At 31.4% G+C, this 288358-nt stretch overlaps 3 protein-coding genes across 3 annotated transcripts in view; 2 read left to right on the forward strand and 1 right to left on the reverse strand.

Moving 5' to 3' along the window:
• Positions 1–8837, forward strand: part of LOC148280046 (lipase member H) — an 11544-nt gene extending 2707 nt beyond the window's left edge. Inside the window, exons 2-5 of the mRNA XM_088228995.1 lie at positions 1–138; positions 2233–2424; positions 7154–7322; positions 8485–8837. The exon at positions 1–138 is cut by the window's left edge and continues 40 nt beyond it. Of these exons, the coding sequence (XP_088085121.1) occupies positions 1–138; positions 2233–2424; positions 7154–7322; positions 8485–8560 (575 nt within the window). The 3' untranslated portion in view covers positions 8561–8837. The remainder of the gene's footprint in view (positions 139–2232; positions 2425–7153; positions 7323–8484) is intronic.
• A 6213-nt stretch (positions 8838–15050) lies between these two features.
• On the reverse strand, positions 15051–136412 carry VGlut (Vesicular glutamate transporter). The gene is made up of 11 exons (XM_088228997.1): positions 135861–136412; positions 110484–110618; positions 109579–109685; positions 33015–33270; positions 25087–25320; positions 21971–22164; positions 21099–21369; positions 20764–20949; positions 20171–20356; positions 16614–16802; positions 15051–15519 (listed from the first exon to the last, which is right to left on the reverse strand). Exons 3-11 carry the CDS (start codon positions 109635–109637, stop codon positions 15352–15354), a joined length of 1743 nt encoding a protein of 580 aa, XP_088085123.1. The 5' UTR covers positions 109638–109685; positions 110484–110618; positions 135861–136412; the 3' UTR covers positions 15051–15351.
• A 77736-nt stretch (positions 136413–214148) lies between these two features.
• On the forward strand, positions 214149–283624 carry LOC148280048 (uncharacterized). The gene is made up of 2 exons (XM_088228996.1): positions 214149–214551; positions 281047–283624. The coding sequence occupies exon 2, from the start codon at positions 281047–281049 to the stop codon at positions 281857–281859; it is 813 nt and encodes a 270-aa protein (XP_088085122.1). The 5' UTR covers positions 214149–214551; the 3' UTR covers positions 281860–283624.
• Positions 283625–288358: the final 4734 nt, after the last annotated feature.

Genomic DNA, 288358 nt, shown 5'->3' on the forward strand with positions numbered 1-288358 from the left:
AACTGGTGGAGTACCTGCAGTTACACCCGCGAGGAGTTCCTCCTGACAGGCTCCACCTGATCGGCTACAGCGTGGGAGCTCACATCGCTGGACTGGTGGCCAACCATTTGCTGGAAGGGAAGCTTGGTCGAATAACTGGTTAGTAATCTATAAACAAAAATATATATTTTCATATTTTAGATTCATTATATAAATAAAAGACAAGTGATTCTTTAATCCACAAATTTGGAATATCCAGTGACCGGTTTCATCGCTTTCGCGACATCTTCAATACTGGTATTCAAACTTTAAGGAGTTCAATGTATAATTATACAAAACAGAGGTAAGGATAGATCATTCAAAATTATATGAAAGTAAATGAAATAACAACAAGCTACAAAAAGTGGCTTGGTGGGATTTTAGTTTTAGTAAAAATATAACAAGTGAAATTTTTTTTAAATTGTAAAAATGTATAATATATACTATTAAATAAAATAAATAAAAAAAAGTTATTTTAATCTTAAGGATCATTATCAATTTTTTTTGGGTTAACTAATGAGTTGATATAATGCTATTTTAATGAGTTTAAGTATTTTAATTTTGTGCCCCATCCTTCGTGAGTGTGATTTTTGTCAATTATTATTTCTGAAAAACAAAGGGTAAAAAGTCATTAGTAAAAATATATTATTAATTTGTGGATTAAAGTATCTCTCGTCTTTTATTTAAATAATAAATTACAATGAACTTCCATCAAGAATTTTCACTCACACACTTTAAAATATTTTAGATTGCTTTTATTCCTTAATCAATGCGTTTTTTGTTTTTGAATTAATTTCTTGTAATTTTATCTCACATACATACACAATAATTTCAATATTCTTTTTAAAATGTATTTTGAGTATTTCCAAATTATTTGTTTAACTGTTTCCTTTTGAACTTTTGAATTTTTTTTTACTATTATCTTTTTTGACACATTTTGAATAATTATAGATGTTTGTATTAACTTTATCTTGTCTTTATTAATGTATTTTTAAATGTCATAATTTATTTATAACCTAACTCCGTTTACTTGTAGTATGTATATTTAATTTTTTTTTTAAATCTCCTTGCATGTAAAAGGCACAAAGTACCGTTTATTTTAATAAATTCAATTTTAATTAAATGCGTTTAATTGAATTACAAGTACTACCTACTAGAAATAAGAATATAATTGTATTTATTAATGCAAACACGACTTCATTATATCACAATTATTAAGGTTCATGTCTTGATTTGTTAAAAAATATTGATATATAAAAATTTGGTTTAAAAAACTGCGTTAAGTAGGGACTTTTCTTTACTAAAATCATCAATACACCAATCTTACCTTACTTAACATATCTAATCCGAATAGCGGATGGACGCTCGAATATTGCGTTTTGCTGGTTTGCGGGATTTTGGCGTTTGCTATGTGTTATCTTCACTTACATACTTTCCCATTGAACCCCAATACAAAATAATGCAATTACAATTACCTACCTGGGCTTCTTCCAACATAAATTTTCGAGCTTCTCTGGTCACGGCAGGTTCTATTCGATTATGTGGTCAGATCAGCACTGTCGATTTCTTGACTATAAATTCACAAGAGAACACGACCCGGGGGATTGGAATGACTTGTTGATCCCTAAAATAAATTACTAGCGATCGCGCTAGGAATATCAAATCACGTGTGCATTCGTTGACAGTTCAGTTCTTATTGAGCCGGAATGAAAAAGATTGTACCCGCAGTAGAATAATTACAACATTTTCACTAGGGCTGAGTAGCAATAAATAGGTGGCAATAAATTCAACACAGCAACCTACATAAATGCAATACACAATAAAATAGTACATGTGGCGCAACCAATATCCAATCGCGAGGCGGACTAATTTTTACTTGATTTCCTTTTTCATGATTTTTACCTGAGAGTAGCCATCGAGTTAAAAACTCTCTTTCGTGATACTTGTTATTTTACACACATAAATGTTTTCTTCATGCCGCCCGAATACGGTTCTATTCACATGTTACATAAAATAAACGTCATTTATACCATTTAAGTTCTGAAAACACATTATTTCATTGTTACAATTAGGGAGCTTATATCTACGGGGAACTGGCGTGATGGTATTAGTAGTAGAAGCGATACCTTTTAGGGTGTGAAACACTATTTAAAAACTCTAGTACTTAAAATGTAATTAATTTTGCCAGTCTATCGACTATCAAACTTTTTGCAGGGCTGGATCCAACCATAGTCTTTTACATGGGCAATAATAGTTCCAGAGATTTGGACCCAACAGACGCTCATTTTGTGGATGTTTTGCATACTGGAGCGGGAATACTAGGGCAGTGGGGGCCAAATGGACACGCGGACTTCTACTTGAACGGTGGCACAAGCCAACCTGGATGCGCCCATGACACTATATTTAGTAAGTGTACTTTATGTACTCGTATTTATATATTATACTAGGGCAGTGGAGGCCAAACGGACACGCGGACCTCTACTTGAACGGTGGCACAAGCCAACCTGGATGCGCCCATGACACGATATTCAGTAACTGTACTTTATCTACTCGTATTTTTGTATTTTAATATCTATTCTTTTACGTGCGCAATTTTCATGAATGCAGGGTGAAATTGAAATCCATAAATGCATAGTTTTTCTATGAAAATATTAGATGTTTGCGATCTGAATTTACCCTTATACTCGTATTACGATTTTTGGGAATGTTTCCAACTCTCTTAAATAACTCTGAATAAAAATGCTACATAGTTTACACCAATATCCAGTTTTGTGGTATTTCACATTGTTTTTTATTGATATAAAAACACTAATTTTAAATATTTCATGTCACGTTTAACCCTTCCAGTACCTTTATGCGATGGGGCATTTTATTTAAAGCTTAACCGAGCTAGGGAATAAACACATAAATCTTAGATTTAGAGTGAAAATATATATTTTTTAAAAAAGCGATTTTCCCACAGTATATCCACAAATAAATGTATTCATTTCCAGTGCGGTTTTTGTAAATGAAATATTGTCATTTCGATAAACTGCCATGAAGTCCAAAAATTATGAATATAGGGTACACGCAAAAACGGCTTACGTCTTACTTCGCTTTTAGAGATATTAATTGTTTTTTTTTCTTCTGAATGAGTTCTATAAATTATAATATCTAAAACTGTGAAAAACGTACTCTTTGCTTCACAAATTGTAGGAAATTAGTCTATACTACCCTATGGTCAAGGCTGGTAAAAAAACAGTCAAAATGCAACGATTGATACAAAGATATCGTTTTTTATATGTTCAAGAACGGAATTTTTTTCAAAAAATTCAAACCTGTGAGATTTGGGTAGTTGAGAGTTGGAGCTCCATCCCCAGTTAGAGATTGAGAGAGAATACACGAGGTTGCTGTTTGATGGTTATTCATTACATGGCAAATAAATAATGAATTATGTTGGACGAGTGTTACGTTGATGATGGGTTGAAGAGACTGCACTTGAACTACATACTGAAACTAAGTGACTGCGTCGAGATGGACTGAACTAAGCTGACTGTACTGACAGGCGTTGCCACGCTCTAGGGTCTCTTTGTATGCCATGTTCCTTTAAAGTTAATTTCTTCATGGTAGGGACGATGTGAATGTACTGCAGAACGATGCTCCCGATTTATGTGCATTACGTAAATTATAGCACCCCCGACTTTAAAAAGATCTCGTAAATCCGACGAGGTGCAGAAAACTCGGAATGGAAAACTACCTTTTGACACCATGCGTGATACCCTCTTTTCTACGGTACTGTTTCCGCTTGGAAAGTGGTCAATGATTTTATGCTTCTTTGCCGAGGTGCCCGAGGTTGATGGTTGATGGTTGAGGTTGAGGTTCACAATGAACCAATGTCGAGGAACTGGACGTCGATTCAGTTGTAGAAGCGGCAGCACTTCCGCCCCCTGTAAATGAAATGCCCAAAAATATGTTCTCTCTCTTTTGCTACTAATTTAAAACTAAAAATATATTTTTTAAATAAATCACCCAACAGATATTGCCGACGCACGACGCGATGATATTATGAGATTATCAAATTACAAAAGGAATGGAGAACATTTTAGGGAAAAGAATATAGAAGTCTAGGCCTTTACATTGCTTATGACCTGTCATTAGTTAGTTTAACTGGCCACGTGACGATATACGAGTTTTAAAAAAAATCATATACTTAAATAAAAATCTTTTTTTTGTTTTGACCATGTTCCTGCTCATATTTCTTGGAATGCGACTCCTTTTGATTGTTCTATTAACTTTTACCTAATATTTCGAAATAAGCTTTCTTCGGAAATGTATCATGGAACATTACCATTTTTGAAAAGCTTTAAATATACTACAATAGATGTCACTTTCGACTTTCACGTTGCCATAAGTTACAATTTTATGACGATAGATGTCACTTTTTAAAACAAACAAACATCACGTCCTTTCTTGTAGGAGTAGACAGAGAGGTTAGAATGTCACATCATTCCGCCCTCGCACACAGACCTCGCTTAATCTAAATTTATTTTATTTCATTACAAACGACATTTACCAATTTTTTAAATCGATTTGAAATATTTATGTCTTTCAATTTCTTTTATTTCTTCGGGTAACGTAATGTACAATTTAAAACCATTGCACAACGAGTTTTGAGACTTCATTTTACTCCACATACGTAATTTTATCATTTTATATTTTTAATTGCGTAATATGTACGGCGTTTGTTAAATTTAAAAATATTTTCATTGAACGCCTTTATTATTTTATTAATGAATATTGCGAAAATATGAGAGAATTTCAATTTTCAAATTCATAAATATTATAATGCACGCACACCGATTATTCCGAATATTGACATGTCCATATTCAAGTTTTTGTTGGATTCAGTCACGCCTTGTCTTTTTAGTCTTTTTCGTTTTCTTCATCCATCGTCGCGTTTTTTTAGCCGTTCAAACCAACGCCAATGCAGTTAGGATTACCATATGACAGGCGTTAGCCACATTTGACGAGCATTTTAAGGTACAGGCGTGTGGCCGGTATTGTTTTAAAACCAGCATTTTTGTATTTTTTTTTATTTTTTTTATTTTATTTAGTTCTATGATAAACATAATCTAATATATATTTAAAACTCAATATTTTTTTAATTATTTTTTTTTTTTTGTTTTTTTTTACAATATACATAAAAGGTAGAATAGAGTATTAAGAAATAAAGGATAATTATATAGAAATCCACTACTTCGGGAACTACACTGGCTACGTTTTCCACAGAGGGTCGAATACAAACTCTGTTGGCTTATGTATAAGTCACTGCACAGCTCTGCTCCGGAATATCTAAGGGAGCTATGCATTCCAGGTGAACTAGCTGACGCTTAGATCAGCTACGTCTACGGCGAGAGGAAAAGTTATTATACCTCTAAGCAAACAGCGCACCAAATTTAGTGAACGCGCATTTGCGGTCGCAGGCCCTATGGCATGGAATGCTCTCCCAGCAGAGGTGCGAGGCTGTGAAAGTGAAGTGATGTTTTGGAAAAAGCTTAAAACCCACTTGTTCTCTAAATCATTTGAATAAATCCGTAGCATGTGACAACAAAATAAATTATTTTAATCAAATTACAAATTTAAAATAATCACCATGTAAAGCGCCCTTGAGGTATTTCGTTACGAAAATGGCTCTATATAAGTTATCCATAATAATAATAATAATAAAAAATGCATATTAACAGTAAAAATAGCAAATAAAAAATCCCACAAAGGCATGGCCTGTTCGTGGGTATACAAGAAATATTTATTAATTTTTGCTCCTATAATAAATAGACAGTTTTAATATTTTCGTGTAACATAAAGGGAAAAGAAAATATTCTGTAAAATATTATAGGTTTTTTTGTATAGTAATTAAAAGGGGAAATAAAAAACATAAAAATAATAAGGGCAACAAAATATATCATTAGGGTGGAGGATAATGAAGAATCTACCACTTTTTACCTAAGAGAGGCATTTTTCTGAAAAATCAGATATTTAGTATTTAGGCACGCTGTACAGGCATCTCTTCTTTTTTAAATGGTCACCTTAAACACAGCACACCTTTCTTTGTTTTGTTAATAATGCTTATCTCAGCCTTAGCTACATAATACACCGATTTTGACAGTAATTTGTGTTCCTATCGTACCTAGTTTTACCAAATTTTATTATTTATTTAAACACTTTATATACATACACAGTTTACATAAATATGCATAAGGGCGGGCATATTGCCTTAAGGCGATTTCTTCCTACCTACCCAAACCGTTCAATTTGAGAAAATCAGTGATATATAAACATATTGTTTGTGATTACTGCGAATCAAACTCATATACAAACATACTCGTATAACTATAAATTTTTCTGTTTTAAAAAAAAAGAAAAAAGTTTTTTTATTGAAACCAACTAGTTTCGGCAATATTATGCCTTCTTCAGGGTTAATTACAAACTAACATAACATTTATAATTTTTTCACAATAAGGGTAGTTAATATTGTATATATGTTTTGTTAGTTTGTAATTAACCCTGAAGAAGGCATAGTATTGCGAAGCAAGTTGATTGTAAAATTATAAAAATAGAAGCGCTACATGAAAACGGTTTATTTTAATATATTAACTAATAATGTTCCACAAAGTAAGTGCTTCAAACATCAAAAATATTTTTTTATTGATATTACTTTCTTTTTAAAGACATATTTACTGTTTAAATTTTTATATTTATATACAATTGACTAAATATCTACACTTTGCTATGAAGAAAGGAGGGGGTAAAGAGGGAGGAGAAAGAAAGAACTCAAATATTCAGGATGTGACATTTCATACGTGATTTGAATGTAAATACGTCTCTGACATCAGTGGGTAGATTATTCTATAATCAAGCAGCTACAACTGTGAAAGAGGAGGCAAAAAAAATAAAGCGGTGAATTAAAAAACTCGCTTGAGAAATTACATTTCAATTAACATACATCCTATTATCTTGCTTGTTTTTCCAATTCCACACCTCCTTACACAATAATTGGGCACCCGGACTCCATTGTAAACTGCTGATTCGGTCGATTGTGTCACAGTTAATGGAAAAATACAATAATAATAACAATAAATAAAAATAATAATTTCAGAGACCTTATCATGTGACCACACTAAGGTGACACCGTACTTCATCGAGTCTATCAATAGTCCAGAAGGGTTCTGGGCCGGGCCGTGCCCAAGTCTCATATCTTATTTGATTGGTTGGTGCGAACCAAGAGATACGGAATACGTTCTAATGGGAGAACATGTAAGCCAAGAGTAAGTGCATATTTATTTTTATTTTTTCACTCTTTACTAAATTGAGAATAGCGCAACTGTGTGGTTGATGAAATAAAGATTTTTTCCTAAATTTGTTGCAACAGAGAGAGATGTCTAGGCATTTTACTTTATTTTTATTTTATTTTATTTTTATTTATTAAGGAAAAAACAACAGTTGTTATATAAGAATACAAGATACAAAAAATAGTACATACATCCAGTTAAAGTTTTTCACAAATATAATCAGAGAACATGTTACACAGTAAAAAGAAAAATAATATATTACATAAAACATGAGAAAAAAAAAGAGCTCGTAAGAAGGTTAAGGGATGAGTAAATAGAGTGGAGGAGTGGAGGAGAGAGATTTTCATACAAAAGTTGACCAATTAGAAATTTTGATATTATAATAAAATAAACATAATTAAAGAAACATAAACTTATTACAAACTGACAAATACCTTTACAGGGCTTATGAGTAGGCTGTGTAACATTTACTTTATTTCTGCCCATGTTTAAATATCCACATTTTCTCAACAGTTCCACCTGTCGAATTTTGGGATGTTTAAACATAGTCAGATTGGTGAATATTACTCCGTGTGTAAAATGGCTATTGAAACCAGCCAATGACAGGTCATTAGCCCTGTAAATGTCTAGATATACACATTTCCTTATTTCTCAAAAACGTTTATCGGAGGGATAACAGAGAGCTGTTGCAATAATTACTCTTCAGGGAAAAAATGCATCTTGTTTACTAAAAACATTGATGTTTAACTAACTGGTATAACAGTAAGTACGAAAAAAAACAGGCATTCCCTAGTAGGGGAAATAATTCAGCCAGAGGAATCCTACCCCCATCAATAAGAATTTCAGTTCTTTTACTTCACAAGAGTCAACGGGAAGAGTTGAGTAAGTGTGAATGTTTAAAAAAAAGCAGAATGGCAAATGTTACGCAGTGTGTAGAGTCACCACTCGAACCAGCCAATGACAGGCTATAAGCCCCGATAATGCCTTGACATCCATATGCCCTTCTCAAACATGTTTTCCCTCTCTGTTGTAACTAATTTAGACCTTAATAACTCCCTTGGGAGGAAATCCAGCCTGTCTACAAACATTTGGATATATTATTTTAAAAACATTGTTAACGTTTTTTTTTAATTTTCAGAGCTCGGGGGATTTACTACGTATCGACCAACGCAAAACCTCCCTACGCTAAAGGCTTCCCGGGAAAAGGGAGATAGCCTAATAAAAAACGATAAAACACTATGAAACCTAGTACCTTATTTATCTAAACCTAAACAACAAAAAAAATATTAGATAATAATTACAAATTTGTGATAATTTTGAATTAAGCTGAGCTTTTTTCTTACTCGGCCATTTTATTTGCCAAGGGCATGCAAACACTACATTTTATTATTTAAGGTAAATCTATGTAAATAAGTCCTAAATTATTTTGTATATAACTATCTACATGAAATGTTTTCAGAATTAGTATTAAAAATAAAATCGTAAAAAAAATGTTTTTTTTTTGTTGTTATTTATAACTATGATTATAAGGGAGGTACCGAATACAGAATAGCATAGGGAAAAAATCTTATTCATTATAATCAAATTGTTAATCTTAATTAATACTTATATTACGCATCGAAATCTGTGGTAATATTGCTCCTAATACGGAACATAATATTTAAACGAAATATTTTTTTGAAATATACAAATTTCATCATTTTAAACAAAAAAACAATGAAAAAAACGAATTTTTAAAAAAATTCTCCTAATATGAGATACTTAGACTTTTAAATTTTTCGTCCATACATGAAATCGATATTATCGCTCCCCAAATACCAATATGGTACCAATGACGGCAGGCTTTGCACTCGATTCACTCCATGCGTTTGATTTCATGCCTTTTTTCAAAATATCCCTTTTTCCTTGCATGCCTTCCAGTTCTGTTTAAAGAGTCTGGAACCTGGATAGTTATAACCTGAAAAATATAAATTAATTTCGTTCTTCTAGAATTCCGCATTAAAAACAATGTTTCAAGAGTATGTTTAAAGAGTACTCCGTATTAGGGTCGCCCAGATATTCCATATAAGAAATAACATAAGTAAAAACAATTATACTAACAGAATTTAACTTAAAAACATAAAATTTTAACTTTTATATTGTTGATCAGTAAAATAAAGTGAAACTTACGTAAATATCAAATCAGAACGGTATGGAAACTTTATAACTGTCTCTGACGCTTATGGTGCGTCTGGCATCAGGGCGTGTACTAACATGCTTTGGTCGGTCGGTGAGGAAGAGGGTATGCTCGGCTATGGAGGGCATTTTTGCTTGGTTTTTGAGAAATACCGTCATCTTAAATCAGGGACATATGCCATATTCGGTACGTCTCCTCTAAGAATGTTTATTGTTTGGGTTTTTTTTATTTATTATGGAATAACCCGCTAAGCCTTTATTTTGAGGCATGTCAGCAGATGCGATAGAGGGGATATGGAAGGAGGTAAAGAAAAATACACCACTGTTGATTTTAATGTTGAGTGTAGTTGAAGATAAAACAGATTGTGAATTTTACTATCTAATGTTATGGAAAATGAATTAACTTCCTAACCAGAGCTAATCATTTTGTCGGTTTTTTTAATTTTTACCACTGCAGCTGCTTGAGTTCAAAGTGCTGTCTTTGGCAAAAAAACTCTATTTACTACCTCAAGCAATATTAGGTAAACAAGATTAATTAGATTTCTTTCTCTTTTTTTTCCCATTCGCTCAAGTGAAGCTTATGGACATCGCCAGATGCCTTGAGGAGACCTTATCGCCAGCCGGCACTCCGCAACCTCTGATTGGTCAATATATGACCCTTTTCACGTGGTTATCGCGACTTTACGAGTAAAAGGCCGTAAAGAAGTTAGCATATTTATGATATAACCGAGATGCTGCACTAAAAACTATAGCGTTTTTGTTGAGTGACGTAAGTAGGCGCTACTCAGGTGCGATTTTGTGGCATCCGTCAGCGCAGTTATTACTCTTAAACAAATCTACCGTGAGAGCGCTTATATGAATTTTACCCTCCGAGTTGCAGTTTGTGGCGAAACCTATTATGAAAGTAGATGTTGCTTATGTTTATGCTTCCGGCAGCATAAAACATAAATTTATGAAGTGGTTTACATATTTCCCTAACTATATTTGTAAGAGGTGTGAAGCCTAATAATTCACGATGAGTAATTGTTATTAAGTATTTGTATATAACCATAAGACTTTTCTATATCTACCGGCTTCGAGACGTACCCGTCTGATCGTCTGATATTTGACCACAAAGGTAGTGCTTTAAATATTATCAATAATTAAGAATTAATAAATGAATTATTTCTGACTTTGTGATTAATATAAGTATAATACGTATGCATTTCATCATGCATTCAAGTAAATTTTTTATATTGTTTCTGTGCTGAGACCAATATTTTCTGATTTAAATAAGGAGATTGAATATTCGTTTATGGAAAGGTAATTTTATTTAAGGTGTAAAATAATGAACAAATATTATTGCATTGAATGCACATTTTTATTGGTTTATTTGATCCTTAATATACAATTCAGAACTTGAAGAAATATCATTACAATAAATAAGAACAACTATTATTTGAAGTATGATGATTTACACATTTACAGAAACATTCATTTTTATGTTTTTATAATCATACTTTAATTGAAGCTTTTAGTTCAAAATTTCAACGGCATAGTAACATGATAAATCAAAATACATCAAGTAAATATTTTTATAATATACCATGACGTAATTTAATCAACTTTTTTAACAAAAAATTTCAATAAATGAATTCTTATATCCTACGTGCAATAACATTTATCTATAATAAAGTGCAAAACACAACCAAAACTAGAGATATTAAAAAGTAGGATACAATTAAATAATGTTTAACTTGAAATTAAGACCTATAATTTAAAAAAAACATTGCAAATTGAGTTTTAAGGAACGGAAGGTAATTAATTGGAAAATATTGTAATATTTTATTTGTATGCATTTTAAAACTTAACATCAACGGAAATAGACGCTAGGGCAAATTAATTAAAGACATTTAGGTATTTATTTCACATATTGATTCAAATATTTTACTATTATAAATACAAAAAATATCAGTGCATAATTGATAAATTTAACATGCGTAAAAAATTGAATATTTATACCGATTTTTTACCAAGAATCAGTGTTTTATTTATTTATTTATTTTTTAAATTGCGCAAACAAAATATAAAACACTGCGTGGAATAAGTAATTAATAGTGCAAGAACATACACAAAACATCACTAACAGAAACATTAATTTGTTTCTGTTCAAAACACGAGCTACGTAATCCATATTGAACGTTTTGTAGGTTATCTTTATAGTTTTGTAATATAATAAATATATATTACTTTACACACAATAGTATATTTTAGGAGATGTTTAGTCTAGTACAGTAATAGTATGGTGAATAGTTAAGTACGTGAATATGATTAAATAAAACAGAGGTTAATTTAAAAAAATAACTTTACGTAACAAAAACATATTTTAAAAAAGTACTCCTGATTTTCAAGAAAAAGGAATTTTATCTAAAAAGAATTTAATGATTTTAAACAATAACAAATACTTTCACTATCGTTCAATTATCAAAGCACCAATACAAACAAACACTTTTAAAATAATAAAATATGAACCACTTAATTACCACAGTCAGAATTTTTCAAAGTTTTTAATATGCATGTAAATAACATGTATTTTAATACATATTTTATTTAAAAAAAATTTTTTTTGTTACTGAAAATTCAAATGCCATTTGATTTGATAATTCTTTACATAAGATAGGCCGAATCCCTAAAATATTTTGTCATAGAGTTGGAAGATAATTTCAAAATAAAATATGATCCGCGATTTGTACGGCGAAACATAAAAAAAATACTTTTAGAAGTTATTTGAATTCAATTGCATCAATACACCGTTATTTGCGTAGATATATGCAATATAATATTCAAATACTATTAAAATTGTGATTGAAATCTAAATGATTGTATTATGTAATCTGCATAATACAGGTAAACCATTTACTATTACATACATCGGTTAAACACTTTTGAAAAATCTTCTGTTGACATTATTTTAATAATTATCTTATTTTATTATATCTTATATATCAATTGCACACTGATTCAGAACCTTCAACTTAAAAAGCTAAATATGCAATAATTATTAAATCTACTGTATTATTAATAATTTATAATTAACATTGCATTTTCTACGCATCCTTTTATTGTCAACACAGCCTTATAGAGTGAGATCACCCCATACGATAAAACTTTAAAATATAAATAAAAAAAATACGTATTTCTAAATATTAATAACATTTTTAATATGGTTTTGTGATATTTTCTCTGTATCATTATATTTCAAACAAATCTTCGACCGACTCGAAATGCATAATAATAATTTTGATAAAACGAAATTAATTTTATCGCTAGCTAATGGTGACGATATAATTCACATCGAATAAATATTATGAACATAGAGTTAAAAATACACGAAATTAAACCGAATTTAAGTTTTTTAGGGAACAAGTATTACCTACCCCAAGTTAATTATTAGAGTAACTTCGTAGTGTAGTGGTTAGTGATTTAGGCTACCTCGTATTAGTACCCGGAATCGGTTTTAGTAATAACGACACAAAGCTTGTATATTTGAGAGTTATATATATGAAGGGTACACGGTTAAAATGGTTGTTGAATTTTTTTCGGTTTTCTAAATATGCCTTTGATAATGACATTTTTTTCTCCTAAATCAGTTTAATACGAGTATAATGAAATATTAAAAACTAACAAAATGGGGTTCCCTGTCATAAACTGTTGGAAATAAATATAGAGTCACGGCCAGTAATAAAACAGTCAAAATTAGACGATTGCCGCAACGAACTTTTTTTCGGTTCGAGAAAGGGGTTTTAATGTTTTTTTTACATATTTTTGTTTCCTTTTTCTGTGATTATATATACAACATATTTTACAATAATTGATATCTTTTTTTAAAACAATATGTATTCAGTGTCTTACGAATGGTGTTTTAATTTTTCTTTTTGCTGTATTATAAATTGGTTATTTGGTAATAAGCCCCTTGTCGTCTACACTTCATGCCAAATCATGTTATAACCATGATTCGATGGATATATACGGCCTTAAGAATGGGGTAATTGTTTTCACCATTTGATGCATACAGGCGTAAGTAGAAGATACCAACATAATTTAGAGTTCCGTTTTAACTGTTTTGAAATTAAATACCTTAATTGTACGATTAGTTTATTTTATATTCCATAAAATCGTTAAATCATTATTACTATGCATCTCAAATATTCCTCTATCTACCGCGTAAATCAGTATTTATGATACGTATGTATCTATAAATTGACATGTTTAATTTATTTAAAATATTCAGAGTTAATCACTTAATCTAAGAAACCAACATAATAAATATATCTCATTAGTGCACTTTTAACAATTGCCGGGGGATCTTGTACCCTTTTCGCCATGTATAAGCTTCTACATTTTCGCAAAAATCCTTATATCAAAAAAATATTCAAAGGCTTTGACTTCACAAAAGCTGTTTCCTTAATTTTAGTAATACGTCTTATGGGTAAAGTAACAAAACGTAGAAATGTTAGTGTGCAGTGCATTTTTGAAAGTGCAAGTGAAACATAAGTCATAAAATTACGGGTGTGCGTTTTGTGCTTTTATTTTTAATGTGCTGGAAAATATGCATCACATAAAGGTGCTTTAACATAATATTATATCAAAGTGCGAAGCGAGAATTAATTCAATAGATAGGTACTAAAAGATAGGCTTAATAATACGTGGGTATTTAATGTGACATATATTATATAAAAAATAAAAGTGGCGTAATTTGAATTAAATTAAACGAAAATGCAGTGCTCATAAACAAGTTACATACCGTTTATTCTGCTCCAATTAGTAATACATACTTAAGTTTAAACAATCCATCAATCAAAAAATCAGTTTTTTCATTAAGTATTTTATGTAAAACAGACAAAAATTCCTTTAAATCATTACTTTAAATGGTTTGTCTTATTAGAAAAACTCTTGATGGTTTTTTTTAAACGTAAATAAATATTACTAATTTATACTCATCGTGCAATGTAGTGATAGCGTGCACAAAGAGAAGAAAAACAACAAAACTGTAAATATGTACACATTATACTATTTATTTATTTATTCGACTAATTTTAATTACATTTATTGACCTTAACATTACATTTATATTTTGCCAGAAATTGGAAATTTTGAATAGCATAAAAGTGATATTTTTGTAATTAGTTTGGTTTAAAAATATTTTTATGAGTAATCTTTATTACAGATTATATGTACTAGAAAATACTTAGAAAAATGATAGCTCTTTTATCCAAATTGTTTATTTACCACGCAGTTTTATCAAACATTTTTAACAAAAATGAGTATATTTTTATAGGTATTACATTTAAATCATGTTAATCTAACACAGTAACAAACCTGATCTCTAAGTACAACGCTGAATAATCATCAAATTCCTACCTAAGATAATGGTATATTTTTTCAAGAATTCAACAACAATATATTTGTTTTATATACATCCCTATGCGGTATAATATTTACATACGTTGTAAAGAGGCTAAACAGATATAATCGATGATATATTCTAATATTGAAATAAAAACACGCATATTTTTATATCTATAACCACCAATAAGTAATTTGAATATATGTTATATATTATTTTTTTAATGAGTATTATTATTGATTCACAATTCAAAACCTAGAACCTCAAAATAAGTTTAACTAACGTGCTTAGGCAGAACATAAAAAGTGCATTTCAAAATTATTAAAATTTTATCAACTTATCCGTAATTAAAGTTTGTGCGATAACTTGTGTGCATTAAATAATTATTACAAAAGATGGAACGTTCTAGATTTCAAAATGAGTTACAAGTACATAATCTTTCTTCTAATAAGTTCTGTCATCTACAGTGCCGTGCATGTATGTATCTTGAGCCTGTGGTTGTACCGGGGTTTCTTCTACAAAACTTGAAGCGAAAGGATTTCCTGGAACATGCTGAACAGCTCCGTAACTTGGCGGTGGTTGTGTAACCATCTGCGAACCTGGACTGGCATCCTGTGTAAAAGAATTGTATAATTATTATACGGAACTATAGTTTTACAATCAATTACGTTTGAAATGCTTATTTGGGTCAAGTGAATTTAGGTATCACGTGACAGGGACGACAGAAAAAGACGAAGCATAATCAAATCAATTAAAAATCTCAAGTCTGGGCACGTCAAAAGCAGACACAATCGAATTGCACGTATTTTAAAATGTATAAATGAGAAAGTAGCTAAAAATGTTTTGTCAGAATAGAAGTGCGTAGCGATTCATTATTCTCCGCTTACCCTTACGGGTAAATGGCGTAATGATAGAAGGAGAAGTAAATTTATTGAGATGAAAAAAGTGTATGTTTCAATTTTAATTAAGTGTTTGCTTTCTCGAAGATAAAATCGTTTTTCCGATTTTCAAAATCAAAAGAAAATAAAATCGTTTTTATCCTTCGGTTCTAAAATTTGTTTTAACCTACGTACACATTATAAGTGTTTTCATCGTCAAAGCAAAAATTATAAAAATAATTCTTAACAAGACGGATACAATATTTTTTTATTTAACGTGATATTCAATTGAAAAATAATGGTAGTACTGATTTCAATAAGAAATGTTTAAATTAAATTTAAAGTTTGCATATTCATACAAAAATGAAGTCCTCAGTCGAAAAAATTGCTAACGTTTTGACATCTCAACTATAAAATTGACCAAAAGATCGGTTAATCTGGTTGTGGTCCCGTGGCTAGTGTTGCGGACTCACGGATCAGAGGTCCGAGGTTCGATTCCCACTATACCCTAGCTTGGTTCTTATTTTCTAATAGTGAGTTGTTTACAACTTGTGGAATTTTTTATTTTTACAAAAAAAACGCATTTTAATTGAAAATAGAAACGGGATTACTTTATGAAGTAAATCTTGTATATTTCAATATAAAAAAAAATCCTTATAGTACTGGGTTGTGATTCCGTAGTACTGACTCGAAAGTCCGGGAAACCAATCTCACTCCTCCACAGTTATGGATCAAATTTAATTTCTATTGACCTGTTGAAAATGGCGAATTTATTGTACAGTACTTGGAAGTTTAAAATTTGATGAGGTTCTAAGGTGAACGACTCACCAAATTAGTCTCCCTCATATTATCTTCCTTTATCACTGGCTTAGGTCCATTCTCCCAGGACATCTGCTCCTCTAGGCTAGGTTCTGCCCAGGGTTGAAGTTCTCCAGAAGCGAAGAGGCCGTAGAAAGTTATTCCGATGAAGTGGACGGTGGCTGCCATGATGAAGACTGTCTTCCAGCTTTCAGCTGTCTAAAACGGGCGAAAAACACGCATATTGAAATTATGGACACATGATTTAAACATTCTTATTGTACATGCTAATGATTTTTTTTTGTAAATTTAACTTGAAACTAAGCACAGTATAGGGGAGGCGTTTGCGAGAAAGTGACAGAAATACAATGATCAAATACCTATTCATCAAAATTACCAGACACCGCCTATCCTCTTAAGACTCGATTGTATGAAAATTTCAAATTTTTGTACAAAAATCTGACACTCTATTAATGCTTAGCATGTCTGATTATTCAAATAAAGATTTTAGATTCAATTCGTTTTTAAATACAGCCTTTATGCGTATAACTACAGACTGTTAACAAAATTAAATTTCCTTAATCATCGGATTGTTATAAAGACGTTTTGTTATTCACGCCCGTGAATAGCCCTATGGGGCGACTGTAGCGATATGATATGAATGGTCTTCTCATTTCCAGCCATCAATCTCCTGCCACCCACCCTTCCTTTAGAGCCCTGGCTCGGTTATAAAGCGGAGTTTTCCAATGGGAAAAGTCAGCGATGCGTGGTCCCGTTGTACGTGATCATAACGCAATATGAATATTCTATACTATACGACCCACGAATACAGTGATTCTAAACCTAAACTATTTATTGTTTTTGAGAAGGCATTATTAAAACTGTTTGTTTAAATTTACTTACATAATCAATTTAGTTTAACAAATAAAGTTTCTCTACTGACATTATTTGGTAGAATTGCATGCTAATTATCATCATCAATCCCATTTCCGCATCTAGTGGTGCATAGAGCACTACATTTATAAATTAAATACATCGTAATTTACTAATTTGCTATAATGAAGGAAAGATGATTAGTCCTACGCTTCAAGTTCCAGTCCATGAACAATGAAACCATTGCAGTTTAAACCACCGTTAATATGAGTTTTCCACTTAAACGCATTTTATTTTTACTTCCGAATATTTATGTCGAATTTTGAATGACATGACACGGTCAGAGCTGAATGTCATCATATTTTGTTCAAATGGTCAAACTAGATGGTGCATAGGGGTTTGCTTTGGTCCACCAAATAAAGTTAATATTGATCAACTTATAAAAGTAAGGTAATTAGTTTTGCAATTCAGGTCCCAGTCCAAAAACAATGAAATGTTGCAGTGTAAAATAAATTTAAAACTAATACATCAGGAATCGAACCCAGGACCACAAGGTAAACTTCCCAACTACTATACTATGAGGCAGACTTATCACCAATCGATGTCCTTTTTCAGGATTTTTAACTGAGAGTAGCCATGTCGGTGTAATGTATAATGGTCATTACACCGACAGATTGCACTTCGTGGTGTAGTCAGCGCATTTGCCTACTGTTCAAGAGGTCTTGGGTTCGATTCCCGACGTGGTTGAAATAAAATATTTATATAAAAGGATGTTTTACATTCAAATTCCTGTCCCAAAGATACCTAAAGCGTAAGACTGATCATCTTACTTTCATGTAACATAAATAATCAAGATACGCTGCAATTGGTGTACCAATGCAGTGTCCTATTCACCAATAGGTGCGTAAAATGAATTATCATGATGTCATTGAGTCGAAAATACTTTTTCAGGGATATTTCACACAGCAGAATTGTATTCTTCATTCGCCCAGATACAGAAATTCGTGAATGACTTCAAAACTAATTAACATATTTCATTTGTATTAAATTTATTTGATTTTTTTTTACTTTATAATTTTTTGTTAAATTTGATATACCACTTGCATTGATTAAGTTTCAGTGTGAACAAAAATTTTGTATGAAAAGCAGGAATATTAGTGAAGTACTAAAAAATTAATTGAATCAATAACTCTCTGTAGAGGTGTTGTTCTAAATGATTTATTTGTCTAAAAATACAAGATTTTATTGAGCCGTATTTCTTAAATATTTTCGTGGTTACCTAAACCACGAAAAGCTGAATACCCTAAATTGGAAACAAAATATTGAAAAATGGCGTAATTTGAGCGCCAGCGCCCCGCGTCAGGAAGTGTAAGAGATTGTGTCTAGGGATATTGTTCAGAGGCGCCAAGCGAAAGTTATTTGATAATCGGGAACAGCAGTCAGAGGTTTCTAGTACGGAGAAGTCAGGAATTTATATAAGGCCATTCACACCCGTTGTGAGATCTGTTATGATGAATATTTTATATTTATAAAACATTTAATGCCTAAACAAAACCTACTTTAAATACAGCCTTAATAAGTTAATAATCTATCCATCTATGTATGATTTAATTGTTTACACTTGGTTATTACAGTACGACTCATGATCACAAAGTTCGATATGAAAATTCAAAGAGAGCAACCTAATTTACTATCTAAAAAAAAAATCGGTTTGAGCATTCGATGCATGCATTCGATTCAAATGTCTTATTTTTACTTTTTGACATTAAGAAATCACCATGTAACTGTATTGGTGTAGGACCAAAATGTCTCAAAAATAGATTTATAATTTTCTCTTCCAAAAAACTGATTTCAAATAACTGTTTTAATACATGTGTCGTAACTTTGTCGGCCTCATGGTGTGATGGTCAGCGCGTTGCCTGCCATGCAAGAGATTTCGGGTTCGATTCCCGACATGGTTGACATGAAATCCTTATTTTAAAGGGTGTCTTTACCCCAGAATATTTCATAGTCCGTGGACAGGTACCTGAAGTGTAAGAAAAAAAAGTTTAAGATACGCTACGATTGGTGTACCAATGCGGTGCCCTATGCACCATTCGGTACGGAAAGGTAATTATGATGACTTAATTTTAACACGTATATGTTAACAATTAACTTTGGGTCTGAATTTTGATGTAATATGAATGAACCTTCACCTAATTTATAACTACCCAATTTTTTCAAATTTGTAACGGTTTATCTATTTTTTTTATTTGACGTTTGTGATTTTACATTATGTATTCGTTTAATCTCATTTTGAATATTAATTATAAAAATGAGAACACTAACTAAAAAGTTCTTTTTAAAATGAAGTGGATAATATTTATGAAAAAAATGACATATTCTAAAAAAATATATATACTGTCTTAAAATGGGGAAGCTATCCCGTGTTAAGCAGTTTAGATGTCTCACCGGCAAAAAAAAAAAAGTACCGTGTGCATCACCTATCCCTTGTGCATACCTCTCTGCCCCTAGTAAAAAAAAGAGCAATGCAGGGAAATCCAAAACCAAATAGTCGGTATTATAAAACATATTTCCATTAAGCATAGTTAAATTAATGTTCGAATTTTTTGTTGTACCGTGTAAAGAAAACTCAATAAAAAGCGGTTCCGGTGTACATGTGTTTTTCTTGTTCGACTAATATTGCGTCAAATATATTATTTTTGATCACTTACCGGTTCGACGGTGAGGTTATCGATGACTATTGGACAAATCAGCCCAGCAATGGTTCCAATCCCGTTCGACATGCCCATAAGGATACTGGCGTAACGCGGGGCGATGTCCAAGTGGTTCACGTTGTATCCAGAAATGGCAAAGCCACTCGCTGCCACACCAAATGACAGAGCTGTTGTTGATCGGACCTAGAGGAACAAACAATTGATGAATTTTAATTTGTAAATTTAATAATGGTAAATAATATATGCTTTTACAAAACATAAAACATCTTAGAAACTAAAAAGATCCCTTTTATTTGATTAAATACTTTTTTATCAAAATAACAAACAGAACCTAAAATTAATATAATATTATAATAATAAAAATACTTTATAGTTTTATTCCACTTTTATTAATAATTATTTTATAATTTTTTTACCAGTGATAGACCGGTCTGACGATGTCGGTCACGACGAAACCCGGGCACTGGTAAAAAATTTATAAAATAATTATAAATAAAAGTGGAATAAAACTATAAAGTATTTTTATTATTATAATTAAAATGCAGTTCCACCAAGAAATGTCAGTAGAAAAACTTAATATAATATCTTACCGCTGTTTTGGAATAGGCGACAACAATGAAGAACAGAGCCTCTAATCCAAAACCTCCGCAGTTAAAGATTTTCCTCACGTTGGTAGTAGATAGCATTCCAGTTTTCCTAACATAATCAGCAAGAAGACCTCCAAGGGGCACAATAATGGTCATCAGCAAATGGGGTAGAGCTGCAATTACTCCTGTCTGTAAAATAAAATAAATGTTTTGGGTTCAAATAATATTATTTATCAATAAATCTTGTATTGATGTATGGTATTTGTACTTTTACAATAAATTTACCAAAATTATGTTATTTGGTGCAATCAACCGTAACAGGGTCTCTGTTGTCTTACCTCTCCAATCTCCAAGCCAAATGTGGTCTGCATGTACTTTGCTTGAAACAGAACCAGGAAGTAGAAGTTCCAGGAGCGGCAGAAATTGGCTACGATGATGGCATAGACAGGGAGTGACGTCATGAAGTCCCTCCATGGAGTAGTGGCAATGGTTGGCATGGCAACGTTGGTAGATGTTCCCAGAGATTGCTCGATGTACATGAGCTCGCGAGCGGAGATGGCAGGGTGCTTGCTGGGCTTCTCAAAAGACAGCCACAACCAGACAAGATACCTTAAAAAATGTTTTCAAATTTAACTTTCCATCATCTGCAAAATTCTTTTTTTTTTTAATTAGAATATTTGTAGTTAAACCGCTACCCGTAATTTGTTGATTTTTATTGATAATATATTGATATTTTTTATGTTGAAATTATCAGCTATGGTTTAGATTATGGCTTCCAGCATCAATATCCAACTAAGATCAACATTTAAGAAATATGTTGTGGTCCTGTGAGTTGTGTCACAGACTCCAAGAGTCCACGTTTTATTTTCAAAATTAAACCAAAAATCCATATTTCGCTCAGAAATACAGTAACATTTTTATTTTTCCTTGTTGTATTCCGTAGTCCCTGGACTTGGTTTGAAACGCAATACTGACTATCTTGTACCATGTATCAAATGATCAAGATGCGCTGAAATTAAATGTGTTGAATACCGAATCACTCAACTAAAATAAAAAAAGGCAAATGCTAAGACTCTGCCTCAAAACATGGCTACCTAGTATAGAAAGTCACCAGAAAAATATTTTTAACAAAAAAAAATGTAGTACTGCTCTTTGCGCCACTGGATGCGGATATTTTAGTTTAATGATATTAAGATGGACAGATTCTTACCAGATGAATCCACAAACGCCGTAGAAGTAGAAAGGAGCCTGCCAGCTTATCCACGCGATGAGAAATCCCGAGAGTGGCATCCCCACTACCACCCCGGCATAGGAGCCGCAAAACGCCAGGGTCGCGAGGCGGGAGCGTTCCAGCGGGGGCGCCCAGAACCTCCAGATACCGTGACAAGCTGGATACGTCACGCCCTAAAAATACATCGTATTCATCAGCTTTCCCTCGAGATACTGCACACCGCTGACGACTTAAGTCTTCTTGCCGGGCCCACATACAAGGAAAATAGCTCATTTTCAAACGAGAAAAACTACCCAAAGGAGCTCTCTGTAATCTGAATAATTTAATCATTATACTGAAAAAAGGTAATCCAGCATTACCATTATATGTACTTCAGTGGATTGAGGAAAAGATATATGGAATTTATCACTGACGGATTTCATTGATTGGGCATGATTGGGGATGACAAATTCGCCGAAATGATAACAAAACTTTTTGAAAGCCTTGAAATTCTTTTTTGGAGGCCACCTGATCCGTACATTTGACAACACCTATAACAGGGTCACAAATAGTAGGGAGAAGTTTCACAGAGATGAGGAAAGGAACAAGACCACGGGATGCGTCAGAAGATAAAAATATCCACAGCAGCACGAAAGGGAATATTTTTTAAAATATAAATCTACATAAATATGTGTATGTAATTATGGAACCAAATTTTCCAAAATGTTTAATTTATTTAACGTGACGTTTTTATCAAGGCAACGAAGATGAATGAACATAAAATAAATCCAGTATAGTGTTAAGTGAAATTTTTCGTACGAAAAAATTTAAGATAGTTTATTACACCTTAGAAAATGGGAATAGGAAATATTCAATTAGGCCTTAAAAAAAAGATATTGGTATTTGAGCAGTAAGAAAACTTTCAGAATCAAAAAACAGAGTATGTTTATTGTTAACAAAAAAGGAAATAATACATACACACTCTACACAGCGTACTCTACTACTTAAGTATCAACAGTTAAAATAAAATTGTTACCAAAAAGTACCTAATGGAGGCAAGTTGTATGTATTATGTGGGTAGTGTATATACAATGTAGGTACGCGTATTGAAAAACGTGAATAAATTCAAATAGGTAGACAAAATGTCTTCATTTGTGTAAATAATATTTTACCAATATGCTCATGAACACAATTCACAATAATTATGTCAATAAATGTTTGAAAACTAATAGCAAAATGTTTTCCCGGCACTGGGCACCTTAGCTGAGGAACGAAAAAATTGTTTTTAAGTAAATGTATAAATTAAATTAAAAAACATACTCATATGAATGTCCATTAATTTTATCAATGAATCTAGTGAATAGAAGTAAAATGGACTGTCATCAAAAAATCGTATTACGCTGAAAATGTGTGTTTCCGGGGAGTCGGAAATCAAGCATTGTATAAACTCTCATATAAGCTATGGTGTCAATGACAACACGGTCCGCCTGATACATATTTATGTGTTAGTAAGTATAGAAAACGAGCTTTGTATAGCAGCCCATCCGAGCGGATATGAGCCCATAAGATGAGCCGAGATTTACTCCGTATTGTGTTGCAAGGAACAAGCTCACTTCTTTGTATCATCAAAGGAATAAACTTACAATAAAATCTGATATTAACGGTCTGCAGACAGAGTATTCGCGATACTGCGATGCACGAATAGTCACCGACCATACTTATCCTATAAACCGCTACAAGATGACTAGATTCCCAAATGAGATTATATTCAAAACATTTTTATGAAAGAGAAACGTCTTATTTCTGAATTTACCCCATGAAATAAGAAATTCGATAAAAGGATAAAGAAATAACAAGTTTTATTATCCGTTATTAAATTTGAGGAAGCGCCTTTGTATAAATTATTGGATCGGCGGAATGTAACTGTGTTAGTTATAAGGACAGCGTGACAGAAATGAATAATCGAATTTTAAATTGGTATCATCAGTGCACAAGCACGTTTGTGTTGGTCTGTCTGTTAAGGGATGCTGAGGGAGTGAAAATTTACGACGTTTAATTTCTTAATAAATTGCACATAATGATATTATATAATAACGATTTTCTTAACTAAAGAACCTTGAAATCATTAATATTCTCAAGTCAATTTACATTTAAGACATATATACTTTTTAAAAAATGTACATTTATCAATGAGAATATCAGTGCGATTTATTTATTTTTATATACATTATTTATTTAATATTTCAACAACATTATCAGAACACCTTGTGTACAAGTTTCTGACAGATCTATTCTAAAAAACTTTATAAAAATTGTTTGCGAGTGAACAACCCAAGAAAAAAGTTATATCTGAACTAGAAACCGATGCAGACATTTAGAGCGACGAGACCAAAATTAGCATCTTCGGCGGTGGCGGGGTGAAATTTGTTCGCCGCCGACTTGAAGAGGATTTTTGTCCGAGTGTACCACGGCCACCATGAGGCACTAAGTCAGTGTGACGATGTGGGGCAGCATGGCCGGACGGTTGGCTGTCATTGAGGGCAACATCAATGCAAAAAGTACCAAGAAGCAGTGTTAGAGCGGAAAGTGTTGCCTACAATCGAGGATTTATTGGAATGGGACCCACGCAAGTGCATTTTTAAGCAGGACGGAGAGCCATACCTTAGAGCTAGGCATTTCAAAAAGTGGTTAAATGATCACCACAGAACTGATCTAAGCAACAAAATGAGCTGATTGAAGCCATCATCCTGCCCTGGTTCCATATTATATACACCTAAAGAATTATGCTTACGACTCGAAACAGTTCTAAATAACATACGTTATTCAAAGAAATACATTTTTTTTACTTCCTTTAGTGTGTTTGTAAATTCATTAATTGCATTTTTTTCACTTTGCCTATATATTTTTTTTGATTAATGTGATACGGCAGTGATTGTTACAAACACAAATGTTATTAAAATATAAAATATAAGTGAAAATAAAGTTAGACTGGTTAATAAATATGAAATTTTAAAGAATTTTTTAAAGTTTTTAAAGAAATTATTCCACTACTATACGTATCGAATTTCCAAATGCGTGTAATTCAATATACCAAAATATTTATTATATTTACAAACCTCAACCAGTCCCTGCAGTACCCTGATGATGATGAGCACGAAAGGATGAAGGATCTTCGCTCCAGGTACCAGGAGATTGAGGAAGGCGGAGCAGGCGATGGCAGTACCGAAAATCCTGTTGGCAGGATATAGAGAGGCCAGGAAACCACCAGGAATCTGAGTCACCAGGTAACCCCAGAAGAAGGAAGAATCCACAGCACTCTCTACCCCTACTGTCCAGTTGAACTTCATAGTCTGTAAAAAAATCATATTATTGGCTTAGGAATAAAATAGCTACGCATACCAGTGCAGCATGTAGTTATGTACCATTAGTTTCTGATTAAATTGATCTCCTTATTGGCACTCAAATCGCAGGGCATCTAGATTATCTCTGTTACATGGAACATACAATGGCAATTAAATACTTTAATGTCAATCCATCATTAAAACAAATATTTCACTTCGATCCTGCCAGAAATTCAACCTGTGACGTCAAGAATGGTAAGTGATCGCGCCAACTACTACACTCGGGGTTGACTTGTCTCTACTTCCTTTTTCATGTTTTTTACCTGAGAGTAACCAACGAGTCAAAATCCCTCGTGCAGAGTTCTGGTTCCATTTTCACAAACAGACATGTACTGTTCATCCGCCTGGACGCGAAATAAATCACAACAATGCCTTTAATATGCCTGACTAATATCTGCCATTTTACAATTATAACTTGGCCACTTGTACGCCTTAAAATGGTTACATTTTTTAATTAAAAGAAAAACTTATAATCGGATTCACTGAAGGCGCATATTTAAATAGAAATATGTCAGTATATTATAAACGGGGTTGTGTTCCTGTGAATAGTGTCTCACAAATTAAAAGTCAGAGGTTCGAAAACCATCCAGCCACTACTTAATTCCCATTTTATAATCATCTTAATCATTCCTTTCCCACCTAATGGTGCATGGGGCACAACATCGAAACACCGATCACTGCGCATCTTGACCATTTTTGTTACATGAAAGTAAGATGATCAGTCTTACGTTTCAGGTACCAGTCCAGAGACTACGAGACATTCTTATTAAAACACCTTTTAAAATAAATATTTCATGTCAGCCATGTTGGGAATCGAACCCAAAACTTGTCGCATGGTAGGCAAACGCGCTAACCACTACACCACAACAATATTTTATAATAGTGAGTTATTTACAATTCGTTGAATATTGCCCCCAAAATTTGAATATATTTTTGTAATTAATAAGTAAGTAATAATTCTTTATTATAAAATACATACATGATAATAAATCATGACGTAATTTTACAACTATTTGTCGTTATACTTTATCATTGTTTAAAAATTATTTTTATTTTACAAAAAATGTGTTTCTAGCATTAATTACAAAGTTTTAAAATTAAATTACAAAATATGCTAAATCCTTAAAATTGTTATTCATAAAATCAAAATATTTCTATGTCTCATTTTGACTGTGTTAACTTTATACTTCGAGCTGTGGTCTCGTTACTAGTGTTTCGGACTCATGGCTCAAAGGTCCATGATTCGAGTCGTAGTCTACCTCAACTTGATTCTCATTTTATAATAGTGAGATATTTACAACTCGTTGAAAATGGCCCCCAAAATTAAATATTTTGGTAAATGATAGGAGCGCAAATATTTATTAAAAAAAAAAATATGCACATAATTTTTTTGTATAAAACCATTTACCGACTTTCCAATGTCTACCAGTTTCGAGACGTACCCGTTTCATCGCCAGGACATCCTTTAAACTAACATCCGAATCCCACCATCACCATAGTTTGTTGCACAAAAATATAAAATCAGCATTCCGATTTGAAACCACATGCTTTTAGTAAGCAACATGCACAAATTAGTTTATGAGAATATGTTGTGGGAGAAAAAGTTGAAAAAAAGGAAGGGCGTGAGTTTAATAGGTACAGGGTCCCTATCATTTTCCATGCCTATGATTTCAGGAGAATGCAGAATGCTGAGTTCATGAGCTACCTGCATCGCTTCAACCTCTCCGAGATTGACAGCTGCCCATGCGATGATGAAACTCCTCAAGATGTCCCTTACCTGTTGATGAATTGCCCCTTTTTCAGCTTTCAAAAACAACAGCTGGAGGCGCGATGCAGAAGCCTCGGTGAAGATCTATGCGACATCCCATCGGTGATAGGTAATAAAGAACTCACAAGAGAGGTAGTATCACACAAGATCAATATAGTGCAGGCAATTGGAAAAATAAACCAAAGTAGGGAACAAAATGCCGAACACTCCTCTAGTAGATCGGAAGGCCTGTTGACTATTGCCAACAGGCCGGCTTCTCCTGAAGAGTTTTAAGTGGTTTCCTCTCCACATGAGCAAATGCTGTGAAGTTCCTGATTAACCCACATTAATATATCCCTCCTGATCCCAACAGTTAAGATAAATTTAAAGAAAATTATTTGCAGAAAAATCCACCTTTCGAAATATTGTCCTTGAATATTATAAGCAAGGAAAATAATATTGCAACTCCCATATGAAAAAAAATAGGTATAGGGTGGCCATTACAATGGAACATCATGTTAGTTTAATTGGTGTCCTGACGAAGAGACGGGTAAGTCTCGAAACCGGTAGACGTAGAAAACTCGGTAAGTTGGTTTATTACAAACATTCAATGATATTTAGTAAAATGTTCGACCACTAACTTTATAAATAAGATTGTGCTTACAAGCTGTTACAAATACGTGTGTAATTATTTATGACACATTAACAATAATGGTATCCTGATAACCTATTTCTACGCATTTCCCGCCGCTAGTCTTAAAATTTTATAGATGCAAAGATTTTCTCTTATTAAGAGCTAACTACGGCGTCAGTAGATAAGTCTCCCCTCGCTGAAGGGTCCGTCACCCCTTTATATTCATTCCTTCCTGGGGTGGCGAAGGGGGAGGAGAAGGTACGAACTGTTTGCGGGCGTTTCGCTTAGTTGGGACATCAATGCAATCGGAATTACAAAACAGTCGCAGTAGGGATCCCCCAACCATAATGTTTCTCGAACGTCAGGTGTATATTACAAATAACTCGAGTTATACGCATAAAATGTACACAAATGGTCATGCAATAATTGTATTTAGAATTAAAGGCTTTGATGCGTCACAATGTTCTGTATCCCCTCTTAATGGTCCATGAAACTTCATTTATATGCAATCGAATGGAAAAATATGTTTTAATATTGCGATAAGTATTTAGATAATTTTATTGTATACAGATCAAATATAATACTGATTATTTTGGTATATAAATAATAAAGTATTTTTACTTCCATGAACTTAATAATAAAATATATTTATATGATATTTGCGTTCTTTTCCACTTTCACTTTCACTTTCCACTTTCAACGGGTTGTAAATAACTCACTATGAGAAAATGGGAACCAAGTTGTTGCAAAGCGGGGTGCGAGGTGCGTCACAAGCCACGAGACCACAACCCAGTTCGAATTCAAATTATTTATAAAATGTTATCCCTATGTATAAACACCTATATACGAGTATGTTTAGTGGTATAGTTATATGTTTTTTTTAAAAAACATTTAAAATCAATTTAAAACTATTTTTATGAAAAAAAAAATATTTAAAAAATAAGTATATTTGTAAATGGGAATTATATGAACACTCAAATTATGAAATATTGGAGACTAAACAATAATATAGTCAAGTGAGGTTATTTATGAGCATCATCATTCCTTTTTCGCACTTATATGTGCATATGGCACTGGATCGTTTTTGTTACATGAAGATAGGATGATTAGTCTTACGCTTTAGGTACCAGTTCAGGGACTATGAAAATATTATATTGTAAAACACCTTTTTTTAAATAAATGTTTCATATTAACCATGTCAGGAATCGAATCCCCAACCTCTTGCATGGTAGGCATTCGCGCTACACCACGAGGTCGAGGTTGATCATGCACAATTTTAATAATTGTAAGAATAATTCAATTTGGCACTTTTCTGTTTTTTAGAACAGTTACAAAAAAAATATTCCAAAAATAATGTAATTTTTTTTTTTAGAATGGACATAATTGGTTTATTTTACCGTATTTTTTAGAATCTATGACTTAATAATAACTTTTTTCAGAATCTTTTATTTTTTTCGGAACATCGGCCCTTATTAGCATATGTTATTTAATGCTTTCAAGTCCTTACTCTGCATAAGCCCTTTATGAATTCATTTAACTATTAATTATTTCTTCTCTAAGTTATCCTATACTTAAGTCTGCTTAAATGTCGTCAATTTACCGCGCTTTACAGTCAATAGCCACCGACCGTATCGCGGTGGCTGAGAATTCCACACCCCGTATAAGTGACAAACCCTTGAGGGGAAGGAAGGGATAAGGGAGACACATTTCTATGACTCTTGTCTAAGTTGCATTTTAGGAAAAAGCTCCTGTGATGTTTATTTGTGAATTTCAGAATTATTTTCAAAGATTGAGTACGTGGACTATCTCTTCGTTCTAGAAACGAGAGAACCCTTTTAATACCCTGTCATCGCTCTAGTTTTCTTGCCTCCTCTTTCACAGTAGTAGCCGCTCGATTGTGGAATAATCATTTAAGTCAATATTGAAATGTCACTATCTGAATATTTAAATTGTTCCTTTATCATTTTTCTTTCCTTCCCATAACCTCTCCTCTCTTCATAGTATTTTTTTTTTTTTTATTTATTTTTGTTAATCTTTGCTTTTAATTTTTGTATAAAATTGTAAGATTCAATATGTCTATGTATTTATAATTTTCTTAAACTGAACGGTTTGGGTAGGTAGGATGAAATTGCCTTAAGGCAATATGCCCGCTCTTATATTTATATATATTGTATATGTATATAAAGTGTCAAATAAATAAAATAAAATAAATACGTTGATATTTAAAAAAAGAAGAAAGAGTATTAAACAGTGTTTTAATTACTTACTATGGTTAAAAAATTACAAGAGAGGCAGAATATTTTAGAAAAATACATGTGTCTGAGTTTTAAGATCTATATTATTTCAATTCTTCCATCTGTTGATTTTTGGGCCTAAATTGTAGGTGTGTCAAAATTTAGTCAGATGAATCTTGACTGCATCACTTAAGATTTCAGCTCTTCAACCTCACAAAAATTCAATTAACATTTATAGATAATAAAAAAAAAATACAGGAAAGTATGAAGTGACGTATTATTTTCCAAATCAAGACCACGACTTTTTTAGATTTTTTTTCAGGAATGGTAAAACAAAATTATAACGTAGAAAAAATAAATAAGTAGGAGAGCTTAATAAAAATGAGGAATAATAAAAAATACGCATGTGAAATAAATGATAGAGAAGATTGATTTGTATAAATATGATGAAAGTAATTGACCTACTAAAAAAATAGTACTTAAGAATACTAACAAATGGTTTACACAACCCAAGTGTGAATTTTATAAACAGAGATATCACTCATACAAATTTGATCAAATATTGCAATCAGATAAAGAGGAAAACATGTAAAAAATAAAGGAATGCATGTAGTCATCAGAGTGTCCGTATTTAAAAAAAATGTTTTGTTTTGTTTTTTTTTTAATTTTTTTGATTCAAAATACAAAAATGTACAAAACAAAATTGTATTCCCATAAGCTAGCAAACTCATTCTGGGATAGATACAATAAAAATACATATAAAAATAAATTGATCTGAATATAATTATAACAAAAATGGACATATCTCGGAGACCTTTTTAAAAATAAATTATTGTATATTATTTAACATTAACTTACATAGGTCAACGGTTATCAATAAATAATGTAAGGAAATGATTTTTTACTGTTATTTGATTTCCATTCGTATACTGGTAAGAAATTGATTGAGGGTGAATAGGCATGAGGTTATATTGAGTAGAGGCAATGTTTAAATATTACTTTTGTAAATATTGTTTATTAGTTAACATAAAACTAATAGTTTAAAATTATATTTTAAACAAGACATAGGAAACATGTTGATTGTTACACAGTGTTTAAAGTGGCCACTTATACAAGCCAATGACAAATTATAAGTCCTGTTAATGCCTAAACTTCCATACTCCCTTCTCCAAAATGATTTTTATCTCAGTTGTAAGATGCTTATAGGTCCCTAGCTTTATAAATTATGAACACATTTTTCTGTTAGTAAAAGTTGACCACTTCTATGAAGATTTTTTTTATAATGATAACCAACGCGTTCATATTCTTCAAAAGGAATAACCCGCTAAACATATATTTAAGAGGCTTTTTAGCAGGTGAGAAAGTTATGAAAAAAGACACCACAACACCGAGACCAAGTTAGGAATAAACATTTTTGGATATTTTTCTTGCAACTGGCGGGAATCGAACCTACGATGCCAGTTTCACAGTTGGCCGTCTAAAACGTCAATAATAATTTTTATTAAAATATATACTTGAATGTGAACCGCAATGTTGCCTTAAATAGAAGGACAGTGGTTATTCTAATATTGCTATAGTCCTGCTAAAGTTCACCCTTTACCAACCCTAGCAGTTGGTGGCAAAAACAACCGACAGAAAAGCTGATTAAAAGAGGAACTCGCAAATTTATGATGCGGACATTAATTGCTTATCCTTTCTGAATGATCGCGTCTGAATATGAATATAATGGTTTGTTTTGTTGGTCTCTTTGCCTTTTGGTTTTTGTTCTGATTAAAAGTTGCGCCTCGTTTTTCATTAAATTAAAAAATAATAATTATAATTTACTTTAGGAATATTTGGGTCTTTATTTTTATTAAATAATGACATCTGCTTTTCATTGTGAGGACATTTTTATTTAATGCAAATATTGCCTACACTAAACGCCTTTACAATGCACACAATGTCAGTGACGCAAGAAGATATACCGAATATCAATTACAGGTAAAACCATAACCTTATTTAAAAGGCTGTAATTATAATGGAGATTCGTTGTTGAAACGTGCATATAAATTTGATATGATGCATTAGAAAATTAATAAATTTAATGTTATATTGGACCGATTTCATAAAAATTAACAATACGTTAGTTTTATAATCTTAAACAAAAAGATACAATTTGACATTTAAGTATTTTTCTACCAATAACAAATATTGTATCAATTTCAATATCTGTATTTATTATTTGAAAATCCTAAAGTAGTCATTACAAAGTAGCATAAAATACAATATTATATACCTTCCTATAAAATATTTTGAAAAAAACTGTTATTTGACACAGGAATTATTTTAGCGAAAAAAACTGAAAAATGGCTGGAAAATCAAACAAACCGTTTGAGAGAGATATTTTTTTTATTACCGAAAAGGTACGCAGTAATATTGAAACCAACTACATGTTTTGTTTTCCCGATATTTTTACATTTTTGTAAAAATTAACGGGTCGTAGTCCTGTGACTTGGTTGCATTAGTTCTAGGTCTAAGGTTCGAACCCTCCTCTATCACAACCTTGTTTCCATTTTCGAATAATAAGTTTCTTGTAACTCGTTGGAAATGGCCTCAAAAATTAAAATATTAGCGAAAATCAAACGAAAACATTTACGCAAAAATGTCCGATTGAAATATATTATTTATTTTTATGCAAATAATTACCTGCTTATACTAAATAAATAACACACTACAAAACCCAGACCAATTTTAAAAAAAGTTGTTCGACATTTTCTAGCGACTGGCGGAAAACGAACCCTCCACGCCATTTTCACAGTTGGCCGTTTAACCAACTTTGCATGTCTGTAAGGATGTGATGTATTTAGAAATGGTGCCGAGATTATTTTTTGAGAAATATTACTCCACTGTCTATTGGTCTGTATTAGGTCTATTGATCAAAAATTTGACTGGCTTTTGGGTGATATTTTTGCCTTTCTTAATTCATGGAGTTCCCAGCCGTGATGTTTAAGTAATTTACCAAGCCCAGAACTGAAGTAATTTTTCTTACCTCGTTGGATGACATGAGTTTCGCCATACCCATGTTACACCTCATCCCGAAGGAGATCATGAAGCCCACACACGTGAGCACGGCGATGGTGAACCGCTTGGACAGGCAGGGGCACTCGGCCTTGACGTAACGGTCGATGTGGCGCAATGGGGGCCGCTCTGGCGAGGGCAGAGACTCGGGGGAGCCGGCGCCCCCGCCGAACGTCTTCTCATAGCCCGGCTTCTGGTCGAACTCGAACTCTTCGTATTGGGGGTTGCTGTGGACAAAGAAAAACTTACATGTTTAACTAGCTATAAATATAGAAAATACAGATATTTTATATAATATATTTGTTTACCTAATATTTTGATTTATGTAATGTATGTGTAGTTATTGAAAGTTGGCTCTTTTTTTTTGTTTAATGTGTTTTGTTTTACAATGTGCGTTGTGACTGTGTTTTCTAAGTTATAAAAAATATTTTAAAAATAAAAATAAATTTGTGGTAATTTTGTTTTCGTAGAATGAAATATCAAGATATGTTACTATTTGTATGACAATTCAATCTCTCGCACCATGAGGTTGTAAGTTTTGGAAAAAAAATATTCACGCATACAAATAGATTTATTTATAGATATGTTAACACTTTTACTATTAATATTTATGTCCAAAAACATTTCAAAATTATTATATATTCATACTACAACAAGTTTTTTAATTAATTTTAAATTCAAAGCTAGAAAAGTATTAAAAATGATTTGTAAATCGTTAACTTTCTTTGGATCAGCTAAAGTATATTATTTATTCAAAGTCCTTTCTTCAAAAGAAAGCTTTATTTTAATTCACACTAGAGGTGGTAAAAAAATAAACAGTAATTTATCAGAAACAACTTAAACAGATTTATAAAAATGTAAACTATTACATGATTTTTTAACCAGGCAAGGAAAAAGTTCACAATTGTGGTATGGCCAGATACTTTTGACCACACTGCCCCAAACCGTTATTTGAAAAACTCTTTAACAAAATGGTTTAATTTATGAAACAGTAACTGTTACTGCTACTCTTATCAAATAACCGCAACGCCCGTCTCTAATTAACACGTACTGTTTTTAAATTGGTGATTGAACTATTTAAAATCTACGTATTTTTAGAACTTAGTACCAAACTTCGGTGACATAGAATATTCTAAATACGAGTATTTTTCTGAATAAAACATATATCTTTCATATTGGTGATTTAACTGAGAATCTATACGCGAACATTTGTTAGATATCTATATAGTCGTAATCCGCTTCCCACACAAGAAAATGTATTCAAAACGGGAAATGGAAAACCGTATTGAAATATCCTTTGACAACTTCCATTTATATTAGTACCTTTATCTATCAGTAACATGTTTCAAAATAATTTCCTTTATAACTGAGCAATAATTTATTTAGAGTTCAACTGAATTCACCGAACTGGAATTGGTAAACATCCGTGATATTGATCGATGAATAATATACGAATCAAAATAAATTATTTTTATATGCATCGAGAAAATATCAATTAAAACTTATTACTTATAAGTTATCCATCATTTTTTACACATATTGTACATGTGTACACTGCTAAACCAGATCAAAAAATATTACAAAATAGTGAAATAAATAAAAAAATTAGAAACTAAAATTAATTTTTAATTTAACGAATCGTTTTAAAGTTATTGAAATACTGATTTTAAAACAACGAAAAATATTTCAAATGCATACAAAACCTTTTTTTCTGACAGTTCAGTATAAATCACGCTAAAATATTTTCATAGAGTTAATACCGTTCACAGAACTGCTTAACAGCATTTTTGTAACGTTTGTATTGTTAATTATTTATTTTAACCATGTTAATATAATTTTCCTATCCGAACTCAGTGGTCGCCATGTTGTTATATTAATATTCCAATGAAAAAGTTCTGTAATTAAAAAAATAAATTGTTAGTAGATTATCAAAACTAAACCAATTAAAAAACATTATGTATCTTGTTATCATCGGAATTACTTTTTGAAGTTCTGTAATTTTAAAATTACTTCGCCCGTGACGTCACGAATTGTCGTCGTTGAGTTGTACTGACATTTAAAAATACAGCTCCGTAGCGTCAAAATATACTAAAACTAAACGTAGGAAAAATGGCTACCCAGAATCCGGAATACTATCACAACATATAACAACGCTGTAATTGATCAATTGATTTTCTAGAACTTCAGATATTTTTTTCATTTTTTTAATACATTTTCAAAAATCTGTGACCAATATGCTCTATTTTTGACTGCTTGTATGAAAACATTTTTTATATCCAACTTTTTCATAACACTGGACTCCCTCATTGCAGTTTATACACCGAAAATTTGCTCGTTTTCAAAGGAGAAAAGCTGCCCAAATGAGTTCTCTGAAATCTGATAGCCTTAGCATCTTTGTGCTGAAAGAAAGTAATCCAGAAGTACATAATTTATACTTTATGGGATTGAGAAAAGAGGGAAGTGAATTCTTCCCTGACTGGGATTAAATTGATTGGACGTAATCAATTCGCCAAAATGATTACAAAACTTTTTAAAAGCCTTGAAATTCTTTTTGGAAGCCACCAGATCTGTATATCCATCATTTTTGTTGCATGAAAAGTCTTCAGTTTCAAGTGGTAATCCAAGAACAATGAAACATTTAACTAGAGAACCACCTTTAAAACCGGCATTTTACGTCCACCGTCAGGAATCAAACTTAGGACTTCAACAAAGTAGACAAACGCGTCTACCACTTCTTTACAAGAAGAACTTATCTTTACCCTTTTCAGTATTTTTACCTAGCCAGAAGAGAGTAGCCATCGAGTCGAAAACAGTCATAAATATAGAAAATACAGATATTTTATGTGTTAACCTGTACTTATAGAAAACACGGTTTATATAATATATTTGTATGTCTAATAGTGTTTTATGTAATGTATGTGTAGTTATTGAAAGTCAATTGCTATTTTTTGTTTAATGTGTTTTGTTTTACAATGTGTGTTGTGACTGAATAAAAAATATTTCAAAAATAAAAATTTAGCCGTGTTAATTTTATTTCTATTTGTACAACAATTTAATCCCACGTACCATTAGGTGTAGGTTGGACAATTATTTGTCGTATTAAAAACCATTTTCCCATTATTTATTAAAAAAACACATTACTTTAATTTACATACTTAATATTCCCAAAAATTTTGGGAAAAAAAATAATTAGGGACACGCATACAACTAGATTTATTTATAGATGTAATCTCACTTCTACTGTTAATATATATTAACATATTATAACAGAGATGAATAAGATTTTAAATAGAAGTCTAGGCATCTACAGACTTTATGACCTATCATTGGCTAGGTTAAGTGGCCACTTTTCACACTATGTAACATTCACCATTCTGCTCATATTTTAACATCTAAGTTCCTTCAATGTTTTTACCTGTTGATGTTTGTGGAGTTGAATGATTTTAGATTTTCAGATATGAGCAGAATGGTGAATGTTATACAGTGTGTAAAGTGGCCTGTAAATGCCTAGACTTCTATATTATGTTCTCCATCTCTGATGTATTATGTTAATGTTAACAGCTTCCCAGGAAGTTGAATCCAGTCCTTGTCTACAAAAATTTGGACAAACTCAAAATATTCTTGATTAATATATATGTCCTAAAACATTTTTAAAATATGAGATATTTATACTACAACAAGTTGATAACAAAAAATGATGGTAAATTTTAAATTCAAAGCTAGAAAAGTATCAACACTTCTTCACGAATATAACATGTCTTCACCTTTTTCAGAATGTTCGCATATTCAGTAGAGAGTAGCCATCGAGTCGAAAACAGTTGTCTCGAGTTTTGGTCCTATTTCACACTTAGAACTTCATATATTATTCATCCACTCAAGCCCAGAAATTTAATAACAGTGACAAATGGCATTTTGTCAAAAAATGCATGTTTTGCACATTTATTTTACAATCAAAGGAGTCTCCTAAAGGTGGGGGGAAAGTTTATACCACGGTGAGAATAGTTATTATTTTAGTGTATTTTATCAGTACTAATTATTGATTTGAAATAAATAACACTGACACGCACCATGGCAGTGATAACGATAGTTAAATGCCACAAAATGCATTAGGAAGTTATGCATGATATTCGTATATTTTCATTGTTAGCATGTCAACTTCCACACATCAATTTGACACGATAAAAATGCAAGTGAAAACATAAATAATGTACATATAATATTAACAAATAACAGGGAAGGAGAACATTTAAGAGAAGTTGACATGGAAGTCTAGTCATTTACCGGGATTCTGACCTGTCATTTGCTGCTTTAATCGGCCACTATACACAGTGTAACATTCAAAATTTTGCCTATGCTTGATGATCCATATTTCTTCATTTTTTTCATTTGTTGATTTAAATGAAGTAAAAAAACTGATGTCTTGTGAAGAAATTCGTCCGAATAAATTATTTACATACTGAGCAACGTATTCAAAACAGGAACAGATTAATGCGCCTGAAAACCTTTTTCCAATTTTTATGCTTCAATGACTAATTTGTTAATTTACAATATTTTGAATTTGTCAGAGTGTTTGCAGACAAAAGACTGGATTTCACCCCCAAGATATTTGTTGAGATCCACAAATAACAAATGAGAAACAAACATTGGTAATGTGGAAATTTAGACATTTACTGAGCTTGCGATGTGACATTTTTTTATTTTTTAAAATATTTTTTCATATTTTTTTTTTACAATATACATAAGAGGTAAAACAGGGTATACAAAAAATAAGTATAGTTATCTTGTAATATGTATTTCATTGCTATGTAATAACATAGCAATAAAAAACATATTAACAGTAAAAATAGTAAACAAAAAATCCCTCAAAGGCATGGCCTGTTTTATTTATATTTGTTTATTTTCGAACATGTAGTTTATTACACATTATTTGAACTCCATGGGACTAAAAGTCCTGTGTTGAGATGGAACAATCAATTAATTGACATATGAGTATATTACCACAAACACAGGATCAGAAACACAACAAATAATTCATAAAACATATATATGGCTCATCATATATAAACTTAAACATTCGGAAAATCATGAAAGAGTTTTCTTCTCAAATCCCTCCCACTAAGGTAAATCCAGTCCTTAATTCCTCTATTGAAAATAGTTTTTGTTCTTGAGAGCTAATACGCTCTTCCTTAATATTGAACACTCTCTGTGCCACAAATAAGAAATGTCTCTGAGCAAAAGACGTACGAATTTTAGGTATGACATAATTCGTGCTCTGGGAACACCTCGTACGGACATTTTGCTGACACCTCTCCTTATTGTCTGACCAGAAGTGTGTAAGTGCTTATTTTAGTGGCTCACTTCTTATCATAATCTATGTAAATGCCGGGATTTCCTCATCCTCTGTAATTCCTTGCGACATCTATCAAATCAAAAATATTTTGAGTTTATCTGAATTTTTGTAGACAGGGACTGGATTTAATCGGGAGTAATAAAGCTAACAAATTTCAACAGAAAAATGTAGAAAATTTAAATAAATTTGTTTTTAGTCTATAGCAGGTTATCTCCTGTTATTTCTGACCTGTTGTATAGCTTTGTAAACGTCCCCATCCCTAAAATATTGTTTAATGTTAATATCTATCAAAGTTATTTCTTTCGTCTTCGTTGAGATGTTGATCTCTTTAAAGTTTTATTGTTTAAACAAAAAAAAGAAACGTAATATTTTCAATATGATTTTTACTGTTTGACAAATTTAGCGCTCCCTCTATGCGATCAGATTTATTTTTGATACGGTATAGAAATAACTTTATAAAAAACATCCCCCGGGCATGTATTGTGTCATAGGGTGACTTCCCCCTCTATACTCAAGTAATGGCGGCCTTTTGTTGCGCTAATGCTTCGGCCGTCCTGCGACTGTAATTTTAGAAATTTTACATCGTTCAAGGGAATCATGCCGTGTTGTTTAGGGGAGTTGTCTGCGTTACCTTTGGTGACTCCTGGCGACCGGCATTATGTAATCAACGCTACAACTAATGTGGCACGGCTGTAAATTACTGGAAAACCTTTTAGTGTTCATCAATTTTCTACGGGGAATCAGCGTGATTCGAAAAGTCATTAAGTGGTTTATCGATGATCTTTAAAAATTATTTAAAATTAATATATTAATGAAACTTTGTTTTAAAACTTATAATTTTAACAGATTTTCGTGATCGTTTTGATTGTTTTGCGTTAATCATTAGCATTAAAGGAATAATAAAAAAATATTTACTTGCAATTTATAGAAATTGATGTGACTAGATTGATGGGTTAAAAAAATTAAATATGTAAATGAAGTTAAATTAGGAAAACCTAGAATATGTGTGTTTTGAGATATATTTTGTGTTAATATTTAATAAAATTTTGATACAGGTGTTAATCAAACTACTAACCCGTACATACTTTTTTATGAAAACTAGACTACTTTCGTTTAACAATAGTTTACCATTATTTTGGTACTACAAAAAATTAAACCAAGATGTTTAACCAATATTTTGTATTAAAATTATACCAATATTATTTTCTCTAGAGGAAATTAAAATAATCAACACAATAAACGCAAAAGTTATAAAAATAATTCGTAAAATGACCAATATTTTTGAGTTTCTTAAATTTGAATTTGAACTGAAATAAAAATTGGTCTTATTTAATTTAAAACTGTATTCAAATTAAACTTTGCTTCGGTATCTTGAAAGACGATCTAACTAAGATTTTTTTAATATACGAGGTATTCGAAGGTACTTAGAAAAAAATATATCTAATATTAAGAGTGAATAAAAGTCATACAAATAATAATTAATTGGTTATGGAACGTTTATGGCAATAGTATAAACGCATATCCAGATATTATTGTTGTATGGATATCTATCTAGCAGGATAAGAATAAGTGTGGCACGAGGTAGGAGGGAGGATAGAGAGGAATACTCACAATATGCACTCCAGAGGAAGGACGCGCCTTGCTTATGAATAACTCCCCAGTTAAAACGGTACAGAACCGGATTCAGACATTTAAAAACAAAAATTATCGATATAATCATGAAATGAAGCCCAAGTTAAATTACAAATATTTTAAATTAAAAAAAAAACATATATTAAAAATTTTGAGACATTTTCTTTGAGTCGTCAATAACCGTGTTAGAATATGATAGAGTGTGGTAGAGCGGACCTTCAAATCCACAGTCCGCGATACTACTCACGGAACCACAACCCTTCTATTTTAATTTACTTTTGAATGGTCCCTAAACTGGCACCTAAAGTATATGACTTATGAGCTGCCTGTCCTGTTTTAAACATTCCGAGATCAACAGCTGTTCACGTGAAGAACTCTTTCAAGATGTTCCCCGCTTGTTGATGCATTGCCCCCTTTGCATCGTCAAAAGACAACTTAGAAACGCGATGGAAAAGGGTTGATTAGGATCTAAGGCACATCCATTACGTAATAATTCACGATGACCCATCATCAAAACTAGTGTCTTACATAGTTAGAATAGTGCAGGTAAAAAGGACAATAAATGATAACAGGACACAAAATGCCGTTATTCCTTTAAGTGAAATGGAAGGCCTTCTGATCTATATCAATAGTCCGGCTTCTCTTGAATAAGTTTTCTGTGATTCTGTCTACATTGAGCAAATTCAAAGTTATTGTAAAGGTTCATAGCCAAAATTCCTTCTGTATCCTCCAACACATTTAATATAAAAATAGACAGGAAACAAAACATATGCAAAGTCTAAAATTCTACAACTCCGATGTAAAAAAAACATATAAAAAAATGAGTACTGATCATCTTAGTACGCTGCGATTAGTGTATCAATACAGTTTCCTATCCACCATTAGGTATAAAAAGGAAAATGAAGATAACAATGAATTTACGAAAAACTTCATACAATTTGAAATCAATCAAAGAGAATCAAGAAAAAAAAATGAATGCTTAAATATGTTATCGATATATTTTTATACCAAATGTAATGTTATTAAAAGTTTTTACTCCTCCTAAAAATGAAATAATTAACTTTTTTGATAAAGCATCAAATAAATAAATGGGCAAAAAAAACGATATGAACACTTTTACCAGCGTTTTTTTATATATGACAGTTACAAATCGTTGATCATTATAACTGGATTTAATTTTGTTGATTATTTTTGGAGATAATAATAGGTGTAATATTTTTTAAGGCAAGTTTAGTGAAGTTAATCCAATAGTTTAAGTCACCGTTGAAGTTAAAGTTAAGTACGGATTTACTTCCTAGAAATATTTTGTAAGGCTTACAATGTGATCCCAATACACCCCTGGGAGGAAAACAGGCGGAAGTGACATCAAGAGGCTACCGCGATATTGCTTTCAGTTTCCTCCCCTTACTTCACTACTCCCACCCTTCATGGCCTAAATAATATTTATTATACAAGATGCGGTGCCACATAACCAACGATACATTTTAACATATAATTTTAAAATTAAATTAGAAAGGGCGCATTTAAGTTACTTCCAAAATAAAATTTCATCTGGCAAATTTATAATATTAGTACAAATACATCCAAATAAAACTCAAATTAAAATCAAATTAAAAAAATAATCAAAGCAACTCTTTTAAACACCTTTTCAGGACCAAAAAATAGTGTATTTTTGGTGAAAAATATTTTTTTTTAAATTCAATATTATTTCGTTTAAAGTTGTTTTTTAAATCTAGATTGAAGAATTTCAGTAATAAATAGAGATTTAATAATACTCGTAATATTAATGCAAAGCAAACATTTCATATCACATCAATGTTTCACAATTTTGTTTCGTTGTAAACGTTAAACTACAAAACTATACATACAGAAAATACTATTTCTAGTCTTTAATAGTCTTACGTTTGAATAAACAAAATAAATTCATATGATATTTCATGTAGTAAAAATGTAATAGGTAGTATAATGTATAGTATATTAATAATATGTAGTATGATATGTATAAAATAAATATGTATGTATAAACTAAATATGTATGTATAAAATATAATATGAATATGTATATATTTAAATATATATGTGTATATGTGTGAATATATATTTATGAATGCATTACAAATGCCCCGACTAAATACGGATTTTATAGCGAGTTGGGCCAAGTTCACAGGCATGGATTGATCCTGATTGTGCCACTATAAAGTGTGTGTCTGTCCCTAATAAATGTATGTATGTTTATAATATTATTATTAAGAAATTTCTATTGAACTTTTTTTAACTTTGGTTCTAGAGTTTATATGCTGGACTATTTTGCAATATTTAATTATTAGAAGAAACTTCAAGTTGTATAATTTGTTTCAAGTACTTCGTAGAGTAGAAAAAATGAGTAGATACATACTATAATGCGAACAGTTCAAATGTAGATCGATGCGGAAATCGAGGAAGACAGAGAAAGACATGGCAAGTTTTTTTTTTTTAGTTGCAAATTATTTGTACCTTGCTTTTGTTTTATGCAAGGTTTTATCAAATATATTTATCTTAAGGTTATATTCACTTGAATTCAAAAATTTTCACCGTAGATAACAGTAATAAAAATAAAAGCAGAAACAGAATAAACAAAATAACTCTAGAAATATTACATTAACAAATAATAAAAAAACAGTCTTAAAAGTGGGACTCCAAAAAAACCAAAAGGAGTTCAATACCCCCCCATTAAATAATTTAGCCTGCTTGATCGTCCCTGTGATGAATCGAACAGTCTCACTCCGTGTATCATTACAGTTCAGAAGCTCAGCTAGATTATTTGTCGCAGCAATCCGAGTGTTTAGTTTGCATTCAAGCTCCCATCTCGGCATATCGAACATTGGACAGTATATAAGAAGATGTTCTACAGTCTGCTCAGTGATACCATCACATGGACAGCAACTATCTTCTCGCAGCCCAAAGCGATGCAGATATTCCCTCATGCATCCATGCCATGAGAGAGCCTGAGTTGTTCATGTGTAAGCGTTTCATGCTTCCAAAATGTTTTGGCCTCGTCTGTGCTTCTCAAAAGTTGTTTGATCTACTTATTGGCAGTTTCTTCATCATATATTTTCCTCCACTCATTAGATTTATCTTTTGAAAGGGACTACCTTATATAGCTTATTGGGACTTCATCAAAGTTCGGCCTCACTCTTTTTTTACCGTAGCAGCCTTGGCAGAGCAGATGAGCTAATCTGCTCTCTCATTTCCGATTTTCTCAACATGAGCTCTAACCCAGTAGAAACGAACATATATACCTCGTATACTGAGAGCATATTGAAGTTTTTGAATGTTGCTTATGATGGCATTCATAGAGTAAACAGATTTGAACGCGAGCAGTCTAGACATGCTACCGCTATAAATTGTGACAATTGGCGGGACTGGTTATTTTTATTTTAAAATTGCTTTTTCTTTACCAATCAGCTTTGCCTGGAAGACTGATTACTCATTTTCAAGTTAAAGCTCTCATGGCATGTTTTTATGGCGTGACATGACATGTTAAATTCAACAGAATTTTGAGAGTGGGCATGTCAAAACTCGAGTAAATCTGCTAAACATGTGCATGAATTTAGAGCCTTTGCTCAAACCCAGAGGCAGTTTATTTATTTTTTTACAATCCTATTTAAATTCCATACAAAAATATTATTATTATGAACCAGTGAAGTTCCTATGCGTGTATGTGTTTTTGTAAATGAATGCAAGTGAATGACAGTTAATATGTATGTTTGTGGGGAATTCCGTAACCTGTATTTTTATGTAGATTATTTTTACTGCGTACGGTAATAGTTCTTGTAAGTTTAAGAAGGCAAATGATCGTGACACTAAAAAAAATTAAATTCTTATGATGTTTGAAAATTCAAAAAAGTAACTCCTTTATTGACAAAAAATATTTCATTTGCATCAGCGAAACCAATAGGAAGACCCACTGTCTTTAAATTGGTTTTCGGATATGACGAGAGAGTGCTTTCACTGGCGTATTTGATCTAACTGATCACCTGACCTGTATGCAATAGATGATAGAGATACGCTGCTCTTAATTAAACGCTTGAGCGCTGAATCTTCCACCGGATGTGGATAAGGTTTTGATAAAGCTGATGAATGCTAATAGAAATCATGCTTTATTGCATCTTATTCTTATTCTCCTGGTGTGTTCTGCTGATAAGTCAGTTGACTTACCGTAAGCAGGAAGTCTATCACAACTCTCTTATCATTGGTAAATTCGGAAGAACTAGTGACGTCGCGTCGTCCAAAGTAGTTAGTTTTTATTAAAAAAAAAAATTTCATGCACTAATAAGAAATTTCATTGTACAATTTAATTTTGTGAATTTTAAAATACATATTTTCGCAGGGCTGAACTTCCCTATTTATTTATTTGTTTATTTATTTATTAACAGAAATTGTTCATTTATACAATTTATAAGATTTAAATTTAAAAGATAGATAAAATTCAAACCCCATGAATAAATCAAAATCAGCATCCTTGAATGTATTTTAGTTTTGTGACACCGTATGTCGAGAGCTGGTATATTCCAGGGCATTCTCCCCGCCTATCTAGATTGGGAGTGCGATGCCTTTGTCATATTCGTTCTGAATAATTGGCGTTTATAGAAAACACTTGTTGGGTGGCCTCAGAGATACCCAGACTCGCTCAAGGACTTGTTTCCCTAATTAATATTACTATTCAGATTCGATCAGTCTCACAGCATCGTACTTAATTTAGAAAGCCCGGGATTGCTTGGAGGAGACAATCGGAACTATTATACTATCTAAATTAAGATATCGACACTCAATATATTGCACATATGCATACATTCATACCTTCAAAGCATTATTGGCTGGTTCGGAACAAAACACACATTATTGTTCTTTGGAATGGGGGTCGGTCTAAGAGTAATAATTTACTGGAGAAACCCTTTAGCTCTTTGCATAGGACAAAAGTGTTCCAAATGTTTTATTTGGTTTTGGTTTGGTTTTCTAGTTTAACAACATACGTGTAACGGACGGTTTCGGTTTGCGCTTGCAATTTTCAACCCGAGTACCTAAGGCACGCTGTATTGCTGTAATCTTTAGCTAACTTCGTGGTTAATAATCATTTAATGGTTTTTATCCATACGGGTGACTCTTTTAGCCAGCGGTGTATTATTACTCCAATGGGTCAGGGTTCTAAAAATTCCTGACGTTACTGCGACCTGTGAAGATCTATTTTAACGAGTTCTCGTGAATTAATTCTCGCCCTAGAAGCTCAAGTCTTTAAAGAGCCTAGCTGCTGTGTAAAATATATTGTGATAGTATATTATACAGAATATACATATATACCTACATATCTTCAAAGCGATGACTACTTTGGGACAAAACACATAAACACGGTTTGAAATTGAGTTAGGAGCTTTTCAAAAACGTATAAACTGTTGTAAAATACATGTTTACATAAATACTAATACAGTATTTTTTATGAAAATGTTTATTTCCATAGCCCCTCGATTATTTTTAATGAAATAAAAATTGAACCCTTAAATATATTATTTTAAAACATAAGGTTACAGAAAATCATGTTTTGTGATATCACTTGATAAATTGGATATTTTCGGTGATATTAATAAGATGATGATTGATATTTAATGATGAATATAATACAGTGCTGTATGTGAAATATAACCATTATTCTGGACGAGTGCCTTCGACTCGATGACTGCTCTAAATGAAAAATTCTTAATTTATAAATTTAGTGGAGGTAAGTTGTGTAGCGATTGGCGCATATACCTACCATTCTTGATTTATATAGCATGTGCCTACCTTATCTGGCCTTAAAAAAAAAACAGCTGATACTTTTAATTAATTAGGGTTTTTCATGCGTGTATCTGTTATAGACTAAATTTATATATTTATACTTGCAACTCAAATAATACTATAAATATTCTAATCTTACCTACATCCTCCCGAATTAAAATTATTGTTGTCCTGCCGTTTTATGAACAAGTCACATTGTGTAAAAGTGTTACTCTGATAAGCCTTTCTCGGCATACTTCTGACAAAATGTTACTAGTTACATAAACAATGTAAAATATACATCTCATGATCATCTACATAATACCGGTATCTGTGCAAATGTGAATTGTGAAGTGCTTCATAAAAGAAACGTAAACGGAAGAATTTGAAAGTGAGTGATCATTTCTAATCCACAGCATTCCTTCTGTTAACATAACCTGAAAGGTAATGAGCTGACCAAATAGTATCTTTTGGCATGTATTTTGTTTTTCAATACACATTTTTACTTAACTCTTCTTTTGACCAGTCCGTTTTTTGGTTGGCTGGAAGATATTGCTTTGAGGAATAAGTCCGCTGAAGCACTTATTTTTAGCACTCGAAGATTTAAACAAATAAATGATTATTATAATAAAACTATAAACGTATTTAAATTATTATAATTAAAATGCAGTTCCACCGAGAAATTTCACCAGAAAAACGCAATTAAATAAATTATTGACGAAATCAACCACTCAGATTTAATTGGCGATATTTATCCAATAATTGAGTACGTAAAAGAACCGCAATAAATATGTGATCTCATGTTCGAAAAGCGTCACAATCCATAATAACGGTGCCGCGTTATAGCGTCTCTTTATCATAAAGAATACCGTCATTAAAGTGTCCCTTGATACAAAGCGCATTGAAACTGCGACGCCTGATTTAGTGCTGTTAAACCTCCTTCTTTTTCTTCCCCTTTCCATCTTCCTTACGCATTACTTGCGCTTCTGACTGGTAAGACTCATGACTATGGAACCTGAGAATCACCTTGTTAGAGGTTTTTATTTATGGCCAGATTTATTTTATGTGCGCGAGGGATTTGCCAAGTGAATTGAGAAGCTCAACTCCGAGGAAAATGGTTACCTTTCAGATTTCATCACCGGATATATAAATAATATATACTGGGATATCATTATTGTGGTTATTGCGGTAACCTTTCCGAAATTCTGCGGATTTAAAGATAAATGTAATAAATGCAATAAGCTACTCAAATGGAGCACTAGGACAATTCTAAATAATAGTATTAACAAATTACAACAGGGATATAGAATACCTTAAATAAGGGAATATGGAAGTCTAGGCATTTACAGGGCTTATGAGCTGTCATTGGCTATTTTAAGTGGCCACTAAATAATAGAAATTAACTATTTTCAAATCGGAAAATCCTTCCAACGGATAGTATTCCAATACAGATAAAAAAAAAAATTAACTACTAAGTATTCAACAAATTGGTTGAGCCAATAATTTGTTTCGATGTATTTTAGCCAGAGTAATCATGTGTAAGTAGATACTAGCTAATTTTGGTTTTGTTAGGATGCCACGCCTGACGGAACATTTGTTGGTTGGCAACTCTGCTTGTCCCTCGCGTTCTCTTCGCTTTTTCAACGAGTTATGTTCGCACGCTTTTCTGATTATTGAAAAATACTTCTCACTATTTCGCCGTGAAAGTTAATATAACTTAACGTTTCGACTCGCACAACGCCGGAAACATTTTATCATCCATCGCCATTGATCATCATCCTCCACGCCGCCTCCAGACTCCAGAAAATTGTGTGCATGCAGTTTTCCTGACCACCAGTTTCCCCGTTAGCGCATGAGCTGATCGCCGACAAGAAAGAAGACTCAACACCAAATTAGTCAGTGTTATTACAAATTGATTTTCTCTGGTTCGAGTACATCTTAATAGATAATCCACTAGCTCACATCGGCAGTTTTGGAGAAAATAATTTGATTGTCCGCTATCATAAAATATATTTAAATTGCGAAAGGAGAATTCTATTTACACAGATTCTCCACAAGTCTTATTTGACTGCATTTTATATATTTATTTCAAGATCTTCCTCGTGAATAGTATCCGAGAGAAAATTTTGAAATAACCCAATTTGATGTTTATTCTTCAAAATAATTTATAATTCAAGAAACGACATTTTAAGATGCCCATCTTCAAGTATTAGTTCATTGAATTTGTTTATAGCATGGCCTTTAGGTTTTTTGTGGTTTTTTAACATTAATCCGCAGTCGCATAGTAAATATTTAAGTCGTCTTTTCACTACCTACTTGCTCTACATGTCCAAACTAATGCAGCACCCTATTCTTCATTATTTAAATAAATCCACTTCTTTTCGTTTTGAGTGCAATAAATGTTCAGTACTTTTCCCAGACAGTAAGAATAGTTAATTATTTTGTATTTATGTGAAAAACTGATTTGGTTTTGTTTAAGGTTTTTTAAAAAATGTTGTGTATATTTTTTTGTATTGCTGTTGTTTTTCTGAATAAACGAAATAAAAAATAAAATTACAATAATAACCAAAATGAACCAAAAGTTAAATATGTTTTTAAATATGTCAAATTTAATTTATTTATTCCAAAGTTTACAACATACATAATGTGCCAATATGGATATCATAATATGTATGTTTATTACTTTTTAACTATGTTTTACAATTTGAACAAATTATCTAGAGTCGTTAATGAACAAATAAATAAATTTTGTAAATGTTATCAGTTTCTAATAAAAATTTAACCGTTTGTTTGTTTGTTTTAGCATCAACATTGGGTATATAATAATTGATTGCTTATAGGAGGCAGGGGCGGATCGATGGCACCACCAGTTGTGGGGCATTAGGTTAGGCAATAAAATGGAGTATTGAATAACCCGCGGACGTGCGAGACTCGCTCTCTGTGAGATTAAGGGATCGCCAATATATATGTACAGTATATTATAGAATACGAACTTCTCCCGCCCGAGAGCGATGTTCCACTGGAAATGGAAAATAAAATCCGAGGAGCTCTGACGTGTCAATACTACGAACTAAATAAATGCACGTTTTCTTTAATCATGGGGTTTAAGCAGAAATATATTGAAATATATAACCGGGCGCGGGCGGTTTGTTTTCACTGTGAAAATAGAAAAACGTGAAAGTAATACCACAGTAATTGACTATGGTACGAAATTTGTGTAACATCGTGTTATTTTTTAATAATTTCTTTTCCATAATTTATGAATTTCGAAATATAATTTAGCATAGTTATAGCAAAATAAATGAATAATCACAAATACCTCGGTCATTTTACAAGCGTACACCCCCGCCCACTGCCAATAACTGACTAAATACACATTACACAAAAACCGGCCACAAAACAGCGTTTTATTTTCGCGCTCTCTCTTATACAGATTTATTGCTGTATTGGCGACACATTCATTAATCGCGTAGCGAGGATAAATATTTTTTGTATTAAAATACATCATAATTGTACACATTTTATTTTCCAAATCCGGTGTGAAATGTTACAAAAAATAAAAGATTACAAAAATACAACTTCATCATAAAAAAAGAGAGAAAGTAAAAAAGGCTTGTATCGTATGTAGACTAGTGTGACATCATAGCCACTTATGAGTAAGAAAAATATATATATTTTTAAATTACGTAATCTCCGATATTTATATTTTTAATTGATTTAATTATTAATTTATTAAAAAATACGAATTATATTTAGCTTGATATGGTATCGATGTGTTCCTTCAGCAAAGGCAAGCATCTAAGAATAAAGCGTTGTTGCTTGTACAAATGTTTGTAGATATGTTGGTTTTCTTCCCTTGGGGGTTATTTAGATCTAAATTTGCTGCAACAGAGAAGGAAAACATTTTTGAGACGGGAATATGGAAGTTTAGGCATTTACAAGGCTAATAACCTGTCACTGGCTGGTTTAAGTGGCCACTTTACACGACGTATAACATTCATCATTCTACTTAGGTTTAAACATTCACATTTCCCTAACTCCTCCATCTGTTGACTCTTGTAAAGTAAATGAGCAGAAACCTTTATAATGGGGGTGAGATTCATCCAAAGGAGGAAATTCAGCCTATCTACAAACATTTGGACGTACGCAAAATATTGTTGACTAAACTAACTGGTATAAGAAGTATGAAAATTAAAAATTAATTTCAAGTGTAGATGTGAAATGGTTCAGCCAGATGAATCTCACCCACATAATAAAGATTTCAGCTCTTTTACCTCACAAAAGTCAACAGATGAAAGAGTTAGGGAAATGTGAATATTTAAACATAGGTAGAATGGTGAATGTTACACGGTGTGTAAAGGCAGCCTCCATGGTGTAGTGGTCAAAACGCTTGACTCACGCACGGAAGGTTCCGGGTTCGATTCCCGGTGAGGTTCTGTGATGTAATTCACCAATGTAATTGGGCCTCCTGGCCTGTTGTGGTGCATTTTTTTATTTTTTAAATACCACTTTAACCAGCCAATGACAGGTCGTAAAACCTGTAACCTGTAGACTTCCATTTTCCTTTTTTTTTAATGTTTTCCCTTTCTGTTACAACAAATTGAGATTAAAGTTGGTTTAATAATTTCTCATGGAAGGTTTTCTACGTAAGTTAGTTTTAAATAGTTTAATTTTTTTGGATAAATCGTCTGTAAGCATTTGAATAGGTACTCTTATATACTTATACTTTTTTCAAACAAAAATCTCTATGTGCGATCTAGATAAAGTAGTTGGTTCTTTTTTAATTAAACTTTTCTACTTTATTTTTCTTCACCGGCTTTTCCTTTGTCATTCCAAAGAACCCTCCATTTGCAATTGAAATGGAGAACTTTTTTCTTTATTTAATTTCCTTCAGCAGTAAATATCAATTAGGAGGTGAGAGGGAACTTTGCACTTTACATGAATATTAAACCTGCGACCTGGTCTCAACTTTCAAAGTTTTACGTTTTCAGCATATATAATCCACACACAAGATCAATTAGCCTTAAAGAGACAAAATAATGTTGAAATATAATATTCAAAATATTAAATATAAAATATTTGAAAAACCAAATCACTTAAACTGAGTCATTAGAATAAAAAAAAACATTTTTGTTTTACAATAATTTATTTTGAATGATCAAATGCAAATTCAATCAATAAAAAATCTGCAAATTTGTGAAAACATTTAAATGTGTTTTTTCAAGTTATATTGGCGTTCTTGCGATTAACCGAAATATTTAAGTGATGGAATCATTTTCTTTTAATTGTAAATAACTGTTAGACAATTTGATAAACATTATAATTAATGCTATGTTTCATAATTAGCTTATCTCAGGTAAAAATCGCGGGTTCGATTCCCGATAAAATTCGACAGTGAAAAAAATATTTTAAAGTTTGCAAAATTTTACTATCTTAACCTTATTTTCTTTCAATCCGTCAGCGCATAAAATATTTTTGGGTTGTCTCCGATCACTGGCCTTCGCAGTTTTTATCAGGTCAAATTTAATAAAAAAATATTTGTTTTCAATATTGTCAATTCCCCTTCGTGCTGCTGCGGATATCCAAATCAGTATTCTGAACACATTCTATGGTCTTGTCTTTTTCTTCCTCTCTGTGATTACCGAATGCAGCTTCTCACTACTATCCGTAGCCCTGTTATAGGTCTTTTCGGAAATACAGATCTGGTGGCTTCTTAAAAAGTTTTGTAATCATTTCGGCGAATCGATCATGTCATATCAATTGAATCCCTGTCAATGAAGAATTCGCTTCCCTTTTTTCTCAATCAGCACAGAGATGCCAAGGCTACCAGATTATAGAAAGCTCCTTCAGCTTTCCTCATTCGGCAACGAGCAAATTTTTCATGTATGTGGGCACCGCCAATGATAACTATGTTCTCAGATGCGGTGTGCGGTGGGCAAGCTGTCTTACCCTTATGTAACAGATGATTGAAACTTGCTGCATTTGGTATACGATGCAGTGCTCTATGTACCACTGAATGCGGATAGAAAATTGTCAATGAATATTTGTATGATTGTTGCAAATATCTTAATTAGTATTACTAGATTTAAAAAGTATAGTATATTACAATAATTTATCATGAACCATTTCTAATTAAATGATAATTTAATGAACAAAAAAAAACTAATTTAAAATCTGCATTCTTTTCATATTTTTTAAAAAAACTGCACTTAGTTTGATTTTTTTTTAAATTGTTGAATAATTTATTAAAATTTAATAATCGAATTTTAACGCTAACATCTCAATAATATGAAATGTATATTTATCATTTTATAACAATCAACTAGAAAAATGTATGTGGCGCTAGTGAGTGTCACAAACGTTTCAACAGTATTAAAGTGTCCATTATCTTAAATAATTTAAACTACAATATGAGGAATCTTTTCAGTATAAAAAAAAACAGCCGCCAAATAGTTTTGAAAATTAAAACACTGAAATCGTCAGGCCATAATTAATATTTTTTAAAAAATAACGATCTTATGTTATGACACTGTCTGATATTATCATTTTTAATGAGTCATAAAAAAATATATTGTAGGATAATAAGATCTAGTCTACATTCGAATAATTTTAATTTGAAGTAATCATACCATTTTAATATAAATGGATATTTCACTCCGAAGTGTTTATATAATCCAACAAGTACCACCCTCGTGTATAAAGGTGGTGGGTTGAAAGGCTAAATCCAACAGGTTGTTAGAACCGCGTGATAGCACCCCAGGGGATGGGGAGAATCTGACGAAATATTTGTATAACATTCACAGGTAATGAAAGTTGAGGGTAAAACAGATAGTATTTAAGGATTGATTAGTGTTATAAATACCATTAACATGGTGCATATTTAATAAACTGTGCAGTTTGAATATTTTAAAGCATAAAAAACGCGTTGGGGCGATCAACTAGTAAATATTTTTATCCTTTCTTTAAGATAAAATCCTATCCTTTTGAAAGCACCGGTGTCTGAAAAAAATGTGTACCTTGTACTATTGTTGTACTCATAACCCTGAAATAAAATAATATCAATAAATAATATTAAATTGATGAATTATTTTAACTTACAGAATCCATTTCCACATTTTCTCCAAAAGGCACTTTTTGTTAGTGGAAAACAAACAATTTAACGAAGACTTTGTACAAGTAATGTAGATTTATATTCACCGAATCAGTCTTTATTACCGCGAAATCGAATGACAGGGAGCATTTTACTCAATAAAAGTCAATTTGGTCTTACCGGGGAAGACCTCGTAGCGAATCGTAGAGGCGGATGGGCGCGGGCGGCGTAGTGGAGTCTACCCCGAACACTGGTCGGAATACGTCCACTGAGGCGAATACAGCCTCACACGTAAAACAGTGATGCTCCATATTCTCATTTAACAGTATCTTAAATAATTGCTTTAAATTTAATTTCAATATTAAATCGCGAATATCCACTAATAATCTGCAAAAAATACACTTCTGTGTAAATAATGGAACTATAATTTTGGACGAGTGTTTTCGACTCGATGGCTGCTCTTAAGTAAAAACCCTGAATAAAAAAATCGAATCGAGGGAGTCTGACTCGTAAAATATTAGTTGGCTTGGTCGCCCTCCACGCTTAAGGTCCCAGTTTTGACTCTTAGAAAGGTGGACATAAAATATTGATTTTAAAAGTAGTTTACATTAAAATATTTTATTGTTTCTGTACTGGAAATTCAAGAATAAGGCTGATTTACTTACATTCGTATAGCGGGTAATCTACAAACGCTGCATTCAATTAACAAACACAGTGCTCTAGGCACCAATGGGTAATATTAGCTGGTAGAAAGTTTTATTTTAATGACATAACATCCTAAAAATTAAGTGTTACTTAGCTTGACCCGCCTTGTAGTCTAATAAATAGCGCATTTTCCTACCACACAAAAGGTCTTTTCTTCGATTCCTGACATTTTTTCGGTTGAAACGGAATATTTGGTGTTTATTGAAAAAAAAAATAAGAAAAGCTGGCATAATATACTAGTGGAGTGCTCAATGCACCATTAAGTGCGAAGAGGGGATAAAATCGTCATAGAGTAATGCATTGGTACACCAATCGCAGCATACGTCTCGAAACCGGTAGAAATATTAACAACCATTTCTAGAAATGTTTGACCACAAATGCAATGCTTTAAATATGAATAGTTACATGTATATTAGTCATCAATAACTATTTTACTTTGGATAAAATATTGCAGTTTAAACAAGTAATAAAATAAACGTTTTACATTCGGGTGAATTTGGGTGGCAGGGTTGCCAGGAATCAAACCCAGGTTTTCAAGAACGGTAGCCGAATACACCAACCACTACACGACGAAGTGAACTAATCTCCATAATCGATTTTCCCTATTCAGGATTTTTACTTGGGAGTCGAAAACACTCATCCGGGGTTTTGGTTCTATTTCACAAACAGAACTGTATTTTTCGTCCACCCGGGCACGGTTGTTAATAATGACCATAATTAAATATTGAAAAATCAAAATGGTCAACAATTTACGTTCCATGCGTTTTTAAATTCAAAAATAGTTCTCAGTTGGCTATCTCCTAGACATGTCGTTGATACCAGTTTATTTATTATTTAAATAAAACGGGTTGAAATGATTCCGGGATGTTGAATTTAAAAATATCACTTAATTGATTAATTGTTAAAACACCGTCTTTAGACCACATTCCATTTGGAAATTAATGTACCGTTGAGACGGCCAGGCGATTCCCGGATGACGCTGACGCCCGCGCCCCCACCCCTCCGTGCTCTAGTTGCTAAGCGCCGATCAATGGAAATTCTATGGTGAATGAGCGTGCAACGATCACCCATTAACGAACCCATATCGAGTTATTTTGTATGGAATCTATTGCCTTCCTGTCATGTCGCAAATAGGGTAGCTTTACAAAGACCTAAGAATTAGGTATGAGAAATCCAACTGCTAACCTTCACGAAAGAATTCAAAATGATTTTCACAAAGCATTTTCCGAAGACCCTAGAGTTTTAATCGAATTTGTATGAACATATGTGTATTTTTTGCCTAACAGGGATTCAATATCAATGATATCAGACTGGTCATTGTTGCCTAGTAATAAAATAATTATAAACAAATAAAGTGCAGTATTTATAATAACTTAAATATCCCACAAAACACGAATATCGCACGACTTCGGAATACATAAATTAGATAAACGTATATTTTGTCTTGGTAAATATCACATATCTGATTATCGTAAGCAAATAAATGGTTCTTTATTAGACGGCGAAGAGACTATCACATCCTCTCACTTCTATTTACTGTACTTTACAGTTCCAACGCTTCTATATACCTATGTGAACATTTTCAGTGTTTTTTAGTTTATAGTTTACCTATTCTTTTTTATTTTTAAAACACTCCCATTTATTAATCCTATTAAAAAATCTTCATACTTATTTTAAAATAATATCCATGCGGCTCTGCTATAAAATCATCTCACATCCACTATCAAAAATGTTTCTTCAGAAGCTCCGTCTAAATAAAGAAAAAACGTAATAAACAAAATAAATAATAACAATAGTAAATAAAATAATCATCGACATTCATTTATTTATATAAATGTATTCTGCTAGTATTATTTTGGTAAATATTTTTCCTGGAATACGTTTTTAATCTAAAATTTAAAATAACTATTATATCCAAAAAGTTTAATAAAGAATTCAATATTTATTTCTTTTTTACATTGGAATTAAAGACATTTTTTTTATTACATGCAATTTAAAAAAAAAATAAACAAAATATGTGAAGAAAGAGTTTGAGATTATTGTCCTAATTTTATGGGTTAGGTGCGTGTGATGTTTGGTATGGCCGGAAACGTGAGGGAAAAGTCGTTCTAAAAGAAAGGTATAAAAGGTTATCCTTTTCCGGCGAGAGTTCACTTAGTACTGTCAGATAATAAATGCTTCCGAGCAGACACGTGGTCCCCCCACCCTCTCTCTGACCTGTTGCTGACTACACATGTGTGAGTGAAAAATTATATAGGTATGTTTTATTAAGAACACCATTTCTTGAGTGCCTTGAAAATATCATATTTTTTATTTTAAAAATCCCATTTTGTCTCAATTTATTTTTTCTTTTTAAAAAGCAATTTTGTTTTTTAAATATAAATTATAATTTCAAACTTATCAATAAAGCTTATTGCTTGCTTTATATTTTTGTTTTAACTTCATATACCTAATGCAGTGGTCACTGGAGCCAGAATATTATTTATTTAAAATTGGGGAAGGTTGTTGAATTTTTAAGATAATTACTAGTACAAATAAAATACTGATACATCGTGGGTAGAAGTGACATTGGTAATAAAGTTTAGTCAAGAAATGTGAAACGAGAGACGGAACCGTTTGGTTTTGTTAAAGGGATACATATACACTGCTACACTTTTAATGACATTTTACTGTGCAATCTAAGTATCTTAGAAGTAGAGAAGAAATGCAACTGACAATGGTTCTAAAATTTTCTACGGTAAATACAGTACTGGTACGCATATTGCGGCAAAGAATACTCGAATGTTCAACTAAGATAGGAAAATTTTGCATTTGTTTTTGACAGGTGCCGTGGCGCAGTAGGTAAGACAGATAACTGTAAAACTGGCTTCGTGGGTCCGATTACCGCTAGTTGCAAGAAAAAATCTAAGAAAGACTTTTTCTCAATTGTGCATTTTTCATAAATTTCTTCCAAATCCTCTCTTTTTCAACTGCTCACAAGCCTCAAAATATAAACTTAGCAGAGACTGTCCCTTTGAAAAAATATATATATATATAAATACGAAAAAGACAAAAATCATCCCATTTTTTATTAACAAAACAAATTTAGATTCAGTAGTAAAATTAATTATTCACCAAAGCAATTGCAACAAAATTAACTGCGATCTTACATGTTCAGTACTTGATACAACAGATAAAATTAAATATCTCTGTATACATAGACCAAAACTTAAAATGGAAATACCATATTAGTTAACTAGTTAAACGAATTAGAAAATGTAAATACATATTTATTAGATTAAGGAATATTTTAAAAATCAATAATTTTAAAATAGCTTATTACTCAATTGTAGAATCTTTGTTACAATTTGGTATCGAATGGTAGGGTGGTTTGTACGTCAGTATATTAAACCCTCTTAAAATAGTACAAAGATGAATTATTAAAGTAATTCTGAAGAAACCCTCAACATTCAATACGGAAAGTCTACTTAAAATATTTTAATTTGAGATAAATAAGTCACTTAGATACCAACATAATATTAAAATTCCTAAATTTCACACAAGTCATGGTCAAGTTAGCTTTGTCTTCAAAGGTGTAAAAAATTATAATAAAGTTCCCAATGAACTAAAAAGAATTGAAAATAATATATCAATAAATAAATTTACTTTAAATCTAAAGAAATTTTTTGAACACGTGTAAAAACTAGACTAAATTTTAATTGGTATGAATGTATTATTGTTTTATGTTTTTTCTTTTTAAATCCTATGTTTTTATTTTTTTCTCATGTACTCGTATTTAAAATTATATAAAATCTTATAATAAACAATTGACATGGACAATTCATATCAACAATTTAATTAGCAAAGTGGCGACATTATCGAGTATTTTTAAAAAAATCAAAAACTTTGTTCCAAAAACGGAAAAAAATCTAATGTATGAAGCCTATGTAAAAACTAAAATATGTTATACGCAACTTCTATAGGGAACAGGATATCAAAATGACATAAACAGCCTACAAAGACAACAAAATAAAATATTAAAATTAGTAAATGACCTTCCCAATCTAACTGCAACTAGAGAACTTTTTAAACATACTAAACAATAAAATACAACTGAACTCTTTCAACTAGAATCATTAAAATTTATCCATAAATTAGCCACTAATGTAATTGTAGACTAAGAACTAAAACTTGTAAAAATTGTGGTCAACAAGGACATAATACGAGAATATCAGAAAAATATCTTCACTTGATTTAAAAAAAAATTATATGCATTACTTACTTGTAACAACTGCGTTAATTGTCTTTTTTCTTTATCAACAAATAGGGTGCATCTGAAGGTTCGTTAGTACATGTCATGCATCACATCTCGATTGCTTAGTGCAAAACGATTTGTTGGATGATTTAAAAAAATACATCTTCAATAATTGTTCCGTAAAAAGATAAAAGAATTGATTTTGCAATTAAAACCATTGTATCTAATCATACTAGCCCAAAATCACTCGCAAACGAGTGGAGGCGTATAAAAAAAAAAAAAAAAATCATACTAACCACTAAATGGCAAAGTAATAAACAACAATAGCGTAAATGATAGCCAATTGAGCGTATTTGTTCTATATACGAATAGAATCCGGTATGCAACTATGTAAAGTGTACAAATATCATACAATTTTAGCGTGATTCTTTGAGAGGATTAAAAACATTCAAGCCACCCGCACCTTTTATAGTATTTTAAATTACTGTCAGCAGCGCAAAGATAAATGTTTATGAATTATTTTTAAAGTAAAAAACCTGTGTGTAAATTTTTGAGGCTAAAAAAAGAATGTATGATTAAGATCAACACGTCATTTCTTTCTCTCGGATAAATAAAATAGCTCTGATTTGAAAAATGTACATGTATTATGTGAGAAAATAAACAATAATTCAAACAATGAAAATTTATTCAGTCAAAATTTTTCGTACTTTATAGTTAAGATACTTGAACGAATATTAAAACTATCTAAGCAAAGCACTTCGCATTGGTGAAGTTGCACCAGCTTGTCAGGAGTCATTTGCTCCACTTAATGAAAATGCAATACCCGAGGGTAACTTGCACAATATCATTAAAATTTGATTAAACTTGTTTGAGCGAGAGGTTTATGGCTGACCTATCCGGAAACTTCCTTCCCCGGAAATACGTAATAGAAGGTCGATATGCGCCGTGATATTTCGTGCTAGCATTTTATGCACTATGTCATTGCGCTTAAAACTACGACTTTTTCTCCCATCTGGCGCTTTAACCGTGAATGGGTTCCAATAAATTTGAGGGAAATAAAATTTTTGATAAAACGTTAGTCTCGTCTTTTTCTTTAACATGCGTATTTATAACTGGTATTTGTAAATTTGAATCGCCTAGTTTGTTTCCAGGCTAAGGTTAAATTAAAAATAATTTAATTTATTCGGATTATTTTAAAAATCAAAAACGTTATCCATCCTCGAAATACATTTTTGGGTAGGGAATTTTTTGTTTTTTTTTATTATAGGTATCAAAAGTTGAACTTTTTGTTTTGACTATATTTATGTCCAAATGTTGTTAGACTTTCACTGGAATTTAACCTTTTTGGGATTTACTCTAATAATGATTTTAAAATATTTCAACAGAGACGAAACAAATGACTTTTTATGCAGAATTTAGATTTCGTATTGCTATGAAAATGTTTTACAAAAAAAGGCTATAGATATTGCCTAGGAGGGAGTGTAAAATAACGTGAAAAGACGCCTACTTTGACTTGATATAATACAACTTCTAAAAATTATGTAGATATGGAAATTACAAATATAAGGCAAAATGGTGAATGTTACGTGTAAAGTGGTCACTTAAACAATCCAATAACATGTGTTCAGTTATTGAGCCATTTCAATGCATTGATTCCCACATTCCTCAATGTATTAATTTTCCTCTTTAAAACAGAGCTCTTGACCTAATAGTTAGGAATTCGTTTTTTTTTTAAATATGAATCTTAATGTGAATAAATAAATAAATCTTAATTTAGACATGGGTCTCTTTATTATGTGTTTAATCTCCTTTACGAACAGATTTCCTTTTATTTTGATAATGCTTTTAAATTAATGAATTTGAATAATGTAAAAATTCATCATCGTCATCATTCCCTTTGCGCACATAATGGCGCATTTAAACACCAACTGCATCGTATCTTGATCATTTTTGTTTTATAAAGGTAAAAATGATCAGCCTTAAACTTTAGATGTCAGTCCAGAGACTAGAACATTCCAAAAACACATTTTTCAACAAATGTTTGTGTCGCCCATGTCAGAAATCGAACCCGAGACCGCTTGCTGGTACACAAACGCGCTAACCATCTGACCACGAGACGGTACAAGCTAGCAGCGAAGAAGTTTTTACGAATGTCTTTATGAGAATGGTTTGAGACCAGGGTGAGGAAAGTACTAGGGCGGGACATAATGATAAGAGTGCTCCCATAAATCTCAGGCTGGAGTACTTGGCGCCTTATTCAGGACGATCCCCGTACGTGAGAAGGTTTCAAGTGTAGTGGAAAGATGCAATACGGTGTCAACTTAAGTACAATTTTCCCACAGCTCGACGTATAAAATCCTTTCACTCAAATACTTAATCACAAAGTTCACATAGATTTTTTATTAAAATAATACCGCACCCCAGAAGTGCACTGTCGTTAGTCTAAATTTGGCCGAACTGATTTATGAATGCAGTTTAACCATACCAGGTGTATGCAAAAGTGTTTTCGGGTTTCACTACGGGATGACATCACCGAAAAGTATGCAGAGTATGAATTTGACACTACGTCAGTTTGTTTGTCTGACATTAACCTACTAACACACACAAGTTGAGTCCGCTAAACAGTAGCATCTGTGTTGTATTGTTTAGTGATCATGTCGACGTTTGTGACTAAAAAAGAACATTTGCGGCACGCGTTGCATTTCTTTTTTAATTAAAAGATAAAGGCTCTGTTAAGTCATCGTATACTGGTAGAAACAAATGGTCATCACCCACCATTGATTAGAATATATGAGACATGGTTTCGACAATTTAAACGTGATGATTTAAATGTGAAAGACAGTGCGCGCTCTGGTAGACCACAAAAGTGCGAAGACGAGCATTTGTAGGCGTTACTGAATGATGACCCAACTCAAACTCAACAGCGATTCGCAAAAGCATGAAACGTATCATAAAAAAACAATTAGCAGACGTTTATGTGCAATGGAAAAGATCAATTAACTCGCTAAATGGGTCCCACACGACCACTTGACTGAACGGCAAATGGAAGTTTGCAAAGTCGCTAGTGAAATGCTGCCCGAAGCGGAGAAAAACGTGGTTGTCACCTGACGAAGCCGGTCTTTTAACACCAATGCCTAATTGCTTCGTCAGGATTATGCTTTGTGTCTGGTGGGACCAGAGCGGTTTTGTGTAGTATGAACTCTAAAGCCCGGCAAAACCGTTAAGGCACAACGCGATCGCCAACAAAATATTAATTCAAATGACGCATTTATCGAAAAACGACTGGAATAAGCCGGAAGAGATGGCAAAGTAATTTTGTTAGACGACAATGCGCCGTCTCACACGGCCAAATCGGTTAAAGACACCTTGAAATCGCTTGGATGGGACATTTTTCCGAACCCGTCATTTGACTATCACTTCTCATCATCAATGGGGCACGCGCTCGCAAAGCAGCACTTCAATAATTTCTAAGAAGTTGGAAATTGGCTGGACAAATGGTTTACCGCAAAAAATAAACAGTTTTTCTGGCATAGTATTCATAACTTACTCGAAAGATGAGCGAAGTGTGTAAAAGCCAATGGCCAATATTTGAAATAAATAAAAAATAAATTTCTCTTGAAAATTACGTGTTTTTTTTTCCACAAAAACCGGTAAAAACTAGTATGCTTTTCCTCATTCTATAAAGAACACTCACGTTACCCTAAGAGTTTTTTTGAGCGAGATATACCACAAACTTCATTATTATTTGAAATCGATGGAGTAAATCATATCGAGAAACCACTCTGATCATCTTTTCCCAGGAATCACTACGGCGAGTACATCAATAGGCAGTTGTTCTGGCTGCAATATATAAAAGTAGCGCAGGACAGATACAAAATATGCTTTCGCTGTAGTGATCTCTAACGTCGTCGGGCAAGGCACGAGAAGAAAAAGAAGAAGAACAAGAGTAAATATCGAGATAAACCTGCAGTAATAATAATGCAGTGTTTTTATCATATTTTAACAGCCAAATAATTAAATATGAAACAACAAAAAACGCTGAGCATTATAATGTCAATGTAAAAAGTTAAATATGTTTTTGACAATAACGTTTTGAACAGCAAGAATTTCGAAGATGTTTATACCTTTTATTGCATTGAATTTATTCTTCTATGGGGTGAAAGTGCGCTGAATTTCTATGGCTTCACAATAAAGATCTTTCCTTCGACTGCTGAACCCTATTTAGGAAATGAGGTTTACTTATCAGGGAAATGGACCTTCTTTCTAACTATCGTTCTAGAATACAATGGAAATCTCCGTAGCATTGGAAACCGTTTCAATCAAGATATTATTGGGAAATAGTGTGGGGTAAACGTAATTAATTACTTGATAGTTTGATGGAAAATTCGTCAGAATGGCACGTTTTTGACACGTGTATTCAAGCTTTAACAGTCAAGATAAATAATTAAATAGATCATCCATATCATAAAATAAAAACGTTTTAATAAAGACAATTTAATAGTGATCCTCAATGTCCTGTTTTTAAACAATGACAAGACATGTATTGTTTGTGTCTGGGTGGATGGAGAATACAGGCAATTGAGATACGCTGCATAAACTTAACAAATGTAGTGCTCTATGCACCATAAGATGTGGACAAGGGTTTGATGATGAAGATGATGGTTTGCTCTACGGTTATCTGGTTTTTTTTTTAAACGCATCTCATATGTATAATATTTTCTGTCAGGCGAATAAAGAAAACAGTTTGTCGTGTGAAATAGAACCAAAAGCCCGTACGAGTGTTTTCGGCGACATGTCTGCTCTCGGGTAAAAATGAAGATAATAAAGTGAAAAAATTCGCCTCGTAGTGTCGTTGCTAACCCAAGTTAAGATTTTCCAAATTCTATTCTTGTATAATATAGGTAACTTTATTTATGACACATTACGTATAGCGTTAATTATACGTATGAAATCATTTTAGTCTAGTATTAAGTATCTATTATATTAAAACCGTATTATTGTATATATGACTGTAGAATTTTAATAAATCAATAAGTAAAAATCCGTTTCTTACCATGTATGAGTTCTTTGGTCGATTCCTGGGACCCAAGCTTTGTAGATGAACGTGTCAACCTCTAAACTAAAAGGGGAAATTACCTTCAATCGATTTCCTTTTTCAGGATTATTACCCGAGTCCCTTAAGTCAAAAACACTCGTCCAGGACACACTTAAAAATGTTTTTTTTCCGCTTGAATACCTAAAAAATGACATAAGAAAAAATAAACAAAATAGTGTTCTGATGTTGAAAATTATGTTTTTTTATGTAAATTCAACGTTTTAATATTTACAAAAGTACATAAACCTTTGGCGCCTCGAATTGCAATGGTTAGTACGTTCACATACTATGTTTGAGGCCCCGGGTTAGATTCAATTCCTAAACTTTGTGTTTTTCCTAAAATGTTACCCCTTTTCAACAGAAAACAAATCTAGTTACTTAAAAATATTTTCGTTTTCCGAATGACTTTGTATCGCTTCGATACCCTCCCTTCCTTTATGTAATAAAGCTTCATGTGGTGTTTCTCCCTTTAGTAGTCGTCACGGTTTTTGGTTTTTCCCTCCTTTCTTTTTTACGATTAGGGCTTTGATTCTTACTGCTGACAGATTCTCCGTACATTTGAATTCTTGTAACTTAAAAATGAATGCATGATAAAACGGCAAGGAAGGAATTTTTTAATATGGAAACTTCACTGGTCCATTAGAATTAAGTCCAATTGTGTAAAATATTAAACTTTGTAACTGTACTGTATGTTTCCTGAATAAAAGAAAAAAAATAATAAAATAAATAAATAAATAAAAAAAAGGAAAAAACTTTGTTTTATTTAAATTTTACTATCCGTGGAAGTATTTATGAATCAGAAACTGTTTTCGACTAGGTCGCTACTCTCAGATAAAAAATATGTCAAGTGAACATAAGTCCTTCTATTATTGTACGGGGAAGGGCGTTCGCCTATCATGATTGAATGTCTGGGTCGTTGGACGTGAATTTTGGTTTTAAAAGAGGTATTTGAAGCATAAGACTGATGAGCTTGCCTTCTATGTAACAAAAATTATGAAGACACACTACAACAGGAGTATCAAAACAGTCTTTTGCATGACCAAGTTCGGATAGGGCCATAATTACAATAATGAGATAACATTATAAATACAAAAGTGTAATTCATTTTGTAGACATTGAATAAAGTCAAAATAGATGACATTTTTGAAAATTCAATTTATTTCTCTGAATAAGAATTAAAGAAAATTGTCTAAAGAATATAGAAAATGATAATTAATTTCATAAATTTTGAGAGCAATTTTTTTTTTTTTTTTTTTACTCCTTTCGGAATTTAAGCTCGTTAAACCCAACACTTCCACCGAATAGGTAGGTAAAAACAACGTTATATTTATGCTTCACGGTACTAGGCACTGATTTTATGTTATGTATATTTGATAATAACAAACAACGTTTGGTAGGTATGTTGACGTATTTTTATATTTTCTCTTACTCTGATAAATCATAGTGCTGGTAGTTGAATGGTCTGTTAACAAATAGAAAAACAATAAAATTTCACTGAATTTTCTCATTACCTACTTATTTTTTTCTTAAATAAATATTTGCGATTTCTTCAAAACTTTCGATAAAGTGAAATAAAACAATATTAGGACCATTTTCAGGACAAAATAAAAAAACTATTACGACGTTTCCTCGTAGGGGTAGGCAGGGAGTATAGAACGCCACATCAGTCTGTCTTTGCATTCAGACATCGCAACCTCTACATTCATACATCTTCTCATGCACGCACGCCGATTATTCTTTCTCTTGACGTGTCCGTCTTCAAGTATTTGATGGACTTAATTGTGCCATATCTTTCTCAGTTTTCCTCATTTTCTGCATCCATCAAAATTCGCATCTTTGATCCTTTTAGCCGTTTTTTCGCTGTTCATTCGCTCTACATGTTCAAACCAACGCCGCACCCCTTTTTTGATTCTGTCGATAATGAACGTCTAAACCTTCCATAGTTTACGGGTCTTGACATTTTTGCACCAATCATACATCATTCAACACACATTTGACTGAGAGATAGCATTTTGACAGCATTCAACCTTCTTTAATCATTATTATTCCAATCCTATGGAACTGTTTACAGTACTGGGCACTGAAAACCAATCCACATTTATTTTTTATATTTTTTGATGGTTTTATAACAAATTTAGCTCTTAAATCGTGATGATGGTTTTATAATATTAAATTATGAAATGTAATTATTTTATTATGAAATTATGGCATTAAATTGCTTTTTAGTTTATTGTAAAGCACTTAATTCGAATTACTGTGTTGGTAGTCGGTACATATTTGACCACTTCCTCAATCAAAAACCTCACCGCACGCCTCTTTTAAATACATTACCAAAACTGACTAAGTATAGAGCATGTCCATGTTTAACTTGTTACTGCATGGGATTTACATGAAATGTAATTCAACTTATCCGCATACTTTGTTGGTGACCAGACTGTCATATTTAACGGACAAAATATAATTTCATTAGATCAAATTCATATTCACGCGTATTAAAGTATGTAGGTACGTTGTGTTTTAATTTTAGTTGTGGGGAATGTAATTAGATCTGACATTCCTAATCCTCGTCCCGCCAAGAGGTTGCCTTCCATTTAGTGTATGACAAATTTGCTAACTTTTAGCGGCAGCACTCAATCCCCCCTCCATATTCCTCCCCTCCTCTCCTGACGCCCCTCCGCCACCCCGCAGCCCTAAAAGCCACGCTATTCTCATGTTCCGGAGTCTACAAATGGGAAACCCATTTAAATACTCAACTCAATTTCAATTCTTCTCAATGCAAAGCTTTGTAAAATGTTTCTACGCTGTGACAACATTACCCGGGCCTGTATTTGCACTGAGGGGTTAGCGAGAAGGAAGGTGGCCGAATTTAAAGGGAGTAATTAATACGTTTTAATGAGGTTTGCGAATTAAGGGTGTGCGATTTGCTTGTTTACAAAGCAAACACATTAGTTTGCCGGTGTCTGCAGATTATCTACCATTAAAGAAAATGCACATTGGAAGATTTTCTTGTTACGCTGTGGTTAGTCAGTGGGATTTTATTCACAAAGTCATGGTTTCAACATCTGATAGTGTCAACATCTTCATTTTTTTGATGATAATGTACATTTATAATAGTTGCCTTAAGTTTCCGTATAATGTGAAAGACTTAGAAGAAGTCATTTTAACTACTTTATTATGCAAAACTAATATTGGTCAATTTTAGATAGATATAATACCATTTTAAGGTTCATTGCCGTTTTTTAAAAAAATTAAGTACATCTTGACATATTACAACAGAAATGGCAAATATTGTAGACTAAAAAAAAAATATATTTTTAAATAAAATAAATATTTTCGTTCTTATGATTTATTCATTTTTTACAATGTTTTATGTCATTTTCATCGAGTTGTAAATAATTTACTATCAGAAAATGGGAATTAAATTGTGGTAGAGGCATGATAGTGAGTTCATGATTCCACAGGACTACAACACATTTCGAATATAAAGACTAAGCATTCACAGGGCTTATGACCAATCGTTTCCTCGTCCGCTTTAGACACAGACATTCATCATTCTGTCTACCAAATTCATACTCCTCAAATTCTTGAATCGATTGATTTTATACTTTTATTTATGCGTATGCAAATATTTAAACAAACTCAAAATATTGTTTGCGAAATACATCTGTTGCTTAAAAAATGGAAAAGCAATTCAAAACTGTTTTTTTTTTTAGTATGTAAGTTTATTTACAGTTTATTTTTTATAGTGGTTTTTGTAACATCATGAGCAAATTCAAAATTTTTAAAATATCAGATTTTATTTTATACTGCGTTCATTTGAGTTAACAGTACGAAAATCACGTTAGAGTTTAAATGTATGAAAATAAAATAATATGAAATTTAATATTGGGGTGCATTTCATGTAGTATTTTCGAAAAGTTCTATCGTAGTACGATGATGACGTGTTGCATTCATTTGTGTTAATTAAGTCAACAGTACATATATTTTTTAATGTATTGAATCCGTTTATCGGAATCATTTTGATATCAATTATTTAGGAATAAATAGACAAAACGTGTTCCATAAATAGATGTTATTTGAAGTAAGTTTAGGTGAACCCTTCGCAAAGCTTCCGCAATCCTCAGTTCATGACAGGGGAACAGGAAATAATCGTAATCCTCAAAGCCCAACAGACAATGTTGGCACTTGTGATGAAACGGAAAAGCTTTACTATTACATTATCCAGATTAGATTTTCCTCTTTAGCCAAACCCCTGTTTGTTTTGCTCTCTAATGTTTTTATCTTATGTTTTCGAATCCCGAAAATTTTTCTCTTATCCAAATAAATACATCAGGATACTATACTTTGTGATTTTTAAATAGAAAACGGATGTACATTTTTGTTTTTGGAAATGTAATATTAATCAAAAGACGATCATTTTGCTTTCATATAACAGACGACCGAACCACCCTGCATTTAATTTACCAATGCACTCCCCTATGCGCCACTTGTACGAAAAAGGGGATGATGATAATGTAAAATGCCGTATCAATTTAATTTTAAGGTGGGCTGCGATGGTTTGAATATGTAGAGCGAATGGACAGCTAAATAACGGCTAAAAATATATACAATCCGAATTTTGAATAATGCAGATAACAGAGAAGACCCAGAAATATGTGGCACGACCCCTGATAATACTCAAGAAATACATAAGTGGATAGTAAATTGTGTGAATTAAGAGGAATCAAGGTTTGTATGTAAATATAGAGTAGTAAGTAGTTTTATTCTTTCTGCCTCCTCCCACGAGATAGTGGCCTGGTGGTTTGTTCATTGCAAAACTTATTCTTTGGCGCATGATTTCCAAATTAAAAATACAGAATTATCAAAGTATTTAATTGTATAACTTAACTTATCGACTTTTCTATGTCTGCTGGTTTCGAGACATACCATTATTTTCGCTAAGACATAATTTATTACACTAACATGCAAATCCCACTTTACGCCTTCATCGTAGTAGTTGCACAAAAACATAAAACCAACGTGCAGATAGGACAAATACTATTAGCAGCTAACATGGCCATGGAATGATTATAATAAATGTTTTATCTTGTAGAAGCATTAATTGAAATTATAATCAGCGCTCGTTAGTGTGACCTACTAATAGCATGTGTCTTGTCGGCGCGTTGTTTTTATATTTTTGTAAAACCACTGTTGTGAAGGTCTCGGAATGGGTTAATATAAAAAAGTCTGTGAGTTAGATTAATAAAAAATAATATCTCGTAGGGGCATTAGTTGAAATAATAGTCGATACATGTTAGTGTTCGCTACTAAATAGCATGTGTTCTGTCAGAAAGTTTTTTGTATTTTATTGTGAAACTACCATGGTGAAGGTGTAGACATATTCGTGTAATCAGTGTCCTGACGAAGAGACGGGTCAGTCCTGAGACCGTTAGAAATAAAAATATATCTTAATTGTATTTATGATATTCATACCGATTTACATATAATGTTTAATTTAATTCGTAGAGCAGAAAAAAAACGTAATTTGAAGTAAAACGGGGATTTAAAATACTTAAATCTATAAAAAATCTAAGTATCATCAAAATAACACTAATTTTTAAACGTTTTAACGTTGTGAAATAATACAGTATATAATCAAATTTGATAAAAAAAAACAGTGTGGGTACTTTCTCTTTAAGAAAAATAAGAGCGTTTAGACTATTTAACAATATTGTTATGTATACAACCCTTAAATGTGAGTATTTTAGTTCTAAACAGAAATAAAATTTAAGTGTGCATCCGTGGTACAAGATTCTGTATAGAAAAGGGGGAAGCGTTAGTCAAATTACTAATTTAATCAAACCAATAAAAAACGCTAGGAGAAATGCTTATTTCATTTCACCAACTCGAAATCTGAGTAATACGATTTCGTAATCGTTGGAAGACTTTTTAATTGATTTAATATTTACCCTCCTAAAATCAAAAAAAAACTAAGCAATGCAATGACCGAACTGAGACATTTGAAATATTTTCAAACAATTAATATTGATATTAAAAACATCGATACAAAAACAATCTGTTTGGTGGAAAACCCTCAATAATGTGATTTTGTTTGATCAAAAAAAAATGTACATTATTTGCCAGTGAATACAGGTTAAAAATAAATAAATTAGCAATATCTTAAATTATGCACTTAAAAAATCATAAATATTATAAACTAAGGCTAGGAATAGAGTTAGGAATTCATTTAAAAAAAATAAAAATATGTATCTTTGTTTAAATAAACAAATATAAAATATTTTTAAAAAATGAGAGCTACGAGGTTTTACTTTTAAATTTTAAGACAACTCACCGGTAAGAACTGGTGACTTCACGGGTGGGGTATTTTCAAGATAAAGAACCCTTTAAAAATTATAGCGATGAGAATGGGATACATAAAACTATTTAAATCAAAAAAAAAATTTTTCTTGGTTCCATACAATTTTATTATTTTTTATTTGGGAAACCAATAGTTCTACATACATATTTATAAACAAACAGATACAGTGTATAAACTCAGAACTAATAACAGATTTCCACGAAGTGTACATAATTAGTAAGAAAATATAACACATACTCGTATATTTTTACACATAAGTTTATATGTATAAAAACGTTATTTTTGTTTTTATTTTTTTTCAAAATCAAAGAAAATACATTGATTTTTTAAATAAAAAGTTAATGTATGTATGGCAGGATTAGGAGTATTAGGAAAAGGATACATGAAGAGGGGATGAGGAGGGGAAGGGAGATGTACATATTTATTATTTTCGTGTCTATCAAGTTACATAATGCATTTTAAGTGTCAATTTCAAATCTGAGAAGTGATTTTTCTGTAATTTATGTCTTTAAATTTTTTATTGTACACTTTTTTTTTTTTAAAGAAATATTTGCGGTCTTTTATGATTTACCCAAATATTTTATTTTGAGGGCCATTTTCATCGAGTTGTAAATAACTCACTGTTAGAAAATGGGAATTGAGTTGGGGTAGAGTGGGATTCGAATCATGGGAAACCTACGAAAAAAAGCATATTTTACATGCGATAATTTACTTATTGGTACATGAAACGGGTTGTACCGTCTACAAATCCTGGCTGGTACATGTATTGTTATTAAACTCAGTAATTCTGCACAATCAACTATTCCGGTCATAATTTTTGCGAAGCAGTAGTTGGTCCGCACACACTCTGCAATAAAATAACTAACAATAAGAAAAAACCGCTGAATTTCTTCACTGAGGATAACTCTGTCAATCAAGGCCCTGATTACCTGTTCAAATATTGATCGCAAATCACTTGTAAACATTTTGAACGAACCAATATTTTGAAATGCTGATTGGTTTTTAATTTTTGCTGTAAACTTAAGAATTCCACATGTCCTTAGTCATACCATCACCGCGACATTTCCCCCTGAAAGCACAAGTCCACATTATCTAGTGCCAGTGAAATGTAAAAAGAAAAGTTGTTTTGTTGCGGCGCGCCACAAGCGAACAATGGAGCCGGAGCGCGGTGGAGACGGGTACTAAAGCTATTCGCAGTGATGCTCGCGAGGAAACTCTTATTTTTTCATGAAATTAATTTTGTAAATGTCATCATAATTCCCTAACTGCACATGGTGTTAGGGGACTGCATTGGTATACCAACCGTAGCATATTTTGGATTTATTTTTATAACATAAGAGTAAGATGATTAGTCTTACGCTTCGGGTGCCAATTCAGTGACCATAAAATCGAGGCTTTAATGACAGAATTCATGAGTTATTAAAACAACTTTCAAGGTAATCGCGTTTAAAGGTTTTTTATTCTTTCAACATTTTTTTTTAATTTAAAAGAGTAATCTTTATCCTTGGCATAGCATAAAAATTAAAATCAAAGTCTTACACCTATATTCAAAAATATTTTAAATATATAGATTATTGTGTAGCCTCGAAATATTCTATTGTAAAACCGTTGTTGAAATTTATTGCAACGAAGTTTTTGCCGGGCTTATGCTCTGTCTGTTCAACGATCATGTGAATTTCTAAAAAAAATATTCATCAACCATACTTTGAGTATGTCCAAATGTTTGATTGCGATGTTGGATTACGCATCTTAGGAAGTTACCACATCAATAAAGGTTTCAGCTCTTTTACTTTGCACCAGTCAACAAATAAAAGCCATGAAGAATTTTAAATGTTTTAAAAATAGAAACGGAATGTTGAATATTGGTAGAATGTCACAGTAAATATCGATCTTTACTATAAGTATTCATAAAATATATTAAGAAATATTTTGCTATATAAGCAAAAAAATTAAAACAGGATCAATAGAATAACAAAATATTAATACTAAGAACTATATTAACCCTTTATAGGACACATATTTTGTGTCAATTTATATCTTGCAAACGTAATAAAATATATTATTTTTAAGACAATAAACCAATTGCACTTTGAAACAATCACAGATCGATCTATCAGTGTTCGTTATTCGAAATATTAGAAAGTAAATTCATCAATTTTAGTGGTATATATAATTTTATACCACTTTGTTCTAGGTGTCCTATAAATGGTTAAACCGGTAAGCTTCAGGTCTTTACTTTTGGCCTATTTTTAAATGTCAAACGGAATATGTTTTAACTGACTTTTTATATACCATTCTGGTTCTGGCATTTTATTTAACGATGTCCCAAATTATCATTACCTATATTTCACAAATTATTATTACTTATAAAAGACTAATAAAAAAAGTAATAGATGAATAATGGAAAAGCAAAAAAATTAACTTTGTTAATTTCAACTAATTAAAGGTTAATGCTTATTTTGTCATTAAAAAGGTTTTGAAATCTATTTGAGCAAAAAACATTTTTTATTTTAGTCATTTAATAATAAAAATAAATTATAAAATATCTGTGTAATATCACTGCGAGCTTGGTGGTCTAGTTTTAATCATGTTAATGGCTCCGCATGAATACAGCGAGATCCAACTGGCTGGGTCCGCGGGGGGGTGGGGGTTGGAGTTCGTGTAGGGTCCGGGGAGGAGAGTGAGGAAACGTTGAGGGGTACATACCATCTTCAAATATTTCACCATGATCTTTATTTTACCATGAATTTATAATCATGACATCACAAAACAAAGTCATTATATAAATAAAGTAAATTTTAGAAATAGATTCCGTTTTTAGTTTATTCATAAGGAAACAATTATTTCACTTTATGGTTGACATACGAGTATTATGTTGTAACTGACCAGTTTCCAAGATGATTTTTTAAATTAGAGAGTCTTTAATCAATAAAATACGCATGTTTTTACAATATTAGTACATTATAAGAATAAAAACATTAAGTATCAAAACATATTTGTCCCGATAAACTATTAAATACTAGTTTGTCATCGGGTGCTTGGACATAAGTTTATATTAATATTCAAATAAAAAAGTTTAGATATAACTGTACACATATAAAATAATGAACATTTATATACTATGTTTTTTGTGCTGTGAAAAAAAAACATTATGAAGAGGAAAGATTCAACCCAACAAAACCAAATAAAATACAACTTGATTAAAGAATCAACATATACGTGAATATAATATTTAAAACTTTAGAGAAAAAAATATAGAAGTAATAAGTGCTCATAAATGTTAGTAAAATAATTGAATCGGGTTGTTGTCCCGTTGTTAGTGTCTAGGACTCACGGCTCAAAGGCCCATGGTTCGAATCGCACTCTACCCCAACTTGATTCCCATTTTCTAATATTGAGTTATTTACAACTCGTTGAAAATGGCCCTCAAAATGAAATATTTGGGTAAATCGTAAGAACGCAAATATTAATTTTTCAAATATAATAATAAAAAAAAAATTTTTTTTTACTTAAATACATTTATTTATTTATTTATACTTTTACATTGTTTGTATTATTTTTTTATACAAAGTAATGTTCCCTCACTGGGATGTCCCGTGCCGAGGGAAACATTTTACAAAATGTGAAACTTGCCTAAGATTAGCTATTTAACAAAGTTAACAAAATGAATGATGAAAAGTTATATTTTAAAATATGTAGGTCTAAACTTAAAATACGTAAATATATTTTTAATTTATGCGTAATAGAAATCCTCATCATCATCGTTCACTTTCCGCATCTAATGGTGCATAGGGCACTTTATTGGTAGACCAATCGCAGTGTTTCTTGTTCATTTTTGTTACATAAAAGTAAGATAATCAGTCTTACGCTTCAGATACCAGTCCAGGGACTATAAAATATTATACTGTGTAAACACCTTTCAAAATAAATATTTCATGTCAATCATGTCGGGAATCGAATCCAAGAGCTTTTGCGTGCTAGGCAAACGCGCTGACCACTGCACCACGAGGTTGACTGAATAAAAATAGTTAAAATAATATTGAAATAAACAAACTGTGTTAATAAAATTCATTGGAACAGAGAACGAAATGATTTTTGTGAAGGGATATGCAAGATAAGGCATTTACAGGGCTTGTGACTTTTCTTGGCCTGGTTTAAGCGATCTCTTGATACTATGCGTTCCTTTGAAAAAAAATCATTCGCATTTTTCAATTGCATTAACGTACCAAACAATAATTTTTTTTAAGTCCTAATTTAACATGGATCTACATTTTAAGAAGCAGGCAGGATGAATTTAAAACCAATGTGTTGTAATTTAAAGTTGTAAATAACAAATAAATAAAAATAATATTAATACCCATCAATAGTTAAGAAGCTATACAAAATTCATAAATTTGGGATATGTATATTTCCTCAAAAAAGGTGTTAGAAAACGGCTTAGTATGTGAATATTATTAGCTATGTAGAACCTAGCTTTTAATACCGCAAAATAACGGGGATTTTATTCCGAACGCATTACAGAAAAAAGGAACGAAGAGGCGCAGAGGGAAGACGAAAGGAAGATATTGGGAATCCTATACCCAATTCCTGCAGATCCTGTATATTGTATATCTATATCTACCCCCTGTAGAGGGATCCTGCGGTATGATGCGTGTTTTCATGTATATTAAAATAAAATCTCAAAGAGTTGGCTAGAGGATGGGAGGAAGCAATAAACTATATTGCTACTAACCAGTGAATCAAGGGATTGTTTAAGAGATTTTTTTTCACAAAAAACTTCAACAAATTATTACGCGTTTCTCTGTAAGCGAAAGAGGATAGAACGCCTCATTATTCATTTTTGTACTATATGTGTACGTTCTTCGGTTTCTATTTTCATCTGATTTAAAAATAACATTATGACTTATACATGTAGCAGTTTATCTACTCTACTACTCTATTTTTTTTTGTTGATTTCATTTTTTTTATTATGACTAGAGGTCTTTATCTTTTTATTATTAGTAATTGAAAATAAAAACTGTTTTACTAGAATTTATATAAATATTTTATCTGCCATTTGAAACATTAAGAAAAAATTACACGTTTGAGGATCTGATCGCTAGGCGTATATATTTACAATATTTTTGTCATCCTAGTTTACTGGAAGCGTGGTATCTTTTGCAATCCGGTTCCTCGGTGGTTGGGTGAGGTGGATAGTCTGAAGTCGGGAGTCTGCAGTTCAGTTTGCTCACGCAAAATGGCACGTACAGAGGACAGACGCAATCAACAATTTCTAAAGTAATAAAACATAGATTTTTAGTTATCAGAAGTCATGTCATCACGAGAAATCTCATTTTGACAGCTGCGAAACTGTCTGTCTTCACATGGCGCTAAAAAAACATCCGCGTACTGCGCATGCTTACGCGCAATGTTCAATCCTAGAAACTACCCCGTATTAAATAGCAATTAAAATTTCCGTAGGTTTTAGGCACATATATGTACCTTGTACAGTTTTCTGACTCATGTAATACGAGTTTTAGAATACAAAAAGGAGTCATGAAATTATTGGATCAAATGAAGCTGTAATTTTGAATATAAACCGGAATTATTTTATGTAGGTAGGTGCTTTAAAATGATTGCTTAGATACAATTTGAAGCCGGGAAACATTTATTTCCCAAAGTTCATAATAAAAATGCAAATGGTTTAACATCAGTCTAATGGAAATACCCTTTAACGTACCTATCCTTATTCCGTCCCCGCTGGGGGTGGATTACGCTGGGGTGGATTATGTTTTTGTCGGGTAAGCAAAACGGAGATTAACTGGAGGGAAAACAGATTTATTGTATAAGTAACTAAAGACGCTGGAAGATGCAAATGTAAGAGACGTGTAATTGTAACTTGAAACTGAAAAGGATTTAAAAATACCGACAGTTCGTTTTCTACACTTCAAGTCGAGGTGACCTATTATTTCATTACACTAAAGTGTAGTATTTGACTACTTTGGAGACTTTAGGAGTTCAATTTATTCATACACAAATAATTTTCGAGGATCAATAAAATATTTGATTCAGTTTAGTCCTAAAAATCGGCGTTTATTTTAATAAATAATACAATATGTTCAGATGTAATAACTTATATTAACATATAAGTTATTAATTTCAAAAATACTTCCATCAAGAATTGTCAATAAATAATTTATATGAAACAATATGTTCTGTTTGCAAAACGTTGAAAAATGGTACAATTAAGTAAAATTATATAATAAAAAAAACTTTAATAGTTTTATTCCATTTTTATTTATGATTTTTACCAGTGACCGGGTTTTGTCGCGACCGACATCGTCAGACTGGTCGTCAGATGTTGGTCACGACGAAACCCGGTCACTGGTAAAAAATATAAATAAATTTGGAATAAAACTACATACGTATTTTTATTATTATTATTAAAATGCAATTTAACCAAGAAATGTCAATGAAAATACCAAACCTTAGTAAAATTAGATGCACTACAATTATGTAAAAGTAAATTTTAATTCAATTATAAGCAAACATATTAAATGCTGTCTATCCTTACAAGGCATGGTAAACATGGTATGGTATGGCAGATTAAGGACCAAATCTCGATTATTAATGCAGCAACTCATTTTATTAGTATTAATTATTATGTTTTTCAATGTGTTTAAGTAAAAAACGGACTAATTGCGAAAATCTGTTAAAATTATATAAAAGGAGTCATTCTTACACAATACTATTTCCTTTTTTCTAATTTGTTATCAGTATTTGATACCAATTGATTATCGGGGATTGTTCATTTAGCAATAAATAATAAAATTGTTTAAAAAAAAAGCTGGAATAAATTAAGCCAACGCCAAAATGTGATGTTATACATTTTTCTTTTTTTTTCTAATGAAAAATCATTAGTCTTATTTTTCAGTCTGCTAAATTAACAAACTATTATGTGTTATGTACTTTCGAAATGATAATAATTTAAAACAGTTGAACATAACATTATGTACAATAATATGTGAAAATATATTATTTTATATTAATATGGTGTAAAAACTTTCACGTACTTTCACAACTATCACGTTTTTTAAAATCTTTTTAAGTATCTTTTTAAAAATATTTAGATAAACATCTACACAATAGATTTCTTTATTTAGTATACCCACGTACAGGCCATGCAAACTTAGGATTTTTATGTTTTTTTTACATATAGTGATATGCAAAATGAAAATGTACTAAAATGTAGACAAAAAAAATTGAACAAAAATAAAAACAACTATTGAATATTAACATTTTGCATAGCCAAAGCTAAGATTTATATATTTTTTAGAAAATAGCTATGTGGTTTATCAAATAATTATAGCGGCCTCTGTGGTGCACAAAGAAGGCTGGGGGTTCGATTCCCGGTGAGAACATAAATATTAAAATTTGATAATACTCAAGTCTGAGTATTTTGTATTATGAACCATCACTTTAACTGGGCCTCCTGGCCAGTTATGGTGCAAAAAAAACTCTTTGGTTTTTATTTCTTGAAAACAAGTTATAAATTAAGCCACATTATGAATATTCTCCTAACATTTTTTTTTAATTTGTCATATAATTATTGTATATTGAGTTTTTCTACTGACATTTCTTGGTAGAACTTTATTTTAATTTTAATAATAAAAATACTTTATAGTTTTATTCCACTTTTATTTATAATTATTTTTTTTACCAGTGACCGGGTTTCATCGTGTCCGACATTGTCACCAGTCTGACGATGTCGGTCACGACGAAACCCGGTCACCGGTAAGAAAAATATAAAATAATTATAAATAAAAGTGGAATAAAACATTAAAGTATTTTTATTATCATAAATATAATTATTGAGTATTCAACAGCAATAAAAAAAGAACTGTCAACGAATTTTTTTTCCGGTGACTGTCATAAAGTATCTCAGAAATAAATCTAATTCTATCGTCTCCTACACAACCTCCTTCATCACTTGATAGTATCGCTTCCGTCCTCTCTCATAGACTTGATTGAATTTCCGGTTGGGGTAATAATCTTATGGCAGTCAGATGGTATTATTGTGCATTCAAATTGAACCCTTATAACTTACATTTCAAAGAGATACCCGAGTGTCTGAACTTTTACATAATAAAATATGTGTTTACGTATGGATCCCAATAATATTGGGAATAAAAGATATCATATTTTTCATTTAACACGTCGACGGATTGAAATTAGTTTAAAAATGTCAACTTCCAGAAAATCGACAATTTTTTAGTGCATTAGCATTTAACACATTAAAATTTTTAAAAAACTTTTAAACTAATATTTTCAATTATACAATTAAACACGTTTTAGAAGGATTGTTTTGATTATCAAACAGCTGTTTGATAACTTTTTGGTAACCAATACAAATATTTTAACTCAATAAACGAGTAATATAACTTCCCAGAGAGCTTTTTATTTTTAAAATACTTTACATTGATAGTTTAAAAAATATGGATCATAAACTAAACTTTATATTGAAAAAATATTTTATAAATGTACCATTTTAAAACATTGTTTACAGAACTTATTAACGATTTTATGTTACTAGGATAATGTTCTGGGGAGAATAAATCATAAGATGTTTTTTTTTATTGCTTACTTGTACCATGTTCAAATATTATCTTCCAGTTCAACTAAATTCTTATGTAGCGTTTACTATAAATGAATTACTTTTCTTATCAAATAAAATTGAAAGCCCGTATTTTAATTCCTTGGTTTTGCAATTACTTGCCTCTTTAGGTAAACTTGCATTTAGGTGAGATTTTGTAGAATAAAAAAACTGTTGTTAAATTTAAATTATTACTAGAAATTCGTAATTTGTTTTTTTTTATTTGTTTTATTCCAGTAAAATGGCTTTATAGTGAAGAGCCAATTCTAACATATAAACATAAAACAATTTTTTTTATTTGCAGCAAACTAGTTAATTTAAAATTTAATTCAAAATTAACTAGGTAATTTATATAAAAGTTGACTCAACTCACAGTCCTAATGAGTTGATATATATTTATTTTTTTAACTGCTTGAATTTATAATACCGTTATTAAATCAGACTTGGTACTGAATCGATTAAAGTTTTTTGCTGTTTCGTGAATTCTCTCATTGGCGAAATTTTTCTTTCTGATAGCCTTTCTAAAATGATCCCCTTAAAAATGTCAGCATAGAATCTCTTAATAGCTTCAACCGTAGAGCTTAGCGTGAATACAGTGTGACAATTATCGGGCGATTTATCATACGCCGCTTATCAGAGTCATTCCCGTCCATTAGGCAAGAACCCTTTCAGCGGGAGGCTTCCATTTTCCATTTCCGCTATCGGGGCGCCATCTCTGGACAGGGAGCGCAATATTTAGTGCTTCTGGTACTCGCTACGGGGGGAATAGCGCCAACTAGCGGCGTTGAGAGGAACTAGATTTTATGGAACTATCTCTGTCTGTTATTAAGTCGTAAGAGATTGTGGGTATAAACTGCGTTTTAACCTTGTTGAATTAAACTATGAACTATTCCTAAGTGCCTACCTGCAGACCATGAATATTAAACTAATAATGTAATGCAAACAAATCTTGTCATATTACATAATTATATTATGTACAACATTCTTATTATCTAGACTTGAGATGACACACTTTCCATGTCTACCTAGATCATACCATGACTATCTCCATTGTACATTTAAATAGATTCTCAGATTGTTTAGGTTCAGGTAATCCATTGCACCATATACCTTTAATGCCAATCTATTAGGGCTCTTATAAGCTAGTTTATGGGCTTGAAAAAGTGTACTACAATTTTTCCATGTACCCACCTACGTGTTACTACTCTTACAGCACTACTTATTTAACCAACGTGCTAATACAACACACGCTTATTACAAGCTAACACCAATGTGCAGTGATTATACATATATGTTAAAGTTTAGTCTTGTGAAAACAAACGTTTAACAGGGGTCGTGAGAAACGGAGCAAAGTCTAAATTTACCGTAGGACAGAGGTCAGTAAACTGCGGCTCGCGAGCCACATGCGGCTCTTTAACCACTTGATCGCGGCTCACATAGCTCGAATTTCACCTTCTTTCGATTTATTTCGTCTTCCAGTTCTAACAAAGAACTTCAAGGTTTATTGCCGCTGAAAGTTCCAACACGTGGCGAAAATATTGTAAATGCTGTCATTAAATGCATAGAATAACATCATATTAATCTAGATAAAATTATTTCAGTGATGCAGATGTGGCAAAATGCTTTTAAAAAATATATTTTGATGTCAAAAATTAATTACGAGATACTTCTTTACCATTGCTTCATTCAACAAGAACCGCTTTGTGCGCAGACATTTCCAGAAGAAATGTTTTAAAGATCAATATTATTATTTAACTTTTTGTACATAATGTTATTTGCACATTGGCGGGCTTATTGCCAAATGGCAATTTCTTCCAACCAACCAATAAAATGAAAGTTTTATTTTTATAATTCAAGTTACAGTTGTCATCACAGTTTTAGCTAAAGTTTTTTACCCTCGCCAATTTTAAGAATTTTTAGTTAAAATGGGGAGCAAATACGCATATTTTCTACTCGTACTTTATTATCAAGGTACGTTGCTATTGTTATATTTATTTACATACATGTAGTTTATTACAACTCCATGGGACTAAAAGTCATGTGTTGAGATGAGACGAGCAATTAGTTGACACAGACAGACACGTGAGTATATTACTACAAATATAAGATCAGAATCACAAATATTTATATATATATATATATATATGGCACATCATACAGAAGAAACAGTTTAAAACATCAGGGAATTTGGCTTTCAAAGAAAATATTAATTGTTTAACTGCTGATCTTTGGCTCTTTTGACTAATGAGTTTGCCGACCACTGTCATAGGATAATCGATACAATAAAACAGTTATTTGATTATTGATTAAATAAATATGTTGGTTTTTTATACTACTTTATTAAAATGTAACAGTAAAACTATTGTTCAAAATATGAATAATATTTTTTTTTAAATTTAAATTATTTTACCTACTCAAAAATAGGATCAGATTCAGAGAAACACATATCGTTTCGGAATCGAACCCAGAAATTCATGTATAATAAAATGTGCTAACTTCTGCACTACGTGGATTTATCATTATTATATAGGACATGTAAGTACATGCATTTTACATTTTAAAAAAATCAAAACACTGTAGGCCACATTGTTTTTTAAAATTATATTTATTATTTGAAAAAAATCATTAATTTTGGTACCTATTCATGATTAGCCAAATATTACATTTTTTTAGCCTTTTCCAAAAAGTCCAAATAAACTACGGTTACAAATGGGAATTAAATCTCAAATCTCTAATATTCGATACTTTTTTATAAGCTTATTCACCAAAGATCGTCGTTATTTCAGATTTCAGATTTCAAATAGATTTTAAAATCAATAAACCTTAAGCAATCGTAAAAATGTGAACGTTCTCATAAAGTAAACAATGAAGCAATCGGTATTCCGGAACAGTCGGTTGCTAAAAAACTTTTCCAGCAATATTGCTACGCGGAGAGGCCCAGGCAAATATTTACTCTCCCGACTCAGATAGGCATTAGGATGGAATATACTCATATATTTTATGGGGTGGGATGTCTTATCCATACCACAGTACACACACCAGGATCGATCCATATCGGAGTTGGTGGTGTGTCAATATCCTGGCGCTTTAATAACAGTTGCGCTCTATTAGATGCATGGGTGATTTAAAAACTTCATTAAATATTTGGTATTAATATAAATGTTAATCAAACTTCATCATTATTTATTTATGTTATATCGTTTCAATGTTTTTAAAAAGCTCTTACTTAGTTTTAATTAAACATTGGAAATTACTCGTAATAAAAATGTTACTTTTGGAACATAGTTGTTTTTTTCGGCAAATATTTGTACAATAATATTTTGATAATTTATTCTTTTGATGAAATGTTATATTATTTGATTTGTGTAAAATTACTTTAAAAGCTTTTAATTGGAATTCAATTCCTTAATCTATGAATTTAAATGAGTTAGAATTAAAATATTTTATCGTATTTTCAAGCTTACATAAATATTCTTCGCAAAGTTTGATAAATTATTATACTTTAATTTTTTAAATGTTGAGGTACCGTAGTTTTTATTTTTATTTTAAGCCCTGTAAATGCACTACGTATAATAAAAAAGATTCTGTTTTGTAAAAATTTAGCCATTTTTAGTTTTAAAAAATATAAATTGCTATTAAACATGTATTATCTTCTGAAATTTATACTATATTTTTAAAAGTTACTAATGTTTCATGCAGACATTGGATAGCTTCAGGTAATTTTAAATTTTAATCATTTAATTTAATGCATATACAAGAATGGCGCACTTAGAACAATAATTTTACAGTAAAAATATGTCAATCAGAGGTAAACTGGCAGTGCACAAAGAAGTTTTAGTCCCAACAGTTATGATTAACAAATTACAACAGGGATGCAGAATACCTTTAATAAGGGAATATGGAAGTCAAGGCATTTACAGGGGTTATGACCTGTCATTGGCTGGTTTAAGTGGCCACTTTACACACTGTGTAACATTCACCATTTTGCCTATGTTTGAACATCCATATATCTTCAATTTCCAACAGTTATGTATGAAAAGGAAGCACGAAATTGGCAGAAGAAATATGAAAACAGAATGAACACTGTTAAAATACGGGCTCCTAGATGAATGGAAGGTAAATTAATATATGACAGGGTTAAGAATGATGAAATCAGGCGAGAGTGCAAATCTGAGACAGATATAAACAATATGTAAGGTTAAGAAAGGGTCACAATGATGTTTTGGTAATTTAAAACGAATAGGTAATTAAAGAATAGTAAAGCCGATATATATGTTAACGTAAAACGACTAAAAAAGTCGTGGCATTTGCAGATAAACCAAAATCTCAAGTCTGGTCATATCAAAAGCAGAAACAACCAAAGGGCATGTATGACAAGATGTATGAATGTAGAAGAGACTAGGAATGTACATCAGGATAAAAGGGTGTGGTGGTCCGTCCTCTCTGTCTACCCCTTCAGGGAAATGATGTAATGGTAGCAGTAATTTTAAAAAAAGAAACGAATATTGACTAGTTACTAGAAACCTAACAAACACCAAATATTAACCTAAAAATATTTTACCAGAGCTTTTGTTTTGATTTTAAATACGTTAATAATGCAAGAGACCTTAATTAAAAAAAGTATATAAAATACTAGTATTATCGTTTATATTAAATTTTCGATAAAAATAAGTTAAATCGAATGTGACTATATTTCCTGGACCCGAAAGATCATTTTAACAAAAATATTATCGCTGCCACATAGATTCTTGTTCCGTATTATTAATTTATGACACTTCGTAATCCAATCTTCTTAATATGGTATTAAAATCATGATTTAATGAGAGTTTTTATCGCGTTCATAATGAGAGAGCGCGAGCGAGAGTGCCCTACTTGCTGCGCTGGAACATTCCGTGCTCGTTCGGGAAAGCTATGAATACAAATACTCGCTCCCTCGCAGGAATGAGGATTCGCGCAGACAATAAGTTTGCACAATAAAAATATTTGCGGACCGTAGCCCCCGTGGCGCGCCACCGTGGCGCCCCAAACGGCAGACAGATTTATCTGCGATCGCTCCGCGCCCGAGACACGGCGGCGGCGGCGGCGACTCTGCGTCGTATGATGGACCCGCAACTAATCGATACATTTTCTAGGAATCAACCCCCGAATTGTTTTCTTGCCAAATTTTTGTGATTCATAAACAAGTAAATACAGTTTTTGCTACCAGTCATGTTTGCAATATGGTCATGAGGAAGATTAACAATATCCGACGTAAATCCTAGCGATGAAATCAGTATAGACAAATCCAATGAAAATCGCGGTTATGAAGTTGCAATTAAAAAAAAATGTTAGACGATATTTGACGAAAAAAACATTGGAAGACCCCTGGGCCTCGACTATGATGGGAAGATAAAGACCTCATACCTTCACCTTAACGGTATAGTTGAAGATAAATTACCTCCACAAATTATAAAGATATACTACCGACCCCCCCCCCTCTTTAAGTTTTAATGTAAGTACATCGGTTTATACCGACGCCAACGGGTCTAAAACCCTTCGATACGTTTATCTACGCATTAAAAGTGTAAAAAAATTTGTTCCAGCAAGCAATTTTTCCTTTAATTATGATTTATTAAAATTTTTGATAGTTATGAGGTTGACACTTTTTTTCTTAAAAGCCTATTTAAAAAATAATAGAGAAATAAGTAAATTTTGAAGTCGAATTAAATTCCGACATAACTGTCACTTTAAAAAGTGTTTAATATTTCATGTGCACCTTGTTACGAATCGAACCTAGGACCTCGATCATTGTAGGGTAATGTTCTGACCACTACCTCACGAGGCGGACTTATCTCTACTGGATTTCTTTTTCCAAAATTTTTACGTGAGTGTAAAAGTTATTAACGCTCTTTCGGGCTTCTGGTTCTATTTGACAATCAGAACTGTAATCTAAAATCGTCATTCTTCCTTTTTCGCGCCTTATGGTGCATAGGGCACTGTTTTGGTACATCAACCACATCTTACCTAGGCCATTTTTGTTCAGGGACTACGAAATAAACTAATGTAAAAACACATTTTTTGATATTATTAATTTCGGAATCGGACCCAAGACCGAAGGCAGACTCGCTAACTATTTGACTACGAGACAAACAATTTTCGTTAAATAGTAAGAGCTCTAAATAGGCGGTTTTTTTACTGAACATTTTTAATGGGTTTTTATTTGTTGTATAAAATAATCGTTATCATTAACAATATTTTGTGATCGACGTAAAATTTATTGCTAGTAACATGACATAACATTTTTTATTTATTTTACTATTTTGTTTTGCATTTTTGTTTCTTTTTTATATTGTTTTATAAACTTGCCAAACACAAGATCCAGACTCTTTTTCGACAAGTTCAACCCTAAATGTTCAATTTTTCTATTGTATGCATTGTTTTTTATGCTAATAAAAGTTTTTTGAAAAAAAAAATTTAAAAGAAATTACTATACCTACAACCCACATATAAAAAAATTTACCATTGTTTTTTTTCACGTCAAAGGTTTCATTTTAAGAAATGCTTACAGTGATTTAATAAATGATGAAAAGTGAGTAATTAATACAGGGCGGTAAATAACGTGTAATTAAATAATAAAAAAACCTAGATTTAATCAAATTGTATACCAGTTAGTAAAAACAAAATTCCATTTTAAAATTATTGGCGGCTTCTGTGGTGTAGTGGTTATGACGTTTGACTCACACGTTGAATTTCGATTTCCGGTGAGAACGCATAAATTAATGCGATTTTTCTCAAGTTTGGGTATTCTGTGAAGTAATAAATTCACAACTGTAATTGAGCCTCCAAGCCTGTTGTAGTACAAAAAAAATGCATAATACTTATACGGTTAACAAAGAAAATAAATATTTATTTATTTATATATTAACAGCCGTAGCCAATTTGTCCAAAATGTGTAACATAGTTAAAAGATATTTTAGAACATAGTAAAGGGAAAGCATACTTAATAGATATGGTTAAACATAATCAATGTAAAGCACAGTAAATATAAAGATTTGTGATAAAACAGTGAAACGTCGTTAGAAAAATAAAGAAAATATAAAATATATAATGTTTAGTTTGTAAATCGTGTATACAAATTATGATGTACACATTTTAATGTGCATTATGTATATTGTATACGTGAGCATTATAACATTTGTGTGTATTTATTACGATGGCTGAAATGTAATGGCCTTAACTTTTTTGTTTGTTGGACCACTTGATCTGTTGCAATGCAAAAATAACAATACATTGAAAAAAAAAAAAAAAAGATTGTAATAACTGTACAGGAATAAATGCGATTAGCATTAAGGAAACCAAATAGCTCTTGTGCAGCTAATAAGAAGCTTCACCCCTTCGGGAAATTGGATACAAAAAATGATTTCTTGCGCGCGGTAAAAATTGGAGCATTAAATTGTTCGGCGAAGTTTCTTGAAAATGAACGAAAAATATAAAAATAAATGTCTTAATAAAAACGCACTACTTTGCATGGCGTCACTGATTCATATGATTAGCCAATGATATAACAGCTGTGAAGGATGTCCGGTTTGCTTACCGTAAACAACCCAATCGGAAGAACTGACAGAGAAGAATCTCTGACGTCACACGAGGAGCTATTTTAGAAATACAAAACTTTAAAAAATCAGAGCGCTGATAATACGATATATAAAAACAAATAAATTTATCTTAGTTTTACAGTCTATTAAGTAATATATTTTTTTTTTCAAAAAACACCAAACTTTTTCATTCTGCCATATGTAAAAATCATTGATATTTAATATTGATATTTTGGATGTTTGAGGTTAAATTATTTTTTGAAAATACAATAAAAAAATAGCTGATGTACAATAGTTATGTTACTTTACCTACAACTATAAGAAATTCTAAAAACCATTTTACATTTAAAAGATGTTTTCGTAATGTGTTATTGTAGAGCAATAGAGAAAATCTAGAGTCTGAATTGTTTCAAAATATGTACTGAGGATAATTTTCCATTAAAATTTGTATTTAAAGCATATATTATACACATATCTTGATTTATTTAAAGATGTCTTTTTTTTAGTAAAATTTGAGGCATATTTTGAATATTTATGTTTTAATATTTGTATTTTAATATTTTTTTACGTTATCTTATCGGGAATTTTATTATTTACGCTATGTTTCGCTGAATTTTTACTCTATTTTATCACAATATGTGATTATAATTTTATCAATTTTTCTATGTATTTTTTTATTGTTAATTATTATGGCTTTACACGGGCACAGCCTAAATAGCCTTAATAAGTTCATGAATATGTAAACGAAAGTAATTTGGAATAAATAAATAAAATAAAAAAGCATTTTCTATTTTTCTTAAATCAAAATAATCCCGTAAGAAGAAAACACGAATAAGTAGGTTAGTGTTGTAAGAATATCTGTGGAAACTAGATACTGTCAGTCTCGATTCGTAAGAGGGAATCTCTCCCCTATGTTGTTGAAATACAATTCGCGTCAAGATGATTAATCGATCGACTGTAGAATGGTTTTCTTGTCATCATTTTGACATAATTATAACGTAGGTTTTTAAAAACAATAAAAGTAATGATTTTTTTGATTTAAAAAAAAAACAAATCAAAAAAAAAATATGACAAATTGTTTCTAAATTTACAATATTTTTAACTATCCTTAAATGCTTAAATTTATTTTTGGTTAGCAATCATTACTAAGAATATTAATTTCTATAAAAATAGTACTATGCCGAATGATAACTTTTAGTAAAAATAGGATAACAGTTAATATGGTTCCAGTGTAAACAAAGCCAACATAAATATTAATATAATACCAAGAAAAACTATTTTTTTTTTTAGATGGATTACGTTCTATGTTTGCGTTTTCAAAATAGTTTCATAACAATTTTTGCATATTAAAAACCGTTAATAGAAGAAAAAAATGTTTTTAGTTTGTCCAAATTTTTGTAGACACGGACTGGATTCAACCCCTTAAGGAGCTCATAATATTAACATATTACAACATACACGAAGAGCATTAGTCCTTGTCTACAAAAATTAAGACAAACTCAAAACATTGTTGGTGAATCCACCTGGTCCAAGAAGACGTATAAAATATTTTCAGGCGTTGCCTAGTATATAGGTAAAATAATTCAATCAAATAAATCTCACCCGTAGCAATAAAGGTTTCAGCTTTTTAACTTCACAAACGTCAACAGATAGAAGAGCCGAAATAATATAGATGTTCAAATATAAGCAGAATGGTGAATGTTACACAGTGTGTAAAGTGGCCACTTATACCAGCCAACGGTCATAAGCCCTGTAAATGCCTAGACTTCTACATTACCTTCTAGAAAATGTTCTTCGTGTCTGTTGTAAAGTGTTTAAAAAAACTTTTGTAAAAACATAGGTATACGGTATACTAATAAACAAATCCCTTAAACCAACTAATAATATAACCAGGAAATCGGGCATTGGTCATTCATTATATTTATTTTGAAATATTTACGATACATGTAAAACAAATATAAAAAATAATAATGAGCGTTGTAAACGCCTAGACATACGTGTTGCTCTCTCAAATGATGTTTCGAGTTATCTTAATGAAACTTATTATGGGCTAAATTCTAATCTACAAATATTTTGACACATTAAAAACTGATATATTTTCTAATATTATTTTTTAATCATCAATTTCAAAAATTTTCCAGAGACATTTTATTCATAAAACCAAAAAATATTATAGCGTGATTGACATTTTTTAATCCTCTTTATGAACTTTTAATTAAGTCCTTTGGAACGAATCCCGTAGTAGAATTCAAAGGGTCCTATTTCATAAAGGTTTTAATTATGGCGGTTTTGACCAGACTATTTCCCCTGTGATATTATAATGACGCGAAAAGCTCTTTTCCTGGTTCCATAAATATCTTGTGTGCCTTTCAAAGCTTCCGTGTTTTAATTAATTCTTCAGAAATGTATCGTATTACGAATTCATTATCAATGGAGATCTAGTAGATCACAAATAATAAATCTACTTCATTTTCTTAGCAGCACCTACTGGTGCATCATCGTTCCCCTATCTGCACCCAGTGGTGCATAGAGCGCTGCATTAAAAAATTAGCCTCAGTGGTGTAATGGCTAAGACGCTTGACTCGCGGACGGAAGGATCTGGTTTCAGTTTTCGGTGACAACACAAAAATTATATAAGATTTTTAAGTCTGGTAGGTTTGTGCTGTGATTCATTACTGTAATTAGGACTTTTGGCCTTTTGTGATAGATTTAAAAAAAAAATATATATTTAATTCAGCATATCTCGATCACCTGTTACGAGAAGGTAAGGTTATCGGTCTTACGCTTCCGGAGCCAGTCCAGGAATAATGACATATTGCAGTGAAGAACCGCCTTTAAAACAAATATTTTGCTTCCCAAATCCAGGACGGGTTCGATTTGAAACCACTCCTCCAAAATTCTGGTTCTGTTTTACACATTAAACTGTACTCTTCATTCACCCGGACACAGTACAAATAACACTGACATGGACACTTGAATTGAAACACTTTCCTTATATTACAAAACAATTCAAATTGCATAAACATCCAATTATTCACGTACCTAAAAGCTATATCTGTATCCAGGTGGATGTAGAATACAGTTCTGTGAGTGAAATTGCCTCAGAACAAAATTACCTCAGCGATTGGAGTGCCAATTTAGTGCCCTATGCAGCATTTGATGCAGAAAGAAAATAATATATTAATTTATTGTCTTCATTTGAATTCTATTGATAATTAACTCGATTTCAATCTTTTCCAGCACAACTTTTAGGAAATGGTCTGAAAATTTAGTAAATAATAAGAACTCAAGTATTTCTCTTTTTAAAAAATAAAATAAATAAAAAAGCGTTTCGTTCTTCTTATGCTGCAGTGAAATTCTTACACAAGATCTAAAATACGGTCATCAAATACATTATCTCCAATAATTTGATTAATTTTTACGGTTTTAGAACGGACCAAAGGAGTTACATAGACGCTATTAAGTCATTACAAATTTATGGGCGAACACTTTTGTCAATTCGTACCCCTCTCTAGTGTGGAGCACATTAGTAAAACAAAACAACCCTTCTGCCTTAACACAAAGTGGTGGTGACAATGGGCGGCCAATCGCCTAACAGCCCTTAGGATGACATATTTAAATGGCCAAAACAATTAGCCTGAGTGCTAAGCGTTTCATTAAACAAAATTTTATCGCGCGCATCTAAAATTTGGAGTATCTTAGTTATTGATTAAGCTGGACCTGTGTTACAATGAAACTGTAATGTTTCCGGTGTTTGTCAATATAAACTGTCGGCACGTACGTTTCTGTAAATATAACTGTTTTTTTAACTAACTGGCAACCCTTGAAAATTATTAAGTATACTTATAATTTTTTTCTTAACAGTTGGTTTAATCAAAAGAGAAATATAAAAATTCGAAATAATTTACTGGTATAAAAAACCTAGCGAAAAAGGGAAAAAAAATTGAATAAATCTCATTATTAAAATCTATTAATTGAGACGGGTTGTGGTCTAGTGAGTGGTATCTTGGAGGTCTTAGGTTCGAACCCCGCTATACCAAAACTTGTTTCCTTTTTTCAAAGATAGTATATAACGGCTTTAAGAAAATGTTTCTTTAAATAAAAAAGGTTTCGGGAATTTATCAGAACCCAAAAAAAAAATAATCAAAAAGGTTTTAGCTTTTTTACTTCATAAAAATCAACGGATGCAAAACTTTAAAAAAAAAGATTTTCAATCGTACGTAGAAAGTGACCTCCAGGATGGTGAAGTTAAGACGCTTGACTCATACGTGTTAGGTTCCCAGTGAGAACATAAAAATTAAATATATTTTTTCTAAAGCCTTGGAGTTTTCTGTTGTATTTCACCACTGTAATTAGATCCCTGGCCTATTGTGTTGCAAAAAAATGTTAATGTTATAATGATAACTTAAATCACTCAATGATAAGTGCGACGCTCTGTAAACACCTGGACATCCATATTTCTTTCTCATAAATTTTCTATTTTTTTTTGTAACATGTTTAAATTTACTATTTACATGAAAAAAAAATTGAATAAATTTATTGCTAATAGCTTCATAGAATAAATTATTTATTAAAACCTCCATCTTCTTTGTACTGACTAGTGACTAATCATAAAAAAAGGATTTAATACGAGTATGCATTTTCTATAACAGCTAACACAAAAACACTTAACGAATTAAAAACCCAATTTAAATGTTATTTCGTATTTTATGCGAGGCAATTTAAAATTCACAAAATGTCGCATATGCGAACGAGATTAAGTATTTTTGAAATGGCAAAAATTATTTATTATTAATATCTTATATACTAATAACAAATAAATAATTATTTTACGTTTAACAAAAGTAAAACGGGCCTTTGGAATCATATGTAATTGATGAATATTTAACAACATAAAAAAACTCTGAACAGAATATAAAAATGTAAGACGCAACACCGTTTTCTCTTAAGTGGTAAAATACAAAAGGCTTAAACGATAAAAAATGCGCTTTATTTTTTTTTATGTACGCTTTCTTTAGATAAAATTAATTATAATAGTAATCACGACTTATCAACAATTTTTTTTTTTATCTACTACATATTAAAAGTAATAGATGAATAATGTCTAGTATCTAACTAGGTACAACCTGTTTCAGGGCAGACATTTTTAAGCAAAATAAACAATAACAGGCCTATAAAATATTACAACAGAGATGAACAACATTTTAGAGAAGGAAATATAGAAGTCTAGGCATCTACAGAGCTTATGATCTGTCATTGGTCACTTTACACTCTGTGTTACATTACCATTTAGCCCATATTTGAACATCTATATTTCTTCGATTCTTTCATCTGTTGATGTTTGTGAAGTTAAAGACCTGAAACCTTTATCTAACTTCACAAGCATCAACAGGTAAAAGAATGGAAGGAATAAATATGGGCAGAATGGTGAATGTTACACAGTGTGTAAAGTGGCCGCTTAAACCAGCCAACGACAGGTTATATATAAGCCCCGTAGATGCCTAGACTTCTATATTACCTTCTCTAAAACGTTCTTCATCTCTGTTGTAATATGTTAATATTAACAGCTCTCCAGGAAGTTGAATCCAGTCTTTGTCTTCGAAAATTTGGACAAACTCAAAATATATTTAATAACATGACTACCTACTATGTAGTTAATTTATTATACAATATTTATTGTACTTTTTTTTAATTAAGAATGTTTTTTGGTAAGTTTTCCGATTTTTCTCTACCTAAACTCAGTAACCAATGGGTCTTTCAAACGTTCTTTTTTGCACTGATAACTGTAGATTTTATCCGCCCTGATGCCCCGGACACATAATAAATAATTTGAAAACAATCACGGTAAAAATGCTTCGTCCCACAACTAAATTAATATTCGTAAAATTCGTCAATATTATTCGATTAGCATGTTGTCTTTAATAATATTTTTTTCTTTTCGCTTAACATCCGTTACTTGGTCTCAAAATTGCCTGAATTAAATAACAAACTTTTGAAAAATATTATGCATTGAATCGGATCGTGTTGCAATGGTCAGTGCGTTTGCCTACCATGCAAGAGGTCTCGGGTTCGATTCCCGACATGGTTGATATAAAATATTTATTTAAAAGGGTGTTTTCATACTAGAATATTTCATAGTTTCTGTGCTGGTATCTGAAGTGTAAGACTGATTACCTTACCTGCATGTAACAAAAATTATCAAGACACGCTGCTATTGATGTACCAATGCAGTGCTCTATGCACCATTCGGTGTGAAAGGGAACGATTATGATGATTTATTGAATTAAACATAAAAGTTAAGTAAAAGTATATCGCGTCAAACTAATAATAAATAATAGTTTATCGGCCCGCTTTTAATGTCGAAAAAATATTATTCTATAATTTACTCTTATTCTTATGAAGATAAACTTAAATTATATAATTAAATCTTTTGCATTATTGAAGCATACATGCGTATAACTCGATTATTGGAAGAAAACATATTTTTGATTGACGTGTTGCAATATAAGTATGCGAAGAGAGAGATGCAAAATCATTAGTATTGACATTTAGATAAAAGCTCTAGGTATAGTACATGTTTAGTAAGGAGCTTTGTGATAATGATATGAGCAACAAAGGAGAGCTTAAATCTATTAAAGGGATTAGTTACTTAAACGGACTCCATAATGGGGATGAATAATCAAGGGGTTCGTTATCGTTAAATTTTAGGGGCATTATTATTCTGATTCTACCTTAATATAAGTTTGATTTTCTTGCCTGTTATTGCGTAATAGACGCGAGAAGATTCCAATTATTTTTTTAATTAATAAACACTTATTGATATCTGCAATCGGAATATTACATTTTCTAAGTATTTTATTTATTTAATTTTATTTATTTATATTTGCAAAAAAACTTTAACTCTCAATTCCCTGTTTTGAGAATTCTAGCATTTAAGTTTTGTTCCAATTTTAGTCTTTTATATCTTATTTAAATATAGTAAGATGTTAAATGTTCGTTTTAGAACATGCTTTTAATTTTTTCCGTTTTTTAATTTTAAATAAAGTAAATATTAAGTTATTTAAAGCTTTTAGCCTGAATAAAATACCCAGTATACGACTTAACCTTAAATTTATTTTTAAAACTACAGATATATGAAATTTAATATAACTTGGTGTATTTCGCCAGTTTGTATAGCTTTAAATACCTTACAAAACTGCATCATAAGTTAAGTCCGCATATTTTCAAGTGAACGTTTTTTACCTACTGGTCTACTGACCCACGAATTAAACTCAACCCAGATGAACATCAAATTAGTAAGTTGAAGAAATATGGATGTTCATACACGAAAAATTAGGAATATTACACAGTGTGTAAAGTGGCCACTTAAACCGGCCAACAACAGGCCATGAGCCCTGTTCAAGCTAAAACATTGTCAATTCCTGTTGAAATTAGTTAATTTTAATTAGTAAGTATTTTTATGATACAAAACATATGTTTTTATGTTCAATAATAAAGTAAAAAAATAGAAATCACATACAATTAAAATAGATTGTCTGCAACATTTATAAATATACTGATCCAATGATTAAAAAACTTGAAGACAGTGGGTAATCAGAATCAAATATGCTCACATATTTTTTATTTATTTATTCATATTTTACTCTTACAAACTACAATCAATAATAAAAATAATGTGACCTTACTGGGGTTACCCGTGCCGAGGACACATAACAATATACTTTTTTGAAATGTTTTTACATTAGAAAATAACAGACAGTTTTAAAAACTAGGTATAAATGTACATCTATATTATTTAAATTACAAAACGCACAATGAAAATAACAAAAACCTAACATAAGCTATATACTTGTGGAGCAATTGATTCAATGTTGATTTGAGCGGATGAGACAATCCATTTTACTTCTACCTAGCACCACTATCCATTTTTTTAAACATTTTCAAACATTTTCTCGTTACTAATTGTTTTAATAGATAGTGGAAGTAGGTTATAGATTCTAATTAAATAATACTCAAAATCCCTTTGTCCAAAAGTGATTTTAGTTTGTATTTGTTTAAGTTGTCTTTGTGTTGAGGATCTAGTGATTATATTATTTGTATGTGATGTATTGTAGGGGTTATGTCTTTCATTTGAGTAAGAGTAGTTTTTCAATCTGTAAGTGAGTATTGTTTTAGCGTATAATTGTTTTGGTGTCATAAGTTGTGATTTGTGGAATATTTCTTCAGTAAATATCTGTATCGGGACTCTGAGCATTATTTTAATTATGGATTTTTGTGCAACAAATAAACTATTTAAAACTGTGTCACTCGCACCACCCCTAACCGATTATACCGTCCTACGAAATTGGTTGGCACAATGCAAAATAAATCTTCAAAAGTTTTTGTACGTTAATAATATTTCGAATTGTTTTGAATATATACGTTAGTTTTTTAAGTTTATTTGTAATATTTTCAATCTGCTGTTTCCACTTTAAATTTATTTCAATAATAACTCCTAAGTATATATAAAATGTGTTGCGTGGACATCAACCGACAAGATGGCGCGGCACAGTCACTGGGTCATCAGAATCATCACTGACGAATGCCTAGAGAAGAGCACAAGACCGTTTCAGATGGAGAGAGACTGTCCACAGACGAACCATGCCGGGAGTCAGGCGTAATCACCATCCTCAGACATGAGGCACGATCGAAGAGAGATATATAAAAATGAATTTTCATAAAATAGCATTTGTTATCAAGTAAAACGTTTGTTTACTCGTTAGTAAACAAGGTAGTAAATGGAGTCAACAAAATTTTCTCACCCGCACCCAGTGATGCATAGAGTGCTGAACCGGTAATCAAATTGCAGCGTATGTTGATCATTTTATACACGAGGCACGATGATCGGTCGTGCACATCAGATTCAGTCTAAGGACTAAGGAAATCACCCTTTGAACTCCGTCCGAATTTCTTATTCAAGATGTTCATCTGAGAGTAGCCTATTTATTTTCTTGTTCTATTTCCACTGAGAACTGTATTTCTTAATATGGAAAATAAATTCAGTGATAGTGAAACGATTTCAAATCAAATACTGTCAAAAGTAATATATATATAAGTATCTTCGAGACGCAAGATGGTAAAATTAATTATTATCATTACTTAAGCAAACAAGGTAAATAAGAAATTGAAAATAAAAACTTCCCGACTTCATATCGCACTGCGAGAACTAAAGTGCCGCATCTGCAAAAAAAAATATTTAAAAAAAACTTTTGAATTCAGTTGTGCAGAGAAAAAAGCATTTTTAATGCTATATGTCATTAATTGCTATTTATAAGCATAGCTTCCTATAGAGTTGTATTCATGTGATAATTTAAAATATAATTTATTTATTTTTTATTCGTTTTTTTTCCATACATATATTTACGAGTACATAGAATTTTAATTACAAAAATACATCTTAAAATTAAGCCATAATATAATTTGGAAAAAATGCCCACGAAGACTTTAGCGTCTGAGCGTAAGTCATTCCTTTTTTAATGATTTAAAAGTTTATAGCATATAAATATGGTATGACATAACCATAAAGACAGAAAAAAAAACAAACAAGATTAACGTATGCTGATAGAACAAAAAACAGGATTTTTTTGCAGTATTTCACCATAAATTTTAATAACTTCTTTTAAAAGAAGGTGTCTATCTATTCCTTCCATGCTGATCCAAGACCTCAAACCTACTTTAAACAGTATCAGCGATTTAATGTTTTGTAATTATTTAGGTAGAAGATTGAAAGATCTTGGACCAACATGTTAGGAGTGCCTCTGTGCGAACTTAGTTCTGCATCCTGAAACTGACGGTACACTATCGGATCTACTGTTAATCCGATTTAGATTATAACTTAATAATTCCTTATTTAAGTAAACATATTTCAGGCACTAAGACAAATATAATTTTATAAAATTAAGGAGTCCACTCTCTATGTATAGTGCATTACTGGGAAATAGTTTATGTTTTTTGTGCATGATCTTAATAATACTTTTCTGTGCGATTTCTATTAAGCGACTAATTAAAACTACATGGCGTTATCTGGTTTTTCTTATTACAAAAACATTTTGCAAGTGGAACAAATATTTTTGTGTTAAACAGCCGTATTTGCCATTGTACCTCTGGGGGCTCAGTGATGGCATCATTTAGACACACGTACGGTCTTTGTCAATTAAGATCGCGTTATAAATAACTCTTATTGAGGCATTTTATTAAGTTTTTTAAATAATGTTTATTTGGTTACACGACTTTGGTTTAGTTATTAACGCCAAAAAATCTAAATGTGTGTACGTAAAGTCTTCACATGCAAAAAAAATAGATTCTTCCAAACACTGCACCAATTGTTTGCACTACAAAATTTCCTATCCTTGTAATTACGAGCTTATATTTTTTGAAAACGAATAAAGATATTTAAGTGTTTATGTTGATCATAATTTCAAATGGGATCGCCAAATTTTTAAAACTTCTAATATACTACAATCTATTGTTACCACTTTTAATAAATTGTCTTTTATATTGCCAAAATGTAGACTGAGGATTGTCTATTTTTCACTGGTTGAGTCTATAATTAGGTATGAGATAAAATCATGGGACCATTCAACCTGAACCAATATCAAAATGATGCAAGATCTACAGTATTCCATTATTAAGAAAGTTGTACCACTAGAATTATTTAATCAGAGAGATAACAAAAGACTCCTTTACAAATACTCAAAATTCTGCCAGTTCAAGGAATTTTGTAATTCTGTATCACTTAAGAGCAGGATAATTTTAGTATCTTTAAAATGTATCAAAATCACAACACTCGCTTTACTTATAATGATGGTTAAGTGATCCCTAAAATACATAATCAATAAATATGGCAGTAGAACATTAAATTATATTGTACCTTGCATTTTCAATTTAATTCCTACTTACCTCAAATTTAATAAAATATGCCATGAGAACAAAATTACAAATGGGCCTCTTAATCAAGAGTTTTTATATTAATGTTCTATAAATAATGCGTTCAAATTTGATTTTATGCATATTATTTTTTTCATTATATTTAATTTGTTTTTCTCATTATTTATTTTCTTTTTTGATTAAACATATACAGTCTAACTACTGTTCCTTTTTTTTATGGTAATTGTTTGTGTAAAAATATTTATTTTTAAGTAACATTAATATTTATATAAGTAAACTTCACCAAAAAGTTTTGTATTTATTAGGTGTATTTCTTTTTTATATCCCTTAATTTTTATTCATGTGTACTTCTATTAATAAATAAATAAAAAAAAATATTAACAAACATCGAATAATTTCCGGAAGTATTTACAGCTTAAAGGAGAATTCTGATTGTTAAAATACATACTTCAAAAATTACTAAAATTACGCGAGCATCAAATTTATTTTTTTTAATATTTATTTTTACTTTCCACCAAAAAATTTGTTCAAAGGAGCGTTAATTTAAAAAAAAAAAAAACTATAATGCCACTTATGGAAATTTCTAAGAGATTAATTTTATTCATTTTAAAACCATATGACCAGAACAGCAAAAACCGTAAGAAAAAAAACGTATTTTTTGCTGAAAAATAATATATTTTACTGTAGTTAGGCAAATAACTATGAATTTTCCTGGCAATATACAATTTTTAGTTTTCCATAGCAAATTTATGAATTGTGGTCAATTTTCAAATATTCAATCTCATATGTCTCAAAATAATGTTATTTGCAGTTACTGCCCTGTAGTTCTGGCAGTGCGATATATTAAGCTTGGCTTTTTTCTTTATTGCCAAATTTAAAAAGTTATTAAAATAAAAGACTTTTCGCAATCTTGACAAAAGTTTTAATGATTCCAATCAGCTACAAATGACGCTGCCCCATTAGCTGATTGCAAAATATCCCCGATAAGTTGAGACAAAAGCCATTACATTTGATTTGCTTGATGAAGAATGATGACGCAGTAGTTACACAACAATAATTACTCTAGACAGGTACCCTGTTGAAGAGAAAGCGCGTGTCGTAAACTTTAGGACGATAGAATAGGAGTCTGGAGCCTGTATAATCTAGGGGTGAAGAGCGTTAATGGCTTGATTAAGAGATTGATACTTATGAAACAGGATTTTGAGAGATGTTTCACCCCTTCAAACTAAAAAATAAATAAAAAACCGTATTTTCATTTTCAAAATACTGAATGCTATAAATGATGTCCCATCTCTGTTGCAATCAATTTCTTTTCATGTTCCCAACCATGTCACCAGAAGTCAAAATCTGCTAATTATCAAATCTTCTAGGATAAACTTTTATTTTTATGCCTCATGTCCAGAATGTGTAGATTAGTCAATTCGTCACACAACTTTGAATTCTTTGTAATAGATCTTCCGGGCTTTCGTAGACCTCTTCGTCACTAAAACAGTTTGTGATGAAAATGGATAGGCATGGTTTAGCTCGAAGTCTTATATGAGTATCGTGTTTATGGAAATATTGAATTCCATTATTTTATTGCCCCTGTTTGTCCCTTCTAAATAGTTTTATTTTCTTTTTATTCAGTTTTTTTTTATATGTCTCTTCAGATAACAACTATTATTGGCTTAGACCGTATAATATATAATAAATAAAATATGCTTACTCTTAACTCATTTATAAAGTCTTATTTTTTAAAAATTATTTGACTTATTTATATGCTCAACACTAAATTGGTTTTATGCGTTCGACAATTAATACTCAGATTTGGGAGACGTACTTCAGTTGCAATTTAAAGCATATAAACAATTACCAATAAAATATTTTAGTACTAGGTACTATGGAATAGAATCAATTTATCATTTATTGCAAAACGTATTTTTCATAATTTATTATTATCTTTTACTATTATACTACTAATTCGTAACCATGTAACATTTTTTTCCATTTGTTTTTATTGAAAGTTATCTATATTACGAGTATGTAATTTTAGGTTTATTTAATACTTTTTAATTTAAGCTTATTTTTTCATTCTTTAATTATTTTTTTTTCTTGTAAATCTTATTCATGTGCAAAATACCATAATGTCTAGAAAAAAATATATGTTCAAGGTACTTGGCTCATGAACTTTGGAAAAATAAATAAACAAACTATTACATATATATAATGTGTCCTGGTCGTTTAAGAATACCATTCTGTGTGTGAAATAGAATCCTGGACGAGTGTTTTTGACTCTCGGGTAAAAATTCCAAACAAAAAAATCGACTGGAGACAAGTCCACCTTATAGTGCAGCGGTTAGCGCTTTTGCCTAATATATTTAATGTCCCGGATTTAAAAGGTTGTTGTATACTGCAATATATTTTATGTTCCTGGACTAGCATTTGAAGCGTAAAGCTGGTCAGTTTACCCTTGTGTAATTAATGATAGCTTTCATATCTTGTTGTGAGGTTAGCCTATATTGAACATGGCTCAGCCATGCATTAAAAAAAAATAACCACATAATTGGTTTTTATTTAGATTCACTGATGGATATTTTATTAATATTTTTAAGTAATCTTGATACAATTTTTAACGTATATTTGGGATTAGGTCAATGCGGGTAAGATGCCGTTCACTTAAGTTTTTTATTTATATAAAAAAATGTTATCGGATTTGATCAAATAAAACAGTTTATACGTAAGAAACATTATTTATCAATACAACAAAACCATAAGACATATCAAGACTGAACAAAAAACATTTTAACAATCAAATCCAGACAACTGAAAAAAAACACTCTGCAGTAGTGACGCCGTGGTATGTGAGAGACGTGCTTTATGAATCCGATTTGTTTTTAATTTTGTTTTTAAATGATTCTGATTTCTACACCACCATTTTGATTTCACATTCAAATTTTATACAAAGCGCAAGTTTCGTCAAGTAAGTTTTATTTTTTGTAAAAAAACTATTTTCCTAACATAAACATTGTAATTTTTAGCTATCAAACAATTACATTTCATAAGAAAAACTTAGTTATGTATGCTATGTTACCCTTCCGGAGCCCTCACTCATATATTTATTTTTTTAAAGCACATTGGAAGTAAAATGCGGCGTCTCTCCCATTTTTGTGGGATAGATGCCGCACTATAAGTAAAATATAATACAAAATAGTAATTAATTATCCAGATTTCTTTGATGCATAGTGTAAATAAACACTACGAGGCTGACTTATCTTCTTTAACTCTATTCTTGATCAGCCAGAAAACAAAATGTTGTAAAACGGCATTATTTTGTAGATGTTGAAACGTGACTGAAGATTCTCCTGAGTTAGTTCTGATTTCCATAAAGCTTTACTATCGTTATAGATTTTTTAAATTGATGACGTACGAATCTATATCAAAGTATATTAAGCTCTCCTCTATCGCTATTTCATGGATCGGATGCGGTAGGAGGCTTTTAGGGAGGTAACTCAATTTCACGCGAAGTGCACTTCCCCAATATGATTTTGTTTCAGCAGAGTGACCGCCCTTCTATTATACCGGAGCTTAAAGTCAGCATTAGTCAAAAATATTTTTATAACTCGAATATTTTACTGCATTTCGCGAGATTCCTCATTTACAAGGCAACGTTGCCTGCATAAAATAAAAATGTTTTAAAGTAACGTTTATCTTGATCATAATCATTATCTATTTGCGTCCAACTGTGCATAGGGCACTGTATTGGTCTTTCAATTGCAGCGTATCCCTAAACATATGAAGATCAACGGATATAAAGTGTAGATGTTAATTGTTGTGTGTTTAAAACTAATAATGGCATTTGACGTCGGTTCACATGATTTACATTTCTGGCTAGCAAAATTTGTCTTAAAAACTGTACTTTTAAAGATAATTGAACAAAAAAAAAGCATTCAGAGGATAAAAGGTGCATATCTGTTAAATATTGGAAAACAATCGATACTTTTATATTCATGAAAACCATTTTAGATTGTACAAAACAGTGTAGGCTATTTACATTAAGAAGGTTCCTTTGTATTTATAATTTTATTTTAATGTCTAAACAGGTATAAAAACATATTTTTTTATCATTCATTATTTATATCTAGCACTCTTCATATGAAGACATGGTTTATGCTTTTATAAACTACCTGGAAAAAAAATGTTTCCTATTGCATTACATATGTTTTATTTTTTGTATATATTTTTTGTATTCTTATTTAATATATAAAAAACACAATCCATTTAATGAACACTGTGCACATGTCAGCTTAATGCTACTAGTGTTTATGTTACTATTTAAATAAAAAGTGAACACAGGACACCAATAGTGGTTTAAAACTGGAATATTTTATTGCCTCTTAAATAGTACCCGAAGCGTTCGACTGGTCAGTTTACCTTCACGCGAGAGACATTCGAGAATTGTTGAATTTAATTTTCCGATGGTTTGCTTATGTGGGTTAGGTTTTGTGCTGGTGCCTATGAGATGTAACTTCTAATTAATTTATTTCATACCATAACAGGCCAAAAGGCCCGAGCATAATGAGTTACAGCAGAGAACACCCAGGATTTAGAAAAAACAATTTTATTTTTTGGGTTATCACCGGGAATCAAACCCAGAGCCTTCCATGCGTGAGTCAGCGTTTTAGCCACGGAGGTTGCCACGTGATGAGTTGAACGCTCTTGTCAACATCAACATACGACAAAGTTGATCGCAATCAATGACAAATAATACTTTAAAAAAATATTTTCATGACATGTTATAAGCGCCCTTGAGATATTACCAAAATGGCGCTGTTGAAGTTATTCATAATAATAAAAAAATAATTGAAAACCATGCTTATTTTCTCAAAACAGATTCTCTTAGTAAGTAACTTTTGATTAAAAATTCTGTGTTTATAATTTTTCTTTTATCTGCACCCAAAGGTGCATAAGGCATTGCATTGGTGAACCAAATGCAACGTAAATGTAATTTGAAGAACGGATTTGGGAACAATGAAATATTGCAGTGGACATATTGGCGAACAAAATGAAAAACAATATTTCCAAAGCTAGAGTACATAAATGGATTGCTAAAAAGACTAGACAGGAAGCTGAGGAATATGTTTCATATATAAGAATGTAATTTTAGTTTCTTGAAAATCCTTTTTCATTTTATTGATGTTTTTTTAATTTTTACACAATTGATGTGAAATTATGTACAATTATGTATAAATAAATAATACACTGACACTCCGGAACGTGCCTGTGGGTCAGTGGAGTGGCTATATCCATAAAAAAAATAATATATATATATATAAAATGTACATACCTATTGTATAAACATTTTTGTCAACTATGTATTTGTATTTTATATTTGATTAAATAAATAAATAAATAAAATAATAAATAAAACCACCCTTTAAACGAGTATTTATTTTCGACCTTGCTATTAATCGAACCCAATGTATTTAATGTTTTATGTTGCATAATAATTTTCAAAATCCAATTAGTGGGTTAAAGCATTTTTTAATGCAAATGTTAATTCATATCCAAAAATTATTGAATATTTAGGTTTCTTCGTAAAAACGCCTTCAGCTGTATATATTTTTTGCTTTATTTGAAAACCTTTACAGTCCATTTGCAGTATTTTTATTCTTACTATATTACTATAACACATCAGATGAAAACCGATCTACCAATAAAAAATACTCGATTTACAAGGTGAGTGCAAGAAGAGGCATTGGGGCGGTGGAGGGAAGTTAGCAGTAAGGGGAGTCCAGAAGAAATGATGACGTAAATCCGGGATAATGTCTGTTTGTTATCAGCGCTGCGCAGTCAACAGTAAAGAGGGATCAATTCTCAACGGTTGTTAGCGAAATGCCGAGTGGAGGGGCAAACTAAGGATTTGCCAAATGATACGGAGGTACAGACTGAAAATGATTTTAATGACACATGTACCTATATTTCAAAATATAGTACTTTGCTTAACAATTGAAATTTTAGACATGCTCGTGTATTTAATATAGTATCCGTCTAGTGTTTACTATACAGTATGCACAAGATCTTGGCTTCGATTTTCGGTAAGAATTTTTTCACAAGTATATTTATATATTTTAATTTATACGAATCATTTTATTTCCTTATTACCTGCCTCACAGCCCTGTATCGAGGCAGAAATTTTTATTTTTTTTAACTCAAGTCAGTGGGTATTTAGCACTATATTATACATGAAGTTTTTCACTAATTTCTCCAAAAGATCCATGTTTTTTATAAAGTATAATACGTCGAATTACATTCGGGACATAGATAATCTAAACATTTAGAAAATTACACATATTGAGAACAACAAAGAAACAAAGCAAGTTAAGTACCATTATAACTAAATATAAAAGCCAAAAACCTTTTCTTACAAAAAAGTAGTGAAATCTACTAAGGGATATAAGGTCATTTACATCGTATGCCATGCAGATGATGCCATAGTGATGATGAGAACATATCCATCTCAGTTAGTAAACATCTGGATGCCTAAGAAATCTCGTATAGTACAATGAACACATGATTATTGGAAACATAATTCGGATGTACAAAACGTGTGTCAGACCAAATCATGGTGTATACAACAAAGGCGAGGATAGATAGAGAGAAAATAAAAAATACGATAAACCAAGTAGAAAAACTAAATAGAAAAACTAAATGGAAAAACCAAATATTCATTTATATTTTTTTATTCCCTGCTTTTGCTTTTGCGGCAATCCATTGAAGGCTCGTGGTCGTACGAACCGGTGACTTCGCTGTCTGTACGCTGTTAATAATTGCGGTATTTTGAATGGTTCTTTACCCGAAGACCTCGTTTTTGCTTACGCATTAGTATGCTTCATTTTATCTTTTATAATCTGGAACGGTGACTGTTAAAAAGTTTTTTCTCATACCTATTACGTTGAACCGTCTTAACACTTCTTCTGTGGGCGTAAGAATGGGCACTTTTAAGAAGACTTTTAAATTGGATCTAGGTAAAATATTAATTAAATATAATAGATGATGAGCAAAGAGATGGCCATTATATTTCACTAAAGTTGTTTTCATACTTTATGTTCCAAGGTCCAGAGAAATATGGATGGAGGCGAATCGTAATCCATCTAGCCAGACATATCAAGAGACCATGATGCTCAGCATTGAGTGAGACAATGATAAAAAAAAATCAATTTTAAAATCGTTGTTTTTTTAACCACGAAACTAATGATGAAAAAAACGAAGATTTAAATAAGAAGATGACATAACAAACGTAGAATATATTTTTAAATCAATAAGAAATTAAAAAAATAATGTAGCAAGATCGATGATCATGATTTGATCGGTGTAAATGGGTCAAAATTTTATTTTTAAGTTATCTAGAAAAGTACATACACAATGTTTTAAGTATGACAAAATGTTTGTAGACAGGCTGGATTTCTAAGGAGTTTTTTTATTTTTTTTATAAATAACTCTTTAGGCGGGAAATCCAGCCAGTCTTCAAACTTTCGGACATACTCATTCCAAATGTTTTGTAATGGCATACACAAGAGCATCCAAAACAATATGTTATCGTTATCTCATGGACGGAGTGAGGCTTGAAAGGGCTTCAACGTCCAGAGATCTCGGGATGTTGTTTGATGCTCAGTTATCTTTTAATCTTCATATGGTTAATCTATGAAATGACTCCCTTAAAATGCTTGGTTTTGTTCTTAGAAATGCCAAGATCTTTTCTAACACTCAGATTATGAGGACATTGTATAATTCCTTGGTAAGAAGTCGTTTGGAGTTGAGTTCCATTATTTGGTCGCCACATGAGACTCGATACTCTTTGATGGTGGAGAGTGCAGAAAAAATTTCTGCGCTATCTGTACCTAAAAGAGTGTAGATATTATCCTTGGCTCTTTCCAACCGACTTTTTACTAGGGATGCTAGGCTATCAGTCATTATGGAGGAGGAGGGACGTTCATTTGGGTGTTCACTTTTTCCAGGTGATCGGTGGTCGCATTCATAACTCAGAAATTCTGATGGATGTAGGTCTGTTCGTACCTGATGACTATCTTCGACAAAAACAGCATCGATTGTTTTACCTACCACGATGCAGAACCAACCTGCCAATGGTTATGCCGGTTGGTAAAGCAATCTTGCTACTTAATCGCAAACAGTGTTGGTTAAACTAACTGGTATAAGAATAAGTAAAAAAATATAAAATAGATTTCAGGCGTTGCATAGTAGGTTTAATGGTTCAGCGGGATGAATCTCACTACCACGATACAGGTTTCAGCTCTTTTACTTCACAAAAGACACTTCTTGTTAACTAGAGACAAGATTTGGACTTTTTTGGTTTGAGTTTACAACGATTTAAACGAACACTAAATAAATAGTCCAGATCTTGTCTTGATGTCTCTCATGTTTTTCAATGCTTCTTTACTTATTTTTAACTATTCTTTTATTGTAATATTAATTCCCTATGAATTGTATAAATGAACAATGTCCGTAAATAAATAAAAGTCAACAGATGCAAGAGTTGAGGAAATGTTCAAACATAGGGAGAATGGTGAGTGTTACACGGTGTGTAAAGCGGCCGCTTAAACCAACCAACGACAGGTCATAAGCCCTGTCTAAACTTCCATATTACCTTTTCAAAAATATTTTCCCTCAGTTGCAATTAATTTAGATCTAAAGGACATATATTTGTTTTCGAAGATTGTACAGTACTGTTGTACGCATTGAGATGTCACGTAAATAATTCAAAATTACTCTTAAAATTATCATGTCATTGGCCGAAATGTTAAGTGCTGTATAAAACAAAGAGAATCAGATTTCTAATCGATATTATCAATCCAAATTTTTATCGCTTACCGGTACGGAGTCAATAAGAAGACGAGAATAATTCTTCGATTTGGTCATTTCATTATTTATTTATTTCATTTTATTTGGGATTTTTACAGCTATTACATAAACAAAATAATTAGAAAAATCTTAATAATACTAAAGCCAATTAAAAAAATCCACTGTAAATATAATGACACATAATATATAAGAAAATAAGTTTAGTAATTGTATTTGTGTGACGTTTGTATTCATGTGTATGTGAATGTGTGTATGCGTGAATGAATGAGGGAGAGGATACATGTGCGTGTGGGAATGAAAGAGGGAGAGGGTGCGTGTGTATGGGTGCGTAAGTATGAAAATAATATATTTGCTTAACACTTGTAAATTGTAATAAAAATGGTACAATAAAGAGCTTAGTAAAAAGTTAGAAACCTTTTTGTTAAAATTCAAATGACGAAATAATATAAATTGTTTTTTTTATTTTTTTAAGTATGTTAAATTTCAAAACCGTATTCTGAAAAAAAAAAGCATTTTATTTTTTAAATTTAACTGATACACATCGAATGAATAATGTGCGACGAGTCCTATACAATACAGTAGGTAACCACAAAATGCAGTAAATACGAAATAATGACAACAATAAAATAAGGTTTGACAATACGCGAACGTTGATTGAAAACGAACACACAAATGCATATTATATGCACCTACATAATATATAAATAAGATTAACATATAAGTTTAATAGAAATGATTCGGGTTATAAAAAATCAGGTGTCACAAACAGTTGGCCCGCAGTACGGGGATACATAATTATATTAAAAGATCTTCTCACTATAAAACTTATATATGTTCAGGGATAGAGGGCAACGGAGAGGAGGATGCGGACAAAGACAATTTATTACCTATGGCAGTTTTGATAAATGTAATATTTTTGGTAAATATATCTATTTCGTTAAATTTCCTGTTATACGTATCCATAATACGGTTAATCGTAGCGTTTTTTGACGAATTTGTTCTGCATTTAGGTATGTGGAAAAGTTGTGTATAACGCGTTTGTCTCTGTGGTACCTTAAGATGAATGCGGTTAACCAATTCGGGGGAATCTATTTTATCAGATATTATGTTGGTGAGTAACACTATATCAGCTGTGGTTCGTCTATCAGCGAGAGTTTGGATATTATGAAAAACGCACGCTTGGCGATAATCTGGAAAATTGAGATGTAATCTACGGTTTAAGTTTTTTATAAACATTTTTTGAATTCTTTCAATTTTGCAGGAATGAATTTTATAATAAGGAGACCAGACAGGTGAAGAAAATTCTAGTAAACTACGAACATAAGAAAAATATAATTTTTTAAGAGTATCGGTATTTTGAAACGGTTTGCCTGTGCGTAGTATAAATCCTAGTGTTCTGAAAGATTTTTCAGTAATACCATCGATGTGACGATTAAAAGTTAATTTTTCATCTAAGAGGTTACCTAAATCACGGACTGTTTCGACCGATTTAATATTTGTATTATTTAATTTGTAATTAAAATCGATGGCACGGGTCTTTCTTTTGAATGTTATTTTTAGGCATTTTTCAGGGTTAAGCGATAGTTTGTTATTTATACAATAAACCGACAGTCTAGTGAGGTCCTCCTGCATTTTATGACAGTCATTAGTATTTTCAATATTTAAGTATACCTTCATGTCGTCTGCATACATAATGTATTTAGAGTTATTAAAACAATCGCCTATATCATGAACATATACATTGAATAAAAGGGGTCCTAAGTGGCTACCTTGAGGGACACCAGATGGAAGCAAGGAAAAGTCAGAAGAGTGCCCGCCAACGACGACTGCCTGACTCCTTTTACTGATGTAAGAACCAAGCCAACATAAGAGATCTCTATTAATTCCAATTGCTATTAACTTTTTTAAGAGGATTGAATGATCAACACGATCAAACGCCTTTGAATAATCTGTGTAAATAACGTCAGATTGTAATCCCTTGGCCATATACTCAGCAATATCGGTTGTGAAGAGCGTTAAATTAGAAACTACTGATCGTTCCCGCATAAAACCGTGCTGTTCATTTGGAATGTGTAAAGCAACTTCAGATAAAAGGTGATTATAAACTAACATTTCAAATATTTTGCCAAACACTGGTAAGATTGAGACCGGTCGATAATTCTCAACTTTATTTTTGAGGCCACTTTTATGAATGGGAATGATAAGTGCTCTTTTCCAGTGACTCGGAAAGACTCCATCTTTTAATGAGCGATTGAATATAATTGTTAGAGGTTTGGCAAGTTGATTTGCACATTTGATTGCGAATAATGGAGGAATGTCATCGCTTCCAGCACCTTTGCCAGAATCTAATTTAGTAAGAATTTTACGGACATCGTCGTAAGAAAAGTAAATTGAAGATGTAGCAACATTGCGTGTGCTTTGATGGAGTGGGGAGGTTATGCAGGCTTCATCGATCAAATTGTTTTGAGTATAGACCGAATTAAAATAATTTGAGAAGTGGTCGACTACTTCTTGGGCATTATTAGACACTTGGTTTTAATACCGCATATTCAAGGGAATGTTGTTAGAGTTACGTTTACTTTTAATAAAAGACCAAAAATATTTAGGATCGTTCACAATAGCTTTCTCACTTTCGAGTATGAATTTTTTAAAACATTCTTTTTGTATTTTTTTTTGCCTGGCCCGGAGCAAAACAAATGTATCATAATCACGTGGATTATTGTATTTCTTCCATTTTTGATGATATTTGGATTTCTCCTTAATATTTTTTATGAGAGATGAGCTGTACCAGCGAGGATATGAGTTATTTTTCAGTGTTTTTAGAGGTACAAACTCACTGAGAACATTTTTTAATTCTAAATAAAATTCCCGTGTTGCAGAGTTCACACAATCACAATTAGAAAATTTTGTTTCCCAATCAATAGTCGAAAGAAAGGAATTAATACATTCAAATTCCGCGCGCAAATTATGCTTAGTATTGCAATAAAATTTAAAAAATACAAAGCGAATTTCTCAAATTTATGAATACTATACATACCATGCAAAAACGTCGACTTTTTTATTGAATATATTCAACATTTTCTGAAAGTTTACCGTATTAATGACATCTTCGCTTATTTTGTTAATTAACTTCTGTTAATGATTTTTTATTAATTTTTTTCATCTTTATATTGCATATGAACATTACAGATTTCACAATATGCATTTTTAATATATTAAAATAAATGTATGTATCTATAGTAAATTGTTAATTTTAATAACACAGAAAACGTAAAAGCCCTATCTATGGGCATTAATAAATGAAATATTTAAGAATGCGAATATTTATTTAAATGATGTCTTATTTTTGTCAATATCGATTTTTCGTGAGCCATATATTTTCTTATATTTATATAAACAACAAATTTATCATCGAAAACAAAAAATGTTATTTATTTTGAACACCTTTTTTCCTCTTTTAAACAATCAATATGTTGTCCCTTACGGCATTTAAAATTTTCGCCAGCGATGTTATAATCGTAAAAAAAAAACATGATTTTTGGCGTCCCTCGGGGTGCGACGTGTATAACGTTTGCCATGCGCGCGGGTTTTCTCGGTGAGATTGCAATTACCGATTTTTTTCAGGCCATACTATTTTATCCAGTAATTGACCACTTTAATAAAACTTCCCGATCTTTTGAGGTGAATACATTTAAATCAGCCAGCTAATAAATTATATCTTACTTTATTTCAAATTCAGCTGAGAGTACGTTTGCCCTAACTCAGCCAACTATGCTAACTCAAGCTATGCTAACTCAGCAATCAAAAGCGTTACTTATCATAAATTTAAAAACAATAATACAATTACATAATACAAAAATGCGTATTTTATAAATATAGACGTAATTGAATACACACTGTTTTGAATATGAATAGAGTTTTTATTTATTTAAGGAGGTAAACGTGAACAGAAAATATAAAATAAAAAATAATGACATTATTTTTGTGTTTGTATCCTGTTTTTAGGACTTTTTCAATAATCGCTTGTTTTTTCAAAACGGAGCTCATGACCGGAGTGCTGTGAGTGAATATGTATAAAAAATATAGAATACGAAGAAAATCCGAAAATTATATGGCCCGAACGAGCCCCATCAAATCTGATAGTACGTACATATTTATGTAAAAAATGTTATAAATATTTATTTTGCAATTGCCAATCCACTTTTTTTTGTCAAAATGGTCAATATTTTTTTCAGTTATTGTTTAAAATGACGACTTAAATAATCAACATATTAATTACAGTTAAAAGGCACTTACCGTCGGAAGACGCCGGTGGCCTTGTCCGTAAAGGCACCGAGCGCGCCCAGCCCCGGCATCCTTCAGGCACTGTTCTTGCCTTCAGTTCATCGCACTAACACCGTCATCTATTTCAAAGAAATCGTTATTGAAACTACTCGCAAAATGAGAGAAAATTTTTATTTTCAAACTGATAAAAAACAATAGTTGCACAGCAAATAAAAAAGTTAGTTACATGCTTAATGTTATATCCTTTTCAAGAAGATGTTTACTTTGGGATGATTTTTCACCAATTTTCATTGAAGTTTTTAGGATTTTTTTTAAATCGAAACTTTGAGGTACCTCAAGTTCACGTTATCTTCCCTCTTCAATAGCACAAGGTTAAATGAAATTCAAAATCTGGTCACGTAGTCATAAACGCAATTTGCATTTAAAAAACTCGCTTGGTTTTTACAAAAGATGATGATGATATTCACATATTTTTAGAACTATAATTAATTCTTTTTTTTTTATAAATTTTTTTGTAATTAGAAACACATTTCAAAACTCCAAATCCATAACAAAATCATTGTTAGTATAAACATTTTTTGAGTAAAGATAAACTTGGACATACTAATTAGAAAATCAATACTTGTCGTCACACACACACACACACGTATCACACCAGCGTAAAAAAGTACATACATATGCATTACGTAACGTGATATATATTGTACTACATAGTACCTCGACACACTCAGATGAAAATTTGGTACCTATTCTCCGAAAAGTATGTACCTCGTGAGGGAGAAATCGTCTATTTCCGCTAGATGTTGGGATATTTTGAATGAAAAAATATTTAAAATATTGAAACTAAGCGCTAGGTTTAAGTTATTAGTGATTTTATTGAAGGGATTTGAGTTTTATTATTAAAAAAAGCTACTTACTGTTGGGTTGCGGGTTCTGTTCGTGGCAGCTCGCCCGTCTGCTGTAGAGAGTTCTGTTCTAGACTCGCTCCCCTCTCCCCTCCCCGCCGGAAGGCTCTACGCCGACTCCGTATATCTGCGCCGCCCCGCCATTGGCTGAAACACGTAGATGACGTTACTGAAAATTGAGCTGCTCCAGTTTTATCGACCAATGGGAGCGCGCCGCCGCCGTATGGGTGGGGCTTATATTTCAACTGTTTCAGAGATCCTGAAATCACTGAAAATCATTTGAATGTGTGCCCGGATGTGATCTGAATACTTTAGCGTTACCCAGGTTTCATGTCTGTGTTGATCAGAAGAAAATGGCGCTGAAAATTTATGGAAAAATTCAGACGTTTTAAAGTGTATTTTAAAATTCATACAGATAAATTTTTGCTTGTATTTGAAATTTTTAACATGATCCATTTACAGTTTTTTTAAATAAAAACTTTTTATTTTTTTATTTTTAGTTTTAGTAATAAGAAAACAGCATTTAAATCTTAATTGAATGCAACGGCATGTTAGCAAATTTTTCATGATACGACTAAATTTCATAATTTAATAAAGAGTTTTTATAATAGATAAAACTTCAATAATTTATTTTATTTATTGAAAAAAAATACAACAGCCATTGTAACAAAAAAATAGAATATTCACAAATGAACCAAAGTTATGGGCCGATTATAGTTTTCTATTTATAAGTAAATACGATCTGAAAAAAGAATAGGAAAAAAGTGTACCAGTTAAAAGCCAATCATTTCTCACTCTCCACTCACTTCAACTGGTAAAAAAAAATAAAAAAACAATTATTTATTATTATTTTAATCATCATCATCATTGCATGTCCGCTCTCTAGTTAGAGCATATGATATCCACAATAAGCCTCTATGTATCTCTATCGGCTGCAACTCCTTTCCGTCCTCTCAAGACAGGTATTCGTCCTGAAGTTCTGACAAAAACTGCCGACAAACAGTCTGCAGTGGACGTCCAGGACGTCGAGAACCTGATGCCTTGTAAAGTAGGCGAGCGTGGTTAAGGCTCTCGGGAGGCATCTGCAGTAAATGACCCAGCCAACCGTATCGCCTCCGCATGACGACAGTTGTCACCGGAGTTTGCTGCGTTCGTTCCCTTATTACTTCATTCCTCACAAAATCAAACCACAACACACCCAAAAATTTTTTGAGACATTTATTCTCAAAACTCAGAACTTTGCTATTTTGGGCCCTAGTAGGCCCAATTATTTTTGAAAGCCGCCATTTTCTGTAACATATACTCCCAAGTGTTTAAAACTCTCGACCCTTTTGATGATTTGGTTTGACTGAGCTAGGGAATTTCGAGCATCAAGACACAAAGTATTACACCTCACATAGGTTTTTGCAATATGATTTTTAAACCCATGCATGCGGAGTACCTATTTAACATATCTTCTACAGTGATCTGAAGACCCCCGACTGAATCGTCAATTGTAACCGCATCATCGGTATACTCTAGATCGCTGAGTTTTTGAGAAGAAGAGATGGATATTCCTCGATATAGTGGAGTTGACTTTCTGAGGATGAAATCCAAAACGATAGTAAAAAAGAACGGTGCAAGGACGCAACCTTGGCGAACTCCGGTGTTGGCTCAAACTAATCTGTAACTACATCGTTAATTTTGATTGGGTATTCACTACTTGAGTCAAATGATTTAATAATTTCAATAAGTTTTATAGGCATCCCATATGCTCTAAATATTTTCCAGAGTGGTGATATATTCAGACTATCAAATGTTTTTTCGTAATCTACGAAGTATATGGCCAAGGAATAAATTCTTTTTTCTCCTGTAGAATACAGCAAATGTTTTGGATATGATCCACACATGACCTACTAAATAAGGCACTCGCCTAGTTCTCTCTTAATATAAGCATATTGGGTCCTCAAACTCTTTGCAGTATTACGTATGCAAGTACTTTTCCCTGTACACTAAGAAGCGTGACGCCACGATAGTTATCACAGTTTAATGGATCACCCTTTTTATGTAATGCGGTGACTCCCCGTTCATCTAGTCTTTTCGGCACTTCTCTTGTTCCCACATTCTGCTCATTATTTCAATACACCTTCAATATGTTCATATTCACAATGTTTTTTTTTGTGAATCCAAAAGGTTTGGTTTCCCGCGCCTATCGTGTTATAGGGAACTGCATGGGTAAACAAACCGCAGCGTATCTTTACCATTTTTGTAATGCAAGTTGATCAGTTTAACGTTTCAGATGAGAGTCCAATGATAGTAAAATATTATAACGTAAAAAACCCTTTTAAAAATATTTGATGTTTCTGATCGTTTAAATACGAGGCAATATACCCGCTCTTAGATATTGAAAAACTGAATAAACGTATTTGTATCAGGTGTGTTTTGTCCGAAATGAACTAAAAATATTATTATTTTTAATTTTTACTTATAAATCACAAAATACAAGATTTAATACATACGAACAACATTTCCAGGAGTTGCTACCGTGAAATTTGGGACTAAAATAATATTAACGTTGTTTTAAAAAGCACATATTCAAAATAACAAAGAAAAAAAATCAATGCAAGTTTTTTATCTTTATAACTATATATATCACAAAAATATATAAACCAAAGAATTATTGTTGCACAAACAAAACAAATGTATAAAAAACGCTTTTAAGAATGAAAGAAGTGGTAAATCTAGGACTAAGAGAGATAAGGTCGTTAATATCACATACTACGCATTATACACATTATATTTTGTTTAATCATAGAAAATACGTTTTGTTTATTAATTAATGCGATGATTTATTTTAATGCATGTCCTAGATTGGTCATTCAACCAAAACCCTTAAGTCATAAATAAAAAACGATACTGTGGTGAAAACAAGGCAAGCTAAAACACACTTTTTGAAATAGCTTTAATTACAGAGTTAGAATTAATATATTTATTTGTACTTTAGATTAACATAAATAATAAACCCATTTTAAAAATAAATCGACTTACAAATTAATCATACATTACTCATATATCTACTTATACAAAACAAAAATACAATTTGAAAAATACAAGTTATGAGCTTAAAGAGAGGTATAGATTTTTAAAAAGGGGAATGTAAAAATATATATTAAACCTCTTATGTGCAGGCATGCTACTTCTAAATATTTATATTTCTTGACAATAGTTATCATCGTATGCTCAGTTACGTCTAATGACTGAATTTAGTGCGTAATTATTTTTGCATTTAGGTACGTAGAAAAACAAAGTTTGTCTATTACAATGATGAAGGCAGCGTAATCTAATGTTTCCAATTATGTATGGTAAGAACAAAATCATTCAAGATTTTATAAAGAAAAAAAATCATAATTAAGTCGCTTCTTTTGAAACGATTCCATTTTAAAATTAATTTGGGAAGTATTATAGTCATTATGTATTTTTTTTTTGTAAATGTCTTTTTGGCATTAATGAACAAAATAAATAAATAAATTGTTAACATTACAAAAGCGATTTTCAATGTTTTCGAGAATTATTTTTTTCGATACATTCAATCTGATTGATATATAGTTCGTATTGAGGTTGCCGTTCTAATGAAGCAAATTTTAATTGGCTGCGAACATCAGAAAAGACAATTTTTATTCACTTATTTTACCAGCAATGGTTAATTAATTTCCCAACTTGATTCACCCTGGAATTCAGTTGGATGAATTCAACCATTAAGTCTTCATTTCAGAATCCTGGTCCGTGAAATTAAATTTTCATAGGGTAATAAATTCTGCCTAACTTCGTATCGGTACCGGGCAGAAACGCATATTATATTTTTATCACAGGCTTAATAAAAATCGTAGTCTTTTTATAATAAAAAATAATTAACTGAATAATAAAAAAAATGCTACAAATAAACAATTTATTGTATTCATATTATTAATACTTTTTTCTCATTTTAGAATGACTATTTACAACTTTTAGTTTTTACATTTATTTGAGTAAATTACTCAAATTGAGTTCCTTGGATTCATACCTTATTGTCATGCCTAATTTTAATTATTTTTTTGGAAATTTTACAGCTATTACATAAAAATCAGTAGAAATATCGTATATTTTGGATGTTTGTAGCACTAACTTTGTAGTTCATTGTTATATTTTAAAGGAATAAATAAAATTACTTTGTTTTATGAACCGCTTTTTTTATTGCCACAACCGACTAGTTTCGGCAACTTACGTTGCCCTGTTTAGGGTTGTACAATAACTAGTTATATAATTAAAGAGGGCAACGTAAGTTGCCGAAACTAGTCGGTTGTGACAATAAAAAAAGTGTTTTATAAAACAAAGTCATTTGAATTATTCCTTTTAAAAATAAATAGATAGTAACAATACAAGAGCCAATTAAAAAAATCCACTGTTAACCTAATAATACATAAGAAAAGAGTTTACAAAATTTTATGTGTGTGACGTTGTATTTATGTGTGTGTATATGAATGTGTGTGAATGAATGTGTGCAGGTGCGTGTGTGTGAGTGCGTAAGTAATTTTTTAAAATTTAAAACGTGTATTTTTATTGAAAACAGTACAAGAGAGAACTTAGCAAGAGGTTTGACCATAAAGAAAATAAAAATAAAATAGAAAATAGTTTATACCTACTTTCAAGCTAAGTTTTAAGCTCTTTTTAAGCTAAGAATAACATTAGTAAAACGTTTAATTTTAAATTAGTAAAAAGTAAATAAGTAAAATGACCTCACGATGAGGTAGAAAGCTCTTAATTAAAATCGCTCATTCAAATTTAGATACAAAAACATATTTTTAGATTTAAAAGACTTGTGGTCGATACTTAAAAGTAAAACACGTACTAAAATTGTGACATAAAAAAAAAGTATTTTTGGGATATCCAACCATTTGTTGACAATGCTGGATTTTACTTCCGGCTTACATACTATTGTAGTTATGTTGTTGTATTTAAATACATACACGTTTATTTTAATTATAGTCATTTCCATTTATAACTAATAAAAAACTTGATAATTGAAAATCATCATCATCATCGAACCCTAATCCACACCTTATGGTGCATAGGGCAATACATTTTTTTAGTCAATGTAGCATATTTCAATCATCTGTTACAGAAAGTTGTGGTGATCAGTCTTAAGCTTCAGATGTCCTGGGACAGTGAAATATTACAGTGTTCTTAAAAACAAATATTTCATGTTGTCATTCGCAGAAATCAAAGTCAAGACCTCAAGCATGGCAGGCAAACATGCCAACTACTATATCACTAGTCAGACGATCGAGTAAGTATAATATAATATAGCAATCGTGCGAAAACACTCGCCTTTTAACGGTTTTGGGGTTCTGGTTTTATTGCACACAGATAATTTATATCCTAAAATTAACCCTTTGTTCCGATTCGAGATTTCGATTTTTGTCTTTTTGAATTGTTATTATTAATTTTATACTTGTTCAGAAAACTTCTAAATAATCTTATTGTCTTATATTAATAACTGCACTGTACATACTGTTTATTCCATAAACGCTCGAAATAGATGAATCAAACCGTGGATTACTTATGGACTGGTAACTCGAAGAGAACCAGATAGTGGTGGACAGTGGTCGCCAGAAGAAAACCAGATAGCTTCGAAAAGCTCGTATGGAGGGAAGAATATCCGGAGGTTGCTCACCTTCCCGATGGAGCGAATTGATTAAATCTACGCTGGGATCTTTAGTGACTGATCAGTGCTCTTTGCTCTACTCAGAACAGGACTAACTCGAGGCAGACCACAAAAATGATCGAGTGTAGCCGCCACTCTCAATCATAAGGGAAAGAACGAAAATGATGACATATAATGATGAAATAAATATATAAATTTCTTGTGCGGTTGTAAATTATATATGTATCTGTACCTCAAAGACACACATATGCAAATCCAGAATTTGATGAAATGACATTCCGATTTTCGCATCCAGTTTATGATCATGTCCATTAATTTTGAAGAAATGTAAGTGTTATAATGAAAAAACCAATGTATAAAGATATTAAAAATACATATTTATGCCATAAAGTATTAGAAATCATTTAGGGAAAGTAGATTTTCTAGGCTTTGGTTGAACATTTGAAGTTTGGATTTGCATCCATCTGCCTCTGAGGTACAGATATAAATATGGGTATAAAATATAACCAGAACTCTGGATAAGTGTTCTCAATGGCCGCATGCAAGTAAATTTTTTTTTTTAATTAGTCCTTAAATGACAGGCGCCGTGGCGCAGTTGATTGGACGGCTAACTGTGAAACTGGCGTCGCGGGTTCGATTCCCGCTAGTTGTAAGAAAAAAATCCAAGAAATATTATGTTCTCAATCGGTCGGGGTGTTGTAGTGTATTTTTAATTACCTCCTTCCATATCTCCCCTATCCCACCTGCTGACAAGCCTCTAAATAGAGACTTAGCGGGTTATACCTTTAAAAAAAAGTGTTCAGTTTTATCATGCTTGAGGTCCGAAATTCGATTTTTTTCATTCATTACAAAACTCGTAATCTTTGTGTAACATAAAATCTAAAAAATAACATCCACCATTACACCTATGTTTCAACATGTATATTTATTTATTTCTTCAAAGTAAAATAGCTGAAAGCTTACGTTATGTACTTCTTTTTAAATCACTTGATTTCATTATTGTAACTTTTGATGAACTCTTTAAGAGTTAAATTCAATAAATGTTTTCACGCATTTTAACATACTCAAAATTTTATTTTCGTTATTGTTTTTTTTAATTGATTCCCGAATTCTCATAAAAAATAAATTTTTCGAGCAAAATTTTGAGAAACATGATAGATAATTTGTTTTGGGAACAGGATTTTAAAAATAATATATAAATTTAAAATACTGGTACAAGATATATAACATTTTGCTACTCGGTTGATTGGGTTGTTTGAATGGTATTTCGTAGAGAAAAAGATAAAAATCTAACATTTTCAGGATTCAACTTCTCTTCTTTGTAAACCTCATTCATCCCTTGGGAAAGATTTAAGGACAAACATCTCTTCAAAGATGATCCGGTCAAGTGGAAATGTAATCTTCCTAAAATGCTTAAAAAGGAACGGAAAAGAGTTTGCAATTGTGGTTTTTAGTTGTACTCAAAGCGGGCTAATCGAATAAAACATTTTAAAAATCCATTTTACATTTTTTAATCTGGTCTGTATAGAGTTTTGTAATATAAAATCTAAACCATGCATATAAAGAATACAAAATTTCAAACTTGCCGTATGTAGAGTTGTAAATAACTCACTATTAGAAAATGGGAACCAAGTTGGGGTAGAGTGGGATTAGAACTACGGACCATTGATCCGCGAATCCGAGACACTAGCCACGGGACCACAACCCGATTGCAAATCTCTATTACATCCTGCTTCATTTACTATTGATTTGACAATTTTTTTCTTACGGAGTCTGAATATACGTCTTAATTCTTGACAATACACACCAGTTTATGGCATTTTTTTAGAGGATTTAAAAACTTATGGTTTCTTTGTTAATATCTTTTGAATATCTGAAAAGCTTTTTCGAAAGCCTTTTCCTAATATTTCGAATACTCTCTTTACTCCTATCCATCAGATTTGTTAATCTTTGGCATTTTATGTCTTCAAGATTTTTTTAATTAATACATAATAAAAAACAATGTAAAAATATTAGAACTACAGTATGGGAAGGTTATGTAATCCGCCCATAACTCGTCTCTATTTGACAAATATATCGTTTTTAACCACCCCAAAACGAAGTAGTGTTGCCTGGCAGTAAGAGGAAAATAAAATAATTATTAATGTCTTATATTTCTGTACAAATAAAATGTTATCTGTCTCAATTAAATTAATAATTTTGATCCAGAAAAATTTGCATAAAAAAAAAGGCATATTATGAATATTTTTGTGGAAAATCACCTCAAGGGCGTTGGCACCTTAGGTTACAGCCTGATGTGATGTTTAATTTATAAGCCTTATTGCAACAACTTAGACATTAAAATATATTAGAATTGTATTTAGTAACAGTTTGTTAATAATATTTTCAGATAAGAGAATTAACTGTGTTTTGGAATATGAATGAAAATGGAATAAGACGACTTCAACTTTTTTTTATTCATGACGATTGTCCCTATTCACTATAAATACGGTTCACGTTTACAAACTAGCTGAATTGAAATCCAGCCAGTCTGCAAGCATTTGGACATACTCAAAACATTGTTGAATTAACTAGCTGGTTAAAGAAGAAGTAAAAAAAAATGTTTTTTTTGTTTTAGGCGTTGCCTAGTACCAAGTAGGTAAATTGGTTCAGCCTGATGAATCTCACCCACATGATAAAGATTTCAGCTCTTTTACTTCACAAAAGTCATCAGTTGGAAGAGTTGAGGAAATGTGGATGTTGAAACATAGGCAGTATGATGAATGTTACACAGTGTGTGAAGTGGCCACTTAAAACAGATAGAAGAGCCGAGGGAATGCAGATGTTCAAATATAAGCAGAATGGTGAATGTTACAAAGTGTGTAAAGTGGCCACTCAAACCAGCCAATTACAGGTCATAAGCCCTGTAAATGCCTAGACTTCCATATTCTCTTCTCAAAAATGTTTTTCCTCTGTTACAATAAGTTGAAATATTTATAACTTGCCTTTAACAAATATACATAATAAACAATAATAAAATTGCATAACTATAACAATAGTTAAAAGTTAATACATATAAGTAACCAAAAATATTAACGAAATATAAGCATAAATAGGAAAAAAACGAAAAGGAAAACATTTTTAAACATAAAGAAAAGTTTAAAAATTATATTGCGAGAGAAAAAAAGAAATCAGACTCGTTTTATAACTATCAAGTCCAGAACCAAATATATCAGCCTTGTTATAATTAATACATTTTAGAAATTTCTTCTGGACGCGCTCGAGTGAATCAGAATGTACACTATAATGGGGCGACTAGACAAAAGATATATATTCTAAACGACTTTTAACCAGGGAGCAATAAAGTGACTTGATTGGTTCTATATTTTTTAATTTGCTAGTAACCCTGCGAATAAATTTTAACAAAATAAGAGTTTCATTTAAGATTTTGTCAAAATGTTTAATAAATGCAAGTTTATCGTCAAAAATTACGCCATAATCCCTCTTTCAATTGTTGCGTGGTTAAAAAAATAGTTCAAAATTAAAAGTTGTATATTGCACAAACGGTTGAATAAAATAATGTATTTTACTAACTTACGCACAAGTATGCTAACCTTTCCACAAATACACCCATAAAACTAATGCTACTTGTCACAATAAACATCCTCTGACGCTTCACTACATTAGTTTCAATTGACTTCACATTCTGGGAATTAATTTCCAATGTAGAGCTTGAAGGGGTGGGGGCGGTAAAGCGAGGAGCAGAGAAAGGGGGTAATGGGGAGGACCGTTGCTAGGCTACAGGACTTTGAAGAGCTAATAACTTGTATTCTAGGAGCGACCGATACCTGCGGCTGTTTGTATGGAGCACCAACTACAGTGCAATTCGAAGTATACAGATGCTAATAATATTTCAAATAATTAAATATATAATAATCTATTTAAAAAATTTATTATCATGATGAATTGTAATATTAAGCGAGTTTTCCTACCATGAAAGAGGTCTAAGGTGCAATTTTCAACACAGTCAATAACAAATATTTATTTGAAAAAGTATTTTTGCACAAGAATAATTCGCTGTTCATGAACCAACAAATGAAGCATAAGAATGATTATCTTACTTTAATGTAATTTTTTTTACTAAGATACGCTGCGATTGGTGCACCAATGCAGTGCCCTATGCACAATTAGGTTCAGAAATAGAATGAAAAAATATTAAAAATATTATTATCTAATGAAGATCATTCTCTAAAGGTCAATTGCTGCAAAGAAATTCATCTAAAATATTTTAATAGATTTTGCGTTTTCGTGACAATTGGCTAAATGGGTTACTTTATCTTATTTTTTCATGTAACGAAATTTGACCATAACTTTTTTTTATGAAACGACTCTCACTCGTTCAACAAACATTTTTTACAACAATATTTTAAGTATGTCCAAATTTTTGTAGACAAGGCTGACTTATGCAAAAATCAAGAACGTAATTTATTGCAACAGAGAGGGAAAATTGTTTGAGAAGGAAATGCGAAAATCTAGTAACTTGTCATTGGCTGGTTAGCATTGTCAAATAACCACTTTACATTTACCGTCCTGCCTTTGTTTAGACATCCATATTTCCTCAACTGCTCATTGTTTTTATATTATCATTTCGGCGTTGACTTGTGGACGAACATTAATGGCAAATAATCAACACGTTGATTTTTTACAAATGTGTGGTCTTAACTGCGAAAAATTTACCACCAGTTGGATCAGTTTATACTTATTAATAACTATTAGGTTATTTTATATTCATCTTGATCGAACCTTCAATATTCATATATTAGAAGCCTTACTTATAAACCTGGTATAAAGTTATGCCTAGGCAAAGTGATGAACATTTCTTCCACTATGCCCAGGTATAACTTTATACCAGTTTAATAAATAAGAACCTAGGATTAGTGTAAGTAGAAAATGAAATATATATATTTTTTAATATTAGTCATCTGAATGTTAAACAATTCGAAAAACAACCTTGCTTTTCCGATTCCATCGCGTGGCAAAAGTGCCAGCCATGGTGACTTTTCGTTCTATTTTTCCATAACATTCAGAGCGCACGCAGAATATGTGTAAAATAATAAACATGTATAAAAATCTCACAATCTGTGTATTATACTACGAAATTTTCTGACTCAAAATCCTATGAATATCTTTTTTGGTTGTTTTACCAATTTAAACGGGCTATTGTCTTATTTATATTTATGTTTCATTCTTTCGCATTATTTAACATATTGAGGTAAGTAATTGTTTTAAACACATATTACCTTAATATTAAACAGTGCCAAAACCTATTTTTCAATACAAACAGTGGTATTTTTTAGGATTTTTATTTTTTAAATCCCCACTTTTAATTTTAAATCTAATATCAACGATCGTTGGCATTTCTAATTACTACTTTTAAAAATACATGATTTTTTTATGATTGTTTTTAATAAGCGATTTTACTTTTTCATTTTGTTGACAAATTATATTTTGTTTGTATGTGTATTAAAAATATGTAATACTTTATAACTGTATTTGTCCTAGAGTTTAATTTTCATTTTTAAGTTTGGCCGTGCAAAGGGATATTTTCATAAATCGGGAATAACGTTTTATACATGTTGAATATTCAAAGCAAATTTCAAAAACCTTCATAATATAACTATACGCATAAAATAATAAGTTTTCATTTGTAATTTTCGGCTTTAAAAACAAACGAACACAAAATGGCTAGCAGTTGGTGTCACGTCATTTTGATGTCATACGTCATGCCCTCCGAGTGCGCTTCTAACAAATACTGTTAGCAAGTATGACGTGGTGACGTAATACGAGCCGTTCGTCCCTTACAGTAAATATGCATATTTTAAACCTTAATAAACCATTTCTTCGACACCGCATGGAAAAAAATAACAATACTTTTCCCATTTTTTTTTTGCCAATTTAAAAATAATTTAAAACGTTAAAGACCTTAGTAAACAAGAGTATTTCAGGCAAAAAAAAAATCCTTTAAATTTTTTCTAAGAATTAAGAAATACTCATAGCTTGTATTTCATTTCAATAATATTTAAATTCCTTCCTGTTTAGTAGCACAGTACTGTTGCTCAAATATGGGGTGGCATTTGAAAGGGAGATATTAAAGATTACCGTCTATCAGTCGAAACAGCACAAATCATAAACGAATTTAAAAGAGGCTTTTCATTATGTATAAGGCACGTGACCGAGAGCCGCTTACGAATTCCGTGATCATTAGCTAAATTAAAATAATTTATTATTACATTTATAATGAAGACCAAATAAGAAACAATAAATTATTAAAATTAATTAGATTGTTAAACGGAATTTCGTTGTCGTAAAATACTGATCGTAATATATGTTGCCGAAATCCCGTTAATCTAATATGATATTTTTTATTTTGTATTTATTTATTTACACCTTTTATCAAAAATACAATTTTACGTTCACTTTGCCCAGCTAACAAGGGTACATACCCCGTTCCAAGGCAATTACATTATAATATATGATTACAATTAACAAATTAATAGAGAGCACAGAATAATAAAATATAAACTTACTCGTATACACATTTAGATACATATACATACACACATACACATATATACACATCTATATATATATAAACATATACATACACATGTACATACACACACACACGTACATACACCCATGCACATACACATACATACATTCATAAAAACATAGACAATTTATTTATAATGCGAAACTCAATGGCTACCATCTGTATAAATATATTTTTTTTTATTCTTCTTTATTTTTAATATCCAGTAAGAATCTCTAATCCTTGGCATGCATCAATTTTTCTGACTATGACTTATGACCAATGTCATGAAAGAGCGAGGTCAACGCCTACCGCAACTTGACAACACTCCCGTCTTTCCACGATTCTGGCGAAAAGTTTTTGACCTTTTTGCCTACGTAATAGTGATGTCTCGATGCCAGAACAGTGTTGACCCTTTCACTTAGTATCAGATCCCTATTGGAGTATCTTGTATTATGGTTGTGGTTGACGCTTGGGTAAATGTCTCTATTTATGTTCTTCTATTCCTATATTTACGTTACTTCTTTATTTCAGATTATTGCCTAATTGGAATGATATTTCTATAAATTCTTGCTTATTTCAACATTTCAACCTACAACTGAACTTAATTTTAAGTGCACCAAAAAATACTGGAATTTCTAGAATATCTAGTATTAGCATCTAGTATTTTTGCTTTAAGCTTTTAATGCCCCATTTTAAAAAACTGATTTATTATTCATGTTTAAAGCATTAACTTTGTGGTCAAACATTTTAATTAAGTTAGCAAATATTAGTATATAACCACTTACCGTATTTTTATGTGTACCGGTTTTGGGACGAACCCGTCTCTTAGTCAGGACACTACACCTACACCAAGAAAACGTCACGTAGCTTTAATATTCGCATTTAAGAACGAACACATGAGATATTTAAATAATTTATTTTTTTAAGTTTGCAAATCGTCTCGTAAATTCAAATCACGATTTTATAAAGAAGGTAAAATTTTACATTTAAATACTAAAAAAAGACATGAATAAATTAACATAGAGGTTTTTCACGTTAAAAAGGCTTTGAAAAATAATGTTCCCAAAATAAATAATAAAATGTCTTTTCAATTCATCCCACTTCTTTATTTAAAAATAAACCAATCGTGTAACTTTCAACCTCCGCGACCCCTACCCCCACATATTCTGTAACATATCACTTAACACTATTAACCTAATTTTAATGCATGTTCGGACATGGTGGTTTTTGCATCTCTTTTAACCCTGCACGCCATTGATATTTTTTCTTAAAAACTATATACTCGTATACTGAGGTCATGATAGAGATATTTAAGTATTTGAATATTGGTGTAGTCGGACAATGAGACGGATACGTATCGAAACCGGTAGGCATAAAAAGTCGCTAAGTGGTTATATACTTATATTCACTAACATTAATTTTAGTTTACAATATTAACTCGTTCACTACCTGCCTAAAATAAAGAACCCCATTAAATTACCGAATTCAATATGAAATCAAATATAGATTTGGGTTAATTTAATGATTTTTTTTAAAACCTGACTATTAATGTTGGAAACAAAAATTCAAATAAATAAGCATAACGGAAATTACTTTTTGTAACTAAATTAAATTTTGGTAAACACGTGCATTGGCATTTGGGTAATTGAACGTAGTTACGCAGAAAGCGGCTAGTCCAAAACTTGGAAAAATAAGGCATTGGTGTTATTGGGTGCAGTCAGGTTAATTCTTTGTTCTGCCAAAAGCAACTAAGCCCCTTTCACACAAAACACTTTAATTATCACATTTTAAAAGTAGTGCTGGTCACGAAAACGGTATTTCTCAATTTGCGGAAAATAACCACAGCACTAGAAATATCTTACGGTATAGATGCTGATGAAAGATTTATGCTGCTTTGGAAATCTAGTTCTCTCAAAGAAAAATAAGTCAGTTAGTACATAAGTATTTTTATTTGGTAAGCTTTTTATTTAAAAAATACTCGTTATGAAAAAAATTGTTTTTAATTCACTATGTCACCTCAAATTTTCAAAGTTTGAATGAGGTATCATTCAATATTAGATCTGGTTGTTTTCTGCAAAATGCATAGTTTAGGTTGTGTGGTCAGCCAGACTAAAAAAAAACATTAAATCTGGTTAAATACACACAGACATTTATTTTCATTATAAAAAACAAAAATATGCATTGTTTATCATTTTTTAAAGTAAAAAATATTATGTTGTGTAGATTTGATTATTAAATTTTTTCACAAAAGTGCCATTACCCCAGTATCACTTTTCTATAACTGGCTGCTTTCTGCATAACTATGTTTAATTAAACTACGATTTAAAAAACATTTAAAAAATGAAGTTTTATTGGTTACTATGCCATGTACCGGTCGCAATCTTTTCCCATGTTTTGGATCGCATTAAAACTTCCATCACCGGGTTTGATTAACATCAACCCTGCCGAGTGTGAACGACATACGGTAAAATAACCCAGAAAAACTCTTGTGAATCTGAATGACCTAGAAAGTTTAAGGAATAAACAAAATATGTATCATTAATTTAATTGAACATCTGTTATTATTTTTCATTTAAAACGCCTTCATTGAAAATTTAATTTAATGAAAAAAATAATACAGGTTTCTTTTTAAATGCCTAAAATAGCTTTTTTGCCTTGAAAAGATTTTCAAGAGGAAAAATGTGATGGAGAGGATGATTTTCTCTCTAAAACACTTAAGTGAAGTATTCGTATCCACTCGTAAAAGCTCCAAAGGCAATATAAAATTTAATATCGGCTTATTAAAATCTTAAAATACTCGTAAATAAAGATCATCATCATTCCATGTCCGCTCCCTAGTTGGAGCATATGATGTCCATGAAGATCCTCTAGGCGTCTCTGTTAGCTGCTAGCTTATTTGCATCATCCCAAGTCAAGTTTGCGTCCTGTAGTTCTGACAAGAACTGCCGACAAACAGTCAGCAGTAGACGAGCAGGTCGTCGAGAACTTGATGTCTTGTAAAGTAGGCAATCGTGGTTAAGGCTTTTAGAAGGCATCCGCGCACATAGCCAAGCCAGCCGTATCGCCTTCGCGTCACCGAAGTTTGCTGCGTCCGTTCTTTTATTACTTTATTCCTTATAAAGTCAAACACACCCAAGATTCTTCTGAGACATCTATTCTCAAGAATTTTGCTATTTTAGGCCGTAGCGAGTTGTGCGTAATACAGGCGTTACAACATGGGTAGCATTTTGTTTTCACTGAATAAATATCCGATATCCAGACAGCCTTCATACTGTTGAATGTGGCACCTGCTATTCCTAGGCGTACTCCCAGTTCTTTTTGAAAGCTGCCATTTTCCGTAACATATACTCCCAGGTATTTGAAACTCTCGACCCTCTCGATGTCTTGATTTGATAGAGTCAGGATTTTGGATGTCAAGAGTATTAAATAGTACCTGAGTTTTTGCAATATTGGTTTATAAACGCACGCATGCGGAGTTTATATTTGGTTTATCTAAATTGACCTGAAGACTCCCGACTAGATCGTCAATTATAACCGCATCATCGACATACTCTAGGTCGCAGTTTTTGGGAAAGAAGATGGATAGATAAGTGCAAAGACGCAACCTTGCCAAACTCCGGTGGTTACCTCAAACCAATATGTTACAACATAGTTAATTCTGATTCAGCATTTGCTACTTAAGTGAATTGCTTTCATAAGTCCGATTATTTTTACATTTATCCTATATGCTTCCAGTATTTTTCGGAGTGTAAATCTACGCAGACTATCAAACGTTGTTTTGTAATCTACAAAACACATAGCCAAGGAACTATTTAGCTCTTTTTTCTCGTGAACAATACAGCGTATATTGTGAATACGATCCGTGAGGCGAGATATTCTCTCATATTGGAGAGGGTTCAAAAAAATCCCGAGATATCTGTACATGGCGGAGTATGGTAGTTATCCGTGGCTCTATTTCACTGCATTTCTCTTGGGCATACTTGAGACCAACAGTTTGCAACTTAGAAGGGATGGGTTCAGACTGATCTATTTTTTTCAGACTAATAAGAGGTTTTATCGAGAACTAGGCCATTTTAGAGAGTATCCATTTTTATGTTTCTGATGGTTATTTCCGACAGCGTCAGCACAGACAGCCCGAAGGCCCGATGTCTAGCAAGGCACCCGCTGGCACAGAGCGGGTTTAAACTGTGCAACTCGGTTATAAGCTTAGACTATACCCTGCCTGCGTAATCTATAAATGTGAAAGCACTACAGTTAATTACTCTCGCTTTTGAGAACCAACCTGCCTCTAGTTATGCTGATTGGAAGAAAAGTCAGGCAGCTGAACATTATCACTTTGGAGATTGACATCTTCACATCTGTGAAACTACTCGTATGTTTAAGAGGCAAATACTCTTGCTATTGGAGAGTATTTTGCCTTAATAATGTCGAACCATTGCTCATGGGTTCCTGGTTTGATATATTGTCCGAATAGAACGCCTTAAATATTTATTTTTTTAACAATGTCATTTTGGTAAACAAATTTATTTAAATTTGAGTTTAAATGACCTACCAAATAGGAAACCAGCCTTGTTCTCCCTTAATACTCGCATAATGGGTTCTCAAATTCTTCGCGGTGTTATAATATATGCAAGTACTTTTCCCGGTACACTAAGCAGCATGATGCCATGATAGTTATCACAATTTGATGGGTCACTTTTTTGGAACGCGGATCGTTTGATGCAGTCTCTATTGAGATATCGAGGGTTGAAGGAGGAGAGGAGGCGATTAAATACTCTCTGGAAATGACCACGCCATATTTCCTTTACGCGGTCCGTGTCTGATTTCAAGTTTGAAATAAATGAGATTATGGTAATTAACTTCTAATTAATCATAACCCTTTTTATGCAAGATGTTAAACACACTGTTTTATTATATATATTTTTTAAAGGCAAATTCGTCTCTAACTACTTATTTGTATATATAACCATAAAGTTAGTGTTGAATAACCACAAAGTTAGCGCTTCAAATATTTAAAAAAATATACATATGTTTACTGGTTATTTTTTTTTTCTAAAATCAATGTTTATTTTAAATTAATGACAGAAATTACTTTGGCATCATATATTTTTGCTTTTCGTTGTAGTTTAGCTGAGATTCTATTCAATGTTTTTGATTTCAAATATTTAGTAACTAAAATACTCATATTCAAATTCTTTTTTTCTTGTAGATAGTACAACGTGTTTTCAACAAAAAAAAATGGCTTCGTGGGATTTTGATTGTTCAAAATTTAAATTCTTTATTGTATTTTTAAAAACTTATTTATGTACATAAATATTTTATTTTTGGAAAAAAAAGGAAGTATTATTTGGTATTCATATAAATTTATGTTCCTTGCACTTAATTAAAAAAATATCTATTTTTTTAGTTTGGTATAGACATAGAGTATAATTTAATATAAACATTAAAATGTCATTAATTTTTGTAATCGTATCAATTTTAATCAAGAGCACCTTATAATATATATTTTACTCAGTAAATCGACATCAAATTGCTGTTTACTTTTATACAAATCTAATAGTTGTCAATAATTTATTAGTGATTATTATTACACTGTGAAAAACTTTTTAAAATACATAAAAATAAAATTGTGAATAAATAAAAACAAACGGACTTTTTATTTCCAAAACTGAATTTGCAAAGACCAATATTGACATCAATTATGATATCTAATGATAATTGTTTACGGTTAGTGGATCTGTAACATATTTTGTCTCATTATTTGTTAAAATAAACGCCGCTTTGTGGTAGCACTGAATCGAATCGAATAAAACTTTATGTGAGAGTGAAAAACGACAAATCTCAGCAGTTTTGGAGTAAAAACTAGTCCTTTGTTTTACTCCGATCAATACAAAGTAGATACTCAAACGTTATTGAATTTATGCAAATCTAGCGCAAACGTAGTACAATACACAACGTACTGTACAGTTTGATCAAATTATTATCAATAAACCATTTTATTAAAAATTATATTTTTATAAAACATTTTTTTCGGATTGTCAACAAAAATGTATGCATCACCATTCTTAGATGGACGTATTATTTATTGATTTTTTTTAGAAATACATTTATGATTTACATCATGAAGTGTACTGCTTTACACTAAATGATTACACAGACGGGATAAAGTCTAAGATTAAGCTAGTTACACCGTTCAAACTTACGCCACTATGCTCTGTGCCATCAAGTATCCTGAAAGTGAAAAACATCGAATCCTCCGTAATGAAAAGTTAAGACAAGATTCGCTGACTGTTAAGTATTATAAATTTTTGAATTTCTCACACACCAAACAGATTTATTTTATATGAAAAAGTCACTCATCATTATATTATTAAATATAACAATTAACGGTATGCAGCCACCTTCAGGTCAAATCAGTAATAATTTTTACCTGTGAAAAATGAATCAATTAGGGATTTGATCACTTGACTCTTATTATGGGTGAATTCAGTAATTTACTTAATTAGTATTTATATAACTACACTATATAAGTTTATGTTAATGCACGAAAAAGCTTTTTAAATGTTAATTTATATTATACGTGAGATAATATAACAAACGTCTAGGCTAATGAACAATACAGTTTTGAGTGTGAACAGAACCCCAGACGAGTGTTTTTTGCTCGATGGCTCGATGTTATTTCAGTGCCCATTTTTCAGTTTACAACGCCATAATCTTGAAACAAAATGCAGTAAGAATGAAATATCCTTAACAGATATCCACACGGTAGTTATCACTCGCCATTATTCTTGAACTTTGCAACAATGGTGATTGGACTCATAAAGGTAATAAACCAAAATCAGTGATCAAACATACCATTTCCAAGACAGAAGATTTTTTTCGAGTACCTTAGCCTTGGACATGACACGTAAGACTACAAAATACAGGGGTCCAAAATATATTTAAAAAAATAAAAAAATAAAAATAAAAATTCAAAATCTGGACGAAAGAAATATAACAGGATAGTTTTTTCATTTTTTCTTTAAAAAAATTTAATTCATCATCATTATTATGTTTTTAAAAAATCTCCCATTATGTTGATTAAACATTGCCAGCTGAAAACTTACAGTTAAAATAAGTCAACAAAATTATCAAAGTAACCGAAAAATTAAATTTAGTTGACTTTACCCTGGCTGTAACTGGATTTCAGGCAGTATGGCCGGGGGCTAGAAAACAATTGAAGCGGAAACTGAAGGCGGTGCTACGTGCTACGGTACCGCCCTCTGTTTCGACATAATGGAATACTGAAACCTACTATATACAGCCTACCTGCCTGAAAGCTGAAAGCTCTATCGAGGCTGGGTGTAAAGTTAGTCCCTACGGTTGTGTTGGTAAAATGATGAGTTGGTTATTTCCGAACCAAGATACATACCTACTTTTCACAATAATTTTATTTAACTGTTTCCATTTGCCACATTGATGTTATTTCATAATAAAACTTTTATTAAATGCGTGTAGATAAAAAATATGACACTATTGTACTCTATACATAATATTTAAAATTTAATTAAAAAATAAATTATTCGTAATTCATTTTGACATATCGATAAAAAAAAATACAACAGAAATACAAAGTATGTTAGAAATTATGACATCGATAATTTAAACATATTAACACAAACCATTAATACAAATTCAACGAATAAAAAAAACCATTACCATAAACAAAAATTTTACATTGAAACTTCAAAAAACGATATTCAATTTTATAAATGCGTAATATTGTTTTATCCGCTGGTTTTATTACGTCTTTTCACAAAAAACTTTTTAGGCTCAAATTAACATCAACAAATTAGGTACATATGTATAAAATACAATTAAGAAAAATAAATATTTTAAAGAATCTTAATACTCGCATGCCATGCAAAAATATAATTTTCGTTTTATCTACTAGGCAACGCCTGAAAACAATTTCCTAATTTTTATACTTCTTCTTATGCCAGTAAGTTTGATCGACAATACTTTGAGTATGTTCAAATGTTTGTAGACAGGCTAGATTCCCTCCCTAAGGAGTTATTTATATCTAAATTTGTTGCAACAGAGAAGAATAACATTTTAAGAAGGGTGCTTGCTATACAGAGTGTAAAGTGGCCACTCAATCCAACCAACGACAGATGGTAAGCCCTGTAAATGCTTAGACTTCCACATATCCTTCTCAAAATGTTTTCCCTCTCTATTGCAACAAATTTAGATATTAATTACTCCCTAGAAAGGAAATCCAGCCTATCTACAAACATTTTGACATACTCAAACCATTGTCAAAACATTGATCAAACTAACTGATATAAGAAGAAGAATAAAAATTGTAAAATGGTTTTCTGACGTTGTCAGTAGGTGAATGATTCAGCCGGATGAATCTCACCCACATCCACATTATTTAGGTTTCAGCTCTTTTACTTCACAAAATTCGATAGATGAAAGAGTTGTGGAAATGTGGATGTTTAAACATAGGCAGAATTATGAAAGTTACACAGTGAGTAAAGTGGGCACATAGAATTAAGAATAGTCCAGAAACCGCATACGCCTATCAAACAGAAGGCGACTAAACTACTTATAAATGAGTAGGTTTACGTTTTGACCCATCAGTTTCTGTGTAGACGTCGCTCAGTACGCAACTCCTGATTTGAATTTAACTATGCCGTGTTGTGTCCTTTTAAAGTGTAGAAATACTGCTAGGATCTTAAAGAAATAGGATGCAATCACATTTCATGTGTAATTAACAATTTAATGTGTATATAGCTAATGCATTACTTAAAAAAAAAATTTTTTTCCATCTGTCAGATTGTCGAACATTTTGTTAGTGTTCCCAGGGTAGTAAATTTTTTTACCCTACTTTGCTCATCTAATGAAAGAACAAATGAAAATTGGATACCAGATTAAACAACTCTGTGGTAAAAAGATTGTCGAAGAAACAGAATGAACATTTCGTTAGTGTTGCCGGGGTAGTATTTGTTTTGCTCATCTAATGAGAGAACTTATGAAAATTGGATATCAGATTAAACAATCCTGTGATGGACATTTGACCGACATTATCTTTAAAACATCAAATATTATTTAACATGATATAAAAATATCCGTTTTATGTAAAATAAAATTTGTTTTACATTAAAAGTTTAAAGTTCATTAATTCAATGACTCTTATTAAATGACACTTTACTTATCTACTCTGTTGTGTCAATCAATATTTCCGCGTGCACAATAAAGTTTTAAACAAATTAACAGATTACTTTTTTCAAACCTTACATTTGTGTAATAATTATATTTTTTCCCATCATGGAACATTACGCGGCGACATCTAGAATACGCGCGGTGAAAGTGGGGCATAGTCGGGGAAGAATTGGACACAGTCCGATGTATTCCGATATGATTCTACGGTCCTTCTGGACTATTCTTAATTCTATGAGTGGCCACTTAAACCAACCAATGACATATCGTAAGCCCTGTAAATGCCTAGACTTCCATAATCCCCACTCAAAAAGTTTTCCTTCTCTGTTGCAACAAATTTAGACGTTGTACTATCTTTGCCCGCCTCGGGGTTTAATGGTCAGTGCGTTTGCCTACCATGCAAGAGGTCTTGGATTCGATTCCTAACATGGTTGACATTCGATATTTATTTTTTCTTCTAAAAAATGTGCATCACATTCGATCAAGATACACTGCAGTTGGTGTGCAAATTCCAAGTCAGTGCCACATGCACCGTTAGATAGGAAAGTGAAAGGTGAAATGGTGATGTTTCTAAAATCTTGCCGAAAATTCTGATCAGCATTCCCACGTGCAGGCTCAGGAATAATGAAATATACTGTTACTCGGTTATCATGGGACTAATAATTATGGCGTCCCGGTTTCGAGACGTACCTGTTTCTTCGTCAGGACACTAATTAAACCAACATGCAAAACCCACTATACACCTTCACCATAGTTGTTGCACAAAAATATAAAACCAACACGACATGCATATTAATAAGCACATGCACTGATTATCACAAACATGCACTGATTAAACTATGACAATATTCTATGTTGTTTGAGTATAAATTTGAGAATGAGATTATTTTTAAGACAGCATTGATAAAAATAAATATAAAGGGATGTGATTTTATACTTAATTGTTAGTTTTTTTTATAATGTTTGACGAAGAGACGGTTACGTCTAGAAACCGGTAGACATAGAAAAGTCGGTAAGTGGTTATGTACAAATATTCAATAACATTTAGTCAAACGTTTGACTACAAAGTTAATGCTTTAAATATGAATAATATTTTATCAGCGAGTACGGCCTTAAAAGCAAAACATTATAAAAAACTAACAATTTAGTATAAAATCACATTCCTCAATATTTATTTTTATCAACCCGTTCTTTAAATCTCATTCCCAAATTTATTCTCAAACATAAAATAGTGGCATAATTTAATCAGTGAATGTTTGTCCTCATCAGTGCATGTGCTTATTAAAATGCGTGTTGTGTTGGTTTTATATTTTTGTGCAACAACTATGGTGAAGATGTATAGTGGGTTTTGCATTTTGGTTACGTCTCGAAACCGGTAGACATAGAAAAGTCGATAAGTGGTTACATACAAATATTTGATAACATTTAGTTAAATGTTTTACCACAAAGTTAACGCTTTAAATATTAATAATATCAGAATATCTCTCAATGAACCTTAAGATCTGTCGCTATATATTTTTTTCTTTATTATGTTGTATGTTACCATTATTATATATTTTTCTTCCGTATCTTTTCTTGTAATTTAATTTATTTATTTTTATATAGTACGAGTATTTCATGTCAACGTGTAAGAATTGGTCAGTGTTGGTTGATAAACAAACAAATGGTTTTCCTACAAAAAATGTCTATCCTCCGGATACATATTTTTAAAATGCGTCCTTCTTTTCGTGCTGCTTCAATCGTAGTTTGGGGATCATCACTAGAAACTTTTCTCGATCCTAGACCATTCTGATGAGACAAGCTGAATCTGATAATCCAAACCACTGCTGGATATTTCTAAGCCATGATGTTCTTTTACGCCCCATAGTCTGCCCTCTATCTTGCCTTTCACTATGATCTGTTGGGCATATTTTTCTCCCCGGAATATGTGGCCAAAATATGCGGCCTTCGTATTTTGACAAGGGTTACAGTTCTCTGTCTTTTTTCATTAAATTTTGTACTTTACCGCTGGTCACTCAATCTGCCCATCAGATACGCAGCATTCTCCTGTGTAACCACATTTCAAATGCCCAAATTTTATTAATCATATACATATAAACATTATATGTATAATTATATTTTGGATATTTTAAGAGTCCATCCTTCTTTTAATTCTGGCTCTGGGTTCCACTCAAACATTGCCCAATTCATAAAAATAAGAAAATTACAATGGTTGGGCCATGCGCAGAGAATGAATTATAATCGTATCCCAAAAAAAAATCTTTCTACAACTCCAGAAAATAGTCAAAGCGGAGGCAAACCAAAAGTAAGATGACTAGATAACACTGATATATGTTTGGATAATTTATATGGCGTCATTTTTGTGAAAATCACCTCAAGGGCGCTGTACAATAAATAAATACCCCAGCACGTTCTGCAACTACAGAGCGCATGGATGGTTGGGATTCTAGTTCCTCGTCTCCAATTATGATATAGAGGAGCTAGATAATAGCACGTCTTGCAGCTATAGAGCGCATGGACATTAAAAAATCTAGCCCCTATTTATACATTTTTTTTTTTTCATTTTATTTGACAATGAAGTTTAGAGTTCAAGTGATATTTTAAAAACGAAAAAAAAGCAAATTTATAAAAAAAGAAGTTAGATAACAACAAGTCTTGGACGGTTGAAATTCTAGACTCTTTTTACTAAATATAGATATTTGATAGTTGATAACATTTACATCATATGAAACAACAAAAAAAATACAACAAATTAGTTAATAATGTACTCTCTAAATTATTGCATTTTCACCGTACACTGCGCAAACCTCGCGAGCAGCTTTAGCAGCTTTACTATCTCGATTGAACGCGAACAGAAAAAGATGTCAAAAATGCTCACTTTCGTTTACTTAATATTCAATTTGAAGGCTTGTAATGAAATGAAATAAAGCATCTAACGTTAAAGCAAACACAATATCTTGGAAGCTGATTATAGTACTCGTTTTTAAATTTGGAAAAAAACGGACACAAATCATATCAACGCCATATTTAAATGTCTTGTTTTTAAAGTAACAATGTAACAAACAAACTTTTTATTTTATTTAGTAAACACATTTTACATTGCTTTATTCCCGAATAATGTTTGGGAAAAACACAATTGGGGACAAGCAAATAATAATATTTATTTATTGACATATTTAACGATTATGTACAAAAGTAGAATAAATATTATGGTTTATTGTAAATCAACAACTTAATCGGGAAAATAACTTTTTTTTTTTTAAATTCATAAACATTCCAATATTATTATTAAAGCAATAAAACTTATTCAAAATTATTTTTGAAACAATAAAAAAAAAATTCACACGTGCTTTTTTTATAAAAACCTTTTCTTAAAAACACAATTGTGGTGTATTTTGTGTTTTGCCAGACTCTTGTCAAACTGTCTTGTTTATATGATCATAATAAAATAATATATACATTTATATGCCTTTCAAGACACTGATTTCATATCGCAAAAATAACAGCCATCGAATACTTAATTCAGAATATGTATTTTTAATAAAATATCGGAGTATGTATATTATGAAACCAGATTGCGATGCACATGTTTTATATTTACTTCAATGGTTTAATTCGTAAGGAAATTATTGCTTTACACATTGAAAACATTTTCAATTTGGCAAATCTGCAAACATGCATTTTTGTAAATTGAAAGAGTTGAAACTTTCTGCATAAAACTAAAAAAAATATTGCAGTCAAGTCTTTGATAAATTCCGTTTCTAAAAAACAACTTTTAAGTTTTACTAGTAGGTACTAAATGTAAGTAAATTTATGTATCTTTGAAGACTCGTATTAATAAAAATAAGTACATAAATAACATTTTTGCGTCATTTTTAGGATGAAAAGATAAACTATTTGGTTCTACAGAATAAAACTACAATTTACTTACCATACACGTATTCACTGTAAACTTGATGTACAGACTTTCCATTAAATTCAAATTTTAGTCACTAAAGATACGCCTCATTATCTCTACGTTACTAAAAACTAACACTGACTTAACTAAATAATCGAATATTTGTATTTATTTTAAATACAGTTTGATTTACTTGATATGTAGTAAATTGATATTCTTTAAAGTTATTTAAAGATTTGTGATGTTTACGAGATGTTCTTGTCGAAGCAGCGAATCACGGCCATGGCGAAAACTACCGGGCGCTGCGCGACAAAGCGGACGCTTTCCGAATACTTTTTGAATTGGCGGTAAAAGTTACATAAATTTATATTTTCTGTATTTAATTTAACCATCTCGTTTTGAAAACAACGTTTAGATGCAGAAACATTCGCAAATAGGACTTTTAAATTTTAAATGTCATTTGCTTGTTTTAAATTGAAACGATCTTCGTTTGTTTTTTTTTCTCATTGTTGTCATGTGATGGAACGGAAAGTAATTTTGAAAGCGTCCGCCTTGCCGCGCGCGTAGGCCACGTGCCCCGCGCGCACTGACAGCCGGGGCGAGTTGTTTACCTCCGCGGGCCTCTCCCCACCCGCCCTCCCCGGCCCGCCCCTAACGGTAGTATTGGAAGCTGTTTCTACCCTTGCGCAAGGGGCTCAACTACTGGGAAAAACGATATGGAAATGATACAGTGCTGTGAGAGAGTATTTTTAAACATCATCATTTCCTTTTCCGCAATCAATGGTGCATAGGGCGCCGCATTGGAATATCAAATCATTATTTCAATAATCAGTTTTGTGAAGATAAGGTGATCAGTTTTACACTTTAGGTACCAATCCAGGGATAGAGAAATATGGCAATATGTAAACCACCATTTTAACTAATGTTTCACACTGACGCTGTCAGGAATCAAACCCGGGGCATACACTACAAGGACACATCCCCACTTTATTTCTGCCTAAAATTACTGGTATTCATACCTAAGAGTACCCATGGAGTCAAAATCACGGGTCCAGAATTCTAGTTCCATTTCATACACTGAACTGAACACTGAACTTTATGCACCCAAACACAGACGAAAACAATTTATCGAAATCTGTTCATACAAACAATATTTTTCCTATTGTAACGTACCTATTTGTTTATTTTGAGAATGATTGTTAAATTGTAGGGCATTCAAAATACGACACCCAATTATTATTTTTTTTAAATTTAAACTAACCTGTTTTTGAAAATGAAAAAATGAATGACTTTTTGATTACATTGAAATTTAAAAAAACTAAGTTTTATCTAATAAATAAAATAATGTAAAAAGCAATCTTATGTGTTTAATTTTGTTATTTGTAAAAAATACTCCATAAAAACCTACTATTTCCTTAATCAATAAATGTTTAACACAGTATTCTTTTTTTATTTTATTTATTTACTCTAGTTGCCTACATACATATATGGTTGTTTGTTTTTAACAAAATCCATCGCCATCTTGCGAAATGATGCAATAAACTTAGCATCGATAGATTGTTCTAAGTTGCCATTATTCTTGTTTCTGAAAGTCTTAAACATTTATATGGAATGGGGCAACAACTAACTTTTTAATTTTAATATTAATTTTGCTTAGCCAGAAATGTGTTCAACAGTGCAGAGATAATATTTTAAATCTTTGTGTAACTGCCACACTTCAATATCATTCTTATGCTCCTCTTCTGAGACTTTTGCATAACGTCAAACTGATTTTCACTGCTTAGAAAGAGAATTCTGGTACAATAATTGAAATGCGTTAAAACAAGTGCCTTGAAAATGAAACAAACAAACAAACCATCAAGCCGTCACCCCGTAAGGGTAAGCAGAGAGGATAGATCGCCACATCGCCATATTTCTCTATCTTTACATACAGATCTTGCTACCTCTACATTCATACATCTTCTCATGCACGCGCACTGATCATTCCGACTTTTAACATGTCCGTCTTCAAGTATTTGGTGGATTTGGTCATGCCATGTTTTTTTCGGTCTTTTTCTATTTCTGCGCCCATCAATATACGCATTGTCAATTTTTTTAACCGTTCTTTCGCTGTCCATTTGCTCTACGTGTCCAAACCAACGCAGAGCTCTTTTCTTGATTTTGTCGATAATGCATATCTTAGCCTTACATAATGTACGTATCTCAACATTTGTGTAGCTATCGTACATAGTTTTACCACAAATTTGCCTGAAAGATCACATTTCGACAGCATTCAGCCTTTTTTTGCCTGTTTTTTCGAATAAATACTTCGCTCCCATACATCAGGGTGGGAGCATTAAATTACTTGTATTTAAACCCAAGCTGTTTCTTATTTTATTTTAAAATTCTCAATATTCTAAAAATGTTATATATATAAATGCAAAAGCTATTAGCAAAAAATATAATTTGGATGCACGAAAATTTTACCCCTAAAATGTGCTGGGGATGCTCGGATGGGCATATTGTCTCGTTAGTCTATTTCCTGACGGGCGACTAACGGAAACGAAAAGCGACGGCGCTTTTTCATGCTAACGCCCAGCGCCCGGGAAACTTTACAGAATCTAATGGGATATGACATCACTTCATGCTCTTTTTACATTCTTTAACGTTTCAGTACTTTTACAAGATTTTTGCGAAGTAATGGTTACTACGTGGCTACTATACAAACCAACCGCTATGCACGTATATAAAAATAAAGGGAATTTGATTATAAACAAATATTGTCCTTTTTAAAAACAATTAACATTTATATGCACCATACGAATATTAAAATACTACTACTAGAATCACGCAATTTTTCTGTAGGGGTAGGCATAGAGAGCGGACCGCCACACATGTCTATCCTAACATGCATTTCTAGCCTTATTCACATTTCTTAAGAATATTTTTAATTAAATTTATTTGTTAGTGAAAAGCTTCCAGCGTACTTATAAAGATTGATTCTGGGGACTGGATAATATGAAATCATCACCGCTAACGTTGATACGTCTATTCAACTATACTCTGGGGAAATCACGGGAAGGCGAACTGTACTGAATGGTCCACAGTCTATGCATTAGGTTGGATGAAAAGTAAATCTAATACTAATGCAAATCCTTTTTTCAAATTTATACCAAATTAATATTTTGTAAATAAATGACAACCCGGTTGTTTCCATTAAACAATAATGCGAAAGCTGCGGTTGATTAATTTTAGCAATATTTGATTATTTAACCTCATTTTAAAACATCGCTTTTAAGTATAAATACATGGAATTTTTTTGTGAATTATTATTTGAATAAACATTTGATTAATAAAAAAACAATTGTACCCACGCAATAAAATGGTAAAATGTAATCAAAGTTATTTCAACATGCTTTTTAAAAGATTTGAAAATTAATTCATGTCAAAAACTCTCTAATTACAATTTTAATATCTGTTAACTTAGCATAAAATAGAAAATAATTTTTAAAATTAAAGAAATTTTTTGGTCAATGGTAGTTTTTCTTTATAAATAAGTATTTAAATCAGAAACTTATCATATAATTAATTTGTATGTTCTTGTTCATGTTTAAAAAAGCAATCAAGTTTTTTTCGCCTACATTAATTAAATTGTGTATCTTTTATGTAAAATATAATAACCTAGCTTCGAACGGGGTATGTACCGCCGTTAGCTGGGCAAAGTTTTTGACGAAAACGTGTAATAAAAAACATTAAAGAAAACAATTTAAAGTATTACGCTTTCCTTACCTGGCTTGAAACTGTGTATACACTAGTTAGCCTAGTGATGTTTTAAGCATATGAAACAAGTTTGTATAAAATGTTATGGATATTTTTTTCTGTCTTCTTCTTAGTCTTTGTCCTCACGACTGAGGACCGTGACCACTTGTGCCTTTTTTCCATCGGGGGTTGCCTTGGGAGATACAGTACATTGGTTTCTCGTTGCCTTCTGCATCACAGTATCCCAGTCGTTTGAGCTGTTGTAACTACACTTGGAAAAATCTAGGTACCAACTGTACTGACTTTAATTGCCTGGTTCCAGTCCTGATGGATTTTGCTTCCCTCCATCAGTGCATTAGCACAGCTACCTCAGACTGTAAGCGCTGGTTGTACAGTTCCCGGGCGGGCTTCATCGCTTACTATCCCGATAATCCCTCACCAGATTAGTACTGATGGGTGCTTCCACACTACCAGTCACCTGTCTGCTCACCTACTTAAACCGCCATAGGTATTGGTAACCACAATTTCTACCTGGGCTGGTATTTCAAACGCATTTACAGCGCGCAATAACGCGTATTTAGTGGTACGTAAAAACGTGCTATACCCCGATATAATTGCGTTCGGAATACCAGCCCTGAGACGCTAGATCAATCATGGCTCACCTCGTGTAGGTAGACGGAGAGCTAGTACAGAGAGACAAACATGTAAAGACTTGCATACATAATATTGCGTGTCTGCACCCATTAGAAACCTTTGGAAAAAAAATGGATTAAATCAAAATACTACGTACAAGATTTTTTTATATGCATTTTCATATGTTTTTTTAAATTAGTTGGTTTAATTTTTACCAGACAATATACGCATGAAACCGTGACATTTTCATTTAAAAGGGGACTTTTATTAAGCATTTGGAAATAATAAAAATAAAGGAATCATATTCTAAATGATTTATTTGTATTTTTCAAATTCAAATGTATTTTTCAAATGTTACTCTCAGTAAAATATCACGGGGTTTTGGAAAATCCTTTGATTCTCTTGTTAGTATCTTTGTAAACACCAAAAAGTTCAAACAGTCACGTTTTCACGCTTTGCTGTTTGACACGTATTTTTATGCCTAAAAATGACATTTTTGCACTTGTCAATCAGAAATGTATGTGAATTATAACTTATATATGCAGCAACGTTATTTTTATTAGCAGATACTCTTTTGTATAGCTTCCTAAAGATTACGTTACCCTGTTTTTTTTAATACTGATTTACATATTTAATACTTTTTGTACGCTTTTTAAACATCATTTGATACAAAATTGCATTATTTTTGCCTCTTCATTGCGTTCACTGCTATACTTAGGTGTTAAAAAAAATAATCAAAGCCGATGAAATCACTAACTTAACAAATTGTTTATAAAAGCTGGTGACAAAATATGAATTTTAATTACTGGGACCTAATGCGTGACTTTATATTATGTATTTTATTATGAGTCTAGGTGGATAAAGAACACAAGTCTGAATGTAAAATAAAACAAGAAACCTGGGTCAGTGTTTTAGAAGGTGTGAAGCGTTATTTGCATGCAGTGTTATTAGTGTCCTGATGAAGAGACGATTACGCCTTGAAACTGGAACATAGTAAATTCTTAACATTTACTTATACTATTCGAAATATTTGACCACAAAGCTTACGCTCTAAATATTACTAATATTTATTCTTTCGTTTAAAATTTTAAATTAAAATGTTTTATTTTAACTAACGTACGAGTGGGTATTAACATGTATCCTATCAGACTTTGAATTAGCTTTTTTGTACATCTACTATGGTCAAGGTGTATAGTGAGATTTGAATGTTGGTGTAATTAGTATGCTGGTGAAGGGACGGGTAAGTCTCTACACAAAAAAAGTTGGTGAGTGGTTATTTACGAAAAATTCACTAATATTTCTTGAAATTTGGTGCATTTGCTGCATTAAAGCAGGGCTTTATACAGAATAACGTATCGCGATAAGAGTGATGAAAAAAATATAATATTCTACTAAAAAAATTAGTTCATTGAAGCGTAAATTTATTTTTTTATATACACGTTAGAATATTTTTACTCGATTAGTTTCAGATATCTTCATCACCTCTGCTTATATTTTGACGAGTATCTACGTATGTACACGATGATAAAAGGGTTGTCATGATTTACCGCATTAAAATGGCGTTTGTAGAAATATGTCCCGGTGAAAGAAGTATAGCCTCCCTCCTCGCGTTATGCACCAGTGAATATAATGGTCGCGATATTGCGAAGGGTATATTTTGGCCATTTCATTGAGTTCGGTGATTTGCGACTGAACACGAATAAGAGATTTAATGTAAAGTGAACGAAGTATTTTATACAATAAAGTGAGTGTCATAAAACATGAATTTAAAAAGCACTCTCTATAACAAAGACATATAGTATGTTCGTAAATTAATTTTATAATAATTATTAGTATACTTAAAGTTTTTAAATTAACTTTGTTTTTAACCATTTTTTTTACATACCGGTTTCGAAGCTACACAACCTATACTTTGATAAGGAAGGTTATGTAGTTTCTAAGCCGGCCCATAAAAACATATTAAAAAATAAGCGGTTAAAAACAACGCTGTTTTATTCAAACGTTTACTCGTGTGTGGCTGGAATGGTACACTAGTGTACATACGATACAAGAATTGATATGTTTCTTTTATTTTTTAATGATGAAGTTGCATTTTTTGTAATCTTTAAAAGGACAATTTCACACCGGATTTCGAAAGTAAAATTTGAATTAATATGCAGGAATTTAATACTTTAATTGTTTATCCTTGGCAGTGAGCGGGAGTGCACGCATATAAGATGACCGACGTATTCATGATTTTAAAATTAATTATGCTACAACAGGGCTAAATTATATTTTAAATAATGGAAAAGTAATTATTTAATAGTACGTCTCGATGTTTTTTTTTCAATGTATGAACACAATAATATTTCCTCGAGGGAACACGATGTTATATCACCGCCCACAAATATTTTTTTAACACGGCCTTGTAAGAGTTATTAATAATAAATAAACACCAAGTAAGTGATTAAAATATAAAATTTTATATTATTGTGCTTCATACTGTCAACTTTATAAAATAAAAATACATATTTTATTAGGTACTTTTGGTTTGCCTCCTAAAGGATACCAGATTACCAAGAGCTTTTCTGGACAGCTTTTCTTGTTTGGTATTGGGCAATTTTTCCTTGTATGTAGGCTCCGCCAAGGAGGCTCAAAACCTCTGATGCGATTTGTCGTTTGTGGTGAACAAGTTACATATTGACGCCGAACTTGCATATGAAGCGTCAAACTAATCACAAAATGCTATACATTTAAGTCCCAGTAAAGTACTCCATGCACCGCTTGGTGCATATAAGATTATTATAATACTATATTTACTTTACGAAATGTATAAAAATAATATGTTTATTATCAGGAGACAATGGGAAATATGCGTTATATTTGTGAGCATCCTGACATTTCATGATCTCATAGAGCCAATCAGTGGTAAATTATTGAAGATGTTAGGATTCGTTCTGCGTACTGCCAGAGTTCTCAAAAATACCCGCGTACTGAGAACTCTTTACAACTCCTTGATGCGAAGTAGACTCGAGAGTGGCTCGATGATTTGGGGGCCACATGAACTAAAGTATTCTCTTATGATAGAGAATATCAAAAGAAGTTTCAGAGATATCTCTACATGAGAGAGTGCGGGTATTATCCTTGGCCCTATCCGACCGAGTTTCTCTAAGGTATGCTTGGCTACAACAGTTTAAAGACTAGAAGGAATGTGTATTTGACTACACATTTTTATCGATTGTTGCGGGGTATGGTCGATAATCCTGAGATTATTAGAAGCATTGGTTTGTATGTTCCTGATGATTACCTAAGACAGCGTCAGCATAGATTGCTCTATATTCCAATATACAGGACCAACCTGCCGATGCTTATGCCTGTTAGAAGGGCTACAGCGAACAACATTGCTCTGGATGTTGATCTGTTCCGTGTATCCGAAGGGGTTTTCCGGAGCAAGATTCTCCAACTACTTTGACAAAAGTATCTTCAATGTATTTTTTTCTTTTTATAATATGTGCGCCTTAAATTTTAGTTTGTTATATACATGTTATTTTTTGAATAAATAAATGAATAAATAAATTTATAAATTGTGCAAAAGTTAAGCAGTAATATTTGATGTATCAGTTTAACTATACCGTATTTATTGTTTATGATGAGGCATAATTAACTTATTGTATAACATATTGAATAATGCTTTTTTCACATATAAGGTCATGTGATACCATACAAAATCTGGAATATTCAATGGTATGAGTATTATTCGGAAAACAATATTACATTTTATGTTCTGATTTTCCTGAGACAAAGAATCCCCCACTCCTACCTCCTCCCGATTCCCACCCCTTGTCAAGTGACAAGAAATCTTGCACAGGGGAAATTTAATGAAGACTTATGAGTGTCGTCAGCAAACGTCACAGAAGTCGTCTCGTAATTATTATGATGATATCTCAGAAAGTCTATATATTGCGCACTTTGATGACGTCATGTCGTGTGCGTGTTTATTCATTCAAAACAATTTTCAAAAAAAATAATATTTTCATCATCATCATTCCGTTTTTGCACCTAACGCTGCATAAGACACTGCATTGGTATACCGATCGCTTCGTATCTTGATCATTTTTGTTACAGGAAAGCAAGATGGCCAGTCTTACGCTTTAGGTGCCAGTCCACGAACTATAAAAACAATCAATTGTAAAAATTCCTTTAAATAAATATTTTATGTCAGCCATGTCGGGAATCGAACCCAAGACCTCTTGCATGTTAGGTGAACGCGCTGACCACTTCACGGCCAACAAAAAAAAAGAATATATTGGTACCTTTTTATGACTCAAGACACGCATTTTGATTCATTTTAGGTTATTATTTAGATTGACGCATTTTATAAGAGAGATTAGTATTATTTTCAAGGAGGGAATAATATAGAAGTTGCCTTTTCTTCTGACCTGCAGGCTCCCGCCACGAAAATTTATCGTCTTTATTCAGCGGAACTATAGGACGCGGGATTGACGTTGCAGGAGACGAAAGAGAGTGACAGGGTCTCCTGGGCTGATATACTCTGCTAGCGTATATTTAGTACGTAAATACGCGTTAAAAATGCTTTATTTAAGCGCGCTTTTGCGTTCAGAATAGCACTCCTCGACTAATATTCTGAACGGCGTAGCGCACGAGGGGATCGCCCTGTTATCGTGTATTTAGTAAAGAAATACACGTTAAAAATGCGTTCTCTCCGTGTGCTTTTGCGTTCAAAATACCACCCATAGAGGCGTCTGGTGATGTCCACATGCTCCATTTAAAAGCAAATGTAAAAAATAAAATTATGAAGCATTTATAACTGTGAATAAATGATTGTCTGGTTTTACATAATGTTTTGGTTTTTAAAAAAAATATGCAGGAATGAATAATAATAATTATACAAGATTTAGAATCTTAAAATAAATAGTAACATTATCAGACTTATTAAAATTTAATAGCACTTGAAATAGACATGACGAATTTAATATCAAATTGACAGTATGAGATCCGTTGTGGTCTCGTATAAGTATCACGGAATTTACGGGGTGGTTCGAACCCCACTCTACCACAACTTGATTTATATTTACCTAAATGATTTTTAACGGCTAACAAAAAATGCCCGTAAAATGGAATATTCAGATAACTTATTCAAACAGAAACATCCTTCATCTCCATCAATCATGTTCGTTTACCTCTCGTCTAGATTCGGACTCATATAATATCATATATCCTTGATAATTACATAGAATACCCCCTAACTCAACTTTAGTTTCTACCACGTTCGTTTGTTTTTTCTATGATGGCGCTATGAATAAAATAATGTTATTTTTTAAAATACTTTAATAGAAAGAGCACTCCCGAAACTATAGTTGTGTTATTACATCTTTACCAAAATTTTTGTTTTAAAGATCATGTTAAGTGTTATGAAGTAATTGCCGATTTAATCAATAACGTGGACTATGATGATTCAAACATTTGGATTTTTACCGTGCTTAGAGCATTTTGAATATAGGGGACGCGAGTGATTGAGTCACTAGACAGCGAGGCGCCTACAGAATAGTCCTATACCAGAGCCGTCGCGACGCCTACAAAAGGGAAGCTTGGCGCCGACGGCGTCCGTAAAGACGAGAAAACAATACATCATCTGGGAAGAAATCGATATAATTTCTGCGTGGTCTATTTATAAATAAGAGTGATGTTATTTAGGGGTTTATTGACATTTGAACTGTTTTTTTTTTATTTACTATTGTAGTTTTGGAGGGATCAAATTATTTAAAACATTACGCCTTTATTCAGGGAGATGAAACAAAACTTGGAAATCTACCATAATAAAGTAATTTAACTGTTATACTAAAAAACTTAAGAGTACCTTGTATTTTTAGATTCAATGAATCAGTTCTTTAATCGTAATGGTTTTTGAAATATTTATTTATTCACATTTTATGCTCAACGATTAAATATATTGTTTTAAAAAAAACATAATTTCGATCCAATTACTGATTTTACCATCCCCAGCTTTAAATTGTGCATATGATATAAAATTAATATGCTTATTGCGCCATATTTTAATAATTTTGGCTTAGTAATCAGGTTGCGGTCCCGTGGCTTGTGTTGCCGACTCTCGGATCAGAGGTTCAAGGTTCGAACTCCAAACCGCTCCAACATTTTCTTATTATGAGTTATTTACAATTCATTAAGAAGCTCTAAAATTGACAATTTGGGCACATCATAAGAACGCATTTTTTTTTTTTTTAAAACATGAAACTCTTAATTGTCCAATCATATGTTTTAGTCATAATTATTGTCAAAATTTCAGCGTGGAACATTATACAAATATTTCGTTTTTTTTAAACTTATCTTATGAAATAAATGTTTATTTACCTTTACTGGTTTATTGCTGAAGGCAACCTTCTAACCGACTAATTTCACATGCAAACAACCGCGTTTTCAGGTGAACAAAGGTTGACGAGGTCCAACAACAACTAAATGCAGTATAAATTAAACCATGCCAAAAAAGAGAAAATGATATTCGTTTAGTAATGAGGTAAAAATAACCTATATTTTCTCAGGGTATTAACCTCTAAACTTTCCATACAAACTTTCTCCATTGACGTGCCAAAGTGCAGCGGGGTTCGGCGCCACGTGCTTTTCAAGGCTGCACTGTAAAATTTGTTCTAAGTGGCACTTTTTCCCCGTCGTAATATAAAGTGGGGAAATCCCTACGTGACGACACTCTCAAATGAGCGTTAGTTAGTTACATAAAGGCGACATAACGCCCCGAACGTGCCGTGAATTCGTTAAACGACCGGAGCTTAAGATGAAATTGAGACGCTTAAATAACGGGATGCACGCGGCCACGTGGTCTGCGGACGCTGCAACAAGAGCCATGAGGAATAAGAGATGCCGAGATGAATAGCGAAGATGTGACCGCAAGTGGATCGCCGAGGATCACATGGAAACTACTTGTAACTCGGGAGACTGGTAACTTAGAACACTAAAAAATGTCCTAGTACCAATGTCTCGAAACTTCGAAAAACTTGCATGTGAGATTAATTGGCACCAGTTCGATGTTCCAACAGAACAAGGCCTACGAAAACCGTTGTTTTTATTATTGACTACTCTTTAGCACCTGAATGTATTGCAACAGAGAGGGAAAACATTTTCGAAAAGAGAATATACATGGTATCGCTAAAAGTATAGACTATGATTTGTGCAACTCTGTTTCGGCTTACGATTGTATTTGTTGGGGAGGAGCCGCGAAAACTATTCTTGATCCCTTGGTTTACAATAGATAGAAGATTGATAATTAGTAGTAGATAGATAATTACGATTTGGTTGACAGACATTGGAAGTAAGCAATCAGAAAATTTATTGAGGTTAGTAATCTAAATATTATGCGATTCCATTGAATCATTTATAAATGTATTATATTTTATATGTACACATATCTTTTTAAATTTTATTTTTATATTAACGTAAACTGTACACATATATTTTTTCTCTTTTGGGCTATAACTGTATTTCTGTTTCTTCAATATTATTTTTGTTTGTGCGAAACTCTATTCGAAAACCATATTTGCCGCAACAAATCGGTTTCATAAAACAGGCATTTGCCCATATAGGAGCCGATTGCAACATTAGGCATACTTATATTTCTGGCTTGCCGACTCTTCATATACTGAGCCTACTCCTAGTACAAGTAACGTTTGTCAGAGTGTTTTTGTCCCATTTTGTTAAATATAAAATGTGTGTATAAATAAATAATAAATTACAATAATATGGAAGTCTAGACATTTATAGGGCTTACGACCTGTCATTGACTGGTTTAACTGGCCACTTTACACACTGTGTAACATTCACCATTCTGCCTATGTTTGAACGTCTACATTTTCTCAACTCTTCCATCTGTTGACTTTTGTGAAGTTGAAGTTAAAAGCTGAAATCTTTATCATGTGGGTGAGATTCATCTGGCCAAAGTAATTCACCTACTAGCCGACGCCTTCAAACAATTTTAAAAAAATTATACTTCCTACACCAGTTAGTTTAATCAACAATGTTTTAAGTATGTCTAAATGCCTGTAGACAGACTGAATTTCCTCCCTGAGGATAAATTTAGATCTAGACTCTCAACCAGCCAATGACAGGTCACAAGCTTTGTAAATGCCTAGACTTCCATATTATTTTTTCAAAAATGTTTTCCCTCTCTGTTGTAATAAATTTAGATCTAAATAACTCCCTAGGGAGTTAATCCAACCTATCTACAAGCATTTGCACATACTCAAAATATTGTTGATAACTCTTAATCATTTTTTAATTCGAAAAAGGATATTAAAAAGAAGAAGATATTAAAAAGCGGACGCAAAATACAGTATAACATCTGTAAAAATCACATTGACTTGTTGTATTTTGCTTACCTGCACTTAAACAATACCCACTGTTAACAAAATGTTTTTGCATAAAACTGTTTCAATTTTCCAAAGACATTTAATTATGTACTTACCTACTTTTATGTGGTATTTTATCCTAATTTTTGTATAAAAAAAATAAGTTTGTCAGTGAAAATTCTTGATGGAAGTTCATTGTTATTTATTATAGAAATAAAAGACGTGTGACACTTTAATCCACAAATTTATTGTCTTTTATTTCTATAATAATTTATGTTTATCTAAAAAACACAATGTAATTTGTTACTTAATAAAAAATAAGTATGGTTAGAGTTTTGTCTGAGAATTTATTTTTTAAAAGAAAAAAATAATAAATAACTGAATAAACAATATTTACTTTGGTCCACTCCTGTCTTTTTTTAAAGATCGCATCCATCTCACTTAACACTTCCCACCTTTACAAGAACAAGATGACAAAAAGACTTGATTGATAACTCAAGTCTTTTAAGCCAATAAGTTCCATATGTTTCGATGTAATATTTAGTAATCATTGGTAATATAAAACAGGATAAGATTAATTCTTTAATTATATCACGATAAAAAAGCTCTTGCAGTTTTTAATCCGGTAGGTAGAAAAAAAACAAGGATTTTTATAATTATAAAAAAACCTTGTTTAATTAATTAATAATTATAAAAAACAAGTTTTTTCTATAATCATTTTAAAATAATTAATAACAATGCAGTTTGTGCTTCAAATGTTAATTTTATAAAAATAGTATACCTAGATAATTTCACATTTATGTTACAAGATGTTTTATATTTAGTTTATTATAATGAATAACAACAAAGTTAAGACTTCAAACATTAATAAAATAAAAATTATGTTAGTACCTTGATAATTTTACATTTATTTTATTTTAATGAATAACAACAAAGTTAGTGCTTCAAATACAAATTTTATTAAGACAATATCGTGGGTATAAAGCAAAATTTACGTTAACTCGAAAATATGCGGATTTGACTTATTGATGCTGTTTTGTAAAGTTTTTAACGCTCTATAGCTGGCAAAATACACTAAATCATATTAATTTTCATATATGTATAGTTTTAAAAATAAATTTAAGGTTAAGTCGTATACCCGGAAATTTATTCAGGCCTAAAGCTTTAAATAACTTAATATTTACTTAATATAAAATTAAGAAACGGAAAAAGTTAAAACATGTTCTTAAATGAGCATTTATAATCTTAATATATTTAAATTAGATATAAAAGAGTAAAATTAGAACAAAACTTAAATGCTTGATTTTTAAAACAGGGATTTGAGAAAAAAAGCTTTTTGCCAGTATACCTACGATACATATTACCTTGATAACACGTTACGAAACAATAAAAATTAACGATATAATATAAATTATTATTACAATATTACTGTAAATTATAATAGCAATATGACAATTTCAAATATTAAAATAAAGTAAAAAAGGGATTTTTATCGTAAGTAAACATAAAACAATCGAAAACGTTTCTTTTTCTGAATATTTTAACGTTTCAGTTATATTTTACTAAAACACAAATAACATTATAGCTTTGTTGTATTATTATTTTCTTTTTCTTCATACTTTCAAATGTTTTATTTTTAATATGAATTCTGCATGTCTTCTGTTGAATTTGTTTTCAAGTCTTTGAAATTGATTCCTCAGTAGCTTCAGACAAAATAAGAAATCTGAGATGAGAATTCACTTGGTATTTGTATTTCCTCAAAGGAAATATTCAAATTTCAACAGAGGGACAAATCGGCAAAAGCCATTGTTTGGATAGGACAAAAAATTGGTCTCATACTTGAAAATGTTTTGTTTAAATTTCTGGTATAAGCAAAAGTACCGTATTGTACTTTTGATGCTCATTTTTAATTTTGGAAAAAAAACGGACACAACTTATGTTAACACATAATAGATACACTGCGATTGCAGTGCCATTGCAGTACCCTATAAACCACTCGGTGCATATAGGGAAATAATGATGTCGAATAATAGGTACCTATACTTATAATGTAAAAAAAATTAAACACTGATTTGAGTCTACTAAACACTTTATAATATTGTATAAAAATACGTTTATGTTTTTATAAGTTTCTTTATAATATTTAAATCCTACACTTAAATTAAAAAGAACACTAACCTATTATAATACAATAAATATAATTTCTTCAACAGTTATCTAAAGATAAAAAACTACAAAGGTTCATTAATTATTTCACAATACATACGTCAGTAAATGCTTACTTTGTAATATTTTTTTCAGAAATACAAATAAATATACGTACCTAAATCCCTTGACAATTGGTTTTTCCCACAATTATGATTATTATACATGCTATACATAATAAGATTTTTTTTTTACTTAAGTACTTGTATAAGAACATTTAATCCATTTAATTTTCACATTTGTTTTAAAATTCCGTAACAAGGCGATACGATTGTCACAGTATTTTTGTTTTTATATTTTAAAAATAAACTAGTGTTCAGCAGACATAAATCAGTGTTTGGTTTTTTATATTATAAGTATAAATATGGAGTTCTGCAAAATAAACGCCAAATCAATAAATAAATAATAATAAGTAGCTTAAATATATTAATTAATCAACATACAACGGAGATGAAGAATATCTGTAAAAAGGAGATATGGATGTCTAGGCAACTACAGGGTTTTTGACCTGTCATTGGCTGTTTTAGTGGCCGCTTTACACACTCAGTAACATTTACTTTTTTAAATTTTATTGCATTTACATACTCGTTTATTTATTTTTTATTTACCTTCTGTACCCATCTTTACCAAAAAAAATTATAAATAAATCAATTAGAAACAATAAAATCTTTAATATATTTATAATAGTATTATTAATAGTCAGTTATTTATTTATTTATTTTATTTTATTTGGGAAATCAACATTTCTACATACAAATTTATACTAAACAAACAGATATGGTGTATAAACTCAGAACTTTTAACATATTTCCACATAGTATACAAAGTTAGTAAAGAAAATATATTACATATCAAATAAATACATACAATTTATACAAATAAAAATGTTATTTTCATGTACTCAATAATCAAAGAATTTTTAATGTTTATTTTAAGAACATTAAGTTACTGTAAATTGGGCGGGATTAGGACAAGAATGCTTGAAGAGAGGATAAGGATGGGGAAGGGAGATGTACATATTTATTTTTATAATGTCTACTAAGTTACATAATGCATTTTTAGTGTAAATTTCATAGTGTAGTTACATAATGATGGTAAGAAATGTTAAAACCTTACCATCATTATGTTCATAACAACAGTAATCGTCAGATATTAAAATTTGTCCTTTTATCTCTACATAATGATGTTGTTTGTGTACATATTTATGGCTGTACTTTATACTGTGGGCATCCCCCTAATAAAGAGCTTCCTGCATTTATTAGCATTCTACTTTGCATACTGCAAGGTCCACATAAACGTCGGGGGATCCAAATATTCATTATAATTCACTGTATCCTGTCTATTTATACATCAACCCCCGTCGGCACTGGGCGGGAAAGCGCTACAGACGAGAAGCATACTAGTACCTTACACAAAGAACAGTGTATCATATTGAGTTAGAACTGATTTTATCTGTCGGTTTTCATAAAGGGCACCCTCTTGTGTGGCTTCGATGTTTAACAACCTTTTTATTAAACTGTTGTGTACCTTGTCAACATGTCGTACAAACTTATTTCATTAGATGATAAAAAAATTTGTTTCATTTTATTTCGAATAATATAACTAACCTTGACAAATAAATGTTTAACAAATTACAATAGAGATGGATAATATTTAAGAGAAGGAAATATGGAAGTCTAGGCATTTTTTACAGGGCTAAGAACCTGTCATCGGCTGGTTTAAGTGGCCACTTTACACACTGTGTAACATTCACCATTTCACCGATATCTGAACATCCATACTTTTTCAATTCTTATATTTGTTAATGTTAGTGAAGTTAAAGAGCTGAAACCTATTTTGTTGGGAAGAGATTCGTCTGATCGAATTATTGCATATACTAGGCAACGCCAAGTTTCTTCTTGGACCGGCGGATTACAATACGGAATTACAATATTTTGAGTTTGTCCAAATGTTTGTAGACAAAATACTGTAGAGTGTATAACAATACACTTTATTTAGTGCAACATTTCACCATCGGTTGCGATAAAATGATGATGATGACAAATTAAACTCGATCCTCAGATGTAACTTTGTAATGTGAGACTTTTTAAATAGAAATTCAATAGTGTTAAAAATACGATTGTTTTTACTAACTTAACGTATTTTAATGAAATAAATGTCGATTTTTAAATACACGCATTTATGGTGTGTTCTTACATACATTTTAAGGTAACTTCGTAAAATACTTTTATTTGCCCGAAAAACAAATATGGGAGTCAAAAAAATATTACTAAGGATAAATCAAGATTTTTGTACAAAACTGAATAGATAATTCAATATTAGTACTTTTCAATCGACATAAGTAATTTATTAATTTAAGCGTACTGTAAATATTATTTTCATAAAGACAATCCGAGTTTTTTGTATTGGAAATTGTAAAAAAAATCCTACTTTTTTTAATGCTCCACCTGGTCTTATTTATAATCAAAGGGAAGAAATATCGCACCTCCGATGAAATAGAGTAATAGCTAAAAAAAATCTTGCTCTGAGTAAAACATCATAATGAATTTATTATATAAATAAAACACGAGTGATACTTTAATCCACAAATTCGGAATGTCCAAATTTGGAAGAATGGAATATAATAAAATAAAATACTTAAACTCATTAAAATAGCATTATATCAATTCATTAGTTAACCCAAAGAAAATTTGTTGATAATGATCCTTAAGATAAAAATAACTTTATTTAATTTACTTACATATAACTTTGAATTATCTATCCTTACCTCTGTTCTGTATAAATACATTTAACTTTTTAATAAAGATACCAGTCTCGAAGATGTCGCGAAAGCGATGAAACCGGTCACTGGATATTCCAAATTTGTGGATTAAAGTATCACTCGTGTTTTATTTATATAATAAATTACAATGAACTTCCATCAAGAATTTTCACTTACAAACTTAAATGTTTTCATAATGAATTATTTAAAAAAACTGTCACATGGTAAAAAATAGGCATAATACCTATGCACTAAGATTATACCAGTATTTTTTTTTAACACACTTACATTAACACTTATTTGGCAAATCTAAATATATAAAACACTTTCATTTGCTTTATATATATATATATATATATATACATTTAAATATATATATATATATATATATTTAAATGTTTTTGCGAGGCCAGACAATTTTGATGCATAGGTATTTAAACATTATTTTTCTATCACTTTCTCGTAAATGCCTTAACAATACTGTGCAAAACACTTCAATTGAAGCAATTTTTTTCTCGACACAAAACTAAAATCGACATAATCAAAACTTGGCTGTTCAGTTTTCTGCATCCCAAAGCTTCTTAGCGACTTCGCTATTTTAGTTTGTAGCATCTCTGGTATTTTTTTTGTTTTGATTATTTTCACTGATGTGTGATGTTGTGTAAGTAAAATTTATTTTCAAAACCTACTTTTGGTTCATGCACAATATGCACAAACGTTGGGTGATTTAGTTGAAAAAATGTACAATTTATTGAAACAAATTCAAAACCTTCCTAGATAAACGAACAATTGACAATAGATGGTGTCACCATCCTACTCGTAGTTTTATCTTAACTAGGAATCTTTGTATAATTTTCGCATCCTTAGTAAGAGATGAAAGTTCTTTGCAAGTTTCCCTCAGGAGATTTCTATTACCCGAGATCCGCTCTGATTCCTATCTCTTCGTTTAATTTACTTTTGCCGGAGACTAAGTTAAAACGTAAATGAATGTGCAGTGAAATAAAGAGGCTGAATTATTTAGTGGCCATTTTCATTTGATCGCCTTTCTGATAACTTTGCAAACGACATGCAAAACGGAATAAATGTCGTATTTCATCTGATTACATACAATTCAGACAATTTCTTACAGAAAACGATCTTAGAAAATAAATCATGATTTATGACTAGTGTGTTCCTGTTCTAGGAAAATTGTTACTTTTCAATCATCATTATAATAAAATTAATAAAACAAAAAAAACAGTTTTATTTATTTATTTATTCAGACGTTTTTGTATGTTTGTTCATAATGAAAACCATCGCCATCACAAAACAACGCGATAGATCCAGCATCTCGAATCTCTTTCGGCAACTTATTAAATATCTTAAGAGGTAACGCGGTCTGACGTTTTATCGTACAAACGTACTCCTGTATTTTTCCCTGGATTATTTTTTTTACACACATATTAACCATAAGCGTGTTTCTATTGTTTCGATTTTTTGATGAATTGTTTCTGTGGTAGCTGGAACTATTCATAAACCATTTAAAACACCCAGTTTTTTCAGCCGTCTTCGAACGTAAGGTATACAAAAATGATAAATGATTTTAAAAAACATAAAACGTTTTGACAAAGAAATTTTTATTTTAATTATTTTTTCTAAAAAAAAAAAATTGGTAGATTTTTGGAGTGCGAAACACGGGACAACGAAACCTTGATTTTGGATAGGTATACTCAGTTCGACCTGCTTGTCTTTCTCGTACATAATTGGCGAGGCGTCTGCGAAAGTGAAAAACTATGTTCAAATACTAGTTCATCAAATTTCTCTGCCATCGCATTTCCTCTTAAGTATTTTATGGTATAGATTGAAAATACAAAATACCCTAAAGTGTAATCTAAATTATAGTAAAACAAGTACCTAGGTACCCGCTTTTCAATGAAAAGTACTTTTCCAAGGCAATAGCAGGCAAGCCAACGTTCTGGCAGAATAACGTCTGTCGGGTCCTCTAGTATTCATATATATAACGGAGCGTTCTTAACTATTTTACATCGATTGATAAAGCGGTTGATAGGTTTCCTCGTTAACATTTTTTTAAAGAGATAATTTTTGATAATCATTGTTCAATAAGTCCACTTATATTCACACACATCCAATACTCACACACCAATACACAAACTCGCACACCTTTACACACCCTATATTTAATCACTTTACTAAGTACTTAGCATTAATATTATTAATTTTTAAATTTGTTGCAACAGAGGGGGAAAACATTTTTGACAAGGGAATATGGGAGTCTGGGCATTTACAGGGCTTATGACCTATCATTAGCTAGTTGAAGTAGCCTTTATCATTCTGCCTAGAAAATGTGGATGTTCAAACATAGTCAGAATGGTGAATTTTCCACAGTGTGTAAAGTGGCCGCTTTAACTAGCTAATGACATGTCATAAGCCCTGTAATGCCTAGACTCCCATATTCCCTTCTCAAAAATGTTTTCCCTCTTTGTTGCAACGAATTGAAATATGAACAACTCCCTAGGGAGAACATCCAGCCAGTCTGCCAGCATTTGGACATACATAAAACATTGTTAAATATTATTATGTTAAAGTAAAAGTTATCCTCATATGTAATTGAGACACATAAAATAAAATATATTTTAGATATATTACATTTTTTATTGAATATTAGTAATTCTACACCATGTTGCGTCTTTAAATTGGGTTTCCATTTCAAAATAAGATTTGATGTTTTCAGTAGTCACAACGTCAAGTGAGATTTATCACTAGTAAAGAAAAATAAGCCGCAAATGCAGTTCCCGTGTCACCGCGGTATCGGCTTCCACCCGAGAATGCTGAAGCACTTCCTTCCACTTATTCCGTGGGCCGTGGGCCGTGAGCTCCAATACAAACCAATATAAATGGTCTTTTGGACGTGTGATTGATGCGGGGGTCAACCCTCCTCGTGAAGAATCACGTGGCCGTTGTGACGTAAGGGGGAGAAAAGGATAAAGAGACATCAGGGACTTTGGGAAAATCGAAGATGTTTACCTTCTTTCTCAATCGGATACTTAAAGCGTTGTTAAATTGTTTGCCATTGTGGGAAATCACTGCAGCTTATCGGATGTACAGGCATCTGATATTTATTTAAAAACAACAACACACCAATAATTTTAATTTATTTTGCGATTACATAAGCACGAGCATCATCATCTTACCCGTGTCTGCACCATATATCATGCGTGGGGCACTGCATTGTTACACCAAATAGTGACGGACCGAAACAATATTTTCAGCCAAAACCGAATTTCGGCTTCTGTTCTGGCTTCGGCTGTAACCGAAACTTATTTAAATAGGTTGAAAGTAATTTCGAAACGCCCAAAATTAGGCGTTTTTATTGTTAAACCTTACGAGTTTATCTAAGGGTTCGAAGCGTTGTGGTCCCGTGGCTAGTGTTGCGGACTGACGGATCAGAGGTCTTAGGTTCGAACCCCACTCTACTCCAACTTAATTCCTATTTTCTAATAGTAAATTATTTACAACTCCTTGAAAATGGCCCCGAAAATTGAAATATTTGGATAAATAATAAGAACGCAAACATTTCCTTTTGCAAATCAAAAAATAATAATAATAAGTGTGGAATTAAATACGCAATAAAATAAAAGGTACAAATTTAATCGGTATATTTGTATATTTTTAGCGATTTTTGGTTTGTTATGTGTACATATAACTTATGTGTATCAGTTCTTTAATGAACGTTATAGAAACATTAACTTATTTACTATAAAATAAAAAAGTATTAATCCGAAAGATCTTAGAACTACTTACTTTATTTAACAAATCATAAAATCAGACATTTTTTTATTTATTTGTGTAAAACTTCAAGGACAAAAAATAAGTACTTTGGCGGACCTATTGTTAAAAAGCAATATCTTCCAGCCAACCAAAAAACAGACTGATCAAAAGAAGACATTGGTCAATTTTTTTTACTAACAAAACATAAATATATATAAAAAAAATACATACATTTGTCAAAATAAATAAAAACCTAATTGATTAAAAATAACGGCTGTTTTTTTATTGGAAGATAAGGTTAAAATGACATTATGTTTTACATATTAATTGATGAGGAATGTGGGATCAGATAATGAGTTTGGAAGAGAAATAAAGAAGAACTAAGGAAAGAAAACGGGACAAAAATATTTATTGATGAAAAATAATAAAAAAGCACTAAAAACTCTGGGAGTTCAGAATTCTAGGGATTTTGGTAGACAATGGCAATACAATAACAAATTATTTGAATAGACAACAATCCAATATCTCTTCCTGTGCTAATTCTTCATCCGAGTACAGCCAAACATAATCCAACACATCTCGACTGCTCCGGCCAAAAATATTGGACAAAACCGAAACCGCGGTCTCACTCTATTTATTGGGCAAAACTGGCTAAAACCAATACCGGAACCGGAACATCGGTCGGTCACTAACAACAAATTAATGCAGCGTATCACATTCAACTACTTTCACTTGATACTTAACCACAATGTTATGTACATATTTTCCAGATTTAAATAACTAATTTTAACACTTTGTATCCCGGAGCCGTGTAAACACGTGATTGTATGACCATGCGTTGTGTCCCCGTCCCGTGTTTTCACGTGGTTTACCAGCTGTCTAAAAAAAGTGCATTTTATTGACATCTAGTAACTTTTATTAGTACTTTTTCGCTGCTGATAAACCAAGTGAAAACACGATACTGGATACAAAGCATTGTTATTATAATCACGTGTTTACACGGCTCCGAGATACAAAGAACAAAAAAAGGAGTAAGGCCTTGTATATGTGCGAACATTGCGATGCGCAATGTGGCTCTCCATAACAGCTTATGTTAGCAAAACCATAAAAAATTACTTATTTAATTATTTTAAATCAATATAAGAAGTTTCAATTGATTTAACCTAGTATTTTCATAATTATGACCCTTTTTTAAAGAAACCCTTCACAAAGCACGAAATTTCACAAAAATGGGCCGGGCACAGGGTAAATTCTATGTGTATTTGGCCGGTGCTCAGAGTGTTAATATAGGAACAATTAACTTGCGTTTGTATACATTAGTGTAAAACTTATCGACTTACTAATGTCTATCAATTTCGAGACTTAACCTTTATCATAAACATTTAAATACTAAAATAAAAAGAAAAAAATATGTGTACTCTAGCGGTAGACAATATAATTAAACCGTCAACCACAACCATAATACAAGATACTCCAATAAGGATCTGATACTAAGTGAAGGGGTCAACACTGTTTTGCCATTGAGACAACGCTATTACGCAGGCAAAAAGGTCCATAACCTTTTGCCAGAATCGTGAAAAGACGGAAGTGTTGTCAAGTTGCGGAAGGTGTTGACCTCGCTCTTTCATGACATTGGTCGTAGGGAGTCAGAAAGTTGATACACGCCACGGATTGGAGATTCTTACTGGATGACGAAAATAAAATATGAAAATAAATAATAATTTTAAAAAATATATCAATACAGATGGCAACCATGAAGTTTCGCATTATAAATAAATTGTCTTTGTTTTATGAATGTATGTATGTGTATGCGCATGGGTGTACGTAAGTATGTGTGTATGTACATGTGTATATATGTGTATATATGTGTATGTGTGTATGTGTATGTATCAAAATAGGTAAACGAGTAAGTTTATATTTTATAAGTCAGTACTCTCTATTAATTTGTTGACTATTATCATATATAAGAATGTAATTGCCTAGCTTGGAACGGAGTTAGACAAAGTCTGAATTCAACCCCCTAGGGAGCTGTTAATATTAACATATTACAATAGTGATGAAGAATATTTTAGAGAAGGAAATAAAGCCTGTCATTGGCTGGTTTAAGTGGCCAATTTGCGCACTGTGTAACATTCACCATTCTGCCTGTATTTGACGATTCACATTTCCACAACTCTTTCATCTATTGACTTTGTTAAGTAAAAGAGCTGAAACCTTAATCAATGTGGGTGAGATTCATCTGTTTGAATTATTTCACATACTAGGCAACGCCTGAAAACAAATTTATGTTTTTATATTTCGTCCTATACTAATTGTTAGTTCAATAACCAATTTTTTGAGTACATCCAAATATTTGTATTCTGGCTGGATTTCACTCCCTAGGGAGTTATTTAGATCTAAATTTATTTCAATAGAGAAAGAAAATATTTTTGAGAAGGAATGTGGAAGTCCAGGTATTTTCAAGGATTATGACCTATCATTGGCTGATTTAAGTGGCCACTTTACACACTGCATAACATTCACCATTCTGCTCATATATTGTTATCATATTTTCATCAAGTGGGAAAGAAAATCATTTATTTAATCCGTTATCGAATTAAAAACCACACTTCAAAGTTTTATAATTGTTATTTTCCCTTTTTGTATAAAAATTTGCACTTTTATTTTTTTAAAGTTTTATTGTGATTTTATTTTAAAGTTTTATTATTTGTGTACTAGATTTTTTCATATTATTTCATGTTTTTTTTTTCTTTTGAATCAGATATTATTTGTACTTCATTTATGTATGAAACGCGCCGATAAACTTTTATTTTTTATTTATTTGGCGCGATCTAGATATGGGTAACTTTAATTTATAAATTTTAATGAATAAAAAATATATTTAAAAAAAATGGTTCCTTTGTCTCAGTTGAGATATTGGTATGGTTATGTAATTTATATTTTAACCTTTTATATTTTTCGTATTTTATAAAATCATAAATTTTTCTAAGTTTTCTTTTTTGGATAAGTGTTCGACATAAACGTATTATTTTATAACGACAGTTATGTGCTGATAGATTGCGCATCAGATTCAGTGCAAATCATTGACGCGTGAATGACCGATAGCTTGAAATACCATTATCGCATCGTCAGCACATAAAAGGTGCTTAATCTTTTTTTATTCTATCTATCATTGCAGTTTTAATATATTTCCTTTTAAATGAATTGATGTTGTACCAACAAATATACCGCACCCCGGAAATAACAACACGGCACAACTCAAAGACCGGTTTTTTTTAAAGTAGTTACAAACACTTCATACGCAAAAACAAAACCACAACTTAAATTTCACTCACTAATACAATATTATAATGATTAATAAACTCCTTAGTAATATTCCACTTACTAATATACACTCCCTCTCACTTCTGTTCAATGTACTTCATAATCCTAACGCTCCTATATATCTGCGTGAAAAATTTCAACGCTTATCAGTTCATGGTTTACCTCTTCGTTCTAATTCTCAAAACACTCTCTTAATACCCATCCACAATTCCTCTTTCTTCTCTAACTCATATAGTGTCAATGCGGCTCAACTGTGGAATCATCTCCCATCCACCATCAAAGATGTTACTACATTAGCTCTGTTTAAATCACGTCTGAAAAAACATCTCTTTTCTCTTCCTTAATCTCTCCTCCTTTCCTCTTCCCTCTTTTTTCCTTTTTCCATTTTTATATATCTGTAGCTTTTTAATCTTTTTTTCTATTGATGTTCTGTAACTTGAATTATAAAAATAAAACTTTTATTTTATTGGTTGGTTGGTTGAAATTGCCATTTGGCAATAAGCCCGCCAATGTACAAATAACATTATGTACAAAAAGTTAAATAAATAAAAAAATAAAAAAAAATATTATATGAAATTATGCATAGTATGTTTTCAATTTATTTATTTTTTAAATCTTAGGTTTGAATAAAAAAATTTAGCATAACATCGTAGATTTTGATCGAAGAATGCCTTTAAACCCACATTTATAAATAAATAAATTATGCCATTAATAGGAAAATATATTTTTTTATGATTTAAAAGTGATAAGGGTCTGTAAAATACTCTAAAATAAATAAGTATTTTGCAGACTTTTTATTAATCATAAAAAATATATTTATAAATTTTTAATTTTGAATCCTCGCAAAAATGGTCATTTCATTGGCCACGTCCTTAATACTCACGATTCATGTTCATTTTGAACTTTGTTTAAAACCGTTAATTTTTTATAGAACATCGTCACGAATTTTGACGTGTTTTTCTAGAGACATTTTTGTAATTTATTTTTCAAAGTTATGTATAAAAACATTTCTCCACAATATCCATATTGATTTTTAAAATACAATTAATTTTCTAAATACATTTCACATATTTTTATCGATATTCGTAGTCTGCCCTATTTTGTGGATAGGAGATATATTTAGAAAAAATTCGGACTTGTGCCACTATTGTCGCTCAGGTGCGATATAAAATATTTACATTTAGAATTTCTCTGAATTTCCTTTTTAAATAATCCTTATAAAACATTTCATTAGAATTGAATGCTGTGTTTTATGTATTTTTGGGTTTCGCATATACGTTTTTTAAAAAATATTTTATAAGAACGTCAATTTATTGTATTATCTTGACATGTTTATTGCTTACCATTAACCATCCTATTTTTATAAAATAATCTAATTATCATTGCATGATATATAAAGGGAGTTAAGTCAACCAATATATCTTACTATATTTCGTGACTTATCTCCCTTTACCTTATCAACACAGAAATCATAGTAAAAAAAATCAATAAAAATCATCCCACCCCATGTAATTTTATTGTGCTGTATGGATTTGTAGAATCCGTCTGAAATGAACCATTGTATCGACCCACGAATTTTACTAATCGTTTTCCCTAAAAACCTAATGAAACGTATAAGAATATTGATAAGAAACGTTCTACAAACATTTTACAATAAAGTAAAAACTAGGTTTGAAACTTGAATAGAATCACTAAAATAAAAATATATACCGTGTACTTGAATAGAAAAGCTACCATTTGTACGCCATCCATCACCGCAATTACATTCAAAACGCAACCACGGAAAAAGCATGTAGCTAAAAGTTATGGAAGTCGGGTAATGCGCCCCCATGGGAAATATACGCAAGGGGTAAAACTCACCCCCACCAGTCTCCCACGCTTTCATCAGCATCACACTTCATTTCACGGTTGGGATTCAATCGCTGTAATGAATATTCATCCGCAAGGGAGGGGGGTAAACATTTTTCAAACGTTTAGGGAGTTTTTGGTAAACAAATCGCACTTAGATACTTCAAACAAATGGTGCATACTGTTGGATGGAAGAATCATTCCATCATGGACTGCACTTTGCGAGTATTAGCGCGATTCGCATATGTATTTATTATAAATCACCTCGCGTCACCTGAGCGTCATCAGAGAGAAAGAGACATTTAAAGGTCTGGTGTGTTTGTACAAGATTGTTAATATTAATTTTTATACTGATAAATTATCGGTTAGTACATGATTTTAAATGAAATATGTTCATTACGTGTAGGTATAAAATTACTATATTTTTGTACTACTGAAAAAAAATTGAAATATAATTCAATATGGAAAAACTTAAGAAAAAATATTTGCCGTTTTATTAAAGAATTAAAATGGCCTTCAATTATTTTATCATGGCTCATAAAATTTTGTTTGATACTTGCATTTAATTTATTTAAGATATTACGAAATTTTTTTAATGTAACATAAGTCGATTTATTTTTTTAATTCATATTTGAAGCACTTATTTTGTAGTTATTTATTATAATAAAATAAATATAAAACATCTTTGTTTTTAGACACTTATTTTTTTTCTACTAACAGTTTTTAAAGCTACACAAGCTTTTTTATCGAGGTTTATCGAGGTTATCAAATTAAGTGATTAATCTTATCCTATTTTATTTTTAAAATGTTTACTAAATAATAAATCTAAGCATATGGAGCTAATAAGTCAAGTCATTATGTCATGTTATTTTTGTAATAATCAGAAGTGTGGAATGAGGTGGATCTTTAAAAATAAACAAAAGTGGACTTAAATAAATATTGTGTATGTGGTATGGTTTTTTCTTATTATGAATCGCTTTCTACAAAACAAATAATATAGGAAAAATATTAATAAATCACTAATTAATTTAAATTGTAGTGATTTCGTTGTAAAAACCAAAAGATACTTTTTTTAATATAAGAGTAAAAAAACACTTAAAATTACCCCTAAATAAGTGTAATATTATTTTTTCTGAATTTGCAAACCATCTGGTAATCATAATTTTAATAAAACCACTGAATTAAAATTTATTCATGTTGAAAATAAAATATTAAAATTAGACAACTCGGAAATCTTCAAAATTAAAAAAGCGATTCAAATAAGAAAATATAATACATAACTAAATAAACCATATTTGTTTTGGTTCACTCCTGTCTAGTTTAAAATATCGTATCCATTTCACTTCACACACAGAGAATAATCATAATTTTGACAAAGATACTGGATTAAAAGTTCTTCATGATGAAAATAATAACTTTAAAATATGAGAAATAAACAAAGCGATTCATAATAAGAATGAAAAATTAACAACCAAAAAGCTAGTGTAGCTTTGAAACTGGTCGGTGGTAAAAATAAAAAACAAATATAAAAAAATAAAGTTGTTTTATATTTATTTTACATTTATTTTATTTCAACAAAATAAACGGTCCTATTTAAAAAAATCCTCATTCAGTCATGCACACAAGTTATTTTGAAAACGAGTCATTAAAATCATCGTCTAAATATGAATCGCAACGTAATGAAGGCATACAGTCATTCTTCTATAGACTTCCTGAATTCACCGGATTCGCTAATATCCTGATTGACGCTTTTGTCCCGGGGCTATTTCCCGGATTATTGTGAACGTTCCCTCATTAGAATCGGTACCCGGTACCAGCAAAAATCACCCCCTTTATACCTTGTTAGGATCTATGCACCAACCCTACAGTATTCTTAGGTCCGAAGGCGTAGTATTAATTATTGAACTCTTTTTTTTAAACTGATTTTTGTTACAAATCTGATTTGTTTATTATAGAAATAAGAGACAAGTTATACTCCTGAAAACCGAACATTTGAAACAACCAGTGACCGGTTTCATCGCTTTCAAATTTAATATATTTGTTAGGTAGAGGGAGATTTAGGATAGATTATTCAAAAGTCATTCCCATTTTTTACAAGTTTAGAGTATGTTTTTATAATAAATTACAATAAACTAAGTGTTTTCACTAACTAAGAAGAATATCTTTTTTTTTTCAAATGATATAAATGAACATTAACGAGAATATTGTGAAATTACATTTCTATTTTACTCATCAGGATATAAGGAGGTATCGAGGGTCCCCCAAGTTACATATTATTTTCAATAACTTTTTTATCAGGCAGGCGCCGTGGCGTAGTTGGTTAGACGGCCGACTGTCAAACTGGCGTCGCGGGTTCGATTCCCGCCAGTTGCAAGAAAGAAATCCGAAAAAGATTTTTTTCCTCAATTGGTCTGGGTGTCGTGGTGTATTTTTTATTACTTCCTTCCAAACCCTCTATCCTACTTGCTGACAAGCCGCAAAATAGAGGCTTAGCGGGTTATTCCTGTAAAAAAAAAAAAAACGAAAAAAAGAATTAATCGTCACATTAATGTAATTTTTTGCGTAATTTTACCCCGTAATGTTAGAAATATATCAAAATAAATAAAGCTGAAATATTTTTCTGCCGGATTCTTTCAATGATACTTCACATTTTGCTTTGCTTTTTTTCGTGCAAACAGCAAGCATGACAATTCTTCGCTCCACATTTTAGCATGATTCGATTCGCGTCAAGCAGTTAATTCGCGCGAGTGCTTCTTGCTATTTGGTCACTTGTTTCCAGAAATAACCACAAAAATCCACATTTCATGCGTTAGATCTTACATGCATTCCCCTTCCCAACTCACCGCTTTACCTCCACGCTAACGAGTTGCGTGACATTTAATCAGTGCTCTTCAACGTGTAACAGCGACTAGATCGCGATGTCATATAGCAACTTTTCGTAACGGTATTTTATGAATAAATTTATGAATTTCACAGAAAATTCGGAATAAATTATAACATTTTTACTCACACCACCATGATTATTATAACGAAATAAGTTTTTACGATTTTTTTTTTCACGATTAAACTTGAAAGGGTTCAATTAACCGTAAAGTAAATATTGTTAAATATTTTTTAGTTTTAATACGTACGTATGTGAAGAAAAAAAAACGAAATTAAATGCATTCCAAAATCCAACTAGCTTTACATTTATATAAATGAATATCGATACTAGTCATCAATAGTTTTTTTATAAAAAAAGGAAAACTGGTGAGTTTAAAAAGAGAGGATTTTTTCAAAGGGAACTTGTCGCAGAAACACCGTTGATAGTGTATAAGAGAAGATTCCACAGTTGAACTGCATAGACAGTCTACGAGCTTAAGGAAGAATTATGGATGGATATTAAGAGGGTCCTTTGAGAATTTGAACGCTGGGGTAAAACCACTATCTGATAAGTTTTTTTAAAAAATCGTAAAGGTATTGTGGAGCGTTTGGAGCGTATAGGGCACAGTGAACAGAAGTGAGAGGGTGTAATAATCTTTTTGCTATCTAATTTTGTGGCATTCCAGTTGCCTACAATAATCAGTATGTGGTCATACTTCCCGAGGGATGGCATCTTTTCAATAAGCAATTTGGTTGAAAATACAAGTATAAAGTTAAAGCTTTATTATATAAGTTGACATTTCAAGTAACTTCGATTAAACCTGGTGGCCGATGTTTCTATCCAAACCACGACAAACTCGACAAATACCTGAAAAATTGTTTAAAATTATTGCTACCTATTTTTCCAATCGAAACATTGTGTATCCCGGTGGAAATTCAAAACATTCTTATCACGTGGCTGTCCCTACTTTTTTTATTTAACTACATACTTCTGGATTCCCTTCTTTCTGCACAAATATGCCAATGCTATTTCAACTCCTTCGGGCAGCTTTTCTCAATCGGCAATAAGAATTTTCCATTGTATGTGGGCACCGCCTTAAGTCCTCTGATGTGGAGTGTAGTAGGAGGTGGACAATCTTCATAACTCCTAAGACCAAATGCATGTATAATGAATTCATTCGAGTTTGTCAAGTCATTTGCAAATTTAATGAGTCATGGAAACATCAGCGTAATCTGAAATAGGTAGTCACAATAATCATCTTAGTAAAATAAAATAAAATAAATTAATGAAAGAAAAAAGTATTGTTTTTTTATTATGGTTTACAACTGAGATAAAAATAACATTTTGCAAAGGAAATATGGAAGTCAAAACGTTACTAGAGCTTATGAGCTGTCATTAGCAGTTTGGGGTGATTATTTTGTACGCTGTGTAACATTCGATGATCTTCTTGTGTTTTAACATGCTCATTTCTTTTAATCATCCATGTATTAATTTTGTTGTAAACTGAGATTTTATCGAATCACTTGATTTTGAAATTAAGTAGCATGTAAAAACAAAATTTAATAACATTTTTTATTCTGCCATTCGATATTTTCATTTAACAAATCGATGCATGATTGTTTAATATTTTACAGTAATAAGTCATTGGAAATGGGGAAAAATACCTAAAAAATATTGTAATATTTCATAAAACTTTTTATTAGAAACAAGGGTTTGTTGCCATTTGACAAAAAAAACACATTTGTAAGTTTAAAAAAAATAGCACAATCATTCCTCCACCTAATGGTGCGTAGGGCACTGCATTGATACACGAATCACAGCGTAACTCGATTACTTTTAGTAACATTAAAATGAAATGACCAGTCTTCCGCTTCAGGTGCCAGTCCAGAGACTATAAAATATTCTAGTGTAAAAACACCTTATTAAATATTTAATGCATACCGTGTCCGGAATCGAACCCGAGACCTCATGCATGGTAGGCAAACGCGCTGACCACTACACAACAAGGCCGACAAATCATTAAAAAAGTCATGAAATACAAATCAACATATTACTCTTTTAGGACAAAAAAGACTTAACTTTAAAAAATCTTAAAATTAGTTAAGATCATAAAACGACTTCGATAAACATTATTCATCTTCTATTTGCATTTAAAAAATGCAACATTCGGGTGGGAATGGGACAAAACCGTTACATGGGTCTCTTTATTTCTCAGAGAATTTAGATTCCGTGTCAGTACGTAAGCGACGCAGTTAGTGTTGTGTTTACATTGCTGGGTGAAAGACGTAACGCAGACAAACATATAGTCGCCAAAAACCGGTTGAATCGACTTTATTCCGATACAAATTGCACGTTTACTTTATTTATTAAAATATCAAAACGACCCATTTAGCTTTGTGATTGTTTCGTTCCGACTTACCAATAATCTTAGTGATTTAGTTTATGTCATTTTATTATTTAAACTATTTATAATTTTAGAGATTTATTTACGTTTATGCCATTTCGTGAATAAAAAAAAACATTTATTTGGTGACCTGATCTGACCTAATAAAAAATATCTTATTTACCAAAGTGTTTTTGTTTTTTTTTTTCAATCTTATAATGACTCATGAAATAAATGTCTCGTTCAAACTTTTTATAATTTATTTTTATTACCCTTTTTTCTATAGATTCATAGCTGAAAACCATCGGTATAATTTTTAATTCAAAATTCGGTGCTTACTTAGAAAATTACGAAACAATCGAAGAAAGAATACGAAGATGTCACAATTTACATTCTTCTTTTGCAATTTCCCTGTCATTTCGAAACTTTTGTCAAAAAAACATATTTATTATTTTTATCTTTTATTTTTTTTATTTTATTAACATATACGGCAAATCTGCCTTTTACAAAAATTTATAAAACTAACAAATTTGGCTGAAAATATTTTATTTTATTTAAAAACATAAATTTCATAATCATCAATCATTCATCTAAAAATTATACAAGATTTATAAAAAAAAATACCGAAAAATTTTACACCATATTCAGTAGAAAGTTTAAACAATTCAAGAATAAATGTAAAAAACGAATGAAATAATAAAATATTTTAAAGTAATATAACAAGAAAATCTTAAGTACTGTTTCATACATATTTAGATAAAATCTTAAACTATGAGCCTTACTTATAAACCTGGTATAAAGATACGCGTAGAGAAAGTGGTAAAATAAGGAAGGGAATACCATCCTTATTCCACCTTTGTAATAAGTATAGTATTTCCATCCGTATTCTATATATATATATATATTATAAATTATGTTTTTGACACTTATTTATTCATACTCACGTACATCTCTAACCTTACAGACCCTCTCCCAACCAATTTCTTTTACAAATGTACACACATCATAACTGATCTATATAATTATGTATTTTGAGGATAATCTGTCATTGGTTTTGTTCCATGTACATTTTGTTTATTATATGTTTAATATGTGTTACTAACACATCATAACATTGTGTGCATAACAGTAACCATAAATAAATATATTCAATTTCGAAAATTGTACATTCAATTATCTAAAAATACCAGACCATCATTTTATTCTTATTCGAGAAAAGTGAAAACGTTTCTTATCTAACACACTACACGCCTCCGTTGTAACTGAAAATGCGTAAAAGTTACTCTTTTCTGATACTTATTCCGACTGGTAGATGGCGTCGTAGAAATGTAATAAAACGTAAGTCTCTAATCCTATAATGCATAGATTCGCAACAATTGATCGTCGTCCCAAAATTTATTTTTATAATAATAATCAACGGTTTACAAAAAAAATGTTTGTTTTTTTTTCTCCTTTATCTGCCGCTCATACAGGCGCCGTAGCGCAGTTGGTTAGACGACCAACTGTAATTGTGGAGTCGCGTTGTTAGATTTCCACTGTTACAAAAATAATAAAAAAATATACTTTGTTTTTTCAATTTGTCTGGGTGTTTTTTTCATAACCGCCTTTTATATCCTCTCTTTTCCATCCACTGATAAGCCTCTATGATAAAAGCTTAGTGGGTTATTCCTCTTTAAAAAAAATAATTCGTGAGACTCCGCAACAGAAAACAGTTCACGTTTACATTCGTTTCTGCTTTCAATTTATTTGGGTTCAGATCAGTGTTCTTTATTTAAAAAAAAATAATAATCTTAAAAACGCCTTTTACCTTGTACTCTTTTAAATACAACGAATGCAATAACAACGTAAATATAACATTTCAAATCAACATTTCACATCCTTCCTGCTAAGAATCGTAGGCAAACGCGCGAACCACTACACAGTGCGAGGCGGACTTATTTCCACTTCATTTCCATATTAAGGATTTTTACCTGAAAGCCGCTAACGAGTCAAAAACACTCGTCAAGGATTCTGGGCCCCAATTATAATGAGAAGGAAACATTTATCTTAAATTTTATGTACAAAGTAAAATTAAGTTTTTCGTGTGAAAATCAGATTATGCATACAATTTTTTCTTCTTAACATGTTCAATTATAGGTTACTGATGAAGATATTTTAAATGTTTATGCAAATATACTAAATTTTGTAAATAAATATCGGTTTTTCTTTACAGACAGTCGAAGATAAGTCTGTTAACTTTCCACTGTAATCGGGGCCCTGGTATTGTTTCAGACACAGAACTGTATACTTCATCCGATTGGATACAAAAAATAATTGTTTCTGGACTAGCACCCAAAGCGTGGGACTGATCACCTCACCTTCATGTAACAGAAGATCGAAATACGCTATATTTGGTTTACTAATAAAGTGCCCAGTACACCACCGGATGCAGAATTTGGAACAATAGCGATTTTAAAAAAAATCTAATAATATGTACCATGGGTTTTTTTCTTATTTGTAATTACATAATGATAATCAATTAAAAAATGCACGAAATATTCGAATTTAAAATTTGAATACTTGATTGTAAGAGTCATTTTTCTATTCGTAGATTAATTCCGTTTTTACAATGGATTCTTGTTGACGATGCGTTCATTTATACTAGCTCATACAAAACTGTCCAACAGACAACAGTACTGTACAAAAATCGGGTGTACATACCCGTTGCACAAACGGTCGTTACCTCAGAGAGAAGCTTTAAAGCTCTATTGCATAGAATAAAAGCGTCCCAAATATTTAGTTTGGTTTTTAGCTTAACAACAGACGTGTAATACCTACGGCCCGTTGTATTGCTGTAATCTGTAGCTTACGTCGCGATCAATAATCGTAAAATGTTCTTTCTCCGTATGGGTGACTTTATAAGGTTATTACTCTTAAGTCATTACCAATGGACCTAAATAATGAACCTTTAAATTTTCAGGCATTTTGGATGTGTAGTTCGTTTTTGACAAGCAAACTAGTAAGACGCGATTTGTTGTGAATACATGCATAAACCTTATGTCATAAGAATTTATTTAGACTCCCACTAGTCTGACGATGTCGGTCACTGGTGAAAATTTTACAAATAAATATGTTAGAAACTAAATTAAGCATTTTATTCTTTTTATTTTTTTTATTTTCTTATTATTTATAGTGCACATTTAAGATGGTTTATGTGTACCCTATTTCAAGATTCAAAATAAAACAAAAAAAATAATAGTCATGTGTCTCTAAAAAAACCTTTTAATATTGGAATTAAGTATGTCCTTCCTTATTGAGACTGCATTGTTTTTGGGTTGCGTACGTCTGCATCGATCTGGCGATCCTTCCTGTCAACACTAGAGCGTGTTCTATCACTCACCCGCAGCGATAAGCCGATAGTAGACATTGGTTCCCGTGGGAGAAGCAATTGAAATGAAGGAAATCAAACAGGCTTGGTGTTTGACTTGCGGGTGGCAAAACGCTCATTACTCCACAGTTTATCAGCCCTTGACATCACATACTCTTATGTTTGGTAGTGGAATCTGTGACACTTTTTCTGTGAAACTTTACAAGCGTCGCGAAAAATCTGAATCTTTAATTGTTACCTTCTAACCGAAATCCATAATCAAAAATATTTCCAATATGTAGCACTAAGTACGTTTTTTTTCATCTCCTTGAATGACCTCTTAGCGTCTCATGGCAACTCTGATTCTAATGGTCGAATTTTCCAGTTACGCTTATTGGTTTTGAATAAAGAAAAAACTTTTACATAAAATATATTCCCCGGCAATTTTCATTCCTGATGAAAAACATTATGTGTCGCTACCATACACGAGGTAACGAGATTGATCCAAATTTATTGCAACAGCGAGGGAAAACATTATTGAGAAGGGAATATGGAAGTCTAGGCATTTACAGGGCTTATGACCTGTCATATGCTGGTTTAAGTAGCCACTTTAAACACTGTGTAACATTCACTATTCTGCCCATGTTTAAACATCCACATTTTCTAAACTCTTCCATTTGTTGACTTCTGTGAAGTAAAGGAGCTGAAACCTTTATTATGTGGGTAATATTTATCTGGCTGAACCAAATCAACTACTAGGCAACGCCTGAAAACAATTTTCCAATTTTTACACTTCTTCTTTTAATGCCTTCTGTAAATGCCTAGACATTTGTATTCCCTTCTCAATAATGTTTTCCTTCTCTGTTGCAATACATTTAAATATTAACAATTCCCTAGGGAGGAAATTCAGCCAATCTGCAAGCATTTGGACATACTCAAACATTGTTGAGATTGATCCAGATTAGCATATCAATGTAAAATAAACTCAAATTTATCGGATTAGTAAATTTTAGCCATATTTCCAGTGAAGGTTTCAGTTTTCCGTAAGTTCAATAAGAAATTGAGAGTTTGATGATAGCTGAAAGATGGCCAGCACATGTATCTGTAGAATTGTGATTTATTCGTTAATATAATTTTTGTGATCTTATTTATTTGGGTATTTATATTAAAAAAAGTTTTTCTGACTGTCTAAAATGGGTAAATAACGTTCTTGGTCAGTGAAAATATAAAAACAACAATCAAAAATAACCAAAAGAGTTTATAATATTACAACAGAGATAAAGAACATTTTAGAGAAGAGAATATAGAAGTCTAGGCATTCACAGGGCTTATGACCTTTTATTGGCTGGTTTAAGTTGCAACTTTACATACTATGCAACAAACACCGTTCTGCACATCTATATTTCTTCGACTCTTCCATCTGTTGATGTTTGTGAAAGAAATGTTAATATTAACAGCTTCCTAGAGGGTTGAATCCTGTCTTTGTCTACACAAACTTTGACAAACTCAAAACATTGTAATTAAAGCAATATCAAATTAAATTCAAACATATTTTAAATACTTTTAAATATCACTCAAATTAATTTAAGCTATTGGTCAATTTAGTAACATTACTTGAAAACGCAGATTAGATTTTTCTTATTTAATTCAATTCGTTCTTAACTGCGTTGGTTCGACTCTTCAGTTCCCTACTGGGGGTAGTCGTTGTCAGGGAAAACAGTAGAGGGAAGAAAGAATAGTGATGCAGGGAACGTGGAGTGGGCGCCAGAGCTATATGGAATGTGGAAATGTGGAGAAGAGTATTGGAGAAGAGGTAGGCGGTAAACGCTAGACGCTCTCTGGGGGCGCCTAAAAGCTTTCTTCGGGATTGTAAAAGCTCCTAAAACGGTTATTTAAGATCTGTTTTACCAATGTAAGAGTAATATGTTTTAGATTTTTAGAAGTTTATCAAAAGATGGGGGAAAGAAACAGACCGTAACTTTCACAAAGTTGTATAAGAAGGGTTGAAAACTGACAAAAATTGGTAATGCAGCATTTTAAATTAACTGATATGCATAATCAGGTACTGTTTTTTATTGTTTTTTTTTTCAAGTGAAGATTTATAAAAATGCATTTTTTTATGTTTGGATAAAAATATCTCCGTTATTTAGGGCAAAAAATCATTCAATGTAAAGCTTACGTACATGCAAGAAGTACTTAATTATTTTTTTTTTACTGTTGAAACTTAGTATGGGCGTCTACCATTATTGCACGTGAAAAATGAAAAAAAAACTACTCATGGCTTACATCATCATCTGCACCAAATGTTGCATTGGGCACTGGATTGGTACACCAAAAAAAGTGAACTTCGATCATCTGTTAAAGAAAGGTACAAAATTCAGTCTTGTATTTGAGGTGCCAGTCCAGGAGAATAAAACATATTGCAGTGTGGAACCAGCTTTTCAATCAATATTTTATGTCAACTTAACAAGAAATTGAAATCTGTTCTTCAGGCATGATTGACAAACGTGCCAACCACTATACTATAAGACGGACTTATCTCCACTCTATTTCCTCTTTCTGTATTTTTACCCGAGTATAATCATAATAGTCATCGATTTGAAAATACTCGTCCCGGATTCTGGTTCTACATGACACATAACTATGTTCTTCATCTGGCTGGACACGGATTGATACAGTGCAATCTATCTTGTCCTGTAGTGGCTAAGACGTTCAGCAATCTTTCACGAAGTCTTGGATGTAATTCTCAACAACATAAAATATATCTATATGAACCTACACTTGTATTTTTTTGGAGATTTTCCAAACTGGTATCTGAGTCATTATTATATATTTAATTAAAAAATATTATATTACGCACATTAGGTATAAATAAAAACAGGATTTTTTATTGGCTAACGTTCAATACACTTTAACAAATATTTAGAACCGCCTTGTATAGATATAACCACATCATTATATTAGCATAAGGTTATTTTCATAATAATAAATACTAAAGGTCATTCTTTTTATTTTGTATATTTTTTGGGGCAATTGATAATAAAAATAAATAATCGGTCATGTTGACTTGACAGGACAATTTACTGCAATGATACTTTTAAAGATATGTATTTGTATTATCATCTGATGATTCATTCCCTTTTCTGCATCCAGCGGAGCATGGGGAAGTATATTTATAAACTAAATTCAGTATATTTTAATCATCCGCTACATGAAGGTAAGGTGATCGGTCCTACGTTTCAGGTGCCGGTCCAGGAACAATAAAGTATTTATTGTAGTTCAAACAACTTTTATTATCAATATTTCACGTCTACCTTGCCAAGCATTGAACCCAGGACCTTAAAAATGGTAGGCTAATGCGACCAACGAATTTATCTCCACTCGGTTTCCTTATTCCGATTTTTTACCTGCGAGCAGCTATAGAGCTAAAAACACTCGTCCGGAGTGCTGGTTCTATTTCACACACATAACTAGAGTCAAGAGTAATACATGTAGTGTTTATTATTAAATTTGTTTAATTTTATTAGTTTTCCGATACATTTTTATTACAATCCCTTCGATCGTTCTCAAGTGGAATCCACTCTGTATTGAGGAGTTGTAAAGTAGCCGGTTCCGGAGTCTAGGCAACCGATCTGTGTTACTATGGTGGGGGTACTTGACGGGTATTGAAAGATCTTAATGGACATGAATAGTGCCTTTCAAAGAAAAATCTAAAGCACTTATAAAACCTGCTACTAAATATCGGATATTTTTAAAGTATTCGCTTCGAAACATCTTTGAAAACATCAGTTTTTAAGTTTATCCACATTTTTGTAGACAAGGACTGAATTTCACCTCCTAGGGAGTTATTAAGAATAACATATTACGACAGATATGAACAACATTTTAGTCAAATGAATATGAAAGGCTAGAAATTTACAGATCTTATAAAATGTTAATGGGGGGTTTGTAACCTATTTTGTAGGTTGAATAATTCATTCAGATGAATCTCACCCACATCAATAAAAGTTTCCCCTCTTTAACTACACAAAAACCAACAGATAGAAGAATTTAAGAAATATGGACATTTAAACATAGACAAAATGTTGAATGTTACTTAGTTAGTAAAGTGGCCACTTAAACCAGCCAATGACCATATTCCTTTCTCTAAAATGTTCTCCATCTTTGTTGCAATATGTTAATATTTTCAATTCAAATTAAACATTTTTTTAGCATGGGAAAATATAAAATGTGGGTTTATATGTGAAACCTATTTGGTAATTAAATATATTACTTTACAGTACTTTCTGTTACATTCGCCCTTCTGTCCGATTCTGTTAATGAAAAGACACAAATATTTTATCGAAATAAATTTCTCTAGTAAATTTCCCAAAAAAATCCAGCATAAACACTAGATCTAATTCATCATTTCCCTTTACCCACCTACTGGTGTACAGGGCACTGTGTACTGCTTAATACTCGTGTTCCTGGGCTTCTTTATACCTCATTGGTGCGAAGCAAACTTGAGTGTGGGTCTCTGATCTGGGCGACCCACGAGTTGAAGTATTATGCTGTGCTGGATATGGTTTAGAATAAATGAGATATCTTTACTCAAGGGTGTTCAAATACTACCCGTCAGATTTTATACCAGGAATGCCTGGCTACAGTAGTTTGGGGAAAATAAGATATGCATATTTGATCCGTGGTATTACGATCAACTTAGGTGTAATGGAGAGAATTTTTCTTTATGTTCCTAATAAATACCTTAGGCACAGGCAGCTTAAACGGTTTTATCTTCCTGCTTGTAAACTCACAGTTCTAATGGTAATTGAGTTTTTTTACTGACATTTCTTGGTGGAACGGCATTTTAATTATAATAATAAAAATAGGTATATGGTTTTATTCCACTTTTATTTATAAATTTTTACCAGTGACCGGGTATCGTCGTGACCGACGTTGACCAGTCTGACGAATGCCAGTAGGAAGAACGATGTCTTTACTCAACCGTATCTCTTCGCATATTGACATCTGTCGTGTTACTGAAAGAAAGAGAATAGCTTCCATTTATTGTAATTACTAGGCATTTTTATTTTACCGTTTTATCACATTAAAATTTTACCGCAAATTTTTTTTCGTGTAATGTAGCTATGCCTTGAGAATATTTTTGGCATGTACATAGACGTATTAAATAAATCGATTGAAATTGAAATTGAAACTACATGGGCAAACCAAATACTGCGTAATATAGCTAAATAAAATACAATCATGTATTTGGATCAAACCCCTTATAAAACAAAATAAAAAGCTTTTATTAAACTAACGCCGTTTCTTTTGTACTTTGGTAAACACGTTTTCTTTTTTACTATCCCGAAATCTGTGGCATAATCAGTGGTGCTAACGTTCATGATAACTGTTATTAATAATACTACAATTTGAAATAATTATTTAAAGTCATCTATTGTTATTTTCCGATACTAAATTAAATTCATCCCATGTATCCCGTAAATAATTTTCAGTGATTTTTATGCGTTTCCGGGCGAGCTTTCATAAAACAAACTTCCACGAAACTGGTTTGGGGGTGTGCTTAGCAAAACTCCAAACCGAAGTAACGAAATGGAGAAGTTCTCGCGCTGTATGATAGATGGCTCTAATTGTGTGTTAAAAAAATCCTATTTTATTTTATAATTAACCTCGGAAACGACCCGGCAATCGACGGCCGTCGAGGTCAGGCGGAGTTGGAGGCAAAAGTTGAAGAAGGCCAAGACTCGATTTGGGCTGTAGCGCCATCGAAGAAGGACTGGCACCTGAAGCGTAATACTAATCATCTTTGATTCATGTAACAAAAAAATAAAGATATCCTGCGATTGGTGTATTAATGCACTGCACTGCCTTGTGAACCATTAGTTGTAAAAACGGGAAAAAAATAGGAAAAAACATTTATGAAGATAAAAATTTAACATAAGGTTAAACGTGTTAAATAACTTACAAATTGTACATTGTTATTGTTAGAGCTAATACAAGATTATGTTTATGTGTGTCCTTTTTCAAAATTCAAAATAAACTAAATAAAATGGTATGACGATGATGAAAATTAACATTCGCTTATTATATTTTTATTAGGTTTATTATATTTTTATTATGATTGTCTCATAAAACCAATGGATGAGAAACAAATTTATAGGTATTTTATCAAAACGCATTTTGAATCTTGCAAAAGGCAAAAGTATTTTTGTTTGGAATTTATTTTTTTATTGATTGAGAAAGGGCTGGGGGTTGTGGAATTATTAAGCTGTCTCCTAGATATAATAATATTTACCCGTGACGTTTATTTTTGTAGTAAGTATTGCTCGTGCAGTGTTTTTTGTTTTTATATGGTTTATTATTACTAATAATGTTTTGTTATTTAGAGCAGTTATTGGTTTAAAAAAACTACTAACCATGTAAAAACAAGGAACACGTACTTTAAATATTTTTCATATATGGTATATTTTTAAAAGAAAGCAAATAATTCATTTTTAGGATAGAATCTTCAGTACTTCTACTAAACATAAAAATTCCGATGTACTAGTTCAAATTTCGAACCTTGGACATTTGATTCGTGAATCTTTTATTTTATATCAATGCATTGTTTTCGAGGTAAACTCGTGAATAAAAACTAATGTAAGTTTTTTTAAATATCTACAATCTTTATTTGATTTCCATGTTTAAATTGTAAACAGATTTGTAAACACCGGAAATTGTTGTTTCTTTTATAAGAGGTTTTTTATAGTTGTTAAAATATCTGCGAATATCAATTGCGTAATAACCAATACTCGAGTTCTCAAATAACAACTTTGAAACTTCGGCGGAAATAATTCCGATTGTTTTATAAATTCATTTACTCAAGGTCTTAATAAAAGTAATCGTCGAATAAGTCCATTTCAAATGTAGTAGTTAATGGTGGGAAAAAATAATGAAAGTTTTTCAGGCAATCCAGAAAGCGTCGCCGCCGCGACGTAGACGCCATATCGTAGACGCCGCGGCGTCCCAATATGCTACAGCTCTTACTCGCCTGACATAACACATATATCAGGATATGATTACCGCATACTTTACGGGCCATCTACGCCGGGAAAATTGACAAGGCATAAATAATGGAAAAATGATATTACATGCGTTCGGAACTTTTTTTATGTCTTCTCTAGAGTTTTCCTACAGTATTGAATCTTAGTTGAAATAGTCGAGGTCTTTTACCATTTGTTTTCAGATCATAAATTACCACATGTACCTACGTGTGAATAAATCGTTCTTTATGCTGGTCAATTTGTGAAAATGTATTTTTGGCATTAATTTTATCAACGTTTTGACCTGTGTCCAAGTTTAGTAGTCTGTGTCCAGACAGATAAAGAATACAGTTCCGCTGTGTGAAATAGACACAGCACCCTGACTGAATGTTTGTTATAAGATGCTGCTCTCAGGTGAAAATCCTAAAAAGACATATATTTATTATATTTTTACGTGCCTTGTTTTCTTTTTAATTTATCGATTTTGTAAAATATTTCATTTCATCCCAATACATTGGGTGAATTTTTTTTTTATGTTCTTATTGTAATGGTCTTGTAATGTAGTGGTTGGAGCATTTGAATACCATGTTTTTTGTCCCGCGATTGATTACTTATTCTTATTTTTTGAAATAGGGGTCAGTGCTAATGCTTCTGGCGTCCCTGCGGCTTATGAAGATCTATTGGAACGCGCCCCCATGAATCGGTTCTCGCCTTCCAGGTCCAAATATTTTAAGAGCTTGGCTACTCTGTGGAGGGCGAGGGTTCTCATTTTGTTCAATCTCCCCCTCCAATCCCAAAAATCTCACAATTCTTTTTTCAAAGTTTTTCGCAAATATCTTAGTAACTCCTTCAATGGAGATTTCTTTTAATACCCTCAAATATTTCATGTCACCATGACAGAAACATTTTGCATGGTAGGTTATCACATTGCCTACAAGATCACGAAACAGACAACTTCTACAGAGTTTTAAAGAGCTACGATTTATTTTTAATTAAAAAAATAATATACAGAGAATGATAATCCTAAAATAATCGAGTTACCTACCGGTCAATGCATTCATAAATATATAAGTCTTTTTTTTTTCATTACTTTAAAACATCACAAAAGTTTGAGGTAGAAGAAGATATACCTACAACTGGGTTAAGGGGATTCTAAACGAATATATGAAACTTATTATTCATAGATGACGCTTTTATCATATTTTATTGAAAAATTGCATTTTTACATTTATTTTCAATGGAAATTTTACAAAACTTGGTTTTCGAAAACTTTACACTATACTAATTGTTATAAATCGTACAACAATAAAATTTGAATCTTTTTCACAAAATGATGCACAAAACAAAAAAATCTTATTTTATTTTTTGTTTTGTACACCATTTTGTATAAAGGACCAAAATTATATTGTTATGGTATTTGTTATAATAATAAAGTAAAGTTTCCGCAAACTAAGTTTTGTAATATTTCCATTAAAAATAAACGTAAAAATGGCAGTTTTCAATAAAAAAAATATAAAAGTGCCGTCTATGAATAATTAGTTTCATATTTTCGTTTTGAATTACCTAAATTTATTTTTTGGATTTTCTCGTTGTTGCTTATTTTACCAATATTTTGTTATTTACAAAATAAATATCACTCGATCAACATAAAACTCGCTTGAAAATATCTTTCATAATAACTTCGCTTAGTAATAAGAAAATATCTTTCCTTCTAAATATTATTTACCTTTCATGGAAGTTTGAAAAAAGAGGAATAAATATGTGGCCACTGTTCAGACACCTATTGAATTGGAGGATGATAAATTTCTTGGCTTTAGTTTGTCTGGCATCAACAGAAATTTTATTTGGCTATTCCGTCTAGTCACGTGGTGTTTGCAAAACACCATAGTCTGGATTTCCTTAATACAATCTGAGTAAACAGACATATATTCGTAAGAATGAACACGAGACTTTTTAAAATGTCAATATTTTTGTTGAATTATTTTTCCTTCATTGTGGTTTTCGTCGGTGGTTTTAATGGATATATTTTGACGAATAGCTTTGGTTATATTATATATAAACATTTTCAATCTTCCTTTGCTATCATGGAAGATTTACTCATATTTCTGCAGATGCAGCTAATTAATTGCATCTGCAAATCATTTTGATTTAATTATTTTAAAAAAAACAAACAATAATTTTTAAAAATGACGTTCTTATGCTTCCATTTAGAAGATATGCAATACCGAAGAAATTTGATAAATATATATTTGAACATTTATCACTGTCACTTTCTCGCAGAAACGTCTCCAAAAATGTGCGAAAAAGACAACAGCACGTCGGACTGATTATGTTTAATTAAAATCGAATTTTCGATATTCCGTGTTCCGCACCTCAAAACTCCATCGATTTGATTTTTTTGTAAGGAAGTGAATTAGAAAAAAAAAATTATTACGATATTTTTCAGTTTTTAAAAATTATTAATCTTTGTATACCGTACGTCCGAAGACGATAAAGACAGCTGGTAAAACAGGGCCATTTTTTTTACTGATCCCTAGCTCCCACATTTTTTTAAAATCAAAATAGCAAAACGATGGGGACTTGCCAATCGTAAATATCTGAAGTGTGTGTAAAAAATCACTACTCCAGTGCCATAATTTAGCGTGAAAATACAGAAAAAAGTTTGTATGAAGATAGGTCAAACGTCTATCCTCGTAACCTGTGCACAATTCTTCATTGTTAAATTACTAAATATTTAACAATGTTTTAAGTATGTCCAAATGTTTGCAGACAGGCTGGTTGTCCTCCCTAGGCAGTTATTTTGATCTAAATTTGTTGCAACAGAAGACACAAAAAAAACAGCTCTTTTACCTTATAAAAGTCAACGGATGGAAGAGTTAAGGAAATGTGGATGTTTAAATATAGGTAGAGTGGAGAATGTTACACAGCATGTATTATGGCTACTTAAAACAGTCAATGACAGGTCATAAGCCCTGTAAATGCCCAGACTTCTGAATTCCCTTCTCAAAAATATTTTTTCTCTCTGTTGCAACAAATTTAGATATAACAAATATTTACTCTCAGGAATAAATGTCTCTTATCTTTTCATTTGTCCTTTTATAAGCACATTTTCTTGGTTTTCGACAAAGATCAATTAGAGTACCATAACTGGCAAAATAACTATAAACCATTATTTTAAAAGTCTGCATTCTGTTCCGGTCTCTGTGTTTTTGTAAATCAGGGTTATTGCCAAACAAGTCTTGTTCCTGACGTCACCGCGACCTTTGTAGATCTATTGTGAGGTCTATATATAAAGAATAATTATCAATATAATTTAAGCATTAATATTTTCAATGAAAATCGGGTCGTGGTCCTGTGGCTAGTGTTTCGGACTCACGGACCAAATGTCTGTGGTTCGAATCCCACTCTACCCCAACTTGATTCCATTTTCTGATAGTGAGTTATTTACAACTTGTTAAAAATTGCCCTAACAAAAACTAAATATTTGGTTAAATCATAAGAACGCAAATATTTCTTTTTCAAAAAAAAATATTAAAAAATTTGCAATCATGCTTGTTTTAGAATTCATATTTAATGCAATTTTATGCTAATAATATTGGTTTGGTAAAAATACTAAACAGTAACGAGCGAATTTCTCCATTCAAACAATAATAAAATAAATACTGAAAAATTTTTAATTTTACCATATCCACTATTTTACCAAACGGAAACAATGAAACAATTAACAGTAACAAATTTTAAGCATCAAGATTTTATTAAGTTTTTCATTAAACAGTCATTTGAGTTCGTCCAAATGTTTGAATACAAGGACTGGATCTAATCCCCCAGTTTCACTACACTAATACCAGCTAACGACTGGTTATTAGTCCTGTAAATACCTCGACTTTCTTATTTCTTCTCTAAAACGTTCTCCGATTCGGTTGTAGCATGTTTATACTCAAATTAGTAAAATTAGTATTTTGCTAAAGAAGTTTCTATTGAAAATAAATAAAAATAATATCAGTACACTTCAAATAAAAATACCATCATAATCGCAAATAATAATGGCTGGATAATTTTCAATATAAATAAAAATAACTCAAGTTTATCAAAAAAACATAAATTCTTGCAATACCACAACTGGAAAATATGAAATTATAAAGTGATGAAAACTTTTAAAGAAATCATAAAACTTCGTTCGTTCCGCCATTTTCTCTAATCACGGAATTGAAAAGTTTGAATGGTTAAGAAGGTATTTAGGGAGAGAAAATTCCAAACTGTTCTGGACGTTCTCTGGATATTTTTGGGAATTTATTTTTTTACGATACATTATTATCGTTCGAGTAAACTCTTAGTTTTTTTATATTTTTTCTAACTATTTTTATCAATTTTCAACGTACGTTTTTATTTGTTGTAATTGACCTTATAATAATTAAATGACATTAATGCTTTCGAAATGTGATCTCCTAGGTGAATGTGTGGTAAAACTTTGTACAATAGCTGCACAGATGTCGAGATCCGTGCATTATACGAGTATATGGCTGAGAAATGCACAAAATGGTTTTAGGATCCCTGTAGCGCAGACCAGAAACAAAAACCAATTTCATATTTTTAAATATAAAACTAATGCTTGCCAAAATTCTTATATATGTAGAACTTGCAATCTGTATAACAATAAATTTAACCATATTGAAATTAATAATATAACATGCAACAATTTTAGAAAAGTAATTGAAAATCAATTTATGTTTCACTAATTTTTTTAATTTTTTATTTTTTTAAAAATATGTTTTTTAATATTCTCTTATATAATATCTTATTTAACCGAAATACCTACCTGTGCAGTTACATTGTGTATGGATATGTACATGTGCATGTGTATGTGAGTTTGATATTTGGTTAATTATTATAAAAACTTTATTTTATTTTAGTTTTTGAGTTTTTTATTTTATTTTTTATAATTATTATTTTCTTCAATTAAGTTGTTCTTCTTATAAGGCTCAATAATTATCGCAAATGTTATACTCGCTGCATATGTATGTATACTTATTATTATGTTATCCGCACTGTAAAATGTACATACATATCTAAATTTAATATCTATTCTTAACTTCTTATTAGTAATATTTATCTTTTAGCTTACGAGAAGGCCTGTAATTGGATCTTAATATATAATTTAACCTACACTGTTATTAATAAATATTGTTATCTGTTGGCTTTCCAAAATAAAATAAAATTAAAAATTAAAAAAAATAATAAAAAAGGCGTTCTGCGTTAGTTTAAATATGTATAACGAATAGATGGTGAAAGAATGGCTAAAAGGATTTGCGATGCAAACGTTGATGGATGCAGAAATCAAATAAGACCGAGAAAGACATGAAATGAGCAAATCCAACAAATAAATACTTGAAGATTGACGTCTCTAAAATCGGAATAATCGTCACGCTTGTATGAAAGAATAGATTAATGTACAAGAAACGAGGTATTTATGCAAAAAAAATATCACGTCATTTCCTGCTTAAGAGTAGACAGAGAGGATTGAACACCATTCCACCCTGCTTTTTTATAAATACCTCGTTTCCACAACATTATGTGTCTTCTCGTGTACGCACGTCGATTATTAGGCCTAGACTTCAATATTCTCTTCTCAAAAATGTTTCCTTTCTCTGAATCAACTAATTTAGATCTAAATAAATGTGAACGAAGGAAATCCAGCTTATCTACAAACATTTGAACATACTCAAAACAGTGTTTCAGAAATACTAGGATATATGAGTATTTTAAGGTAAAAATGTTTGACGCCAGATTGTGAAAAAAATATCTATTGATATTGTACGCATTAAATTAGTAAAGTGTTCTAGTTTCTTGGAACTGAAAGTTTTATTTCCTTGCGTATAAGTAACCATACTTCTAACACATAAAATAAAAGTTTCATAACTTGATCCAAAACGGTTGTAAAAAAAGCAGTTCTTGCCAAATTTTATAGCTCAATTCAATATTTGCATACTCACATATTATTCGTGAACAATGTTCATATTTATAGGGAATAACTTATCATGAAAAGCCTTAGTTTCTAAGAATATGGTTGGAAAAGTTCTCAGAAGTTGGTTGATCTTATAGAAAATAATATTGAAACTTAGAGTACATTTTACGAGCAATTCCTTTAGCGCTTTTACATTTTTATATTGTTTAACGGTAACAGTAGTCAAAATGCCAAATTGAACAGGTTTATAGTGACTGTATGTAATACAAGTGTAGGCCATATTACACCAAAAAAATTACACTTTATAAATTTATAACATCATTATTCTAATGCGATATAAATTTTATGCCCAATTCACAATTTCGGCATATCTTCAAATCTAATAAGGACTATAAAATAATATTTTAATTACTTATTTGTAAAATCACATAAAATGTTTAATTTTTATAGCATTTTCTTTGCTTATTTAATTTGTGTTCGTTTTTTATGATTAGATTTTTTTGTAATAAAACTATTTGGTATTATATGTAGGTGTTAAAAAAACAAAACTAGACATAATCGACAAAAATACGGCAAAGATTTTATTTTATTTATTTAATGAATTCGAGATTTTTAACACAACAATTTAAAATCATAATCTTAGTTTTTTTTACGGACTCAAAATATTTTTAATGGCAAATTATTATTTTTTATCAATAACTCTATAACTGGTTTTATTTTTTTAATATTGTTTATCTTTTTTAGACTTTCTTTGTTTGTAAATTAATAATTTTCTTTTAAATGCTCTCTATTACTTATAATTATACTTACATGTATGTATATTTAACTGTATTTGTCACTGATATGTAAAAGGCACTAAGTGTTGTTTATTTCAATCAAATGAAATAAAATAAGTAAAAATGTATAAACAATACCAATAGCCAATCAAAAAAATCCACTCTTAATTTAACAAAACATAATAAAGAATGAGAAAGTTAAAATTATCGTGTGTGTGCGATGTTTGCTTTCATGTGTGTGTATGTGCGTATGTGAATATGTGTGCGAGGATGCGTGTGTGAATATGTGTGGAAGATAGAGGGATAGTTTTAGCATCTTCAGACGAAACAAACAAAACATCAACCACTTAAATTTACGACAGTTTGTGGATTTTTACTCATTTTTAATTATAATTACTAAATACCTACGTGTCAAAATATATATTTTTCAAATTAGTGTGAGCATTCTTATGATTTAACCAAATATATCAATTTTTGAAGCCATTTTCAACGAATCGTAAACAATTCATAATCATAAAATAAAAATCAAGTTGGTGTAGAGTAGTGTTTCAACCTCGTAACTCTGATCCGTTAGTCCGCAACTCTAGCTAATGGACCACAACCCGATACAAATTCGATTATTATATACATATATCTGTTTAAAAATAATAAACACCAACTCAATTTTTTTCTAGTTTCTATGGTAGGTTTTGTAATGTCCGCCTCGTGGTGTAGTGGTCAGCGCGTTAGCCCACCATGCAAGAGGTGTCGGGTTCGATTCCCGAGATGGTTGACTTGAAGTATTTATTTAAAAAAGTGTTTTTACCCTACAATATTTCATAGTCCCTGGACTGGTACCTGAAGCGTAAGACTGATCATCTTACCTTCATGTAACAAAAATGATCAAGATATACTGCGATAGATGCACGAATGCAGTGCCATATGCACCATTAGGTGCAGAAATGGAATGATGATGATGAATGTTACTTAATTATAATTTTGTTTTAACAAAAATATTTTTTGATGCACTACGTATCATTTACACAAAGCTTAGTTTATATCGTGTTTACAATTTTATTTTATATAAATTCAAAGCACTTTCATATGGCATAATGTTTATGCAGATAATAACGCAAAAATTAATTCGCGGTGTGTACCTTAGCGGATAACTATAAAAAAGAGATAATTTAAATGCTTTTTATGGTATTATTAATTATTTAAAATAAACGTTTTCTTTTTACTACGATACACAATGATTAAATAATCATAAAGCAACGCTCTGTAAAACTTAACTGTCAAAATTCTGACGATTTAATCTGCCTCCCCCGCGTTTTCTATTTATGTACAAGTCTAGTACTCCTCTCGTAATATATATTCTCTCCGGCTAATCCAGAGCTAAGGTTCTCACGGAGCCACTAACAGCAGTAGCCCACTATAGATCTGCTTAAGATAATACGCAGAGAAAACATATTTTTTAATTCATGAAAATCAACGGAGAATTTAATAAACATTCATTATGAACTCAAGCGGCAAATGTGTGACAAAATCAACATTAGCGGAGGTTTTTTATACACAGCTTCCTACGCCTTCCGAACTGTCGTGTCAAACAGAGAATGAAGTCAATTAATACCAGCGTGTTTAATGTTTATGTTTCATCATGTTATTATCTTTCCCTAATAAGGCTTTACGTCAATTGACAAAATCTCTTCTGAGAACAAATGTTATTGAAGGAAACGATTATACGAAACGATTAATAAAAGGCGTTCAAATAAATTTATTTTGGCTACACAAATATTTTTAATACGCTAAGTGGCATAAATTTCCATTAAATTTTATTGTAAGACAATATTTAATACCCTGTTAGTCGAGAAAAATACTCCGCATTTTTTTGAACGGTATTAACACTTATTCTTTTCTCTAGAGGTTACGTTAGAACATAAAGAGCCATAGTTGTAAGAAGACAACAATTCGAAGTTATTTCTTGAAAAAGGATGCTATGTAAATTACCCAAATCCAGCTTTTAATCATCAACTTAATTCGTATCAGCACCCAGTGGTACACGGCATTGGTAAATCAAATACTGCGTAACTGGATCATCTATTGCATGACGGAAAGGTGATGAGTCTTATGGTACAGGTGCCAGCCCTAAGACAATCAATATTTTATATCGACCTTTCCAGAAATCAAAACCGAGACCTCAAGCGTGGAAGGCGAACTTGCCAACCATTACACCACGCGGTGGACTCATCCACAATCGATTCTTTATTCAGGATGTTTACATAAGAGCACCCATGGAGCCGAATACACTTTTACTAGATTTTGATTCTTTTTTACGTGCATAATCTTATTATTGTTATTAATTTTATTAAAAAAGATATTTTAGATAGGAATCCTATAATTCAGCATAAAATTAATTTTGCAATAAATCTCAATGACTGCATCCATTTGGGCACATATCATTAAGAAACAATGATCAGTCAACCCTGGCACTCGACGGACTGTGATGTATTGCAAAAAACATATTTTGAAATAGTATTTCTCATTAAATCGAGCTCGGAACCTCATGCATGTCATCCAAACGTGTTATCAAACATGAGACTCGCCCTGAACACTAAACAATGCGTACAATAGAATAAAACTGACATAGCCAAACTCAGTATTTACTAAAATTGTAACAATATAAATACATAGTTAGGTATTTAAAATGTTATATCCGGATTTTCTCTTGTTCAGCTGTATATTATTTTTGTCCAAATTTTTGTAGACAAGTGCTGAGTTCAACCCACTTGGCAGCTTAGCAGATCTAAAAAATCTAATAACTGTCAATCTTACCTCCCAAAAATCGAATCAATATTCATTTGTTTAATTCTACATACGGTGAAACTCCAACTATCCGAATTAATAAGTGCCAGATTTTATGGCATTTGAAATAATACGGTAAATTAGAATCACATTAAAAACTTACTTAAACGTTAAAAAAGCATAGTTCTGTACCTGGGTGTAAAAGGGCCAATTTCGGATTTCATTTTTTTTTGTTGCCAATATACATATATAACTAGTTTATATACACACATATTTGATAGTGTTTTATTATTGATAATAGTTGCAAAGACCTCAAACAGTTTATTATAACGTCGCAAAAAGCTGTAAAATTATTCTTCTGTAATGTTGTGATTTACGACATTGACCCTTTTAGACCCAAAGCCACGGGGTTGATTGCGCAAATTAATTAAATTTAAAAACTTTTTTTTTTCTAATAACAATCCGAATATTTAGCAATTCGGATGACTGGAGTTCAGATACGGAAATTTCTACTGTATTTGTAGAATTAAACAAAAATTGATATTAAAAATATTTATTTTTTTAAAATTGAAGATATGTAAATAACTTAGTGTTAGAAAATAGAAACCAATTAGGGTTCTAACTTCGAACCTTTTATCTGTCAGTCCGCAATACTAACCACGAGATTACAACCCAGTTTAACGTAGGTGCAAAAGTCAACGTTACACCGTTTTATAAGTAATCACTTAAACCCGAAAATGATAGATCCCATTAAATGACTAAATACATAATATTTAAAAATATTCTGCATCTCATTGAGATATTTACTTATTTTTTTTGTTTAAGGTAATTTTAATTAAAAGTAAAAATCACATCAGAACCTCGGCACGGCGCGGCATCGCAACTCAATAAAAATCATCACCTAAAATTAAATATGCTTTACCTTCACTTTTCCGCAATATATGCATATATTATGTTAAATTAAATAATGCTATTCAAATAATGATGTGCTTCTAAAAATAACTCAAATATCTTGCGCAATCACTATATTTGGATGATATTTCGTATTTCTAAACTTATTTTAATAAAAACTTAATTATTTTATTAAAAAATAATAAGTTCACAAAAAAATTGCAGCCATTCCATATTGACAACTGTTTTCGAAATATTTTGCGATATTATTTTCTCAACATGAATTGTAATTTTGATTGACATCGATTTATGAATAAAGGGCCTTTAATAAAATCTTCTTCGATTCCGTGTCCAGACGGATGAAGAATACAGTGATATTTGTGAAATAGAACGTTTCGTTTTCGACTCGATTATACTCTTAGGTGAAAATACTGAAAATTGAGCAAGCATAAGTCGGCCTCGTAGTATGATGGTTAGTGCATTCGCCTGGCATTCTCGAGGTCCCAGGTTCAATTCTTGGCAGGGTCAAAGTTGAGTATTAATAGTGGCTGTTTATAATATGTCGCTGTTCCAGTACTGGCAGCTGAAGCGTATGACTGGTCACCGTATCTTCAACGTCAATCATCTAGATACGCCGCAATTGTGGTGCCAATGCAGTGCCATATGCACCACTGGGTGCAAATAGGGAAATCATAATAAAATCTCATTACAGCACTGTTATTTTATTTCCACTCACAAGGAAGTTCAGTGGTTTCTAAAAAAAAACAATATTTGTCAATATTTTTTTGTGTGTCGTATTATCAGCGCTATAATTTTTTTAAAGTTTTTTAATTTTAAAATTACTCCGCCCGTAACGTCACAAGTTCTAGTCGGTGAGTTTTGCTGATTGGTGAGTTGTCTTTCCAGAAACTGGAAATCTATCACAACCTTCTATCCTCGGTTGATTCGGAAGAACTTGTGACGTCATACAAAGTAGCTCATTTTTATTAAAATTCATTTTCGAGAAGCTTCGCCATACAACTAAATAATTTATTTTTTACCCCGTGAAAGAAAACATTTTTATACCTAATTTCCCGTGGCACTGAACTTCCTCGATGTGTTTACCTATCTGGATATTTTTTTGTTTAATAAAGGCAAGATGACCGGTTTTAGCTTCAGATGAAGTCCAAGGACTTTAAATTTATTGCAATGTAAAAAAAAAAATCAAACTCGAGACCTCTTGCACGGTAAGAAAACGCGCACAACACCACAAGCAGGCTTATTATCTCTATTAGACTCTAAATTTCTACTAAGAGTATTCATCGAATTAAAAATATGCGTTCGGGGTTCTGATTCACGCTGAACTGAATCGTTCATTTCTCCCGAACACGGAGAAAAGAAAAGACATATTGTAAATTAAAATTTGTTTTAAAATGAAAATCTTAAATGACAACTGTGATCCGGCGAAACTACCCTTTTTTACTTCTTTTAGTTATTTTAAATTGTTTTTTTGCTTTTGTTGGTTTTATATAAACTTTTCCAATTATCTGAGCTCTTATTATTTGTTACTCGTATACAATATTACGTACCCTTTCATTTGATATAAATATATCAATGTAATGTCTTAGCACCTAGTGACAAACTGTTCATTGTTAAAAGGTTTATCGCTAAGCTATTATATTCTTCAATAGGGATATAGGTATTACATACTACGAATACCAGTAAAAATTTATAAAAAGGGTTTAGAAAAAAAACATTTAATTTTCCAATGTTATTTATTATAAATTACGATTAAACTTAATAGTAGAGAAATGTTTTCATTCATGATTTTTAAAATGAAATTGTTAAAAAATGCACCTCAACGAGAACGTGACATGTTTGGCCTCGACAATTGTGACGTCAAGGTTTGTGACGACGTTCTATTTAAATTTAAAGAGTCACAAACAAATTTTGAAATGTAATTAAATCGTGATGTAAAAGGGGGGTGGCCAATGCAGTAAACCGGTTATGTGGGAATTCGAAATTTGAATTTAAAAAATACAAATACTAAAAAAAACAAAGAAAAAAAATTTCCACAGTATTTCATACTATTATATATGTATTGCTATTCTAACTGTTTTTTTTACTTAAATTCAAGGTCGTGACAAATTGTCACTTGCATCGTTATGAACAAACACCTTTCGCCTCTGATTCCAGTATGGGCCGACCACGTGGGCGGCGGAATATGCCACGAGGTTCACACCCGCGCAACCGCCATAAACGTTTTGACACTTCAAAAAAACGCATGCTTCAATTTGTTGACGCTTCCCAGAGCTTGAATATTGGATGAACCACGCAAACAGGTAACCCAAAATCATTACAACTTATTTTAAACGTAGTAAAAATGATTGATTAGCAATATAATAGTATTTTTTTTAGTTTCAAAAAAACTTTTTTACGAAATACTTATTTTATTGTACATTTTTTCTATTTTTTATGCATTTCAATTATGTAAAAAATGCGCTACTTTTGGTAAAATGGTTCTGAATATGTGTGTCAAATTACTTATTTATTATTAGTTATTTTTCATTTGAACGGTCGAAATTGGTTATTATTTTTCACAAGTAGGTGTTATGATCACATATGTATTGATCACAGAACGTCGCTACATAATTACAGATAAATGATGGCAATTTTAGTCATTAACGAAATAACTGTAATTTCTAATTTTTTTTCAAAAAATAAAAGTAAAAAAGTTAATTTCATTATAAAATACATGAATTCGATTTCGTATATTTATTGATTAAAAATTAAATATATTTTTTCCCTGTGCCTATGCTTAGCTATAATAATTAACATGGAAAAAGTATGGTAACTTAATATTAAAAATAAAAAAAATGTTATCTACTATTCACGTTTTTACTTTGGTCAGTTTCCGTTTTCACTTTTAGCCAGCATTCGCTAAAATATTACAACATGTGTCAGAAATTATTAAGAAAAATAAAAATATCATGGCAACATTTTTTTCTCGGCTAGACGTACAATATAACAAATATACGCATACATTATATATGTACCGAAAACACATATTACATCACTTCCACGTTGAAAGATCAAGTTATACCTACCTTCTATAAATATTTGTATCCACACTACAAAATGCAATAAAGGATGTCAGTTTCATAATGATAATTGCCTTCAAATCACTGAAAAAATAGCACAAAATATGTAGGCATAATAATTTATAAAAATATAAAATGGAAGGAGCAAATAAATAGCAATGTAAGAAAAATGAGAGAACTTTTGTATGTACTTATTTGATTTTAAAATATATTAAATATGGAAAAATTAAAATCAATTTACTTTGCATAAGCTCAATACATATTGCAGTACGGAATAATCGGATGGGGTGGTGCTCTTAAAACAAATATTTTACCGGTCGAAAAAATACAAAATTAATTATAAAAGTTTTATTGAAAACCCGTCTACTTTTCACACTGTCAACGTGCTTAAGAAATGTAGGATTTTAGCTATAAAATGAAAACATAAAAAAAATGTTTTACTTCAAATCTATAAAGACAATAGAAATAGAAATATTTCTACGTCACAAAACGTAAGTACGTGACCTAGAACAACTGGTAACATCTTAATTCTAACATTAAAAATAACTTCAGCACAACATCATTTTACTTACAGTAGGAAATAAAAAATGCATTCAGGAATACACCCTATTTAAGAGAAAAGTGAAAAGAAATGTTCATAATTCTTTTTTGTGTAGCACTGATTGAAACCACCGTATTTTTATTTTTATTTTTTTTGTAATTTACTCGTATTTGAAATTTTTGAAAATATTAACTAATTTTTAAAAAATAAAAACATTATTTTAAGACGTTACTCCCCATATATGTGTTCAATGTATGTACAATTTGTATCTAGTTGTAATATTACATACTCATATTTTTTCTGAACAAACTTGATGAAATATTTGTTTGATGTATCTTTGAGTTTTCTTCTCTTATTACTTTTACAAAGCCTTAACTTTCTCCATATTGGAAAACTAAAAAAAAACGTTTTTTTGTCTTGCCTTTTTTGATTAATCTCTTCCGTAAAGCGAACATACTTTTTCTCATTGCAAACCATCTCACGTTTTTATTATCTTAATTATCTTTTCTACTTTTTAATTGTTAATTGCCTTATTATAAATAAACAAAACACGACAAAAGAGCTGTGCTTTATAGTGAACTGGTTTATTTGAGAGAAACTTTGAAAAAGAAGGGTAAAAATATATTTACATCTCTCACATTTTTTACAATATCTGAATCAGTCTTTATTGGAGAAACGTTGAACTAGATGGACCTTATATGCATTTTCAAAATACTTGATGCTATAAGTGATATCCCATCTCTATTGCAATCAGTTTATTTTTATGTTCTCAACCGTGTCACCCGAAGTCAAAATCTGCTATTTATCAAATCGTCTAAGAGCAACTTTTGTTTTTCCGTCCCAATATCCAGAATGTGTAGATTAGTGAATTCGTCACACGACTTGAAATTCTTTAAAACAGATCTTCTGGGTTTTTAGTAGATCTTTTCGGAGAACTAAAACAATGGTATTAAGATTGATTGGCATGGGTTAGCTCTAAGTTTTATATGTTAATGGTGTTTTTAAATATATTATTTTGTTTGTCTTTGATATATATAATTTTATATTCTTTCTGTTCAGTTTCCCGTACACACGTTTTGTCATATAACTGTTGTAATTGGCTAAGGCCGTATGTATAATAAATAAAAAATCACACATAATTCTTTATTTCGCCGAACACATTATTATTTTTGGCACAGGTTCAACCACAAAAAATAAAAAGGGCGGTTTTTACCTAATTTCTTTAAAAAAAATATCGATTCGGTATTCAAGATCTTTGAATCCGTGGCGTGTCAACTTTTCAATTTCTTAAGTCCATCAGCTGACTTATAAAACACGAATCCATCGAGCATTATTCATATTTCTATTTTAAAACACACAGATAAATGTGTTAACAGTCTAGACACGTTATTGAGACTATGCATGTCGATTATACGTATAATATGTATGTCAAAATGTTTAAACGCATAATAAATAAATCATTGTTTAATCAGGAAGTTGAGTGGTTTTTCAATTTTTTTTTTCTTGATGAACCATCAAGCTGAGTCAAAATTTAAAATAAATAAATGTATAGTTATGGCTATGATTTTTTAAAGTTTCGTCATTTTTAAATTACTCCGCCCGTGACGTCACGAGCTGTCGTCGATAAGTTGCGCTGACATTTTAAAGTAAAGCTCCGTAACTTTCAAAATACGCTGAATGTTAAAAAATGACTAATCAAAAAATTGGAAATCTATCACAACACATAACAACGCTTTAATTGATTGTTTACAAGAACCTGTGACGTTTCAAAGTAGTTCGTTTTTATTAAAACCATTTTTTTAATTTATTTCATACATTTTCGTGAAACTTCTTTGTAGAATAAAATGCTCTGCTTTTTACAGCGTCCAAGAAAACACTTTTGTAACCAATTTTCTGTAGCACTAAGTTTCCTAACTTACTAAGCGTACGGTTTAAAATGCCTAAAAAACCAATACAAGTCACTAAGTTAAAAAAATACTTCAAGAAACAGGAAATATATGTTTAATCGTACATTTATCATGCTTGTTTTTGTGTCCAGGCGGATGAAGAATACAGCTCAGTATGTGTTATAGAACCAGAATTTATTTATTCATTTATTCAAAATTACACAAGTTTAAATATTAATGAACTTATTAAGATTAACAAATCACAACAGGGATGGAGAATACCTTAAATAAGGGAATATGGAAGTCTAGGCATTTACAGGGCCTAAGACCTGACATTGGCTGGTTTAAGTGGCCACTTTACACACTGTGTTCACCATTTTGCCTATGTTTGAACATCCATATTTCTTAAATTCTTCCTTTTGTTGATTTTAGTGAAGTTAAAGAGCTGAAACCTTTATTGTGGTGAAGAGATTTATCTGACTAAATAAGAGATTTATCTGATTTTTTGACAATTTTGCAATTTTTAAACTTCTTCTTGGACCAGTTGGTTTCATTACAATATTTGAGTTTGTCCAAATGTTTATAGATAAAAGACTGGATTTCACTCCCTCAGGAGTCATTACGAATAACAAATTACAACAGGGATGGAGAATAGGGCTTATATAATAACTTATTAAGGCTTTTTAGGCTATGCCCGTGTCAAGCCATAATAAATAACAATAAAATACATAGTAAAATTAATAAGATTAAATTACAATGACATCTGATGCAATAAAATAACAATCTAGAAAAAAAAATAATAATAATAAATAATAAAATTCCAAATAATACAATGCAAAAAAAATAATTAGAAATAATTTTTAAAATATAAATTATACAATTTACGAATCACACATAATCAAATATACAAAATAATGGTATCATTAAAATCAACAAAATAATAGTAAAATATAGTAGTATTAAAAAAACAAATTAAGAGTATCATTGAAATTAACAGAAAAATAATGAATTTATAAAAACATAATTGAAATGATAATTGAGATATGTTTTCTGGAAACTTACTCAATACCATAGTAAGAAATATAAGAAATAGGAGCAATTAATCATATGCTAAATAATAGTACGTACTTAATTAAATAATACAAAAATACAAAGTGAAAAAACATAAAAATATCAAGATATTTTAAAAGCAAATAAAAGTAAAAGTATAAGAATCCTGGAAGAATGTTGCCGATTATATGTCTACGCTCATGTTAAAATCCTGAAAAGGGAAATCGAGTGCAAAAAAGTCCGCCTCGTGGTGTAGTGATTAGCGTGATCGTCATACTTGAGGTCCAGGACTTCTTAAAGGGTCAACATGAAATATTTGTTTATAAGATGATTTATCACTGCAGTATTACACTGGTTCTTAAAGCGTATGACTGATCACCTTACCTTCGTATTATACATAATCAAGATCCACTGCATATTATTACCAATGCAGTGCCCTATGCGTCACCAGATTCAGATTAGCATTTATGATAATTTATCTTGCTGAAATTTTAGCGCACGTTGCGATTTCGTCTTAACTTTGTTTGTATACCGGAAAACCCACCCCAAGTATTTCATGTTGATCTCTCGGGAATCGAGCCCAGAATCTCAAGAATGCCAGGCGAATGCGCCAACCACTACACAACGAGGCGGACGTATCTCCTCTCGGTTTATTTTTTTCAGGATTATGAGAATAGCCATCGAGTTGAAAACATTAAGTCCATAGTTCTGGTTATATGTATTCGTTCAATGTTTCGGTCAACAAAACTAGTTTTTAGCGTGGTTTTAGTTTCGGCCAAAAATTGGTCGAAACTTCATCTCAGCTGAAACCTACGGTCGGGATGTATAGGATTACGTTTGGTTGTACTTGGATGTAAAATTAAGACAATTATATCGTTATCCATTCAAACAATAAAAATCTAATCTTTAAACCGTATTTTTTTAAAATGTTATTATTCATTGTCGACGGTTTGTTTCTTAAAAATAAATAAATAAATAAAAATAGCCTGATTGTGTGATTTGCTGACTATAGTTAGTTTAATTCTAAAATCGTTCATAGTTATATTTTTGTAATTCCTTTAAAGTTTATAAATTAAAGTTCCTATAGCGTACATTGATGAACTGTTACATACAAGTTAAATGTATAACAGAACAAAACAGCCAAAAAGCGCTAAAAATAAAACTATTCTACTCATTAAATGTATGCCTTTAATTTATTTTGTATTTTTAACACTTTGGTAGTCAGATGACAGAAAGGACCGTCTGTATTACTTTTGGTTTTTCAGTAAATATACATAGATTTTTTTTTTTAAATAACTTTGTTTACAGGTGGTCCTTTCTGCCATCCGACTACCGACTTATTTAATGAACGCGTGTAGTTTAACAAATCGTCTGATTTTGGGCGTTTTGAAGTGACTTTTGACTTATTTAAATAGGTTTCGGTTTCAGTTTTGACCAAAACTAGAACAGAAACTGAAATTCGGTTTTGGTTTTTGCTGAAACTTTGGCTTTGGTCATGAGAAAGTTCAGTGCTACAGGAAATTGAATTTAAAAATGTTTTCTTAGACGCGGTAAAAATTCCAGCATTCAGTTTTATGACGAGCTTTCTCCAAAACCTATGAAAAAAATGTTAAAATTATTTTTATTCAAATTAAGTATCATAAAACGTCATACGTTCTTGCGAACAATAACCAATCAATTATAACGATGTTATTTGTTGTGATAAATTTCCAGTTTTCGGGCAGCCATTTTTTCAACGTTAAGTTTATTTTGACAGCTACTGGTTTCTACTTTTAAATGCCAGCACAAATCACCGACCATAAGTCACAACGGATTTAGTACAAAACTGAAAAAAAAAATCGTAAAATAAATACATTTAAAAATAAATTGGCTTTCTTTGATAGTCTTTTTACAAATAAAAACATAAAAAACCACTAAATTTCCTTATTCAATTCGAGTAAACTACATTTAAATAATAAATGTTCATTTAAAAGCACATAACCTTGGGTTAAATTTTCCTTCATCTATGTACCTAGTAATAACGTAAGTAAAATTTTATTTGTTTGTGCGGAATAAAGGATCATTTCCTTTATAAATGGCCATAGTAAAAAAGAAATAGACAAAAATAACAGTACTGATAAATTTATATGAACATATACATAATGCCAACATATTAGTAGGTGATCTAATTATGACATGGCGCCAACGGTCTGACAGCTATCACTTTGTACGGCCGTCAATGTAAAAATAATATTAAGGAGAAGCCAAATATAAATCACTTATTGAATAAGAGATAGTCACATATAAGTGGAAGTGTATGAATGTATATACATACAAAACACATATTTGCTCTTTCCAGAACAAATTCAAATGTTATGAAAGCGAAATAGATTGTGGGAAAGTAAGAAAAATAGTTTTCGACCTTTAAATCGCATTTTTCGCATTTTATATGGTTAAAATAGCATTGTATTATTTTTATATATACAATTCCTCTGTACGTGCGATGTCACTAAACGGCTTAACCGATTTACGTGCGGTTTTTAGAGAAATATAGATCTTTGCGCTGTGTGTGATCGTAGATATTAAAATCTTCAATCTAATTTGCAAAAAAGAAGTAAGGAGCGAATGTTTTATTCATCGATCTACCAGGGTTGCATTCGAGGAGAATGCATTTACTAAAAAAAAATGAAAGATGTTGTTTTTTTGTGTATAAAAAAAATTGTTTTTGAATGTTTACAAACAGCATTTTTTTGTGGATCTTAATCAGATTCTTTCCTTACGTTCCTTTCTTCCTTTTATTTATTTTTCATTCTTCCTATTTATTTCTTTTAACTGGATTTTAGAATTACCAAAAATCCACCAAAAAGAAAAAAATCGGTAGAAATTATAAGGAATTTAAGAAAATAATCTAATTAGAATACACAAAAAACGAATGTTGTTTGTAAACATTCAAAAACAAACTTTTTCATACACAAAATAAAAAATATCCTTCCAATTTTTTCGTATATGCATTCTCGGTAAATACAGCCCTGGTTATGGATGAAAAAAACATTTACTCTCATAACTTTTTCTCTACTTAATAAATTAAAGATTTTAAGGGCTATAAATATGTTTACGGCAAAGATCTGCATATCGCTGAAAATTGCACTTAAATCAGTCTAACAGTTATTCAGTCAATCAAAGATACACATACGAACATTACCGTTTATATATATAATACATGGTTATTTTCGTATGTGTGTATATATATAGAAGTTAACCATAATTATTATGTGTATTTGCGACTTATTTCTCTTTGTTTACTATTGTTTTATAGACTATATGTTGAACCTTATTAATCTATTGTGCAATTAATTATTATTTTTTTTGATGTTATTGTTAATACCAAATCATATTTGAAATCGGGTTCATGTTTGCCCATATTCCATCAAAAAATTTTTTTTCGATCATTGCTGAGCTATAATTTTTGGCTTCATATTTAATGAATGTGCATGAAATATCTTCATTTGCGGATTTGATTTTTGAATTTTTACCTAATAAATTATAGCCATCGTATCTAGTTGAAAACTCTCTTCCAGAATATGATTTTGTTTTACTCTCCGAACTGTATTTTTATCCGCCCAAACATAGTTTAAACACTGGATTGAAAATTTACAACTATACCTTATACTACAAATGCACTGATGACGTTTCAATTTCGATTCTTGGATCCATAGGTCGCTGGCTAAAATCCGGCTCAAAGGACAACAACAATGTTAGATCCGTGAACTCTAATTTCTGTTTCAATCTTTAAAATAAAAATCAGGCTGTGTGATGTTAAAATTATCTTGTATTTCCGTAATATCTTCCTCTATTGTAAGAATATTGGCTAGTGTTAGCTTGCAAGTCGAAAGTCTGGCTCGGTGCAAATTCTTTCAAGTTTGGAGGCAAAAAAGTAAATTCCTCGTGCGTTTTTCATATATACAAACCACAGAAACGTACGAAGAAATGACACGTTTCAAAATATATAACAATACTAGGCTCTTACTCGTGGTAATAGGGAGAAATTGTTTAGGTAATTAATTAGTTTTTTCCTATGGTAATATTTTTTTTTCCGATAGAATGATTTTTTTTCGGGACAGAAAGTAGCTAACCGTATCAATTGGCGGCCCACTAACTATCGCTATGAAAAAAAAACGATAATCCGTTATTATATGGCGACGACGCATCATTATTTTGTTCACAAATCCAAAATCCTACTACAAAACTGAAACGGCGGCCTTCATGGTGTATGATTAAGACGCTTGACTCACTCACGGGAGGTTCCGGGTTTGATTCCCGATGAGAACACAAAAATCTCGTGGAATTTTTGTTAAGCCTAAATAGATGTTTTTACCCTAGAAAATTTTATAGTCCCTGGACTGGCACCTGAAGCGAAAGACTGATCATTTTACCTTTTTGATGTACCAATTCAGTGCCCTACGCATCATTAGGTGCGGAAAGGGAATGATGATGATAATTATATGTAGATACAAATTAATGAACTCTTTTTTTAGATTACCTATAAAATAAACCACCGCTTGCCACTGAAACAAACACACTTTCTCATTTATATATTAGTATGGATTAATTGAGTTGCCAGTATCGCTACACTGCAATTCTATCAATTTAAATCAAATAGTTACTGACAAAGATCCGGACACTCTATATAAAATACGTATTATCGGTGTGCATTTTCGACAATTACAATTTTGAAAGAAAAAAAAATCATATTGGGGGATTTATAACTCTTATTACATGTTCTCTGATCATACAATATGCGTGGGATCAATAAGAGGCGAGCTTTCTGAAGAAAAACCAGCACCGCGAATTGCAGTAAATGTGTTAAGATTTGATTTAAGAACAAGTTTTTTCTGTCTCTTAATGTCGTTATTTTTCTCTCCGGAAATGCACGCCGACCGACGGTATGTATAATGCATAGTATTTAAAATGTCGATTTGTCGCTGAACTGGATCTGAAGCATAATACTGATCAACTTTATTCTATATGCCCTATGCACCGCTGGGTGCGGATAGAGAAATGATGATAATGATAAGTAGATAAAATGGCGCCGACAACCCTAGTAATCATCGTTATAATACATAGATCGTCCATTGTTTCAATTTAATTTTACTTTATAAAACATTTTTTTTACATCGCTGTAAATCTATGTGCACCTATTTACGGGTAATGGTTATTTAAGTGTTTTATTACAGAAATAAATCAGTGTTAATTGGTCCGTCTAGAATATTATTTATGAAAATATGATGACGTAAATGGTATACCTATCATAAAGATGCGCGGTGCCAATGTCGGTAAAATCACATTTCTTTAAGCAATTTCTAAAATCCTTATTTGGTCTTTGGTCGGATTATACAACAAGTAATCATAGTAATTATTTTAAAGAAAATACAGTTTGATTCATCCAGAGAGAATCAAAACAACACTTAACACATAATATTAACATAGGGATAAAGTTCAAAACTACACAGTTTAACTTTCTTCCCACATTATAAACTCAACATCGATTTCAAAAAATAATTAAAAAATTAAAAAATTTAGTCGCCAAGTTAACACTTATTTTTTTATAACACGGAAATGATACTCTAGTCATCACCGTTATCATCACATACTATTAATAATAAGTACAAGTCTGTTTAAGAGAAAAATAACTTTTTTTTTTCATTTATTGCTATGACGTAAGTACTATGTGATTATTGTAGTATCTTGTTTGCACTTAATAAACCATCATTTAAAAGCTTGCCCTCTTTATTTTCTTTGATTGTTTAAAAATCTCATTTACTGTTTTATTAAAAATCTCATTTACTGTAATATCGTGATATTCTTAGAACTTTGATGACATTTTGTACAAAAATATATAAGAACATGAATTTATTCCACATTTAATACATGTGTACCTCTGAGAAGGTGCCACAAGTTGATATAACCTTTAAATGTGAAAGCCTTTTACTGGAATATATACAAGATATTTGTATCGTAGATCCATAGGTTCATATTACGTAACATCCTTGAACTTTAGTTTTCCTATACAACCTTGTACGACCTTTTGTTTTAGTCTCCAAGGTGCTAAACTGCAGAGACATGTGTTTCTATAGTATTATTTCTTCCTATTACATTTCATCGACTGACGACGTTTCGTCTGAAAAAATTGATATGATCTAATTCTTTTGAATGCATTTGACTGTAATAGTGAAAACACAATAAATTTTTATTGAAAAATGCAACATACTTATTAGACAAAACGGCACAGGTGCTTTTAATACTTTTGAATTGATTTTTTGAATGAGAAAGAAGCGAACAGGAGAGTGGCTATCTCGGTCTATCTTTCCTAGTCGAGTTTGCGAATGACAATTGTCACTGGTGTGGTTGACGTCACAATCACCGCCACCGCAAATCTCACCATAGCAATGGATTAAAATCTTTAAAAATAGAGTCTACTTCTCGCCATTATTACATAAGCACATTTAACACATGTGCACTGCAGATTGAACAAACACCTTGCTAGAATGAACCTTTCCGAAACTTCTAGATGCAGGTTCTGCAGTGCAGATGGATTAACACCTATGCGCATCATGTGAATGTGATGCTTTACATGATAAAATAAGCCCCATCCTCGCGGGACCACCGGTTAAACGTGACGATATTAAGAGCTTGCCGCCTACCTAATAGCCCGATACTTTACGGATCTCGGCTTGGAGGGACAGATTCACCAAAATAAGAAATCTCGCCTTCTACACAGTAGCCAGGCTTTTTGTAGACCCGGGGTTGGGGGGCGAGAACTATTCACGGAGACCCGTCACAATAGATCTTCACAGGTCGCAGTGACGTCAGGAACTTGCATGGCACTGACCTCCACCTCTAAGAATGTCACACAAGCAGGTAAACTTTTCATTTCAAGAAACTTAGATTTCTGTGTCTTTTCCAGCCGACAATCGATACAGTTTAAAATGAGCAAAAATTTACCTGAGTATGTATCAGTACCAAATAAGAAGTAACTATTACCGATTAAAATGCAAACGAGTTACTAATTCAACCTTATAAATTTAACTTAAAAACTCCAATGTGCCTTTAAAGTGTTCTCAATGTTTGAATTTTTTTCTAATATTGTAGTAAAATGATACAAAAAACATTAATGTTTTTCTATTACTTTTGTGTTTTATTTTATTAATTGATATGTTTGGAATACGAAATTACGGTTTTTAAAATTCTTTATGGTAAACTAGAAAGCATTTACAAAATACATTTGCCGTAATATGAAAATGGTTTAAAATAATATGTGAAATAATGCAATCGGATGAATCTCTTCACATCAATGAAGGTATCAACTCTTTAACTTCACTAAAATCATCAGATGATAGAATTGAAGGAATATGAATTAAAGAAATATGGATGTTCAAACAAAGGCAAAATGGTGAATACGCAGTGCGAAAGTGGCCACTTAAACCAGCCAATGACTGATCGTAAACCCTGTAAATGCCTAGACTTTCATATTCCCTTCTATAAAATGTTATCCATCTCTTTTGTGATTTGTTAGTCTTAATTTCTTGAAGTAGGCACCTACAAAATCTTACTAAAAAAATATTCATAAAATTTTCACTGCAAATAACGCATGCTATAATGTATTGAAAAGACAAGTATATGAATCGTGCATATTGCTGGTGACAACATACGGACTAGAAACCATGTCTATAACACAAAAAAGTAGCTGGAAATTAAAATGCACGCAACGATCCATGGAAAGACAGATGCTCGGTGTTTGTCTAAGAGACAGAGTAAAAAATGAAGAAATAAAGCGCCGAACCGGAGTCGTGGATATCATGGATCGTGCAGTTAAATTGACATGGCAGTGGGCAGAACAGCGAGACAAAACTATGGCAGGTGGACACCCAGAATAATAAAGTAGAGACCATGGTCAAACAAAAGAAGTGTTGGAAGGCCACATAAAAGATAGGTCGACGACATTGCCTCTATTGCCAGTAAAACATAGATGATGAAAACGGGTGATAGGAAGGAATGGAGACGTATCGAAGAGGCCTTTATCCAGCAGTGGAGAGAAAAAAGCTGAAGAAGAAGAAGTATATTCACATTCCCGTCAATGTTTATTCATCAACATCAAACCTAAATCAGCATCTACTAATGCATACGGTAATGTATTGGTTCGGTACATGCAGTGTAACCCGATCATGTATATTATATCTACATCATACGATATGATCAGGACGATAAAATTGCAGTCTAAAGTATGCCAAATTTCTGTGTTTTTCTAAAGAGTATAAAACGCACACGCAAACATTATTTTTATTCATTTTTCAAAGTGCTATTAATTTTGCATGAATCGGAAATTTGAATACAAAGGGGATTTACATGATGTTTTCGCCCGGACTTCCGAGGCGTAACATGTTTCATGACATCCTCTGTAAAGTTAGCAAATCATTCCACTCCCTTTTCTGAAAAATGAATTATTTAATGCCCCAAAATAATTTATTTTTGAGAAGGTCCACGCCTTCATCCCTGTATACTGCATTCAAAGGTAACATTATTATAAATCCAATTTTAAATATAAAATTTAAATTTGATATTGAAAAATTTATTTATACATGTTTTGTTTGTTTGAATAAAAATACATCGTTCTTCATCTGCATGGACGAGTGTTTTAGACTCGATCACTGCTCTCGGATAAAATTCCGAAGTAAAAAAATTGATTTGAGATAATTCCCTCTTTTAGTGGAGTGGTTTGCCGCGTTTGCCTACCAAGCTCGAGGTTCTGGGTTCAATTCTGCAAAATTTCATTGTTTTTGGACTGGCACATTAGCATAAAACGATATGTATACTTTTAAATTGGAATTCCAATGAAGTGCTCTCTGCATCATCAAATCTGGATGTATAAATAATGATGATGAAGTAATTTAAGCTTAACAATGTTTTGAGTATGACCAAATGTTTGTTGACCGGCTAGATTTCATCCCTATTATTGATTTAAATTTGTTTTAACAAAAAGGGGAAACATTTTTGAGTAAGGAATATGGAAGTCTAGACATTTACAGGGCTTATGACCTGCCATTGGCTGGTTAACGTGCCCACTTTACACAGTATTATATTCACTATTTTGTTTATGTTATAACATTACGCAATCCAACTCTTCCATCTGTTAACGTTTGTAAGGTAAAAGTGCTGAAACTTTTATTGATGTGGGTGAGATTTATCTGGCTGAATATTTTTACTTCTTAGGTAACACCCGAAAAAACTTTTTTTCAATTTTATACTTCTTATACCAGTGAGTTTAATTAACAATGTTTAGAACATATCCACATGTTTGTAGACAAATGGATTTCTTCCCCGGGAGTTATAAAGATCTATTTTTTTTGCAACAGGGAGGGAAAACATTTTTGAGAAGACAATTTGGAAATCTAGGAAAAAGTGGACACCTTAATCAGCCAATGACAGGTCATATGCCCTGCATACGTCTAGACAACTTCATTCTCTTCTCAAAAATATTTTCCCTCCCTGTTGCAATAACTTAAGCTTATTCAGAAAATAAATGTTTTTTTTAATCCTTTTATCTTTAGAACTATAAGTTAAACATAATCGAATTATTTCCTTTGTTAACGTGTATTTTTCTAAAGTAATGAATATGTCTAAGGTTCTTACCAATCAGAGGTCACAATCAATCTACATTTTCGGGTTTGTTCTCCCCTGATTGATAGGCCATTTATCCGAGCAATTTCACCCAATCCAAGAGTTTTTAGTCATTCGAACGATGTAAAGTTCTTTGTCTTACTGCGAATGTATTTACATTCAATTAATCATTTTCTTACATTTATGGATGAGCTAGTTTGCACGTGTAACCTTCAAATATTTGGAGAAAGTTCCTCACGCAGTTGCTACCGAGAAAATACTGAGAAAAGTTTTTGAACTAGAAAAAACTACATATTGGCAAGTAACTTATTTTCTTATATATTATGTATTATTCATATCCGATTTCATGGATTTTTTGCATTCATGACATTCAAGTATAATATTACATCCAAAAAACTTACATAAACTTGCTTGTAACTATTTTATTTCAACATACTGTGATATTATTATTCTTTGAAAAAAATAATTCGTCTTATAACAAATCAAAAAAATATCGTGATCTCTGCATCTGATATTCCAAAAGGTACACCATTGCAGTGCCGTTTTTCAAAGGAATTTTTTAATTGATATGCTCAGCTGCCATGAGATTGTGTATTCTATTTATTTCTATCGATATTTGGTTTCACATGGGACATGGGATCGATTTAAACTCAGTTTTCTGAAGTTATGTAAAAAAATATATTTATTATTTTACTCTGTCATTTAAACCCAAAACAGTTCGAAATTCTTGATATTTTTTAATCCCATGGCTACTACGCACTATAAGTGAGTTCAATTTTATAACGAATTAGGCCAAGATAAATCAATCTCAAGAATAACAAAATTGACGTAAAAATAGCATCTTCTAGGTTGTGTCCAAATTTCGCATCGCGTTACATCGTTACAACCTGCCTTTAACGAGTATGATTTTGTACCGAAAAATGTTGTGTAACATTTAAATTACTATAAAAATAGCACGTTTTATCTGAAAATTTCATTATCAATGGCTTTTTTAAAATGTTATATCACTATAACCTCTCGTTATTGTGCTTGGCTTAATACTGAAGAAGACTTGATAAGCAATGTTTGATTATGTCCAAAAGCTTGCAGACTGGCTTGGTTCAGCCGGATGAATCTCACCCACGTGATAAAAGCTCTTTTACTTCACAAAAGTCAACAGATGGAAGAGTTATGTCAAATATGGGCAGAATGGTGAATGTTACACAGTGTGTAAAGTGGCCACTTAAACCAGCCAATGACAGGTCATCAGCCCTGTAAATGCCTAGACTTCCATATTCCTTTTTCAAAAATGTTTTCCCTCTCTGTTGAAATAAATTAAAGACTTGATAAAGTTTGACTTGAAAATAGCACAATTGGCTTTGTAATAGCATTTAAAACGATCTGTCTAAAATTTACGTCATTTTGACTTACCGTTTGGAAGAAATTGTGATGGACAAACAAACATACACTTGTATTTTCTGTTTTATAATACAGATTTTTAAAAATCGGCGCTGCTTAAATTAGCCATTATTATTCATTAACAATGTTTTTAATGTGTCGGAATGTTTGTTGACATGCTGGATTTTCTCTTAATGTGTTGTAACACAGAGAAAAAACATTTCGAGAAGGGAATATGAAAGTCTGGGCATTTACACGGCTTATGACATTGGCTGGTTTAAGTGGCCCTTTTACACGCTGTGTAACATTCCCCATTATATATATGTTTAAACATCCACATTTCTTCATCTTTCTCCAGTTCTTTTACGTCACAAAAGTCAACAGATAGAAATTTAGATTATTATTCATATTTTGACATTTTAACTATTACATATCCACAGTTCGAAAAGTTTATTTGCTTCTTATCATTTATAAAAAAAAAATAATGAAAATTAATAAGGAGTGGTAAAGGATGATTGAAAGAGAGTAGGAGTGGAAAATTGCATTTGATTTAATGATATGAGCAAGAAAAGAGACTAAAGGTCTTTTCTCTGTTATTCTGAATCAAGCCTATTAGTTCTCGTCGGTACCTAATATATAGATTGTTAAATATATCAAGATTAATTCTATTAACTATTAAAATTCTTGTTAAATTCATCGCATATAATACGAGGGATGGTAAAATGTTTCCGATAGTTAGTTTTAATATTACGAATATAGAAAATATCAGACAGCTTAGTTGGTATAAAGGGGACACGAGAAGCAAGTAAATGAATTAGTTCTGGGGAATCAAATTTATTATTTACAATTTTGTAAAGCAGGATCTGATCGAGAATACTTTTTTTGTATGTTAATGAATCAAGTTTATGAAACTTTAAAGAAGCAATATAATTTGGAAATTGCGAATAAAATTTGCTGTCTACTTGTTTACGGATTTTTTTTTTGAACACTCTCGATTCTATTAATATTAAATTTATATACAGGGGACCAGATAGCAGTGCAATATTCAAGATAGGGGCGGACGTATGTTATGTATAGCGTTATGTGGGTACATTTTTTTAAAAAATAAACGAAAAAAATTGCTTTAAAAATATCTCATATTGATATTAATCCCATCAAGAAAAAATAAAAGAAGATTTAGTTGTACCCAAAATATGGTTAATAAAGCGTAACGTGATCTATTCTTGGGTAAACAAAATTCAAATTTGCAATTCAAGTAAGCAATGCATCAATGCATTTGTCCTAGCAGTGGTATAAATCAAACGCGACAGTTGGCAATCCTTTAAGTGTAACTTTACTATGATGTTATAATCTTTAAACTATAAAATATTGCCTTATGATCAGAACTGCACTAAAATTTGATGAAATAACATTATAAATTAACGTCCATAATAACCAATCGAACTCACTCAATAGTTTATTTTATGTTATATATTATTATATTCGATATTTTAATAGTTAGTCAGTAATATTTGAAATAACAATACTTTTAGTATAACCAAATATTTGACGACATGTCTGGATTTTAATCCCTAAAGAGTTATTAAGATTAAAATTTATTGCAACAAAGAAAAAAAACATTTTTGAGAAGGAAATATGAAAGTGTATGCATTTACAGGGCCTCTGACCTGTCATCGTGTGGTTTAAATGACCACATTACACACTATACCCGTACAATTTAGCATTTTGCTTTCACATTTCCTCAGCTCTTCCGTCTGTTGACTTTTTTTTTTTTTTTTTCTTTTATTTAGGAAACATACAGTACAATTACATAGTTTTATATTTTACACAGTTAGACTTAACTCTAATGGACCAGTGAAGTTTCCATTTTATAAATTAATTGTATGTAAGGTTATTAATTAAAGTACAAAAAAGAGAAGGAAAAAAAACATAAATAGAAATTGTTTAAAAATTAAAATTAAAGTAAAAAAATGAAGAAAAATATATCTGTTACTTTTATGAAGTAACAGATATAATTTAATTTAATCGGGTTGTGGTCTCGTGGTAAGTGTCGCAGACTCACGAATCAGAGGTCCAAGGTTCGAATTCCACTTTACCCTAACCTTTTTCCAATTTTCGAATATCGAACTATTTGCAACTCGTTGGAAATGCCCCCTAAATTTAAATATTTGGGAAAATCATAATAAGAAATTTGTTTTTTTTTTATTTATTTCAACAGAGAGGGAAAACGTTTTCGAGAAGGGAATATGGAAGTCTAGGCATTTACAGGGCTTATTACCTGTCATTGGCTGGTTTAAGTGGCCACTTTACACACTGTGTAACATTCACCATTCTACCCATGTTTGAACATCCACATTTCCTCGACTCTTCCATCTGTTGACTTTTGTGAAGTAAAAGAGCTTCCCCTTTCCTTCCCCTTCTTTTTTCCCTTCTCCCTTCTCAAAAACTTTTTCCCTCTCTGTTGAAATAAATTTAAATATGAACAACTCCCTAGGGAGGAAATCGAGCCACTCTGCAAGCATTTGGACATAATCAAACATTGTTGAATTTGTTTTTTATTCATTAATTTATTTCAATTTAAAAAAATACATCATTGTTTTATTTGAATTGGAGAAGTTTCGAATCGGGTTGCGGTCCCGTAGCTAGTGAAAGGAATTCACATTTCCATTTTCTAATATTGAGTTCTTTATAACTCATTGAAAATGGCCATCAAAATTTTAATATTTAGGTGAATTATAAGAACGCTAATAAAAAATAACTCAAGAGTCATGTTTTTTTTTCTATCAAAAAATACCAAAAAGTTTTTATTACAATATTAATGATTTTTCGAAATTTTTAAATCTGATAGATTGACAATCTTTGTAAAGCAACCTAATAAAGTTGCCATGTATGCAAAAAATATTATTTTAATTGATTCTAGGTCCTTGAATAAAAGATTTGTTGTGAAATGAAAAAAATGTACCCTTCGCACGTAACCTTAGACAAAATTGTATTTGATTTTATCAATTCCACATATTGGCAAATTGGGGTAGAGTGTAATTTCAAAGAAAATAAATAAGCTTTTCGTTCTCAAAGCAGTAAATTTATCCAAACTACCTTCATGTTTTTGTATCGCAATCGTATGTATCATAGAAAATCTACCATTTTATGTTTTCTTACGAAGATAGAAAATTATTTTGTTTCTATTTGATTTACTTTTGAACGAAAAGAAGCCCTTTAATATCTTTAAATTGCAAAGGTGTAATTGTATTGTGAAATCAATGGTACAAGAGTCTTCGACTGGACGGCTACTCTCAATTTTCCCAGAGCATGAATTATGTCATACCCAAAACCCATACGAGTTTTGCTCAGAGACATCTCTCATATATCGCACCGATAGTGTTCAATATTTTGGAAGAGCGTATTAAGCTCTCGAGGACAAAACCATTTTCAAGAAAGTCGTTAAGGACTGGATTTTCCTTGGTGCGAGGGATTTGAGTGGGCAACTCCCTGATGATTTTCCGAATAATTGAGTTTATAGTTTACCATATTGATGTGCAACTTATATATGTATATGCATTTAAAAAAAAATAACAAAATGTTTCTGTTCCTATATTTGTAGTGATATACTCAGGTGTCTGTGTCAACTAATTGCTAGTCCCATCTCAACACAGGACTTTAAGTCCCATGTAAATAAATAAATTAATTAATTAATTGAAAATTCCGAAATGTTCAATCAAGTGGATTCAATTCGTAACTTATTAGCGCATTTTCCTACCATTTCTAAAGTCCCTGGGTCGATCACCGGCAAGGTTGACATAAAATATTTATTTAGCTGGTGCATTCTTACTACAACATTTCATAGTCTTTAGAATGACGCCTGAAGAAACAATCGCTAATATGCTGCAGTTGGACTTCCAATGTAGTGCTTAATAAGAATTAAATGTTGAACCTAATTTACAAAATAAATAAAGATATGAACATGCGAATGTGCGATTAGAATATTTGAGCTACTAAATTGAGGTTTTTTTTGCATCCATATTTCCTTTACTTTTGGGTACATTTTTCAGTATTTTCCGAAGAAATTTCGTAATCATTGCTTTGTAAAAACGTGAAGACATCTGTGTATGGATTGAAATTATTTATTTAGCCGGAAAATATTTATACTAAGCACCAACATATTATGAAGTAAATACAATTTAAGTTGTTTTTGTTGAAATTTGAAAATAATATTCAAAAATTCTTGGATGTCTTATTCATTTGTCCTTTATTTTTTTTTAATGTCATGAAAACTGTCTTAAACTCCACAATTTAAATTTCAGATCACGTCTTAATCGTATGACTATCAATATCAATCGAAAATATCTGAATAATAAATTAATAAAGTAAGGTAAGAGTAGGCTATCGCTGATTGTTAGATGCTAGAAAATTGGACCCTTCGGACCACATTTCGAACTCATTTGGAACTTTTCGGCTTCGTAGTTTTATATTACTATCTCTGATCGTACAGGCGTCAAAGGGTAGTACGTAGCGATGTCAGCAAATGAAAGCTAAAACTGTAAAAATAATATAAAAATGGACCTTTTAAACACATGTCACTTATTGTGGGTTGAATATAAAATGATTATATAGATTTTTAATTTACATGCAGACCATACTTACACACCTATTTTCATTTACACACCCTCATACATAACTACTCTCTAGACCTCTCTGTCAGCGTCTAACTCCTAGTCGTCGTCCCAACTCAGGTCCGCGTTCGTAGTTCAAACGCTAATTGGCGACAAACTGTCACCCATGGACGTTCAGGATCGCGATAGCTTGATGCCTTGTAAAGTAGGTAAGCGAGGTTAAAGCTCCCGGGAGACATCCACAGTATATGACCCAGTCGGCAGTATTGCCTCCGCTTGACAGTGGTCATAGTAGGTTGCTTCGTCCGTTATCTTAGTTCTACATTCCATATAAAATCAAACATGTATACAACAACATAAATTCATGATTTTTTCTAACAGAATAATTATTAGAAGTCGAAATATTTATTAACTAGAAAAGACAAATTTATTCATCGGAATTTACTTACTAGAGGGAATTTTCAAATTTATGTACATACATTATAATTCGTTAGAATATTTTCATGTTTTTTGTGTGCTTTCTGATGTGAACATTTTTTTACTATGTCTTTCTTTTCAATATATCGACTAAAAAATACATCACATATCTAAGCAAATGAATCAATTGAAATTGCAAAAAAATACAAAATAAAAGTTATTTTCCCTTGGGCAATTCGCGAATTTTTTTTTTTCAATTTGGAATAATGTTGACCTTCGAAGTTGAGTTTATTTTAACTTTCCAATTTGAATATTCTTACAGGACAATATATAATCGGTGTATAAATTTCCACGGAAAATATTTGGACGACAAGCAGACTTACTCCGCCATATAACAAACTTTGTTCAAGTTTGTTGGGAACTAGTAAAAGAGGAGATATCCTTTACATAACACAACTACAAAACAGAATACAACACAAATATTGGCAAAGGCGCCTTCAAAACTACACGATGGTATAAAACTCATGGGTATATTTTAAGTTGGATTTGTACAAACAAACTTGACTTTCAATTAAATTATCGAAAATTTGGGAATGTATTTGTAATATTAAATACACATTTCTCAATCAATTTTTCAAACATGGATAAATCAAATCATAAAAAATTTTAGGAATTGATAAAAAATATATATTTCATCTCATTAAAGTGGTATTTTACGCGCAGTTTTTATCATTTTTGCTTTTACCTTTAGTTTTTTTATGAATATATGTATATTATTATGTGTAATATTATCATATAACATTCAGCATTTCTGCAAATGTTAGGCTATCAAGAGCTTGGCAGTATAAAAGTGCCTAACTAAGTAAGTATGAATCAATAAACACTTTTTTTTAGTCTTTGTTTAAGGAAATACACATCTTATTGCAATATTATTTTACATTATAACACAGAAAATATTTATCTTTTTTTGTCTCGATAAACTATCAAATAATAGTTTGTCATCGGGTCCGCGGGCATAAGCGTTAATGAAAATTCAAATTAGAGAGTACATACATAATATTGTATGCATATAAAATGATGAACATATATTGTGTGTATTTTGTTTTTGATGCTTTCAAAATAAAAAACAGTATTTTAAAAAACTCAACAAAACTAGACGAAATAGTATTTAAAAATTATAAAAAAACATAAAACAAAACGCTCTTTAGATACCAACTATTATAACTACAAACAAGTAAATTGTAAATGCATGCCTCAACATGGATTGCGCCCAGTGATGGATTCATATAGAAAAACAAAGTAATAAAATATATCTTTTAAGTTATGCTTGAAGTAATATCAAATAATCAAAAATATTATTTTCTTTTGTGATTTTCTTTCAATGCAATGCATTTTTCTATTCACTGTTAATTGCAAATAAAGGAATGGTCGTAGTTAATATTGTATTTCTGGATGTTAATTTTCATTAGAGTATTTAATTGCATTTATTATTATAAAAAACATTTTAAAGAAAATAAACAGTCATTTTGATGGTCATGTAGAAAATTAGGATGTTATTTGTTCTACAAGTTAGTACAGAGATAAATTAATATTGCCATGAATATGGAAGGGAAAAAATTGCCATGTCCATTTATGTTTTTAGGTTTTGCGTTTATTTGGGTTAGGGGGTGGACTTCCTTAACAGATTTGGTATGTAAATAGTAAATGTATTGGATGTGTTTTTGCTATGTTATGATAGTACTTTTGTAAATTCAAAAATAGACACAAAAAACATGTACAACAAACTAAAATTGTGTGCCTAGATACATGGTTTATATATCATTATCTTTCTCTACTTTAGTAGATGCTAGTACTAATAATTCAGCTACCACAAATATAGTAGAGAAACTTACTATGTGTCAGTTACCAACATGGCTATTTTCTACTGTGAATTTATACTTACAGTCAAACTACTTAAACCATAAACGAGTGTTTCAACTATATTAATTTGGTGGAGTTTAAAAACTGCTTCAATTAATTCAATTGTATTATTAATAATTTAACGGTCGCTGAAGTATGAAAATTGAACCCTAGTCTGCGTCGTATTTGCATAATAATATTTTGGGGGTTTATTTTCAGTGGTACCGTGTTTTGAGTAGGAAATATGTATTTGGGCATATTTACAAAAGATCTTATTTAAATAATAAATGTGTTTATTTAAGACGATATATTTCTACCATTTCAGAATGCATTACCGACACAATTTACGATTATGTAATGATTTAATTAGCAGTAAACTTTTATACCAAAGTGTCTTTATTATTAGTCGTATTTCCAAAATGGAGCACAACATGTCCCAGTTTAAATATTTATTTAAACGTTTTCTTGTTCGCTTCTAATTGGTCAAAATCTTGTTTCATTCCTACACGATTTGTTTTTAATTGGATTTTTTAGGGTGTTTACTTATATTATATCATAAATAAAATTAAATTTACTATTTAAAATGTTCACATGGCGAGTTCGTTTTCAAGAAATAAAATAAAAATGGCTTAATAATTCCTAATAATTCAACTAAACTTTTAATTTACTTTTGAAGGTAGATCACAAATAAGACAGTGAAATTTTTAATAACAATAGGTGTCTTATTTTAAACATTTGAATCATTGACAATAATTGGCGATATTTATAAAGTAATTATGGCTTATTTACATACGATGACAAAATAAACATATTTTCATGAATCAAATAGTTTAATTGAAACTAATTATTTTACATATTACAGCTTATATGTAACTTGTCCTGTTGCAGATAAATTTGGTATTATTTTTTGCATAATTTCACGGAGATGCTCTTTATACGTATATCTGTATTTTGGTTTATAAAGACTCTGAAAATACAACCGTCCATTTCTCTTACAGCGCAGCGACACAAAACGGCGAGCTTCCGCAGGCTTCTATACGGCGGAGTGGGGGAAGGGAGGGCAGCGTAGCGACATGCAACGCTGGCCGGCGCTGGGCGCTCACTGACACATTTGCCGGCCTGTTGAGCGCATCTCGCAGGTACTGACTCTCGCATTCAAATGTTTTCGAACAGTATTCGGAGCGCCGAAATTCAAATTTAAGTATCTTTCTAATTTCTTCCGTTTGTGGCTATCGTGTGACTATGTTATTAGGCAGATAAACAAGAACTTTTTCATTGAGTGATTAAATTTAAGTGTTTTGGTTTATTTTAATTACTTTTGTGTAGGTTTTAAATTCTGTTTTACAAATCACAAAAACGGATTGTTAATTGTACGTGTGATATCTAATTTTGAACTGTGTTTTATGTTTTACTGGCTTTCCAAGAAAAAATACCATTACGTGGAGAAAATTTTGTTTTCTTGGTTAGACGCTAAATTGTAATGCTAAACTGTTTTAGCGGCCTTCGTGTGTTGTGAAACATCGACTAAAATAACAAAGTAAGTACTTCTTATGTTAATAATCTAATAATCTTCTTAATCTATCATTTTATTACACTAAACATATCTTTACATTTTATTTCGTGAAATCTATCATTCTCTACGTAAAAAAATCTCTCGAAAATGTGTTTTTTAAATACATAAAGTATTTTTGTGAAAGCGTAATACGTTTTTTTTTACTAACTTTACCAATAATACACTTAAACTTTTAAAATACTGTTTCCATATGTACATACGTTAATAGGGTTTATAGAGTTTACTTATATTTTACTTGTAATTTATTATAGAAATAAAAGACCAGTGATACTTAAATACGCATTTTTTCCCCCGAAATTCGTAGATTAAAGTATCACTCGTATATTTTTATAATAAATTACAATGAACTTCCTCCGAGGGTTTTTCACTAACGAACTTAAATATTTTACTTGTAAGATAATGTTTTGAATCAGATTTGTAAATTACTACGAAAGATTAATCATATGTTTTCACAGTTTTTCACCAAACTTACATTTCTAAATAGTATAATAAATTATGCATATTTAAGTAAAGTTATTTATCTATAAAACTTCAATCACATTTGTTTATGATGATATACCTATATTTTTTCATATTTTTATACAAATACCGTTCATAAGCCAACCAAGCTTTTTTTGTCATAACTAACTTAAAATCCAAAATTCTGTAGAGGTAGAAACGCATGCCGATTATTACAATTTTTGAATTATTAATTGAATGCTATCACGCCTTGAGATATTTTAGTTTTTTTCATATTCTACTTTCACCAAACTTTGCATCGCTATTTTTTTAAGAAGTTTTTTGACATCTATTCGCTCTACGCGCCCAAATCGCTGCATCCCCGTTTTAAATTTTGTCAGGAATGCCAGACTTTATTTTGCAATCTGCACGTGTCAAATCGTTTCACATATTAGTGGTTTAATTTGGAATACGCAAAATAAGCTCGTTAGCCCTAGTGGTTCGTTTAAATAGGTACTTTTTTTTAATGTTAGAAACTCGTAATTTCTTTTAATTTCTGGTCATTTTATAATTACAGTGCGGCTCGTTTACAAGACCACCGTTGGCGCTTTGCCATTCCATCCAAATTGCCGAATTATGAATGGAAAACAAATACTTTTTTGGCTCATCGACTTGCCAAAATTTTTAACATGACAGAATTTATTAATACTGTTTTTCGGTGTTGGAGCGAAAAATCACGTTATCAACGTAAATTGATTTATTTTCTAGTTGATGGATTTTATCGCCGTAAAAGCTTTTGATTTTGTCAGAGTGACTTTTGTTTGTTTTGATTTCTTTGATTTATTTGTTTTTTTTTTAATTTCAACTATATTTACTTCAAAATCGTATTATCGACATTTAAAAAATAAATAATTTCATTGTTTTTTTTCCTTCAACCTTTTTCTCTTAACCCTTATTAGGACACATCTATTGTTTATTGTGTATGCAGACAATTGGTAGAATCCCATTTTTAATTTGGTAATGTATCCAAAAGAAAACAAGTTTATTGGATTATAATTCTACTTTATTTTTTATAAAATATACAAAGGGTATATTATGACGCGAAACTTGAATGAAACCTGTGTAAAACACCAATGTAGAGTTTCAACAATAATTTTCAAAATAAACCTGTATAAATGAAATCAATATTTTTATAATTATTACATTAATTTTAAAGTCATACCCTTACAAATGTTTTTAAATAATGGAAGGTTTTTCCCCAATATAACCAAAATATTCCTCTAATATACTCAGTATACCCTAATTGAATTTTAATTACGCTACTTATTTTGGCTTGTATGGAAATCCACACTACATAAAATAGCAATTATTTCTAGTATATAAGGAAACTTTGTAAATATTTAAGTTAGTTTGTTTGAAAATGTCCTAACAAGACGAAACGCGTCACAATATACCCTTTGTATATTTTATAAAAAATAAAGTAGAATTATAATCCGATAAACTTGTTTTATTTTGGATACATTACCAAATCACATATATTGTGTTGATTTGTGTCTCGCAAACCTAATAAAATATGTTTCTTTTGTGAAAATAAGCCCATGACATTTGATAAATTAGTGGAAGACTGATCTACCAGTATACATTATTACGACACTCCTGGGGACATAAGGCTTATTATTAATACGAAACATTAGAAAATAAATATCTCAATTCATGTAGTGTACGTATTGTGACGAATAAATCTAGACAGGTACTTCATGATAGAGATGGAGAGGATTTGCTTTGGTTAAAGGTTTTAATGGTTTCATGCTTTACTTGGCTCTTCTGGTCGGTGGATGGGAAAGTTCAGGTGGGTGCTTCGCCCCCCGCAACTTCTTCATCACAGTGTGTACCACTTTGTTTTAGGTGTCTTATAAAGGGTTAAAAATGTATTTGTAATTTTCCGGAATATTTTAATTTTGGGGGGCATTTTCAAATAGCTGTAAATAACAGTACTGGGAAATCGAACTTATTCAATCATTTATTTAACCACGCTCATTTAATCAGAATACTTGTCACACTACAATAGAACAACAACCTAACTTGGTTTGAACGTGTACTAATGAGCTTTGAGTGGTTTTTTTAAACCCATATCATCATCATAATTTCCTTACCGCACCTTTTGGTGCGAAGGGCACTGCATGGGTTCATAAACAATAGCGTTGTCATCGTAATTATTTCTTGTTACCTGAGTAAGATGCAATTTTACACTTCCAAACCTTGAAATATTCCTTTCGAGACCTCTTGCATGGTAGGCAAACGCCCTGATCACAAGGGGGATAAAACTAATAGGTATATCGTATATTATTTATTTACTTGCAAAGTTTATTTTTTATACTTGATTAATAATTTTTAACAGTGCCGCTCTTTGATTTAAACAAACTCTTTTATGAGTTTATGTATAATGTCTATTTTTTTATAATACATTTTTCATATATAAACATGAAGGAAAGTCATTTTTAATTTGCTTCAAGGCTCAGATTATTAATCTTTATACGCCTTTATATTAAAAAAAACTAACAAAAAGACGAAGAAAGAATAAAAAATTTGAATAGGTATCTAATGTAAATCGTTATTCAAATTATAAAAAGAACCTAACTTAATGCCAAAAAAAGTTAAAACAATGGACTTACCGCATTTATCCCAAGTGTGTCACAATTGAATGGATTTATACATAAATAGTTATTATCTTAACTAGAAGCTGAATTACTTAACAACTGATAATCAATTATGATAACTGTTCATAACGAATTAAATTTACTATACAAAACTGTATGAATAACTTAGAGAGATAAGTAAGTTGTTAATCTTAGCCGATAACCGAGCCTGACGCCAGCGAAACAATGCAGACCGTAAATAAGTCATTTATGAACATTTTAAAGTTTGTTATCGAAACAAAATTAATTAAATTGATTTCTTACACTTCTGTATTAGAAATATATAATAACGCCTGTTTTATATTTATGTACGTTGATCACTTAGTATTTTTGTTACTCAAGTTAGCAGTTCACAATAAATGGCCGACCAAGGGTCGGCATACATAAGGTTTGTATGTATGGAAGCAAAGAAAGGAATTGAAAAAACGAGGATTAAAGTAGGCTGAATGTTGTTGAATTGCAATCTCTCGTGTGAATTTTTAGAAAAACTATGTAAGATGGCTACACAAACGTCGAGATCCGTGCCATGTGTAAAACTGAGATAAGCATTATCGACAAAATCAAGAAAGGAGTTCTGCGTTCGTTTGGATATGTATGGCCAATGGACAGTAAAAGAACAGCCAAATTAGATATACGATGCAAATGTTGATGGATGCAAAATACGTGAAAAACCGAGAATGATATGGCACAACCAAATTCAAAAAAATTCTTGAAGATAAACATGTCAAAGTCTGAATAATCGGCATGCGTGCATGAGAATATATATGGATGTAGAGGAAGCGAGGTATGTATGCCAAGACAAACTGATATGGCATTCTCTTCTCTATGCCTACTCCTATGGGGTAATGGTTTGTTTGTTTTTTAATGGTAAAGAAAAATATAGCTGGTACTGTAGACTGCAGGTACAAATTATAAATAAATACATATCCCATTATTTTAATATAATATACAAGTTTCCTTTATTTATACATTCGACAAAAAATGCATTTACAGTTTGACATTATGTAATATATTTAAGACATACCTACATTTTAAGAAAAATAAGCAAAAAGTAAGAAAAATGCGTATTTTTTTCGAGTTGTATATTGTACTAGACAAGGCTGTCTAGAAAGACAATTTCACGTTCATTGTTACAATGATGATAAATTTAGGTACAACTTTTTCTCATTAATTTGATAGTTTTGTAAAAAAATTAGAATAATACTATATATTATGTAAATGTTCGTAAATATTTGTATATTACCGATTTTTAACAACCAACCTTTTTTTAACCACTTGCCAGTTTTTCTATGTCTACCGGTTTCGAGACGTAGCAGTCTCTTCGTCAGGAAACTAATTACACTAACATGCAAATTCCACTGTACTACTTCACCATAGTAGTTGCACAAAAATATAAACCGACGAGCTGATGAGACATGTGCTATGAAAACAACAGGCACCGGGCGCATTTGGTAAGACGCCCAACTAGGAAACTGGCGTCGTCGATTCAACTCTTCCAGTCAGAAGAAAAAACACAAAAACGATTTTTTCAATTGATCCGGGTGATGTGGTGTATTATTTACCTGCTAACACGCACTAAAATAAAAAAAATTGCGGGTTGTTCCTTATAAAAAAAATATATTTAAAAAAGCTATCATCAACGTGCATTGATGATAATTCAAAATATTTAATCCTGTAAGGAAAATAGTTGGAAAAAAAATGGGTAGGTCTTGAAAGGGGGAATACGGATTGACAAGGTATTGGGTGACCATTATTATTATTATTATGGATAACTTATATAGCGCCATTTTCGTAATAAAATACCTCAAGGGCGCTTTACATGGTGATTCTATTGTTAAGTTGATTGAATTGAAGCTTTTAAATTTGTAATTTAATTTTTTTTAAAGTATTTTGTTGTCATGTGCTACGTATCTCATTACAATGGAACATCATATAATAGGCTATGTCGAAAGGTTACTTGATTACTGATTACCAGGACATTATTTTTTAAGCCTTCTAATGTACTTTTTTTCTTCATATAACCTACTTACCTTTAAGCCTTTCATATTTTTATGAAAGATTTTAATTCCTGTATATATTATGTATATTACAAAAGATCATCTCATGGTTGCTTAATAGAAAGGTGGCACACATAAAGAATTTCAGTGCCACAGGAAATTGGACATAAAAATGTTTTCTTACGTGCGGTAAAAATAAGAGCATTTAATTGTACTACGAACTTTCTCCAAAATCTATGGATAAATTATTAAAAACAGTTTTTTTTTAAAACTCTAAAACGTCACAGGTTCTTGTGAAAAATAACCAATCAAATATAGCGTTGTTATATGTTACCATAGATTTCCGATTTCCAGGTAGTAATTTTTTCAACGCATTGTGTATTTTGAAGCTACGGGGTTCTACTTTTATATGTCAGCACAACTCACCGACGACAACTCGTGACGTCACAGGCGCAACAATTTTTAAATTTACGAATCTTAATAAATCATAGCGGTAATAAAACGATGAATTAAAATAGTTTTGTTTGCTTTATTTAATAGTCTATTAACAAATTTAAAAAAAAAAAAAAACTACTGAACTTCTTTATTGGTGACGGATTGTTTTATTCTTACAAGTATCTCTTACATTGATTAATTAGCCCCGATATTTTATTTAATTCAAATAATATAAAAGCGTTTTTGATAATGAATTAATTAAATGTTTATTATACCAGAGAAACCAACTCAATCATATTTGCATTTCTTTTTAATATAAAAAGAAAACTAATTGTATTACAACTATATTTAAGTAAAGGGTCATTAACTGAAAAATCTAATCATATAAGACTACTCACTGAACGATGAAATATTATCATCTGTGTCTAGTATACGAGATTCAGGTATTATACTTGTCACTTAACTTTCTTTTACAATTCATATTGGACATGTTTTCAATAAATCCTTAACACTCCTTGGATTTATTAACAGAAGCACAACAAACTTAAAAATATCAATACCTTTAAAACTTTCTTCTATTCCCTAGTTTGCCCGCACCTAGAGTATTCCTCTTTTATCTGCTCTCCATATTATGATGTTCACATCAAGAATATTGAATCAGTTCAACATCGATTTTTAAGAAAGATAGGCTGGAGGTTGGGCTTATCCAGAAACCAATATACGTATAATGAGTTAGAAACTACCTTAAATATATCTTCTCTTCAAGACCGTCGAAATAAATCCGACCTTTTAGTCGTATTTAAAATTCTCAACTAACTCTTTGATGCGCCTGAACTACTGAGCTCAATAAAATTAACTATCCCAACTAGATATCTCAGACAAAACTTACTCTTTCATACCGATAACCATAGAACTAACTATGGTTTTCATTCCCCTGTGCCCAGAATTCTTAGGCCTGCCAACAAACATACCAGTCTTGATTTTTTTGATAACAAGTTGTCTTCTTTCAAACGATCACCGAATCAAATTAAATTACAAAAACCTCTCTCCCGCTTCCATTCCCACAAAGTTTACTATATACCATTGAGTCTTTCTACTTTTTTTATAAGAATTTTCAATGTATAAATATGTCCTTACAAATGGGCATTGGGCGTTTATATAAATAAATAAATAAAGTTATGTCTAGATATAGTGGTAGAAATTTCTACCACTAAGCCTTGGCATAACTTTTTACCAGATTTATAAGTAAGGTCTATAATAAATAAATGTTTTTTGTAAGTCCCTCCACAAGCACAAGAGCTTAGTCTCTTTTTGGAGTGGCACAACGTAACTAGAATAATATTTATAAAGTTGTCGTGTATAATTGATGAATATTGCGGTGATAAATTTTGTTAACAATATAAAATAAAGTTTTTAAATAACAAATTAAACGTAATCAAACGATTTTTTTGTAGGAGGAAGACCTACTCTTCCACTACCTACAACTTTTCTTTCTACATAAGATGTTTTGAAACTTTATTTTCTCCTCCGGGCTGTATTACAAAAGCATTTATGGGACGTTATTGCATATAAATACATTTTTATACAGAAAAAAAAATTGTGCATATATTTCGAGATTTTCAGGTTAATTGGGCATGTTTGACTTGATATTAATTTGAAATTAATAGCCAGAAAATTACTAATCTCTAACAAAATCACGAAAGCACTGAGCGAGGTGACGAGGAAGAGATAATTATAGATATTTTCTTAATGATATTGAAAAAAACTCGTTGGTTATCACTCTTTTAAAAAGGCCTCTCTTTATATTGATTTCCTGGAAAATAATAACCGTACATGTCTTCGGTTGTTTTCTCCGTTGGGTATTCTGTAGGGGTCGCCTTTCCTTAGGGGGGTGGATCCCGTTATTTGGTGCCGGACATTCGCCATTCGCCCTATTATAAAATATTATTTGGAAAACATTATTTAACACTGCTTTGGTTAAAAATAATTCATAACAATTAAATCTCAGTATCGATTCGAAACAATTATAAGTAAGGTATACTCACAGTGTTCTAATTAGTATTTTATTGCGTAAAATTAAGCGGATGTATTTTATGTTATTCAAACTCCTACCCAGTTGTACCAATTGCAGTAAATCATTGGTTGTATGCTCCTGGGACTATAATATCCGTGAACACCGTGTCGAAAGGCTTGACAATGTAATTGCATCAAATTTACTTGTTCCAGTAAGGCACGACACCAAGCTATACACTATAATACACCGTATCGTACATGTTCGGTCGATATTTAAGCGACAGTGTTTGGGTAGAGTTTAATTGATGTTGGAATTAATGCGAAAAGTATGCTAATCGAGTTAACAATGACTCGAGAAAACGATCAACGCGCTAAATACGGAAAATCCACATTGTGGAGCATTTCTATAAACTCAATTAATTTAAGACACGGGGACTTTCTTAATCTAACTGGTCATTAAAATATATTGTGAACACCACAGCACGTCTTCGATATAAGTAAAAGTTTTTATGGATAGAATGTCTAACTTGGCATATAACAAGCTTTTCATACCTATATAAGTGAAAATTTTAAATTAAAATATATCATAATCAAGGAAATAAAACAAACTAATTTACACCAAATTTTATCCCTAGTTCGTCAAAGTTTTTATTCCAGACGATTATTTAAACAAACAGTTTTTTTATTCTTATTTCTATTTTTTATGCAGTAAATTTTTGTATTTTGACAAATTTCAAAACAATTTTACATCACAGTACCTATTTTTTTTACAATAATCAGAGCATCATGAAAACAGTTGTCAATTAATAACTAAACGATTCGCCAATTTATTGTCCATCCATCGTACCTTAGAGCTACGCTACTCGTCATCAACTAATGCCATTGAGGGTCTTCTTTGCCTGTTCGGCAATGCATGCCATCTAAGGAGCCATTTCATCCATCTTTCGTCATCTATTCTGACAATGTGACCTGCCCATCTCCTTTTGGGCCGTAATTAGTCCAACCGCGTCACGCACCTCTGTTTGGGATACCAATATCCATTGAAATTCTAAATGTAATCTTAGTCTATTTCTACTAGTCTATTTCTGAGTATATCAAATTTTGAGTAAGTATTAGCAAGTATTAAAACATTATGTTTAATCAAATGCTCTTACCACTTTTTAATAAAAAAAACCTATTTATTATGATTCTTTGTTAAATATATTCAATTTTATAAAAACGGTCAATGAAAAGATCAATTTTATGGATTTTAATTACAGGAAGGAAACAACTGCTGGTTCTAATACTCTAGAATGCATCATTGGTAATCAGTGTGTGCAAATATTTTTAATTTTTAAAAGGAATTCTGTATACCAAATAAAATGTTGTCTTACGCGATGTTTTTTAGAACACATACTTATTATTTTACATTGGGCCTGTTAATAAATACAAATATATGATTATTTTTTAAAGATAAAAGAAATATTTGCGTTCTTATGATTTAGCCAGATATTTCATTTTGAGGGCCATTCTCAGCGAGTTGTAAATAACTCACTATAAGAAAATGGAATCAAGTTGGGGTAGAGTGGAATTCGAACCACAGACTTTTGGTCCGTGAGTCTGAGACACAAGCTACATGACCACAACCCGATTTGTTTCGAACAAAAATAATTATTACAGCAAACGATTATTTTTATTTTTTATCGTTAGTGGAATACTAACTACCTTTTTTTCCTTCAAGTCATTTTCAACTTTCCTTAGTAGCATATTTTTAAAATACAATTATTTTATAATTGTTTTTTTTATTGGTTGAGTATGTTTTTTTTATTGTTCATTTTAATACTCTACCCCTTTTTGTTATTTTTTCTTTTCTCTCAAATTACGGTTTTTTCAATAAATATTGTGTGTTATATTGTAATTTGTCAACTGCTGTGACTATAATGTATGTAATATAATTTTGGAAAAGTTTTTTTGAACCGCAAACAAATAAATAAACTATTTCCAATCGCCAGTTAGGTGCATGCAAGATAAGCAGGAATAATATCAGTTGAAAAAAAAGTCTGAACAAGCGTTATAATGCCTCCTTCCCCTAATACTATTCATTATCGCCTATTGAAACTATAGTAAAATAAATCGTAGACATGCGTGGCTAGTGTCGCGGACTCATGGATTAAAAGTCTAAAGTTTAAACCTCTCTCTACCTCAACTTGATTCCTGAAAAATAATTAAAATCCTGAAAAATAAAAACTACCAAAGATTAGTCTACCTCGTTGTGTTGTGGTTGGCGCATTCATCGACCATTCTTTATTGAGGTCCTACGTTTGATTTCTGTTAGGGGGGCGTAAAACATTTATTAAGGTTGTTCTACACGGCAATATTTCATTGATCCTGGACCGACACCATGCCTCCGATGTGACAGTAATGTGTGTGAGTAATAATACGGTGCCATTTGCACCACTGGGCGCGACTAGGAAGAAATGATAACGAATGTTGAAAATGTATATATATTTTTAGTAAAAATCTTCTTAACTTTAAAAATACTGTGATAAAAACTCCCCCTGCAAACAATGATGTAACATTTAGCAAAGGGTGAAATATTCAAAATTACAGGTATTTTAAATATTTTTTTTTTATTTCATATATTCATATATGTATATATTTTACCGTTTTATAATCTTTTTTCTATAGTTTATCAAACTAATCGTGTAATTTAGGCCAAAAATTACCAAACTGTTTTTAAAAAAAATACAGATATAATATTGAGTCTTCAATTATATGTATACTCATGTGACATCATAGCCACAAAAGATTTAACTAAGAAAATTACTGTATACCCATATGAGTATATTTATTGTTCAACACTCCTACATACTTTCTTTAAGTGGCGCCTGAAATCATTAAAAGCATAATAATTCAAATGCGTTTAATTAAATTTGGTTTCATGAACGGCGCCAACGATATATTGATTAAAATATTTATTCACGCTCATTAGATTCAAATACACTTAACCATTATTGAATGATGGTTCAATCCACGGTGTATTGATGTCATCTGGAGATATCCATCAGTGATGATGTGTCATCGTGTTCTCTTGTTGTCAGCTTGGATGACAAATATCAATAAAAGAATTACATATTCACGAACAAAGTGTAATGTATGCAAAAACATTGGCGATCCTTCGACCGTCAATTATCGTCATCACGACTTACACATTATGCCTGGAAAATTTTCATTGTAATGAGCAATGAAAAGGCGATCCTTAATGATGAGCTAATCCAGATATGTATAAAATCAAATTTAAAATTCCAGGTGATGTAGAACGGAGTTTTTACGAACTTTTAATAATCTTATTACTAAAGGGTCAGATATAAGAAATATCGCTTTGGGTTATTATGACGGAAGAAATATTACTGATGATTAAATCTGTTCATTTGATACGGAAGGTAAGATAAATATATACCTACATATAGTGAATGAAATCTAAAATTGAAAATATTCCAATACCTTAAGAAAAAAATGCAAAAACTTATATTAGTAATGGCGAAGAATACATTTTCTGTTTTGCTTTGTACACCTGTTATATTTATTAGAATTGAAAAATCTTTGCACAATCCCGGATACAATAAGTTAAACTGTACTCTTAATGCATTGAAACCACTTCAAAGCAATTAACTTTTCACTGTAATTTATCAAACTTTGGGAATGTTTCGAAACTAGAGTCGCCAGTCTCCATAGAAATTTATATTGGAAGTTTTGGTTCATGGCGCGCCGCGCCGTGACATCTTATATTAATTCTAACAATATAAATACTTATTTGTCAATTCGGAGAAATACTTTGAACTGAACGTACATCGGTTTAAATTGTAATTTTGTAAAATTTATTTAAAGAAAAATATGAGGCAGGATATGGACTGTGTTTGTACATAAAATACCTAGCATAGGCAGCCCGCTAGTTCTTGGGTTTTAATGATTTATTTATTCATTTAAATACCCTGAAATTTTTCGTACTATTTCCATTTAGTCTTATTTGTATAACTTCTACTGGCTGACTTCAGTACCAATCTAAACACACTAGTTAACCTATTACTTCTATTTTTAACTATGATACTTACTAAATCTACGACCACTTTTGTGTCCATGCGGATGAAAAATACAGTTTTCTCTGTGAAATAGAACTAGAACCCGAGACGAGTGTTTTCGAATCGATAACTACTCTCAGGTAAAAATTATAAATAAGGAAATCGAGTGTAGGTTAGTCTGCCCCGTTGTGTACTGTTTGGCGCGTTTGCTTACCATTCTTGAGGTTCTGGATTTGATTCCTGGAAGAGTGGACGTTAAACATTAATTTCAAGGGTTATTTAAACGTCAATATTTCATTCCTCCTGGACTGGCGCCCGAAACACGGGACAGATCATTTTACTTTCTGGTATCAGACAAATAAGTGCCCTATACGTAAATGATTATATTACGATTGAACTTAGTACATTCGAAGATAAGCGTCAACTTGAAAACACGAATCACACAGCTTCACCTGGTCAATTCAAAGACATTCTACGGTAAGCGGATGTTGAGTGGGTGATTGTAAAGTGAGCCTTGAGAGAAGAAAACGATTTGTGTAATAATGTAAACTAGGTAATGTTGGTGAGGGATGTTGAGGTTTTTTGTAGATATTTCTTAAAACTCCATAGTAAACGATTTTGATAAAACTATCAGTAAAACCTCCACGATACAGTTTTTCTTTATTTAATTTGGCCAACGAGCACTTTCGCCTAGTTAAGCATCTTTAGAATTAATAACTTTTACGTTTTCAACATTTATACTGTTTTTGACAAGGTTCTTAGATAAGAACACTTTCTAACTAGTGACCAACCGAAAAAAGATTTTAAGCCGAAACCGAAATCAAATTTTTTGGTTCTGCTCTAGTTTTGACCGAAACTAAAAACGAAAATTATTATTATTTGACTAAAGTTATTAATTATCAACATATTACAACAGGTATGAAGAACTTTTTAGAGAAGGTAATATAGAAGTCTAGGCATCTACAGAGGTTATGACCTGTCATTGGCTGATTTAAGTGGCCACTTTACACAGTGTAATATTCACCGTTCTGCCCATATTTGAACATCATAATTCCTTTAATTCTTTCATCTGTTGTTGTTTGTGAAGTTAAAGAGATATAACCTTTATTTATGCGCGTAACATTCATCTAATTGAATTATTAATTCGATTAATAATTATGACAGAATATGGCAGAATAATTATGAGCATCCATTAATTGAATTATGACAGGCGCCGTGGCGCAGTTAATTAGACGGCCAACTGTGAAACTGGCGTCGCGGGTTCGATTCCCGCCAGTTACAAGAAAAAAAATCCAAATAAGATTTTTTTCTCAATTAGTCTGAGTGTTGTGGTATGTTTTTTGTTACTACCTTCCATATTCCCTCTTTCCCACCTGCTGACAAGCCTCAAAATAGAGGCTTAGCGTGCTATTACTTTTTTTTTAAATCACCTACATACTAGGCAGGTGAATTTATCAACAATATTTATACAGTCAATGACGGGTCATAAGCCCTGTAGATGCTTACACTTTTATATTACCTTCTCTAAAATGTTCTTCATCTTTTTTGTAATATGTTAATATTAACAGCTCCCCGGGGAGTTGAATCTAGTCCTTGTCAAAGATTAACATATTGCAAAAGAGATGGAAAACATAAAATCGAAGTGGATATGAAGGTCAAAGGATTCACAGGGATTGTGACCTGTCACTAGCTGGTTTAAATGGCCCTTTACACAATGTGTAACATTCAACACTCTGCTTATGTTTGAGCATCCATTTTTCTTAAATTCTTCCATCTGTTGATTTTTGTGAAGATAAAGATCTAAAACCTTTACACAAACATTTGGACAAACTCAAACTAAAGTTGATAAAACCAACCGGTATAAAAAATATAAACATTTGGAAAGCTGGGGAAATAAAATTTCATCCAGTGAGTCTTCCTTAAGTTTTTAAATAAAATTCAGTATTAATTGTTTCCGTTACGTGACATTTTATATTATTTTTCATTTTTCTGCATGTGCAATGTTCTAAAACAGGGTTACCGGTTACTATACTCCAAATTCTGAAGTTTTATTATTTTAAATTTTAAATTAAATTATACATAGTGATGAGGAATTCGATTTATTAGATATAAGGCAATTATATATATCTTGAATAATTATGATTGTGAAAGCAAATTATTCTACCAAATCCCAAAAAGAACACTCTCACACCACCAGAAGTCAAACTATTGGATGGGTCATGGGGTCTACCACAAATTTTAAATTCGGGGAAAAAAAATCTGGTTTCTGAGCCCCAAAATGTTTCATTTGTTACCAATTTCAATTAAATAAATTTGTAAAAAAATGGTTATTGGATTTAGATAGAGAAAAATCAGAAAACTTACTAAAAAACATTCTAAAATAATAAATGGTTTATTTAAATATTGTATAACTCTATAATAAATTATCTAGTAGGTAGTCATGTTGTTGTTTATTTTTACGTAAAAATATCTGCCTCAAAACAGTTTGTACCTAGCTAGGCAGACTAGACATAATCCAAAGAAATATATTACCTAAATTGTAATTTTTTGTTAATAAACGATAATTACTGTTATTATTATTATTATTAATAATAATAATAATATGTGTGATGAAAATTTAAAGATTTAATAAACAAAATTAATAGATATTTTGTTTTATTTTTCTTTTACTGATTTATTATATTTTACATTTTAGAAATTGTCGTGAGCGAAATAAAATATAAGCGCAGTGGTGGCATTATCAAACGTCGTATTAAGTTCATACCAGATTACGAGCCAGATATTGATAGTCAAAATAAATAAGAAAATCTCATACGGCTTAAAATAATATCTCAACAATGCGCCGCTAACTACTCATGGAGCGTTAGCATAAGAATGTAATCGGTCCATACCCGCGAATCAAACCTGATTTTTATATGCAATGTATGGGGGTAATAGAGAAGACGAAAATATGTACTTCTTGTGTAGACAGATGTCAAAACGCCACAAAATAAATTTACTAACTGTAAAAATTTTTTGAAACATTTGTACATCGCATCGTTCGAACCGATAATTGTATGAAGCATCATCTCTATTTAATTATGCCTCTAGTAACAAACATGTAAGGAAAATTATAATCATAAAAATACGTTTATAGTTTTACTCCACTTTTAATTATAATTTTTACCAGAGACCGGGTTTTGTCGTTACCAACATCGTCAGTCTAGTGGGAGACTAAACAAATTTCACATATAAGTGCAAGCAGGGGTTGTAAATCATGATTTTTTATGAATAAGGGAATAAAAGAGTTTAAATAAAAATAATTTAAGGATAAGGTTTTGTGATATTTCTCAAGTCTGGGTGTTTTGTACCGTAACTCATCGCTGTAATTGGGCCTCCTGGCCCGTAGTAGTGCAAAAAAAAAGAAAATGAAAAACAGTGTTATGAATTTAAGTTTTATTTAAATCTATACAATGTTAACAGATGTAAATTATCTAAAATTATGAAGTTTTATAATAAAAACGTATTTGAATCATATGTTTTTAAATTTTATTAAAACTATAACAGGGGCTGCTTATTGGTAGTTCCTTCAAAAGCCATGGCCCGGGGGTACTTAAGTGATTCTCTGAAAGCTGAAAGAGAATTTTATTTACCTATGTATAATGTAAAGTATACAAATAAATCATTTAGTTTTAAACAAACAGTTTACCACTGCATACTGCAAAGTATAATGTCAACTATATTAGCTTTTTTGTTTACGTTTTCCTCTTGCATTAAATCCTAATGTATCTTTACTTTTAGTATATTTCCATCGAAAGGGGATGAAATTGCTAATCGAGTAACTACTCTTTATAACGTATTTCGTCAGATACGCTTACCATGGTTTGTGGACCAATGAACTAAGCTAATGAAATTGTGTTATTCTCCTAGAAGCTATTTTGCAATATCTGCATATCTTCTTGAAACGTGTTCCGTAAATAACAAACAATTCTGTTCGACTGGCGCCATCTAATAATAAATACACACTGATTCTGCACCAATATCGATCCAAATACACGTTTTCGCTTATTAAGTACATTTTTGTTGATTCATCGCCAGTCTATACACCTTATGGTGGCCGCACACAGATAACTTACTTTATCTGTTTACTGATATTTTCTTTAGATACATTTGCGTATCTAATTGACAACACACCCCACGAATGATCGTACAACAGACCTTTGCACTCCATAAATATATCATCACAACATATAACAGGTAATTCGATCTATAGAAATTTTTTTTTACAATTTTGCCTTAAAAACTAATAATAAAAGTACCCACATAAAACACTACAACCACTCACATTTTGCAATTATCAAAAACCATCGTAAGTTTTTCTTATTAATTTTTCTTAGTTATGAATATATTTATTTATTTGCGTATTTAATAAAATAAATGGATTCCATGTTACATTTTTGAAAACGTTCTCCACCCCCGTTGTAATATGTTTAAATAAAAATAATATAAAAACTCTTTGTGCATCAAACCCCTTAGTATCTCATGCTTTCGTTTCGTAAATTCGTTCGTATTTCATGTCACTATCTTTCTCCGATATTTTTTCTCCGATTATTTCCCATTTTTGCTTCAACGAACAAGCACTATTATGATTAATTTTAAGATGTATTTTTTAAAGGGTATTTTTTTAATTAAAATTCTATGTAAATATTTGTATGGAAAAATAAACAAATTAAAAAAATAATAATGATAATAAATGACTCTTGTTCTTACTACTCTGAGTGCATGGCCATAGTGGCGAGCGTGTTGCAGCGCAGTGCGCATACAGTGAACTCAAATACATAGGTATGGTAACGAGTGTAGGTGTCCATAGTGTGCGTGCGTGGCAAGGCGCCGCATATTGCGCCCGCGCTGCATCAGATAACGCTCACCACTATGACCCTACACTATGTAGCCGTGAAAATACAAGAATTTTATTATCGTTTTTACTAGGATAATCTGCATGGAACTCATTCATAAAAGTTACTTTACTACTATACTATTTACCTTATTTGATACCCACCTAAATTCCTAGTTAATTTTGCTCTGGCGCAGATTGACGTCATGTCGCTAATGTTGTGTTTGCTTGTTTTAAGTCGTATAATCCTTAAGACATTAATATTGAGCATATCGCCACCAGTAATCTTAATGAATTACATATTGCTTTACATGTGAAATGACACATATTTAAATGGAAATGAGGAAGGATTGTGGACAAGTGTGGGTGTGGAGCGGATTACGTATAATATAGTCAACGCATTGGCCATAACTACACGTGAATACTTCAACTTCACAGTATTAATACAATCAAAATCAATTTTATCATACTAAAACATCTTAACCATAAAACAGAAAACCTTGAATGCAATTTTAATTATTTTTAAATATGTGATTTGGGTTCCGAGAACTGTCTTGAGATGGTCACCCACCAAAGCAGTAGTTAAGTTGCAGTGCTCTTTTTAAAATTGTAACAAACAACTAACAAAAAACAAATAAAATAACATCAATAAAATAACGTGAAGTGCTAATAAAACAAGTGCCGAAGGAAGGAAAACGTAAGTCTTCACCCCTTTCATTTAATTCCTGGATTGACACATTTATTATAACGTATATCAAAAATCAAACGAACATACCCAATTTCCTTCAAATACGTTTCGAGAAAAGGTAGCTCTTGCTTATAGTCAGAAAGGCATCGAAGGAATAACGAACGCACCGCGATATATATATGATTTAATGAAAATAAACGCCTCTACGCGGTTTGGCGCCCAGTATACGGAAATAAAAAAGTACTTCATAGGGGGAGTTAAAAGATAGTTTTATTTTAATGAAGGCACTGTTTAAGCTGCTGATTAACAAAAACAATCGATTCTTGAATTGTTGTTAGCAAGTTTATGACACATAATTATATGCAAAAAATACTGAAATATCATAGGGTTAAGACAAAAGTTTAATAAATATGTGCTAAACAACTTATAACTCAAATATACTGTGTACATTGTTATTATTAGAGCACACATAATAATACATGCATGTTTATGTTTGCCTTATTTTAAGATTTAAAAAAAATAAAATTATAAAGACACGTTTCAAGCATGTAGTAGATAAAATATAAATTCGTTGGTTCAAGGTCCTTCATTATTTAAAAGACTTTTCTCGCGATCAGGCGTGACGCTACGCGGAAAAATGTCGTTAGTTTTATGAAAATGCTTAAATTACACTAAACCTCTGAAATGGAGAAAATATTGCTTTTTTCTTCGTGAATACAATCCAATTTATTGAAAGAGTAGATATTGAGGAAGCTCAGTGCTACGGGAAATGGATGTAAAAAATGTGTTATTACCCGCGGTAAAAATCAAAGAATTTAATTGTTACGCGAAATATCTCGAAAATGTACGACAAAGTTTTTAAATAATATATTAGTAATAATGAAATACCTCACATTTTTTTGTAAGTCAACCAAACAGTTGCAGCGTTGTTATGTGTTGTAATGGATTTTAGATTTCAGACCAGCCATTTGTTCAACTTTTAGTGTATTCTGACTCTACAGGGTTCTTCTTTCAAATGTCAGCATAACTCACCGACGACAACTCGTCAAATCACAGACAGAGTAATTTTTAAATTACAAAATTTAAAAAAAATATAACTATGATAATACGATACTAAAATTATTGTACTCTTAGTTTAATTGTCTATATTTAATAGACAATTTATATTGTAAGTAAAATATAGAAAAACCCCTGAATTTCTTCACAATTGTATATTTTGTACATACATTAATAATAACAGAGACAGCTAGCTTGTATTGTATCTATAGTAACAAATTACTCAGAAATACGAAAATGTTTTCTTATTAAATAAGTGTATTTCTTTCTCACATTAAAATTCGCATGTGCATCGAGATTTGCCATCTCTATTTTGCTGTAGTTGGTATATACTTTGTATTAGAATAGCGTGTCTTTTTATTATAGGTCAGTCAAGCAATCCGTATTTAGTTACTTGGATAACAAGGTTGATTTTGTCTAATATTTTTGGATAACTTATTGATATACATGATTAATAATAAATTAATAATAAATGAAATATTATGATATTAAAAATATGGGTCTTGTAGAACGAATAGATGGAATAAAATGGTAAAACAGATATATATGACAAGAATTAATAATAACGAAGGACAGAGTTGACCAAGAAAGACGTCGCATGAACAGATAAACCAAAATATTAAGTCTGTCATGTCAAAAGTAGACGCAACCGAGGGGTATATATCGACTGCTCCAAGGAAGAAGGCAGTAACTCCGAAATTTAGGTTTTTGACTTACTTCCATTTCTGAAGGTTATAAATCATTGTCTTCCTTCCAAGAAGACTCTCATTACTATATCTCTTTTAACTTGGTTAATGAATTAATATAAAAAATAGTTGTATGTCAAAAAACTTTTTTTTTTATGGAATAAAGAAGTAAGTTGATTTACTTCCTTACTCTCCGGGAAATATTTTTCGTCTATGGTTGTAAGTCAGACTTACTTTCTTCTTCGATCGATAAATAATAATTTCGATAAAACTTTATCATTTGAAATTTGATAGGTTGAATTGCTAGTTGAATTGCTGATTGGTTTGCTAAGTTTGCTTCAGTTTTACTAACTTGCCTCGAGTAATTAGTGTATTGTGTTTCAATTGAGAATAGAGAGAAATACGTACATTGTGGTGTATTAAAAATGGGTATATCAAGTAGAACAGCCAAAATAATAACGATGTATCTTAATGAGGAAACGGGAATGTTGTACGATGCTACTGATACAACAGTTGTACGATGGAATTCTCATCACTGTGTATTGCATCGATAGTCAATTGTAGATACATACTTAGTAACACGAAAAATTTATATGTCGGTTTTATTAATAATTTATTTTATTATACAGAGTTCAGAAGATTCATTTGATATTGTGGGTTCCGTAATAGGTATATCGTCTGTTCGGAAAAGAAAAATGACACCAACAGATAAAAATGTGCGCAAACGCACAAGAAACCCCCGGATTTTCGAAAATATCACAAATTTGGGTGGTTTTTATGTTTATAATTGATATCTTTTTCATTTTTTAAAATAAAATAGCTCATTGAAAGTTTAATAATTTATTTGATTTTCCCTGGAATAGAGAAGTAAATCAACATACTACACATGGCCGAAATACGAATTCCGAAGAAAACAGCACTATGTCCTAAAACACTATAAAATAGTAGGAATTCTAATGAAGTACTAGATTACTTAGAAAGTGTAGACCAATAATATATTTTTACAATTTTTAAAAACTTATGAATCCTGACCCAAGAAAATGGAAAAAAAACAAACTTTCAATTTGCTTTTCTGCAAAACTATCTTTTATGACTTAGTGCTGTCTTACTTGGAGCAGTCGATATGACGAGATGTGTGAATGTAGATGAATGTATTTATGTCAAGATAGACGTGTGTGGCTGCTCATCATATGTGCCTACCCCTACGGGAAAATAGCATGATGGTAGTAGTAATGAGTTTATAACAAAAAAAGATGAAATATCATAGCCAATTTGGTCTATACAAGACAGGAGAATCAATGTAAAAGTGACAAGTGAAAATTGCGTTACCCACATAGTTCGCCCATCAAAACCACGATGCGCCATAGTGGTTGTAACTGTTTACAGATTGAAATAAATTTATATTTTCTAATTATGTGTTTATTTGTTGGATCCGCAGTTATCTTTATATTTTATTTGTGAAGCCTCGTAAATGAGCATTTATTTACTTATTTGGCACCCCTTTGATAATTAATTAACGAAACATAAAAGTTTAAATTTTAAAATAAAATGTTGTTACATCTTGAACTAAAACTCTGACGTAAATTATTCCTTTTTTCCTGCATGTGTTTTTAATAAGCATAATTATTTTCGGATCACGAGAGTCATTCAGATTCAGACCACAAGCGGGGCTCGTAATAGTTTTACAGTCAAAAAGGCGTTTTATCGATTGTTATGGAATGCGTTTTGCCCGATCCGAATGCAATGTTCTTTTCAAAATAAACTATTTATAATAAAAAAATAAACAAATCAATACCTTAATTATTCAAATAATTATCTATTGAGGGAATATTGTTTACTAAAATAACGTTATAATGCATAAAATAATCATGTCAGCCTTGTGGTGTAGTGGTCAGCGCGTTAGCTTACTATACAAGAGGTCTCGAGTTCGATTCCCGATACGGTTGACATGAAATATTTATTTAAAAGGGTATTTTAAGACTAGTATATTTTATAGTCGCTGGACTGGTACTTGAAGCCTTAGACTGATCATCTTACCTTCATGTAACAAAAGTAATCAAGATACACTACGATAGGTGTACCAATGCAGTGCCCTGTGCGCCATTAGGTGCAGAAAGGAAATTTTAATAAATGAATGGAAATCTTTATTTTTGTTTTTATTATTCACTTTTATCTTCTGTCATATAATATTTTAAAAGGTTATTAGTTACTATAATTATAAAACGTCCACCTATTACTTCAAAAAATTAAGCGTTTTTTATATTATTTGAGTAAGAATTGTTTTCTTCTTTTAGTGCCCTGTCAGGTATCTCCGACGTTGGCACTAGGTATCACTCTGGCAGAAGTCTCTTTGTCACAGTCCTGAAGCCAATCCAGTCTCGTATATTACGTAGCCAGGCCATCTGTCTTCTTCCAGCCCCTAGGTGATCCTCAATCTGACCCTTCAAACCAAATACTCTTTGCCGTGGTTTTTTTACTGCGAACTAGTTATTTATTTATGCGCAATTCAAAAACGTGCTTTAGAAATTGTTTTATTACCACATGCGTCCAATATTTTACTTCCGAAAAATATAATAGTCTAAGTTTCTTGGACAGTGTCCTTATGACGAACCGTAATTGCATTTTCAGCCATGAAACTGTAGAAGTTTCTGGAAAATTTTCAAACGATTTATGACTTGTTTTTGGTCGAAAAGTTCACATAATTACACATTCTGCTTTACCCTTTAGAAATCTCGGGTGAAAATGCTTAATTTGTGAAAAGAACAACTAACATTAGATTTTCCGAACATCTTTGCGGTTTTATCGCATACCTTGCATCGCTTGTATATGTAGGTATATAATAGTTATATAATTTATAGAGTTCGTGTAGACTTTGTTGACGTTCGCAAACTGTCACACGGAAACTAAGTTTACTGCGGGTTTGCCAAAATATACAGTACCTACCTTTTCTCTTGGCTGAGGAAAATTACCCCCTTACTATACAATTTACGGCGTCTACTTATTTTCTTCAATTATTTTGTGAATATTTAAATTCAGTCATAAACACGCTGGCGCTTAAACACGGGTCGTAAAAAGCGGGACTTTTTCTATTATAATAAGCTAAATTGTTTCACATTCTGATATGTATACGTATATTTTATGTTAGTAAAGAAAACCTTTTTTTGTCCATTAAGTTTTTCAAAGTTTTTTTTTGTGCGTAACGGTCTACATCCACTAATCGTAGAAATTTTTTTTGTTACATGAAGCTGCAATCAATATTACGCTTCAGGTGTTAATAAAGAAGTTCAGTGCTACAGGAAATTGGATATAAAAATCTTGTAAAATTTTGAGCATTTAAAACGTACATATTAAGTACGGCGAAGTTTTTCTAAAATGTTTGAAAAAAAAATTAAATTCTTCCAAATCAACTTATGATAGTGTTGTGATAGATTTTTTGTTTCTGGGAAGCCAACTCACCAATCAACAGAACTCACCGACTAGAACTTATGACGTCACAGGCGGAGTAAATACAAAACTTTTAAAAATCATTTCGCTGACAATACGATGTTAATATGAATTTCAATTAGTTTGATTGAAGGCTGATAATTATTTCAGTATAAAAACGCCTTTTTTGAATCAAACTCGAGTCCTCTTGCATAATAAACAGCCGCACTAACCACGAAGCTACGAGGGTTGATTTTTAATAGCCTTGAGATTCTTGTGTTTTTTTAAGGTATCGGCAAAAACGGAATTTGTTATATTGGCACACATCCAAATAAGAGCTCATTTTGAAAAAAATATTACTTTACAAGGTTGATTCTAAATTCACCTTAGCTAATCCAGATTGTATCAACAGAGTAAATGTTAGACATTTGAAAAACTTATATTTACTTGCAAACAACATGAAAACGACAATACGTAATGTTTGTCTGATCATAACAATAGTTGTAATTTTTTTTTTTATAATTTCCGTCATTCACACGTATTCCAGATGTTCCTAGAAAATAATACTGGCACCACGAGGAACTATTCGCAAACCATTTTGGTGCCGGAACTGATAGGATTATTCATCTGCACGGAACTTAATGTTCCGAGATATTAAAAACTCCATAAACTTTTCTTGGAATCAACCACCATTCCACGATGGACGTCTCTGTGACTTATGACGATCGTCTATGAACTAATTATGAATTAATTAAATCACCGGCTATTTTTATTTTCATATTCAAATCACGTGTATCCAAATATATTTAATAAAAGAGTAATAACAATAATTACCCAAAAAAATATAAATACCACAATAACTTGAAGAAAGTTTACCGCCAATTAAAACGTACAATTAATATATTTTCATCAATGCAATCATCGTAAAGCGCCCTTGAAGAAATTACCATAAAATGTTTACTGTTTTTTCAAAGTAAAATATTTGTAAATAACTAAGTGTTAAAAATGGGAAAAAGTTTGTTGTCAGGCGAGATTTGAACCTCGAACTTCTAATCCGTGAGTCCACGACACTAGTCATAGGACCACTACCCGGTTATTACTATTATTATGTTTGTCTTATGAAACATTCATATTATTGACAGCACCGCACACTGTTTCGCATCATACAAGCTAAACGCAATGAATTAAATTCTGAATTTTTGAACGAAGCCATCATGGTCGTATTCCAGGATAATCCGCTTGACAAATGCATGCTCAATTAGTCTGACTAATTCATACGTTTACGAACAATTGCTTCCTAAATTAAACATATTTATTCGTGATTACTTAGTTGCATTCATTCGCTCATTGTTGGGCTACTAAGTATTTATTTTTGTTCAGAAATAATAGAGATTACTTTGTATGTGTAGGTTTTATATTTTTTTCTTATATTTTATTTTAAAACATGGTAGGTGGCTACTATAAAAAATGTACAAACTTGGTCATTTTATTGTTTAATTTCTAGAGAGTTTTTCTCGAAAACATCAAAAACAGTGTTTTTAAAAATTTTGTGTTATATACAGCAACTGATATTTAATTTAATATATCATCGTTTTTCTCGCATACAACGGATCATGTTTATTTTTTTCTTTTTCTGACACTACGTACACGGTTTTCAGGCAAGATATTTTTTTAATGTTAAAAAGTTTTTCTTAGCAGGGTAGGTTTATGGCAATGTAAAATAACTTTATAAATAAATTTTTGTTATTTTAGTTTCCGGTTTAAAGCCCTCGCACCTTGTAAGGATTGTTTTGACCATAGAAAAAAAAGAGTATGATTTTAATTATACTCTTTTTTTAACCAGAGATTATGTCAACTTTCTAGGTTTTTCCAAATCGAAACGTTCGTAAAAACAACCATAACATCGAAATGAGCAAATTACAATCAACTAAATGAAGTAATCAAAGCAATATTCCAAAGATTCTTGTCAGTTTTGTTATTGGCTGGAGAAATACAACTTACCGCGGTCAGTGAAAGTAAAAACGCCAACCGTTTCATGATGTCACTGCTGAAAAGTGACACACTTATTACAGTCATTTGGCGCGATATTTGATAAATGTAACTTTAAAAATTCATATCTTTGTAAATAACACACTAAAAAAAATTTAGTTAAATAGTACGCTAATAGAAAAAAAATTAGAAAACATTGGAATTCCTCATTGTGGTATTAAGTGAACTATCATAAAATAAAAAATAAAAAAACGATTTAACACAATTTTCACTATGCTAGTTTTCATAATAATATTTGAGTAAATTATAAGAACGCCAATACTTCATTTAAAAAAAAAACATCGTTAAAGTGGATTTTGAGACCTCCTAGAATTTTAAGCGTCTGGCTTGTATGAAACGAAATACTGTGCGACTTAGCGCAATTGGTTTGACATATCGTCATTGCACATCAAATATAGGCCATGTGACTGGGAGCACATTCTGAGAAAATCGATAAAAACTATTTTTAAAAAACTAAACCGAAAATAAAACACTTCTGTGTATGGACGAAGTAGGAAAAATACAGTGTTTTTCAATAAAGTAAAATATTTATCTAAAATATTAATTACTTTGTGCTGAAAAGTCGCATTTTGATGATTTTTTAGAATGTGCTCCGAGTCACATGGCCCATATTTGATGTGCAACGACGATATTTATGTGGTGGCTTGATATCTATGACCTATGACCACATTTTTATTATTTAATTCGATTTTTCTTAAATGCTGAAGGATTGATTAATGGGGACAGTTAACACCACAAAACGCTTAAAATCCGTAATTTTCGATTTCGTTAATTAAAAATTCATGATAGAGGTTCATTGTAATTTATTATAAAAATAAAAGAAATGTGTTACTTAAATTCACAAATTTGAAATAACTGGTGACCAGTTTTATCGCTTTCGCGACGTATTCGAGACTTTTATACAATCGTTTCGGGGTTTCTTTGTTTGCATTATTTGAAACAGTCAAGTTTGTAAGTGAAAATTCTTGATGGACTTCATTTTATTATAGAAATGAAAGACGGGTGATTTTTTTTTTAAATATTCATTTTACACTTTTGACATTTCCATTATTTTTTTATTTATTTTTCCATGCAACTATAATCCCACCAAGCCCTTTTCTGTGGCTTGCTGGTAAAGATCTATATTAATACTAAATATTACCTAAATTATAAAAACAATTATTTTATTATATAGATCAGTATTATAGATACAAATAAACTAAAATAACTGTTCATATTTTAACTTTTGATTGAACACCACTCTCTTATTTTGCTCTTGTTTACTGTGTGTTAAATTACAATAATAGTTACAATGATACTTAATTTGACAATCAAGTTCATTATAGAACACTGTATAAAAGACTCAAAGATGTCACAAAAACGATAAAACCGGTCACATCACTAGTCATTTATTAACTTTATTTATTTATCAATCATAAGTATACATATCATATGTAACATATTCTACTCCTAGGAGTTTAAACTCATTTGGGATGGTACTTTAAAAAAAAAAGTGACAAAACGTCACAATAACAATTAATACAATTCAATGTAGTAGAAAAACATATTAGAAACATCAAACCAAAGTATTTAAACACTATTACAAACTATGTTTCGGTAGTATTTTGTTTAAAATCCATACTTTTAATATTACATAAGTGGATGAATAGGATAAACTTGTATTTATAGTGTAACAAATGTTAGAAGTAACAATCAAGTTTAAGTACCATGACGATTCCTATGAGGAAGGTTTATTTATAATCCTTTTTACAACTCACAGATGCTTAACACTTCCAAACTGGCATTTAGTTTTGAACTTAGGGTATGAAATGCTTTGCACTTTGGCGACTGATATGTTCTGTGGCGCCAGTCATAATGTGAGCAGAAAATTTGTGCTAAAGAACCATTACTTGTTGTACCTAAGTACCTTGAGAACATTTTACTATCCTAAGTACTTTGTAGTTTGAATTGAAAATAACTCATGAATGACAAGAGACAACTCATAACAATAACTAATCTTAGCTGCAAGACGCTTGGAAATCGAGGTAAGTAAACTTTATCTTCTAATTTATTATTTCATATTTGAATTTCGTAAACAGTGTAAAATTCCTTACGTTAATGCGCTCTGAAGCTGTGGGATGTATTTATATATGGTCTATATTTGTAAACGATTAAAAAAAATAATTGAATGATTGGTTCATTGATTACTCTGAAATGGGGAGCGTTTGATCAGAAAAAGTGACACGTTACAATTTATATATGTCAACGTTACAGATAATAAAAAATTAATCAAAATACTAAACGGATATTTATTACATTTATATGATATACAATGTAAATGTACATTTAAGTCCCCGCTTCTTTATATAACGTATTTTTACTATCCTACTTATTATTATTATTATTTACCAAACATAAGTTCTCGGTTTGTACTACTATTAGTCTTGTTTGGTAAATTATTTCTTCTTGATCCTAAAACAACGACGGGTGTGCGAAAAATGTTACATTGACTTTTTTTGTATGAATGTAAATTTGTATAATTTATATTTCAATATTTATATCTGATTTTCTTTTTTACACTGTATTCTTTGGAATGTTATTATTTAGAACTTATACATTGTTTTTCTGGATTGTTATTTTATGGCATCACATGCAATTATAATTTAATCTAGTTAATTTTGTTATGTATTTTTTATAATTAATTATTATGGCTTGACACGGGCACAGCCTAAAAAGCCTTAATAAGTTCATTTATATTTAAACTAGTGTAATTTTGAATGAATAAATAAATATTATATTTCTGTTTCTGGGCCCAAAAATATTTAATATGTTACCCGCACATTGTAAAACCAAGACCCGGATTAAATTTTTTTTAAATATAAAAAATTGGCTACTGGGTTTAGGTCTAAAAAATTCTGAAAATTTACTCAAAATACATTCTTAAATAATAAATGGTATGAATTAATATTGTATAACGGTCTAGTAAATTAACTTGAAGGTAGTAATGTTATTGTTTATTTTTGCATAAAAATGTCTGCCTTAAAACAGGTTGTACCTAGTAAGGCAGACTAGACATGATCCAGAGAAATCTATTACCTAAGTGTATATGTAGTAGATAAAGTAATTGTTATTTTGTTAATAAACTATAATTATTATTATTATCATGAAATTGTTTCAAACAATATCTGAACATAAAAAAATGTTATCAATATTTAATCGGGTTGTGGTCCTGTGGCTAGTGTCTCGGACTCACGGACCAAAGGTCCGTGGTTTGAATCCCACTCTACCCCAACTCGATTCCATTTTCTAATAGTGAGTTATTTACAACTCGTTGAAAATGGCCCCCAAAATTAAATATTTGGGTAAATCATAAGAACGCAGATATTTTTTTTTTTTTAAATAATAAAATGTCTAAATGCTTGCAGACTGGTTGGATTTCCTCCCTAGGGAGTTATTCATATCTAAATTTATTTCAACACAGGGGGAAAACATTGTTGAGAAGGGAATATGGAAGTCTAGGCATTTACAGGATTTAAAGTGGCCACTTAAACCAGCCAATGATAGGTCATATGCCCTGTAAATGCCTAGACTTATATATTTCCTTCTCAAAAATGTTTTCCCTCTCTGTTGAAATAAATTTAAATATAAAAAAATGAGATTATTATACCAATGTCGTATGTATTGTTTATTGTTTGTAAACCATGATAATTCAAATTAAATTAAATAATGACTTTATATTCTAGGTATAAAAAAATATGCATAGCTAACCCAAGTATCGAAGGGTATGCTTTTTGCCTATCCAATTACATAGAGACATAAAGTGTCCAAAAAACCGCTTGCGCTCTCATGTAAAGAAAATCACATGTGGCGTTGTACTGCGATCATGATGATTTATTCCTTCATAAAAAAATGTCTGCCTTAAAACAAGTTTTACCTAGTTAGGCAGAAAGTATGGATTCTAGGAAAATCTGTTAAGCTTTAATAATGTCATTATAAATGAAATAGACAAATTATTTGTAGCAGATTGTAATTTATTTTTTTAATACCATCAAACATTATTTTTATATTAATATAAATTATTATTAATAAGCATATTGGACAATTTTGAAAACAGAAAAACATTTATATTCATCTCATTTGATTTTACTAATTCAGAAAATCTAATATTATTAAGCGTAGACGTTCTCAAACCTGCATAATTATATTTGTAGGTTTACTTGAATGAGGTGTAATGAATTGCATTTCAAATGGAAACTTGCGTAATTACTTTTCTCCCACATTACTTTATATTCTGTACCTTCTATTTTGCTTCCTGTTATACTTAATAATGATGAAAAATATTATTGGCAAATCATTTTTATAACTTTTGAACAGAGAACATAACGAGAATCGCAATAAATTCGTTATAATTACGTAGAAAACGAACGAAAAAATTTTGTCATAATTCCGAGTCGTAATATTAATACGTATTATTAATTGGTTAAGTTATGCGGTCCCGTTTACTCCCTTGTTCTCACACCTTGGTCATTAGTTGGTGTAAAGGGCCAAAAATGGCAGTGTTTAGGAGTGGACAAGATGTGCAGAATACCTCTTCCCAGAGGAGGAAAATTCAGAGTGAACTGTGTGGTTAAAGGGGAAGGTTGCGCAACATCGCTAACCTGCTGTAATGTTGAGGCGTGGCATGGTGCTAGAACCTAGTGGAAACGCTGGTGGTTACGTGATGCTGGCAAGGACTATGTTTGGAGCTGGTGGTCTGGGCGGAAGCTGGCACAGCTCGGTTGTTTTAGCTTGTATTGATAGAACTTCACTGGTTTGATGTAAGTTTAGTACTGGTTAATGAGGATGATTAGTGTTTTTTTATATTTTATTTTTTGTTAACAGACTATTAAACTTAGCCAACAAAAATAGAATTTTTTGTTACTACATATTGTATTATAGCGCTATTAAGTATTGTATTTTTGAAATATTTCCGCGTGTGACATCAGAGATTCTTTTCGGTCAGTTTTTCCGATTAGTTCGATTACGGTGAGCAAACTTAATATTCTTCATAGCTCTCATATCATTGGTTGATTTATATGAACCAGTGACGTCGTTCAAAGTAGTGAGTTTTTACTAAGATTTTTTATAAAATTTTTATCGTACATTTTCAAGAAACTTTGCGTTACAATTTAAAGCTCTTATTTTCACCGAGCTGAACGGTGAAAATTTGAACGGGCAGTGATGCTACTTTTAAGAAATTCCAAGTTTATGTCATCAACTCTTGGTGTCGTTCCATTTTTCAGGGTTTGAAACGGCAATTTTTATTTCAGCCAGTGGTGAAGAACAGTCAGGAATATTGACTGCCCGTGGAATGCTTGATTTAGCCTCTATGGATGGTGGATGAAAGGGGAAGCGATTCAGGACTCAATGTTAATATACTTCCTTTACGTAAGCTGTCCATTTTACAGCTCTTGGAACGATCAAGCGTGTAGATTTTACGCGTGATTTTTGAAAAAAAATTGTGTAATGTTTTTGAGCCGCTTGTATTGCAGCCGCAATTAAAGAATTTAGATGGCGGCAGAGTGTTTAACTAAACTATCTATGTGCCTTTAGTCATCTCTATGGGTTCCCACATGATTAGGATAATCGTAACAATCTCTCAGAGCTTATGTTTAAAGCGTTTCACTTTTTTCTCTAATGTAAAATTGAAATTTTATTACATCTTTCCTCAGGTTTTAGGCGAAGAATATCGTTCGTGGAAGAAACAGGTGATGATTTTAAATTTCCTATTCCGTTTCAGCTTTCAGCCCTAAAAAATCACAATTAATTTATTGTTTTAAGTTGTTTACTTTTAGCCCAAGTACTTTTCGATTAAGATTGACTAACAATGTATTTTATTTATCAAATGAAAAATTAAATAAAGATTATTTAACAACTGTTTACTTGATGTCAATATTGGTGTTAAACATTGTTCTTTAAAACAATCAAATACGATTAGGTCATTATTTATAGCCCCTGAATAGCTTGGCATTGAAAGCCATGATCAAATCATTTTCGCTAATTAAATGCTTAAATCGAATAACACCAACGTATTTTGGGTCTCATTTATCTAATAAAAGATCATTTTAAATGGACTACCAATAGACAATGTTATTTTTTGTAGATAAATATTTACGCTCTTAATATTAAGAATAATATTTTAATTTTGGAGGCATTTTTAATTAGTAAATACATTTGCTATCAAATAGAAATCTAGTCGTGCGATAAAGTGGTTTGAACATTGGGCCTCTTTTTTTGGTGTAAATAAAATACAAAAAATCTAAAAACTCACTTTTTGAAGAAGGAAGTTCTGTGTTTTTTCGTTATTATTATTTGGTAATAGACAATCCATCAAAACCAAAAAAAAAATTATAACTTTTTTATTTCAGCGCTATAATTTTTTTAAGTTTTATATATCTGATATAACTCCGCGTGAGACGTCGGAGGTTCTTCTCTGTCAGTTCTCCCGATTAGTTCGATTACGGTAAGCAAACCGAATATCTTTCTCAAAGCTCTCATATCATTGGTTGGTTCATATGAACCAGTGACGTCGTTCAAAGTACTGAGTTTTTATTAGAATATTTTGTTATTTTTTTCGTACATTTTCAAGAAACTTTGCCGGACAATTTAATGCTTTTATTTTTACCGCGCGCAAGAAAAAAAAATATGTGAACGAGTTTTTGATCAAATTAATAATCCACAATCTTTAATATGAGGTTAAAAATTAGACTTTGCCCTTAAAAAAATATCTCATAAATGGGGTGATAAAAATTATTGAATTCCACTTTATGAATTAATTAAAATGATTTTTAAGGAATAATAGATAGGAAAATATTGTATTGTTCCAGCTCCGTAAACAGTTTCGACCGTCCCGGAAAGCAGAACGCTGGAGCAATACAAAAACTCTGCCGTAGTTTACGTGAGCGCTGCAAAAATTAAAACATGACGGCGTTTTTTTACGAATTACGAGTGAGTTCACGAAAAATTTTATCAAATTTATACCAAGACGTGTTAGAATGGTTAAAGAACAAACTAATTAATGAAAATGTTTTTTTTTCTGCCGCCACTTTTAGCAGAGAAAATGCGCGGGAGCAATACGTACACATCGAGCGAATTGCTATTGTCATGAGGTCCTCTCCGTGCGCGTTCACACGAGGACAATGCGGCCGGCACGCGATTATGGAGTAATCATTGGTCCACGGAGATAGCCTACTGTCCACGTGTAAACTACCTTTTAGTAGTAAATGTAAGCGATAATTAAGGTGATTCTACTTTTTTTCTTTGGTAAACGAATTTAGTATCAAACTAATTTGTCAATAATAAATAAAAAGGATTCTAGGCATGTCATGGCTGTAACTAGTTGCATTAAATATTACTGTATCCCCACAATTTTTTACATTTACCATTCTGCCTATTATCGAAATTTCATACATCGTATTTTTTTGGAATCTACATGTATGTAGACTACGGGATTTCATAAGCATGAGTTTGCTATCGACACCTTTTTTTTGTAAATTGATAAATCAAAATATTTAATTAAGCTAAGCTAAGGATTTTGCCTTGCTTTCTAGAAAAAATCCTGATATGGATGAGGAACTTTAGCCTTACGGGAAGTTGGATACAATCAATATTTTCTTGCATGCGGTAAAAAATGGAGCATTAAATTGTACTGCAAAGTTTCCTAAAAATGTATGAAAACATTATTTTTAATAAAAACGAACAACTTTGAACAACGTCCCTAGTTCATATGAATCAACCAATGATAAGAGAGTTAAGGAAGATTTCCGGTTTGCTTGCAGTCATTGGATCAATGGGCAGAACTAATTAAGAATAAGCGGAAGAGAACCTCTGACGTCACACGTGGAGTTATTTCAGAATTACAAAACTTTAAAAAATCATTCGGATAATACAAGAATGTTTGGCTTAGTTTAATAGTCTATTAAGAAATTAAAAAACCACTGTACTTCCTCATAACATTAAAAAAATTGTAGTTTTGCAGTGATTTGAACTTAATTCAAATATTATTATTTTTTAGTTTCAAAACCTAAAATAGGACACACATTAATATACGAACTATTAAGTGTACTCTTATAATAAGTTTTCATTGCATTTTATTATTATTGTAGGGTCTTTATGTTTTTTTTATAATCCTAACCTTAGAAAGTCAATTACACTTGATCGAGAAATATCCATCTCCCCCTCCCAAAAAGTTTGCAACCTAGAGTATGCCGATGATGCGGTTATAGTTTACGATTCAGTCGGGGTCTTCAGGTCACCGTAGATAACTTAAATAGGTACTCCACATGTTTGGGTTTAAAAATCAATATTGCAAAAACACATGTACTGTGTAATATTTCTTGCCTTGATGCTCGAAATCCTCTGACTTTGTCAAACCAAATCATTGAAAGGGTCGAGAATTTCTAATACCTAGGACCATCATATGTAACAGAAAATGGCAGCTTTCAAAAAGAAATGGGAGTGTGGTTAGGAATAGCAGGTGCCACATTCAACAGTATGAAGGCTGTCTGGAGATTGGATATTTACTCAGTAAAAACTAAATGCCACCTTTATAACGCCTGCATAACACCTATTCTCCTCTACGGATGCGAATCATGGCACCTCATTAGGACCCAAAACAGCAATATTCTGAATATTAAAGTTTGTTTGTTTGATGTCTCAAAAGAATATTGGGTGTGCGATGGTTTGACTTTGTGAGGAATGATTTAATAAAAGAACGGACGCAGCAAACTGTCGTCAAGCGGAGGCGATACGGTTGGCTTGGCCATGTGCTGCGGATGCCTCCTGAGAGCCTTAACCACGCTTGCCTACTTTAGAAGGCATCAGGTTCTTGACGTTCTAAATGTCCACTGCTGACTGTTCGTCGGCAGTTTCTGTAAGAACTTCGGGACGAGAACCTGACTTGGGAGGACGCAAAGGAGTTGGCAGCCGATAGAGATGCATGGAGGTTCTTTGTGGATACCATATGCTTCAACTAGGAAGCGGACATATAATGTTGTTGTCTTTATGTTGCGTATTAGTGCAAGTGTTGCTAAATTACTTTTGTAACTCTTATAAATACAATTCCTCAATTTATGAATGATTTATAAATGAATAAAAAATCACAACGTAATTAATCAATGAAAAATGCCTCGCATTCTCAACTGTTTCTGAAATTGAACACTCGGGTGTGGATCATTAGGCAAGTTTTCACCCACTCAACCACAAAGCCATTAAGATTTATCCTCATTGCCAAGAAACTGTGGTTACTGTGGGAGGTGTCAAACACAATATTTTTTTAAATATCAAATACAATGTCAGGTTTGCGTTGCATTAATATCTTTGTGAGTTACAGATAATAAATGAGATCTGTGAAACTTAATGACTAGGAGTTAAGCGGTGAATAAAGGTAGAATTATATTATTCGAGTGGTTATTTTATTATTAATATCAATGGAGGTGCATGCGCTAATACAACTCTCATTACAATACATCTTGGTAGACACCAATGGCGAACTCAGCAGACTCAGCTATTCATTATTGTATATCGTTTAACAAGTCAGTAATGGCCATGTTATCTGGGTGGTTTTATGCAAAAAAGTGTTAAGCCACACCAACCTCAAAATAAGATAATTGATCTCTAACATAAGGCGAATTTTTAAATAATACATATGAAACATTTAAGTTTGTAAGTGAAAATTCTTGATGGAAATTCATTGTAATTTATTATATAAATAAAACACGAGTGATACTTTAATCCACAAATTTGGAATATCCACTGACCGGTTTCATCGCTTTCGTGACATCTTCGAGACTGGTATCTTTATTAAAGAGTTAAATGTATTTATACAAAACAGAGGTAAGGATAGATAATTCAAAGTTAAAAGTTATATATTTTTGCATAACACCGTCCATCTATAACTTTAAATGGTGGCAACTTTGTAACCACACTCCAAATACACAGCGTGCTTACGACTAAACGTATTTTATTAAACTGAGATCTGCAGGTATACAATTTAATTTACTATTTAGTGTTATAAAACGTTTCATGTAGCAGTTATTGTTAATTCAAATATTATTAATTTATTTGTGGAAGGCGCAAAAATTACGTAAATCAAAATGGCTGCTTGATTAATGGGGTAAATTTATTTGTCGTGTAGATTTTCTCAACCTATAATATGTTTGCATGATAGATTACAATAAGAACTAAACATAATTAAATATTTGTACAAAACCACTAACTGAATTTTCTACGTTTATCGGTTTCGAGAAGTACCCGTCTCTTCATCGGGACACAAATTCAACTAACGTTCAAAACCCACGATACGCATTCACCGTAGTTGTTGTACAAAAATACAAAACCTACCATGCAAGAGGTCTCGGGTTCGTTTCCCGACATGGTCGAAATGAAATATTTAAAAAGGTGTTTTTTCACTGAAATATTTCATAGTCCCTGAACTGGCACCTGAAGCGTAAGACTAGTAATCTTACCTCAATGTAAGAAAAAAACTATCACGATACGCTACGATTGGTGTAACAGTGCAATGCCTTATGCACCATTAGGCACGGAAAGGAAATGGTAATGTAAAAGTTATCTATAAATATCACCGTGTCATTGAAATTTCATCAGCAAATAATCAATAACGTAATATTAATATCATAATATCATAACAACGAATTATATTCGAAAATGAAACATATAAATGAATTAAAAAGTATTAAGTATTTTAATTTTTGATTCCAAATTTTAATTTATGCTCGGAAATAATAAGATAAATAAACAGAATTTCATCATTATCAAACCTATTTTTTTTTCAATTAATTGTATTTTTATTATCAATATGGATATTATGGAGAAATGTTTTTATACCTAACTTTAAAAAATATTTTTTTTTAAATGTTACTAGAAAAACGCGACATGTTTGGCATTGATAATTGTGACGTCAACATAAATCGTGACGTATTAGGGGCGTAACTAATGATCGTTTTTGCGGGAAATCAAAATTACAAATTTTAAATTATTTTTACGCTATTAATAATTAACAAAAAAAAATCTCATTTTACTCGTCAGTATTTCATAGACCTTTATTACTCTAAAATTGTTTTAAAAAAACGCAACTTTTTCCTATTTTATTGTAAGTAAAATTTAAACATATTTTTTGCCAGTAATAAGTAGCAAAAATTATTTTTTTACTCTACAGTATTTTGTAGACCCTAATTACTTAAAAAATCGGTCAAAAACCGTGGTATTTCTCCATTATAAGAACTTCATATTAAGCTGTAGAAGAAAACTAACTTCGCATTTGAAATCAATATGTCTATTAAACTTTAAGATAGCTGAAAAATAGATCATATATATTTTTTTAAATTATTCCCCGGTGTTTTTATTTCTTTGTGAAACTAAAGTATTGTTTGATTTTTAGTTTCATTAAATAAAAAAATGAGCAATTTTAAAAACAGTTGATATTTTAATTGGGTTTTAGCAACTTCAATACACACATGCCTAACTGGTTCTGCCTTTGGAGTGGGAGAACGATGGTACTGTACGATAGTTCTATTTATAGAGTACTCGCATGTGGGTGCCTAGACGCATCTTTCCTAAGTATTTTACTATAATGCTTGCTGTCGAAATAAACTGATCTTAACATATTACAGGAGAGATGGAGAATTTTCAGAGAAGGAAATAGGGAAGTCTATTTATTTACAAACCAGCATATATTATTTTACACACAGCATAACCTTTTACATTTCTTTAAAATAACTTTTTGTTTTATGCATCACTTTATTTTTAAATTTATAAACCACCTTGTCACTTTTTTTAGGATTGATTACAAACTTTTGTAATTAACCAGTCATTAACCAAACTTTGTAATTAACACTTTCTGATTATCTTTTTTGCATTGTATTCTTTAGAATTTTATTATTTGTTACATTTGCATTTTTTTCTAGATTGTTATTCTATGTCATTATAATTTGATCTAATTAATTTTATTGTGATCTTATCGCTGTCCTGGTGACACGTATTCAAAAAGTTATTTTTTGGATAATTTATTTTAGTATTACCTCTCATTTACTAACCCGCAGCGTGTAACTTTATGCGTAATTGGACGCATTAACCATTTTGCCAATATTTAAACATCCACATTATTTTATTTATTTTATCTGTTAATTTTTTGTGAGGTTGAAGAGCTGAAACCTTTGCACATCATCTTATTCCAAACGACTAATAAGATTAGAAAACATTTTAACTTCGTCGAAGTCATAACAATACAATGTGCCTCGGGATATATCCCGAACGACTTTTTTGAGAACTAATCGCATTGAAAAATCATAAAGTCTATGCTTTCAATGTAGCTAAGCGCCTCTCCGTATCAAATCCGGATGATAAAATCTCTGAAATCTCGAACGTATCCTTTGAGCGTACGTTAAAGGTTGTTTTTATTGGTCGTATTTAAAGGAATTAATACAACAAATATGCGGCTGTATAATGGTCCATTAGTAATCCTGAGCACTCCTTATTTATTTTGTTCAACACCTCACAAAGTCGGCATCCTTATAAATACGGATTTTTTACTAGTTTTTTTTTAAACGCTTCATAACGAACTATTGTGCCGCGTTCTCCGAGTGAATCTGACAATAATGTTAGTCAGACGGTATTCCTCGAATTGGTATTCAGCAGGATGGGAATCGGAGATCTTTCTATAAAGGTGAACCTCTCTGCCTATTCGAATTCTTCGTCCTGCCGTATCAAAAGAATGGAATGTAAATCTCTGGCATGACAAAAAAGCGCACAATAAATAGTGTGAATGGAAGATCAGAGGTATGCGTGAAATTTTAAGCGCCGTCGTAAATTCTGGGCGACGCATGCGTGATATTCATAATGGAGAGAAGATTAATCCTACCGCTTCATATTGTATCCCATTGCCGGGTTCTAGAACCCGGTAGAACCGTAAACCCGCCTTCGATGTCATGGCATTACGGGGATATGCGGCGAAGAGCAGTTTGATAAATAGGTACTTGAATATAATTTTTTTGTCACTCTCCCGCTGATGCCTCCCCGAATACTGTGCGAAAAATACAACTACTTTTAAATTTGTTGCAACAGAGGGGGAATACATTTTTGAGAAGGTAATATGGAAGTCTAGACATTTACAGGGTTTATGACCTGTCATTGGCTAGTTTAAGTGGCCACTTTACACACTGTGTAACATTCACCATTCTGCCTATGTTTGAATATCCACATTTTCTCAATTTGTCCTTCTGTTGACTTTTGTGAAGTAAAAGAGCTGAATCGTTTATCGCGTGGGTGAGATTCATCCGGCTGAACCAATCCACCTAGCAGGTAACGCCTAAAAACAATTTTCCAATTTTTATATTTTTCTTTTACCAGATAGTTAATTCAACAATGTTTTGAGTATGTCTAAATGCTTGCAGACGGATTAACTCCAAAAGAGTTATTCATATTTAAAGGTTTTCTCTCTCTGTTGTAACAAATTTTAATATTACGGAGGAAATCCAGCCTGTCTGCAAGCATTTGGACTTTGGACTCAAAACATTGTTGATACAACTACACGTTTGATTGATTACGCCTAACTGAAATCGAGAAAACCGTCTCGCATTCCCGTTTTCCCCATCTTAAAACTGAACCCATTTTGATTTTAATTTTTAAGAAAGAATTCAAAAAGGAATTTTCTATGTCGGCGCGTTTTGATTTTTCGAAGAATAGTTATCACATTTGTGTACTGTGTGTCCGCTGTGTGAAGGCGGCTGATAAAATTTGGCGTTTTAATAGTTTTTGGATCGTTTATAAATTTATGTAAAAACAAACTACGGGAACAATAGTGAATATCTAAAGTATTTAAAAAAAACATTGCTCTAGTGCAGTGGTCTCAAAACGCAATAAGGATGGGAGCTACTTTCAGAAATTTAACTTGTCTGGTGAGCTACCTATACCAATTCAATATCAAAATTTAAAATAATGGTCAAGACATATGTGATAAACAATTTATAAATTAAATATATTTGCAATGTTATTATTAGAACACACATAACAATATGTATGATATATGTGCCCTACTTTAAGATTTAAATTTAAAAAAATATAAAAAAATCCCTCTTTACAGTTTTTTGTCATCGGCCCTTATCGTACTATACATAATATTTTTATATTAGTTAAAATTAAAAAAACGTCAGATTAACAATAAAACATAAAACGCATACTTTAAATATTTATTTATAATCAAAAAAATAATTGAAAATAGGTGTGATTCAAAATTAACATAAAAATTAAGTAAAAAAAGAGTAAAAATAATTAGTGAAAACAGTGGCATTCACTTTCCTCCACAATTTTTTCAATTCTCGGTACCTTGTCACTCCCCTCCAAATACAATTATCAAGATGTAAATCTGAGTCTATTTTTCTATTTACTCTTAATAACCTTCATATTGGAAAACGTTGACAGACACTTTTTAAGCATTTCGTTGAAATTCAACGCATTTTTTATTTCTTTCGGAGGTCAATAATAAAATTATCTAGGCAAATTTAATATCCTACGCGAGCCACCGAAAAAGTCAAGGCGAGCTACCGTGTAGCGATCGCTGCTCTTGCGCCATCATCCAGGAGAAAATATGGGAATACGTTTGTACCATGGTCGTGCATCTTCTTAAAGATATTTATTGGTTTAACGAAGAAGATACAATAAGGACAATCATATTTCTTGCAAAGTTATCTCTAATTACTAATATATCGGCCAACGCGACGTTAAATCGTAACGTCGCGCGTCGCGTCGGACTAGGTAATTAGGTGGAAATATTATTGGAATACACTGATCAATTATTTATTCATTAGTTTATCTTAAAGCCATCAGTCATCATTATGATGAAGGATAACATCCTTCATCATAATGATACGCAACGCAAACAATAAAGGTTCTGAAAGATAACAACTATAATGTTTACTTGTAAATAGGTTTAAATGCGGTAAATAATTATATTACTGTACACTCCGAGAATCCTGGGCGCCTACACAAAAATTGTATGGATATAAAAATGAAGAACCCCAATTGTAAATTATGAGTATAATATTTTGAGTTTGTCTAAATGTTTGTTAACAAAATATTTGATATTACCCCCTAGGGCTACTACTACTACTACTACTACTACCATCACGCCATTTCCCCGCAGGGGTAGACAGAGAGAATAGGCCGCCACACACGTCTATCCTGGCATACAATCCTAGCCTCTTCCACATTCATACATCTTGTCATACATGCCCTTCGGTTCTGTCTGCTTTTGACATGACCAGACTTAAGATTTTGGTTTATCTGATCATGTCACGTCTTCCTTGGTCGTCCTCGTCTAACGTTGCCGTTCATTTTTGCCATATATACTTGTTTTACCATTCTCTCGTCGTTCATTCGTTCTACGTGACCAAACCATCTCAGAGACCCTTTCTTAATCTTATCAATTATACTTGTCTCAGATTTACACTCTCGCCTGATTTCATCATTCGTAACCCTGTCATACATTGATTTCCCACACATTCGTCTAAGAGATCACATTTCAACCGCGTTCACTCGGCTTTCATCCTTCCTCTGCCAGTTCCATGTTTCACTTCCACACATGAGTGTTGGGACTAAAACTCCGTTGTGCACTGCCAGTTTAGCTTCGATTGACATATTTTTATTAGAAATTACTGTGCTTAGTGCTCCGTTCATTTTGTTGCCCGCATTCACTCTTCTTTCAACATCTTTTTCTACTCTTCCATCTCTTGAAAACATGCTTCCCAGATACACAAATTCTTCCAATAGCCATTTAAACAATTCAATGACAGTTCGTAAACCCTGTAAATGCCTAGACTCCCATATTCCCTTCTCTAAAATGTTATCCACCCCCATTGCAATTTGTCAATGTAAATTTTTGGTTAATGAAATAAATTAATTTGAACAAAAACTTTTTAAATTTATGTGCTTTTTATCTATTTTTATAACTTATTCAGGCAAAATTGATTTTTGACGATCAATTTTGCATTCGCCTTTTTTATGTCTTCATAATTTAACAAGTTTTGGAGACATTATAGTAAATCAAGCCATTTCCGTTGATTGTTGACAGTCCTAGTTAATAAGTAGGTAGTAAATCATTGTGTTACTCAATTTTACTTATTTTTTTTATTATCCTAATCAAAATTAGAATAATGAAAGATTTAGATAATTTTAAAAAAAAAACTTTTTGGAAGATGATAGGTAATATAATAATAAATACATTTATTAACATTTTTATTATGGATAAATTATATGGGGCCATTTTTGTGAAAATCTCCTCTAGGGCGCTGTATAATAAGTATCCTAACACGTCTCGTTAGGATTCTATTTGCCCGTTTGCAATTATGATGAAATTTTACAACAGATGAGCGCTAGAAAACAACAAGTCTTGCAACTACAGAGCACATGGACAAATGGAATTATCGCAACTTCAAAATGATTTCGATAAAAAATATACCTTGAGCAGACTAGTAAGTTTATCACGTGTTCTCGATAAAAAATTTACAATTGACAACATTATTCGTTTAGAAGACTAAATAAATAATGTTATTTTCAGTAAATTACATACTAGAAAATTAATCCCAAGACTATTTCATCGGGTTTCTGGCACAAATTGGTAATTACATTAAACTAATTGTGAGATATTTAACTTTTTAAGTTAAAAGCTCATCCCAAATCAACAATGCATATAAAACAGCAAGTTGGATTTAATAAAATATAATTTTTAGTATTCATAAAATGAGATTTTTTTTAACTTTTTAAACAAAGATGGTGCCATATCTGAAGACATCTCATTGTTTTCAAAATTTGAAACCAACTTGTGGCAGAAACCCGACGATTTGCGTATTTACCTTTAACTCCACATATCATCATCATTACCTTTCCGCAGCTAACGATGCATAGGGAACTGCATTGGTGCACCGATCGCAGCTTATCTTGATCATTTTTTGTTACGTGAAGATAATATAATCAGTATTATGCTTTAAGTGGCGGTCCAGGGACTATGAAATATTCTAGTATGAAAAGCACCTTTTCACCCACCATGTCACGAATCGAACCCAAAACCTCTTCTATGGTAAGCTTATGCACTGACCACTAAGGCGCAGGCCGACAATCTTATCTAGTTTCAACTTTAAAATACAGTAAGCACTGACAAAAAGCTTTATCTTGTAAAAACTTGTATCTCATTTATAAATAATTTTATATATGTTCTGTCTTAACTTTAGGTTAAAAAACTATCGAAATGGATAAAAAAGTTTTATTAAAGTAAACTTATTTATGACAAAAATAACTTTTAAAAAAGACAATATTTACTGCCTCAGAACGGGGAAACTATCCCTAGTAAAACAGTTTAGACGACTCACCAGTAAAAACAAAAAATATGTATTTTATTTTATTAGGGAAATCAACAGTTCTACTTACATATTTTTAGTAAACAAACAGATATAGTGTATAAACTCAGAACTAATAACAGATTTCCACATAGTATACAAAGTTAGTAAAGAAAATATATATTACATATCAAATAAATACATACAATTTATACATATAAAAATGTTATTTTCAAGTACTCAATAATCAAAGATTTATGTTGGCTTTTACCATTCAATTAACCTTATGTGTAAATAATTTTATGTAAATTGCTGTTATAAATATATAACAGTTAAATCAATCAAATTAAAAATTATTTTTTTATAAAATGCCGAGAAACTATTAAATAAGTTAAAAGGGCGATTCTGCTTATTTCTTGTAGATATTCGTGATTTTATCCCCGGTGGTTGCTTTATATTACGTTAGAGATTCACACCTATACATGTTTCACACTACCGCTTTTGTAAGGACGAAAGCGTGAAAATAAAGATTAACATTCCGATGCTGCTTGTTTGTTCCTCATTCAAACAACTCAAAGTGTCAAGGATAATAGTCATTTCTAATTTGATCCTTTTTTAAGAGCCGCTCATTATTCCCGGGCACGCATGCTTCCGGTCCCCAAGAAAGGTTTCTAGGATGTGCGCTTACAATGACATTACATGGTGTCCACGGGGACAATGGCGCTGTTAAACCGAGCCGTTTACCCCGCATATTACAAGTATTGTGAATATTACATATATTCTACTATACCTCCGTATTCTTTGACAGCTATCGCCAACTATGTGATCTCAACTCAAGACAATCCTCATCCATAAAAAAACAGTCAGGAAAAAAAAATACAAATTACAACAAAGATGGATATAATTTTAGGGAAGGAAATATGGAAGTCTGGGCATGGCTGGTTTGGGTTAAAGAGGCCAATTTATACGCTGTGTAACATTCACCATTCTACCTGTATTTGAAGACACGCATTTTTTTTAACTCTTCTATTGGTTAATAATAGTGATGTAAAAGAGCAGAAACCTTTATTGTTGTGAAGAGATTCATCTGACCAAATTATAGGACATATTAGGCAACGCTTAAAAACAAATTTTCTAATGTTTTCCATCTTTGTTGTAAATTATCTAGAGTTTTAGCAAAAACGAGTTAGCATCAAGTTTACTCTTTGTTATTTTGTTCACAAATAAACAAACCATCCTGCCATTTTCCCGTGGGGGTAGACAAAGAAGATATAAAGGCACTCTGTCTTTGTATACAAACTCGCTTTCACTACATTTATAAATCTTCTCATGAATGCACGCCGATTCCTCAAAATAAGTCGACGTACAACTAAATATTGAAGCGGTCAATACAAATTTATATTACATTTTTAAACAAATACTAATTCATCATTCTAAATATTTAAACATTAATATTTCTTCTTTTCTTTCATCTTTTAATTTTTGCTACTGTTTGTATAATTACAATTAGTTTATAAAGAATCATCATTTACCAAACTCACTAAATTTTATGGAATCGAAATTTTAAAAATTACGTTTCCGATTTCAGTATGAGCGAAACCGATATAAAGACCCTCATCTTTAAAACCATTTTCGGTTTGGTAGGGAGAGTGTTTTTCATGTTGACTTTTTCTAAGCTCTTTGGCTAAAATCATTATTGATGTATGTGAAATTCATCTGACTGAATTATCCATATACGAAGCAATACCTGAAAATATTTTAATATTTCTCCATCTGTGTTGTAATACGTAAATCCTAATAACTCCCTAGAGGGCAAAATCCACTCATTGTCTTTAAACATTGGGCCGATTCAAAATCATTTTGGTGGTTGCGCTACATTAACTATGTGCATGATGTATTGCACATTTACTAGGTTGCTGCGGTAAATTTGTTGCTACCTCCTGAGCCCTAATGTAAACATTGCGATTATACTAATGTAGGTCCAATCTTTTCTTCTCCGATTCAATTACATCTGGACTGTCATCGGATGTGCATGTGATCTTCGTATTCTCAGCACGATCGCTATTAAGTAATTTCAGTGATCAATTAGTTATTCCATCCACTGTGTCGTGTTACCGCTTGCATGAATATGCAAGAAACAGACAAGTGCCTAGTTAACCACAGGACATCTGATAGAGCCTGCCGCGAGAGAAGTTCGAATATTAAGGTTGGAAGAATCCCATTACAAGTTAAGTCATTTGTATTGGGGTTCGGTGACAAAGATAATAAAGATAACGCAATTGAATTCGCAAAATTCGAGCGTCTACCTGCTATCTGGCGAATGGCGCTATCAATTGAAAATAAACAAAAATGGCGTTTCGGCTTTAAAAAGGTTGTGAATCACTACTTTACGGTACGGAGCATGGAACCTATACCCTCTATGGGCTGGCGCAACCATAGGCGCCAGAAATTCCTTCGCCACATGATGCCTTCTACTTCCCCATTGTGGTACAAACCTGAATGGTTCGAAACGATATTTTACCAAACAATATTCTCTAATGATCAAAACAATTTGTACACGTTCTTTGCGCGATACCAATAAAATATTAAGTGTCGAAAACAAGCCGTTTGCCGCCTAACAATATGTGTGTCAATGGAGTTTTTTTTTTTTAAAACAAACTTTTCATAATACTAACTATGAATAAAACCATAACATTCATAAATTTATATGATATATCGGTAGTCAAATGGCGGAAGGGACTATCTGTAATTTTCAAAAATGTTCAGGAGAGCTGAAATACGTCTCGATTTCAAGACTTAATCCACAAACTAAAATATTTTAGTGTTGTTTTTCAATAATAAATTACCATTTTAAATGACGCTGATTTTTTTTTTGCGTGTATTTACTGAAATATTAATAAAAACTTTTGAAAACTTAAACATACACAAAAATACAGATCGTCCCTTTTGCCATCTGACTACCGATGTGTACTTTTACGTATAAATATAATCTGTAAATATATATGTGTGTATGCATGTGTATATGAGTATACATATTTTTGTGATGTATTTTAATTTTTTTATTCAAGAAACGTACAGTACAATTACCATAGATTTAGACTTAACAAAATTAGACATAATTATAATCGACTAGTAAAGTTTTTATATTATATTACATGCCATAGTTTTAATCTATTTTTGTTACTATTTTTGTTATTTCAAATACAAGAATATTACAAACAAAAAAAATGACACTGAAAGTAGTGTAAAGATTAAATTAAAATTAAAATCATTAAAAACATCAAATTTAAAACATGCTCGAATTAATAACAGGAAAAAGCATCATTTGAAGTATTTAAAAAGAACAGTTAAAAAAATATGCTTTAAGTATTTTTTGATCAGTATTTACATAAGTGAAAATAATATTAAAAATGAAAAAAAATAAATAATAATTTTACTCTTGTGTGTGTTAAGTTTATTTAAATATTTAATAACCTCTGCATAATGTGTGCGTCACAATAAGTTTTTTATATAAATCATTCAAGTGTGTCTACCTCAGATAAATAATTCGCTACAGCAGAGCTGTAGAGGTGTCATTTCACTCTATTGGACAAAAGCGTTGTAATTTTTTGTTTGGTTTTTACTGGTTTTGTTTAGTTAGTTCATAACAGCTTACGAACTAATATAAACTTTTAATAACATTACAATTTTTTTTCAAAAATATATAATTTTTAATTGATTTTATATAAAATAATGCTTTATATTTCATTAGTTTCTTCATGTAACTCATTGTCAACTTCAATCTCTTGTACAATGAGTTTTGAGACTCTGTTTTTCTCCTCATTGGTATCTTATCTTTTTTATCCCCAGTTTCATATTATTTCTGACATTGTTAGTTAAATTTGATTTTATTTTTTATTTTACTTATCTCCTTAATTATTTTATGCATACAAATAACTACACTATATTTAATTTGTTGCTTTACTGTGACCAAGTCAATTTCTTTGCGTATTCTTCTCTACTTTAGAATACATATTTCTTTTTGGGCGATGTAATCGTCGCTGTGCTTGTGATTGCTAGACCCAAACACCTACGGCCCATTGCTTTGTTATGAACTATAGTTATATACTTTGTGATTAATCCTAGAATGATTTGTGTCCGCATGTGCGCCTCTTTAGCGTCATTACTTTGAGGGGCCCTCAAACACAAACGAAATTTGTACATTTACTTGGTTCACCGACATGCACTGATACGTTAACTTTGTATTATTTAACATTCGAACGCACTGTATATTTGTGCAATATGTCCATGTACGTAATTTTATGTGTTTATAAATGCATTACAAGTACCCTGACATAACGCGGATTTTCTAGCAAGTCGGGGGAAGTTCACAGCAGGTCGTTCCTGTTTGTATAATTATGTACTCGTATTTGCTGTGTTTCTTTACCTTATCAATGTAAATATTTAAAAGTTAATAAAAAATAATAATTATGCTTTCTGGCAAACTACAGGCTTCCGGTTTTTTTCGCAATAATTGCTCGAAATTAATCAACCAAAATAGGAATATTATATTAATCGTCATCATCATTCCCTTTTAGCACCTAATGGTGCATAGGACACTCTGCATTGGTACACCAATCGCAGTGTATCTTTATCATATTTATGAAGGTAAGATGATCAGTCTTACGCTTTAGATACCAGTACAGTGACTATGAAATATTATTGTGTAAGATTTTACCCTTTTAAATAAATATTTCATATCAACCATGTCGGGAATCGAACTCAAGACCTCTTGCATGATAAGCAAACGCGCTGACTATTACAAAACGAGGCCGACCCACCGTTGATTCGTGACATAGTTGAAATGAAATATTTATTTATTATTCATTATATACTAAATGAAAATTTAAATAAATGTTATTAAGTTCAAACTCTCCTTATTACAAATTGTAAAGATAACAGTATAAAATTGACAGTAAACAGTCTCGTGTTTGTCTCGACTTATTCATTTTCCTAATTATAATTTTAAAGTAATTAATATCTTTTATTATATAAAAATAAAAATTCCTCGTGGGTGAATCACGTTAAAAACATCAAACATGATGACAACTATTATAAATGGTAATTTTCATTTTAGAATAAATTAATCCCCATGACTCACACTCAATAGGTAATAAGCAACTCCTTAATAGAAACGATATTGTCGTAAATTTATTTTTACTTAAAACGTCAAATGATACTTTTATGTTTATGTAATGATTATTTATAAAAGTGACGAAAAAAATAAATATTGCTAATTTATACGAGGCCGGCATATCCTAGATTAGAAATCGTCATGGAACAAACAATGCCAAACATTTATTTTAATTTGTTTTATTTACTTCAGTCTAGTCTTACTCGATCGTTTTCTGGTTACAATAATATGTGATGAACGAAAAAAAAAACGAAATTTGGTAAGGTATCCAAAATAACTTTTTTTTATTGGATTCAATTCTACTTTTTTTAAAAATATATGTGACGCGTTATAAATAATAAAAGTATAATAAATCCAATAAAATTGTTTTATTTTGGATACCATACCAAATTTCATTATGGAATTCTACCAATCTGCATACACAATTAAAAAAAAGTTTTTTTCAATTCAGGGTATTCTGTGATCTTATCCATAACTCTAATTTCGCCTCATGATCTGGTGTGGAGCAAAAAAACACTCCACTTAAACGAGCCACTGATGAGTCATAAGCCCTGTTAATGCCTAGACTTCTTCTATTTTATTATCTAAAATGTTCTGAATCTCCTAGTTTAGTAAAATCACATTTAACGTTACATATGAAGACGCGCCTGAATTGAAATTATTCCAACGTTCTGAGTGCATTTATTAATGTCCTCTAAAACGAGATTTAACACTTCAAATGCTTACGTACTCTTCATTGAAATCATTTTAGTATTCCGATTGTAGTTATTCAAGTTAAAAATCATAAGATACATACCTACCGACCGATGCACTTTGGATTAAAAAGCTTAAAAGCTGTATCTGTTGAATATGGCATAGTATTTTTCATTTATATTTTTTAAGAAACATTTTCCTAGAAAATCATCTCAAGTTCGGTAATAATATTATTTATCTAGGTATTATAAAAAAAATCTTCAGAACATCACACGCGCGTTCGCTTTTTTAAGTTTTTGAACGAATTATGGTATGAACAAAGCTTCACATAACCGCGGGCCAGATAAAAACGTCCCACGAGCCGAGGGTTACCATACCTTGTCAATTAAAAATTTGATAAACTCAAAATGTTATTTAAAATAGTAGAACTTAAAAGTGAAGTGGAATAAAATAAGTTAATTGACATTTAATCTTCCTGCTCCAATACTGTCACAACTTCGATTCTCAACAGTGTTTCACCAGTCGGCAAAACGATGTATCTCATAAAAGCTTAATCGCCTTTAAAACATTTTATGTCATTTAAATCAGAAGTTTTCTATGGTTCTAAGTTGCCAATTGTCTAGGACAAATCATAAAAAATAATCTTAATCAATCAGAACAATCTGTGTCATAAACGAATTAAGATGTTTAATTAGTTGCCAAAAGGTAATAGGGATGATGGGTCCATCGCATCATTTCGTGGGATGGCGATGATTTTTGTTAAAAACAAACATTATAGGTAGATAGAGTGTCATCGAAAAGCGTCTGGATTTTATAAAAATGTTTTGTTTTTATTATTATAATATATTTTTGTGTATATATTGTTTATTAGTTAAGGTATAACTAGGTGTTCAAATGTTATTTGTACAACTATCTAAATAAATACAACACTTATTTTTTTATTTTTTTGCACCACAACAGGCCATGAGGCTTAATTACAGTGGTGAATTACATCACAGAACACCCAGGCTTGAGAAAAATCAGATTTTTATTTTTTTGTGTTCTCACTGGGAATCGAACCCGGAACCTTCCGTGCGTGAGTCAAGCGTCTTGACCACTACACCACGGAGGCGGCACTTATGATAGATTTCAAAGAGTAAAATATTTTGAGCCGTATTACAGCAAAACGATGCGTCTATAGATGCATCATTTAGCCATCAGACTGACTAGTTGGCTCATTATATTATTTTGAATTATCCCCAGCATTTTTCCGTAGCCCGTTTAGTGCTGTCGTAGTAATTGATGCAAATTTTTAAATATAAATAATACCACGTACTCGATATAAGTATTTGATTCCAACTAATTAATAAATTATGGGATTTAATAACGGTGTCTGCCTTGCCGTATTGATCTAAATCAATTTACATTGCAAATAATTCATATTTACGGATATTGATAAATTAATTCGCTTGTAATAGCCTTTGCAAACAAATTCATAGCGTGTTTTATTGGCAATATGTCACCGCGCAGTTCGTGACGAAGGCGCGGTCAATATTTTATGCTGAACTGAGCTTGAAGCTTTTAAGTGACGATTTGTTTTCCTACGCATCCTATCAGCGCGCCCGGCATAATGCGAGATAGTACCAACTACACTGTATTCTATAGCATCAACACTTGCAGCCAGGAATGGATCAAGGAGTTCTCTTATTTAAACATGTTTTTATTGTTTTTTAAGCAAAAAAGTGGATATTTTCTATTATAACACATAAATACGTATATTTTAAATGAAGATATCTAATTTTAAAGAATATTAATAGTATCGAATATTTACCTCGGAATCTTAATACGTTTATTTTAAATTGTAAACTGTATCCAGTAAAATATCAGTAGCTCAACCGCAAATAACTAGCGATGTGCTTAGAAAAATGCTAAGCATTTGAGCGATCACGATGAACAATAATGAACATGCTTAAGTTATCGCAGTCATAAGTAAACGCGTGTGTAATCTCTAAGTCAACGCTCGTGTCGGTTTGTTTTTGTTTTCCTCGTTAATAAATATTCACTGGCGAAAAATCGGCGTTTACTATAAAAAATAATACAATATATTGCATTAGCAAAATAGTAAGTAGTATCTAATACAAAAAAGTTAATATTAAATTACGATTACCATGGCGACTGCTTTTCTTGACATTTGGCTTGCCAACCACCGGCTTAATGCAATAAATAGCGCAATAAATAATTCATAAAAATAGCAGTTTTAGAATATTTCCCATATTTACACCAGTAAAATACAAATATGTGATTGCGAAGCAGGATTGTGCGCGGCGAAGCGTAAATATTTTGACATTTAATATTAGGTGTTCACGGATGTTGCATTGTGATCACAAATACGATTAACAACCATGGTGAGAAATTGTTATCACGTCACTTAAAAGCCCTTTGAGGTATTTTATTACGAAAATGGCGCTATTTAAGTTATCCATAATAATAATAATAATAGCACGTCGATAGTTATTTGTGATTGAGCTACAAAACTTGTATTCTAAACTCTTTTATAGCGCGGTATACCGCGTATTTGCGTGATTAAAATGGGATCATGAAGGGTCATCTTCTTCTTCTTCTTCAGTTTTTTGTCATTCACTGCTGAATATAGGCCTCTTTTATATCCTTCCATTTTTCTCGTTTAGTTGCTACTTGCAGCCAATTTTTACCCCCTACAGCAGCTATGTCGTCGGACCATCTTTTTTAGATCTTCCGACGCCTCGCTTATTCTTCCAAGGTCTTCATCTTAAATTCTTAAGTGTCCATCTTGCGGAATCTTGTCTCGCAACATGTTCTGCCCATTGCCACTTCAGTCCTGCTACGCGATCCATGTAGGGGTATACACAAAATTCATCACACAAGTATTTACTGTCATAAAAATTAAGGATGCTGGCTTGGAATGAAATACAATTAAATGAAATAATTAAAATCAAATTATCGAGTTGTAGTCCCGTTGCTAGTGTCTCGTACTCACGGCTCAAAGATCCGTGGTTCGAATCCCACTCTACCCCAACTTGATTACCATTTTCTGATAGTGAGTTATTTACAACTCGTTGAAAATGGCCCTCAAAATTTAATATTTGGGTAAATCATAAAAACGCAAATTTTCCCTTTTTTAAAAAAAAATAATCTAATTTAAACTTTAAAATATCATATGTTTACAAAAATACTCTATTGAATATGTACTCGTAAATAAAATATATGTTTTGTTGGATACTGAATCTATCTGTGACCACCTAGTACTGGTAAACCAGAAAAAAATTGTAAATTCTAGATCAGAGTTCTGAATCATGATTCATATGTAGTCATAGCCATAAACTTTTTTTTTTAATAAACGTAAAATAAAATTTTCAGCCCTGTGTTTCTGGCGCCAGTCCAGAAACCGTAAAGTATTGCTGTGAAAAACTACTAATTAAGGTACATCGTTAAACTTGCAAAGTTCTTATGACTAACACAAATATTTCAATTTCGGTGGCCATTTACAACGAGTTGTAAATAACTCAGTATTAGAAAATGGAAACCAAGTTGTGGTAGAGTGGGGTGCGATCCTCAGATCTTTGATCCATGAGTCCACGACACTAGCCACGGGACCACAACCCGATTCGTAATTAATCGATTCGATATTATTTTCAGTGTTTTACTGAATGTAAAAATCTAGACAAAAACACTCGTCCGTCTATTTCACGCAGAACAATAGGGAAACCAAGGCTAAACATGTTGCGTTTTTCTTGTGACGTATTTTTTGAAAATTTATTTTACATATGAAAATATTTCTCCACAATATTCATATTAATTTTGAAAATACAATTAATTATTCTAAATCCATTTCACGTATTTTTATCGGTATTTGTGGTATGTGATATTTCTCTTTTATCTTAATTTCACCCAAAAAGATTTTTTTAAATGTGAAATACGGAATTCGGGCCTGTGCTTGCAATGATAGTCGGAACACGCCCGCGCGATGGGAAACCACTTGAAGTTTCGGTCCGTGCCAACTCCTGATCATCCTTACACAAATTTTCTGAAAATATGCCAAACGTTTTATGGACACTCCACAGCGTAAAAATGGACCTGAGCAATACATCATAAAACCACTAATCATAGTCGAACCGATGTACCAACAACTGCCAGAATTATATCACCGCAGAACTCAAATAAGATAAATTATTTTCTCCATTAAATTTTAACCTTTTTTTTTCTTTACATAAAGCGATCTACTGGGCTTTGTAAAATGTATTAGTTCATTAAATTACATTTACAATCCATGTTTCTACTATTTCCTCGAGCTATGTAGAATAATGAATGGATGTGTTTTTTGTTGCGGCATTTGTTAATTAATTTTGTGAACAATAAAAGTGGCAATAAAACGAAGCCCTTGAAAAATTTATAGATTTACATTCCAGGGTTAATAATAATAATTATGGATAGCTTATTTAGCGCCATTTTCGTAATATAATACCTCAAGGGCACTTTACAAAGTGATTATATAAAGATATAAATTTAATTTTAACTTTTTCATTTAAGAAAAATAATGTACTTTGTCACCACATGCTAAGAATATATTCAAAGATTTAGAGAACAAGTGGGTTTTAAGTTTCTTCCGAAACGTCATTTCACTCTCACAGTTTCGGACTTCTGCGGGGAGAGCATTCCATGCAGTATGCAAAGTTCCCTTAGATATTCTGGAGCAGAGTTGTGCAGTGACTTATACATAAGCCAACAGAATTTGTATTCCACCCTCTGTGGAAAACGTGGCCAGTGCAATTCCCGAAGTAGTGGAGTGATATGACTGAACTTAGAGATTCCAAAAATAAGTCTCGCTGCAGCATTCAATACAGACTGTAGGCGAGTAATTTTATTCATTGGTAGACCTGCATAACATGGCGTTTGCATAACATGGCGTTTTGTAGTAGGCCAATATTAAACACTCACAATAACGTCTGCTTTGCTTAAATAAAATATACTTAACTTTTAATATCAAAAACCTTTTTTATTTTGGACTGACAATTTACGCTAATTTGTTTATAAATTTGAATAAACCACATTAGTTTTTACGTTTCTTTTTTTCCACATCCGCTCCTAAGTGGAGCATGTGGACATCACTAGTTGCCTCCAGGAGACCTTATCGCCAGCCAGCATTTTCGCCTCTTCCCATGTCAATCCAGCGCCCCTTAGTTCCGCCGAATAAAGTCGAAAGATCGTCATCGATGGCCTTTCAGAACGGCGTGAGCTCGCAGATTTAAAGAAGAAGCAACTTGGGTTTAGGTTCTCCTGAGGCATGCGCAGCACGTGTCCAAGCCTGGTCCACCGCAGCATCCTCAAGACGCTCGTTATAGGAGGCTGCTGCGTCCGTTCTCGGACTTCAATGTTAGTTATAAAATCGAACCGCCTTGTACCTAATATTCTTCTCAAGCACTTTGGTGTTCTGAGTTTTTGTAAGGTCCTAAGATTCGCACCCATATAGGAGTACTGCCATTATACGAGAGTTGTATAATCGGCATTTCGTTTTGACCGAGTATAGACTAGAGTTCTAGACAACACGTATCATGTTAAAAATATTAAAATAGTGTCCCACTGAAAAGTTTTTAGACTTAGTGGGTAGAAAAATGTAATATGTATTCTAAATTATTAAATAAACGCTGCTTTGCAGCACTGAAACTGAAAAGTTGCTTCAGCAATTGCTAGGCGGATTGCGAGCTTTTGTGCATGCTTCCATCCTCAGTTATGTGAAAGCTGTCTACTTTCTTAATTCTCTGTCCATTTTTACTTTTGGTAACTTATTATAAAATACATATTCTAAGAAAAAAACAGAGAAAAAATTATAAAATAATGAGAAAGAAGAAAGGTAACATGAATCATGGCGGGAATATTTTTTAATTAGGACTCAAAATTAACTTTAATACATTATTTATTATGGTATTTTTTTGGTTATATGTATGTTTTTCCGTAGTAAATAATCAATTTAATTTAATTTCGAGTCCTTTTCTAAAAACATTCCCGTTATGATTCATTTAAAAATAGTTTTATTTTAAAATATAAATGGTAACAAGAGTGATTCTAAGTTTAGTATTAAGTCCTGATAATTTGGTAGTAAACCTGGATACCGGTTGACGTGTAACTATTGTAAAATTAAAGCTTTATGTTCAAATTTGTAAACAAAATAGTGAAAATATGGTGAACCCTAAATATTTTTAACTCTAAAAAAATCCAAGTGATTTTTGCATATTTTTCAATAAAACAAAACAACATCAATAATAACACAAAACCGAGAATTTTTTAATAAAATGTGATAATTGTTCTTATTTTCTTGAAAAAATATGTATGAAAATATATTGATTAATAAAAAAAATAAAAAAAATATTTGATCATTTATTTACCGTTTTGCAAAATTTCATTTACGTATGTAATTTATAATAAAATTTTTGTTTTTATAAACTAATAATACAAAAGAAAATTTTGTAAAATTATTTCACTGAAAATTTACTTCATTCTTGAAAACGAAAACATTTATTTAAATAAGTTCATCACAATAATAATTCCCTTTCCGCACCTAATGGTGCATAGGGCACTGCATTATTACACCAATTGTAGCATATCTTGGTCATTTTATAACATAAGGTAAGATGATCAATCTTACGCTTCAGGTACCAGTCTAGGGACTAGGGACTATGAAATATTCTAGTGTGAAAACGCCCTTTTAAATAAAAAAATTCAAATCAACTATGTCGGGAATCGAACCCGAGACCTCTTGCATGGCAGGCTAACGTGCTGACCATTACACCACGAGGCCGACATGCAAAATACGTTGAGTTACGCATATTGACACGATGATCGGTTCGAGGCTATTACAATTACACGGACGTACATAAACGCTAACTCTGACAAAGGGATAATAGACCCGAAACTGGTTCTCAATATAAACAGTAAGAAGCTTTCACAAAGTTGTTAAAAAAATAAAAATTACAAAGATAATTCCTACGAATTTATAGTATACCTGTTATTAATTTTACGTTACGTACGTTCCATACTGATTTTGATATTACATAATATTTTTTAATAAATCATTCATAAACGCTGACATATGCTCAAGTACTATTTTTGTATTTATTTCAAGTACTAAAGTACTCATCGTAAAGAAAGAATATCTTAAAAACGTATTTATCAATGGTACTTGACTGTGCATTATTATAAGTTGGTTTGGTTTGTAGCTGAGTGGGTGAAGTGCTGCCTACTTATCCCAAGTCGTGGGTTCAATTTCCAAATCACACGTCGCCCGTAAAATGCTTAATTTGTGTCCATACTGCAAGAATTATATTTATAAAATTCGTTTTCACTCAAACGGTATAATATGTAGGTACAGCCTTGTATAAATGTTTCTTCTATATAGGCACTCATATCGTTTTTTAAATTCGCGCAAGGGAACTAATATCAAGGATATAAGTAATCTACCTAATTTATTGTATTTAAAAATTTAAAACGGGTAAGAGTGTTAAAAGTTAAATATTAAAGTAGGTAGAAAATTAATATTCAAAAATATTTTCTTAAATAACTTATAATTTTCGGCATAAAACTTAAAGTAAAATAAAAACTTGTAATTTATCCATAACTGATATTTATAAACAAGGTGCATTATGTACAGAATGTTAACCTCGTTCAAAGCATAATGATTTTGAACAAGCCTAAAAGATATGCATCATTTTTTAAAAAAACAACTTAAATAAATAAAGTGCCAAATTCGTTGTTCGCAAAGTGCCTATAATTTTACTTCACCGATCAGCAAATAGGGTGTGAAATCAATGCGCGTGAATCCAATAACAATTTACGAATTTCATCGCCCGCCAAAAATGAGAATGTCGAAAAATCTCCGCGGCTGTCAGACGCCATCTTAGCGCCGCGCCGCCGTCTGCAATTGTGTAGGCGATGACGCGACGGTTTGTAAAAAACGTATACAGATTAAAGGCTTTTAGTAAAAAAAATCTTATCATTACTTCTTACATACAAGTGATGTAATTTTACTTTTGTTGAATTCACTTCACCCACTTGAAAATATAATATTTATCCGAACATATATACAATGTATTCAGTATGACCCTGTCAGTCTGTTTTTTGAGAAACCGCCAAAAAAAAAAGTGTTTCTTGAAAAGCGGTGTACTTTTTGGTATGTCGATGATTGTTATTAGTTAAAATACGTGAGAACTTTTTGTACGGAGGTTAAATAATATTTTTTTAGTTTGAAAACAATGTGCGGTGCGTACCGCAGACGCCATGTGCTATTTATGAGTGGACGGTACACATTTATAAAGGACATGCCCTCGGGGTGGCCCATTGCACCAAGGGGTAATCAGAAACACGTGACAATTATAAAGCGGAACTTCCTTGTAATCCTTCTTTTGTTCGAAGCCGAATTCCGGGAAATTTTAAAGAAAGTAAACAAAATATATTTTTTTATAAACGCATATCTCGGAGACCTTCCCCCATATAATAATAATTGCACTTAGGAAGTTGAATAAGGCGCCAACTTTAGAAGAATAGAGAATAGAGAATAACAAATAGTAAATTGACTTAACAGTCTAAACACATGTTCGTCATTGGTTTGTTCAGGAGTATGCGCTTATCTTAAAGGCAATATTTTGAAATTTACCAAAACGTAGAACTTACAAAATTTGGAAACAGTTTAAATACTACATATATAAATTTTTATGCCTACATATTATTTATGTTATAAAAATTGGAAAAAACAAAACATGAACCATATATTTATGAAGTAGGAATTCAAAAATTGGTTTGGCCGAATGACACAATCCATTTAACTTATACCTGCCTCCACTATTCATTTACATTAATAACCTATATTTATAGCCCTTTTAAACATTGTTTCTTTACGGACGGTAAAAATAGGTAGTTTTTAAATTTTTTTATTGTAATTTTATATTGGAGACTCACGGGTCAAAGATTCCACTCTACCTCTTCTCGATTTCTATTTTTCCAGCACAAGTTATTTACGAATTGAAATGGTCTGAATATTTCTTCATTTGAGTGAATAATAATAACTCAAATATTTCTCTTTTTTTAAAAAAATGTTCAATACAGCGCAACTGCCAATTACTACATGATTAGTATTAACAAAAACATGCTTTAAAAAAGTCCATAATTGATTAATAAGGTACAACAATCAGTTCATAAACAATCGCAAACAAAGACAACTGTAACATTTAACTGAAAATAAAACAGTAGCAATGTGAAGAAACAAAGTATCTACAAACAAATTTATAAAGAAATCAATAATATCAGAAATTATGAATTATGATACATAGTTAGAGAGGAAGAGTCTAAAACTGGCAATCCCAGCATGGAAAAGATTCACCTCTCTTGGTAGACCATCCAACCGACCAATCATTCTTCCAACAGGCATAATCAACGGTAATTTTGTACTGCATTCAGAAGTAACGAATGGTATATGTTGCCAGTTCTTAATTAGTTGCTCAGTATATATAATTTTATGTCCTCCAAAATGGTTGAAGATTTTTTAAGCATAGTACTTATATCGTTTTTAAATGTTAATTCATTTTAATTTCAACAATGTTCTGAGTGTGTCCAAATGCTTGCAGACTGGCTAGATTTTCTCTCTAGGGAGTTGTTCATATTTAAATTTGTTGCAACAGAGAGGGAAAACATTTTTGAGAAGGAAATATGGGAGTCTAGGCATTTACAGGGCTTATGACGTGTCATTGTCTGGTTTAAATGGACACTTCCAGACAGTCTCCAAGCATTTGGACATACTCAAAACATTGTTGAATTAACTATCTGGTAAAAGAAGAAGTATAAAAATTGGAAAATTGGAAAATTGTTTTCAGGCGTTACCTAGTAGGTGGATTGGTTCAGCCGGATGAATCTCACCCAAATGATAAAGATTTCAGCTCTTTTACCTTACAAAAGTCAACAGAAGGACGAGTTTAGGAAATGTGGATGTTCAAACATAGGCAGAATGGTGAATGTTACAGAGTGTGTAAAGTGGACACTAAAACCAGCCAATGACATGCCATAAGCCCGGTAAATGCCTAGACTCCTATATTCCCTTCTCTAAAATGTTTTCCCTCTCTGTTCAAACAAATTTATTTTTTTGTTTCTTTTATTACTTCTTATATAGACTTATTTTGTATTTTGATAAAAGATGGTGCAGTTCAATAATTGAGGATATATAGTAAGCATATGAAGAATGATACTTACAAATTATATTTTATTTATTAGTTAATTTTTTTCACATTATAAACAATGATTGATAATAAAAGTTATGTGACCTCACTGGGGTTACCCGTGCCGAGGACACTTAACATTTTTTTAAATATGTATATTTACATGTAAGAATATACAAAAAATACTTAATATACAGAAAGATATAACAAAATGTTCAGACAGTTTTAAACACTACGTATTTATGTTTATATTTAATTTATGTATACTTGTATACCTATTACCTTTATTATTTATATTATAAAACGCACAATGAGAAGAACAAAAACATAACATAAACTATGCATTTGTGGAGCAGGTGATGCAATATTGGTTTGGGCGAATGAGACAATCCATTTTACTTCTACCTAGCTCCACTATCCATTTTGTCATAGCCTTTTTAAACATGTTCTTATTACCAATTGTTTTAATGGACAGTGGAAGTAGGATATGAACTTTAATTGCATAAAACTCAAAATTCCTTTATCCAAAAGTGGTATTCGTTTGTATTTCTTTAAGTTGTTTTTGTATTGAGGGTCTAGTGATTATATTATTTGTATGTGTTGTATTGTTGGGGTTATGTCTTTCGTTTGATTGTGTATTTTATGTACTCTTGTTGAATTTGACCCTCGGACCTTTAATCCGCAAGTATACTGTATATTTGGGGCCTCCATGGTGTAGTGGTCAAGATGCTTGACTCACACTCGGAAGGTTCTGGGTTCGATTCCCGGTGAGAACACAAAAATAAATGTGATTTTTCCCAAGCCTGAGTGTTCTGTGATGTAATTAACCACTGTAATTAGGGCCTCCTGGCCTGTTGATACAACTACAAGGACACAACCCTGTTCTTGTATGTACGAGTATATTAAACATTGTAAGACGTTTTTGTGATTTAAAACTATATGAAAAAAGCTTCCAGAGCGAGTTTTGTAACTCTACAACTTAATTCAATATAATAAATGTTTTTTTTCTAAATATTATATAGATGTTATATCTCATTATTTTCCCATATTTTTAAACTTTTTTTCAGTGCAACTGAGATCAGTCTGATTAATTAAGTAAGTACTGTTTACAACCATCGGTAAACCTCCTATATTGCTGTTTCTCAGTAACACGGTTTCTGGATTCTGGGTTCAGGTGACTGGCTGGCTGTACATTTACTACACTCCATCTGCTATCTGGTCCGTTGGGCACGTGGGATCACACCCACCGCCATTCATGCCTCCCCCCTCCCGCTCTCCCCTTGCCGACCCGCGTGTACCGGTGTACCATTCATCTAGAACAGGTTGGTTAGATGACCCCCTCTACACTGTTCCCCTGATCAGACCTCTCACACTCACCTTCGTGACATATTACGTCTTCGCACAAATACATATCTACACACCTTGCTCTTATAATTCTTATTTAATTTTTAATTACCTACTATTATTATTTAGAGATTTTGGATACATGTGTTTATAACAGTTCGAATATATTGTTGCATTCATCGAAGTTCCATTTCATAAAAATATGTTTGCCTGATACGAAATATTTGAAGAAGGTGTTTTTATTCTTCAATATGTCATGGTCCCTAAACTGGCACCTGAAGCATAAAAATGATCATCTTACCTTCGTGTAACAAATAACGATCAAGATACGCTACGGTTGGTGTACCAATGCAGTGTTTTATGCACCATTCGGTACGAATATGATGTTTAATATTTTTCTCAGGTTTTCCCTTTTGGCTAAATAATTTTAAATCCTTATCAATTTCCATCTTTTCCTTCCCACTATCTTTTAGTTTTTTCCATATTTCTTTTTATTAATAAATTTCATAAAAGGTACATGTTTTTTAAAATTAAACATATATATATCTACTTTTACACATCTAGTTAATGTTATCACTGTAACTCTCCAAAAAAGAGACTAACTCTTGTGCTGGAGATTGACTTATACTGTTGTAGTTGTTTATTTATAAGAGTTTATATAATTTTAAATACGAGTACACGAGAAGAAAAAAAACATAGGATATATAAAGAACAATCATGTTTTCTTAAAATATGGTATATTTATTCTTTGAACAGTTTAAACTTTAAACCGTCGTCGCTTTATTGCAGTAAAATTAAGTGAATACATATTATTGGATGGCAGGCCCTACTATGTGAACATTTTTTACAGTTTTTATTTATAATTATTTAACCTGTACATTTGTCTGTATTCGAAATTAATAAAATTAAATAAAATTAAAAATAAAATAATATCAAAAAAATCTGATTATCATTTGTATTGACCTTATATAGTATTCAAATTTTTTTTTTTAAATATATGATCGTAAAGGTTCGTAAATGTTCGTAAATGTTTTTCATTAATATAATGATACTCACAAATATTCGTAAAATTATAGAAATGCTTAACCTAAAAACTTGGCATTTTCAGCGAAAATTTCATTGCCCATCAAACGTTTATTTCAACGACTTTGTTTACATTAATATCAAACCAAGGATGCTTACTACAATTGATATCAAACTTCATTAAATTTATCACCCGACTACGATAAAAACCTCACTTAAAAATAATATACTTAACAGTAAAATACTCCACACTATGTATGTAGGTGAAATTTCTTTTGGGTAATAGCTACGATCTTTTAGAGTCACAGACAGCCACAACAACAGACCATCATACTATTTGCTAGTAGCAGTAGGCAGATACGAAAAGATTATTTCGAGTTTTTTCATGCCTGTTGTCAAATATTTAAGTAGCCAAACTCTTTTTTTCTATTACCACTATACACGAGGCAGATAATTGATCATTTATTTATTTATTTCATAATTTTCAATACGTTCTATCGGATACGATAGAAATTAAAGATTACATAACGAGGGGTAAATACAACAATCAATTTCAAAATCTGGATTTTTGAGTTAACCGCTAAAGCACATCTTTATATTATCTTTCTCCGTGAATGTAAACAAATAGACAAGTCGTGATGCAATTCAAATAATATTATGATGATTCAAACGCACGACCTGTCTGTTTGTAGCGTTCATAGAGGACACAAAAATGTGTTTTAATGGTAATTCAAAAATGCTGATTTTCAAGTTACCTAGTTGTAGTAACTACCCCACGATAATATACAGTATGTATTTTTTTATTCCTCATTATATAAATTTGTATCCCCTGTTCCTAAGATAGTCAAAAATATTATCATGCATATATCATTTAATATTACACAATTACAATTGTATTTTCGATTTATTATTTGTTTTTTTTCATTAACACACTAAACTTCATTATTAATCAAAAAAATGTGTAAATGGGACTAGATTTCTTACTGTCTATGAGCTCTTTAGCTGCAAGACGTGCTGTTATCAAGCTTCTGTCTGTTGTAATTGAAACTAGAATCCTAACCGCTCAGGTGCTCTGTAGCTGCAAGACGTGCTGAGATATTGATTTACTGTACAGCTCCCTTGAGGTGATTTTTACAAAAGTGGCGTTGTATAAATTATTCAACCATAATAATAATAATCCCCCTTTGATGAAATATTGCAGTCTAAGCAACCATCCAATAAATATGGTTCACTGTCCACCTGAGAGTAGCCATCGAGTCGAAAACACTCGTGCATTTCTTATGTTTTTAATATCAGTTACACATTTTTCCGTTGTATGTGATGCAAACTCTCTTATCACTCAAGTCAACTAAGATCAATATAGGAATATCGTTGGAGGATACTTCATCTTTGTTGGCCAATTTTGATCCAGCGCCAGTAAAAAAAATCCTGGATTTTTTTCTGCACAAGACTTTCTGATTTTTTTTAAAAAACATGTCGGCCTCGTGGTGTTGCAATCAGCGCATTTGCCTTCCATGCAAGAGGTCTCGGGCTCGATTCCGGAAATGGTTGACATAAAATATTTATTTAAAAGGGAATTTACACCCTAGAATATGTCATAGTCCCTGGACCAGTCCAGGTGCCAGCACCTGATGCGTAAAACTCATCATCTTCCCGTCATATAATAAATATGATCAATATACGCTGCGATTGATGTAACAATGCAGGGCCCTATGCTTCATTGGGTACGGAAAAAGAATGATGATGATATTCCTTCGACTCTTCCATCTGTTGACATTTTTTCAAGTTAAAGAGCTGAACCCTTTATTGTTGTTTGAGTTTGTCCGAATTTTTGAAGATAAGGACTGGATTCAAACTCCTAGGGAGCTGTTTATGTTAACATTTTACAACAATCATTAAGGACATTTTACAGAAGGGAACATAGAAGTCTAGACATCCACATGGCTTATGACCTGTCATTGGCTGGTTTAAGTGGCCACTTTCCACACTGTGTAACATTAATCATTCTGCCTATATTTGAACATCCATATTCCTTTTACTCTTTCATCTTTTGACGTCTATATTCCTTTCTGTAAAATGTTCTTCGTGTGTGTTGTAATATAGTAATATTAACATCTCTCTAGGGGGTTGAATCCAGTCTTCGTCTACTAAAATTTGGACAAACTAAAACATTGTTGAAAAATGATCAAGATGCGCTGCGATTAGTTTACTAATGCGTGCCTTATGGACTATGGTCCTTATCTATGGTATCTTATGAGATGCGGAAAGATAAAGATGATGATGATGTACATACTTTTTTTTTAATTTAAAGTTACATGCATTTAACAAAATATTTTTACTTTTAAAATTCATATTCTACTCTTAATGATAATATTTTTAACATCTTTTGTAAAGGTTGTCTGAGTTTTTTGTTTAGTTTTGTCTGGTAGTTTATTGTATAATTTCAGTCCCTGGTTTATTAGTCTCGACTGTCCCTGTCTCGTTTTAGAAGGTTGTTTATGATATTTTTCTGATATTCTCGTATTGTGTCCATGATTACTACAACTTTTTTAAATAAATAAATAAATAAATCGTTATTGGTATTATTTACAAAGCACTCGATTACCAACGCGTAAAAGTGATTTATCGGACTTTCTGATAATATTTTAATAAGTAATTATAAGTATACACGCCCAATGTTAGGTATAAAATAGCACTTTAAATTATGTTTTTATGTCACATTAAAAATATTGTACAATTTACAGTTAGCACTTATATTACTACATGTTTATATTATATATATGTATTACTATGGGCACTCACTTAATGTTTGTATGCAGTTGTAGCAAAAAACGTGTTTTGAGCATATCCATTCAAGTTTCTATACAACTGACCACAGAAATCCATTCATTATTACTAATTCGCTGGTTGAATCTTAGCAGATCACCGTCAACCCTCAAGTCAAGATTTATTATTCTCGCAAAAGGCAAAAGCGCGGAAGAGAGGGGCGGTGCTGTTGTGTCATAAGAATTGCAAATTGTTCATAATTTCATAGATAAATTTTAGTTTTAGGTAAACAAACAGTATGTACAGAAATATTGGCAATAGGGAAATATCACATACTAATAATCAATTGTATTTTAAAAATCAATATGCATATTGTGGAGAAATATTTTCATAAATAAATCTAAAAAAAAATTTCATAAAAATACTTTGCGAGAAAAACGCGACGTGGGCCTTGGTTGTTGTGACGTCAAGATTTGTGATAATGTTCTCAACAAATTTCAATGGCCGGAAACAAATAAACATGAATCGTAATGTATAAGAGGCGCGGCCAATGTAATGACAGTTTTGCGGGAATTTAAAATTACAAATTTAAAAGTATTTTTTATGCTACTAATAATTAACAAAAAGTTTTTTTTTACTCTACAGTATTTCGTAGACCTTTATTACTTTAAAAATGTTTTAAAAAACGTGTTTTTCCTATTTCATTGTATAATATATTAGTGTAAGACACTCATGCACACACCAAAAAAAATGTTGACACTTAAGACAACCACAACAATAAACCATCACGCTGTTTCCCCGTAAGGGTAGGCAGAGGGGATAGAACGCTACATCAACTCTATCTTTTCATACAGATGTAAAAGCATACAGATCTTTGCATACAGTTGTAAAAAGTTTTACTGTATAATTTTAAATGCATTATTGGTGGCCTCCGTGGTGTAGTGGTCAAGACGCTTTACTCACGCACGTAAGGTTCCGGGTTCGATTCCCAGTGAGAACAAAAAAAAAAAAAAAAGTGTTTTTTCTCAAGCCTGGGCGTTCTGTCATGTAATTCATCACTGTAATTGGGCCTCCTGGCCTGTTGTGGTGCAAAAATAAAATTTTAAAATTATTTTACGAATAAAGACAGTGTTATTTTCTCCTTAAAATTACTAACCACATATTATTCACAATAATGCTCCGGTGCAATTTATTTATTTGATTATTAGTTTATTAGTACGTATTTTATTATTTTTACATTTCTTATTAGAAGCTTTGCCTATCTTACAATGGTATATGTTTCGTTTTAAGCCAAGACAGGCAATTACATTCGATTACATAAGATCATTCATAATTTTTGGAAAAAAAACACTGAAATGCATTTATTATACATGTATGTAAAGGATACACAATTTAACATAATGAAGGTGAATTAAATTATTTTTTTCACCAGCCAGTGTGAATTTCCAATCCACGGCATACATCAGCCTCTCTGACTCCCTGTGACCAACGTTATTTTAGATTGGATTAAACAATTTATTAAGTATTAAAAATATTTCATTACAATTATTATATTCACATAACATGTAAGCAACTAGATGGATAATCTTAAGGGTAAAAGCAGTCGTGTAACAGTGCAAAGTATGCAATTCGCAAACAATTAGTTATAAATTCTCGAAAGCGGTCAAAGGGGAAAATGTGGCGAATTTAAAACAGTATATATTTGTTTATGTTTTGAAGTAAAGGACCATAAAACGACTACAATTAATAAGATAAGTATCGCCCATAAACTTGCTGGTTACCAAGATTCGAACAACAAATGTGGTTTACGATAAACTTACTATAAAATGAAATACGCAGGACGATGCAGTTGTGAATTTTATAGGAAAATGAAATAACAACAAGTGACGATTTCATTCAAATCGATTCGTAATTCACGTCAGGTTACTGCCAATTAGCGTCCCAGTGATATGTTTACAACACTGTATAAGCTAATAATAAAATGTTTTAATATATAAATACACAAACTCGGACCGTTTGTATTAAACAAATGACGCAGACAGTCAATGGAGGAATCCTACGGAAAAATATTCCCAATACGGTTTGTGCAGGAGGGATCAACTGTTTTCAAATATTTTATTTATTATCGACTTATTATACATTTTAAAAATAATATTATACCATTATTTTTGTGGCCTTCAGAAGTGTCCAATGTCCAGGGCCCGTATTATAAAAGAACGTTAACTTTTATCTCTAATTTTATCTACGAGGTAAAATTAAGTATTCTGTATGAAAAATAGAACATGTACACATTTTTTTTCTAAACGTGTTCAATTATAGGTAACCAACTAAGATACTCGTACTTCAAATTTCAATACAAATATACACATTTTCGTACAAAAATATCGAATTTACTTTATGCCGTCTTAATAAGTACCGATAAAAAGAGCGTTTGCCATCGCGGCCCTAGGGTGGTATTCTGAACCGCTCTCGCGGGCGTATAAAACAGTTTATCTCGTGTATTTTGTACGCAAATACACGAGATAAATGTTTTTTCTACGACCGCAAAAACGTTTGGAATACCTGCTTTGGATAAACATATCAAGTTGTCCAAAATAATAGCTATCTTCAGAAGAAATATTCCAAATTGAATTTTGTCTAGGGGAAGAGACTATTGCGAGAGACTTTTTTTAAAGGAATAACCCGCTAAGCCTCTATTTTGAGGCTTGTCAGCAAATGGGATAGAGGGGATATGGAAAGAGGTAATGAAAAATGCACCACAACACCCAGACTAATATTAGGTTTGAGTGATCACTTTACATATTTTGTAACATTCACAATTATGTTTTTGATTAAACCCACATAACACGTATATTATATTGTACAATTTTGATCCAGAATTTACTCGAACATTTTTAATTGTTTTATTTCATTTCAACTGTATAAAAATACAAATTTTGTTGGTCCCTCTGAATGATATTTCTTTCAAAAGGAAGTCTAACTAGTTTTTACAAGGGATGGTGGTATATTTTCTAATAAGAACTGTGAGTTTAATACTAATAACTAATAAGATTTACAGTTTGAAGCTCGAAAACCAATGGTGTCTCTCTTCGCCATAAAGTATCCACTTGAGTATCAGTACTAGCCCACGGGCCGAGTGACATCATTACCCCTCCATTCCCCTGCCCTGCCCGCCCTGCCGTAACAAGTTCGTCACTCCTTCACTCCCGCCCTCTCACCAGTATGGGCGGCGCCCACCTGAGCTAGGGTCAATCTCTACAACTCTAGATGATGTTCCCAGTAAACGCCTTAATGTTTATATTGTGAGAACCTCATGCTATCAAGCCAATAATTATTTGGAAATTGACACGGGCTCAAATATAATTTTTATATTAACATGAGAAAAAGTTTATCATGGCTACACGTTCATACGTAACTAAAATGCACTCATATCAACCTTCTCAATAACATATTTTCTCTCTATCTTTTCAGATGATTCTACCGCTCAGCGAGTCAAGCAGACAAATGCTATTTTGGTGGGTAGTAGCATGCGCTACTTTCCTCTTCGTATCTTCTGCGGATGCGGCTTCGTACAGAAGAGGGACGGTTTCATCAGACTCCATTTTAGAAATCATCAACACCCAAGAAGTGGAAAGACTATTAGCAGCGCGAAGGCTTAACGCCTCCAGAGCTGAGCGACGATACTTCGCCCAAAATGATTTAGATGAAGATTTCTTAGAGCCCAATCCGCAAGCTATTCTCTACGAGCCGCAAGACCATAACAACGATTTCGAGAAACATAAGCCAAGAGAAAGCGGCAACAAAATTGGTATCGATGTCTTATTAAAGCAATACAATAACTCTTTCCAATCTCCGCAGCTATTGGCCGAGCTCGGATACAACGGACATAAACTTCTCAAATCTAGCAAGAACGCATTAGTCGTAACCAAGAAACAGTATTTAAAAAAGGATTGGTGTAAAACTGAGCCCTTAGTTCAAAGGGTGAAGGAAGACAAGTGTATAACGCGGACAGTTATCAATAGATTCTGTTATGGACAATGCAACTCTTTTTACATTCCAAAAAACCCTCGGAGGCGTCGCACAAAGCCGCCACTCGCGCCCGAAGATGAAAGAGAAGATATAGACCAAACAGGAGCAGCCTTCAAGTCTTGTTCATTCTGTAAGCCGAAAAAGTTCACATGGATTAGTGTTAGGCTCGAGTGTCCGACACTATCCCCTCCCTTTAGAATCAAGCGAATACAAAGAATACGGCAGTGCAAATGCACAACAGCTGATGTGAATTGAAGATTGACTGGAAATTGATTTTGAGATGTCCAAAGGATCGCGCTGTTTGTTGATAGTGCAAAAATTATTTGCGACGGCAAATATTAAATTGAAGCGATTGAATTTGAATTCGAAACTTGGTTAATTATTGGGAGAAGGTTTTAGTACACATTAAACTAGGCTTACTGGCTTATATAGTATACCTACTCAACATCAATGGTGCTTGAAAAATATTTTGTACATTCCTCAATAATTTATCGATAAGTGATAGGATGTGAAATATGCATACTATGTTCCTAATAATATTTTGTTTTATACCAGAATTTTAGTAATAGATATTAATTTTATCAAAAATAAATAATGAAGACTTTGTTTTATTAGAAGAAGTATTTTCTAGCGAGTTTTATTCAACGCCAAATTTTTTGAGCAGCTTTTAGTCTCTTGATTATAAAATAAAAGAATTAAAGTTAAAGATATCGAACTTTACATAATATTTCAAATATTTTTGCTGTTACATTTAAAATTGAAAATAGCTTATCCCAGACTGCTAGGGGCGTAAAAATGTAAAAAATGATAACTCTGTCAAGCCACTTATGGCAATGTGGTGTTTATTATCGAAAAAATAGAGGCCCGTAACCATTTGAAGACATACTATTAATATTAGACAGATATTATTTAAATCTTTTTTTACTTTTATAAAACGTAATTTAGACTATACTTTAGCTTGGTTTACCAAGTTTGAAAATGTTAACATATTAAATTTTCCCCAAATGGCAAGGAAAAAGTACTTACGTATTCAGTTTTCCATAACTCTATAAATATATGTACTGTACGAGTATATGCCTAAATGCATTAATTTCATTATGTTGTGTGCATTCAATTAACTGTGGTAGTGTGAATATTCGCAAAAAAAAACTATGCTTAAAATAGTTCAATATGATCAATATACTTCTTTCTTATTATTAAGTTTGTATATTCCATATAAATGTAAATTATTGTATAACATAATTACTGGCCGAATTTATTTGTTTTAAAAAACATGTAACTAATTTGTGTTTTGTATTATAAATTTTTTGTCAAATTCATTTTTGATCTAACAATAACATACACTTTCATGGATGTTTCGTGGTATTTTTAAATATGGACGTGGACTTTACATGTATATGTATTTATTTAATTTGCACAATGTATCCTGAGAATAAAATAGCTAGTATGTTCAAAAATCATTCATAACAAATATTGCGATATGATAAATTTGTCAAATTCTTACTAGATCCACTCTTTGCTCGTATTTTGTAGACGCCTGTTAGAAAGTGAAATAGCTAAGCAAATAATAAAAGTACCTAAAGAAAACATTAAAAATTACAGTTCTGAAAGAGTGTTTTTTTTTAAGAATTGTCATACGAACACAAGTTTATTTACAACATTTAGAAATTTACGAATGATTTCATGCTGGTGACAGCCGTTTCACATTGAAAAAGTATTAAAATATTGAAACGGGTATTGGTCCAGTGGCAGCGTTCTGGACTCATGGATCAGAGGCCCGAGGTCCGAAGTTCGAGCCTTGCTCTACCAGAACTTGTTCCCTATTTTCTAATACGGTTACTAAAAGTTACTAAATTAAACATTAGAACGCAAGTATTTATTAAAAAATTAAAAACAAATTAAAAAAATTGTTTAAATTTACTCTGATTACATTTAAAAAAATAAAAATCAAAGCATACTTTAACAGTCACCCCTAAGTATTAAAGGCGATTCTATTATTACAAATGTAAATTTACTCAAAGAATGATTAAAAATTAAAGAAGAATTAATTAAAAATTATTTTTAAAAAATATAACATTTTCTAATCGATGAAATTACGATAAAATGGTATAACTAAAAATTAAATACTAAAAATTATGAATCTCGTTATTTTAAAAATACAAGTGTCTATGCAATAAAAATAATTACTTGCATTTTTTACTAACCTTTATGTCCGCCTGTGTAGTATTGTGGTTAGCACATTTTGCTACATACCTATATAAGTTAATGTTATTCCTCCGTAGTATTCATAATGTTACCCTAGAACGGAATCTGAAGTGCGAGACTGATCACCTTGCCTTCGTGTAATTAATGATCGTGAGAATGCTACGCCAATACAATCCAGTTGCTTGTATTAAAGGCTTAAAATGAAGAAAAAAATTAAAAGATACATAAATTGTGTAATTTTATTTTAACATTCCAATGGAACCCATTATTATTTTTTTGTAATATATATATACATATGTTTTCTCTTGACCATATTCTTTTTTGTATTTGTTTGATTGTAAATTATTAATTTCCTGAAAAAAAAACGTGTTTGCTCGAATAACGTGCCCATAATATGTTTATAATTATATAATTTCATTTCATTTCTCTACAATACCGCAGAGTGTGTGCGGACCAACTACTGCTTTACAAAATTATGACAGGAATGATTGACTGTACAGAGCTGCTTGGTTTAATAACAATACATGTGCCAGCCAGGATTTGTAGACGGTACCACCTGTTTTATGTACCAATACGTAAAACATCGTATGTTCAAAATGCTTTTTTTTTTAGGACTTTTGCAATGTACAATACAAAATTTAAAAATATAGATTACACAAACATCACTCTGTCAGATTTAAAATTTACACTTAAAATGTATTATGTAACTTAGTAGACATTATAATAATAAATATGTACATCTCCCCTCCCTTCCTTATCCTCTCTTCAAGCATTTTTATCCTTATCCCGCCCAATTTACAGTAACTTAATGTTCTTAAAATTAATATTTTAAAAATCTTTGATTATTGAGTACATGAAAATAACATTTTTATATGTATAAATTGTATGTATTTATTTGATATGTAATATATTTTCTTTACTAACTTTGTATACTTTGTGGAAATCTGTTATTAGTTCTGAGTTTATACGCTATATCTGTTTGTTTACTAAAAATATGTATGTAGAACTGTTGATTTCCCTAATAAAATAAAATAAATATATAAATAATGTATTAACAAATCAAAAACTAATTTATTTTCATATTCATTCGCCTATTCAGAGACTTCATATTATTGGCTATTTAAAAAGAGGCTTTTATTAACGGAAAAATAATTTATTTGGTCATTTAGCTATTTTGTATTCTAATCCCACCATTTTTTTTTGTTTTTTTTCCATTTGTGCTTGTTTATTGTATATAAAACTTCTTAGTTAATAAATATACAGGTATTCTTCAAACCCTGTCACATCCAAAACCGCGATGATCAATATGGGCAAGAGAACATATTGGTATATTTCAAAAAATATTTCGAACGAAGAAAAATTTTAATAAAAAAAAACAAATGATTGCTTACTTCTCCATGGGAGAAGCGAGGGGGGCGCGGCCGTGCGGTTGGCGGTGTATCAGACTACCCCGTCCCCCCTTCTCGTTTCTCCCCTGCAGAAGTAAGCAACAATTTGTTTCTTTTAAATATTTTTGTTTTTAAGATTTAAGTCGTTCTAAAAATGTATTTTAATGTGCCGATATATCTTCTTGCTAATACTGATCATCGTGGTTTCGGATGTGACAGGGTTTAAAGAACACCCTGTTTAAACCTATTTACGTATTAATTGTTTTATGTTAAAGCCCGCTGAGGGAGTTTAAAATATATAAACAAAATAATAATAACTTATTATTTTGAGTTTATAATATAAAATTTTGTATTTGCAATTTTTTTACTAGCAACAATAATTATCGTTATGGGTAAAGATTATTTTGAACAAGGCTAAGTCATTTTTTCTGATTCAGTAGTGCCATCTGTCGTGTATAAAACGAACTATTTTTAGTATACTATTTGAAGCCATTAGAAGAATACTTCGATGGATTATACTTTTACAACAATATGTTTTTTTAAATCAATAAAAAATTGAAGCCATAAAATGTTATTAATTAATTTGAAAAATTAAAAGTTTCTGTTAGTTTTTAAGATGTTATAAACTAACTTAATAAAACATAAATAAATAATAAGTATATTTTTTTCACGAAAGCTAAATTTGTTTTAACAGTTATCTAATTTTGATCATTTTCTAAACTTACCGTCATCTCTATTCTCTTTTATTTGAAAATGTATAAAAATAAATTGTAGAAACACATTTTTTCAAAATTCCAATGTAATATTATTTTCTATTTACTATTAAGTGCGGGTACCCTAAAAAATATTTTTTACGGTTATTTTACCGCGTTTAAAGCATTTGCTTAAAAAATAATTTATGATTTACTCAGAAGCAGGTGATAAAATTATTATTTATTGAAAGCATTGTAAACATTGTGATCTGAGAGCTACTTTTTTTAATAATTTGTTTATTTACATCACTTAATCATTATTTCTACCGTGCTTTTTACTTAAGGGAGAATTCAGAAAATTCAAGAAATAAAATTGGCAAAATTGTTCACGCTAATAAATATATAGAGATCACTTACAACAGCTAAAGTCCTTTCAATGCCTAGACTTCTATATGTATTGTTAATAATTATTGTTTAAAATAAATATTTATTTGTATTACTTTCATAAGAAAGCTAATTTTAAAGCCACCTGGAATTTGTTATATTTAACGTAGGTGTATATTTTGTTAAGGCTGAAATGATTCTACAAGACGAATTAAATATAATTGCGTTATTCCCATAATTTTGATTAAATGTTTAATGTAGTTTTGTAGATTTGTCTTTTAGAAATTACGATTATTTATTTTCTTCATCAATAAGTAGGTTATTAAGTTATTGTGAATAAATTGTCTTTCTTTATGTATTTAAATACTGTTGTTTATAATAATAATAATTTAGAGCTTTATTACTTTAGTTCAATAGTTTATGACTGTAATATAAATGTAATGATGTGTTTAACTGATGTTAAATAAAATATAAAATTAATTAATTAGTGTTTTTATTTTTATTTTATACTTTATCATTAGCATTACCCACCGTTACCCTAAATAAATCGTGTGTAATTTGTAACATAATGGATGTCGTTATAATTCTGCAAAATATTTTTATTTTATAACACATGTTTATTTATTTATTTACATTTTGATTTTATAAAAATACTCGGTTGAAATTAATGTTTTTAGGTATCAAAGATGACGAATAAAAAAAAATATACTTACGACGCATAGTCAAATAATATTTTTGTGTAAATGGGGAAAAGAATTCTCACTCTCTGTGTCCATTACAAGACGTGCCGTTATAAATTTTAAAATTCAAAAGAATTTTCATTGTACTAAAATAACATTACAAATAAAACAAAATATTTCAGGCGTCAAATTGGAACATGTCAGCCCAGGAACCTCAAGGATTTCTCTTTATAGCTACCCAAGGTAATGGCTCGATATTATGACTACATACTCGATACTCTCCGATAGCCAGAGTACTTCCCTCTTAAATAATTATATTTATATGGGTTATCACTGACAATTTTTTTCAGGCTAAGATATTATATCGAGAACTCTTGAAATTCTAGAACGAACCACCTCTGGTCATACTGATAGGAACAGCAGCCAGGTAGCTGAACATGGTCACTTTGGCGATCGACATATTTCACATCGGCGGATAATTCAGCGGAAAGATGTCAATCGCCAAAGTGATCATGTTCAGCTACCTGGCTGCTCTTCCTATCGGTATGATCAGAGGTGGTTTGTTCTAGAAGTGCGAGAGTTTTCGATATAATATCTTATTGTCCTGAAAAATTTTGGCAGTGTCAACCCATCCTTTTTTAGTCGTAAACTGTCGATCCTCAGCATTCTTTAGAGGAATACAGTGGGATAGAGTCATGGATAACTTGGTAGTGATAGTAGAAATTACAATAGTAATGAGTATACTCATATTATTTACGGTAAGAATCGGTAAACTAGAATTCCAACAGCTTGTGCGCTCTGTATCATCAAGACGTGTTGGGGTATTTATAATGCAGCTTTCTTGGTTTTAATTTTTACAAAAATGTTGGTTCATAAATTATCAAAAATAATCATTATTATTATTCTTGCCTCCAAATTCATTTATTTTAAATTTTTATTTGTAGATTTTTAAAAAGGGATAACAACTTTAATGCTTTACCAATGCAATGTTTTAGGATGTATGGAAATCACAGACGAATATAGTGTATTTTGAGGAATAATATTGGTAATAATAAAATCTTAAAATGGGAAAAACCGTGTAGGATTTGAGTGAAAGTATAAAGGGAGAAGCGTTTGGATTGTTTAGATGAAAAGGAAAGTAATCTATTAGGCAGTAGAAAAAAATTAGGTTGTGATTTTCTCACATATTGGGAAGCCAAATACTTTTAAACTTGCTCAGTGGGATATTATACCACAATTACATGTGACAAATAATTGTAGATGTTTCTTGTAAATAATAATCTTTCGAAATGTCACAAGTACTTTCGACTCAACAGCGTAAAAAGCTAATGCAAAGGAATCGTTGATACAGTTTAATTAAATGCTTTCTTTTTTTTATAAGCGCATTTTTTTAAAAGAACTTGAT

The sequence above is a fragment of the Micrasema longulum genome, unplaced genomic scaffold (genome assembly GCF_059751315.1).
Source record: "Micrasema longulum isolate JH-2025_06_02 unplaced genomic scaffold, ASM5975131v1 h1tg000625l, whole genome shotgun sequence".
In the NCBI taxonomy this organism is placed as follows: Eukaryota; Metazoa; Arthropoda; class Insecta; order Trichoptera; family Brachycentridae; genus Micrasema; species Micrasema longulum.

What these genes read in the sequence shown, in the direction of transcription:
- LOC148280048 (XM_088228996.1), top strand. Translation starts at nt 281,047, where the DNA reads ATGATTCTACCGCTCAGCGAGTCAAGCAGACAAATGCTATTTTGGTGG.
- VGlut (XM_088228997.1), bottom strand. Translation starts at nt 109,637, where the DNA reads ATGCCGGGGCTGGGCGCGCTCGGTGCCTTTACGGACAAGGCCACCGGC. An exon ending in AACTCATGTCATCCAACGAG is followed by an intron (nt 25,321 to 33,014) that starts GTAAGAAAAATT and finishes ATTTTTTTACAG; the next exon opens with ACTATGAAGTTCAACTGGAC. An exon ending in GGCGTTTGTGGATTCATCTG is followed by an intron (nt 21,370 to 21,970) that starts GTAAGAATCTGT and finishes ACATTTTTTAAG; the next exon opens with GTATCTTGTCTGGTTGTGGC.